This window comes from Anolis carolinensis, chromosome 2 (genome assembly GCF_035594765.1).
Source record: "Anolis carolinensis isolate JA03-04 chromosome 2, rAnoCar3.1.pri, whole genome shotgun sequence".
NCBI lineage: Eukaryota > Metazoa > Chordata > Lepidosauria > Squamata > Dactyloidae > Anolis > Anolis carolinensis.
This window is the reverse complement of record NC_085842.1, coordinates 28,432,630-28,720,987: the sequence shown is the minus strand read 5'-3', so window position 1 is coordinate 28,720,987 and position 288,358 is coordinate 28,432,630. Positions and strand designations below refer to the sequence as shown.

Genomic DNA, 288,358 nt, shown 5'->3' with positions numbered 1-288,358 from the left:
AAGGCGTTCTTCAGCTTTCGCAAGTGAGGATGGGCTTCCACGACTTCTCTGGTGACAATCTGCCTTTTGTTCCGGGGAATAGAGTTACACTCAATGAGGTCTGGTAACTCGAACAGTCTCTTCTGGTCACAAGAGGAGACAACAAAGCTATGCGACCCTGCAACTTCTTCTTCCCTACACAGGTGGACATGGTGTAGTCGACCGTCTGGGTTTTTATGTCAAACAGTTGGAAAAACTCTGGAGTCGCCAGGGAGGCGTCGCTTTGTGAATCCAAAGCCACGTAAAGTCTCTTTTTAAGCCAAGGTCTTCTGGCTGGATATACATCTGCTAGGCAGATGGGATGGCAGACTCTGAACTGGTGCACGTCAGAGCATAGTTCAGTACAGGCGACCGATGGAGCATCCTCCTGCATCCGTGACGCGGTCTGCATGTTGGTGGCTTCAGTAGATGACCCTTCTTTGGAAGACGTGTCCCCTTTGGCGCGGGAGACAGCGTCAGAGTTGTGCATCGCGGTGCAATGCTTAAGGCTGTTACACCTTGCGCATTTGACGTCCTCTTTGCAGTTGGATGCAAAGTGAGGAGTTGCTCCACAGCACCTAAAACATATGCCCAGCTTCTGTACAATCTGTTGTCTTTCTTTATAAGGCTTCTTGCCAAATTCCCGGCAGTTGGCCAAACTGTGAGGCTTTTGGTGAATGGGGCAGAGCACCTCCTTCACCTCTGACTTGGATTCGTTGGCCCTGTGCTGAGTTTCAACAGCCTTAACACTAACCGGTCTTTTGGCCTCTCTGGATGGTTTTTTCTCCACTTTAGGTGCCTTCTCTGGCTGGGTCCCTTGGTATAAGGTGGGGAGGCCCGTCTGCGGATCATTCCTTTCTCTGGCCGCCCTGGTGATGAACTGGACCAAATGAGAAAATGGAGGGTATGCCTGGGAGTGGGCCTCCTTGTAGTTGAAGACCTCCTGTCCCCAGCGTTCTTGCAAAGTGAAGGGCAGCTTGGTCAAGATCTGCCTCTGGGACAGGTGCTGATCGAGGCACTTCAAACCGGGCAGTTCTGGATTCTCCTTGGCCAACTCTAATTCCGTAAGGAGATCGCTGAGGTCCCACAAGAGTTTGAAGTCTTTGAGTTTCAAAGCTGGGAACCTTTGGAGCTTGTCCATAAGAGATGCTTCAATCTCTGTGCTGGCCCCATACCTCTGCTGCAACCTGGCCCAGGCCTTTTCCAGGGCTTTGTCGGGATCGGCTACGTGGGCTGCGTAGATCTTCTTAACTTGTGAGGATGAGGCTGGGCCCAACCATGCAGCCAGAAGAGTCAGTTCTTCCTCAGGCAATAACTTTAAGTCTCTGATTGCTCTCTGGAAGGTGGCCTTCCAGAGAAGAAATTCCTCAGGCTTGTCCGAAAACTTTTCGACACCCTTGTCCTTAAGATCTCTTCTGGGGCTTCTGATGATGGAGACAAGCTGGGACTCTGGCGTCGAAGGGAACAATTGAGGAGTTTGCTGTTGTGGAGTGGACTCCCACTGTGCACCTTGCGTCAACCTTTGGCCTCTTGGAGGGATGACATCGACCACTGACGAATCGGTGGCTCCCTGTGCAGCTGTCTGTAAGGGCCAACTAGCACTTGGCCTTGAGGCCCTGATTGACTGACCTAGGGATTTAGCAGGAGGCACAGGTAGCTCGGGCAAGGGTGAGCTCCCCGCTATGACGCTCTGCTCTGCAGGAAACTCAAAAGTGACTTTGGGGCCCTGCTCTGGGTAAGGAGAGAAGTCTTCCTGTTCCTCATCCGAAAACTGGCTGTTTAAGCTATTAAGATGCACAAGCACCTTGGAAGAAGGGTCCTGCTTCGGCAACTGACTTACATTTTCTTCTGTGAGTGGCTCAATTAGGGCCTTGGCCAAAGTCTCAGCCCTTACCTTTTTGGCAGTAGCATCCATCCTTATTCTAAGCATTTCTATTTCACCTTGCCTTTGGGCCTGTTCCATTTGCATTTCGCTTTGTCTACGGGCCTGTTCTATTTGCATTTCGCTTTGTCTACGGGCCTGTTCTATTTGCAGTCGTTGCTCTTCTTCTTTAAAGGGAAGGGTGAGATCAGCTGCCTTAGCATCAGCCTCCGCCCCCGCTACCTTGCTCTTTAGCTCTAGACGTGCAGCCTCCTTAATGTGCAAGGCAGCTAGGGAAGAGATGGCACTCCCAGCAGCAGAAGACTTGCTAGAGTGGCTATGTTTAATGATGCACACTCCCTTAGTTTAGATACCTGGCTAGAGCGGTTGGACTTAAGACTAAGTGCCACAGCAGGCAATTTTAAAAGATTGGTCTCATGGCTGCATAAGGAAGACTGATTTCCTTTTGGCTCAGACCTTAGATTAACAGATGGAGAACTAAATTCCAAGGCATCTAGAATTGCCCTCACCTTATTTTCTTTCTCATTAGTGTCAGCTAAGACACTCACTATTTCTAACTCTGAATCCTTGGCGTTAATGCGCTCGAGGACCTGGACTATCTTAGACACCAAACCCCTCCAAATACCGAAGGTCTCTTCAAGGTCTGTCTGTAATATGGATGGCACCCTTGTAATACCCAAGCTCTCAATTCTGTCCATTAATGTTACAATTCGCTCCCATGCCGAACCTAACCTCACATGGAGGAGCTCCTTTTCATCTATTAGATGGGCTAGCATCTTGGCTGAAGGGTGCTTTATCCTTTGGGGCCTTTCATTCCTACTTTCAGCCTCAGAAGGAGGTATACCATCTGCATCATCTTGAAATTGCATAGACATTATGTATTCTTAATAGCAAGTAAATTTACAACAAAGGCAAATGCAATATACCTGCAAGTAAATTTACAATAAAAGCAAATTCAATATATAATACAATTCACAGCACTTAACCATAGCAATATATATCACTAAGTAACTATACTTTACAAAGATTGTGACCTTTGGCGCCAAACTTTGGTAGGCAAGCTGCAAAATGCCAACTGACAGCAACTTGCCACTTGATACCTCCCTTGCCCGAGTGACGTAAACTGCCAAAATGGCGACTTCGCCAAATTTTCAAGCACCTTGTGCTCCGCGGCTCGAGGCCTGCCGCCGAAGGAGCACCGAGGCTGGCTTTGGAAAGGAGGAGAGAAGAGACGCCTCCTCCCCGCTGTGAAGGGAGGTCACCACCGCAGGACGATGAGACAGGTCACCACCGCAGGTCAATGAGGCAGGTCACCACCGCAGGATGATGAGACAGGTCACCGCCGCAGGTCAATGAGGCAGGTCACCACCGCAGGATGATGAGGCAAGTCACCACCGCCGGACCATGAGGCAGGTCACCACCGCCGGGCGACTGTCCCGGCCGAGATCCTATCCACTGTGAAGACTCAGCCAGAACTTTCTTTTGGAGTTGCCAGGCTTATCTGGGTCCCGGCCTGGTGCTTCTGGACTCACCACCTCTGTGTGAGCCCAAAGACTGCTGCTGGAGCTCCGCGGCTCGATACCTGCCACCGAAGGAGCTCGGGGTAGATTGCTGGGTTTTGCACAGCCGTGCAATTGCAGAAACAGCCGCAGCTGAAGAGCAGGATACTGCAGAGGCTGAAGGAATGGCAGCAAGCTTCACTGCAACAGACCAACAAAATCAAAGTCTCTATGGCCGTGCAGGCTAGCTCAAGCGGAAAACCGCTGATCGACCTCAAAACTGTGCCGTCCGCCAGACAATAAAAAAAAACTATAACGCTGAAACGTGCCGTCCTTTATCCGGGCGAACTGCAAATCCCTATAAGCTGTCCTAAAATATTGAACGACTGAGTCTGGAGAACTTCAAAAAAGGATGTTTATTCATACAAGGTTGTAAACCTGGCACAGATCTTAAAGTTGCAGAAAATGAAACAAATTTCCATAGGTTTTAGTTGCAGAATTATCCCTGGTTCCAGAAGGCAAAGGTGATTATAAAACCACTATACCCTAATCACGCTGTCTATATTAGAAGGAGAAACTCTTTCCTTCCCTATCTTTACAGCAAAGATTAGTTCTAGAAGCGATGGAATAACCCTGCTCCTCTAACTAGATTTCCTATTCCAGATCAGTATAATTCAATACTTATCTAATTTGGATAGGCTTAGATTGGCCTGGTTTTGAGGATGATTTGTCCCAGTTAGCCTTGCACAGCTCCAGCACGTTGGAAGACTATAGCCAGAATGAAACTCTAAAATGGAGACTAGACCCTGGTAAAAAGGGCGGTCCTAAGATGTTGTACTCTTTGACCAATCATTGCAAAGAAAACTGCAGCCAGCTCTTGCAGACTTCAAGCCACCTTTCCTGGGCTTTTGCAGCCAGAGGCTGAAACAAAATGCAAAGGAGGGAAAACAAACAAACGACCAATAAGTAAGGCAAACCATCGTCCTGGGGGACGGAACATGGCACTTGTTGACAACTTTCTGAACTGACCAAAGTTCATGTAGATTTTGCAGGTGCGGCTGGGCCTGAAATGGCAGGAAATGGCACCTGTGAAATTCAAGGCACCCAAGGATCGTATATAAAATGACTACAAGAGGTCAAAATGGCTTTGTCCTGTTAAATGCAAAAGCTCTCACACTACAGAAACTTAAGTCATGTGAACTGAATCCTAAATCCCCTTGATTTACTCGAGTTTAATGTTCCATTACATCTAATCCATACTTCAATTTTCAAAACCTTGAAACCAAAAAGTATTTGTTGGCAAATGTAATGTGCAGTGCCAAAAAGAGCACTCTTTATAATTTGGCCAAAAAGGTGCGCATTACAGTAGCTGCATGCTTATAATTCCTTCTTTAAAAACCAAAGTATTAGAACACCAAAGTTTTCAGCAACCGAAAAGAAAATCCTCGGGGTGCATCTATGATGCAGAATGAATCCACTTTAACTGCCTTAGTTCAATGCTATGGAGTTATGGGGCTATAATTTGGGATCATGGAAACTGCCAAAGAATGCTGATGCCTCACCAAACTGCAAATCCCAGGATGACATAGCATTGAGCCATGGCTATTACATTAGAGATGACATCTCTCATAATGGAGTTCCTGAAGCAGCTTCACCTTTGGCCTTGGCTCAGCACTAATTTTATCATATAGGGTCCTGATGTGGGGAGACCTCCCACTCACCACCCACCCAGAAGAAACCTTTCCTGTCTCCTTCTCCTCCCTCACCAGCAGATAGGCCTTCTTCTCCTTCTTCGCTGCAGTGTGCTGCTGGAGCCTCGCTTTTGAGGCTAGGTGTCGGGCTGTGGTGCCCCATCTACCTTCTGCTCAGGGCAGCAGAATTGGGGAAGCCCTAAGCAAGGAGGGAGCCGCAGACCGGGGAAGACCTTGGCAGGGCCTGTGAGGGCTGCTTAACCACATAGGGCTGCAGACGGCTTTCCTCCTCATTGCTCTCGGCAGGGATGTGGAGGCAGCAGCGGTGGCAGCGAGCTCCTGGCCCAGTCTGCCATCAGCGCACTGAGAGAGACCCCAGCAAAAGCAGAAAGTAGAGGCTCCGCGGAACACAGTTTGAGAACTGTTGCTTTCGAGGAAGGAAATGGCCAAGCCTCTTTGAAAAAATCTTGCCAAAAAACTCCATGACTTAGGTAACTTCTATACTACCATATAATCAGGATTATCAAAGCAAATAATCCACATCTGTTTTGAACAGGATTATATGAATATAGATGGCCATATAATCCAGTTCAAAGCAGATAATCTGGATTTTATATGGCAACGTAGAAGGGGCTTTAAGGGTACATAATAGCACATTTCTAGGACTACTTTAACACTGACCTTTAAAATCCAGATTATCTACTTTGAACTGAATTATATGGCAGTATAGATTCATATAATCCAGTTCAAAGCAGATAATGTGAATTATATGCTTCAATAATTGGAATTATATGGCAGTGTAGAAGAAGCCCTAGAGCTAATATGATGTAGTTATTTGAGTTTTGGATTCAAATACACAGCCAACTGGGTTAATTTGGGAAAGGACTCTCAGGGTCCTTCTACACAGTCATATAATACAATTTGAAGCTGGCTCACTTTATTTTAAAATAAAACACAAAAAATGCAAGCTATGATGGATGACAAGTTAAGACGGCTGACTAACCTAACAAGCAAGTGTTGGCAGGCAAGTATGTTGTTCATTGTCAGGATATCCAGCATGCATTGGCAAGAATATGTATATGTAATTTCTTGTTTCAATGCAATATTATAAATAGGCTGTCATCCCAAATCCTCAAATGGGAGAGTCGGAGTGTTTGGTTATTATTATTATTAATATTATTTTATTATGACACAGCAAACAAGATAGATATGCTGGATTTTGTATCACAAAATCACATGTCAAGGACAGAACGCCACCAGATAAAGTTCAACACAGTTTATTAAAGTTACAGAACTAAAAAGTGCCCGTATGAAACAAAGGACTAGGCAAACACTTGCCTTCAGTGTAAAAAATACACAAAAAAGACTCCGCTGATACTAAAAGCGGTACAAAAGATAAACCGGATTAAACAGGAGTTTAATCCGGGTTAAACAGAAAATGCTTACTTCAGCCTGGCAATAAAAACAAACAAAAGCTGATAAACAAAGATTCAAAGAAACATAAAAAGCTGGCAGCAGATTCCTCTCTGCTACTTTGAAAGCTGCAAATGAGTAACTAAGGTTGTTACTCCTCCGTGCAACAAACAGAATCTGGATCCAGGCGCTTCAATCAGGGTAGCAACGGTCAGCAGGGTCCCAGTCCGGTCCGAGGTCGAAAGCCAGGTACAGATGTCTTTGGTTCACCAATTCCACCGAAAGCCACAGAAGGGGTAGTCCGAGGTCGTAGTCAGTCAGTCAGTCCAACGTCAATCCAGAATAGGCAATTAATGTCCGTCAAGAAGACGACGGAGGTCCAAGCTAATAAGATTAAACACAGGTTGCACAACAAAAGCCCACACAGTTCCTCCCGCCGTCTATGCCCAGTGTCCTTGGTAACTTACGTATTCAGCAAACAAAACACACCCGTCTTCAGGAAATTCCCAACAAGAGCCCAAGCGTTCGTCCAGATTACCTTGCCCAACGCAATTAGCCCTGGATTCAAGACCCCATTTTATGCCAGTTTACAACTCCTCATCGCTATCAGCTGTTACCCTAATTCCAGGTGCCTCATCATCATCATCCTCATCAGAGCCAAAACATCTTTGACTACGCCCCACAGCATCCCCAGCTGTGGATCCCGTTCCATCCCTCCAACTCATCCACGGGTCCGATCCTGCAACCCGCCAGTCGCTTCCCATGCTATCATTACCAGGAACACCCAAATCCTCCCTCACACGAGTCCATTCCATGTCATCCTCCTCTAAGCTAACCACCTCTTCCTCCATTCCCTCGGTAAAACCCTCAAAGGAGTCTTCGTCAGTTGGTTCTGCAAATAAGTCCCGCAGCCGTTTCCTCTCTCGCTCCTCAAGAGAGTCTGACTCTCGAGGAGTCTTACGACCACGTCTCCCAGTATTGGAGCCATAAGGCTCAACCATAACATCACAAGTCGAACACTTCCCAAGTGTTTAGGACTGTGTGATGTATTTTCAGATAATGCGTGCAGATCCCAGTAGGGTGGCCTTTTGCAGTTGGCAGATCGTAATTTTGTCAATGTCTATTGTTTCCAAATGCCGGCTGAGATCTTTTGGCACGGCACCCAGTGTGCCCATCACCACCAGGACCACCTGCACTGGTTTCTGCCAGAGTCTTTGAAGTTCAGTCTTGAGGTCCTGATAGCGGCTGAGTTTTTCCTGTTGTTTTACGTCAATGCGACTGTCACCTGGGATGGCAACATCAATGATCCAAACCTTTTTCTTTTCCACAACTGTGATGTCTGGTGTGTTGTGTTCCAGAACTTTGTCAGTCTGGATTCGGAAGTCTCACAGTATCTTTGCGTGCTCATTTTCCAATACTTTTGCAGGTTTGTGATCCCAATTCTTTACTGCTGGGAGGTGGTACTTGAGGCTTATTATTATTATTATTATTATTATTATTATTATTATTATTATTATGTTTATTATTATTATGTTTATGTTTATTTATAGCCCACTTTTTGTCTCCACAAAAAAACCTCAAAGCAGCTTACATTAAAAGCATTTCACTACAGTTTAAAATCTACAAACATAAAAACAGAATTAAATATCAATGGTATTTTTAAAAATCACAGCACCCTCCTGACTTGATCTTAAAAACCTTCTTCTTTAAAAGTCTGCCTCAATAGAAAGGTTTTAGCCTGCCACTGGAAGGACAGCAGGAAGGGTTACAGAGTCGAAGGGCAGCCTCTGAAAAGGAAGGCCCTCTCTCTCATTCCTACCAAATGAGCTTGTGATTATCTTTTTTTTTTTTTTACAGAATACAGACAGGCACGCCCAGGTGCCTTTTTTTCAAAGGGAGTACAGGTTTTGATGACTTTTATCATAGTTGACAGTCCACATGCACAAGTTATGGGGAAACACATGGGATGGGCTGCAAGTTAATCATATGCAAGCAACCTTTATAAGAATTATTATAATCTTGCAAGACAGGGCCGCATGACTCTCTTTTACAAGAATTAATAAAAACTTGGAAGGCAGAGTTCCCAGCAAGTCAATGCATTTTTCTGCTTGTTTGTTAAAAGAAGGTAGATTTCCAGGCATTTGCACTGCTGAGTAATTACTTTTTTCTGAAAAGGGAATGGTAGGCCAAATAAGTACCTAAACAAAGCATTATCACACTAACACAGTAAGAATAGGCAAAAAATACTGTATATACTCGAATATAAGCCTAGTTTTTCAGCCCGTTTTTGGGGCTGAAAAATCCTTCCTTGGCTTATATTAGAGTCAAGCCAGCCAGTGGAGCCTGGAGGCGAGGCTCAGAAGCCGGCTGGTTTCGCCTCATGGAGTGGACCGGAGGAGGAGGACGAGGCTTTGATGCTGCCACTATTACTGCCGCCCCTTCTCCTCAGCTGGCTGGCCATGGAGGAAGAGGAAGGGGAGAATGAGCGGCTGTAGCACTGGAGTCCCCAGATGAGACTGGGGCCTCTGTATTCAGCCTCCAGACCAGTGAAGCGGCTGGCGAGCGCGCCCACCACTGCTGCTTCTGGCGAGACCACCTCTGGCCTCCATCTTCAGCTTTCAGGAAACTCTGGGAGTGGCGCAAAGCAGGCCAGGTGCTCCGTTGGGCCCCAGCTGGGCTCCGGAAGGAAGGAGTCATCATAAGGAAGGGGGCCAGAGGCAGCCGTGCTTGAAGCAGTGGCAGCAGGCACACTCACCAACTACTTAACTCAGCCGGAGGCTGAAGACAGAGGATGGAGGCGGCCTTGCCAAAAGCAAGGCCGAGTGAAGCAGTTGGAGAGTCCTCCTGCCGCCGTTTCTAGAAGGCCACCTCTAGCCTCCTCCCTTATGCTGCCTCCTTCTTTTCTGGGCCCAGCTGGGGCCCAACAGAGCATCTGGCCCATGCCTCGCCACTCTGCTCTCAGTGGGGGCTGCCTTGGGCCTCCTTCCTCAGACCTCCGTTCTTCAGCCTCCGGCCCCAGTGAAGTGGCTGGCAAGTACGCTGCCTTGGACCACCTTCCTTCAGCCCCCGGCCTCCTTCCTTACACTGCCTTGCTCCTAATAATAATAATAATAATAATAATAATAATAATAATAATAATAATAAACTGAACTGTTTGTTGGAAATGAAAGCTATGGACTTGTCAACATCAGGAGAGGAATTTTCCAGGGAGACTCATTGTCCCCTCTGCTTTTCATTATTGCCATGATCCCTCTGTCAACAATCTTACAAAAAACAAATCTTGGCTATCAAACATCTAAGAAATCTCACAAAATTTCGCATCTGATGTACATGGATGACCTGAAGCTGTATGGAAAAACGAAAACTGAAATCCAGTCTCTGACTAACACTGTCCGAATTTTTAGCACGGATATCAGCATGGAGTTTGGCTTGGACAAATGTTCGACAGTGGCATTGAAGAAGGGAAAAATCATTGAAAGTGAGGGCATAAATATGCCTAATGGCCAAACAATAAAGTGTCATCAGCCAGAGGCCTATAAATATCTGGACAACATCAAGCATGAACATGTGAAGACTGTGGTCAGTAAAGAATACACACAAAGGGTCAGAAAAATTCTCAAAAGCAAGCTCAATGGAGGCAACACCATCAAGGCCATAAACACCTGAGCCATACCTGTCATAAGATATACTGCTGGCATCATAAACTGGACACAGGTGGAACTGGACAATTTGGACAGAAAAACAAGAAAACTCATGACCATTCACCATTCACTGCACCCTCGCAGTGATGTTGACTGGCTATATCTGCCTAGAAGATCAGGTGGCAGAGGACTCTTACAAATCAAACAAGCAGTCAAAGAAGAACATGCCCTGTAAAGCAAAGTTGAAGAACCTGCTTTGATTGAAGTCAAAAATCAGAAACTCCTCAAAGCACAGCAGACAAAAAACCAGTACAAGAAAGCCACACTACAAACTAGAGCTGACAGCTGGCACAACAAAACATTGCATGGAAAGTTCCTTGACAAAATTGAAGGTAAAGCTGATAAGGAGAAGACCTGGCTGTGGCTCACAAATGGGACCCTGAAGAAGGAGACAGAAGGCCTGATCCTTGCAGCCCAGGAGCAAGCCATCAGAACAAATGCAATTAAGGCCAAGATCGAAAAATCAGCTGATGACCCAAAATGCAGACTGTTCAAGGAAGCTGACGAAACCATTGATCATATCCTCAGCTGCTGTAAGAAAATCACACAGAGAGACTACAAACAGAGGCACAACTATGTGGCCCAAATGATTCATTGGAACTTATGCCTCAAGTACCACCTCCCAGCAGCAAAGAACTGGTGGGATCACAAACCTGCAAAAGTAATGGAAAATGAGCACGCAAAGATACTGTGGGAATTCCGAATCCAGACTGACAAAGTTCTGGAACACAACACACCAGACATCACAGTTGTGGAAAAGAAAAAAGTTTGGATCATTGATGTTGCCATCCCAGGTGACAGTCGCATTGACGAAAAACAACAGGAAAAACTCAGCCGCTATCAGGACCTCAAGATTGAACTTCAAAGACTCTGGCAGAAACCAGTGCAGGTGGTCCCGGTGGTGATGGGTGCCAAAAGATCTCAGCCGGCATTTGGAAACAATAGACATTGACAAAATTACGATCTGCCAACTGCAAAAGGCCACCCTACTGGGATCTGCACGCATTATCTGAAAATACATCACACAGTCCTAGACACTTGGGAAGTGTTCGACTTGTGATTTTGTGATATGAAATCCAGCATATCTATCTTGTTTGCTGTGTCATAATAAAATAATAATAATTTTAAAATAATAGGTATAATAATGATAGAACCAGGGCAGTTAAAGGTATTTTGTCCAACTACATCCCTTCTTGGAGATGTACCTCTACAACAACAACAACAACAACAACAACAACAACAACAACAACAACATCATACAGCCTCTGTTTAAAAGCCTCCAAAAAGGAGCCTCCACCGCACTCTGGGCCAGAGAGTTCCACTGCCGAACAGCTCTCACAGGTTAGGAAGTTCTTCCTAATGTTCAGGTGGAATCTCGTTTCCTGTAGTTTGAAGCCATCCTAGTCTCCCAGGCAGCAGAAAACAATCTTGCTCCCGCCTCCTTATGACTTCTCACATAAGGGGCCGGGCTGTGGTGCAAGCTGTTGAGCAGCCTGCTGCAATAAATCACTCTGACCATGAGGTCATGAGTTAGAGGCCAGCCCGTGGCGGGGTGAGCACCCGTCAATTAAAAATAAAAAAATAGCCCCTGCTCATTGCTGACCTAGCAACCCAAAAGATAGTTGCATCTATCAAGTAGGAAATAAGGTACCACTTATAAAAGTGGGGAGGCAAGTTTAACTAATTTACGACTTGGAATGAGGTGCCGTCAGAGTGGGTGATGAAGCAGCTGTTCCCCCCTGTGGCCAGAATCGAACATCCCCTCAGGAGAAGTTTAAATTGCCTCTGCGTCTGTCTGTCTGTCTCTGTCTCTGTTTGATGTGTTTATGGGCATTGAATGTTTGCCCTATGTGTGTATAATGTGATCCGCCCTGAGTCCCCTTAGTGGTGAGAAGGGTGGAATATAAATACTGTAAATAAATAAATAAATAAATAAATAAATAAATAAATATACATGCCTATCATGTCTCCTCTCAGCCTTCTCTTCTGCAGGCTAAACATGCCCAGCTCTTTAAGCCACTTCTCATAGGGCTTGTTCTCCAGACCTTTGATCATTTTAGTCACCCTCCACTGGACACATTCCAGCTTGTCAACATCTCCCTTCAATTGCAGTGCCCAGAATTGGACACAGTGTGATTCCAGGTGTGGTCTGACCAAGGCAGAAAGGAGGGGTAGCATGACTTTCCTGGATCTTGACATTGGCTTTTTAAGCTGCCACATGACATTTTTGGCTCATGTTTAACTTGTCCACGAGGACACCATGATCCTTTTCACACGTACTGCTATCGAGCCAGGTATCCCCAGTCTGTATCTTTGCATTTCATTTTTTCTGCCTAAGTGGAGTATCTTGCATTTGTCTCTGTTGAAGTTCATTTTGTTAGTTTTGGCCGATCTCTCTAATCTGTTAAGATCATTCTGAATTCTGCTCCTGTCTTCTGGATTTATTAAAGAAACTTGCACTGGATCTCACTCAATGGGAAAATTATTGGCTAGTATCAAATCTCCCCTTCCTGGGTAAGGTTTTAGAGGTGGTAGCCTCGCAGATCTAAGGTTTCTTGGATGAAGCCGATTATCTAGAGCCATTTCAATCTGGTTTCAGGCCCTGCTTTTGAACCAAGATGGCATTGGTCACCGTGGTGTCTGATCTATGAAGAGAACTAGATAGGGGAGTGTGTCCCTATTAGTTCTCCTGGACCACCAGTGGCTTTCAATACCATCAACCATGGTATCTTTCTGGGCCATCTCACCAGGATGCAGCTTAGGGGCACTGTTCTGCAGTGGCTCCAGTCCTTCCTGGAGGGACAGACCCAGATGGTGGTGCTGGGGGCCTCCTGTTCAGCTCCCTGGCCGGTAGCCTCTGGAGTCCCTCAGGGTTCCATCAGTGTTCCTCTTTACTGTTTAACATTTACATGAAACCACTGGGAGAGATCATTCAGAGTTTTGGAGTTTGGTGTCAAATTTATGCCGATGACACCCAACTCTATTATTTCTTTCCACCAAAAGCCAGGGATGCCGCCCTGATCCTGAGTTGGTGCCTGTAATCAGTAATGGACTGGATGAGGGCCAACAAAATGAAATTAAATCTAGACAAGACAGAGGTATTCCTGGTCAGTTGGAAGGTGGACCAGGGTGCGAGATCACAGCCTGTGTTGGATGACACAGGTGCACAGTCTGGGCATGTTCCTGGACTCATAGCTGACACTTGAACCTCAGGGATCAGCGGTGGCCAAGAGTGCCTTCACACAATTGAAACTTGTGCGCAAATTGTGCCCATACCTTGAGACGTCAGATCTGGCCATAGTTGTCTATACTTTAGTCACTTTCCACTTGGATTACTGCAATGCTCTGTATGTAGGGTTGCCTTTGAAGATAGTTCAGAAGCTTCAACTGATCCAGAGATCTGCAGCCAGGTTACTAACTGGAGCGCTGTACGGGGAGCAGACAACTCTCATGTTATGACAGCTCCACCAGCTGTCAGTCTGCTTCCCGGCTATATACAAAGTGCTGGTCATTACCTATAAAGCCCTAAACTATTTAGGTCCAGACTATTTGACATCCCGCATTCCTGTTTATAAACCTGTTTGAAATCTGCGATCATTGGAGGAGGGGGGGTTGCTCTCAGTCGCACCCATCTCATGTGCAGCTGGTGGGGACAAGAGAGGGGCCTTCTCCGTAATTGCCCCTTCCCTCTGGAACTCTTTCCCAAAATAAATTAGAATAGCACCCACACTCCTCTCCTTCAAGAAGAGCTAAAAACTTACATCTGCTTGCTTACTTACAAAGAGAAGAATGATTAACTTCACTGACTTTTTAATGGATGAATCTGACAATGATTGTTTTATTGCAATTTATTAAAGAGCTATATTTTTACATCTTATACAGTTTTACCTGTCTGACTGTATGTTCCTTGATGCTTGACCCAATATTTTTGCCAATGTCTTCTATCTTGTTTTAATTATATGCAACCCCGGTGGTGCAGTGGATTAAACTGCTGAGCTGCTGAACTTGCTGACCGAAAGGTTGGCAGTTCGAATCCAGAGAGTGAAGTGAGCTCCTGCTATTAGCCCCAGCTTCTGCCAACATAGCAGTTCAAAAACACGCAAATGTGAGTAGATCAATTGGTACCGCTTCTGCGGGAAGGTGACGGTGCTCCATGCAGTCATGCTGGCCACAAGACCTAGGAGGTGTCTACATACAACACCGGCTCTTCGGCTTAGAAATAGAGATGAGCACCAACCCCGAGTCGGACACGACTGGACTTAATGTCAGGGGAAACCTTTACCTTTACTTATAAATGTATTAATGGTTTTTGATGGCATTTAATGTTTGCCAATTTTATGTTTTATGGTTGGAAGCCACCCTGAGCCCCTTCGGGGAGAGAGGATGTGTTAAAAATAAACTTTTATTGTTATTATTTTATCACCCATCACAGGCTTTAGGGCCTGTGTAGAAGGACCCTAACTGAGACCCAAGACCTCTATGGCTGAGCATTTTAAAGCCCCCCCCCCAACCAAACTAGTTTATCATACCCTGTTTCCCCTAAAATAAGACATCCCCAGAAAATAAGACCTAGTAGAGTTTTTGCTGAATTGCTAAATATAAGGCCTCCCCCGAAAGTAAGACCTAGCAAAGGTTTTGTTTGGAAGCATGCCCGCCGAGCAGAACACCAGAGCATGCAGAATCGGTAAATGTACGTACGATAGAGTGTTGTACATGGAAATATTGGTAGTAACAAGAAATTCTTGATAGGATTCACAGTTTGTCTGGTTATGCTGGTTTGTGATGACAACTACTGTACAGTATATAATAAATGTTCATTTTTTGTTCAATAATAAATGTGAATTCTTCTTCATGGAAAAATAAGACATCCCCTGAAAATAAGACCTAGTGCATCTTTGGGAGCAAAAATTAATATAAAACACTGTCTTATTTTCGGGGAAACACGGTAGCTGCCACTTTCTGTTTCCATTCCTAAAATAGCAATTCTGAGAAATCTGCTTTATTGACCCCGTACCAGGACATTAGAGCTGTGTAAATGTTTTAAAGATCACCTAAATGTACTCTGCAAATTTGCACTGAATTGCACTGTGTGTTTTATAGGAGGGACTTTTAAATATAATTCAGCCATGTCCTTGTAAGCCATCACACGAACACACACTGTACATCAACAAACTGTTGTATGCAATTCAATTGTGTACTAATTGTAAACCATCAAGATAAAGCAAGAGAAAGAGAGTTCAATCCAGGAACAGAATCCTTTAAAATTTTACAGTTTACATGTCTCTAGGACTGACTAGGGCTGGATATAGGCTGGCATATAAAACCCAGATTATCTGCTTTGAAAGGGGTTATGTGTATTGTATATATCTTGGCATTGTTGTGTGTAATTTTGTAAGATGTGGGACATGGAGGTGGGGTATAAATAAAGGTTTATTATTATTATATTTATTATACTAGCTGTGCCCGGCCACGCATTGCTGTGGCGAAGTATGGTGGTATGGGAAATAAAATATTGAGGAAATGGTGGTCGTTAAGGTAAAGGGTAAACGGTTTCCCCTGACATTAAGTCCAGTCGTGTCTGACTCTGGGGGTTGGTGCTCATCTCCATTTCTAAGCCGAAGAGCCAGCGTTGTCTGTAGACTCCTCCAAGGTCATGTGGGATGACTGCATGGAGCAGCGTTACCTTCCCGCCGGAGCAGTACCTATTGATGCACTCACATTTGCATGTTTTCGAACTTCTGGGTTGGCAGAAGCTGGGGCTAACAGTGAGGGCTCTCTCTGCTCCCCCAATTCAAACCTGCGGCCTTTCGGTCCAAAAGTTCAGCAGGTCAGCGCTTTAACACGCTGCGCCATCAAGGGATATTATTTCCTAAAGGTTCTGAATATACAATATTTCTGATTGGGTTTTTTTTTTTTGTCTTTTGTATGAATGCTGCAATTAGGGGAAATGATTAGAATGTAATGGCTTTGCAGCTTTAAAGCCTGGCTGTTTCCTCCGTGAGTGAATTTTTTGTTGGGAGGTGTTAACTGGCCCTGATTGTTTCCTGTCTGGAATTCCCTTGTTTTCAGAGTGGTGTTGTTTGTGATATTTTATGTGCTTCTACTGTCTGTGGCCCTGAGAAAACAAAGGATTTGCCAGACATTGATGATGGGAATACTTTGTTGGGAAGTGTTAGCTGACCCTGATTGTTTCCTGTGTGGAATTCCCCTGTTTTCAGAGTGTTGTTCTTTATTTGGTGTTATGATTTTAGAGATTGTATTGTTCTATTTTATTATACCACATTAATTTTTATATATTGTGATTTTAGTGTTTTTGAATACTTGGAGCCAGATTGTATTCATTTTCACGGTTGACCGCAACACAATAATAATAATAATAATAATAATAATAATAATAATAACAATAATAGTAATGATAGTAATAATAATGACTTTGGTAGTACACAGTGCTTCACTCCCTTCTCAGCTTCCTTTCTGGAAGAATCCTTTCTTGGGAGGTGTTAGCTGGCCCTGATTGTTTCCTTTGTGGAATTTCCAATTTCCCTGCTTTCAGACTGTTGGTCTTTATTTACTGTCCTGGTTTTAGAGATTATATTGTTCTGCATTTTTCTATCCCAGTAATTATTTCATATTAAAGTAGAATCTCATTTATCCAACATTCGCTTATACAATGTTCTGGATTATCCAACGCAGCCTGCCTTTTCATAATCAATGTTTTTGTAGTCAGTGTTTTAAATTCATTGTGATATTTTAGTGGTAAATGTGCAAATACAGTACAGTAGAGTCTCACTTATCCAACATAAACAGGCTGGCAGAATGTGGGATAAGCGAATATGTTGGATAATAAGGAGGCATTAAGGAAAAGCCTATTAAACATCAATTAGGTTATGATTTTACAAATAAAGCACCAAAACATCATGTTAGACAACAAATTTGGCAGAAAAAGTAGTTCTATATGCAGTAATGGTATGTAGTAATTACTGTATTTATGAATTTAGCACCAAAATATCACGAAATATTGAAAACATTGACTCCAAAAATGCATTGGATAATCCAGAATGTTGGATAAGCGAGTGTTGGATAAGTGAGACTCTACTGTAATTACTACATAGCATTACTGTGCATGGAACTACCTTTTCTGTCAAATTTGTTGTATAATATGATGTTTTGGTGCTTAATTTGTATAACGATTACCTAATTTGATGTTTAATCAGCTTTTCCTGAATCCCTTCTTATTATCCAACATATTCACTTATCCTGCCGGCCTGTTTATGTTGGATAAGAGAGACTCTACTGTATATTGATAATCTTATATTATCTGCTTAGAACTGGATTATATGAGGCCCCTTCTTCACAGCTGTATAAAATGCAAACTGAAGTGTATTATATGGTCGTGTGGAGTCAAGATAATCCATGCAAAGCAGATAATATAAAATTATAAATGGGTTATATAGCTGTGTGGAAGGGCCTTGAGTCTACACTGCCATATAATCCAGTGCAAATTAGATAATCTGTGGAAGAAGCCTAAGTAAGGCCTAAATCTGCCTGTCCCCTAACTGAACCCTGGCTGTCCCTTGGCTGAGTTGGTTGCTAGGAGACCAAGTGGGCAGAGATTAGCCCTCTAAACTGGCAGCAATTTGATAAAAACAATTATTGCTCTCCCTCTAATTAGGACTTTATTTTTCTATTCTTTTTGTTGTATCAACCTAGTGGCATGGATGATGGGTTGTGTTGTCAAATTTCGAGGTTGGGGGGCCTGTAGTTTTGTTGTTTTCTGGGTCGCCGTGATGCCATCACTCATTTATATATATAGATGGCAGTGTGGAGTCAGACCCCTTCTACACTACCATATAAAACCCAGAGTATCTGCTTAGAACTGGATTATATGGCAATGTGGACTCATATAATCTAGTTCAAAGCAGATAATGTGGATTATCCTATTACTTACTTGCTTACTTAGGCAATCCCTCGTAGCATGAGGATGATAGCCCTCCAAGTGTAGTGTCTTGGGGGTGCATCTGTAGGTGGCTGAAGAGATCTATTCTTGAGCTGCATGTTCTTCCACAGTGAGGACATCAGTTTCCAGACAGAAGGCAGTCCCGGTCAGGATTGGCTTGACACGCCTTCCTCTTGGCAGGTCTCTCCCTTAAGCCTTCCATTTGTGCCTCTTCGAATTCTGCAGCACTGCTCATCACAGCTGATCTCCAGTTAGACTCCTCAAGCGCCAGGGCTTCCAAGTTTTTGGTGTCTATGTTTTTAAGGTTGGCTTTAAGCACATCTTTAAATCTCTTTTCCTGTCCACCAATATTACATTTTCTATTCTTGAGTTGGGAGTATAATAACTGCTTTGGAAGACAGTGATTGGGCATTAGGACAACATGGCCAGTCCAGCGGAGTTGATGGTGCAAGAGCGTCACTTCAGTGCTGGTGGTCTTTGCTTCTTCCAGCATGCTGACATTTGTCTGCCTGCCTTCCCAAGAGATTTGCAGGATGTTTTGGACACAACGGTGATGGAATCCTTCCAGGAGTTGAGTGTGATGTCTGTAGACAGTCCATCTTTTGCAGGCGTATAGCAGGGTTAGGAGGACAATAGCTTTATAAATTTATTTATTTATTTACAACATTTCTACCCTTCGTTTCCCACCTGAGGGGACTCAATGCAAAATTGGGCAAAATTCAGTGCTCAAACCAAATTTTAATAAGATCAAACAGCACAATTAAATTAATTAAATACGAATAAAAACATTATACAAAGCTTAAAAACATATGCCGGTAAATATTTAAGTCCATTCATCCAGTTACCTCGCACATAAACCTTATTTTGGACAATGTCAAATCATAGTGATTATTCATTAAATGCTTGCGCACATAGCCACATCTTTAAGTTTTTCCTAAAGCCCAGAAGAGTCAGGGCCTGCCGAATGTTACTAGGGAGGGCATTCCACAGCCAAGGAGCCACCACTGAGAAGGCCCTGTCCCTCGTCCCCACCAGCCGTGCTTGCAAGGCAGGTGGGACCAAGAGCAGGGCCTCCCCAGATGCTCTCAGGGTTCTTGATGGCTCAGAGGAGGAGATCAGTTCAGACAGGTAAGTTGGACCAAAACCATTTAGGGCTTTATAGGTCAAAATCAGCACTTTGAATTGGGCTCGGTGGCATATTGGCAGCCCTTGGAGCTGTCATAGCAGAGGAGTAGTATGCTCCCTGTATGCCGCCCCAGTTATCAATCTGCCCGTTGTACTAACTGAAGCTTCCTGGCCGTCTTCAAAGGCAACCCCATGTAGAGTGCATTGCAGTAATCCAAATGGGATGTAACCAGAATATGGACTACCATGGCCAAGTCAGACTTCCCAAGGTATGGGCGCAGCTGGCACACAAGTATTAATTGTGCAAATGCTTCCCTGGCCACCGCCGAAACCTGGGGTTCCAGGCTCAGCAATCAATCCAGGAGAACACCAAAGCTGCGAACCTGTGTCTTCAGGGGGAGTGTGACCCCGTCCAACACAGGCTGTAACCCTATGCCCTGTTCGGACTTACAGCTGACCAGGAAGACTTCTTTCTTGTGTGGATTCAATTTCAATTTGTTCACCCCTCATCCTGTCTGACACAGTGGAGTGACAGAGCTGGACATCATCTGCATTCAGATGACACTGCACTCAGAAACTCTGGATGATCTCTCCCAGTGGCTTCATGTATATGTATATGAACAACATGGGAGACAGTACTGAACCCTGCAGGTTCCCACAAGACAATGGTTGTGGGGCCGAGCAGGTGTCCCCCAGTGACACCATCCAGGGACGACCTTCCAGGAAGGACCAGAGCGACTGCAGAACAGTACCTCCAAGCCCCATTCCTGCAAGGCATCTCAGAAGGATACCGTGGTCAACGGTATCGAAGGCTGCTGAGAGGTCCAGCAGAACCAGCAGGGTCACACTCCCCCTGTCCAGCTCATCTACTGTGCAGATCATCTACTAAGGCGGCCAAGGCTGTCTCAGTGCCAAGTCCCGGCCTAAAGCCAGACTGAGCCAGATCTAGATAATCATTGTCTACCAAGAATGCCTGAAGTTGTGTGGTCACCACACATTCCATGACCTTGCCCAAAAAGGGGAGATTGGAAATAGGCCGATAGTTGTCCAATTGAGTGGGGTCCAGTGATGGCTTCTTCAACAGCAGTTTGACCACAGCCAATTTAAGACTTGCTGGAAATTTGCCTTCCCGAAGGAAGGCATTCACCACCATCTTCACTCATTCCACCATACCCCTCTGGCTTCCTTCACCAGCCAGGATGAGCAGGGGTCTAGGATGCATGTGGTAGCCCTCACCTCTCCAAGCACCTTGTTCACATCCTCAGGCTGCACCAGCTGAAAAGAATCCATGACTGACCAACCAAGGGTGCATCTGAATTAATATACAGTAGAGTCTCACTTAAGGAGCCTCCGGTGGTGAAGTGTGTTAAAGCGCTGAGCTTGCAGACTGAGAGGTCCCAGGTTCAAACCCAGGGAGCAGAGTGAGCGCCCGCTGTTAGATCCAGCTTCTGCCAACCTAGCAGTTCGAAAACATGCCAATGTGAGTAGATCAATAGGTACCCCTCTGGCGGAAAGTTAACAGGGCTCCATGCAGTCATGCCAGCCACATGACCTTGGAGGTGTCTACGGACAGCGCCGGCTCTTCGGCTTAGAAATGGAGATGAGCACCACACCCCAGAGTCAGACATGACTGGACTTAACGTCAGGGGAAAACCTTTACCTTTACCTACCAAGTAAAATAGAACTAAAATATGCATGTTTGGACAATGTGAAAAAAATACACTTTAATCACTGCAGAGAAACGTGAAAAATATGTTTACATTAAGACAACTGCATTCATGTCTCAATCACTAACATTAGGCACAGTGCATATCCAAACAGCTATATACAAATTTACATGGAAGGAAAAATGCTTGCAACCCAATAACCAGGGGTGCATCTACATGCATTAATTCTACAGTGCAGATGTGCCCTAGAATGAACAAGATTACTATTTGTATCATGAAAAATAAAAACAAAATAAACTACTTTCCATGTCCTATCAAAGAATGCTGCAGTTCTTGATACTGGGGGGTGAATCTACACTGATCACTTATCCCAGGGCCAGAACAGAATGGTGAATGTGAATCAGGCCCTGCACAGTTTAGACCACCACCTCTAATGGCTGTCACTCCTAATCAACCCTGAACCAACCCTCACCTCCCCTTCTCCTTGTCACAGTGTAAACAGTTGTGAGGTGAAAAAAAAGTAAATTTAACAAGTTCACTTACTTTACTAGAGATTACAATGAATCTATGGCCCCATCTACACTAATGCCATTTCAAACTACATTATATGATCAGTGTAGACCAGACATGGGAAAGTGTGCCCATGCCTGATGTAGACTCATATAGCGCAGTTCAATATAGCAGTGTAGATGGGACCTTTGAAGTCTAGAGGAAATAAAGTTGTTCTAAACCTTCCTGAAAACTACACTTTAATTTCTTATAAGTAATACTTTTCATGATGAATAAGGAATATGTCATATTCACTGTTCACCCAAAAACCCACATACAAACACATGTAACACAATTTTGGGTTATAAATGTCATTTCATAATTGATTTTGTCATAAAAACATGCAAAAAGTTTATTAAACTGGAAAAACCTTGTTTTTGCGAGACATCCTGCAGCAGATTTTGCTATAGTTTTTCAATGAATATCTCATCGAGTCTCAACCAATTCAACATAATTTGTAGCAGCCACAAAAACAAAGTTTCTAAAGTATAACAACTAATTTCAAAGTAAATACCACTCTATTAAACAGAAAATAACACTTTCAAACCTGGACCAGCATTTTCTTTAAAATTTTGTTATGTAGTGTTATTATTTCTTCCTCCTTTTCAGAGAAACAGAAGGAAGTTGTGTCACCATGACTCTGCCTGTGCTTTTCTTGACCTTTGAGCACCCCTAATATGTTGCAAGCCTCCTTGCATCCCACCTAGGAAAGAAATATGGGATATAAATACATAGAAATTGACTTGATGCCAGATATTCATCAGATCACATCTGATCTTGAAAGATAAGCAAGGTCTACTCCGGTTAGTATTTAGATCAGAGACCACCAATGATTACCAAATGTTGTAAGCTAGAGGAAGGAACTAGCAAAAACACCACCGAGTATTCTTTGCCTAAGAAAGCCCTATAAAATTCATGAGGTTGCTTTAATCACAGGCAACTCCTGCCTGAGCTAGCTGAGGTGGTCTCAGGCCTGGCATTGGAGTCCCAACGGCTCATAGTGTGGGGGGACTATGTCCATGCTGAGACCAACCTTTCAGGTGCAGCTCAGGACTTCATGGCCTCCATGGCAACCATGGGGCTGTCCCAATTAGTAACAGGCCCTACACACAGTGCGGGGCACACACTGTCAGGGATGGGAGGAAGGTGGCGGTGTGGAGGAGCTCACCATCGCTCCGTTGCCATGGACCGACCATCACCTGATCAGGTTTAGACTTACTGCACCCCCTAACCTCTGCAGGGGTGGTGGACCTACTAAAATGGTCTGCCCCAGGAGACATATGGATCCAGAAGGATTCCTGATGGCTCTTGGGGAGTTTCTCGCCTCCTTGGCGGGTGATCCTGTTGATGCTCTGGTCTCTCTCTGGAATGGAGAGATGACTAGGGCAATAGACACGATTGCTCTGGAGCATCCCCTCTCGAGTAACCGAGCTAAACCAGCTCCTTGGTTCACTGAGGAGCTGGCAGCGATGGGGCAAAAAAAGAGGGAACTAGAGTGCGTGTGGCAATCAGAGTACAACGAGTCAGACCAAACACTACTATGTTCCTATCTCAGGACATAGAGAGCTTACCTTGCGGCCAACATTGCATCCGCAAAGAACCATCCAGCAGCGCTGTTTCAAGTTATCAGAGGGTTGTTAACTCCCACCACTCTAGGTGGGATCCCTGATAACTCAGCAGCCTGCTGTGAAGCATTTGCTTGGTTCTTTGTGAACAAAGTTGCTCTGATCCGCTCCAACTTTGATGCCATTATTAACGGCAGTCTCTGAGGATGTAACGAGAGCACCTGTTTGTCCAGTTTTTTTGGATTCATTTCAATTGGTTGAGCTTGAGGATGTGGACAAGATCCTTGGAGAGGCAAGACCAACCACATGCATCCTAGACCCCTGCCCATCCTGGCTGGTGAAAGAAGCCAGAAGGGGTTTGGCCAAGTGGGTGAAGGTGGTGGTGAATGCCTCCATCCAGGATGGAAAGTTTCTAGCGAGCCTAAAAATGGATGTAATCAAGCCGCTGTTGAAGAAGCCATCACTGGATCCCACTCAATTTGGTAACTTTCTGCCTATTTCCAATCTCTCCTATCTGGGCAAGGTCTTAGAACATGTGGTTGCCTTGCAGCTCCAGGGATTCTTAGTTGACACTGATTTTCTGGATCTGGCACAGTCTGGCTTTAGGCCGGTACATGGTACCGAGACAACCTTGGTTGCCTTAGTCGATAATCTTCACCAGGAGTTGGACAGGGGAAGTGTGTCCCTGCTAGTTCTGCTGGACCTCACAGTGGCCTTCGATACCATTGACCATGGTATCCTTCTGGGACACCTCGCGGGGATGGGCCTTGGAGGTACTGTCTTACAGTGGCTCCACTCACTCCTGGAGGGTCGGTCCCAGATGATGTCATTGAGGGAAGCCGCCCTGAGTCCCCTGTTGGGTGAGAAGGGCAGGATACAGATGCTGAAATAAATAAATAAATAAATAAAGTTAAAGGCACACAACATTTTAGAGATTAAACTGTGTTCCTCGCTGCAGGATGTTGTCCTCATCCCAGTCCAGTTTGATAGTTGTGACCTTTTTAAAACAGATGTGCCGTCAAGGAACTAGAAGTGTATATTTCACCTAGGTGTAGCATTCTTTCAGTCCAGTAGTCCAACATGTCATTAGTTTAAGATTCTCAGTGCCCTTCCATCTGTTAGAGATTTTGCTTATGCTTCTAAAATTTCCTTTATGTCCCCCTACATCCATAGTCTCTCCACAGTGGTTAAAAGTGCTCTAAGAAGGACTGCATATAGTAAACATTCAAGTTTGGGGCTCTTTGCATATTTATACTGAGATAGTATGGCCAAATTTGTTTATATATTTATTAACTTTGTTCATGGAACCCCTGGTGGTGCAGTGGGTAAACTGCTGAGCTACTGAACTTGTTGACCAAAAAGTCGATGGTTTGAATTCGGGGAGTAGGGTGAGCTCCCACTGTTAGCCCCAGCTTCTGCCAACCTAGCAGTTTGAAAACATGCAAATCTGAGTAGGTCAATTAGGTACCGCTCCAGTGGGAAGATAACGACACTCCATGTGGTCATGCTGGCCACATGACCTTGGAGATGTCTACAGATAATGCCAGCTTTTCGGCTTAGAAATGGAGATGAGAACCAACCTGTGGAGTCGACATGACTAGACTTAATGTCAGGAGAAAACCTTTACCTTTACCTAACTTTGTTCATACACCACCCTTCTCCCTGTGAGGACTCAAGGTGACTAACAATCCCACATTTTGGTCATAGTTTTAAAAAGGACAATACCAAAATTGCAAATCTTTCTGGTTATATGTTTTGGTGGACCGAACTGTGTGGGCCATATCACTTGCTCTATGCCAGCGGTTCTTGACCTCCTTTCTCAAAACTCTTGAAAGTTCTGAAAGACCATTAAAAGCATATATTGTTTGTGGCCTGGGCTTGGCCCCATGTAAGCCACCCCGAGTCCCTTCGGGGAGATGGGGTGGGGTATAAAAATAAAATTATTATTATTATTATTATTATTATTATTATTAAGGCAAGGCTCTGTCCTTTCTCAAAACTCTTGAAAGTTCTGAAAGACCATTAAAAGCATTCTCGTGATTTTCATTTCCATAGCACACAAAAAGCATCTCACCAATTATTCTGATGAATAGGATAGGCACATGGGTCAAGCTGTATGAGATCAAAAGTTCAGCTAGTCAAGAAGTTTGTTTCTAAAAGTGGATATTTTCAAACTGTGCATATTGAATCTATGCTTTGCCTACAGGTATATAATTTACCTGCAGGCTTATAATGCTGAGCCCTGATAAAATACCATACAATTAGATCAAGTAAGGTATGAAGAAGATCCTGTTCCGCATGTGCATTGATTACACAACAAGATTGAATTATTTCCCAAATACCTTGTTTCAAAGTCATTTTGTATCTTTTTTGGCCTTGCTGCCTGAAATATTGGAGTCTCACAAAAACAGGCAGGGAAAGGGATGTATGCCGAACCCATTAGAGCAGGCACGGGCAAACTTGGGCCCTCCAGGTGTGTTGGACTTCAACTCCCACAATTCCTAACAGTTGGTAAACTGGTTGGAATTTCTGGGAGTTGAAGTCCAAAACAACTGGAGGGCCCAAGTTTGCCCATGCCTGCATTAGAGATATATTATATATATTTTATTATATATATATTAGACATACACACACATACACATACACACACACACACACACACACAGTAGAATCTCACTTATCCAAACTTCACTTATCCAAGCTTCTGGATAATCCAAGCCATTTTTGTAGTCAATATTTTCAATATATCATGATATTTTGGTGCTAAATTCATAAATACAGTAATTACAACATAACATTACTACGTATTGAACTAATTTTTCTGTCAAATTTGTTGTATAACATGATGCTTTGGTGCTTAATTTGTAAAATTATAACCTAATTTGATGTTTAATAGGCTTTTCCTATGGATGAGGAGAAACAAGCTGAGGATCAATCCTGACAAGACAGAGGCCCTCCTGGTCAGTCGCTCGTCAGATCGGGGTATTGGGTGGCAACCTGTGCTGGACGGGGTTGCACTCCCCCTGAAATCACAGGTCCGCAGTTTGGGGGTCCTCCTGGATTCAGCGCTGACGCTTGAAGCGCAGGTGTCGGCGGTGGCCGGGAGGGCTTTTGCACAACTCAAACTTGTGTGCCAACTGCGACCATACCTCGTGAAGTCTGACTTGACCACGGTGGTGCATGCCTTAGTTACCTCTAGACTGGACTACTGTAATGCGCTCTACGTGGGGCTTCCCTTGAAGACGGCCCGGAAGTTACAGCTGGTCCAACGTTCGGCCGCCAGACTAATAACGGGGGCGAGTTACAGGGAGAGATCTACTCCCCTGTTTAAGGAGCTCCACTGGCTGCCGTTCATCTTCCGGTCCCAATTCAAGGTGCAGACCATCATTTATAAAGCCCTAAACGGTTTGGGACCCGCCTACCTTTGTGACCATATCTCCTACCATAAACCTACCCGACCTCTCCGATCATCAGGGGAGGCCCTCCTGTCGCCACTAACTATATCTCAGGCTCGCCTTGTAGGAACAAGTGAGAGGGCCTTTTCTGCGGTGGCCCCTCGCTTGTGGAACTCATTGCCCATTGAAATCAGGCAAGCCCCCACCCTTTTAGCCTTCAGGAAAGATTTAAAAACATGGCTCTTCCGGTGTGCTTTCGGAGAGTAAATGTTCTATGCTACACCCCCCCCCCCCCCCCGATATTTATCCTCTAGACTGGTTCACTATCTGATGTCCCGTCCCTCGAGGTTTTATTCTGATCCCTTTCTCACCCAGAGTTTTAATTTTTAATCTAGTTTTTAAATGTAGTATTCATGCGGCCCGCTCGTGTTATATTGCTGTTTTGATCTTATGTTGTACTGTGTGATGACTCATGGGCCATGTAGTCCCGTTCCTAACACTGTTGTGACAGATGAAGAGGAAAACTTCGGTTTCCCACCGTTTCAGCCAGAATTGGAGCTTTTTCAGCCAGAATTGGAGCCCTTGCACCTGCAGGAGACTTGCCTTCCAGAAGTCTGCCAAACAAGCCTTGAGCCGAAATCTCCCCCATTTTCTCGCCGCGATTATTATAAACAACAGAAAGGCGCTCAGGAGGCTTCTCGCAGGAGCGCTAGGATTGCTGCCAGGCATTCAGATGATTAAGCCTGCTTCCCATGGGAAACTTTAGGGAGTCATGCATCTGGACACAGAGAATGGCTTTCGGTTCTGGTTCCCCAGAGAATTGTTCTTTGGCGGGGAAACGAGACCCTATTTAGGTGTTTTGCCCACGTAGGAATCTTGCGGAGTCAATTCGTCAGCTTCGGGAGTAGGTTGTGTGTGGACTTCGCTACTCCCGCGTCCAAGCCCTTTGTTCCCGTTTCCAGCCTCGCCTTGCTTCCCAGGACCTTGTCTTGCTCCACGGACCTTGCCTTGCTTCCCGGACCTCGCCACGAATTTACCACGGATCCTGTTCTTGCTCCTCGTTTCTTGTTGCCTTGAAATAAGCCTAGTGTTCCAAGAATCAAGTTCTGCTTCCTAGCCTTGCTTAAGTTTCATGGACTAAAGGACCTTGTCATCTCCCCTCACTTTGCTTGGCAAAGTGAGTGTTTCGGTTACTGGATTACAACTTTGGACCTTAATATTTTATATTGGACATTGTTTCTTTGGACTAATTTTGACCTTTCCTGAAAGGTCTACTTCTGGACTATTTTCTACACTGGCTTTTATTAACTTTATATATTTCTACAATAAAGATATTAGATAGATTCTGGCCTCTGTGTTTGGTTATTGGTGCTCTGCAGCCTGGGTCCTGACATACTGTTTATTTTATGTAATGTATTATTTAATTGTATTATGTTATGGTTTATTGTATTGTCTTGGGCATGGTCCCATGTAAGCCGCCCCGAGTCCCCATTGGGGAGATGGTGGCGGGGTATAAATAAAGTTTTATTATTATTATTATTATTATTATTATTATTATTATTATTATTATTTCCTTAATCCCTCCTTATTATCCAAGATATTCGCTTATCCAAGCTTCTGCTGGCCCGTTTAGCTTGAATAAGTGAGATTCTACTGTATATATATGTGAGAGATGTGGGTAGTTGAATTTGTGGATATGGAAGGCAGATAGTATAAGTCTTGCAAGCGTCCATGAAGTGATGTAAAGATGTATCTCAGACCTATATGTTCTCCATCCTGGATGCAAACCCTTAATTTTTAATAGAACAAACCCAGGTACCCTGCTTAAGGAACTCCCAGTGGCATAATGTGTTAAACCCTTGTGCCGGCAGGACTGTTGTCCAACAGGTCAGAGCTTTGAATCCAGGGAGAGCAGGGTGAACTCCCTCTGTCAGCTCCAGCTCCATGCAGGGACATGAGAGAGCCTCCCACAAGGATGGTAAAACATCAAAACATCCGGGCATCCCCTGGGCAACGGCCAATTCTCTCACATCAGAAGTGACATGCAGTTTCTCAAGTTGCTCCTGACACGAAAAAAACGTAGCCTGCTTTCATCATCTTTTAGTATCTGTGAAATATTTCTTAGGAAACATAGAATCATAGAAGCTACTACACATGAAACATGCGTACCAGGCTTGCAAAACATTCACTTCTCATTTTTTTAAGATTGTATATGTTCAACCCCCTTGAGGTTTTGTTAACATTCTGCTATTAATTGTTTGAGTATAAAGATGGACCAAAATGGAAGCAGACAAGAACTTGATCCTGAGAGAAGCAAAAATGAAGCTGGCACACCTCAAGGTACTATTCTTCATGTTCTGCTCCTTGTGAGTTTAGATGGAGTGAGCTCAGGAACTCTTACTATGCATTAGCTTAGGGAGGAGAGCTTTTTATGGGTTTTTATGGGTTTGTGTGTGTGTGTGTGTCAGGAGCAACCGGAGTTGCTTCTAGAGTGAGAAAATTGGCCGTCTGCAAGGACGTTGCCCAGGGATGCCCGGATGTTTTGATGTTTTACCATCCTTGTGGGAGGCTTCTCATGTCCCTGCATGGAGCTGGAGCTGAGAGAGGGAGCTCATCCACGCTCTCCCCGGGTGGGATTCGAACCTGGCAGCTTTCAGGTCAACAACCCAACCCTCAAGTCATGAGGCTTTTATCCCCTAGGCCACCGGAGGCTCCTGTTTTATGCGGTCATTTTATAATAAAATAAAATAGAAAAAGTAAAATGACCCCGTAAAAAGTTTTATGGGGTCATTTTATTTTTTCTATTTTATTTTATTATACTTGTGAATGTTTTTTAAAATGTATATACACGTGTGGGAAAGTCCTGCCTCTTAATGGGGAGGGGATGGCCATACACTCACCTGTGCCAAAGTGCTCTTAGCGTGGGCAGGAATCCCCATTCCCCTCTCCAAAGCAATGCCCTGTCATTTCTGAGCACAATGGAGATAAAAGAAGCACCCAGGAATAGCAAGGAAGCTGTTTCTGCCATTTGGGGGCATTAAATGGGGTGCAAGGAAACACTGTCACCCACTTCCTAAGCCTCGGGAGTGTGGGATAGATCTGGGGATGTTGCCTGGGATCATGAATGATGATCCCAGGGGCAGTCCCCATACCCGCAAAGATCTGGACTTTTAAGAAAAATCCAGATCTTTGCAGGTATTTTTAACCCAAGTGTAAACCAAATTAAACGGCTTACCCCAGGTTGTCCCACATTGGCCAAGGGCATCATTTGGATGCATTTTCTGGTAATGTAGATGGGCCCTTGGACTACAGTTCTTCGTATTCTTCTCCATCAGCTATTCTGTTCTATCAGCTCAAGCTAATGGGAGAGGCAATTCAATAACATCTGTAGAACTACATTTTGCCCACTCCTGATATACAAAACAGAGTTTTTCCTCTCTGTTCCTACTTACAGGCTTATGATTAATCCTTAGTACATGCTTCAGTTACATCCTGTCTGGATTACTATAACACACTCTATGTGGAGCTGCCTTCAAAAAGTGTTCAGAAACTTCAGCTGCTCCAAAGAGCTGCAACCAGATTGCTCACTGGAGCTGACTTCAGGGAGCTGACAAATCTCCTGTTGCAACAGCTCCACTGGCTGCCAGTGCTGTTTATGACCTTTAAATCTCTATACAGCTCAGGTCCAGGCTATTTGGCTAATTGCATCTCCTTGTACCTGTCTGAGTCCTAAGATTTTCAGGAGAGGCTCTTTTCTCAGTCCCATGTCCATTGCAACCTCAGGCGGTAGGGACACAAGTGAGGGCCTTCTTGGTTTTGAGCAGTGGTTCTCAGTCAGATCTGGTAGGCATTTCCATTGTCCCCAGATGTTTTGGCCTTCAACTCCCAGAAATCCTAACAGCTGGCAAACTGGCTGGGATTTCTGGGAGTTGTAGGTCAAAACACCTGGGGACCCACAGGTTGAGAACCACTGGTTTTGAGCATTTTAGCTGTTTATTTTTAATACCATTAATATTTAATTCTATTTAAATGTTTGTATGTTTTTTGGATTTTAAATTGTATTGTATTTGTTTTACTATAAGCCACTTTGAGTTTCCGTTTGGAGAAAAAAGTGGGGTATAAATAAAAATATTAATTAAAAATGTAACTAGCAGTAAGCAGTGTTCAGCAACCACAATAGGACTTCATCTGTGACTATGCTACAGTTTGATATTCAGTCCCACCTGAATATCTATCATTTGCAAGAGCAAGAGTGTGACAAAATGCTTGGGACAGCCATGTCCAAAATCCAGTCTGGGGGTTAAATGTGACCCCTGTTCAAATTTCCACTGGCCCTCTCTCTCCAGGCCTCTCTCCCTCCCTCCCTTGCTTCTTTATTTCTTTCCTTCCTCTCTCACTTCCTTGACCTCCTCCCTCCCTCCCTCCCTCCCTCCCTCCCTCCTTCCTTCCTTCCTTCCTTCCTTCCTTCCTTCTTGGGGATCAGGGCCCCGGAAAAATTGATCTCCCCAGGAGGAGAGAAAGAGAGATGGTGGCTTCATGAGTCCTTTCGCCCTGATTACTCTAGTCAACAAATGTTTGGGAATGTTTTGTTTCCTCTACAATTTTGGGTGGACTAAATAGATTTTAACATGTTGAACACAACTATTTATTTATTTATTTACAGTATTTATATTCTGCTCTTCTCACCCCGAAGGGGACTCAGGGCAGATCACAGAACATACATATGTGGCAAACATTCAATGCTGTTTACACACTGACAGGACAGACAATTATACAGAGAAAGAGGTATACAGTATATGGCTTTCCCATCTTCGGCATCTTGGAGGCTTGTGCTCAGTTCCGGCCATGGGGGGCGGGGGTATCTGTCACTTCATCTCCCTACCAAAGAGCTTTGTTTGTGAACTTTCCTACTTGGTTGAATTGATGGCATTTTTCTGGCATTTCCTTATGGGTGCCTTAAAATACCTCCCTGCTTTTAAGCGGTAGCTATTTATCTACTCACATTTTGCTTTCAAACCTCTAGGTAGGCGGAAGCTGGGCTAAAGGTCAGGAGCTCACCCTGACATAGGCTTCGAACTATCAACCTTTTGGCTGACAAGGTTTACTGCAGCTGGTGGTTTAACCTGCTGTGCTAAAACCTGGCCCTACTATGTATTTGTTATGTCTGTATCATGTACAGTTTTTCCAGAAAAAGGCAATTTATTATTATTATTATTATTATTATTATTATTATTATTATTATTGATACCCCTTAACATTAAAACGTTAGCATGCAATTTAAAATATGCAAATATACAAACATTACAACAGAATTAAATATAAACAGTATTAAAAATTCAGTTAAAATCTATTAAAACATAATTAAAGTTAAAAACTACAGCATAAGCATAGCTGTATGTCTATAGCAGCATATGCTATGGCAGTAATGGCTTCTTTATTTATCGTGTCAGAAGTGACTGAGGGAACAGTTGTAATGTATTTGAAAAGACAGACAAAGTTTAAAGCTTGGCATTATACTAAATGTTCTATGACCAGTAGCTGGCCACTTGGAGTGCCTCTGGCATTGCTATAAGAGGGTCCTCCATTGTGCATGTGGCAGGGTTCAGACTGCATTGTAATAGATGGTCTGTGGTTTGCTCTTCTCCACACTAGCATGTCATGGACTCCACTTTGTAGCCCCATTTCTTTAGGTGGGCTCTGCATCTTATGGTGCCAAGTGCAGTCTGTTCAGTGCCTTCCAAGTCACCCAGTCTTCTGTGTGCCCACCCAGACACAGTAATGGTGTCATCAGGAAACAAAACTAAAAATGTTTTGCCACAGATTTTCATTTGTAATCACTTTCCAAGGCTTCCCAAATGAGTCCAACAATATTCACCGAAGATAGATGGATTCCACTTGCTATTTCTATTCTTTAAGGCTGTCCATACAACATGTTCTGCACTCTATAGAAGACCATCAAAGTGGCTATTCTTCATCACATCTTGGATTTGTGGGCCAATGAAAACACCTTCCAACAAAAAACCCCAAATTGTTCTTTGTACTATATATTGTATTGTTCTTTCATTTTAAAAAGAAATTGCACTACAAATAAGGCATATGCAGTATCCATATGAACGTGTTCATGGGTTTGTTTTTTTCCAAACTATAGTCTGGCCTCCCAAAAGGCTGAGGGACCATGAACTGGCTCTTGGACACCCCTGCCTTGGAGTATTGAGACCAGACACCCTTTCACACTGATAGCTATAGTGCTATGAGTGTGTTTTTCCTAATGTGGTTCCATCCTGCCATTTGTAACTTTTGGAGAGGTTTAGAATTTTCACTCAGTGAGTTCTACTGCTTCTCCAATTGTTAAAGCCCAGAGAATGAAGCCATGGCAGTTATATCATAGCACTGTGGTTGGTGTAGTGGGGCAAGTATCTTTCACTACTTGTGACAGCTTCTCTGGCAGAGAAAATGGATTGCAGGTTGAGCAACCCTTATTCAGAATTTCAGAATTCCAAAATTCAAAGTGCACCAAAAGTACTCCATGGAAAGCAATACGGAAAATTTTGAGATAGGGACACCTTTGTTTTCCTATGGTTCACTGCACACAATTTTTGTTTCACTTTGTATAAAATGACTTTCAGATTATGTGCATAAGATTATATAAAACAAAAATGAATTTCTTGCTTAAAACTGGGTCTCAGTTCCAAGACATTTCATTATACGCACACACACACATATATATATATGTCTGTGTATGTATAATAGATATTTTAAAAATCCAAAATACCCAAGTATCTTGGATAAGGAATCTGCAACAGTGGTTGTATTACTTCCCTTGACCCACAGAATCCACTATGATGGTGGGGATGCTTGAGGTATTTGTTTCAACATCTCTGTTTCTCCCGTTGTTATGAGCGCCTTTTCCAAAAAAAACTCCACAAAAAATGGTGTTAATACTGTGATCTTTTCTAGGAGACACTGGTCCAGTTTCGGCTGAGTTTTTAAAATTAATTTTCACAGCTCCTTTACTCTTCCTCTGGTGCAAAATCATCCTGGGACTTCTGCTGTTGGGAAGCATCGCTCTAAAAATGGCTGTGATTCTTCTCCTCTTCTCAGGTAAATTACTTATCCAGTTACAAATATGGGAATGTGGGAACCATTTCCCTTGCTCCATGTGAGTTCTAAAGTAGTATCAGACTTTTGACTTGTTATCCTTTTTGTTTTGAAGCTTCCCAGTGTAAAGACAAAAAGGCTGATCCTGTGTTGCTAGAGAAAATCCTTGATAAATCCTGTAGAGCTCCAGTATTTGGTAAGTGTTTGGTTTGATAAGTATGTGTGCTGTAACAACTTTTGCCACAATCCAGCTAAAATTCAGTGTTTTTAAAGTCCCAGCTATTTCAGTGAGAAAGATCAGCAGAGGCTTGAATCTCTCTCAGTGATTTTGTGTATATATACTTTCAAGTCACTCATTTACTTATGGCAATGGTTCCCAACCTGTGGGCTGCCACCCACTGGTGGGCCACGAGGCCTAAAATAAGGTCCGCAAAACATGCGGGGAAAGTCAGCTCTAGATGATTAAATATGGTTTTCTGTGGGCAAGCAGATGACGACTAGTGGATGGCATATGTTCTGTATCATAAACTAGAGCTAATGTGGTCTATTTAATCCCCAAATAACCAAACCAAATCTAAGGTTGACCAAAAATGGATTTGTAACCCTTTTGGTACTAATGTTGGAGAGTGGTCCCTGGTCAAAGTGGTCCCCGGTCAAAGAAAGGTTGGAAACTACTGACTTATGGCAACCCCAAGAATTTGTGAAAGATGTCTTAGGCAAGGATTATTTTGCAAATCCCTTCTTCTGAAATATAGGGTATTCACTGGTGATCTCCCATACAAGTACTACATAGAACTTGTTGGAGGTTGTAGATGTAAATAAATAGAAGCTTTACCAGTTTCTGAACCAAAATATGCCCTGCAGTGTAACAAAATGTCAATATCAATCACGTTTTATTGATTAGCCCATCGGCCGTATCAAAACATTTAACACATAGACATACATACAACATACAACCCGCGGTACAAAAGAAGCTAAAATAAACAAGCTGTTAACAAGATCCCATCCAAATCAAATATCTGCATCACCTTTACAGTTTACCCCAATTGCTTCCAAATATGCAGTTCTCAGCTGTGTTACTTTGAATAGGAAAAGGGCTGTTTTGTGTGTTATTTTAGGATTCTGGCCGGCCAACAAAAATGTTGTTTTAATATGTGGGTCCCAGTGTGTTTTGTGAACAGTATATGTGCAATATCCTCCACCTCGGATGTGCTACAAATACAAAATCGTTAGTTGTATGGAACTTGATTAAACCTTCCATATTTGACCATTGTATCCAGCTACTCAAATCGAGCTCTGGTAAATACCCTCCCTGAGGTGTTTAGGCATTTCTGTCTTCAAATATTGGGTTGTTTGGAAAGTATGTTTAAAGCGACTGAACCATTTCAATGAGCCCGCTTTATTGAGGGTAGCAATGTCTTTTTGGGCTTCTATATCCAGTACTTGTTGAGCAACTATTTTTGGGTCTAGTTCTTCTAAAAGATTTGTATACCAAATGGGAAATCCACAACTCTTAATGTATTTTGTCAGATGAACTAGCCAGGAGGTCTGATGTGGATTTTCTATCTGCTCTAACAGGCACAGTTTTGGTAGTCTATCATTTGCCATGGCAATCAGTTTTACCCAGTAGTTGTAGGCCCTGATTTTGGATAAGCCATCAACTGTATATACTCCCAGTTCTGCTCTTACTGCAGCAGCTATGGTCATTTTGTCCACTCCTAGAAAACTTCGCAGGTGCTGTGATTGTGATTGCTCTAATAATGGTACCTGGTTTAGACCCCAAACTACAGCTCCATATAAGAGCATGGGGGTAAACTTTGCATTATATACTTTAAGGAGTGGGTCTAAAGATCCTGGTTGGCTGTGATTTGTTAATTTAAGTAGTTGGTTTGCACATGCTCTTGCCCTGACTGAGCTCCTTTGATGATGTGATAGCCAAGAGCCGGTCTCAGAAAAAACGATTCCCAGGTACGTGAAGGTCCCAAATCGCACTTTCAGGAAGGTGTTTGTGTAAAGTGCTTTGATCAGTGCCAGCAGTCTAGGTTCCATATTGAGATCAGTTAATTTCTTCCATAACGTCTCTCTATTTACAGTATCAAATGCTGCACTGAGATCTATAAAGGCAGCATACAGTTGTTTCCATCTGCTGACATATTTTGCAATTGTATGATTTAAAACAAAGCAATTGTCAATGGTTGATCTACTCTGCCTGAAGCCAGCCTGTTCTTCAATGAGGATATGTTTTTCTTTTTCCCAGCACTCAGCCTTGCTTAGGAGATATCTGGCATATATCTTGGCCACAATATCAATTAGACTAATTGGCCTGTAGGAACCAGTGTCTATTTTGTTCCCTTTTTTTGTGCACGGGGACAACTATTGCCATCTTCCATCCAACTGGGATCTGGCAAATGTTATTTATGTGTGTAAATAAGCCTGCTATCAGAGGGGGCCACCAATCCAGATGTGTTTTAAATAGCTCAGCAGGTAAGTAATCTTCCCCTGGGGCTTTATTAGTCTTCAAGTTGTTTATGAAACATCTGATCTCATCTTCTGTTACTGGTGGCCAGAGGGGTAGAGCTTTTATTGATAAATCTTTACCTAGTGACTGTGTCTCTGTAGGTTCCGTAGGTTCTGTGCTGCCAAACAAGTGGGAGTAGTAATTTTCCCAGTTCTCTGTAGGGATAGGTATATCAAATGCAAATTTCCTTTCCTTTCAGGCTTGTATAGCAAGTAACAGTAACTTTACTTCAGTTCAAAAGATCAAACAGCGTATGTATGTGTGTGTGTGTGTGTGTGTGTGTGTGTGTGTGTGTGTGTATATATATATATATATATATATATATATATATATATATATATATCAGTCTCTCTGAAATCCTACAGAGAACAGAGAGAATAAACAGTTCTTTTAAACAGTCTTTAAATATGCCTCATTTGCCTCAGAAATAGTCAGGCTTCAGAGAGTTGGCAGCCATTTCCAGTCAGAGCTCTCTTCACTCTCTCAGGTGAAAGTGGCAGTTAAAACCGTTTCTGTCCGCAGCAAGTCAGAGACAGTAGCCAATCAGAATTCTGGCTCCTGGAACACTCAGCCGATCAGCTGCTGACACATCCCTTTCCAATCAACCCATTACATCATGGTGCCTTTTACAAATCCCCACAGAACTGACCATGCTTAACTTCCAAGGTCAGATGGGACATGAATCACATCTCCTTTGCACTGGACTATAGCCTTCTTTCTGTTGGAGGAAATATTTTAAATGCCTCCATTTGTGTATACTAGTCTTCTTACCAATATTTATTTCCAAATGTTTACTTCTGGAAGAAGTTGACCATAGACTCTTGCTGGAGGAGTCTACAAAGTTGTTCTCTTGAATTGTAAAAAAAAAAAAAGGTTTTCCCACTTTTGCAGGGGCCCTCTGTCCCTAACCCCAGGGAATGTGGAGGGATGCCTGCAATGTTTTTTAAGTTTTGTGGCAGCCAAAATGCATTTGCAAGACAAAAAAAAACTGGGTTCCACTTTTCAACTAATTTTGCTTTCTGGCAGATAAGTGAGGCTTCCTGTACCTGTCTGCAACTTCAATGCTAACAAATTCTTTTCCTTGTTATTCCACACCATTCTTCTTTTTTGTAGCTAATGTGAAGTTCGATCCAGATACTGCACATCATACAATTGCCATCTCTAAAGATTTAAAAAATATACCGTGGCAAAACTTGACATGGGCTGTGACAAACAACCCGAAAAGATTTGATTCCCACCCCTGTGTGTTGGGCCGAGAAGGATTCACCTCTGGAAGCCACTGGTGGGAGGTAGAAGTAGTCAAAGGCCACAACTGGGCACTGGGAGTTGCCAGAGAATCTGTGTCTCGGAAAGACAACAGTCTGTTTCGTGAAGGATTGTCCTATTGGACTATTGAACATTATTCTGCTACATGGAATGGCATAAACGTTCCTAATTATTCCTCGCATATGGTTCAAGACATCAAGAAAATAAGAGTCGTTTTGAACTATAGTGGTGGCCAGGTGTCATTCTTTAATGACAGTGGAGATCTGCTTTACAAATTACAAGCTGAGTTCCTAGGAGAGAAAGTCTACCCCTTCTTCTGTGCGGGGTCGAAAACTCAACTTATACTACTTCAATGTCCATCTGGAAAATAGTGTTATGTCCTGAACTTATCACCTTCACTCGGCTACTCCTGAGAATCTAGATCAGAGGTCCTCAAACTTTTTAAGCCGAGGGCCGGTCCACAATCCTTCAGACTGTTGAGGGGCCGGATTATCATTTGAAAAAAATGCAAACAAATTCCAATGCACACTGCATATGTCTTATTTGTAGTGCAAAAACAACAACAACAACAAGAACAATGAAAGAACAATACAATATTTAAAAATAAAAACAATTTTAACCAACATACATTTATCAGGATTTCAATGGGAAGTGTGGTCCTGCTTCTGGCCAATGAGATAGTCAAGTTAATTAGGGTTGTTGTTGTTGTGGTTGTGTGCCTTCAAGTCATTTCAGACTTTGGGTGAGCCTAAGTCTAAAATTTATTTATTATTTATTTACTGCATTTATTTACTACATTTGTATCACACCCTTCTCACCCCAAAGGGGACTCAGAGTGGCTTACAAATTATATGTACATACAATATATTATATTATTAGCATAGCACAATATTAGCATTATATATTACTATATTGAACTATACCACTATACTGTAATATTATTAGTAATATTATATGTAATATAGAATAGATAATTAATATTATTATATGGTATTATTATTAGTGTTATATTGTATTACATTATAATATTATCAATATTATATGTATATACAATATATTATATCATAAAACTGAGGGCGGGGGCCAGGTAAATGACCTCAGAGGGCCGCATCCGGCCCCCGGGCCTTAGTTTGGGGACCCCTGATCTAGATGAACATCTTTTAACAGAACTACTGCAAATCACATGAACAACCTGAGGAGCTTAAGAGCAATCACCAGCCAGCTGGCATCTTAAGAGTTATTGGAAGAGGCCCTGAAATGTGGAGAGGTAGAAATTTGAAACAGGAATTTTTGTGTCTGTGTGATAGAATATTTTTTTTAAAATGTGCATGAAATGATTTGTGTATATTGAACCACTGGAAAATAAACATGCCACTATCTCAGCCACAGACACGGACAATTTTGGAGTATTTCCAATTTCAGAATTCCAATAAAAGTTGCTCATCCTATATTAGAATCATTTAGAATGGAAGCAACCATAAGGATCCTTTAGTGGAGCCCACTGCCATATAGAAATATGCCACTAAAGCACTTCTGAAAGATGGCCATCCAACTCCTGTTCAAAGATATCCATAGAAGAAGTGTTCACTAGCATCCAAGTCAAACTGTTTGGTGAACTGTCTCAGGCTGGATCCACACTGTCATGTAATATTTATTTATTTATTTATTTACAGTATTTATATTCCGCCCTTCTCACCCCGAAGGGGACCCAGGGCGGATCACACTATAACACACATAGGGCAAACATTCAATGCCCATAAACACATCAAACAGAGACTGAGAGACACACGCAGAGGCAAGTTAACCTTCTTCTGAGGGGATGTTCGATTATGGCCACAGGGGGAGCAGCTGCTTCATCATCCACACTGACGGCACTTCCTCATTCCAGGTCGTAAATTAGTTAATCTTGCCTCCCCACTTTATAAGTGGTACCTTATCTCCTACTTGATAGATGCAACTATCTTTCGGGTTGCTAGGTCAGCAACGAGCAGGGGCTATTTTTTATTTTTAATTGACGGGTGCTCACCCCGCCACGGGCTGGCCTCGAACTCATGACCTCATGGTCAGAGTGATTTAAGGCAGCTGCTCAACAACTGCGCCACAGCCCGGCCCCAATACAGTTTGGAACAGTATTATATGATCATTGTAGACCAGACATGGGCAAACTTCAGCCCTCCGGGTGTTTTGGACTTCAACATCCACAATTCCTAACAGCCAGTAGGAGGGCTGACGTTTGCCCATGCCTAGTGTAAACCCACATAATGCTGTGTTTAACTGCACTGAACTGCATTGTATGGATCTACATTGACTTTATAATGCAGTGTCAAATTGCATTAAATAGTATAGTTCCAGCCTCAGATAGGCCCACTTTTAGTGCAAAAGTTTGACTAGATAGAAAGAGAGAAGGGGGCAGAGAAAATATGGCAGCACATTTAAAAGTGTTTTTAATATTCCAAGGTTGGAAAACTTTTATAGACTTTTTGCAGAAGAAAGAAAATGAGCTGATAACATTCGATTTTGACAATTATTAAAATTAGGTTAGCAGAAGAAGTATACAGAGCAGTTTCAAACTTTATACACACATTCAACACTCCCCATGGATTCTACATTCATGAGTGGAAAATATTCTTTTTAACCCAAACAAAAGAATATATTTTGCCATTTTATATGAGGGACACCATTTTACATCCTTGTAAAGACTGGGACTTGAGCATCCATGGATTTTGAGATCCATAGAGGTCTTAGAATCAAACCAAGGACCCATTACATTGCATATTGTATATATATAAAACTGCCAGAAAGAAGTTAGAAGTTGTTCTCTTTTGAAAAAATATTTTCCATATCTAAATCCGAGCTAAATTAGTAAAGTCCACAGCAGAGGCTAGAAATGGAAATGGAGATACTATAGTTTGGGATCATATAAATGAGACATTGTTATTGATATCATGTCACTGCTACTGTAATTTTAAAGAGCCAGCATATAAAATAAGTTTTAATGTTTGCATTGGAAAGTGCTCATTGTACTTTTAAGGTTGTATATTATTTGATATTATAGCCAGTGGCTGGTACAATAAACAGTTCACTCATTCCAGAGAATTTGAGAACAATTAATCCCTATTCATAAATCCCCAATCCCTAGGTTGCCAGATAGTACTATGTTCTCTGCAGCTTATTCATTTCCCCGGCCCTATCATATGCTGTTTTGCACTCTCAGGTCCCATGCCTGACCCTTTTATAGCTTGCTATTTATCACATTCATTTTGGCACCTTGTTTTTCACTGAACACAGTCTGATGGAGCCTCAATGCTGTTGTTTTCTCTTATGCTTAATTGTGTATACACGGCTTATTGTATTTATTTATGATGTCTTATTTTATTTTATTTTATTTTAGTGGTGGTTTTGTTTTAATGGATTGTTTGCTTTTATGTCTTTTGGACTTACTGTTCTATATGTAAGCCGCTCTGAATCCCTTCAGGGAGATGGTGGTGGGGTATAAAAATAAAGTAGTAGTAGTAGTAGTAGTAGTAGTAATTATTATTATTATTATTATTATTATTATTATTATTATTGTTGTTGTTGTCAGACATTCAATCCCCTTCATAAACACTATTTTCTTTGTCCAATGCAAAGTACAGGTTGTTTAAAAAAAATGGACCCAACTTGAAATCACTATATCTTTGCCATCACAAATCACCCATGAATGAAACTTTTACCACTTGAAAAAGTGGGGTATAGAGTTTCAAAGTACTGCATTAGATGCCTCTCCCTGCATACAAACAGATCCTAGACTCAGCCGTTCACAATATATTCTATATGACATTTCTCTCTGTGCCAACAATGCCCCAATATACAATTGATTCAAAATTATGGCCTCAATTTCAAAGCAGTATATTTTATAATGGCAACATGTTACAACTACACAACTCTGAAACATAAGGCCTAATTCTCCATTTGCAGAATTATTTTTTTTAGATTTATATCTGGCTCAAAATGGGCCCCAGTGTCTCAGCAGGTTAAACTGCTGAGCTGCTGAACTTGCTGACTGAAAGGTTGGCGGTTCAAATCTGGGGAGTGGAATGAGCTCCCGCTGTTAGCCCCGGCTTTGGCCAACCTAGCAGTTTGAAAACATGCACGTGTGAGTAGATCAATAGGTACCGCTCTGGCGGGAAAGTAACAGCACTCCATATAGTTATGCCAGCCACATGACCTTGGAGGCATCTACAGACAACACCAACTCTTCAGCTTAAAAACTGAGATGAGCACCAACCCCCAGAGTCGGACATGACTAGACAATGTCGGGAAAACCTTTACCTTTACTACAAAATGGCTAGTAAAAGAGTTGTTGTGTGTTTTCCAGGCTGTATGGCCATGTTCCAAAAGCATTCCCTCCTGACGTTTCACCCACATGTATGGCAGGCATCCTCAGAAGTTGTGAGGTATATGGTTGTGGTTAGTAAAATTTGATAACTTGATAACTCATTGTTTCAGGTTAGCCCTCTTCCATAATAAGTGGGGCCTTGAAACCACAAGTCTGCATGCTGAGGAGACACAAAATTCACAAGAAAACATTATGTCTTTGTTTTGGTGCTGTTCAACACAATGAAATTATACAACTATGAGCCAGTAGATGGCACTAGAGTTGACTCCAAACCTGGCTAACAGTTTATCCAAAATCTTTTGGTTTAGGACAGCTGTTATTTACAAAACAACTCTTACTTATCTGTCTTCATGATACCTCCAGAGGCTTCAAGGTCAAAGAAGTTTTTTTTACTCCTTCCACAGTCTGTTTCTCAACAATTCCTCTTGTATATCCTTACAACTTTCCTTCCATTGTTTCCTATTATTTCCAACCCAGTGTGCTCTTCCAGGCTCCACTCAGAATCCTCTGCTTGGGTGGTGCCCTCCTTAAGTGCAACTCTAATTAAACTCTTTGTAACTTCTTAGTAATTGTAATATGTTGTCATCATGAAATATACCACTTTGAAAAAAGAAGGGAAAGTATCCCTGATGTTGTAAACCAGTGGTTCTCACCTGTGAGTCCCCAGGTGTTTTGGCCTCCCAGAAATCCTAACAGCTGGTAAACTGGCTGGGATTTCTGGGAGTTGTAGGCCAAAACACCTGGGGACCCACAGGTGGAGAGCCACTGATTTACAACATCAGAGATACTTTTCCTTCTTTTTTTATCCAATGAAGGTTATATGTTTTTTGTGCCAGCAATGGCCCAATATACAGGATGATAGACCAATTTCAAAGAGGTATATTTCATGATGAAGAGCTTGTAGCAGATTTGAACCACAAGTGAGGTCAGACTACATTAATTCTACAGTATAAGTGCACCCTAAATATAGCCCCATCTACACAATGTCATTTCCAACCAATATTGAAGAAAGTTGTTTCTCTTGGAGCCAGTTTGCGGCCCAGATGGTGATTACACTAACCACAGAGCACTGATCCATTTTATCATAGGAATAGGAGAGGTTTTGGGGTGCATGTGTAGAGCAAGGTAGAATACAAGACCCCTGGATAAGTTGATACAGGTTTTCTGAGTCGATGCTTGTACAGTAGAGTCTCACTTATCCAATATAAACGGGCCGGCAGAATGTTGGATAAGCAAATATGTTGGATAATAAGGAGGGATTAAGGAAACGCCTATTAAACATCAAATTAGGTTATGATTTTACAAATTAAGCACCCAAACATGTTATACAACAAATTTGACAGAAAAAGTAGTTCAATATACAGTAATGCTATGTAGTAATTAGTGTACTTACAAATTAGCACCAAAATATCACGATGTATTGAAACCATTGACTACAAAAATGGCTTGGATTATCCAAAGGCTTGGATAAGCGAGGCTTGGATAAGTGAGACTCTACTGTAAATAATAATAATTTGATGTTTAATAGGCTTTTCCTTAATCCCTCCTTATCATCCAAGATATTCGCTTATCCAAGGTTCTGCCCGCCCGTTTAGCTTGGATAAGTGAGAGTCTACTGTAAATAATAATAATTTGATGTTTAATAGGCTTTTCCTTAATCTCTCATTATCCAAGATATTCGCTTATCCAGGGTTCTGCTGGCCCGTTTAGCTTGGATAAGTGAGACTCTACTGTAAATAATAATAATTTGATGTTTAATAGGCTTTTCCTTAATCCCTCCTTATCCAAGATATTCGCTTATCCAAGGTTCTGCCCTCCCGTTTAGCTTGGATAAGTGAGACTCTACTGTGTGAGTGTGTGTGAGAGTATGTGTGTATACACACACAAACACACACCTTCATGTTGCTTGATGACTTCTGGTGACTCCCAGGAATTTCCTAGAAATTTCATAGGCAAGGAATACTCAGGCCCCTTCTCCCGGCCTTTAGGAATTGTGGGAGTTGAACTCCAAAACGCCTGGAGGGTCGAAGTTTGCAAAGGCCTGCCCTGTGTTCACCTCTCTGCTTTTCCAAGCTGCTCCCTCCCCTTCCGGAGAGTTGGAAACAAAAGCGAAAGCAGCAGAGCCAATAGCAGCCTCGGCTGCATCACAAGGGGAGAAAGCAGGTGTGTGTAGACGCTCAGGCACCTCTCCGCCGCATCGCCATGGCCTCGAGCCTCGCGGAAGACCTGGTGTGCCCCATCTGCCTGGCCCTCTTCCAGGACCCGCACATGCTGAGCTGCGGGCACAACTTCTGCCTGGCCTGCCTCCAGGGCTGCCTGCCCGCGGGGGCCGAGGGCGCGCCCTGCCCGGAGTGCCGCCTGCCCTTCCAGCTGCGGGGCTTGGTGCGCAACCGCGCCTTGGCCAACGTGGCCAGGAAGGTCCGCCGCTTCGGGCCCGAGCAGGGAATGGGGGCTCTGCCGGGGGAGGGGGACTTCTGCGAGGAGCACGACGAGCCCCTCAAGCTCTTCTGCCTCCGGGACCGCCTCCCCATCTGCGTGATCTGCCGGGATATGCCCCGGCACCGGGGGCACCGCTTCCTGCCCACCAAGGACGCCGTGCAACACGCCCAGGTGAGACCCACCCCCAGGGGCGCATCCTCCAGAAGGAATGCCCTTCCGAACCACTTCAGCGTCATCATTGGGTTGTTGTATGTTTTCCGGGCTGTATGGCTATATTCCAGAAGTACTCTCTCCTGACGTTTCGGCAACATCTATGGCAGGCATCCTCAGGTTGTGAGGTATATACCTCACAACCTCTGAGGATGCCAGCCATAGATGTGGGTGAAACGTCAGGGGAGAATACTTCTGGAACACGGCCATACAGCCCGGAAAACATAAAACAACCCTGTGATCCCGGCCATGGAAGCCTTCGACAACATCATCATTGTTATTCCTTTATTTCGTCACTTTTGGACTTGTCCGTTATGCAATTTTTTTTTACACGAAATAAATAAATAAATCATTATTATACTAGCTTGGGTATCCAGGAGCCCGCGGTGGCGCAGCGGATTAAACCGCTGAGCTGCTGAACTTGCTGACTGAAAGCTTGGTGGTTCGAATCCGGGGAGCAGGGTGAGCGCCCACTGTTAGCCCCAGCTTCTGCCAGCCTAGCAGTTCGTAAACATGCAAATGTGAGTAGATCAATAGGATCCGGTGGGAAGGTAACGGCGCTCCATGCAGTCACGCCGGCCACATGACCTTGGAGGTGTCTCCGGACAACACCGGCTCTTCGGCTAGAAATGGAGATGAGCACCAACCCCCAGAGTCAGACAGGACTAGACTTAAGGTCAGGGGAAAACCTTTACCTATCTTGTGTACCTAGCGTTGCCCGGGTTATTTGAAAAAGTTTTTTTTAATTGTACAAAATGCATAACGTTGTGAATTAACTACAACTCACATCATGCCAGGTTAACCCCGAGAAACCCCATCAGTTTGCTTAACATAAAAGCATCAGTATGCTGATGCTTTTATGTTAAACTGCTTTGAATCGCCTTCAAGGGAAATAAGGTAAAAGGTAAAGGTTTCCCCTGATGTTACGTCCAGTCGTGTCTGACTCTGGGGGTTGGTGCTCATCTCCATTTCTAAGTTGAAGAGCCGGCGTTGTCTGTAGACACCTCCACGGTCATGTGGCCGGCATGACTGCATGGAGCGCCATTACCTTCCCGCCGGAGCAGTACCTTTTGATCTACTCACATTGGCATGTTTTCGAACTTCTTGGTAGGCAGAAGCTGGAGCTAACAATGGGCGCTCACTCAGCTCCCAGGATTTGAACCTGGGACCTTTCGGTCTGCAAGTTCAGCAGCTCGGTGTTTTAACACACTTCGCCACCAGGGCAGAGATAAAGCAGGGTATAAGTAAATATAGGAGCCCCTGGTGGCTGAGCTGCTGGCCCAAAAGTCAGCGGTTCAAATCTGGGATGCAGAGTGAGCTCCCGCTGTTAGCCCCAGCTTTTTTGCCAACCTAGAAATGGAGATTAGCACTAACCCCCAGAGTTGGATATGACTAGGCTTAATGTCAGGGAAAAACCTTTACCTTATCTAAAATAACATATAACTGTGGATTAAACCATTAAAACTGTAAAAACTTTGGACATAGACATAAACATAAAATATTTAGACATTGCACCAATCCCGAGGGTGTCATTTAACTACTTCATTTTGCAATCACACACTGAATGCTTGCTTGAGTGGCCAAGTTTTGAGTTATTTTCTAAATGCCAGGAGGGAGGAGGCTCATCTAATTTTGCAGGAGAGAGAGTTCCACAGCCGATGGGCCACCACCGAGGTGGCCCTGTCTCTTGTCCCCACCAATTGCGCCTGCAGGGGCGGTGGGACTGAGAGCAGGGCCTCCCCAACCAATCTTAGTTCTCTAAATGGCTCATAGAGGGAGATACATTCGAACAGGTAAGCTGGACCGAAACTGTTTAAAGTTTTATAGACCAAAGCCAACATTTTGAATTGTGCTCGGTAGCAAGACTGGCAGCCAGTGGAGCTAACACAACAAGGGGTTGTATGCTCCCTATACGCCGCTTCAGTAAGATTACTTAGACTCTAATTCTCAGAAGCCCTACCTTCCATGGGCTTTGATCCCCAATAATTTGTGTTCTTCTGTCAATAGAAACTTTAAAAAATACATCTATTGTACAGAATTCTAGGTCCTTTGTTCTAATATCCCCTGTTTTTTGGTGTTCTTCAGAAGAAGGAATCTTTCATGTTTGGGTTTCTGTGGTCCTCAGGGAATACTGAAGCCGTATCGGAAGCTACTGAAGAAGTATCTGGCGTCTATCACTACAGATGAATCTCTGCAGGAAAAAGAAATTACAACGCTAGAGGTAAAAGTAGTTTTGGTTGTTTGTTTTTGGGTTTTTGTTTTGTTTTGTTTTCTCCAGACTTTGAACTGGGTTATAGGGCAGTGTAGACTCAGATAACCCAGTTCAAAACAGATACTGTGAGATTTTCTGATTTGATATTCTGGGTTATATGGCTGTGTGGAATGGTCCCCAGGGAAGCCAGAAAGTCCTTCCAGTGGCAGGCTAACACCTTTTTATTCAGACAGTCTTTTAAAGATAAAGGTGTTTAAGATCAATTCAGGGAGTGCTGTAGTTTTCACTTTAAATGTGTTTTAATGGTTTCCAACTGGGATTTTTAAATACTAATTATATTTAATTCCTATTTTAATGTTCATATATTTGTATATTTCTTAAATGGTTGTGCTGATGCTTTTATGTTTTGGTTGCAAGATGGTTTGATTCAAAAGAAGAGCCCCAATTAATCAATTAATTAATCAGTTTACTAATTCTGCTCCCCACTCTTTCAGTGCTGCATGTAGGCTGCAAGATATCCCTCCTGGTGTATTTGATGCTTTTTTTAACTATCAATATTAAAAATTGAACATGGTTTTTTTTCTGGTTTCAGAGTTTAACTAAAGATATCTTGAAGGACATTTCAAAAGGTTTCAAAGTTCTTCACCAGACTTTGCACAAAAAAGAAAAACAGTTTAAGGGGCTTGTGCAGTGGCTGAAGAAGGAAAACCTGCAAGAAATGGAACTTGCCTTGACTTCCTTGAAAGAGGACAGGGCTTTGCAAGCTGAGACTCTTGCCAACATCAAAGCAGCATTAGTCACTACAGATCACATTGCCTTTCTTAAGGTAGGCAAAAGCATACAGAGATTCCCCACATTCACTGGGTTAGGAGCACAGAACCCATGTAAAAGTAGGAAAAATATAAATGCTATTTTCTTTAACCTGAGAGAATATATCTCTCAGAATATCTAGTTTCTCCAGTGCAACTCTGTGGTCAACATCTGCACTTTTTGACATCTGCAGGAAGGTCCCAGAAGTGAATCTTGCAAATCCAGAGAGCCACTGTGTATAAATGCCATTTATATATGCTTATTTTTCCTGCCCTTCATCTTAGTGATCAAGGTGATATAGATACCCTCATTTAATTATATCTTCTCAATAGTTTTCTGAGATAGAATCCAAAGTGATCAGAAATCATGCTATAATCACTGATCCACTTAACTTTCTCATACCAAATATTGAATATCTGAGTGTCGAATTGTAAGCAATAAAGCTCTATTATTGACCATTATGAGGTGCTGTAGTTTGCAATAGTTTGCGTTTTTTTCCAACTTATTTTGACATACTGAATGGATTTTCTTTTTAATAATAATACTCGCAAATAATAATAGAGATAATACATTTTTTGGAATTAGAAGTGAGAAGTATATATATATATATATGACTACATTTCAGTCTCTTTTTTTGTCTAGGATTTCAAGAACCTGATGGACAAGTGAGTTTTTAAAATGTATTTCTGTAATTTGTCATTGTATAAATGCCTCTTTTTAAACCCTTTCTCTTTCTTGAAGTCCTGTAATGCCTATTTTAGGTATCTCTGTGGCCAGGTTTGCTTTAGTCTGTGGCCCCCTGTATCTATTATTATTATTATTGATATAGGTGCAGTGTGTTAAAATGCTGAGCTGCTGAACTTACAGACTGAAAGGTCACAGGTTTGAATACGGGGAGCGGAGTGAGCACCCACTGTTAGCTCCAGCTTCTGCCAACCTAGCAGTTTGAAAAAATGCAAATGTGAGTAGATCAATAGGTACCGCTCCGGCAGGAAGGTAACGGCGCTCCATGCAGTCATGCCGGCCACATGACCTTGGAGGTGTTTATGGACAACGCCAGCTCTTTGGCTTAGAAATTGAGATGAGCACCAACCCCCAGAGTTGGACACGACTGGACTTAACGTCAGGGGAAACCTTTACCTTTTTTTAGGCAATCACTTGTGGCTTACTATATTTGTCTTCCAAGAGTAGGTTCATAAGTGACCGTGGAGACCTACTCTGGATCTGCATGGTCTGTCACAATAGGTTTCCATGGGGAGGCGGTCCCAGAAAAGAGTTTGCCTTCTGCTCGGCACATTCTTCTCTTCTGCCCTCTATTTGTGCCTCCACAGCACTGTTGGCAACAGCTGACCTTGAGTCAGAATGCTCAGTTCCCAATTCTCAGTGTTTCTCAGTTTTTCTGCCACATTTTTAAGGTTAACTTTAAGCCCCTCTTTAAATCTCCTTTCCCCCCAGTTTGAACTCGTTGGTTCATTTTGTAGAGAGCAGAAAGCACAATTGCTGCCTCAGTGGCAGTCGCCCCTATGAGGCAACCATTTCACTGTCCAGGCATTCAAAAGGTCCAGAAATGGTGACATGGTGGATAGAGTAGATGGAATCATCCCCTTTTTAGGTTCTTTCCTGGCTAGACTGGGCCTAGGCTGTGGCGCAGGCTGGTGAGCAGCCAGCTGCAGCCAGCTGCAACAAATCACTCTGACCAAGAGGTCATGAGTTCGAGGCCAGCTCGGAGCCTGCGTTTGTCTCTGTCTTTGTTCTATGTTAAGGCATTGAATGTTTGCCTTATATGTGTAATGTGATCCGCCCTGAGTCCCCTTCGGGGTGAGAAGGGTGGAATATAAATACTGTAAATAAATAAATAAATAATAGACTCTGTTTTGTTACCATCCTACTCAGAGAGTGACACCAGAGGCATTCGAGGTGGTCAGCTTCTGGTCAAACGAAATTGAGTATAATGCCAAGTTTTTAACTTTGTGGTTTTTCTATATATTGTATAGTTCGCTTATGACACGATAAATAAAAAAAACTCAGAGAGTAGGATGGTTTCTTTTTTAAATAAGAGTTACGACACAGTATTCAAATTGACTTATGGATAAATTGACTCAGACTTTCTGGGTTGAAATTTTGTCTCAGATTTCCAGGTATATACCTGATTATATAGGAGAATACATTGCCCTGTTTGCTCTTTTTAACTTGATTTGAATGTTACCGGTTCTCAGGAGTATTTTGCTTTAATTTCTGAGAACTATTGCTAACCAGTTAACTTTTTAAAAGTAATCCTCTCTATCTTTTCAGAGTTCAGAAATACGCTCTAGGGGGAAAAGATGAAGGTGAAAGCAGTAGCGATGAGGAGGCGGCATCCAACAAAAATAGGGAATACTCTGACCAAGAAGAGGCAAGAAATGATGAAGAGGAAGGGGATGATGATGAGTTGGAACGGGATGGTGATGAGTTGGGAGGGGATGGTGATGAAGAGTACAAAACGGAAGAGTCTGAGGATGAGAAAGAGGAACAAGAGGACGAGCGGAAAGTGATATTGGTGGATTCAGTCCTTGAGGAATTTATGGATAACTTGGACTTTAAGGCTTGGAAGAAAATGTTGTTGAAGCATATCAAGAGGGATGAAGAGGAAGCAGAAACAACAGATGAAAATTCAAGTGACGAGGAAGAAGAAAATGAAACTCACACAGCGTCATGTGAGGTCTCCAGCTGATGAGTTCCTTTACTATAATCACTCGGTTAAGGAATCTTAAGAAGAAGGAGATACTTGGAACAAAAGGAATTCTATCATTGCCACAGTGAACAATGAGCTTCAACTTGCTTTACAAAAAAACTCCACTTTGAAAGTAAAACAAGTGGTGCCATGTGGTTACTTATAGTAATGGCACTTCATTGGTTGCTTCCCCACATCCCATTATTCTTCTGCTAAGTCTTAAATTGTTTTTATTATTACTGCAGAGCTACATAACATTTATTGTTATTTGCAATAAGAACAGATGAAACTGGGATCTTTGATCTTTGCTGTGAACTGTCTTTGGTCTTTGCTTGCCATTTGCTGCTCTGTCTGGCACTGCCTAAAGATACTGAGTCATTCTGTGACATCCAAATGGAGCACTGTACAAGGTTTTGTTTCTTTGTTTTTTGCAGTGTGTGAGACTATCATTCCCAGAATCCCCTAGTGGTCATTTTGGCTGTGGGATTCTGGAACGTGTAGTAAAAGTTTTCCCCTGTCTTTACAAGTTTCAATAAGTAAATAAATAGTTACTTGTCTTATTGTGTGTAAGTCTTATTCATTATTAAAGTTTGTGTTTTTTCCAAGGTTGTGATCTCTTTACTGTTTGCCTGTACTTAAAGAATAGTTTGGATGTGTTCACAAAGGTGATCTCTTTCAACCCTTTTTGATTCAAATCCGGGGAGCAGGGTAAGTTTCTGCTGTTAGCTTCAGCTTCTGCCAACCTAGCAGTTTGGAAACATGCAAATGTGAGAAGATTAATAGGTACCGCTCCAACGGGAAGATAATGGCGCTCCATGCAGTCATGCCGGCCATATGACCTTGGAGGTGTCTATGGACAATGCTGGCTCTTCAGCTTATAAATGGAGATGAGCAGCAACCTCCACAGTTAGACACAACCAGACTTAATGTCAGGAGAAACCTTTACCTATGACCTCCTGCAGTGCTCTGTTTTTAATAATCTTGTACTATCCAAGAATTCTTCATAACAATTACTCGAAATCTTCTCCCCCCCCCCCCCCCAGTTTGAACCCTTTGGTTCATTTCAAATAGGTTTTAATATGTGTATTTTGTAGAAAGTTTTTAGATGATTGTGTGTGTTTTAATGACATCGTTACGTGCCTCGAGCCACAAGGAGGGGCAGGAAACAAATAAAATTGTTATTATTAATTATTATTATTATTTCACCAACATAGGAGCAGCAGAGTGAGTTTTCTCTGTTGTTTATATGGCAGCCCTTCTGATATTTTGAAGATATAAAAATAAATGTGTTATGTTAGTCCTCCCTTCTCCAAGGCCCTCATCAGCATTTTCAAGCCTACAGGACCCTAAAACAGCACAAATGTGAGTAGATAATAGTACAGAATTGCACTGAACAATTCAAATATAATGCTTTTTTGTTACCACTCTGAACAAATTCTTTAAAACAATGAAGATCCAGGCCCCTACAGTTTTCCTTCCCTAACAAATAGAACTCAAAAATTGAGATACGTGCTTTCAAGAGAAAGCTCACCAAAAAAAAGACCAGAATGTAGGTACTATGGTTTTTTGTTGCTTCTATTCAAATCTGCCCTTGCCAACAAGCAGTGATTTCTTAGCCAGCAACAAAGTGTAATTTGAGGTCCTAAAAGGTTATTGGTATAGTTATGTGGTTGTGGCAAAAAGAGGATGTGGACCCCAAACTCTGGGCTCTATTGAAGTTTTCCTGCAGCCCTCACATTTCTAGCATCACGGGCCCCATTTACACTGCCATATAATTTGGTTTCAGACTGCTTGACTGTATGTCTACACTGCCATATAATGCAATTCAAGGCAGTTAAACTTCATTCTGAAATTGCATTATATAGCAGTGTAGATGGGGCCACACAGAGAAAGGCATTGAAAACAGTTCACATCAAGAGCTTCTATATCTTCTGTGTTTGCACTTTCTTCGTAACCTTGCGTATCTATTCTCTTTGAATGTCCAAACTATTCCAAATATCCAGCTGAAGTTTTTAAAGTTATTGCAGTGCTAGAATCTGGGGGACTTGAAACTCCATTTAGAGAAGGCAAAAATAAAGCTTTGCCATTTGGAATTTTAATACAGTACTTTAAAGTTGATTGTATCTGTGGATGCAAGAATCCATTGATACTTCCAGCTGTACTCACAATAGTTTCTATTCGCTTTTTGCAGCGTTCTTGCACCAACCTTATTTAATATCTTCACGAACGATCAGCCACAACCACCACTCACAAAGAGCTTTATATATGCTGATGACCTTGGCCTTACAACACAAGCAAAAGATTTTGAAACAGTTGAAAAGCAACTCACCAATGCCTTGAAAGATCTCTCCAGCTACTACAAGGAGAACCACCTGAAGCCTAATCCTTCCAAGACACAAGTGTGTGCTTTCCACCTACGTAACCACGAAGCCAACAGGAAACTGAAAGTTACTTGGGAAGGCCAAGAGCTCGAACACTGTTTCCATCCTAAATATCTTGGTGTCACCTTAGACCGAACACTAACATATAGGAAACACTGCATGAACACCAAGCACAAAGTAGCTGCACGCTACTTCCTGCGGAAACTGACTGGCAGCGCATGGGGTGCAGACCCACAAGTAATAAGAACATCAGCCCTGGCCTTGTCTTTCTCAACTGCTGAGTATGCCTGTCCTGTTTGGCGCAAGTCTGCCCATGCAAAGCAGGTGGACATAGCACTGAATGAAACATGCAGAATCATCACAGGATGCCTTAAACCTACACCTGTTGATAAACTCTACAAGTTAGCTGGCATTGCCCCTCCTGACGTGCGACGGGAAGTTGCTGCTAACGGTGAGAGAAAAAAGGTCGAACATTGTGAAAGCCACCCACTGCATGGCTATCACCCTCCTCCCACCAGACTCAAATCAAGGAAGGGCTTCATGAGAACCACCACTCCTCTTGATGTTCCTCCAGCAGCAACAAGGGTGTCTCTCTGGGCCGCTAAACCTGGCAATTCTAACTGGATGGCCCCCCAAGAGGGTCTTCCTCCAGGGGCAAACCTTCCTCCAGGGACAACTTGGAAGTCCCTGAACAGACTCAGAAGTGGAGTGGGCAGATCAAAAGACAACTTGGCAAGGTGGCACTACCTGGAGGAATCCTCCACCTTGTGTGACTGTGGAGCTGAACAAACAACTCAGCATATGTATGCTTGCCCACAATGCCCTGCCTCATGTATGGAGGAGGAGTTGTTTAAAGTTACAGACAATGCGGTTGCTGTTGCCCGCTTTTGGTCCAAAACTATTTAGTTGCTCGTGATTTCTTTTTTTTTTCTTTTTTCTTTTTTCCCCATTATTTGAAATGTATTTGTTGTACAATGCTTTTGACACGAAATAAATAAATTCACTTTTTGCACATAAAGAGGGAGAATTCCTCATTTTATCCCTTTGTTCTACTTTTCTGTGTGTACCACCCCTGCAATTGGCTGCACTCTTTCAGATCTACTAAATGGAATAGATTATGGTGTGACTGATTGATGGAACTAGAAAAAATCATTTCCACAATGTGTTTTGCAGTGTTCCTCTTTGTTTACAGTTACAGAGTTGCTCAGATGTTAACACTTCCATCATGGCATATGCAAAATAATCGCTATCCCTGCTAGCCAGGACCACGGGCTTTGCTGGTTAAGGCATCCAGTATTTATAAGGAAGGGCCTTGCACATGCACTGTGCTTGGTATTGGAAAATCTTAATTGAGAAGAAGAGCTCTGCATGGCTCAGATCCTTTTCTTAAGATTGATATGCACAGCTCTTCTTCCCAATCAAGACTAGGAGGCATTTGTGGAAAAAAAGGGGGGGGGCTTGCTGTTACGTAGGTGAGATTAATGAGATGGGGAGGTTTGTGAGTTTGAAAGGATTTTTTAAGTATGTTTATTATATTTTAATCTGTTTGTTTACCTTAATCCACACTGTATATTTCATTGGCGTTTTTTGTAACTTTTGTAATGTGTTTTTTTTTAAACTATGACCTAAGTGTGGGATTGTTAGCCGCCTTGAGTCTCCATAGGAAGAAAGGTGAAGTAGAAATAAAGTAAAAACATCAGTCAATAAATAAAGTATTCTAACACCAAACACTGTTTGTGGTACAAAACAAAACAGAGCTCCTCCCATGAACAAAAGCATCTAAAAGAAGTGACCAGTGTGTACAGGGCTTCTGCACATGCCTCTGCTAACAGGACAAAAAATAAGTGTGATGAGGTACTGAGGGTTAATTTGATGGTATTGGAGGAGGTGAGGATTATACGGACCTACAGAAACTGTTGGGACTCCAAAGCCAATGACTTCCTATTAACTATGCTGGTGATAGTTGATAGGAGTTGTAGTCCAGTGACAACTAGAGGACCACACATTTCCACAATTTCAATTACAGCTTTGCAACCAAAGAGTAGTACAGTACAGTACATATCCACAGTTTCATTTATCCGCGTCCCCCCAAAAAAAGTCCTCTGTAGATATTTTCCAGGCCTTCCAGCACAACTATGGTATTCCCAGGCCAGAAGTCCTTCATTTCAATACATTTAACAGTTTGTAACCCGCCATGTAGAGAGGCGGCTAAGAAATAATTTTTATTATTATTCTATATTATCTGAGGCTTTGTGTATCCATGCCAACTCCAGGAACATATCCTCCATAGACATGGGGCTTTACTTCAAATGTGAATTGAGAAATAACTGCCTATCATTGAAATGATAATGTGATCAGAGATGCGCCAATTCTATCTAGCAAAAGAATTTTGTATTTGCTTGTATGTGTAAACAGCATTTCTTTCTTTCTCTTGTTTAATGTCACAAACCAAGACTTTTAAAATAAGGACAGTCTGGGGCAATACTGTATTAATTACAGTGGTGTCACGGTTCTGACATAATCTGATTTAAAAGAAATCAGTGAGTGAAAGATAAATGTCTATTCTAAAAACTCAGGGAGGGGAATTTATGTGAACTCATGAACCACAATGATTCACTCCTGCTTTGGCAGAGTGTAGCAAAACACGCATCAGCTGATCTGCATGTGATCTGTGACCTAACACAGATGGTGGCAGACCTCTTGCCTCAGCGATTTTGAAAAATGCTAATGTTATGAGGCAACTGAAAAAGAGTAGATGCTAGCCAAGAACTGAAACTTATCTCAGTTCTTTGCTTCAGTTCCTCATCTGTCTGTCTTGATGATCATATTTGTTTGGAAATTTTGTATGTACTTAAAAAGGAAAACTCTGTGTCAGCTTTTCAATTCTACAGTTATAATACAGTTTGAAAAAATACCCAAGATAGTATAAAACAGATGAGCAACTACAAAGGTACTCCAGTTCTGGGATCGTAGGTCACTTCATCGTCTTGGGGCAATCAATGTACATTTCTAGCTGCAAATTTCCCAATTTTGTGTGCTTAGCTCTGGGCAAGAATCATAGTTTCTCCCTCATGGTGTTTGTGGAATGCACACATATTGGTAATTCCCTGCACCTGTGCAGCATTCCCGGAATTTTACAACAGCTGTATAGAGTTTGGCTATAGGACCACCCACCTTCCCCTGAAAGTATATAGCCTCAGGTGGGGATATAGCCCCTATTCCTTTTTTTGCCGCTGTAGCAGCGTTGAGGAACTTCTCCTTTGTTCATGGACAGTTGAGTTTTGCTTTCTCTTATTTGATATGCTATAAGAATGGTATATACTAGCTGTATATATATATATATATACTAGCTGTACCTGGCCACGCGTTGCTATGGCTTATGGGAATGCTTTGTTGGCCAGGTAGAATAGTAGTGAATAGCCTTGCAGCCTCAAAAGCCTGAATCCTGGCTGTACCCTGGTGCCATTGTGGCCGAGGGGGTTGCTAGGAGATGAAGTGGGCGGAGTCTAAAGGGGGCAGGGCCTACCCTTCTGACCAGCAACCAGGGTTGAAAACGGCTCTTCCTCGTTCTCTAATTTGGACTTTATTTTCCAGGTTTTTTTGTTTGAAAGACATAGATTGGATGACTATGTCTTTTGGGGCCAAATTTGGTGTGATTTGGTTCAGTGGTTTTGTTGTTTACTCAGTCTTACAAACATTCATTACATTTATATATATATACTAGCTGTGCCCGGCCGCGCGTTGCTGTGGCGAAGTCTGGTGGTCTGGGAAAAAAAGTATTGAGGAATTAGTGGTAGTTAAGGTCAAGGGTAAAGGTTTTCCCCAGAGATTAAGTCCAGTCGTGTCTTACTCTGGAGGTTGGTGCTCATCTCCATTTCTAAGCCGAAGAGCCGGCGTTGTCCGTAGACTCCTCCAAGGTCATGTGGGATGACTACATGGAGCGGCGTTACCTTCCCGCCGGAGCAGTACCTATTGATGCACTCACATTTGCATGTTTTCGAACTTCTGGGTTGGCAGAAGCTGGGGCTAACAGTGGGGGCTCTCTCCGCTCCCCCAATTCAAACCTGTGGCCTTTCGGTCCAGAAGTTCAGCAGCTCAGCGCTTTAACACGCTACGCCATCAGGGGATATTATTTCCTAAAGGTTGTGAATATACAATATTTCTGATTGGTTTTTGTTTGTTTGTTGGAGGCAAGTATGAATGCTGCAATTAGGAAAAATGATTAGGATGTAATGGCCTTGCAGCTTTAAAGCCTGGCTGTTTCCTCCCTGAGTGAATTTTTTGTTGGGAGGTGTTAGCTGGCCCTGATTGTTTCCTGTCTGGAATTCCCTTGTTTTCAGAGTGGTGTTGTTTGCGATATTTTATGTGCTTCTACTGTCTGTGGCCCTGAGAAAACAGGATTTGCCAGACTTTGATGATGGGAATACTTTGTTGGGAGGTGTTAGCTGGCCCTGATTGTTTCCTGTGTAGAGTTCCCCTGTTTATTTACTGTCCTGGTTTTAGAGATTATATTGTTCTGCATTATTCTATCCCAGTAATTATTTCATATTAAAGAAGAATCTCACTTATCCAACATTCGCTTATACAATGTTCTGGATTATCCAACGCAGTCTGCCTTTTCATAATCAATGTTTTTGTAGTCAGTGTTTTAAATTCATTGTGATATTTTAGTGGTAAATTTGTAAATACAGTACAGTAGAGTCTCACTTATCCAACATAAACGGGCCGGCAGAACGTTGGATAAGCGAATATGTTGGATAATGAGGAATTAAGGATAACCCTATTAAACATCAAATTAAGTTATGATTTTACAAATTAAGCACCAAAACATCATGTTAGACAACAAATTTGTCAGAAAAAGTAGTTCAGTACACAGTAATGCTATATAGTAATTACTGTATTTATGAATTTAGCACCAAAATATCACGATATATTGAAAGCATTGACTACAAAAATGCGTTGGATAATCCAGAACGTTGGATAAGCGAGTGTTGGATAAGTGAGACTCTACTGTAAATACTACATAGCATTACTGCGCATGGAACTACTTTTTCTGTCAAATTTGTTGTATAATATGATGTTTTGGCACTTAATTTGTATAACGATTACCTAATTTGATGTTTAATTGGCTTTTCCTGAATCCCTTCTTATTATCCAACATATTCACTTATCCTGCCGGCCTGTTTACGTTGGATAAGTGAGACTCTACTGTATATTGATAATCTTAAATTATCTGCTTAGAACTGGATTATCTGAGGCCCCTTCTTCACAGCTGTATAAAATGCACACTGAAGTGGATTATATGGTAGTGTGGAGTCAAGATAATCCAGTGCAAAGCAGATAATATAAGATTATAAATGGGTTATATAGCTGTGTGGAAGGGCCTTGAGTCTACACTGCCATATAATCCAGTGCAAATTAGATAATCTGTGGAAGAAGCCTAAGTGAGGCCTAAATCTGCCTGTCCCCTAACTGAAAGCTGGCTGTCCCTTGGTTGCTAGGCAACCAAGTGGGCAGAGATTAGCCCTCTAAACTGGCAGCAATTGGATAAAAAAAATTATTGCTCTCCCTCTAATTAGGACTTTATTTTTCTTTTCTTTTTGTTGTATCAACCTTGAGGCGTGGATGATGGGTTGTGTTGTCAAATTTTGAGGTTGGGGGGCCTGTACTTTTGTTGTTTTGTGAATTGCCGTGATGCCATCACTCTTTTATATATATAGATTAGAAAAACAACAACTTAAATGTATATACTCTCGTGTAGGTTTTAGCGTGTGTATTGTGGTATGCTAGTATATAGAGTATTTTCTTTACAGTCCCAACCGGGTACTAACTTATTGTGAAACATATAAAGCAAAACACACATAAACCTCCAACTGAAAACAGTCCACAATTATGGTATATATACAATTATACAACCTTATTGAGTAACATATAAAGTAAAGCATACATCAAACTCAACGGAAAACAGTCCACAGCTGTTGTGTGTATGTAGAACAAAACTATGCAACAACAAGTAATCCCGGGTACACTGCCTCGTTTCGGGAAGTCCTTCTTCAGGTTGTTGTTATTTATGTAAGGTCTTAAATAGTCTTTTGATGTATGGTATTTTTCTTCTTACTGAGATTCTCAGAATCTTCTGCGGTATGTTGTGGATTTATTGCTGTCTCTTTAATCTTAATTACTTGCTTGGTCCTGCTTCAGTTCAAGGCTTTTCAATGTAGTCAATTTCTAAACATAAACATAGGTACATACTAATAGTAACTATGATGGTTATACCAAAATAGATATGTATAAACACCCCATATGTTTTCCAATTCTTAATCTAGTACATAAAAGAGTTTACAAAAATACAATTGACTTACACGTCGTTACTCTTGCAGGGCTCTGTGTTTTTTTCTCAAGTTGCAAGTGCCCTATGGCTTGCATGGTGAACTGAAATACTCAATTCACTAAAGATAACAGGTGAAATCAATCCTATCATTCAGTCCTTTGGGGAATACAGAGTTTAATTTAAAGGTCCAGAAAGACTCCCTTTGTAGAAGAAGTCTTTTATTGTCTCCAATGGGTTTTACCTTCTCTATCACAAAGAACTTAAAACTCTCATCAGAATGAGCTTTTTCTTGAAAATGTGTGTATAGAGTAGAGTCTGTGCATCCATTCCTGATTCTGGATTTGTGTTCTTGTATCCTTGTTCTCAATGCCCTAGAGGTCATCCCTACATATAACAATTTACATGGACATATAATCAAATATATGACATTTTCAGATGCACATGTAGTAAAGTGTCTTAATGTGATGTGAAGATGGAGTATGGGGTATATATCATCTTGAATTCTTAGGGATTGCTTACAACAGTTACAATGGCCACATGGATAATGTCCTTTTTTGTTTAGGCTTACTGTAGTAGTGGGAGTAATGAGATCTGCATGTACTAGAAAGTTTCTGAAATTTCTAGATCTTTTGTGGGCTACCATAGGTGGTTTTTCACAGCCGTGGATCTCGTGTATTAGATGCCAATGTCTATTGACGATATTCTTAATTTTGGATGATAGTGGTGTGAGTGTAAGTGGCCAGATGATACGATCCTTACTAGGCTTAGTTTGTTCTTGTAGTAGGACACTTCTATTGACCCTTTGAGCTCTTTTGACTGCTGAGTCTACAATTCTTTCAGGGTATCCCCTCATCTTCAGTGCCTGTTTGAAGGGGTCTATGATAGATTCGAAGTCTTCCTGTAGGCTGGTGTTGCGTTTTAATCTTAATAGTTGATTGTATGGTAAGTTAGATTTCAAAGAGTGATGGTGGAAACTGTTAAAGTGTAATAAGGAGTTTCTATCAGTAGGTTTGGTGTAGTTTTTGACGTAAAGTCTATTTGATTTCCTGAATACACACACATCTAAAAAATTGATCTTATTACGGTCACATGTATCTGTAAATTTAATGTGGTCATGTATGGTATTAATCCATGTTCTAAAATGTGATGCTGCAGTATCAGACCGGAAAATTGAGAAGATGTCATCAATGTATCGTCCATAATAGATCATGTTGGGGAGATCTAGATTGTATGTGCTGTTGTAAATGAATTTTGTCTCAAGGTAGGCAACAAATAGGTTGGCAATAGCAGGAGCCAGAGAACTCCCCATGGCAACTCCACATACTTGTAAATAAAATTGTGTACCAAATTTAAAATAATTGTTTTCTAGAACAATGTCTAATAGATCCATCAGAAAATGTGTTGGGGGTGACAATGATGCTCTAGTGTCCAATACATCCTTAATAACCTGCCTAGCTTCCTCTAAAGGAATGCTGGTATATAATGCTGTGATGTCTAAAGTCATGAGTATAGCACCTTCAGGTATATGGAGGGATTCCACTGTGTTGATGAAATGTCTTGTATCTTTAATATATGATTTGGTCTGGGTAACAAAAGGTTGTAAAAAATGATCTACGTATTTGGCTATGGGTTCTAGAATGGATCCTATTCCAGATACAATGGGTCTTCCAGGAGGAGGATGGATGCCCTTATGTATTTTGGGAAGCATGTAAAAGAGTGGTGTCCTGGGAAATTGTTTTATGAGAAATTCGTGGGTTTGTATGGAGATGTAGCCTAATGCCAGTCCTTCCGAGCATACTGTTCTGATTATAGATCTGATCTTGTCCACAGGATCTTTGTTCAATGTTCGATAAAAGTGTTCATTCGTGAGCTGCCTCTCAGCTTCTTTAATGTAATCTGTGGTGTTAAGTAGTACTATTGCACCTCCTTTATCGGCTGGTTTCCACGTGTATTCAGGCATATTAGCTAATCTCTTAATGATCTCTAATTCTGTGTTGGAAATGTTGTGATGAATTCTGTTTTTAGATTTAGAGAGAATGTCAATGTCCCTAGTAACTGCTTTCTCAAAAGCTTTAATCATAAAGTTATCAATGTTAGGGCAAAAATGACTCTTGACTCTAAAGGGGTTGTGAGGTTCGGTTTCTGTTTTATTTCCAAAAAACTGTTTTAGTCTGATGGTACGAAATAAATGAAATAGTTCAATTCTAGTTTTGAAATGATCAAATTTGGGAGTAGGGACAAAGCTTAGTCCCTTGTTAATGACAGCGGCCTCCTGTGGTGAGAGATTGACTACTAGGGACGTGTCTTTTTTCTGTAAGCCCTTTGAAAATGGGGTATTGGCTGTTGACTCCTAATCCTGCTGGATCTACGAGGCAGTGATGAGTCCGTAGATGTTTTGGAACTGTCTGATGATCTTGTAATCTCTTCTTCTGTGTTAAATGATAATTCTGTGGAGTCAGTCTCAAAGTTGACATTTCTCCTAGGGAATCGTGGTCTGTTGGTCCAGTTGTATACCCTGTTATTGTCATAATCCATTTTATCCCGGTTATATTTTTTGATATTGTATTCTCTGATTTGGGCTGAAAGTTCCTTACATCTGCGTTCTATCTCTGTCAGTTTGTTGGTTTCTTCAGGAATGGTCTTCAAGTTTTCCAATAGTGGATCAATTTTGCTTTTATGTTCTTCAATGAGAGAATTAGCTTTCTGTATAATGAGTACCATCAGATCTAGTGAACATTTATTCAGGATGGCATTCCATTGATTAACAAAGGTAGAGTCTTCTATAAACATTCCTGGTGGTTTGAAAATTCTAAGTCCCCTCGGGATCATTTTGTTTCTAATGTAGTCAGCCAATGTAGATGCATGTAAGTCCAGTTTGATGCATTTCTTTTTTAGTTTTTCAAGTTCAATTGAAAGATCTGGGGTCTGTGCAGACGTAGCCTGTATATTTAAATCCAACATGGATCTGTCCTTAATTAAGTTTCTCTTATTTGGCTCAGCTGAGCGGCATGGCCGCTCCTAGATTTAAAAAATGCTTAGAGTGTGGAGGGAATCTCCTGGACTCCGATGGACATGACAGATGTCTCCTCTGCCTTGGGGAGACACACTCAGTGAAGAGCAGCCTAGCCTGCCGGGCGTTTACACCCCAAGCCCTGTATGAGCGCACACTGTTCCCTGTAGAGCAGGAGAAGCAGCAGCTCCCTCCAGCCTCTCCTGCCGTCTCTCAACCTGCCCAGCTGCCTCTTACCTCTCCGCGGCCCTCCTCTTCCCTGCAGCGGGCACGTTCTCCCCGGGCCTCGGGGGAGGAACATGGGTACAAGAAGAAAAAGAAGCGCAGGGACGCCGAACCTTACACGTCATCCACCATGCAACCTGCACCGGAAAGAGGAGCATCCGGGTTCTCCCAGGCCCTGCCCACCATGGTGCAGATGCCACGCGAGATTGGATGGACCACACCAAGGACACCGGGCCAGCAGGCGGGTGCGGTGCTCCTCCCTGAAGTAAAGGCAGCCCCCCGCCGCGAGGGGCAAGCCACAGTGTCACGCCCCTTCGCAGGGCCGGAGCCCCAGGACCAGAAGCAGATGGCCACCACCGCAGGATCAATGGCGTGGAGTGAGCAACAGCTATCCCCCTTGCAGAAAGGCCTAGGTGCAGCCTTGCTGCCGCGTGTGTCGTCGCCATCGCTCTCCCTCTTCCACTCCAGGAGCCCATTCCAGGGCAACCTCCCGGGTTTCACCCCTCCCCCCGAGGCGTGGGAGTGGATCCAGCAGCCTTGTTACATGGCAAGGCGGGTCAGTGAGCCAAGGCTACCCGTACCGGGACGATTTAGTACACCGCTCACCAGGGGGCCAAGCCTACATGTTTGGGCCTGCCCTTGTACCAGAGCACCAGGATGCCCAGCCCCCAGTCCTCTCCCCGCAGGATCAGCCACAGTTCCTGAGGGCCCTTGGAGCTGAGGCCGATGTGGAGGCTCCGTGCCTGGACCTCGTGTCGTTGTCGGGCTTCCAAACCTCTCACTCATTAGAGGAGCATGACCAGGAGGCGCGAGTGGAACTGCCTATGCCCGCAGATGCTGCCCTGTTATCACGACTCACTAAGGCTCTCAAAGTCCCGGTGGCACCTCCACAGAAGCTGGTAGATGATTTCTTATTCCCCTCTGACCAGCAGCACTATAGGGCTTACATGGCCGCATACCAGGAATACCTCTGGAAGCGCATGGGCATGTATGTGGCTTCTCTCCCTCAGGAGCATCAGGCCTATATGTCAGCAGTGCACCAGGAAGCCCTTTTGCTATCTAGGGCGCAGAAGGACATGGCTAAACATACAGCGGACACTGCTGACCGTATGTTTGCTACCTCTACTGCCGTCCGCTGCCACGCCTGGTTGCGCGCATCAACCCTTTTGGAGGAGGGGAAAGCTCTGGCCGAAAACCTGCTCACACATGACATTGGCCTCTTCAATCCAGAGATGGATGATAAGTTAAAACATAAGCAAGAGGTCAGGCAGGCTGCCAACAAGTATGGCTACACCACCCAGAGGTACCTGGGCCGCAGCAGATGGGCACCCTTGAGTACCTATACCCGCAGGCCCTACAATGCAGGCACCAGACCTTTCCCGCAGGCGTCATCGTCTCAAGCACTTTGTCAGCCTCTGCCATCCCACCCTCGGCAGCAGGGTAGGGGCCGCTTTCAGCCCCAGTCTAGGCGGTGTGTTTAGCGCTGGCTGCTCGTCCACTTGGGCATCCACCCCATGCTTGGTGGTGGGTTCTCCTTTGCACAGTGGTGTATTTTCTTTTTCCTCTACTGATCTTGCTGTGCTAGAGGAGCGGCAGACCCTGCCAGGGGTGCATTTTCAGTTTGGCACATGCCTCCAGCAGTTTTTCTCGGCGTGGGCCACCATTACAATCAATAGATGGGTTTTGGATGTAGTCCAGAATAGCTACCGGATTGATTTCCAAATGCGGCCGAGTACAGGCCACGTCAGGGCCACCCAGCCATCTGCAGTTCTATGGCAAGAGGTGCGGACTTTGTTAGAGAAAGGGGCGGTTGTCCCCTTGCACCCCAGTTCTTTTTCTAGGGCATTTTTTCTAGATACTTTTTGACCTGGCAGAGGTCAGCACCCTTTTTTGGATCTCAGAGCCCTCAACACTCACATTTGGGCGCCTGCCTTTTGGATGGTCGCACTCTCGACCATTCTCCCTCTCCTTCCAGAGGGGGCATGGTTCGCAACCATTGACCTCTGCGATGCTTATTTTCATATTCCAAAAGCCCCAGAACATCATCTTTTTTGTCTTTTATGATTGGCCACTGCGCCTTTTGTTTCCGCTTCCTCCCCTTCGGGATCTCCACAGCTCCCCGGGTGTTCACAAAGGTGATGGCGGCGGTGGCGGCATACCTATGGACTCAGGTGGTCATGGTGTTTCTGTACATCGATGACTGGTTGTTAGTTGCAAGGTCCCGCCACCGCCTCCTACTCGACATCAATTTCACTCTCTCACTTCTCCAGAGCCTGGGCCTGGTTGTGAACCACACAAAGTCCAACCTGCAGCCGGCGCAGAGGACCAAATTCATCAGGGCGCTTTTGGGCTCACCCTCCTGCAGGGCGTACTTACTGGAGGAGCGCTTTGTGGCGTTTCGCGCATCACTATTGCGAGTGAGGCATCAGTCCTTGGTGCAGGCAGATCACATCCAGTTGGGCTACATGGCATTAGCAACAGCAGTCACTCCGCTGGCCCGCCTCCGGATGTGGCCCCTCCAGTCTTGGTGTCTCTAAAACTTCAGACCGTTGTGGGACGACGCGTCCACTCTGCTCAGCCCGCCGTCTCACGTTCGCCACTCCCTGCTTTGGTGGTTCTCCAGGGCAAACGCCTGCAGGGGCATGCTGTTCCGCAGTCGAGACCCCTCCCGTACTGTCATGACAGATGCCTCCCCCTTCGGGTGGGGAGCCCATACTGGACACCTCACTGTGCATGGCCAGTGGTCGCTGGCCGAGCGCAGGTGGCACGTTGTGATGACTCATGGGCCATGTAGTCCCGTTCCAAGTACTATTGTGGCAGATGAAGAGGAAAACTTGGGTTTCCCACCGTTTCTGCCAGATTTGGAGCCCTTGCACCTGCAAGATGTTTGGCCACAAGAAGACAGCCAAACAAGCCTTGAGCAGAAATCTCCCCCATTTTCTCGCCGGGTTTATTATAATCAAGATAGAAGCGCTCGAGAGGCGACTCGCCGGAGCACCAGGATAGCTGCCAGACAATTAGCTGATTAAGTCTGCTTCCCTTGGGAAACTTTAAGGAGTCATGCATCTGGACACAGTATAGGTTTCGTTTCTTGTTCCCCAGAGAAAGTGTTCCTTGGCGGGAAAACAAGATCCTATATAGGTGTTTGCCCGCAAAGGAATCCTTGCGGAGTCAGTTCGTCAGCTTCGGGAGTAGATTGTGTGTGGACTACGCTACTCCAGTTTCCAGGACCTTGCTCTCGTTCCAGCCCTGCCTTGTTCCCCGGACCTCGCCACGGATTTCGCCACGGACCCTGTTCTTGCTCCTCGCGTCTTGTTGCCTTGAATCAAGCCTTGTTTGCCAAGAATCTAGTTTGCTCTCCAGCCTTGCATCAAGCTCCATGGACTAAAGGACCTTGTCATTTCCCCTCACTTTGCTTGGCAAAGTGTGTGTTTCGGTTATTGGATTACAACTTTGGACTTTAATATCTCATATTGGACATTGTTTTCCTGGACTATATTTGACCTTTCCTGAAAGGTCTACTTCTGAACTATATTCTTCACTTGTTTTTATTAACTTTATATATTTCCTTAATAAAGATATTAGATAGATTCTGGTCTCTGCGCATGGTTATTGGTGTTCTGCAGCCTGGGTCTTGATACACGTCAACTTTCTGGAGCTCCTGGCCCTTTACAAAGCTCTGCCGGCCTTTCGGGACATGCTGTGGGGGCATGCGGTGCAAGTCTGCACAGACAATACCACAGTAGTGTGGTATGTAAACAAGCAGGGGGCACGAAGTCCCGCGCCCTGCTCGCCCTTACCATGACGATTTGGAATTTGTGCATGGAGAACACCATCCTTCTCATTGCAGTGCACGTGCCAGAGCACTCCAATACCTTAGCATTTTGATATGACACTTGGAAAGTCAAGGATCAGTTCATAGAGAGGAAAAAGTATCAATGCTGCCTTGAGACCAGTTGCCATTTCCTCGCCTAGACATACAAAAAGGCCAAAAGCAATTATTATTATTATTATTGTTGTTGTTGTTGTTGTTGTTGTTGTATGACACAGCAAACAAGATAGATGTGCTGGATTTCATATCACAAAATCACAAGTCGAACACTTCCCAAGTGTCTAGGACTGTGTGATGTATTTTCGGATACTAGGATCTGTGAGCATCATCCGAAAACACAATCATAAACGCTTGGGAATGTTCAACTTGTGATTCTGTGATATGAAATCCAGCATATATATCTCATTTGCTGTGTCATACTCTGTCCTTGTGGCAATAATAATAATAATAACTTTAGTCTTGCAACCCGCCACCATCTCCCAGAAGGGACACGGGGTGGCTTACGTGGGGACCAAACCCAGCATAAAACAAGGAATACAACGTAATATAATTAAAACATATAACAAATAAACAATATACAGTAATTAAAACAATTAAAAACCAAAAAATAAAAACATAACAAAATACATCAATCAACATCAAATCAGTTTGGGTATGTCCAAATACAAGAGGGAAGGCCAAGGTTTGTGCAAAGTGCAGAGCAATAGGGCCAAGGTTGGGAATAAAGAGCTGGAAAAACATTAAATTAGGTCTGGGCAGCTATGATCACAAGCTAAACTGTTATTCAAAGGCACGTTGGAACAGCCAAGTTTTTCAAGTCTTTATGGAAAGCTCGCACCAGTTCATAGAGAAAGATACAGTTACAAAGATAAACAGGACCTGAACCATTTAGGGCTTTATAGGTAATAACCTGTACTTTGAATTGGGACCGGAAACTTATTGGCAACCAGTGGAGAGGCGTCATACACTCCCTGTAACTAGCTCCTGTTAACAACCTGGCTCCTGACCTTGATGGCATGATGGAGATAGTATTGTAGAAACATCTATGTTTCTTTCATATTAGGGGTGCCAAACTCATGTTCATCAAGGGTCACATCAGCTTTATAGTTGCCTCCAAAGGGCTGTTTAATCCATAAACGGAGAATCCGCTGATATAGAAGGCCAATTATTTTTTTAATTGCACTCTTTATTTTTTAACCCAGTTTTGGCCCCCATATATTATTCATTTACAACTCCTATCATATTTGATTATCCGCCAAATGTGGACTGGAGATAATAGGAATTGCGACCCTTGTGGCTCGGAAGTTAGGGAAAAAGTCGAACATTTTAGAGCCAAGCATCCTATCCACAAGCCTTGTGTCTAAATTAAAACCCCAGTATTCTCCAGTGCTAAAAGGTTGCATGAAAAATGCAACAAATGTTTATGATTTGCAGAATTTGAAAGCAAAATTGCCTAATTAGCATAACCAGACTAGATGCTTGGATTTGAAGAAGTGAAATTTGGTGTGCCTAGATAAGCCGTCTAGACATCCTGTATTAGAAATCATATTACCCTAAATACCACGAGTTGAACAGTGAGAATGTACTACATCTTACATGTTGTGTTTGGGAGCTTTCCATCTTCTATTTTCCACTATGTAAACAGGACAGCAAACTATAAATCCCTTTTTATCTGATCCAATAGGACTTTTTTTCATATTGCTTTGTTTGTTGTTGGATGTCTTACAAATAAAACCAAACGTGTGTGTGGATGTCATTTTCCTTTTTCAGAACCACATGTTTGTGGGCACACTATCTCAACATACAACAACTAAGTTAACAGCTTTTTTACAACATTCAGGTCCTATCCTACTCCCTGCCATGCTCTCTTCAGGCAGGCTAGTGTTTCTGATAGAAACTAAGCTGAATCTTGAAAGAGTTACAGCACCAAAAACACTGTAGATGGTTTAAAGATGAGACATGCAAACAATCAGCAACAGAAGGCTCAAGACTCTGAAAGCCTGCAATCTCTGGGTGTCCGTAGCATTGAGCCATGGCAATTAATGTGGTGTCAAACGACATTAATTCTACAGTGTAGATGCATCCATTTGCACCCATTTATATACAATCATTCTTCCTCATCATTTTTAACCTTGCAATAATTCTGTATATTAGAATTGCATGAGAGATAAATAATACTGAAGAGATGCGGTGAGATGGGAGGTCACGCCATGTTAAGAATTCAACTAATGTTTCCTTGGTTTCAAGAGAGCTGTGGCCACAACACATCACGAATGCGAAACTGACCTTGTGACTCTGATGCCACAAACTCGTTCTGACTTTTCATTGGTTTCCTGTTGTTCGTGTAACGTGGTTTACAAAATAAGTAGGACTCACAACAACTACAAGTTATTTTTTAAAATGATAAGCAGAAAGCTAATTATGGAGTTATTATAAACCAAATCTCCTTCATTCCCATCTGATCACTTGGTTTATAATAACTTCATAATTACCTTTCTGCTTATCTTTTTTAAAAAATAACTTGTAGTTGTCATTACCCTTACTTATAAACCAAGTCTCCTTCATTCCCATCTGATCACGAAGGAGCCCCCGATGGTTCAGTGGGTTGAATCCTTATACCAGCAGGACTATAGACTTGAAGGTTGGGTTACTGACCTGAAGGTTGCTGTTTCGAATCCAACCCGGGGAGAGCATGGATGAGCTCCCTCTATCAGCTCCAGCTCCATGCGGGGACATGAAAGAAGTCTCCCACAAGGATGGTAAAAACATCAAAACATCCGGGCACCCCCTGGGTAATGTCTTTGCAGACGGCCAATTCTCTCACACCAGAAGTGACTTGCAGTTTCTCAAGTAGCTCCTGACATTAAAAAATCTGATCACTAGGATACTTTTCTTGTCAGTATGGCATTTTCTGGGAGGAAATGAAACCAAATATTGGAGAATTGATTTCCTGGCCCAATAACAAAGGGTTGTTTTTTTTTTGCAATGTTTATTTATCATTTATCTCTCAGGTTACCTTTACAAGTACAACTACAGGAAGTCCCCACGTTACAAACAAGTTAGGTTCTATAGGTTCTATAGGTTTATCATTAAGTGAGGAGAGGTACTTTTTAAAGTGTAACTGTACAATATATATATATATCTCCAGATAGATATAGATATAGATGATATAGATATAGATAAAACCTCAGCAGATTGAAAGCCAAAATCAAGGTCACAACAACATCTGTTATAGAACTCCAATATGCCGATGATAATGTTGTCTGTGCGCATTCAGAAGAAGACCTACAAGCCACTCTAAATATCTTTGCAGAAGCATACAAAAAGCTCGGCCTCTTACTGAACATCGAGAAAATCAAAGTACTCTTCCAGAAGACACCAGCCAATCCCTCTGCAAGGCCAGAAATACAGCTTAACGGTGTAACATTAGAAAATGTTGACCATTTATGCTACCATGGCAGCCACTCTCTACAAAAGTCAACATTGACACTGAAATACAACACTGTCTGAGCTCTGCAAGTGCAGCATTCTTCCGAATGAAGCAGAGAATGTTTGAGGATCGGGATATCCACAAGGACACCAAGGTGCTTGTTTATAAAGCTATTGTCCTCCCAACCCTGTTATATGTCTGTGAAACGTGGACGATCTACAGACTTCACACTCAACTCCTGGAACAATTCCACCAGCGTTGCCTCTGAAAAATCCTGCAAATCTCTTGAGAAGACAGGTGGACAACAAATGTCAGCGTGCTGGAAGAAGCAAAGAACACCAGCATTGAAGTGATGCTCCTTTGCCATCAACTCTGCTGGACTGGCCACGTTGTCTGAATGCCCAATCACCATCTCCCAAAGCAGTTACTCTACTCCCAACTCAACAATGCACAACAGAATGTTGGTGGATAGGAAAAGAGATTTAAAGAAGAGCTTAAGGCCAACCTTAAAAACTGTGGCATAGAGACTGAAAACTGGGAAGCCCTGGCCCTTGAGTGCTCCAATTCGAGGTCAGCTGTGACCAGTAGTGCAGTGAAATTTGAAGAGGCACAAATGGAGCGAGAAAAGGAGAAACATGCCAAGACAAAGACGCGTCAAGCCAATCCTGACCAGGACTGCCTTCCATCTGGAAACCAATGTCCTCACTGTGGAAGAACATGCAGGTCAAGAATAGGGCTCCACAGCCACCTCTTGGAGGACCATCATACTCAGATAACAAGGGATCGCCTAAGTATATATACATACATACATACATACATACATACAGTAAAGTCTCACTTATCCAACACTCGCTTATCCAACGTTCTGGATTATCCAACGCATTTTTGTAGTCAATGTTTTGAATATATCATGATATTTTGGTGCTAAATTCGTAAATACAGTAATTACTAGATAGCATTACTGCGTACTGAACTACTCTCTGTCAGATTTGTTGTATAATATGATGTTTTGGTGCTTAATTTGTAAAATCATAACCTAGTTTGATGTTTAATAGGCTTTTCCTTAATGCCTCCTTATTATCCAACATATTCGCTTATCCAACATTCTGCCGGCCCGTTTATGTTGGATAAGTGAGACTCTACTGTACATGCTTTGGATAGCATAGGGGAGAGATAACACCCCTGTGGTGTTTGTTTTTTTTGTCTGTGTCTCTGTTTAAAAGATTTGATCTCACTTCTTATCACTGTGATAATTGTATTTTGAAAAATTGTGGTGATAAAGCTTCAGTGGAGACATCTTTCCCCCATGATGATTCATTCAGGGGTGAATTTCCATTCCAGGGGATAGATTTCCCTCACTTCCTGTTGTCTCACCCCCGTTCTTAACTATGAGTCATTTGTAAGTTGTATGTTTGGAACTCAAAGACGGCCTGTATTGTGATGCAGATATGGACATTTTCTGTAGTCTGCAACATATCAAGAACGTTAGAAAAACCAGGGAGATCAGTGGTGGAGTATATGGGTGGAGGAATTAGGATTCCTCACATCTCTTCAAGGCAAACTTGTCAAAGCAACATCCAGACAGGTTCACCAAAACCAATAGAATATTATAGCCTAAATGTACATCCCATTTTTGGATCTTTTTTCTGCAGTCAGCTTCAAGGGAAGTTTACAAGGTACAGAGAAGCAGTTCAGGAATTGCAAGTGTTCCTCACAATTAATTTAGGCCATTTAAAATCCAACTTGAACAAGGGCACAGAACTTTACAATGAATGCCTTCAAGATACTGACACATTGATGGAAGAGTTTGAACTGTGGTGCAGAAAATGAAAAAAAGATTACACTTGTAGAAAAACTATCAAATGTGCTGGAAGCCTATCTTGTCTGTAATAAACAGTTTGTTCTATGTGAAAAAACTTCAGATTTCTGCAACATTGGCTATGTCAACAGCTACCAATGAAAGGCTGTTATCAACTCTTAAATATTTGAAAACATACATAAGAAGCAAAATGGGGCAAGAAAGACCGGGTGGACTTGCACTCTTGAGTATCCACCAAAGTTAATTGATGGATCCTGATTTCTGTCAAAGTGTATTGACACTGTTTTCAAGTGTTTCCAACAGGCATTCTTTTTTAGCTGCTAAATTACCAAATTAAGAGTCATTTTCAGGTTTTTAAAAAACTTGAAATTTTGTACCAAAAATAGAAATTTGATTCAATTAAGTCTATATAAAAATATAGAATGAGTTATAGAATTTAAATTATTTTGTGTTAATGACCTACTCTTCATGATTCGCTAAAAAAATTAAAATTGTTTCAACACCAACACCACCCCTTGAATTTTTTTCCTGGCTGTGGGCCAAGTCTTTAGCCTTCTCTGGCATAGAGGGCTGGTGCCTCACCAAACTACAGCTCCCAGGAATCCATAGCATGGAATGACAGCAGATAAAGTAGTGTTCAACTGCATTAATTCTACAGTACAGATGTACACAATGTCAACAAGCTGGCTACTAGGCGAGCAATTCGATTTCCCCGCTACTCGTTACTAATTCGTTACTTTTGTAACTTGTGAAGCAATATACGACCTTGATTGTCCACACGTCTGGATATCGCGGTTTCGAACCGCGACAGGCCCTTTTTCTTATGTCATCGTTTTTTTTCGTTGGGAAAAAAAGGTTTTGCAAATCACCCAAACTTGTTTAAGTGCACTGGGGCAACCTAGCATGTTGTTTCCACCTTGTGGCCAATCAGAGAGCATGTTTAACCCAGGGGAGGGGCTGGTAGTACATCCTGAATGAAAAGACCGTGCACGGGCTCCTCGTGGCTCATTTCGACTCGGGATCTGCAGAGAGAGGGTGGGTTGGGAGTGAGATTCCGTAGGCAGGCAAGATTGCTGCGTCACAGCTTCCTTGGCTGAGCTAGAGCTACATATCAGAAGACCGGGAGAAAGGGTTGGGTGGGTGAGGTGGGGTGGGGTGGGGTTGGAAACTGTTGGGTGTTTCTGATTTTTTTTTTCCAAAGGGCCTGTGGCCTTTTTTCCCCACAAGCTTGGCGTTTGCCATTTTCCCACCCGGCCTGCAATTTTTCTGCTGCGCCATTTTGCCTGTTGCGGGCGGGGTGGGCTTTCGTTTTGATTAGGATACTTTTCTTTTTTCAACGCTAGTAGCAAAGTCTTGCAAAAGGGTTTTGGGAAAAAAGGGAGCCTGATTTTGCTTCCTTTCCTTCTCAGCTGCTCAAGTAGGGCTTTTGGTCTGTGCCAGGGCCGCAGTGATTCAAAAGCAAAGTTTGGCAAAAGGGTTTCACATCCCATCGTCCTTTGTAGAACAACACCTGTTTTGGGAAAAAAGGGAGCCTGATTTTGCCTCCTTTCCTTCTCAGCTGCTCAAGTAGGGCTTTTGGTCTGTGCCAGGGCCGCAGTGATTCAAAAGCAAAGTTTGGCAAAAGGGTTTCACATCCCATCGTCCTTTGTAGAACAACACCTGTTTTGGGAAAAAAGGGAGCCTGATTTTGCTTCCTTTCCTTCTCAGCTGCTCAAGTAGGGCTTTTGGTCTGTGCCAGGGCCGCAGTGATTCAAAAGCAAAGTTTGGCAAAAGGGTTGCACATCCCATCGTCCTTTGTAGAACAACACCTGTTTTGGGAAAAAAGGGAGCCTGATTTTGCTTCCTTTCCTTCTCAGCTGCTCAAGTAGGGCTTTTGGTCTGTGCCTGGGGCCCCAGTGATTCAAAAGCAAAGTTTGGCAAAAGGGTTGCACATCCCATCGTCCTTTGTAGAACAACACCTGTTTTTGGAAAAAAAGGGAGCCTGATTTTGCTTCCTTTCCGTCTCAGCTGCTCAAGTAGGGCTTTTGGTCTGTGCCAGGGCCGCAGTGATTCAAAAGCAAAGTTTGGCAAAAGGGTTTCACATCCCATCGTCCTTTGTAGAACAACACCTGTTTTGGGAAAAAAGGGAGCCTGATTTTGCCTCCTTTCCTTCTCAGCTGCTCAAGTAGGGCTTTTGGTCTGTGCCAGGGCCGCAGTGATTCAAAAGCAAAGTTTGGCAAAAGGGTTGCACATCCCATCGTCCTTTGTAGAACAACACCTGTTTTGGGGGAAAAAGGAGCCTGATTTTGCTTCCTTTCCTTCTCAGCTGCTCAATAGGGCTTTTGGTCTGTGCCAGGGCCGCAGTGATTCAAAAGCAAAGTTTGGCAAAAGGGTTTCACATCCCATCGTCCTTTGTAGAACAACACCTGTTTTGGGAAAAAAGGGAGCCTGATTTTGCTTCCTTTCCTTCTCAGCTGCTCAAGTAGGGCTTTTGGTCTGTGCCAGGGCCGCAGTGATTCAAAAGCAAAGTTTGGCAAAAGGGTTTCACATCCCATCGTCCTTTGTAGAACAACACCTGTTTTGGGAAAAAAGGGAGCCTGATTTTGCTTCCTTTCCTTCTCAGCTGCTCAAGTAGGGCTTTTGGTCTGTGCCAGGGCCGCAGTGATTCAAAAGCAAAGTCTGGCAAAAGGGTTTCACATCCCATCGTCCTTTGTAGAACAACACCTGTTTTGGGAAAAAAAGGAGCCTGATTTTGCTTCCCCCTCTTTCTTTTCTTCTCAGTTGCTCAAGTAGGGCTTGCTTCAAATCTCTTTCTCCTATAATAACCCTATCAAGGTCTGGAAAATACAGGTATCCCCTTTTTAACGTATAACAATAAGAACATCTGTAATAGAAGGGTTTGCGGGAGTTAGACCCAGAACACATTGCCAATCAAGAAACAACACATCTTTCCCCCCAGTAACACAATACCTTCCTCCCTTCTGTTACCTGAAAACACTTCCGTTATCATGAAGCGTTCAGCTGAACGCGGATCTGGTGGAATAAGTCCTGCTAGTGGTCAAGCAACAGCCCGGACACTGTGGGGGGCCAAAAAAGTTAGGTTGGGTCCCATCCGTCTGGAACGCGGAACGATGGGAGTGGGTGGACTTGATGAAGAAGCTGGCTGTTCGACTGCTGAAAGTTCACAGCCCTCCACCCAGAGCCAGTTGTCATTGGAGCTGAGACAAGTGGACGATCAATGGAACATGCAGGTGTTGCCGTCCTGGAACTACAGGTGGTGGATAGTGAGGATCTTGATAACCCCACCCCTCCACCCGCTACTGACAGTGAGGAGGAGGTAGAGGAGGTAGTACCATCAAATCATAGACTTTCTCATGCTGCTGAAAGGGTGCCCACGACTCCTATCTCCCTGGGCGTCAGCACAGTGGCTGTGGGGAGGCCAAGGTCATATATTTGGGACCATTTCCATGTCCATACTCAGCGTGCCACTTTGGCAGTTTGTAGACACTGTGGAGCAAATATCAGCAGAGGCAGAGACCTGAGACATCTTGCGACCTCGGGGTTGAGCTCTCACATGAAGCGACACCATCCCTCGATATCGGTAGGAGGGGGAGCTGCAAGCCCTTGCAGTGGCAGCATTAGCACACAAAGTTCTCCTGGTGTAGATGGTGGAAGGCAGACACAGTCCACCTTGGAGGATTGGGGCATGCCTTTAGCCAGGAAGAGAACGGGGGAAACATTACCCACACCCCAGCAGATAACCCAAAGTGTGGGAGAGATGATGGCCCTTGATCACCATCCCTTCCGCCTGGTTGAACAAGAAGGCTTCATCCGCCTTATGAAACGCCTGTGCCCCCGCTACAAAATCCCCTCCCATCACACCTTTTCCAGAAAAGTTATTCCCGGATTGTACGAGGGCTGCAAGGAACGCATTATCCAGATGTTGCGGAGCGCCATGGGAGGACACATCCATTTTACCTCTGATATTTGGTCAAGCTTGGGAGGAGGTCATTCCTACCTCTTTCTCACGGCACATTGGTGGGAGAAGGAAGGCAGTATGGATACATCCCATCGTTGGGCACTCCTCGCGTTGGAGGTAGTTAATCGTGATCACAAGGCAGAGACCATCTGCAGCTATCTGGGAAACATGATGGGGGAGTGGATGCGGTGCAGGCCGGAAGAAATGAGGAGGGGCTTCATGGTGACTGACGCTGGTAAAAATATGATCAAAGCGGTTGAAAGTGCAGGGTTTTTGAATGTCACCTGCATGGCCCACTTGCTTCACAATACAGTCAAGGAAGGTTTAAAGAGCCCGGAAGAGCAGCCGGCCAGCACCGCAAACATCGCCCTGCTGATCGAGCGCTGTAGAAAGATCGCGGGCTACTTCCACAGGAGCATCAAGGCAGCCTGGCACCTGAGAGACAGGCAGAGCCTTGAAGGCCTCCCGCAGCACAAGCTGCTCCAGGACGTCTCTACCCGGTGGAATTCAACCTATAAGATGCTCGAACGCATGGTCGAGCAGCAGAAGGCGGTACACGGCATCTCCCTTACATTGGTTGCGCCTGTTAGCAAGCTTGTTCCAACTAAGCAAGAGTGGGACACCATCTCCCAGCTGGTAGACGTCCTAAAGCCATTCAAACATGCCACAGAGACCCTTTCGGAATCAAAAGCCCTTCTTAGCCAGGCAGTGCCCATGGTCTTGGGGCTAAGGAGGCACCTAGAAAGGCTTGGGGCCGGTCGAACACTGGACTCCCTGGCTGGTCCGCTGACACCGCCAGTCCAGGAGGTGGTGAGGAGGTTGTCCTTTGCTGTACGGAAACGCCTAGAGCCACTTCTTTCCAGCAAGGTGCATATGCTGGCGGCCTTGTGTGATCCACAGCTAAAGTACAACGTCTGCCCAAAAGACTTTACCGTATGGAAGGCCCAACTAGTTAACCTTGTGAGGGAGGTCTTTGCTGCCAGGGTGGGGGAAACGGGCACAGTGGCCCCTCTACCGGAAATGCCTGCCACCCCCAGCACTAGCACTAGTGGCGAGAGTGATAGTCCCGGGGAGCCGGCAGGGGGTTGCTGTAGGGTTACGGATCTCCAGCCGCGACCAGGAAACGCTTTCTTTGCAGAGACGGTGGCCATACTAGCCTGCTCGGAAGATTCCTCTTTGCTGGCTTCTGCTCAAAAGGTAGACTCGGCCAAATGCTCGGTCAACAGGTACTTTGAGGAGCCTCCTGAGATAATTTCTTGTGATCCATTGGCCTATTGGGCTTCACGTGATCACATGTGGCCGGATCTGTCGCACGTAGCCCGCCAGTTCCTCAGCTGTCCGCCCACCAGCGTGCAGAGCGAAAGGGTCTTCAGCCTAGCGGGAGATGTAGTCACGCCCCACCGCAGCTTGCTGGACCCTCAAACAGTTGAGAAACTGGTCTTCCTGAAGGCCAACCTTCCCGTGTTGAATTTCCCCAATTTGGATTTTGACACCGACGCCTCCTAGAACAACAGTTCTCCTCCTTTAAGCAGCTCTGCTTCTGATTAACTTTGGCTATTTCTGTTGGGGGGCGGGGGGGTTGCTCCTTTGGCCTATGTCCAACAACTCTCTCCTCTATCCTACCATGCTTTCCTTCCTCTCATCCCTTCCGTTCTCGTCTTTATCATCACACACCGTTGCCCACTTTCGTTTTTGGGTAAATCAGGCCGTTCCCTGAGGTTCCTATAGGTTTTGTCTCCTGTAATAATGATCCTGGATAGGTAGAAGGATATTCTGGGGGAACTTAGTCCATAAAAGCCAAGGTAGGAAATGCATCCGCTTTGGGTTCAGAACAGATTACATTCAAATCTCTACCCTTTTTTTGTCCAAAAATATTTCGGGAATGAGCCATGACTGTTAGGTCTTCTCCAGATCCTCGCAGTTCCTGTACAGAAAGAACATTGTTATAATTGATGTGGATCCTTCGGTAAGACATATTTGGTGAAGGAATATGGCAGAGTCTCACTTTACAGAGATAACGGTCCATCAGAACCTTTGTGGCTGTGTCTTGCCGCATTAAGTAGTACACCTCGGCCTTGGCCACCACTTCTCTAAATTTTTATCTTTCACTGTCCCATCGCCTTGAGCGGGTGTGGTCGACGCAGTGGCCGCGGGACGGCCGAATAATGGTCCCCGTGCCCTCTGGCCGCGCACGCGGACGGTGCCGTTTGCCCGTCAGGGCGTGTGCCTTTGCGGCTGCTATTGATGTGTGGGCGCAGGTTCCCTGGCTTCTGAAGTGTTTTTTGCTGGCTTGTTGGCCGGACGATAGAAGAGGGTGGAATCACCGCAGAAAGTGGGACACCTCGGCCTTGGCCACCATTTGTCAAAATTGTTGTCTAGTGTCCCATCACCTTGAAAGGCTGTGGTCGACGCTGTGGCCGCGGGACGGCCGCCTTATGGTCCCCTCGCCCTCTGGCCGCGCACGCGGACGGTGCCGTTTGACCATCAGGGCGTGTGCCTTTGCGGCTGCTATTGATGTGTGGGTGCAGGTTCTGTGGCGTGGGAACTGCTTTTTGCTGGTTTGTTGGTAGAACGATAGAAGAGGGTGGAATCACACCGCAGAAAGCGGGACACCTCGGCCTTGTCCACCACTTCTCTAAATTTTCTTCTTCCACTGTCCCATCGCCTTGAGAGGCCGTGGTCGACGCTGTGGCCGCGGGACGGCCGCCTTAGGGTCCCCTAGCCCTCTGGCCGCGCACGCGGACGGTGCCGTTTGCCCATCAGGGCGTGTGCCTTTGCGGCTGCTATTGATGTGTGGGCGCAGGTTCTGTGGCGTGGGAACTTCAGTTTGCTGGCTTGTTGGCAGGACGATAGAAGAGGGTGGAATCACACCGCAGAAAGTGGGACACCTCGGCCTTCGCCACTTCTCAAAATTGTCTTCTTTCACTGTCCCATCGCCTTGAGAGGCTGTGGTCGACAGTATGTGATGCTAATCTTCCGCAGACTCATAAGTAGAGAAACAAACCACTCAGAAACTCTGTATTGCTATTAAAAACAATGAGTTATGTCTTCATGGTTTCTTTTGTCTCAACATTTGTGCTATGTTTAAGTTCTTTGGTTTCATTTCTACTCCATTAAAGACAATATCTTTCATTATTTTACTTCCTCAACTTTACTGAAACTGTATACCAACAGAAGTCATTTCCCTCTTTCCAGCTCATCTGCTAGAGAACTTTAATAACACCAGACACACACAAGTCTTCCCTCTAGTTCAACTCCATAGAAACATGAACCTAACATCAGAGCCTTAAAACCTTCCTCTTCCAAAAAGCCTTCGAGGACTGTGTGGTGGATCATTGCCTATTGAAGAATTGGTTGCCAGGCCAAGAGTATTTCGCACTTTATTGATTTTTAACTGTCAAACTACCTCATCTCTGTGAAGTATTCAGCCCTCGGACCAGAGCCGTGTTTTTACACCACTGTTTTTAAGCAGGTAATGCTGTATGCTGACTGTGACAGCAGTTTTATTTTATGTGTTATTGATGCAACACTTTTATATATATATATATATATATATATATATATATATATATATATATATGGTTTTATTTCTGCCATTGCCCCATGGAAGCCGCTCAGAGTCCCTCCGGGAAGATGGGGCGGGGAATAAAAATAAAGATCTTACTGTTGTTAATTATTATTATAATCATTATTGATGTGATGGTGGCCACGACTACCCTGCGGACTGCCAGCTTGCTTGTGTCCATCCGGTAGGGGTGCGGCCAGGGCCGCTGACAGTTTGCTGTCAGGGAGTGTGCCTTTGTGGCATGGGTTGTGGGGTGTTGGCGTGGGGCCGGCCAACGGTGGCCGGCCCCCCTGGTCTGAGGGGCTTGGGCCCACATTTCAATAGCAGACGTGAAGAAAACACGCCCTTCCCCATGGGTTGTGGGGTGTTGGCGTGGGGCCGGCCAACGGTGGCTGGCCCCCCTGGTCAGAGGGGCTTGGGCCCACATTTCAATAGCAGACGTAAAGAAAACACGCCCTTCCCCATGGGTTGTGGGGTGTTGGCGTGGGGCCGGCCAACGGTGGCCGGCCCCCCTGGTCTGAGGGGCTTGGGCCCACATTTCAATAGCAGACGTGAAGAAAACACGCCCTTCCTCATGGGTTGTGGGGTGTTGGCGTGGGGCCGGCCAACGGTGGCTGGCCCCCCTAGTCAGAGGGGCTTGGGCCCACATTTCAATAGCAGACGTGAAGAAAACACACCCTTCCCCATGGGTTGTGGGGTGTTGGCGTGGGGCCGGCCAACGGTGGCCGGCCCCCCTGGTCTGAGGGGCTTGGGCCCACATTTCAATAGCAGACGTGAAGAAAACACGCCCTTCCCCTTGGGTGGTGGGGTGTTGGCGTGGGTAGAGGCTAAGGTCGCTAAAGCAGAAAACTTTGTGGGAGGGCCGGGCCGACCTCTCAGGGATGCATGCCGGCCAACTGTGGCCGGCTCAGGGTGGGGTCTTTGCTGCCTGTGGCTTTTTTCTTTCTTTTCTTTTTGCTGCCTTTCGGCCTACGTGGTCGAGTTTCCCACGATGCACCGCATCTCTCTTCTCTCGCGGCTGTCCTTCTGCACATTTTTGGGCAATTTTTCCCAGATCCTTCCTTTGGGGCGGGGTCCTCTGTTTTCTCTCTCTCTCTCTCTCTCTAGGGGATGCATGCCAGCCAACTGTGGCCAGCTCAGGGTGGGGTCTTTGCTGCCTGCGGCTTTTTTCTTTCTTTTCTTTTTGCTGCCTCTCGGCCTACGTGGTCGAGTTTCCCACGATGCACCGCATCTCTCTTCTCTCGCGGCTGTCCTTCTGCACATTTTTGGGCAATTTTTCCCAGATCCTTCCTTTGGGGCGGGGTCCTCTGTTTTCTCTCTCTCTCTCTCTCTCTAGGGGATGCATGCCAGCCAACTGTGGCCAGCTCAGGGTGGGGTCTTTGCTGCCTGCGGCTTTTTTCTTTCTTTTCTTTTTGCTGCCTCTCGGCCTACGTGGTCGAGTTTCCCACGATGCACCGCATCTCTCTTCTCTCGCGGCTGTCCTTCTGCACATTTTTGGGCAATTTTTCCCAGATCCTTCCTTTGGGGCGGGGTCCTCTGGTTTTTTTTCTCTCTCTCTCTAGGGGATGCATGCCGGCCAACTGTGGCCGGCGCAGGGTGGGGTCTTTGCTGCTGAGATAGACATTGGGGTTCGGATCCCCACGGGGATTTTTTCTTTCTGCTTTTTTCTCCATCTCCAGTGCTTTTAATGGATCCAAACCCGCATGTGTATCTCTGCAGCTAAGCCCCCGCCCTACTGCTTTAGGGAAAGGGTCAGGGATGTGGGATCCATGCCCCCATGTCTATTTCTGCAGTTTAAGCCCACGCCCTGCTGCTTTGGGGAAAGGGGCGGGGGTGGGAGCTGGCCCACGGTGGCCGGCTCCCCAGGGGAGTGGGATCCAAGCCCCCATTTTGCCATCAGGCGATAAATCAAACCAACGTCGCACAAATCTTACATTTCTTGGGAGGGGGAGGGGCTTGTCCACTGTGGTCAAACATTGGTTTGATTTATTGCCTGATGGCAAAATGGGGGCTTGGATCCCACTCCCCTGGGGAGCCGTCCACCGTGGCCCGTCTCCCACCCCTTCCCCTTTCCCCAAAGCAGCAGGGCGTGGGCTTAAACTGCGCAAATAGACATGGGGGCATGGATCCCACACCCCTGACCCTTTTCCCTAAAGCAGTAGGGCGGGGGCTCAGCTGCTGAGATAAACATGAGGGTTAGTATCCATTAAAAGCACTGGCAGGGGTAGTGGGAAAAATTGGAGCAAAAAGAAAGAAAAAATCAACGTTGTGATCCGAACCGCAATGTCCAAGATGGAGAAAAAAGAAGAAAGAAAAAATCCCCGTGGGGATCCGAACCCTAATGTCTATCTCAGCATCAAAGACCCCATCCTGCGCCGGCGACAGTTGGCCGGCATGCATCCCGTACAGAGAGAGAGAGAAAAAAAAACAGAGGACCCCGTCCCAAAGGAAGGATCTGTGCAAAATTGCCCAAAGGGGTGCGGAACGACAGCCGCGATAGAAGAGAGATGCGTCGCAACGTGGGAAACACGACCACGTAGGCCGACAGGCAGCAAAGACAAAAGAAAAGAAAAAGCCACAGGCGGCAAGGCCCACACCTTGAAATACTAGGCCGGCCACCGTTGGCCGGCACGCTTCCCAAAAAGGAAAAAAGAGTGGCCGCCCCAAAGGAGGCTTCTGTGCTAAATCGCAAAAAGGGGTAAAGAAAGACAGCCGCGAGAGAAGACATATGCGGCGCAACGTGGGAAACACGACCACGTAGGCCGACAGGCAGCAAAGACAAAAGAAAAGAAAAAGCCACAGGCGGCAAGGCCCATACCTTGAAATACTAGGCCGGCCACCGTTGGCCGGCACGCTTCCCAAAAAGGAAGAAAGAGTGGCCACCCCAAAGGAGGCTTCTGTGCTAAATCGCCCAAAGGGGTAAAGAACGACAGCCGAGAGAGAAGAGAGATGCGGCGCAACGTGGGAAACACGACCACGTAGGCCGACAGGCAGCAAAGACAAAAGAAAAGAAAAAGCCACAGGCAGCAAGGCCCACACCTTGAAATACTAGGCCGGCCACCGTTGGCCGGCACGCTTCCCAAAAAGGAAAAAAGAGTGGCCGCCCCAAAGGAGGCTTCTGTGCAAAATCGCAAAAAGGGGTAAAGAACGACAGCCGAGAGAGAAGAGAGATGCGGCGCAACGTGGGAAACACGACCACGTAGGCCGACAGGCAGCAAAGACAAAAGAAAAGAAAAAGCCACAGGCGGCAAGGCCCACACCTTGAAATACTAGGCCGGCCACCGTTGGCCGGCACGCTTCCCAAAAAGGAAGAAAGAGTGGCCGCCCCAAAGGAGGCTTCTGTGCAAAATCGCAAAAAGGAGTAAAGAACGACAGCCGAGAGAGAAGAGAGATGCGGCGCAACGTGGGAAACACGACCACGTAGGCCGACAGGCAGCAAAGACAAAAGAAAAGAAAAAGCCACAGGCGGCAAGGCCCACACCTTGAAATACTAGGCCGGCCACCGTTGGCCGGCACGCTTCCCAAAAAGGAAAAAAGAGTGGCTGCCCCAAAGGAGGCTTCTGTGCAAAATCGCAAAAAGGGGTAAAGAAAGACAGCCGCGAGAGAAGACAGATGCGGCGCAACGTGGGAAACACGACCACGTAGGCCGACAGGCAGCAAAGACAAAAGAAAAGAAAAAGCTACAGGCGGCAAGGCCCACACCTTGAAATACTAGGCCGGCCACCGTTGACCGGCACGCTTCCCAAAAAGGAAGAAAGAGTGGCCGCCCCAAAGGAGGCTTCTGTGCTAAATCGCCCAAGGGGGTAAAGAACAACAGCCGAGAGAGAAGAGGGATGCGGTGCAACGTGGGAAACATGACCACGTAGGCCGACAGGCAGCAAAGACAAAATAAAAGAAAGAAAAAGCCACAGCCGGCAAGGCACACACATTGAAATACTAGGCTGGCCACCGTTGGCCGGCGCACATCCCAGAGAAAGAGAGAGAAGAAAAAAACCAGGAAATGTGGGCCCAAGCCCCTCAGACCCGGGGGGCCGGCCACCGTTGGCCGGCCCCACGCCCACACCCCACAAGCCACGGGGAAGGGCATGTTTTCTTCCCGTCTGCTTTAGAAATGTGGGCCCAAGCCCCTCTGACCCGGGGGGCCGGCCACCGTTGGCTGGCCCCACGCCCACACCCCACAACCCACGGGGAAGGGCATGTTTACTTTCCGTCTGCTTTAGAAATGTGGGCGCAAGCCCCTCTGACCAGGGGGGCCGGCCACCGTTGGCCGGCCCCACGCCCACACCCCACAACCCACGGGGAAGGGCATGTTTTCTTTCCGTCTGCTTTAGAAATGTGGGCCCAAGCCCCTCTGACCCGGGGTGCCGGCCACCGTTGGCCGGCCCCACGCCCACACCCCACAAGCCACGGGGAAGGGCATGTTTTCTTTCCGTCTGCTTTAGAAATGTGGGCGCAAGCCCCTCTGACCAGGGGGGCCTGCCACCGTTGGCCGGCCCCACGCCCACACCCCACAACCCACGGGGAAGGGCATGTTTACTTTCCGTCTGCTTTAGAAATGTGGGCGCAAGCCCCTCTGACCCGGGGGGCCGGCCACCGTTGGCCGGCCCCACGCCCACACCCCACAACCCACGGGGAAGGGCATGTTTTCTTTCCGTCTGCTTTAGAAATGTGGGCTCAAGCCCCTCTGACCCGGGGTGCCGGCCACCGTTGGCCGGCCCCACGCCCACACCCCACAAGCCACGGGGAAGGGCATGTTTTCTTTCCGTCTGCTTTAGAAATGTGGGCCCAAGCCCCTCAGACACGGGGGGCCGGCCACCGTTGGCCGGCCCCACGCCCACACCCCACAACCCACGGGGAAGGGCATGTTTACTTTCCGTCTGCTATAGAAAAGTGGGCCCAAGCCCATCAGACCAGGGGTGCCGGCCACCATTGGCCGGCCCCACACACACACCAAAGAACCCACATGGGGAAGGGCCTGCTTTCGTTACGTATGCTTTTGAAATGTGGGCCCAATCCCCTTAGACCAGGGGGGCCAGCCACCGTTGGCGGGCCCCACGCCTACTCCCCACAACCCATGACACAAAGACACACTCCATGACAGCAAACCGTCTAGCCTCTGGAAAACAGTAGCCATTTATATAGTCAACAATTTCATTACATTGTGATATTTTGCAGCCAAATTCATAAATTAAGCAATAACAACATAACATTACTGCATATTGAACGACGTCTTCTGTCACATTGGTTGTATAACATGAATTTTTGTTGCTTTATTAGGAAATTCATAACCTCATATGATGTGTGTAATACGCTTCTCTTCTACCAGTCCAATCCAAGATATTTCCTTATTTAAGCTTAGGTAGATCCGTTCAGCTTTGATCAGTGAGACTCTTCTGTATTCAAGGAAATGTTGGGTCAATGATACATAAAATATAACTAAAGTCACAGTCAGCATACAGCATTAACAGCTTAAAAAACATTGGTGTAAAAACACGGCACGGGTCTGAGGGCTGAATAGAGAGGAGGTAGTTTGACAGTTAAAAAACAATGCAGTGCAAAATACTATTGGCCTGGCAAGCAATTCTAGGCAACGAACGACCACACAGACCTCTAAGGCTTTTTGGAAGAGGAAGGTTTTAAGGCTCTGATGTTGGGTTCATGTTTCCATGGAGTTGCACTTCAGGGAAGAATTGTGTGTATTTCTGGTGTTATTAAAGTTCTCCAGCAGATGAGTTGGATAGAGGGAAATGACGTCTGTTGGTATACTGTTAAAGTAAAGTTGAGGAAGTACAATTATGAAAGATATTGTGTGTAATGGAGTAGTAATGAATCCAAAGTAGAAACAAAGCACAAATGTTGATTCAAAAGGGAACATGAAGACATAAGTAATTGTTTCTAATAGCAAAACAGAGTTTCTGAGTGGATTGATTCTCTACTTATGAGTCTGCGGAAGATTATCATCACATACTGTCGACTACACCCACTCAAGGCAATGGTACAGTGAAAGAAGACAATTTTGAAAAGTGGTAAAGGCCACGGTGTCCCACTTTTTTAAGTGATTCCACCATCTTCTATCATTATACCCACAGGCGAGCAAAAATCAGTTTCCACGAGACGGAACCAGCGCCCACACCTCTAAAGCAGCCGCAAAGGCACACGCCCTGACGGGCAAACGCCACCGTCCGCGTGCGCGGCCAGAGGGCAAGAACAACCAAAGGCGGCCGTTCCGCAGCAACAGCGTCAATCGCAGCCTTTCATGGTGATGGGACACAAGGTTTACATTTGGAGAAATTTGGGCAAAATCGTCGGTGTCCCACTGTCTTTGATAATTCCACCCTCTGAGTTATACCAACAAGCCAGCAAGAAGCGGTTCGCACTCGACGTAACCTGCGCCCACTCCTCTAAAGCAGCCGCAAAGGCACACGCCCTGACGGGCAAACGCCACCGTCCGCGTAAGCGGGCAGAGGGCTAGGGGACCCAAAGGCGCCCGTCCCGCGGCCACTGCGTCGACCACACCCGCTCAAGCCGTTGGGACAGTGAAAGATGAAAATTTAGAGAAGTGCTTGCCAAAGTCGAGGTGTAGTATTAATCCCTGCGGCAAAACACATCCTCAAATGTTCAGATGGACAGATATCTCTGACAAGTGTGAGTCTGGCGTAATCCTTCACCTAAAATGATTATCCGAAGTATCCACAACAAATATAACAGTGCTCTTTCTGTACAGGAACTCCGAGGATCTGGAGAAGACCAAACAGTCCTGGCTCATGAGGGAAATAATTTTTGACCAACAAAAAAAAAAAGAGAGAATTGAATGAAATACGTACTGAACCCAAAGAGGAAGCATTTCCTACCTTGGCTTTTATGGAGTAATTTCCCTCAGAAAATCCTTCTACCTCTACAGCGTCAGTATTACAGGAGAGAAAAAGTTTTGTAACTTCAGACTACAGAGATGGGCCCAAAGTAACTTTATTAAGTTCAACAGGGACAACTGAAAGCTACTTCACTTAGGTATAAATAATGGAAATCCAAACTACTGTATTTTGGACGCCTAGCTTGACAGCAGTGTGTGAGAAAAACATCTGAGAGTCCTCCTGGACAACAAGATAACGATGAGCCTACTATGGGTTGCGGCAGATCAACTATCCAATGGGCTTTAGGCCTGAGTCAACAGGGGAATAGCGTCTAGATCCAAGGCAGTCATGCTCCCCCTCTACTCTGCCTTGGTCAGACCACACCTGGAATAATTGGTCACCGCAGATAAATGGAGATGCGGGCAAGCTTGAAAGTGTCAAGAGGAGTGCGACTAAAATGAATAAGGGTCTGGAGAACAAGCAGTATGAGGAGAGGCTTTAATAGCTGGCCATTTTTAGCATGCAGAAGAGAAGGCTGAGAGGAGACATGATAGCAATGTACAAATATGAGAGGGGAAATCATTGGGAGGAGGGAGCAAGCTTATTTTCTGCTGCCCTGAAGACAACGGGACGGAGCAGTGGCTTCAAAAATCAGGAATGGAGATTCCACCTGAACATCAGGAAGAACTTCCTCACTGTGATGGCTGTTCGGCAGTGGAACTGTCTCCCCCGGAGTGTGTTGGAGGCTCCTTCTTTTGTAGCTTTTAAGCATACGCTCGATGGCCATCTGTCGGGGATGCTTTGAATGAAACTTCCTGCGTCTTAGTTGTGGGAGATCTCGATGGCCCATGAGTTCTATTCCAACTCTACTTTTCTATGATTCCATGATTCAATGATTCGGGAAACGGCCCCTTGTGATTGATGAACCCAAAAACAACAGTGGGCAACGGTGAGTGATGATAAAGACGAGAAAGGAAGGGAAAAGAGATAGGAAAGCATTGTAGGTTAGAGGAGATAGTTGTTGGACAGAGTCCAAAGGGGCAACCCCACCCCTGGCCACCCACAAAATTTGCCAAAGTTACTCTGAAGCATAGTTGATTAAAGGAGAAATATCGCTCTATGAGCCGTCGGTGTCGAAATCCAATTCTGGGAAGTTCAACACGGGAAGGTTGGCCTTCAGGAAAACCAGTTTCTCAACTGTTTGCAGGTCCAGCAAGCTGCGGTGGGGCGTGACTACATCTCCCGCTAGGCTGAAGACCCTTTCGCTCTGCACGCTGGTGGGAGGACAGCTGAGGAACTGGCGGGCTACGTGTGACAGATCCGGCCACATGTGTTCGCGTGAAGCCCAATAGGCCAATGGATCACAAGATATTATCTCAGGAGGCTCCTCAAAGTACCTGTTGACCGAGCATTCGGCCGAGTCTACCTTTTGAGCAGAAGCCAGCAAAGAGGATTCTTCAGAGCAGGCAAGTATGGCCACCGTCTCTGCAAAAAAAAAACGTTTCCTGGTCGCTGCTGGAGATCCGTATCCCTACGGCAAAGCCCTACCGGCTCCCCGGGACTTTCAGTCTCGCCACTAGCGCTAGTACTGGGGGTGACAGGCATTTCCGGAAGAGGGGCCGCTGTGCCCGTTTCCTCCACCCTGGCAGCAAAGACCTCCCTCACAAGGTTAACTAGTTGGGCCTTCCACACGGTAAAATCTTTTGGGCAGACGTTGTACTTTAGCCGGGGATCACACAAGGCCGCCAGCATATGCACCTTGCTGGAAAGAAGTGGCTCAAGGCGTTTCCGTACAGCCAAGGACAACCTCCTCACCACCTCCTGGGCCGGCGGTGTCAGCGGTCCTGCCAGGGAGTCCAGTGTTCGACCGGCCCCAAGCCTTTCTAGGTGCCTCCTTAGCCTCAAGACCATGGGCACTGCCTGGCTAAGAAGGGCTTTTGATTCCGAAAGGGTCTCTGTGGCATGTTTGAATGGCTTTAGGACGTCTACCAGCTGGGAGATGGTGTCCCACTCTTGCTTAGTTGGAACAAGCTTGCTAACAGGCGCAACCAATGTAAGGGAGATGCCGTGTACCGCCTTCTGCTGCTCGACCATGCGTTCGAGCATCTTATAGGTTGAATTCCACCGGGTAGAGACGTCCTGGAGCAGCTTGTGCTGCGGGAGGCCTTCAAGGCTCTGCCTCTCTCTCAGGTGCCAGGCTGCCTTGATGCTCCTGTGGAAGTAGCCCGCGATCTTTCTACAGCGCTCGATCAGCAGGGCGATGTTTGCGTTGCTGGCTGGCTGCTCTTCCGGGCTCTTTAAACCTTCCTTGAGGTATTGTGAAGCAAGTGGGCCATGCAGGACACATTCTGAAACCCGGCACTTTCAACCGCTTTGATCATATTTTTACCAGCGTCAGTCACCATAAAGCCCCTCTTCATTTCTTCCGGCTTACACTGCATCCACTCCCCCATAATGTTTTCCAGATAGCTGCAGATGGTCTCTGCCTTGTGATCACGATCAACTACCTCCAACGCGAGGAGTGCCCAACGATGGGATGTATCCATACTGCCTTCCTTCTCCCACCAATGTGCCGTGTGAGAGAGGTAGGAATGGCCTCCTCCCAAGCTTGACCAAATGTCAGAGGTAAAATGGATGTGTCCTCCCATGGCGCTACGCAACATCTGGGTAATGCGTTCCTTACAGCCCTCATACAATCCGGGAATAACTTTTCTGGAAAAGGTGTGACGGGAGGGGATTTTGTATCGGGGGCACAGTCGTTTCATAAGGCGTACGAAGCCTTCTTGTTCAACCAGGCGGAAGGGATGGTGATCAAGGGCAATCATCTCTCCCACACTTTGGGTTATCTGCTGGGGTGTGAGTAATGTTTCCCCCGTTTTCTTTCTGGGTAATGGAATGGCCCAATCCTCCAAGGTGGACTGTGTCTGCCTTCCACCATCTTCACCAGGAGAACTTTGTGTGCTAATGCTGCCACTGGAAGGGCTTGCAGTTCCCCCTCCTACCGATATGGAGGGATGGTGTCGCTTCAAGTGAGAACTCAACCCCGAGGTCGCAAGATGTCTCAGGTCTCTGCCTCTGCTGATATTTGCCCCACAGTGCCTACAAACTGCCAAAGTGGCACACTGAGAGTGGACATGGAAATGGTCCCAAATATAAGACCTTGGCCTCCCCACAGTCACTGTGGCGACACCCACTGAGATAGGAGTCGTGGGCACCCTTTCGTCAGCTAGAGAAAGTTTTTGTTTGGATGATACAACCTCCTCTACCTCCTCCTCACTGTCAGTAGCGGGTGGAGGGGTGGGATTATCTATTTCCTCACTATCCACCACCTGTAGTTCCAGGACGGCTACACCTGTATGTTCCATTGATCGTCCTGTGGTCTCAGCTCCATAAGACAACTGGCTCGGTGTGGAGGGCTGTGAACTTTCTGCATGCGAGCAGCCGGCTTCTTCATCAAGTCCACCCACTCCGATACTTCGGCGTTCCAGACGGATGGGACCCACCCTAACTTTTTTGGCCCCCCACAGTGTCCTGGCTGTGGCTTTACCACTAGCAGGACTTGCTCCCCCAGACCCGCGTACAGCTGAACGCTTCATGATAACAGGAGTGTTTTCAGGAGACAGATGGGGGGATTGAAAGGTGTTGTGTAAGTGGTGGAAAATATTTCTTGTTTCTTGATTGGCAACGTGTTCTGTTTACTGTTTAGGGTATATTAACTGCCGCAAAACCGTCTATTTCTGTTTTAGTTATTTTTATTCTTTTACAAGGGGATACCTGTACTTTCCAGTTCTACAAAGGAGTATGGGAGGTGCAATCCTTTGGCCAAACTTGGCTTTTGATTCACAGAAAGCGACCCTGGCACGGACAAACTGTCCTGCTTCAGCAGGCAAGGGGCAAAAGTGGGTCCCCTGTTTCCCAAAATGGAGGTTTAGTTCTACAAAGGACAATGGGAGGTGCAATCCTTTGGCCAAACTTGGCTTTTGATTCACAGAAAGCGACCCTGGCACGGACAAACTGCCCTGCTTCAGCAGACAAGGGGCAAAAGTGGGTCCCCTGTTTCCCAAAATGGAGGTTTAGTTCTACAAAGTACAATGGGAGGTGCAATCCTTTGACCAAACTTGGCTTTTGATTCACAGAAAGCGACCCTGGCACGGACAAACTGCCCTGCTTCAGCAGGCAAGGGGCAAAAGTGGGTCCCTTGTTTCCCAAAATGGAGGTTTAGTTCTACAAAGGAGTATGGGAGGTGCAATCCTTTGGCCAAACTTGGCTTTTGATTCACAGAAAGCGACCCTGGCACGGACAAACTGCCCTGCTTCAGCAGGCAAGGGGCAAAAGTGGGTCCCCTGTTTCCCAAAAAGGAGGTTTAGTTCTACAAAGGACAATGGGAGGTGCAATCCTTTGGCCAAACTTGGCTTTTGATTCACAGAAAGCGACCCTGGCACGGACAAACTGCCCTGCTTCAGCAGGCAAGGGGCAAAAGTGGGTCCCCTGTTTCCCAAAATGGAGGTTTAGTTCTACAAAGGACAATGGGAGGTGCAATCCCTTGGCCAAACTTGGCTTTTGATTCACAGAAAGCGACCCTGGCACGGACAAACTGCCCTGCTTCAGCAGGCAAGGGGCAAAAGTGGGTCCCCTGTTTCCCAAAATGGAGGTTTAGTTCTACAAACGACAATGGGAGGTGCAATCCTTTGGCCAAACTTGGCTTTTGATTCACAGAAAGCGACCCTGGCACGGACAAACTGCCCTGCTTCAGCAGGCAAGGGGCAAAAGTGGGTCCCCTGTTTCCCAAAATGGAGGTTTAGTTCTACAAAGGAGTATGGGAGGTGCAATCCTTTGGCCAAACTTGGCTTTTGACTCAGAGAAAGCGACCCTGGCACGGACAAACAGCCCTGTTTGAGCAGGCAAAGGGCAAAAATGGGTCCCTTTTTTCCCAAAAAGGAGGTTTTGTTCTACAAAGGACAATGGGAGGTGCAATCCCTTGGCCAAACTTGGCTTTTGACTCACAGAAAGCGACCCTGGCACGGACAAACAGCCCTGTTTGAGCAGGCAAAGGGCAAAACTGGGTCCCTTGTTTCCCAAAAAGGAGGTTTAGTTCTACAAAGGAGTATGGGAGGTGCAATCCTTTGGCCAAAGTTGGCTTTTGACTCACAGAAAGCGACCCTGGCACGGACAAACAGCCCTGTTTGAGCAGGCAAAGGGCAAAACTGGTCCCTTTTTTCCCAAAAAGGAGGTTTAGTTCTACAAAGGACAATGGGAGGTGCAATCCTTTGGCCAAACTTGGCTTTTGATTCACAGAAAGCGTCCCTGGCACGGACAAACAGCCCTGGCAAAGGGCAAAACTGGGTCCCTTATTTCCCAAAAAGGAGGTTTAGTTCTACAAAGGACAATGGGAGGTGCAATCCTTTGGCCAAACTTGGCTGTTTATTCACAGAAAGCGTCCCTGGCACGGACAAACAGCCCTGCATGAGGCAAGGGCCAAATCGGCTCCCTTGTTTCCAAAAACCCTTTAGCGTTTAAAAGAAAGAAGAAAGCCCACCGCAACAGAAAAAATGGCGCAGCAGAAAAATTGCTGGCCGGGTGGGAAAATGGAAAACGCCAATCTCGGGAGGAAAAAAACACCCACAGGCCCTTCCCAAAAAATTAAAAAAGCAACAGCCAACAGTTTCCCTCCCAAACTCACCCACCCAACCTTTTCTCCAGGTCTTCTGTAGCCTTAGCCTAGCTCTAGCTCAGACACAGCCAAGGCTGTGACGCAGCAATCTTGCCTGCCTGCCTGCCTGTCCCCAGAATCTCCCTTCCACCCTCTCCAGGTTCCCGGTGCAAATGAGCCACGAGGCTCCCTGCTCGCTCTTTTCATTCAGGACGTCCTACCAGCCCCTCCCCCTGGTTAAACGTCCTCTCTGATTGGCCACAAGGTGCAAACAACACGCTAGGTTGCCCCAGTGCACTTAAACAAGTTTGGGTGATTTGCAAAAGCATTTTTTAAAAACGAAAAAAAACGACGACATAACGGAAAACGGCCAGTCGCGGTTCGAAACCGCGATATCCAGACGTGTGGACAACCAATGCCGTATATTGCTTCAAAACAAACGAAAATAACGAATTAATAACGGTTAACGGGGAAAACGAATTATTTGAGCAAGCCTAGTTGCTATTCTGCAAAAAAGGAAGGAACAGCTGTTGGGCTTTTCTCCTTTTTCTTGAAGTCATAGAAATTAAATATTATTTGAATTGTGCTTGGTAGCAGACTGGCAGCCAGTGGAACTGGCGCAACAGGTAAGTTGTGTGCTCCCTATATGCTGCTCCCATGATTAATTGAAGCTTCCAAACAGTCTTCAAAGGCAACCCCACTCAGAGCGTGTTCCAGTAATCTATACGGGATGTAACAAGAGTGTGGACCAACACAGCCAGAGTCAGGCTTCCCAAGGTACAGGCGCAACTGGTGCAAAAGTTTTAATTGTGTGAAAGCTCCCCTGGCCACTGCCGAAACCTGGGCTTACAGACTCAACGATGAGTCCAGGAGAACCCCCAAGCTGCGAACCTGCGCCTTCAGGGGGAGTGTGACCCCATCCAACACAGGCTGTAACCCTATACCCTGTTCGGCCTTGTGACTGACCAGGAAGACCTCTGTCTTGTCTGGATTCAGTTTCAATTTGTTTGTCCTCATCCAGTCCATTACAGCTGTCAGACATCAGTTCAGGATCTGAGTGGCTTCCAGCTTTCGGTGGAAATGAGTAATAGAGTTGGGTGTCATATGTGTACAGATGGCACCGAACTCCAAAACTCCAGATGATCTCTCCCAGTGGCTTCATGTAGATGTTAAACAACATAGGGGAAAGTACAGAACCCTGTGGGACCCAACAGGACAATGGCCATGCGATTGTGCAGGCATCCTCTAATGACACCACCTGGATCTGTTCCTCTAGGAAAGACTGGAGTCACTGTAAGACAGTGCCCCCAAGTCCCATCCCAGTGAGGCGACCCAGAAGGATACCTTGGTCAATGGTATCGAAGGCCACTGAGAGGTCCAGGAGAACCCACAGGGACACACTCCCCCTGTCTAGCTCTATGCATAGATCTGGGGTCCCCAAACTATGGTTCCCCAAAACCATTTATCCGCCCCTGCCTGTCCTGTGGGTTTGTCCCCACAACGGCGAGGTTTGTCCCTGGCGGCAGAGGATCCCTCCTCCTCCTTCGCCAAGGAAGGCATGTGCAGTGCGAAGGAAAAGGAGGGAAAGGCACATGCCTTTCCCGCTTACTCACTCGCCCTGCACACGCCTTTCCCACCTCCTCCCTTGCCCGGTGCTCGCCTTCCAATGCTTTGCTTGTGGTTTTTATTACGGAATTATAATTTTTAATAATTTATTTATTTAATAATTAATTATTAAGGGGTGCTTTGCTTGTGCTTTTGGTGCACAAAGGCAGAAGGGGGTTGGCCTAAATGGCACAAGGGGTCTCTTCCAACTCTTATTATTATTATTATTATTATTATTATTATTATTATTATTATTATTATTATTATTAACATTGAGGCTGGGTGGCCATCTGTCAGGGGTGCTTTGCTTGTGCTTTTGGTGCACAAAGGCAGAAGGGGGTTGGCCTAAATGGCACAAGGGGTCTCTTCCAACTCTCTTTATTATTATTATATTATTATTATTATTATTATTATTATTATTATTATTATTATTAACATTGAGGCTGGGTGGCCATCTGTCAGGGGTGCTTTGCTTGTGCTTTTGGTGCACAAAGGCAGAAGGGGGTTGGCCTAAATGGCCCAAGGGATCGCTTCCAACTCTATTATTATTATTATTATTATTATTATTATTATTATTATTATTATTGACACAAAGACATAGTGTGACACAGCAAACGAGATCTATATGCTGGATTTCATATCACAAAATCTCAAGTCTAATTGTTGTTGTTGTTGTTGCTCGGTGACCAACTATAGTCCAGCCCTCCAATGGTCTGAGGGACAGTGAACTGGCCTCCTGTTTAAAAAGTTTGAGGACCCCTGGCGTAGATCATCTACCAAGGCGACCAAAGCTGTTTCTGTCCCATTGTCGGGCATAAAACCAGACTAGACTGGTTCTAGATAATCAATTTCTTCCAGGAATCCTTGGAGTTGCGAGGCCACCACACACCCCAGGACCTTGCCCAAAAAAGGGGGGTTGGAGATTGGCTGGTTATTATTCATTTAGCAGGCTACTTTGCAAAAAGAAGTCCCAGCCACTGACCACATGTTGAGTAACAGTAATGAGTCACATTTCAAGATTCATGGCAAGTAACAGTCATCATTCCTTTCAAAAGGGAACTTCGGAAATTTTGCTTAGACCAGGGGTCCCCAAACTTTTTAAGCCGAGGGCCGGTCTACAATCCTTCAGACTGTTGAGGGGCCGGATTATCATTTGAAAAAAAAAAAAAACAAATTCCAATGCACACTGTACATGTCCTATTTGTAGTGCAAAAACAACAACAACAACAACAACAACGAAAGAACAATACAATATTTAAAAGTAAAAACAATTTTAACCAACATACATTTATCAGGATTTCACTGGGAAGTGTGCTTCTGCTTCTGGCCAATGAGATAGTCAAGTTAATTAGGGTTGTTGTTGTTGTTGTTGTTGTTGTGTACCTTCAAGTCATTTCAGACTTTGGGCAAGCCTAAGTCTAAAATGTATTTATTTATTATTTATTTATTTACTACATTTGTATCACACCCTTCTCACCCCAAAGGGGACTCAGAGTGGCTTACAAATTATATAACTTTTATAACTGTTTATTGATGTTATGTTTTTATTGATGCGACATTGTTTTATTGCCGATCTTGTTTTATTGTTTTATTGTTGTTATTGTATTGTTGTCGGGCATGGCCCATTGTAAGCCGCTCCGAGTCCCTCGGGGGAGATGGGCGGGATATAAAAATAAAGTTATTATTATTATTATTATTATTATTATTATTATTATTATTATTATATGTACATACAATATATTATATTATTAGCATAGCACAATATTAGCATTATATATCACTATATTGAACTATACTGTAATATTATTAGTAATATTATATGTAATATAGAATATATACTTAATATTATCATATGGTATTATTATTAGTGTTATATTGTATTACATAATTATAATATTATTATCAATATTATATGTGTATACAATATATTATATTATAAAACTGAGGGCGGGGGCCAGGTAAATGACCTCGGAGGGCCGCATCCGGCCCCCGGGCCTTAGTTTGGGGACCCCTGGCTTAGACCATGCAGATGTGGTCATCCAGATGGTGCTGGCCTGCAAATCTGTTATCTCTCAACATTGGCTATATTAGCTAGAGTTTATGGGAGTTGCAATGCAACAACACCTAGAGGGGCACATGATCGCCACCTTTGCAGTACATCTATATTTATCCATTTATGGAGTAGAGGAATCATTGATCCCATCCCATTAGGAAAAAAATTATCAAATTTAATCATTAGGTTGTATGTGTATGTGCCTTCAAGGTGCAGTAGACTTATGGTGACCCCAAAAATTTCATAGAGTTTTCTTGGTCAAGATGGTTTTGCCAGTTCCTTCCTCTAAAATATAGCCCACAGCACAATAGTTTTTGTGGGTCGTCTTCCATCAAATATTAACTAGAGCGTACACTGCTTGTCTTCAAAGGTCAGAGGAGTTCTGGTGCCTTAAGAATATTTAAGAATTTCAGATCATTGGGTTTGACAGTATTAAATCAAACCAGAAGGGCCAGAAGGGAATTTCTTCCTCACTTGTTTTACAAGAAATTTACTCCAATGGAGAGGACAGCAGGATGAGGAAACACTGTGAAAATGAAACTATTTTATTTTACTGTGAATGGTTGGTGTGGTTTCCTATGTCAATTCCCTTCCAAAAAAAACCCAATGTATTTCACCACCACAATGAGATTCTTCGCGTGTTGTCTGTTGAGTAATGCAGTCAGCATTTTTCCTATGACGTGTTCTGTTTCTGAGTCCATAATATGACAAAGCTCAGATCACTGACAGTTTGGGAGCTGGTTGGACTGTAGAAAGATCTCAGATCATTAGAAAACCTCTGTTAAAGAGACCAAGGAGAGCTGTGTCTAAACTTCAGAACAGGTGATGTGTAGAGCCTTGAGGAGGATTTGAGGAACATTCTTATGAACTGTTGCCTTAAAGGACTGAGAAATTGGATTTTTCCTGCAATGGCTCCCTTCTGGAGCAGGGGCCTGGATTAATGCATCTCTTTTCACAAGGATGACAACAAGCAGGTGAGTAAAATATTCTTTCACTAGATACTTACTTCTATTGATTCTGTTAGGCTGGATCTGCTCTGCCATATAATTCAGTTTCAGAATGCAGATTGATGGCTTTAAACTGGATTATATGAGTTGACACTGCCATATAATCCAGTTTAATGCAGTTAATCCATATTCAGAAACTGGATTATATGCTAGTGCAGAGAGGGTCCCAGAGAAGATTTTGAATACCCTGTTATGATATCCTCTAGGAAGGGTTCATCCTTCCCAGAGAGAAGAGACTAAAAGGTTTGGCTTTTCTTTCAGTGTTATCAGCTGAAAGTCATTTTTTTTCTCTTTCTAAAAATGTATTACACAGCCCAACCACCCAACCCCCCCCCCCCAAAAAAACTTGGTGTCTTGGTATCTCAAAAACTAGATCTGAAGGGTACCATTTCTATAATCAGCAGGTCAAATATACTGAGAAATGGGCCTAATGGTTGATGCACCAAATTATGTGGTGGCCAATTTTAGTATTTTTTAAACTTATCTGTTTAAAGTTAAGTTTTTAAACAGCAATTCCCATGCAGAACGTTTTATACTGTATCACTACATTTTGGATAGAGGATCTATCATACACCTTCATCCTCGAATCTCAATGAGATTCCCAATCTATGGGGCACAACCTTGGGGTGGGGCAGGATAGTCGCTCTAGGGCAAGAGACATCTGCTGTGAGTATAGCAAACGAGAAAAGGGGCAAGCTTCTGTGTATGTATGTCCACTGAGGATTGACTTGTCCTTGCAGTTTCCTAGGTAGTAGGATCAACCATAAACTTCAGTATAGGAGGTAAATAACCAAAAAGAGGACAAGAGTAGTAGATCATTTGGCACTTTGAAGACACTGCCAGTTAAGCTGGGAAGGATGGAAGAGCTTTCCCTTTTCCCTTTTCTATGGATAATATTTGGAAAGTTACTCTCCAAATGAGGATCAGGGTACCAATCCTATAGAAAACACACAAGCATTCTCTCCAATAGAGCCAAACCTTTGCCTCCTAGCTTTCTCTGATGGACCTAATTTATTTTGAATGCTGTCTTTCTGGGCCTACCACCAATAGAAACACAATTAGGAGTAGTGTTGTCGAAGGCTTTCATGGCCGGGATCACAGGATTGTTGTATGTCTTTCGGGCTGTGTGGCCATGTTCCAGAAGTATTCTCTCCTGATGTTTCGCCCACATCTATGGCAGGCATCCTCAGAGGCTGTGAGGCATGAATAAACTAGGCAAAGTAAGGAGAGAATACTTCTGGAACATGGCCACACAGCCCGAAAGACATACAACAACCCCAATTAGGAGTAGGTTTATACCTGTGGGGCTTCCCATGGAGGAAACTGGGCTCTTTGAGGTGGATGTAGTAGACTCACTATTTGCAGAAATCTCTCTGATAATATTGATAACTCTGAACCATCTGTAGCATGGCAGAAGGAAGAAGGGATTTTTTGAAATGCCCTACAGCTGCCTTTGCCTCAAGAGTCAAGCCAAGAGTTTTCTGGGTCTCTTTTGGACAATCCATTCTTGCATTCCCACCAGCATGGGCTTCCTGAAAACTATGCAGACAGAGTGTTCACTTGATGACCGTCACCCCAGCTTTCAAATTGATTTGAAAACGCAGCAGAAAGTTCCATAGATTACTCCCCAAAAGAACGGAGCGGGACCGCAACAGACTATTATTAAAAGACCTTTTTTCCTTCATTTTCCTCTTCCCTGAACTATGTAACAAATCCCCCCAATAAAAGTAGCATTTATTTTAACAGTAACCCTCTCTATCTGGTTATTTTGTATCTTTTCTCTGACTCCTTTCCTTTGCATGCAATCTCTCTCTCCCTCCCATCCCTTTAAACTCCGGTTGAGGTTTCCCTGCCATAGATTAACATGGCGGTCGATATAAATTGGCTCATATCTCTATCAAAATTACCCCTAGAACGCTCCTCTTTTAGTCCTAACCCTTTCTAAGGCTCCTGACTCGAAGACAACCAGCAGAACCAGAATCGGTCCAGTTTTCGGCAACTCAACAGCTGACTGTCAAACGGGACCGACAGCTCCTTTCAAGCCAAGCTGCTGCTTTATCCCGGGTTTTCCTCTCCCCGCGACTCGCGGAATGGCTTTCCCTAGCCCCTTTCTGTGAATTGGGGATGGGGGGATTGCTCTCTCGCGGGGGAGACATAGTTCTCCAAGGACCCTCACCCTCTACAGCTGCCAGGGGGTGACGGACGGGTGCACTCCACGTTTCATGCATACTTTTGTGATTTTATGAAGAAGAAGAACACTCTTCCCCAGACCTACCCTTGGACTTATGAAATCCTATACCTCCAAAGACTTACTAACCCATATGTGCCCCTTCCCCATGCCATCTCTATGAATTCCCTATGAACTCTTTCTCCTCATGTATTTGTGAATTTTCATATTCTATGTACTTGGACACACTCATGACTCGCTGTGTATGAATTTCAAATCGTTGGGCTAACTTCATGAATTGTGAAATCATGCTGCTTGAACCCCACTTCTATATTGGATTCCCCAGATGTTGTGAACTTCGTCCTTATCAAATGTTTTCTATTGCTTATTTCTATTGCTTATATCATTCATGATTCCCCTTTATGCAATGTCACCCACCTTTATGGATTCTCCTTTATCTCCTTTATCTACCTATCTGCCTATATGTATTTATACTCTTTGGGATCCCCGGAAAATATGTGTTTTTCCCAGCTGGGTTTATATTCCAACTTTATTTTTAATTTTCATTTTATCCCATATAATTGGCAGATCATGAAATCAAATGGGAAATATTATGACCCCAACCTGAACTCTAGCCCCATGACTCAGACCTCCCTTCCCAAAAACAAAAGGATAATCTGCCACAGTTTAATCCCATCTCATTCCGATCGCATGGACAATATAGGGCGAGTCACCAAACTCCTAAAGGTGACTCGCCCCCAAGGCAAACATTGTCACATCTCAGGCCAGGACGCCGCAGGAAGGCACCCTGTGGGGCCGTCAATGATGGCTCATCACCACCCATCACCACTTCCTGTCTGACACCCCAAAGACATATCTAAAATCTGCGAACGTGACAGGACCCCGGACATCCTTGATGGGTGTCATTAATTCCTTTAGAAATTGGCTGGGCCAGAATTAATCCGATGTTTCCTGTCCGGTCACCGCATTGTTTCTATAGCTCCCACCTCCTCCTCTCTGATTGGCCCGAGGGGGGACAAAAAACGGCTCCCCATTGGGCCAGCAAGGCAAGGCGGGAAACGAAAGCCCGCCTCGTTCAACCTCTCAGCCTATCCGCGATCAGATGGGCAGGGAAGCGGGGCGGGAAATTCAAAGGGCTGTCAGACCGAAACATTGTATAAATATGACTTTATTTGAAACATATGTTACGCTAGTAGATTGAATGATCGCTATTAGCGTCCTTTTCAGCTGAATTGCTCAATAAAAACTCCTTGGCGGATTTTCCTTCAACTTGGCGGACCTTCTTCATTTCAGGCTTCAGGTTGTATTGCGGCTTATATTCTTCTTTTGGCTTCGCCAAGGTCCGTTCCCTCAGGACCGGATCGGCTTCCTTCTAAAGGGGCCCGATCCCCCAAACGCGGTCGATAACATAATTTGGCTTTACCACGAAGGGACTCGCTTGGAAGTTCCAAAAATCAATTTTTTAGGCTAAAATTCCAAGCGGCGACCTTGGTCCAGATATTCTGGGACAGGTTGGGGAGAGAAACGGCTGCAAGGAGGGCCCTCCGACCAACAATTTGACCTCATTTCACATCCAAATTTCTCTGGCAGCCCCTTTCTCTCTCTAGATCTGATTCAGGGTACTGAACAAAGGAGCCAGATAGGAGGAAGCAGATTTTTAGCTCCTCGAAGGAAAGGCGCCAACGTGAAACAGGGGACGCCCTGTAAAAATAAAAGGGAACCGGCCCCGTTGTTGAGACCCAGGTGGGCGGAGCCTTGGAGGTATTGCACTTCGGATCAGGGCTCGGTAACAAATTCCTGGTGAAACGCGGGAACATCTGGCGCCCGGTGGTGTGTGAGAACAGTCTGGCTTGTAAGATTACAGGTTCTAGGATCGTGGGGTAGGGGAACGATTGTGTTCCCGGGGCACCTGCGGATTCTACGAACGCCAGCCATTCAGCCTTGGTGTAGGGAGAACTCTTGAAAGGACGAGTGCATCCCGCCGGTGGGTGAGTCGTTACTCCATTAACTGTCAGGTACTGGGCAGGGGCTGAGCCAAGGATGGGTGTTTGTTCAAGCACGTCTAGGGTGTCCCACCCCAGCAGACATCCCCAGGGATTCTCCATTGGGAAAGATCCTGGCCAATTGGGGTGGGCTTTGCATCGAAAAACATGGTGCAGGCCAGGTTGGACTAACTCAGAGCACATAAGTGGCCCCTTGGGGCCCTTGAAGGGGGAACAGCTTGCCCCCCCCCCCGTTTGAATCACCGAATTCGGAGTGTTGACCTAAAGGTGACTCACCATGGGGAGGGCAAGTGGTCCCAACTTGCTTATGCTGCGATGTTCATAGCCTCAAGCCAGAGGGAGAGTGGAAGGAGGGAGGGGGGGTCCAAGTCTTCCCATGCAGGGACGTGGGCTCCAAAACCTACCCTCAGAAGCTCCTCTCTAGACCTACTTCCCTTCCCGCCTCCACCAGAAGAGGAACTTCTGGAGACATTTGCTTACCCCCACCTTACCAAACCCGACCCCCATCCCTTGCCTCACCTCATCCCCCGTTTTCCCCCTTGTTCTGAGTCTTGCACCGACCCAGAACCCCCAAATCGACCCTTCAAGGGAACCTCTGCTTCCCGGGATCCCACTCTCCCAGACTCACTCTCCCAATTCCCTGCCATTTCCCCCCGTCTCCCTTCCGTTTCCCAGCCCTCTATTCTCTCTCAGCCCCATCTCCCCTCCGTTGCCCAACCTCCTATTCCCTCTCCACCCCTCCCCAACCGAATCCCTCTAAGCCTTTTTCCCTTCCACCCCAAGACTTCTTCCCCCTTGCAGCCCCCCTCCCTTAATCTCTCCCTCTCTTCCTCTCGCTTGTCCTTTTTGGCCAGAGGAACAGGGGGAAAGGAGGGGCCATGGGGGGGATGAGACCTCAGAGGAAGGAGGAATTGACTGTTCAGAGACCAAAGAACATGCATTGCCATCCTCTGTTTCATCTAAAGCCTGAATATTGGGTCAATAGTTCTCCAAGGAATTATTTTCCCCTCTCTCCCTCCTTTTCAAAGCAATCTGCTTCTGAATTTTTGAGTCACAGTTCAATCCCCTTTTTCCTTCTTCTTTTCTGTTTGCTTTCAAAACGTTACCCAAAATCTCTGGAAACTCCCCAAAGATCCCAGAGGAACATAAATTTTTAGACTGTGAATTTGCATTTTTGTTGGTTACAATTTGTAAGTGGGACCTTTGATCTGGCATTCTTTCCAAATCATCAGGTCACACCTTGAAATTTGCTCAAACTAAAGGATCCTGTGTCCTCAGAGACTCCTTTCCCTTTTTCTTTTTCTTCACCCAATCCCTTTGGGCAACCCTGCAAAACCCCTCCCCCTTTTTTGAATCTCCCTCTCAGCCCCCCCCCCTTCTCTCTGGGGGATATTGTGTATCTTTGGAAAACCTTCCATCTTCAGAGACTGGCTGAGTCCTGCCTGGAGCTTCCCTGTTCTCTGAGTAGTATTCTTTGTTTGATTGCCTTGACATTGGAGCTTTGTATGTCCTTTAAATGTGGGGAACCAAGTTTTGTTCCTTTTCCTCATGATTTTCTTCCTTGAGCTATCCTCTCTGTTTCTCTCTCTCTCCCTCTTGTTTGCTACCTCTTGAATGACTGTGTATACAATGGGTTAGGGGTTTTACTAACACTCTCTCAGTATAAAAGGGACCGTTGGGAACTGTAGAATGGGGATCCTGGCACCCCACATGAAAGGCACTCCACTCCGACCTGGACTACCAGGACCATCATCCGCTCCTGTGGCTATAAAGGGACTCTGAGAAACCCAGCTCAGATAAGGCGAGAGCAACCAGTGGGGTGCCATCACGGTGATGAGGCCCCCCACCCACAAGCTGGCTCCAACCCCTGGCAGGGGTCGTAAGGCTGACCCTGAGCAGAAGAACATCCGCCTTCTAATGCAGGGAGGAAAGGGCGCCCCCACGAGACCAGGAGAAGGCTGGCAGGTAAGGGCGACCCCCCTCACCTGAGAAGAGGCTAAAGGTGTGTCCCCATGGAGCCACGAACAGGACCCTCGCTGTTGGTCGCTGGGTCAGGCGCGAGTGGGGAGCCCAAACATGGCTGCGAGGGTGCCAGAGGAACCTTCAGTATTGAAAATGTCCCAGAAGGTATGAATGATTTATTTCCATTTTTTCCCTCCTTTATTCTTCCTTATAAAATTAACCCTCCACTCTTAGGGTCTTGGGGGAAGGGGAGTGGGGAGGGGACACGTGATCTCTTTTCTTTGCTGTCTTGAGGCATTCTCTATCCCTTGGACCTCCTCCCGGGTGGAGGTGCTGGACCTGGCTGTGGACACTAGGAGGCGCCTGGTGAAGATGGCATCACAACCTCCTCGAAGCCCTCCTGACCTCCTACACCGCTTGCAAGGTAGCTGGAATCCGTGCCTGGATCCATCACACCAGGCTCAAGAGCGCTCCTGAACCTGAGCCAGCCCCCACCAGCGGTGAGGAAGACAAAGATCTGTGGACAGCTGAGCTGGGAGACGACCTGAAGGTGTTGTTCCGGAAAACACCTCCTCAGGGACCGCCGCCCGCGAACTGTCCTGACCCACACCCTCCCGAGGCCCGGAGAAAGACCAAAAGCCAGAGACCAAAGCACAAGACCCTCTCCAAGGACCTCTCCAAATTCCATCCTTCTAGCACCACGGGAACACCCCCATTTGGACCTACAAACATTTGACAGCTCGCTTTGACAGCTGTCAAATCGGCCCTCACTTCAACCCCCGCTCGGAAAAACTAATTCCACCGGGAGCTGTCCGGCGTGCTGAATCAGGAGCCGTGAGTCCTAATTTCCCTTCTAGTTTTCTCTCTGCTCTCTCCCTGTCTTTCCCACTAGGAGCTGTCCCAGGTACTTAACCCTAGAAAATGCTAACCCTAGTTCTCATCTTTTCTCTGACTCTCCCTGCCAGTTCTAGCCCGGTGTTGTATGAATGGCTTTCTTCTAAAGTAAACTCCTGGCAACAGTTGGCCACAAAAGCCTTAAATGTCTCAGATTTTTGCCTATCCAGTGGAGCCTCAGCCACAGACCTGTTTTCCACCTGTTTAATTGGCATTCCAGAACCTCTGGAAATTTTTAGAAATTATACCATGTTCCAAGACATCCCAAAGGATATGTCATACAGAGATCTCTCTAACTGGGGAAGAGTCTCCATGGACAAGTTGCCTGGCATGGCTACCATCCGCCTTGCTCATGTTCCTCAGGCAGAAAATTGTTTTCAAATACCCACCTGCATCGGTGAGTGCCATCAGCTTCCCATTGACAACTCTCTAAATTGTACACATATAGAAAAACTGTCTCATTTGAATGCCCATTTGGTCCTGCCCCCAGGATGGTTTTTCCTGTGTGGACAGACAGCCTATGGTTATCTACCTGCCAATACCTCCATGGGGAATTGTGCATTGGGTAGGCTGTCTCTTTTTATGCCCTCCAAGAACGACTTAGAGTTGGCACACTCTTTGGGTCGGAAGGCAAGATCCATTCAGAACTTAGACCCGAATTGTGACCCCTCAGTAGTGCTAAAAGGTATCCCACAATTTGTGGCGGCTGCATTGTTCACTCCTGGAGTGGCCTCAGCCATGAATTATAGGGCCATAAAGCACCTGGCCTGCGCTCTGGTCAAAAACATCAATTATACCTCTCAAGCCTTGGCATCAGTGGCAAAGGAAATGCATGAGCTGCGGGAGGCTGTGTTAGATAACAGGGCAGCTATTGATTTCCTCCTATTGAAAAACCACTATGGCTGTGAGAGTGTAAGGCACATGTGCTGCTTTAATTTGACAGACCAGACTCCTATGATTCATAAATCCATCGAGGGTTTGAATGATTTGGCCTCAGGAATTAAGGAGACGACTGGATTCGACCTTATTGGCTCCCTTCTTTAGACTGGTTGAGGAAAGGTTTTCTCCTCTTTCTAGCTATAATCCTTTTCCTTCTAATAATAAGCTGTTGCTGGTCGCATTTGCCCGCTCTGTTCCAAATTTGTCGCAAAAAGAACCATTCGAACCCCTCTCAGCAGATGGCCATGCTGCCGCTAAGAGGTTATAATGCTTATGCGGTAGGGCAGGGGCGAAGTGGGCTCCTCCCATCTTCGCCCCGCCCTTACCGAGTGGGGAATATGATGACCGTCACCCCAGCTTTCAAATTGATTTGAAAACGCAGCAGAAAGTTCCATAGATTACTCCCCAAAAGAACGGAGCGGGACCGCAACAGACTATTATTAAAAGACCTTTTTTCCTTCATTTTCCTCTTCCCTGAACTATGTAACAAATCCCCCCAATAAAAGTAGCATTTATTTTAACAGTAACCCTCTCTATCTGGTTATTTTGTATCTTTTCTCTGACTCCTTTCCTTTGCATGCAATCTCTCTCTCCCTCCCGTCCCTTTAAACTCCGGTTGAGGTTTCCCTGCCATAGATTAACATGGCGGTCGATATAAATTGGCTCATATCTCTATCAAAATTACCCCTAGAACGCTCCTCTTTTAGTCCTAACCCTTTCTAAGGCTCCTGACTCGAAGACAACCAGCAGAACCAGAATCGGTCCAGTTTTCGGCAACTCAACAGCTGACTGTCAAACGGGACCGACAGCTCCTTTCAAGCCAAGCTGCTGCTTTATCCCGGGTTTTCCTCTCCCCGCGACTCGCGGAATGGCTTTCCCTAGCCCCTTTCTGTGAATTGGGGATGGGGGGATCGCTCTCTCGCGGGGGAGACATAGTTCTCCAAGGACCCTCACCCTCTACAGCTGCCAGGGGGTGACGGACGGGTGCACTCCACGTTTCATGCATACTTTTGTGATTTTATGAAGAAGAAGAACACTCTTCCCCAGACCTACCCTTGGACTTATGAAATCCTATACCTCCAAAGACTTACTAACCCATATGTGCCCCTTCCCCATGCCATCTCTATGAATTCCCTATGAACTCTTTCTCCTCATGTATTTGTGAATTTTCATATTCTATGTACTTGGACACACTCATGACTCGCTGTGTATGAATTTCAAATCGTTGGGCTAACTTCATGAATTGTGAAATCATGCTGCTTGAACCCCACTTCTATATTGGATTCCCCAGATGTTGTGAACTTCGTCCTTATCAAATGTTTTCTATTGCTTATTTCTATTGCTTATATCATTCATGATTCCCCTTTATGCAATGTCACCCACCTTTATGGATTCTCCTTTATCTCCTTTATCTACCTATCTGCCTATATGTATTTATACTCTTTGGGATCCCCGGAAAATATGTGTTTTTCCCAGCTGGGTTTATATTCCAACTTTATTTTTAATTTTCATTTTATCCCATATAATTGGCAGATCATGAAATCAAATGGGAAATATTATGACCCCAACCTGAACTCTAGCCCCATGACTCAGACCTCCCTTCCCAAAAACAAAAGGATAATCTGCCACAGTTTAATCCCATCTCATTCCGATCGCATGGACAATATAGGGCGAGTCACCAAACTCCTAAAGGTGACTCGCCCCCAAGGCAAACATTGTCACATCTCAGGCCAGGACGCCGCAGGAAGGCACCCTGTGGGGCCGTCAATGATGGCTCATCACCACCCATCACCACTTCCTGTCTGACACCCCAAAGACATATCTAAAATCTGCGAACGTGACAGGACCCCGGACATCCTTGATGGGTGTCATTAATTCCTTTAGAAATTGGCTGGGCCAGAATTAATCCGATGTTTCCTGTCCGGTCACCGCATTGTTTCTATAGCTCCCGCCTCCTCCTCTCTGATTGGCCCGAGGGGGGACAAAAAACGGCTCCCCATTGGGCCAGCAAGGCAAGGCGGGAAACGAAAGCCCGCCTCGTTCAACCTCTCAGCCTATCCGCGATCAGATGGGCAGGGAAGCGGGGCGGGAAATTCAAAGGGCTGTCAGACCGAAACATTGTATAAATATGACTTTATTTGAAACATATGTTACGCTAGTAGATTGAATGATCGCTATTAGCGTCCTTTTCAGCTGAATTGCTCAATAAAAACTCCTTGGCGGATTTTCCTTCAACTTGGCGGACCTTCTTCATTTCAGGCTTCAGGTTGTATTGCGGCTTATATTCTTCTTTTGGCTTCGCCAAGGTCCGTTCCCTCAGGACCGGATCGGCTTCCTTCTAAAGGGGCCCGATCCCCCAAACGCGGTCGATAACACACTCCAGATTGGGTTGTTGTGTGGGGGAGGAAGTGGATCAGCCAAAGCAATGCAAAAAATTCTTCCTGGTTGTCGTTCACAACATGGTCATCTCCATGCATTTCCCCATTATGCTTTACTCCACCCTCAGACATGACAAGTTTCTTCGTTAATGCTTTTCATACTCAGCGTCTTGTAGCGTTTTATCATTGGCACAGCTGGGCACATGACCTTCAGACAGCTTCTTGGATGGGGTGGAGCAATAAAGGGAGCCAATAACACAAGGTCAAAGGCATACACTAGTGCAAGAAAAGTAAGGTGGGGCAAGGGGAAGTGATGAGAGGAAGCGGATAGCGGAAAAAAATCAACGCTTCTTTTTTGGGAGCAAAGAGATGGACAACTCAAGGCAAACAATAAGTTATTTAAGCAAACGGTAAGTTATGATAATATACATAAATAAATTTTTATTCATATACTATGTTCAGTGGGATTGGGGGAGGACATCCACACATCCACATGTAGATAAAAGGGTCACAGAGGTAAAAAGTTTGTAGACCACTGCCTTTAGGTAAGTGGAACTATGAGTTTGATTGCCTCCTACCATGTCAGGGCTAATGTAACTTAGAATCCACCACATCTGGAAGGAACTGGCAAGTGGAAGAAAAGCTCATGTGTTCCTGTGGCTGTTTGGAAGAGATCAGTGGCTATTTCCTGTCATTCATTTCAATGCATTCCTAATGTCTCCACGTTGTTTCCAGGAGGGAGGTGCTTTCACTGAGAAAGCCATGCATGACATGATAAAATAAATGGTTCTTAAAAGTGGTGAACTTTGCCTCTGTGTTTCTCCAGCCCGCCTTCATCATCCCCATCCCACCCCTCATATTAGTCAGAGAGAGAATAAGGGGAGGAGGGAAGCTTGGGTTGTAAAAAGACTTTGTAAAAAAAAGGATTTCTTTGTCAGAGGCTTGATTAACTGAGATATGCCTGTATTTACAAGAATCTCCTTCATGCCTCAATTTTTCCAGGTTTTCTGAACGACTCAGCAGGAGAGCATGGCCAAGTTTTTTTTCTGTCTTCTGGCTAACTTTCAATCTGGCCTTGCTAAACGCTTGTGAATATGAACCTAAAAGTGAGTATGGAATTACATTTTCAGAAAATGAAATAAAATGGTCCAGAAGGAATAGGCAAGGTATACCATGCAGACATAGCTGGATTGCAATTCCCAGCATGATTGCCCATTTGTTCAGCTTCCTAACACTGTTGAAAATAGCAGTGCAGAAACCTTTAGGGGATCATACTTTGCTCTTGTCTGATGTACTCCAGTTCTGGATTACTACCAGATCCCTGCTCAGCACCTCCTTAAATTTTTATTTATTTATTTATTTATTTGCGACATTTCTACCCCGCCTTTCTAAACCCCAGATGGGACTCGAGGCGGCTTTACACACAGGCAACTATTTGATGCCTTAAAAACAATGTACAGTTAAAATGAACATTTAAAATAGAATCATAAAATACATTAAGACAATTGAAAACATTTAAAACAATACCTTCACAATAATTACATAATCCACAAGCATCATCCTGGCCGTTCCTATGGTCATTGCACATCATTCTATATCTATCTATTGTACAAGTTCCACAAAGGCTTGGTCACAAACCAAGTTTTTACTTTCTTAGGGAAAGGTCAGGAGGGAGGGGGCTGATTTAATATCCCTGGGGAAGAAATTCCACTGCCGAGAGGCCATCACTAAGAAGGCTCTGTCTCTCGTCCGCGCCAAACGCACCTACGAAGGAGGTGGGATTGAAATCAGGGCCTCCCCAGACGATCTTAAAATCTGAGATGGTTCATACAGAGAGATACGTTTGGACTGGTAAGATGGGCCAGAACCATTTGGGGCTTTATAGGCTAAAGCCAGCACCTTAAATTGTGATTGGTAGCAGACTGGCAACCAGTGAAGCTGACGTAACGGGGGTTGTATGCTCCCTGTACGCCGCTCCTGTGAGCAATCTGGCTGTTGTTGTTGTTGTTGTTGTTGTTGTTGTTATTCCAGTGTAAATCATGTATACCTTCTGTTCCAGCTATTCTCACCATTCTTGCCATTGATCATGAAGTCTGAGACTTCTGTGATGTGAAATCAAAGGCCCCTTCAGCACTGCCATATAATCCAGATTATCAAAGCAAATGACCCACATTATCTGATTTGAGTCTACATTGCCATATAATCCAATTCAAAGCAGATAATCTGGATTATATATGGCAGTGTAAAGGGGGCAAAAATCAGCGATTCCGTATCTCAGTTCTACTGTCAATTATCTAAGCATTTTTGCTTACCTGCTACACAACTGCCAGAAACTAACTCCTTTGTCTTTTCCATCTGTAGCAGATAGTGCATGCAGTCTGGACCAAAAGACTGTGCAAGAAGGGGGCAGTTTACATGTGTCCCTGAGCAACTTTGGAATGATTCATGATGTCTGTGTTTGGAATAGCACAATGTCAAAATGGGAGAGCACCTGCCATTTCTCTGATGATGGAACATGCAAGCATCTCATTTATAATCTCAACATGAATATCTCTGTGGAAAATAAAACTTTGGTCATGTCGAATATGAAGGTAGAAAACAGTGGCCTCTACAGGTTTCGGGACGAGTCTGGAAATTGCTTGGACAGAAATGTCTCCGTGTTGGGTAAATGTTTATAAGCTAGAAGGTGAAGTGATAGCTGTACTTATAGAACAGACTGGGGATCCCCTGGGCCCTCCTGATGTTGTCATGCTCCAGCTCAATATATCAAATGGCCAGGGGAGATGGTGACTGTAGTCCCCTCTGCATAAAGTTAGATATGAGATCCTCCAAGAGTGACAAACCACACATCCCACTGTTGTGCAGTTGCTGTTTAAGACGTTTAGCCTGGCTCCTCAGCAAAAAGCAAAATCTTATCAACAGCATTCCTACAATTAACATACTCTCTTGCCTCACAGCAAAAGTAGTATTAAAGTAGCACATGGCAAATAGCAACACCTCTGCCCCCAGCCTGTAATGCTGAATGCTACTGACTACCACTGTGTTATGCTACCCCTATGGTCTCATTTTTAGTCTGAAAGAGACCAGATGCAGCAAAACGGCTAGTAGCACTTTTGAGGGGATTTAGTTGAGCTCTAGTGGGGATAAACTGGCACCTAATTCTTGCCAAGGAATGTAGTGGGCCTGTAGTTTCTGTGGGGATTTGGTCCAGGACCCCCTCCCCCCCCCCCCAATAGATACCAACATCCATGGATGCTCAAGCCCCATTATAGACAGTAGTGTCACTTCTATAAAATGAAAAAAATCAAGGTTTATTTTTTGGATTCAAAAAAAATGCCATAAATGAATGAATCTGTGGATGTATTATCTATGGATATAAACACTTGACTGTGCCAAATACGCTGATAAAATTTACCTGCAGGCGTGTAATGCTAAATGCAAATACAATTCCATACAATCAGAGCCAACAAGAAGAAACCACTCCACATGTGCATTAAGTTCATGATGAAACTGAATTGCTTCCTCACACAAATAGTTTCAAAAACAAATTGTACCAATTCTTTTTTGTGTCAGGTGCGACTTGAGAAACTGCAAGTCGCTTCTGGTATGAGAGAATTGGCCGTGTGCAAAGACGTTGCCCAAGGGACGTCTGGATGTTTTACCACTTCTCTCATGTTCCTGCATGGGAAGCTGGAGCTGACAGATGGGAGCTCACACCACTCCCCGGATTTGAATCACTGACCTTTTGGTCAGCAGTCCTGCCAGCACAAAGGTTTAACCCATTGAGCCACTGGGAGCTCTGTATTGCTATGCTGCCAGAAACATAAGAGCCCCCAAAAAACAGACAGGGAGAAGGCTATATATATGAAACCCAGAGAGCAGAGTTTTCCAAACATTTAGTGACACACTTTTTAGATATGCATCATTTTGTGACACAGTTAATTCAGTTTTACTAGAGGTTAAACCAACCCCTTATAACCTTACAGACACATACATGAGTTGTAAAAATGAAATGTATGGAGACACAACATATCTCATAGCAATCTTTCATTTATATTTTGTAAAATATATGATTTGTTGCTTATTCCACATAGACTCAGAGGTTTCTCGTTGCATTTGAATGGTGCACCTACACACTGCAGCTGACACACGAAAGTGTCATGACACAGAGTTCAGCCATAGAGATTCTTGAAAACCCTTCATCTTAGCTCTGAGTTCCAAATGATGCTCACATGTCTATATCTCCATTGAACCAGGCTAAGTCTATGACCTCTTCCATCTTCCAGAGACCTAAAGTGGAGATATTCTTCTAGAGTTTACCTTGATTGGTTTGTGTTTTTTTCTCCTTTTTTCAGATTCCAAGTCAAGGAACAGTGGGAACCGCAATGTTTCCAGTTTGGGAGTGATTCACATTCTACTTCTGATTGAATCCATATATTTTGTGATGTGACTCTGCTGCATGTGAGGACAAAGACCTGCATGGATTCAGCTTCTGGGTTTTGTTTTGTTTTTCAGGAAGAAGCTCATTAACAAAGAGGAAAGGGAGAAATTGGATTTACTGTATATCCATGTATAAGTCTAAAAATTTTGGTCAAAAATTAATCCAAAAAACTGAGTTGGCTAATCCAGAGGCCAGTGTAAATACTGTGCCTTTACTCTTATCAGAAAAGGAACCATTTCCTTTTCCTAGTACATTGGCAAAATAAAAGAATATAGTCCACCTGTGACGACTCTAAGCTGCGAGAGCACTGGGAACCAGACACGGAGGCCAATAAACAATCTAATATCTTTATTAAGGAAATAAAAGAGTCAAACAAAAATAAGCAGAGTAAATAGTCCAGCAATAGTCCTTTTAGGAAAGGTCAAATATAGTCCAATAATATGTAGTTAGATGTCCAGTATTAGAGTTCAAAGTTTTAAATCCAATAACCGAAACACACTCAAACTTCTAGGTAGTTTGAGTGGGGAATAAAGCAAGGTCTTTCAGAGAGTTCCAGGTTCAAAGTCCGAGGCTAGGATAACAAGGCAAGGCAAAGTTAGTTGTGGTAGAACTGAATCGCTGTCCAGACTTGGCAGGGAGAAGAGATGCAATGCCCGGTCTACTCGAGAGTAGCGCGCCGCAGAAACTAGAGTCGATGTGATTTCCTCAACTGACACGTTGACACCGCAAAGGCCAGCCTGCGCACAGAACTTTTATGGGACTTCAAATCTCCCCTCAAACCAGGTGCCTGAACACTTTTTCCCAAGGGAAAGTGGACTGAAGACGACAACTTGCCAGATGCAAACCTCCCTGGAAACTCTCAAGGGAACTGGTTTAATTAGCGCTTGCTTTCTCCGCTAATCTAGCGCTTTTTCTCCTATTCTCCTTCTCCAAGCGGAATGTTTCCCAAAACAATTTCCTATCAAAAGGAGCGCTCTCCGGGGATCTAGGCTCTGATTCAAGGGCTTTTGTAATTAACTGTGGGCTAAAACTGTCAACAGGGGACAACTGGAAGGGAGCTGAATCTTGCTGAGTCGGCACAAACCCTATATCTTCTTCGGTCTGATCCATAATGGCTATGGGGTCATGACTCGAGGGTCTCTGAGACATCACACCACCCCAATTTTATAAATTGCGATTTATTGCATATTTTGCCTTGTATTCTTTTTGTTCTGTGTCTGTTCTTTTTTATATACAGACAATATTTTTGCAATAAAAAGGAAACCTGAAAGAATCAGGCCCATGACTACACTTTTGTTTAAAGACGTTTTACTCTGAATTTAAAGATCTAATTGTGAACTTTATCCTACCTGTCTAGCCTTCTTTTATATCACTCTGTCTCTCTCACACACTCTCGGTGTGTGTATATATATACACACACACACATTCATATATATACTGGTATATCTGTATATACTGTATATACTCAAGTATAAGCTGAGTTTTTCAGCCCTTTTGGGGGCTGAAAAAGCCCCCCCCCCCATGGCTTATACTCAACTGAGTGTCCTGGCTGGCTTATATTTGGGTCGGCTTATACTTGAGTATATAGGTAATCAGAGTTGGACAGTCTTATCTTATTAAAGTCTTATTATCTTAAATTACAGTTTTATGTAAATGTTCAAAAACACTTAGCCTACTGATGCCTCAATTAATGTAATTTTATTGATATCTATTTTTATTTTTGAAAGTTATCAGTAGCTGTTGCATATCCCACCTTTATCTTATACTTGAGTCAATAAGTTTTCCTAGGTTTTGGTGGTAAAATTAGGTGCCTCGGCTTGTATTCGGGTCGGCTTATACTCGAGTATATATGGTATTTGTGTGTATGTGCTTCTACAATTTCTATATCACTGATATTATACATTTTTTCTATTATAGTTTCTTAACAATTGACCCATCAAATAGCATCCATGTCTTAAATTTTAACACAAAAAATACAGAAGATAATCATATATTATTTATCTTACTTTTAGGATTGTTCTTGTGTATGTTTTTAGCTGGTAAAATGTGGTAGCTCCTGCTTGCTTGATTTTTTTCCCCATGAATAACTAAGCATCCATATGAAATTTTCTTTAGTTTCTACAGGCAAAAGATTTCAACAGTTATTTGTTTGTTCTAAATGCACAATTTCTCAGTGAAAAAAACCTAGGTAATCCCAATATTCTGACTAGGAACATTCAATGCTCTTCCCTTTCCCCTTTGCCCATCTGCTAGAGAACCATAGATTCTCCATCTCTGCTTTCTCAGTTTAAAACTGCAAGGCTGGTCAAAACATTCATACTGTTAATGCAAATAATTATTTGATTGCATAGTCAGTCCTTCATATTTGCTGGGGCCATGGCTGTAGGATCTCTGTGATTCCATTGTATTGAGCCATTGCAGTTAAAATGGTGTCAAACCACATTGATTTTTGAATGTAGATGCACCATTGTAATTTATAAGTATTCCAGTGTGACTCTATAGTCAACTTCCAGAGGAAGATGGGTACAGAATTGCACTGGATGGCTAGAGATTCCCAAACAAGTCCACAAATAACACTATGTCACATGATTTGTTCCTGGGTTATAAATGTCATTTCCTCATTGGTTCTATTATAAAAACATGGAAAGGGTTTATTAAACTGCAAAAACTTTCTTTTTGCAGGATACCCTGCAGTACATTTTGCTATAGTTTTTCAATGTTTTTCTCAGAGAGTCTGAACCAATTTAAAATAGTTTGCAGCAGCCACACAAAAAATATTTCTGGAGTATAACAACTACTTTTAAAGTAGGTACCACACAATTAAACAGGACGCTAACACATTCAAACCAAAAATAGAATATTTTTCAAATTTTGTTACATTTTGTAACAAATTTTGTTATAATCAAATCAACAAAACTCAAACCCAAAAAAATACAATTAATTGCACATTATAGCCTGTCTATGCCATCCTATTACATTACAGAATTCACAATCTCCTCCCTGCTCAATGTTTCACAGTGCAATGCTAGTCTTGTCAAAGCAGAATTTACCAGTGCTTCACCAAATAGACAGATGCCATTTTCGTACTGTAGTATGTACATCCAACTATCAATATATCAATCAGACGTCTTCAACCTAATCAACTCAGTGGTTAATACATCCTTGATTTTTTTTTTTTTGGTTGGAACTGGTGGGATACTGTACTATATTATACCTTACCATAGGCGGTCACTTGTGGCTGAGTGTGATTGCCTTCCATGAGTAGAGTCTTGGCAGTCGGTTCGTATATGACTGTAGAGACCTTTTCTGTGTCTTCATGGTCTTTCACGGTGAGGATATAGATCTCCAAGTGGAAGGTGGTCAAGACAAAGGATACTATACTATACTATACCATGGTGGTACAATGGGTTAAACCCTTGTGCCAGCTGGACTGCTGACCTGAAGGTTGAGTTGCTGGCCTGAAGGTTGCCAATTCAAATCTGCAAGATGGAGTGAGCTCCCATCTGTCAGCTCGAGCTTGCAGGGACATGAGAGAAGCCTCCCAGCAGATGGTAACACATCCGGGCTTGCAGTATGTTCTCAAGTCACATCTGACATGATAAACAAAATGACAAGTGTTGGGTTGACACATCTTCTACAGTTTGAAACATCTGGAGGGTACCAGGGTGGAAGAATTGATATAAGCATGTATTCAGACAAGTTGATAATACAATGTGGTCTATTTGAAAAACCAGGAAGATCAGTGGCCAATGATGCAATGGAATTCATCTGACCCTGGCATTTTCACAAACATGGAGGGATTGAGTGGCAAAGGAGGAAGGCTGCATTCCATTCCAGTTGGGGATGAGATTGTCTCTCTTCCATCTCTGACTGACATCTTTTTATTCATGCAATAAGTAAAAGAAATATTCTGCAAAGGAAGAAGAACACTCAGTTTACATAGATATTGGAGGGGCTGACCTATCAAACTGATCCTAGACCAGCAAAGATTAGAAAGCCCTGGCTCCATTTCCTCCCTTGTTGCTTTGCCTGTGTTAAAATAACATCTAGGATTATTTATTGCAGTTATTTATTTATATATTTGTTCACTCTATATTCCGCCTTTCTCTACCCTGAAGGGGAGCAACTCTAGGCAGCTTTACATATTGCAACTATTTGATGCCTTTAGACAACAGACAATTACATACATTTAAGTTAAAAATTAGTTTAAAAGCACATTAAAATATATAAACATTATAATCACTGTAAAAATCACACCATCCATAATCGTAATCCAGGGCAGTTCCAAGAATCATTGCACATATTTTGAAGTTATTATTTCACTGTTGTTAATCTCCAAAGGCTTGACCCCAGAGCCAGGTTTTCACTTTCCTTCTGAAGGCTAGAAGGGAGGGAGCTGATCTAATATCACTAGGGAGGGAGTTCCACAGCCGAGAGACCACCACTGAGAAGGCCCTGTCTCTCCTTCCCATAAACATTGCTGGCAATTTGAACCCCTGACATAAAATTGTAATTTAAGATGGAATTTGTCACTTGTATTAATTCATTTTTATTGCATTTGTGCTTCAATATAAATGTATTTACTTATCTTCCAACTATTGGCTGTTAAAGAGTGTACACATTTTTTGGGAACACCCTGTATATGATAACAAGGAAAAAGTCTTTAGGAGGAGCCATGTTATTCTGTTGCAGATAAAGCAACGGAGAGTCCAGTGACATCTTTAAGACTAATGAGCTTAACCTGCCTAATGAGCTTAACCTGCCATTCCATACTATGGAATATTTTGATTGGCACCTTAGGGAGGAAGAGAAATTCTTCACCTGAGAGCATTACCGCCTACAAGTCCCAGGAATTCAGGGGAGAAGAGACAAAGGCAATTAAAGTGGAATCAAAGTGCTGCAAATATATCATGTGAAGAAGCCCTGAAAGCCATCATCTGTACAATTTGGATGCAATTATAAGAACAACATCAACAAAAACAAGAGCAGAATCCTGCTGCACCAGACCAAAGGCCTACCTGCTCTAGAATTGTGATCCAATGACTCTCATTGGAAGTCCCTCAAGCAAGAGTTAGATTCAATGGGGCCCTTTCAATTCATCTGCAGCGGATACATAATGCCCTTGGTTCTGGAGACACTATATCTCCAAAAGACTAATAGTTGTTGAGCATTCAATCTGGACTTAGGTTATCTAATCCTCTCTCAAAGCTGTTCTAATTAGTGAAAAACTTGTAGGTCTAAAATGAGATTATTGACATACACCAACATTTTCCCCACATTCACACACAGTGTTCAATATCAAAATCCAGATGTCCAGGTGTTATCTTTCTCTCCTCCCTGAGGCCTCTCTCTGGCCTCGAACTGTCATGGAGGAAGCATGGTGGTTTTTCATAACATCAGAATGCCATCATGACATGATCGATTAATGTGCCTTTGAATGATGTTATGTATTTTTAACTGATGTGATGTGTGTTGCATTTTAAATGTTGTTATTCCCTGCCTTCCTCTGTTAGTGGTGAGAAATCAATACATCATTGTCACCAACATCATTATTTAAAGGTGGAACTCCCAAATGGCGTAGTGGACTAAGTGACTTGAAGGTTGGGTTGCTGACCAGGTTCGAATCCCACCCAGGGAGAGTGCAGATGAGCTCCCTCTATCAGCTCCAGCTCCATGCGGGGACATGACAGAAGCCTCCCACAAGGATGGAAAAACATCAAAAACATCCGGGCGTCCCCTGGGCAACGTCCTTGCAGACGGCCAATTCTCTCACTCCAGAAGCGACTCAAGTTGCTCCTGACACGAAAAAAAAAATATTTAAAGGTGAATTATCATGCTGCAAAAAGAAAGGTAAAGGGCTTAAGAAGCTGTGCATTGCTCCAGGACCATATTTTGCCTATTTTAGTTTTATGTTGTTTTAATACTGCCAACCATATGTGAAACAGTATCCTCCTTCTTTTAAGTGTACAGCATGTAAATGTTGCCCTAAAAGTCCCCACTGTGGAGGAAAAGGGAAGTGCAAAACAATATGTCTTAGGAAGAAAAAAAGAAAGGGATAATTCACGCACCTCGACTATTATCACTCCAAGGAGGAGAAGGATCAGACCAGCTAAACTTAGTTGGATGATGTTTGGCACCGTATGGTCTCTGATATTTGCTGCCTTCACTGATGAGACAGAGACTTCCACATCCGCTGCAGAGAAGAGATGGGTGTCTGCATCACCACCATTATCATTTTCTTCTTCCTGTTCCTCTCCTGCTGAAGGCCGGGCAGAATCATCAACACCATTTACTTTATTAATGCACTAGGCATTTGTAGATCCCCCAATGTGGCCTGATAGTCAACTTCTGGAGGATCATTGAATTACACTGGAAGACCAACAAATGCATAGAAATCTCTTAATTCATCCACTGCAATTCTAAGGTCAACTTCCAATGGGCCATAGAGTCATGCTGGAGGATCTAGAGATTCGTAAAAAGGTAAACATTTTCCCCTAACATTACGTCTAGCAGTGTCCGACTCTGGGGGTTGGTGCTCATCTCAATTTCTAAGCCAAAGAGCTGGTGTTGTTCATAGACAACTTCAAGGTCATTTGACTGGCATGACTGTATGGAGTGCTGTTACTTTTCCAGTACTTATTGATCTATTCACATTTGCATGTTTTCGAACTGCTAAGTTGGCAGAAGCTGGGGCTAACAGCGGAAGCTCACTCTGCTCCCCAGATTTGAACTGCTGACCTTTTGGCCAGCAGCTCAGCGGTTTAATCCACCAAGAGATTTGCACACAGAAAATATTAATCAAATCTGCAAATAATCAAATCCACAAAGGTTAAACCCAAAAAGGGCCTGGGGTAGGATGGGCTTTTTCAAGGAGCTCCATAGAGAGAACTTAAGGTAAAGGTTTTCCCCTGATGTTAAGTCCAGTCATGTCTGACTCTGGGGGTTGGTGCTCATCTCCATTTCTAAGCCGAAGAGCCGGCGTTGTCCGTAGACATCTCCAAGGAACTTACTTGAGACAAATGTCAGCAATGGAGTCCTGGTGCAACTTTCAGTCTGATTGCTTGAAGTGCTATCTTCTGCTGGGAAGAAGGAAGAAAGTGAAGAGAGAAATGATATTGCCAGGGGGAAACTGTGCTCCTCAAGGTTTGGGGGTAGGAGCTTCAACTCACATGATAAATAGATAGAGAGGTAGAGAGAGAGAGAGATAGACAGACTGATCTAAAAGTAAATCAAAGTCAAAGCAACACCAAGTGAACTAGGGCCATGCAGTAGAGAATAATATCCTACATGTCTTGGTAACATCCTGGTTGGACTACTGTAATGTGCTCTACATGGGGCTGCCTTTGAAAAGAGCTCAGAAACTTCATTTGGTCCAAAGAGCAGCAGCCAGGTTACTACCCTGTTTCCCCGAAAATAAGACAGTGTCTTATATTAATTTTTGCTCCCAAAGATGTGCTAGGTCTTATTTTCAGGGGATGTCTTATTTTTTCATGAAGAAGAATTCACATTTATTGTTGAACAAAAAAAAATTAACATCACAAGCCAACATAACCAGACAAACTGTGAATCCTATCAAGAATGTCTTGTTACTGCTACTATTTCTATTAAAATCACATAAAGAGCAATTAGAGTGCATCAATAATATAAACATAATAAGATAAACAGATTAAGAAAAATAACTACAGTTCATGAGGTATCATATCAAGACATATATTGCACTCTACTCCTGTCAAGGACAGAACGCCACAAGATTCAAAGTAAGAGAGTTTATTAGATTACAGAACTCAAAAAATGCCCGTAAAACACAAGGGCCAGGCAGTATTTGCCTTTAGGAGCAAAAAGGGACAAAAGTAAATGTTCAAAAGATAAACCGGATTAAACCGGAGTTTAATCCGGGTAAAAACAAACTGCTTGCTTCAGCCTGGGTATAAACAAAACGAAAGCCAAGGAACAAAAGATACAAAGAATGCAACTAATTGGCAGCAGATTCCTCTCTGCTGCCAACACTGTGCTTAGAGTAACTTGCGTCGCTCCCACACACACACAGCAGACAGGATTTCCAACACGAGCAGATCAACCAAGGATTGTAGCAGTAGAGTAGACCAGTTCCGTTCCGTAGATCAAAGCCAGAAGCAGACGTTTGTAGTTTTTCCAAGTCCAAGAAGGGGGGAAGACAAGCCGTGGTCAGTTCAGTCCGAGTTTTCAAAGCAGGAGATGGCGTCCGTCAAGAAGACGACGGAAGGTCAAGCTAATAAGAGTAAGCACAGGTTTGCACAAACAAATGCCCACACAATTCCTCCCGCCGTCTGACCCTGAATTCCAAAACCACTTACGTCTCAGCACAGGAAAACACACCAGTCTTCAGGAAAGCGTCCCACACACACAGATCCCAAGCGTTTGTCCAGATTACCTTGCCCAACGCAATTTGCAATTGCTCCCAAGCCCCATTTTATGCCAGTTACAAATCCTCATCACTGTCAGCTGTCCTCCTTAACCCGGGCGTTTCCTCATCACTTTCCTCGTCAGAGCTGGAACACCTCTGACTACGCCCAACAGCATCTCCAGCTGTGGATCCCGTCCCATCCCTCCAGCTAAGCCATGGGTCTAATCCTGAAGGTCCCCATTCATCTTCTGTCCCATCATGGCCAGTGGCACCCAATTCCTCCCTTACCCGAGTCCAATCCATCTCATCCTCCTCTGAGCTAACCAGCCCCTCCTCCATTCTCTCCGTAAACCCCTCGAAAGACTCTTCGTCAGATGGTGCTGCAAATATGTCTCGCAGTCTTTTTCTCTCTCGCTCCTCGAGAGTATCTGACTCTCGAGGAGTCTTACGCCCACGTCTGTCAGTAACAGAGCCATGAGGCTCAATCATAACACTATCCCCTCTCACAAAGGCCTCCTCCCCCGATGGCGGAGAAGTGGCAGTGATACCCTCCGCTATAGCACCACGACGACTAGAGGTATCAAGTTTCAACAGCGAACGATGAAAGACTGGATGGACCTTTAAACTAGACGGCAAACGCAAACGAAACGCAACGGAAGAAATCTTTTTAACGATAGGAAAGGGACCCAAATACCGAGGCGCAAACTTTCCCCCAGCCTGTTTAATATGTTTGGAAGATAACCACACCAAATCCCCTTCTTCCAACTCCTCCCCTGCCTGCCTGTGGCGGTCAGCCTGAGTCTTCTGCGTTGCCTTAGCTTCCAACAGTAAGCGACGGGCAACATCATGCAATGCAGCCATTTCCGTAGAGCAGTACACAGGGTCCGAAGAGACCACATTGGTCGACGGCGCCACACCTCCCCGTGGGTGAAAACCATAAGTTAGCTCAAATGGCGTATGCTGACTAGACGTGTGCACCGCATTGTTGTAAGCAAATTCCGCCACCGGTAACCACTTCACCCAAGCCATGGGTTGATCTAAACAAAAACAACGCAAATACTGCTCTAAGAGCCCATTAACCCGTTCCGACTGTCCATCCGTTTGCGGATGAAAGGCTGAAGAAACGTTTAACTTAGTCCCCAAGCACTCATGGAAGTGTTTCCAAAAGCGTGACACAAATTGCGGAGCCCTATCTGAAATAATCACCTCGGGTGCTCCGTGCAAACGATAGATGTGCTTAGTAAATAGTAAGGCCAACGTAGGGGCCGCCGGAATGGTTGAACAAGGAATAAAATGAGCCAGTTTGCTAAATAAATCCACCACCACCCAAATACAAGTATAACCCCCAGACTTAGGCAAATCTGAAATAAAATCCATGGAAATGATTTGCCATGGCCTCTCCGGAACAGGTAGAGACGACAACAACCCTCTAGGGCGCCCAACAGGCGTCTTACTCTGCTGGCAAACGGCGCAGCTGTCACAAAAGCGCAGAATGTCTTGCCGCATCTTTGGCCACCAGTAGCTCCTGGTGATAAGCTGTACGGTCTTGAACCTGCCAAAGTGCCCAGCCATGGGTTCGTCATGGTGGGCTCTAATCACCGCCAACCTGAGGGCCCCCACTGGTACGTAAACCTGCCCCCTGCGTACCAATACTCCGTCTTGATCTTGTAGATGCGGCAGTATGGTACGGTTACCTGCTGAGAGCAACATCAGTTGCTCCTGAGTCCACACATCATCCCTTTGAGCCTCAAGGATCTGGTCATGTAACCCAAGCTCATTATCTACAACACACAGAGAGGCAGTAGGCAAGATGGTCTGACATACAACCTGCTCATTGGTCTTAAACTCCGGCTTGCGGGATAAAGCATCGGCCCGCAAGTTTGCCTTCCCCTCCACGAACTGCACCTTGAAGTTAAACCTGGAGAAAAACAAAGCCCATCGGATTTGACGCTGGTTTAACTTCTTTGCTGTTTGCAAGTGCTCTAAGTTCTTGTGATCAGATCTGACCACGATCTGGTGCCGTGCCCCTTCAAGCCAGTGCCGCCACACCTCAAACGCCACCTTAATCGCCAACAACTCCTTCTCCCATATGGTATAGTTCTGCTCGAAGGGTGTTAGTTGCCGCGAGTAAAATCCACAGGGACGCAAGGTCCCTGAGGAATCCTTCTGAGACAATACAGCCCCCAACGCGTAGCTAGAAGCGTCCGCTTCTACCACGAACGGTTTGTCAACATCAGGATGGGTTAGTATGTTGTCCGATTGAAAACTAGACTTAAGTTGTAGAAACGCCTCGTGAGCTTCCCGCCCCCACACAAATGGCTGTTTCTTGCGCAGAAGCTGCGTCAAAGGTACCGTGAGCTTTGCAAAATTCGGAATAAACTCCCGGTAGTAATTAGCGAAACCTAAGAACCTTTGTACATCCTTCTTAGTCTTCAGCTCCTGCCATGAGTTGACGGCGTCAACCTTATGTGGGTCCATTTTAAGTTCCCTACCTGACACTACATGACCTAGGAACTCCACTTCAGGCACATGAAAGACGCACTTGGAAGCCTTGGCGAAAAGCCCATTAGCCCGCAGTCGGTGCAGAACCTGCTTGACATGTTGACGATGTTCTTTCTCGTCCTTAGAAAAAATCAAGATATCATCCAAATAAATCACTAAAAATTGGTCAATTAGGTCCCTGAACACATCGTTCATGAACCTCTGGAAGACCGCAGGAGCATTACAAAGCCCAAAAGGCATGACTCGGAACTCGTGGCATCCGAAACACGTGTTAAATGCCGTCTTCCATTCATCCCCTTCCCGTATACGGATTAAGTTATAGGCCCCCCGTAGGTCAAGCTTGGTAAAGACCTTAGCCCCTTGCACCCTTGATAACAGTTCCGAGATTAAAGGGAGCGGGTACCTATCCCGAATGGTGTATTTGTTTAGGATCCGATAGTCGCAGACCAGCCTAAGTTCCCCAGTCTTTTTGGCTACAAAGAATACTGGTGCCGCAGTTGGAGAACTAGATGGGCGAATAAACCCCTTGGCTAAATTTTCATCTAGGAACTCCCGCAAAGCTTGCCTTTCCGGTACAGTCAAGGCATACAGCCTCCCTGCTGGCAATTTCGCACCTTCTGCCAACTTGATGGCGCAATCATATGGCCTGTGCGGTGGTAATTTGTCCGCTTCTCTTTTACAAAATACATCAGAGAACTCCCCATACTCAGCAGGCACTCCCTCCATATCAGAATGAGTAACATTTAGAGTGCAACAATCCTGCCTCTTTAAGATCACTTTACGTGTCGCCCAATCTACTTGTGGGTTTACTACAGCTAGCCAATCCATCCCCAGGATCACATCATATCTAGGCAAGCTCGTAATATCCCACACAAACGTTCCCGTTACTCCCTGCACCTCCCACATTACTGCTGAGGTTTCATGGTTAACCACCCCAGTCTCCAGCAGTCTCCCATCTGCTCCTTCCACCCACACGTCGCATGCCTTGCGCACTCTAGGAATGCCATGCTTCTTAGCAAACTCAATATCTACATAAGAGACCGTAGCCCCTGAGTCCAGCAGTGCCAAAGTAGAAACAAGTTCCCTTCCCCCAACAGATAATGTAATGGGTACGAAAACATGCTTCCTCCCCTCAGTTGACTGCTTGAGGAGCCCTAGTGCGTTGGACTCACGTCGCACTAGGGCTGGCCTTTTCCCGAAAGCTGGGAAGGTTTCACATTACAATCTTTGGCAAAATGCCCAGCATTCCCACAGTACAAACACAAGCCCAGCTGCCTCCTACGGCTCTTTTCCTCTGTAGACAGCTTTTTAAAAACCCCAAGCTCCATAGGCTCTTCCCCCATCACCACAGGTGCCCTGGTTACATGCTTGGGTGGCGCACACATTGCTTTTGAGTGTTTACGAGCCTCGAACCTTGCGTCTAAACGCAGCACCTTAGCCACTAAGGCGTCCCAACTTTCAGCCGGCTCCAAGCGTGCTAATTCATCCTGGAGCATATCACTTAACCCGGCAGTAAATAAAAGCATGAATGCATTTTCCCCCCAATCCAGCTGGTGGCGATACAGGTTAAACTTATTTAAGTAATCCAAAACAGTCCCCTTTCCCTGTTTCAACCGATACAGAGCCCACCCAGCGTTCTCCGTGCGGAGAGGATCCCCAAAAGTATCAGTTAACAACTTTTTGAAATTATTCAAATTGTCTTTGACTGGGTCATTTCCCAAAATTAAATTAGTGGCCCATTGTCCTGCGGGACCGGTCAACAAACTCAAAATAAAGGCCACCTTGCTAGTGTCTGTAGGAAAAGCATGAGCACTGAGCTGAGAAAAATAAAGCTCCACTTGTGCCAAAAAGGTTGGCAACTTGCACCTGGTTCCGTCAAAGCGTTCAGGAGTCAAAACATGTCCTTTCACAGCATGAGCTGTTTGGCTAACGGTAAAAGCCGTTTGCAATTGGTCAAATCTGGCCCTTAACTCATCCATCGTCTTCCTGACGGGTTTATTGCTGCAATAAACTTTTTATGGGCGTTGGGCAATCTGTCAAGGACAGAACGCCACAAGATTCAAAGTAACAGAGTTTATTAGATTACAGAACTCAAAAAATGCCCGTAAAACACAAGGGCCAGGCAGTATTTGCCTTTAGGAGCAAAAAGGGACAAAAGTAAATGTTCAAAAGATAAACCGGATTAAACCGGAGTTTAATCCGGGTAAAAACAAACTGCTTGCTTCAGCCTGGGTATAAACAAAACGAAAGCCAAGGAACAAAAGATACAAAGAATGCAACTAATTGGCAGCAGATTCCTCTCTGCTGCCAACACTGTGCTTAGAGTAACTTGCGTCGCTCCCACACACACACAGCAGACAGGATTTCCAACACGAGCAGATCAGCCAAGGATTGTAGCAGTAGAGTAGACCAGTTCCGTTCCGTAGATCAAAGCCAGAAGCAGACGTTTGTAGTTTTTCCAAGTCCAAGAAGGGGGGAAGACAAGCCGTGGTCAGTTCAGTCCGAGTTTTCAAAGCAGGAGATGGCGTCCGTCAAGAAGACGACGGAAGGTCAAGCTAATAAGAGTAAGCACAGGTTTGCACAAACAAATGCCCACACAATTCCTCCCGCCGTCTGACCCTGAATTCCAAAACCACTTACGTCTCAGCACAGGAAAACACACCAGTCTTCAGGAAAGCGTCCCACACACACAGATCCCAAGCGTTTGTCCAGATTACCTTGCCCAACGCAATTTGCAATTGCTCCCAAGCCCCATTTTATGCCAGTTACAAATCCTCATCACTGTCAGCTGTCCTCCTTAACCCGGGCGTTTCCTCATCACTTTCCTCGTCAGAGCTGGAACACCTCTGACTACGCCCAACAGCATCTCCAGCTGTGGATCCCGTCCCATCCCTCCAGCTAAGCCATGGGTCTAATCCTGAAGGTCCCCATTCATCTTCTGTCCCATCATGGCCAGTGGCACCCAATTCCTCCCTTACCCGAGTCCAATCCATCTCATCCTCCTCTGAGCTAACCAGCCCCTCCTCCATTCTCTCCGTAAACCCCTCGAAAGACTCTTCGTCAGATGGTGCTGCAAATATGTCTCGCAGTCTTTTTCTCTCTCGCTCCTCGAGAGTATCTGACTCTCGAGGAGTCTTACGCCCACGTCTGTCAGTAACAGAGCCATGAGGCTCAATCATAACAACTCCGGTCCATAACATGATATTCCTGTCATTCCTGATTAATTTTCAAGATTAGAATACCCTTCCATAAAAGAGGGAAAAGGCAGCTCAGATTGTGATGTGCATTACAAGTGACAGGTGATCTTCCAGTGTACAAAAATATTGATGTACTTGCCAAATTTCAGAACCAGAAAATGTGATTCACATGAAGAAAAATGTAATTAATTGTTTTATTTTAGAAGAGGGATCTGTAACTGCCAGAGATCCAAGGAATGGATATCCCCATACTGGATCTTAGAAGCTTACATTCCCTTCCCATGTCATCTGTCTTTATCCCCAAAATGTTTTTTTACTCAAAGGGCTCCTTGTGGCATCTAAGTGGAGTGAAGAACAATTTCAGGGTTTTTGTTAGTTTAGTTTTAAAGCCAAGAGCATCTGGGATCTGCACTGACAGCCTCAAAGGCCCAGTTGGATGGAACAGAAAGAGGATGGAGGGCCACAGGAAACAGCTTGTGGGATTTGCACATTGCCCATCTCACACATACACTTAGCATTCAGGTGGATGGTCAGAGCACTCTTTTAAGGTCAATGGAAAGTGGGTTTTGCACTACAAGTCCCATCAGGCCTTAGCTATGGAATGGTGGGAGTTGCAGGCCAGCAATGTCTACAGCAGAATGCATGCAAAGAATGGCTTCCTCTGGGTCAAGGTGAGCTACATATGGAGCGAATGCTTTTTCTTTCTTCCTAAAGCCATGACGCCTCCTTCCTCATTTGTCTCCCTTCCAAAAAGTAGAAATACAGTAGAGTCTCACTTATCCAACATAAATGGGCTGGCAGAATGTTGGATAAGTGAATATGTTGGATAATAAGGAGGGATTAAGGAAAAGCCTATTAAACATCAAATTAGGTTATGATTTTACAAATTAAGCACCAAAACATCATGTTATACAATGAATTTGACAGAAAAAGTAGTTCAATATGGAGTAATGCTATGTAGTAATTACTGTATTTATGAATTTAGCCCTAAAATATCATGATGTATTGAAAACATTGACTACAAAAATGCGTTGGATAATCCAGAATGTTGGATAAGCGAGTGTTGGATAAGTGAGACTCTACTGTAATAATAATAGACCTTTCTTGAAAAATGTACCTGGTTCTCATACACTATCTGGCACACACCCAGCGAGGAAGAAGGTAGGAAAGATAGCCACGTGGAAAGTGAGGAAGCTGGAAAGTGAGAAGGCAGGAAGAGTGCGTGCCTCTCCCTTCTTCCATAGCGGCAGCTGCAGAAGGGAAAGGGAAAGGCAGGAGAAAAGGATCTCCTTCGCACAGCTCTTCTATCGCTTTTTCTTTCCTCTTCTTCAGCAAATGCCGACCAAAGGGGGAAGGGACAAGAGCAAGCAGCCCCTTCTCCTTTCCATTCACACAGAACCGGCCAGGAAGGCTAAGGAGAAGCTGCTTCTCTCGCTTTTTCTTTCCCCCTCTTCAGCGAGTGCTGTCCAAAGGGGGAAGGGACAAGAACAAGCAGCCCCTTCTCCTTTGCATTCACACAGCACCGGCCAGGAAGGCTAAGGAGAAGCTTTTTCTCCCACCTTTTCCTTCCCCCTCTTCAGCAAGTGCCGACCAAAGGGGGAAGCGACGGAAGGGAGAGGGGAAAGCGTGAGCAGCACTTTCTTATTTGCACAGCACCAGCTGAGGAAGGAGAAGGGAGCCGCGGCAGCGGCACCAGCGGCTCCCTCCTAGGTCTTACTTTCGGGGGAGGTCTTATATTCGGCAAGTCTCCCAAACCTGTACTAGGTCTTATTTTATGGGGATGTCTTATTTTCGGGGAAACACGGTAGGCATGTCCGATCGATGAAAAAAAGTTTCAATTCTCGTTTCTAAAGTAGGGGGCACTGGCGCTTCGAGATAGAAAGTATTTCCGATTTTTTCACCCAAAAATTTCGGATATTTCCGAAAATTTGTAATGATTCTAAGTGTTTCTAAAATGGCAGATGCGCATGCGCAATTGCTACACACCGGCATTTTATGGCAATCTTCCATGTGGACACAGGGGACATTAGCCCCCACCTTTGCGTCTATCGTGGAAGCTTCTGATTGGCCGGAGAGCGGCAGCCATGTTAGGCTGCGCTAAGCTCCCATTCAAGGTAGGTTGCAGAAACAATTTTTTTAAAAAAATATTTTTTAAAATATATATTTTTTAAAAAATTGGGGGGAGGGGGAAATTAACGAAACATTAAGAGACAATTAGAGAATGGGCCAACAATGGTTCGAATTACATTGCTGGTTGTGTTGTGAGACAATGTCTCGGAATGCGTATCAAAAAGTGAGAACAATCCGAAATAATTCCGATATACGATTCAAAACGATTTTTTGGACATGTCTACAGGTTACTAACTGGGGCTGGCTACAGAGAACGGACAACTCCTCTGTTGCAACAGCTCCACTGGCTGCCAACACATTTCTGGGCACGATTCAAAGTGCTGCTTCTGACCTATAAAGCCCTATATGGTTTAGTTCCAAGTTAATTGAAGGACCCTATCTCTCTCTACGAATCTGTTAGAAATCTACAATTATCTGGGGAGGACCTGTTCTCTGTCCCACCACCTGCTCAAGAGTGTTTGGAGGGAACAATGGAGGAAACTTTTTCCGTGGCTCCTCCCAGACTATGGAGCTCCCTCTCAAGAGAGACCAGGACGGCCCCATCTCTGCTGGCCTTTTGCAGGCAGGTCAAGACCTTTCTGTTCCAACAGGCATTTTGGGGAAGGATGAGGGGCACACTGCTGGGGATGTTTGGGGATTATGCTCTTTAAATGTAACTTCAAATGTATTTATTTTATTTTGACTGTATTTTAACTTTATCTCCATGACACAAACATTTACTTATATACTTGAGTAGAAGCCAACCCAAATATAAGCCAAGCCTCCTAATTTTACCACAAAAAACTGGGAAAATGTATTGACTTGAGTATAAGACAAAGGTGGAAAATGCAGCAGCTACTGGTAAATTTCAAAAAATAAAAATAAAAATAGATACTAATAAAATTACATTAATTGAGGCATCAGTAGGTTAAAATTTTTTGAATATTTTATTTACATAAGACTAATTTAAGATAAAACTGTCCCACTCTGATTACTGTATATACTCGAGTATAAGCCAACCCGAATATTAGCCGACCTGAATATAAGCCAGCTGGGACCCTCACTGAAGTATAAGCTGAGGAGGGCTCTTCCAGGCCTTAAATAGAGCTGAAAAACTTGGCTTATACTCAAGTATATATGGCAATTGTTTTTTAAATTTCTGTATTTGCCTTGTTTTAAATTTTTATTGGTGTCATGTTATTGTTAGCTACCTTGAGCCCCTCTGGGAAGAAAGGCAAGATATAGATAAAGTTAATAATAATAATAATAATCATCATCATCATCATCATCAACATCATCAACATCATCATCATTATGCCTTCTCAGTATTATATTAGCACTTTATTGACTATGTTAGCTGTGAAACTACCTCTCCCCGACTCTGAAATATTCTGCACTTTGGCCCAGATCCGTGTATTCATCTCCTGTTTTTTAACATTTTATTTTGTATGTTGACCTTTTATGACTGTTTTATTGATGCTGATGTTTTATTGTTGAGTAATTTGTTTCATTGTCTTGCTATTGTTATTATATGGTTGTGTTTGGGCATGGCCCCATGTAAGCCACCCCGAGTCCCTTTGGGGAGATGGGGCGGGGTATAAGAATAAAGTTATTATAAAGTTATTATTATTAATCATCATCATCATCATCACCATCCTATCAAACTTTCTCACCATTGGTCACTATTAGGTTGATGTTGGCCGATAACTTCACACCCAAAGCCAGAAGCATGATGGAATAAATCCCAGAATCCTCAGCTCTTACATCCTGGATCATCAGTGAAACATTATCTGAAGACACTTCTGCTCGATGTTTGTATCCCTCTGTCTTTTCAATTCTGATCTTACAGGAGTCCCTCCAATGCTGGTTTGTCCCATTTGCCTTGCAGTTATCAGCCTTGAGCATCAGCACCAACTTGGAGCCAGTGACAAAATACCATCGTATCTGGAAATAATGTGGCAGTGAAGTTGGACGACTCAGTAAGGCAGAGAGCCAGGCTGTACTTCTGGCTGGGATGGAAACTGAGGATTTGGGCACAGTCAATATGAAGGCTGCAGTGGGACCTACGTGAAAAGACAATAACACTTAGTAGGAAGAAAGCAATAGGAAAAGAGGAAAACCACACTCCAGATAGATCGATTCAACCAAGGAAGCCATGGCCCTGAGCCTGCAAGACATGAGGTGAAGACAGGGGGATTTGGAGGTCTCCCATTCATAGAATTTCCACAGATTAAATTCATCTTGAAGGCAATGAAACAACAAAACATAGCATGTGTTATTTCATACAAATATTCTACTGCTTGTTGTTGCAATCTACCTTTGAGGAGTCTTCATATTGTAAAGCAATGAAGGGCCTTGACACTTCACCATTCCATGATTCCATTTTTACTGCCTAGGAAACATCCTAAGGAATTTGGGATTCATAGTTTTAAACTGCAAATCCCATTATTTCACAGGATGGGACCAGATAATTGTGAGTCGTGAAAGGGTTTCAAAGAACTGGTAGTGTCCTTCTGTTGTACTAAAGCTACAGAGAGCTCTGTAACACTATCACATCAACATATTAGACAATGACAATATCAGTTCACATAAAATCAGCACATTACAAAATAAAACTGATCCCAATTAAAATCAATAAAATGTATTATTAATTGGCAGTAAAATGAGTAGTACAACATCCCAGCCACAGCCCAAATTCGACCATTAAAGTACCAGTGTCAAAATAGTATTTTTGGCCCTTAGATTAGCAGGTGTTTTAATAAATTCCAAAGGCCTGCCTGAAGAGCCATGTTTTCAGCTCCTTGCAAAAACATTGTAATGTGGGAGCAAGTCCAATATCCCTGGGGAGGCGTTCCAAAGCCGGGGGGCCACCACTGAGAAGTATCTGTAAGCAGACAACCCTTATAGTTTTATAGAATAATAAATATACAGGCCAGGAGAACCTGCAAAATAAGCACAACAGCCAGTTTGAGAGGTAGCGCTATAGCCTTGTTCTTCCCTAAACAACTCCGTGGAAGCAAAATCTCACAGAGGAAGTATCTCCAAGAAATAAGTGACTTAGGAGCTCAACAGACACAAGTCCTCTCCTGTTTCCACACACCTCTAAGGCCCCTTCTACACTGCCATAAAAATCCAGATTATCTGCTTTGAACTGATTTGTATTGCAGTGTAGACTGATATAATCTAGTTCAAAGCAGATAATGTGAATTATATTTCAAGCCCTTCATATGACATAAAACTACTTCCAGTTGTTATCCAATGTCTTCTGTAGAAGTGTAGAGAAACGGGGTGGGGGGAGAAGACAGGGAGAAAGCATCATCAGGATCTGATCCCAGATCATCTGCTTATCCCAGGACTCATCTACACACCCATATAACTCAGAACATCAAGGCAGAAAATCCCACAATATCTGCTTTGAATTGGGTTATCTGAGTCCACACAGTGGTATATTCCAGTTCAAAGGAGATAATGTGAGATTTTATTCAGCTGTGTGGAAGGGGCCCTGGATTATCCGGCAGTGGAGACTCATATAATTCAATTTAAATCAGACAATCTGGGAACAGATCCTGGATATAGGGTAGTGTAGAAGGAGCCTGAGCTCCAGATGCAGGTGGAAACAGGAGAAAGAGGGGGGAAACATGGGATGGAGATTCCTCTGGTCGTTTGGGTTCAGTGACATAGAGCAATAGGTGGGCAGTCTGCTAATGCTCCTTCAGACAGTGTAGTTCCCATTGAAAGTAGTGTTTAAAAAGAGTTCCTTAACTGTGCTTTAGTAGAAGGGTCTTGGGAGCAAATGACCCTATGGAAAGTGGTGCCATAAGAAAGGTAGTTCAACTCTGCTTCAATGGAAATGTATTGAGTGGAAATCACAGAATCATAAAGTTGGAAGAGACCTCATGGGCCATCCAGTCCAACCCCCTGCCAAGAAGCATGAAATCGCATTCAAAGCACCCCCAACAAGTGACCCTCAAAAGGGATGCCTGTTTTCAAAAGTGTGCTGATATCTTTGAAATGGGAAGAGATATTGCCTGCAGGTGTGATGGGAATGAAGCAGATGATTGAGTTAGAAGCCAGAGGAGGTGATCCCATGTGATGGGGGTGAGTAAATTATTTGTCTTTTAAAAAGTGGAAATGTCACACAAAGAAGGCTATTTCCCCCGTTTCCCCCAGCTCCGCCTGATGAAGTCCTAACACAAGTGTTATTCAAATAGTGACATAACCTATTGTTGCTGTTATGTGCCTCGAAATAGACTCTGACTTATGACTCTGACCCTACCAAAAGGTTTTCCTGGCAAGTGGCAACATTTATTCAGGGGACATTTTCAATTGCCTTCCTCTGAGGGTCCTTCCACACAGCCATATAACCCAGAATATCAAGGCAGAAAATCCCACAATCTCTGCTTTGAACTGGGTTACCTGAGTCCACACTGCCATATTTTCCAGTTCAAAGCAGATAATGCGGGATTTTATTCAGCTGTGTGGAAGGGGCCAGAGGCTTAACGTATGAGTTGCCAAAACCCTGATCTCCAAAGTCTTAGGCCCCATCTATAATGCCATGTAAACCAGTTTCTGATCCCAGATTACTTGCTCTGAACTGGATTATATAGCAGAGTAGACTCATATAATCCAGTTCAAAACTGACAATCTGGGATCATGGATTATGACCACATCAACAATGCCACATAAAATCCAGATGATCTGCTTTGAACTTGATTATATGGCATTGTAGACTCAGGCTGGATCTACAGTGTCCTATATCCTATGATCGGAACCCAGATTATCTGATTTGAACTGGATCATATGAGTCTGCACTGCCAGATAATTTGGAATAAAAACATAATCTGGCATCAGATCCTGAGATTTAGGGCAGTGTAGATCCAGCCTCTCATAATCCAGTTCAAAGCAGATAATGTGGATTATCTGATTTGATAATCTGAATTATATAACATTTGTCCTACACTCAAACTACCATACACAACTGATTCTCATAATGCTGATATGATACAAGTTAACTATCCCTTATCAAGAATCCCAAAATTTGGTTTCTGATGATTCTGTGTGCATTGACTTTTTTTCTGCATAAATTATTAAAATATTGTATATAAAATTACTTTTATGTTATGTGTATAAGGCATATCTGAAACATACATGCATTTCATATTTAAATTTCAGTCTTATCTCCAAGATATCACTTTATTTATGTGCAAGTATCCAAAATACAAAATGCTTCTGGTCCCAAACCTTTTGGACAGGGGTGGTTCAAACTGCACAATCTAATAAAAACATGTTATGTTTTAAAACATTTCTTCACATTTTTCCCGTTTCACATCCATTTTAGCCAAAACACATGTAATCTGATTGTTTTTATAGACATGCAAACACTTATTTTTTTTAAAAAAAAATAGGTGTTTATTCTGATTTTGTGTTGTCAAAGGCAACATTCACACTTGCCTCAAGCAGACAAGAGTTCTTTCTCCCACCCTGGACATTCCACAGATATATAAACTTGCCCAGGTTTCAGCAAACCTCACAGCTTCTGAGAATGCCTGCCATAGATGTGGGTGAAACATCAGGAAATAATGCTTCTGGAACATGGCCATACAGCCCAGAAAACTCACAGCAACCTATTCTGATTTTGTTTGCAACACCAGTGGAAGAATTAAACAACTCCTCTCTGCAGTTGCCTCAATCTATCATATTTCCTGAATGTGCAAAGAAAGAGAACAAATATAAATGTAATCCCTTGATTTCTCCTCCACTTACTCCACCAAGGCTAAGAGCTTCAGAAAAAAAATGGTTTCGATCAAAAACAAAGCGCAATAAGAATCTATCTTAATGTATGAAACACCTCTGCCCCCAACCAAGACTGCTATAATTAATCTTTGTGCCTATTCTAATATTTGGGCCCCGATTCAACTACAGTAGAGTCTCACTTATCCAACGTTCTGGATTATCCAAGCCATTTTTGTAGTCAATGTTTTCAATATATCGTGATATTTTGGTGCTAAATTCGTAAATACAGTAATTACTACATAGAATTATTGCATATTGAACTACTTTTCCTGTCAAATTTGTTGTATAACATGATGTTTTGGTGCTTAATTTGTAAAATCATAACCTAATTTGATGTTTAATAGGCTTTTCCTTAATCCCTCCCTATTATGCAACATATTCACTTATCCAACGTTCTGCCGGCCCGTTTATGTTGGATAAGTGAGACTCTACTGTACATGAAATGGACAGTATAGATGGGGAGTTTGGGGATGTCCATGTTAAATTGTGGTATTTAAGAAAGCGCACCAATTGTACATCTAGAACGGTAAACCACAACATATCAATTGTTTGGTCTCTTTTCTTTCTGTTGTGATATATTTGTAGAAGCAAAGCTGCCTGGTCTGGCTATTCCATTTCAAAAGGAAATTATAGGGGATGCACAGTGGAGTACTACCCAGCTTATTCAATCTCTTTATAATCGACCTTACTTCTTTCAAACCCAAACTGTATGAAGTTTAATTTTTTTTACTGCCATGGCTCAACACTATAAAATCCTTGGAGTTATAGTTTTGTGAGCACCAACATTATTTTGGCAGAGAATGCTAAAGACTTTGTCAAACTACAGCTCCCGTGATTCCATAGCATTGTGCCATGGCTGCTAAAGGGGCGTCAAACTGCACTAATTTTACAGTGTAGTTTAGATGCATCCGAAACTAGATTGCATGACTCTCCTCCTCCACTATTTACATTGAGCTGAATAGTTCCAAAGCAACTCAATAGTTTTAAAGCTTAGTGGAAACTTTACTTGAATGTCCCAAGTCTCAGCTGGACACTCTGATCACTGCAGAATAACTACTGTCCTTTACCTGCCATCTTATGTTTGGTGTCACCTGCAAATTAAATGGTACCATCCAGAGAAACCCCAGCAGCATCTCATGTCAGATTCATAACCCTTTAAAAAGTCTAGAGAAGTATTTTGGCTTTACTCACCTAACAGCATCAGAGAGAACCACAGCTTTGCCATTATGATGACCATTCTCCACGGCTTCTGCAGGAGACTGTGTTTTGCTGTGCTGCTATCTCAACGATCTTCCTTTTGACACTCATGTGCTCCCTCCAAGGGAAGTTCGATGGAGCCAGGACTTCTGGCTGGGTCACTCTTGGTTCTGCTTTAAATGGTAAACAAGGTTGAAAAGAGAAGCATTTTTTTGGTAAGACAAATGGAAGCTTAAGGAGAACCTATTGAAAGATTTTCTTGGCAAGATGTCTTCACATAACACATGGATAAATTGCCATGGACCTCTTGACCAATAAAATGTATTTTAAGTTTTAATCCTGTTTTTATTGCTATTGTATAATGTGTTTTATTGCTCTCTATGTGATTTGTTTATATGTTTGAATGTTTTATTTATCAATATTGTTGAATTTGTTGTTGTATTTTTGTGGCATTGAATGTTTGCTTTTTTATGTTGTGAGTTGCCCTGAGTCCCCATGAGGAGATGGGGCGGGATATAAATAAGTTTTACTTACTTACTATTTCCCTCTATGAGAAAAAACAAAACAAAAAAGTAATGGGGAAGATAACATATTGGATAAACTTTACTCCACTTTATGTGAAAAAATAAAAATACGATAATAATAGAAGAAAGGATTTCTTTCCCCACTGATGGGGTCAAATATTGACAAAGGCATTTTCTCCCTTTTCAGCAGTCATGCACCTCTCTTTTTTCCTCATTTTGGTTTCACATGCTTTTAGAAGACAAGCTAGAAATATGTGTTAATGAATAGAGTGTAAGACAAAATGACAGACCTTGCCTGTATCCACACTGCAGAATTATAGCAGTTTGATACCATGTTAACCGCCATTGCTCAATGCTTAGGAATCCTGGTGTTTGTAGTTTTGTAAAACAGTTATCCTTCTGAGGGCTATGGTGCTACAACAAACAAGTCCTAGGGTTCCATAAGCTGGAGCTATAGCAGTTAAAGTGATGTTAAACAGCAATAATTCTGTAGTGTGAGTGGTCTACACCACTTTCACTGATATGGCTCAATACTATGGAATCCTGGAAGTTGTTGTTTTACAAGGTCTTTAACACTCTCTGGTACTAGTGTCTCAACAAACTACAGCTCCCAGGATTCCATTACATTGAGCCATGAGTTAAAGCAGTATCAATTGCATTAATTCTATAGTGTAGATACACTGCTTGTGAGAGAGTAAGCAGGAAAGAGTTTGTGAAGCAGGTGCAAAATATAACCAGAATGAGATTTGGAAAAGGGCTCTGGGGGCCCTTCTACACAGCCCTATATCCCAGAATATGTGGGCAGAAAATCCCACATTATCTGAGTGTGGACTCAGATAACCCAGTTCAAAGCAGATACTTTGGGGTTTTCTGCCTTGATCTTCTGAGATATAGGGCTATGTAGAAGGGCTCCCAGAGTCTTTTCCCAATCTCATTCTGGTTATAATTTGCACCTGCTTCATAATCTCTTTGCCTGCCAAATAAACTCACTGTAACATTGGATAAACTCTATGTTCTCATCTTTAGACGAAAGCAATGGCAAAGCCGCTCTGAACAATAAGCCTCATCTCTCTATGGCTGGATCTACACTGTAATATAACCCAGTTTCAGGATGCAGCGTAACTACATTGGACTGGATTATATCAGGACCCAGCTACACTGTCATATAGCCCAGTTTCTGAATCCAGATTATCTGATTTCAATTGGATTATATGGCAGTGTAGACTAGACTCATATAATCCAGTTCCAAACAGATAATCTTGATTCAGAACCGAATTGTATGGCAGTGCAGATCCAGCCTGAATCTACACTCAATTTTTCATCTGCATTCTGAAATTGGATCCTATAACTACCCTAGATTTCCCCTTGAGGCTGCATCTACATTGTCAATATCATGCAATTTCACACCACTTTAACAGCCATGGCTCCATGCTATGGAATTTTGGGAGTTGTAGTTTGGTGAGGCATCAGCACTCTTTAAGAGAAGGCAGAAGACTGTGTAAAACTACAGCTCCCATGAGTCTATAGTATAGAGGCACGGCAGTTAAAGTGGTGTCAAACTGCACTAGTTCCACAGTGCAGATGCACCCTGTCTAAAACCAGCTCTGACTCTTATCTAGTCCAAAACCATGTTCTCCTGGATCACGATCCCCAAGTGACACATATTCAAGGGGAAACGTCAGTGGTATGATGTTATGAAAAACATCACACACACACATATTAAGTGTCTCTTGTTGACAGTTACTCCAGCCTCCATCTCTTCTGGGCTTCTATTATGACATCAGTCCAGGAGCCTCAGGTTCACATCTTTGGCCAACTGCCACATGGAGATCGCTGAGATGTGGGCCTGCACATCACCACTGAAAGCGGGAAATAGATTATATGGGGACATCCCCACCTTGATCCTAATTTCATGGGTTTTTTTAGGGCTCTGGATCACTGAGGTCAAAGCTGGACCCATTGGTGGAGGGGCAGAAGGTAAGAAAGCAACCTTTTTGCCCTAGAGATGGGTCTGTCAGTGTCAAGCTCTTCTTAATTATTTATAGTGCTTAAGGTTGCCACGAAGGACTAACTATTTATGGCACTTAGGGGCTGCCATAAAGGACACCAGATCCTGCCTGATCTTGGAAGCCAAGCAAGACCAGATCTGGTTAGTACATGGATGGGAGACCACGCAAAATACCAGGTACTGGAGGCTATATTTCAGGGGAAGAAATTGGCAAAGCTACTACTGAATATTCTTACAAAATCTATGGGGTTGCCATAAATCAATTGCTGACTTAACGGTACATACACACAAAAAGGTCCGATCTTGGAAGCTAAGCTGGGTCAGATCAAGTGAGTATTTGGATGGGAGACCACCAACGAAAACCAAGCGCTGTAGGCTATATTTCAGCAAAATCACTTCTGAAATGCCTAAGAAAACTCTATGAAACTAATTTATTTTATCCTACACACATTTGTACACATTATTAAAATGTGTTTTCAATAAAGGTAAAATAAAAAATAAGTAAATAAGGGACTTGAAGGCACACGCATTTATGGTTGCCAGGTCACAGTGACAAGGGGAAGTGCCTCCGGTCAAAGGCACAGCAAACAAAAATATGTGTGTTTATATCTTCCTCATTTGTTGGGACTTTTTATTATGTGAATGTCACACTCTGTCCAACTGTAATTGATGCTTATGTGATGTTGTATATCTATCTCTTATGTTTCAATCTGTTGTTTCCCACCTCAATCCATACAGTGAAATGGAAAACAAAGAACAACAACACCTTGTTGGTCCCACTTTGGGAGAAATCACCATATCACCATCATCATCATCACTGTTGGGTTGTTGTGTGTTTTCCGGCTGTATGCCCATGTTCCAGAAGTATTCTCTCCTAACGTTTCACCCACATCTATGGCAGGCATCCTCGGACAACAATCCTGTGATTCCTGCCATGAAAGCCTTCAACAACACATTGTCACTACATGCTCAGGGACTTGTCCATTAGGTTGAGGTTCTGGTTCCTATAGAGCAGTGGTTCTCAACCTGTGGGTCCCCAGGTGTTTTGGCCTACAACTCCCAGAAATCCCAGCCAGTTTACCAGCTGTTAAGATTTCTGGGAGTTTAAGATCAAAACATCTGGGGACTCACAGGTTGAGAACCACTGCTATTGAGTCTCTAGGTTCTCCACCATCAGGAGTTGACCACAGAATTGCATTGAAGGACATAGAAATTTGGAAAAAGCTGTTCTCTCTAGCAATATCTAGGTTTTCCAGCATAGCTTTATAGTTATCTTTTGAAAGAAATTGATCATTGAGTTATACTTGAAGACCCAGAGTTTCCTGGAGCAAACATTAAAATCAAATCCATAAATAAATCCTCAAAACTCAAATCTGCAAATGTGGAGGGTCCATCTCAATCACCATAATGTTTTCCATGCTGTAGTCCAACAGCTGTCCTCCCACAATAGATATTCAAAGATATATTGCTTCCAGATGTGGAGATTTGATTTAGCTATCATCATTAGGAAATGTTGGCAAACTATCCTTCATGACAAAGTCCCAATTTGGTCTTTTTTAAAAGTTAAGTATTCATAGCTATGACTGTTAAAACTACAGATTTGGATTCAGATTTGTAATGAGGAAAAGGGACATAGCCATAATGAAAGCAGATGTATGTAATCTACACATTCAATTGTCATCACGGGCTTTAAAAACAGGTAGGTTTTTTAATGGACTAAAGGTGCTGTTTTAACAGCTTTTTATTTTGTTAATTGCAATGTTATCCTTTAAATGTAGGTTTGAGTCAGTATAATACAGTGACAAGTTTAACTGCATTGTGATATTCTATTTTTGTAGGCCTTTAGGTGTGTTGTTCTTTTTAAAATGTAAGCCACCTTCAGTCCCTAGTTTGGAAGAAAGTTGGGATACAAATATAGCAATAATACATTAGACTCTCAGTTAACTGGAACTCAAGCAACCAGAACTCTCAAGCAAGTGGCAAAAATGGAAGTAATTTCACTGCAGTCACAAAGCTGTTTTGATAATACAGTGGAATTATGTTACATTAAGTTTGTCTTCGTTTGTTTTCAGTTACAATACAATTTTCCCTCACTTTATTGTGGGGATTACGTTCCAGGACAACCCGCAATAAGTGAAAATCTGCGAAGTAGGGACACTATATATTTATACATTATTTTAAGTCTTTATCAACCAATCATGTGTTGATAAATCGCCTCCTTCTCCTCCCTTTGCCACTTTTCTCTTTCTTTGGCTTCTCCTTCCTCCCTTCCTTATGCTGTAAATTGTAATTTTTTATGATTTATAATACTCTTTTAAAGTTTATTGAAAAACCGTGAAACAGCAAATCTGCAAAAAACGAACCACGAAATAGTGAGGGAACACTGTATTTCAATATTAATGTCAAGTCAATACAGAGTTTATGATATGGTATAGTATGGAGTATAGTACTAGTTCAGCTTATTTTTAATAGCAACTCTCAAGCATTCACAAATTAAATTTATCTAGCATCGCCCAATCCCCATGGGTCCCAGTTAACTGAGCATCTGCTGTGAAAAACTGCAAAGCCTTCAAAGCATCAGTGTGATTCTGTTTTAATTGCATGTGTCACTAGTAACTCCGATTCTGCTCAGTTAAAAGAGAATTTTGACACTTTGGAATAGGCAAAGAATATCAGTTGATAACAGTCACCCATTCAATTTCTTTTCCCCAGTGCCTGACATGTGCCCTATTATCTACCGCCATATCCCCCGCGACTCCAGAGACCTCATCCCTGTACCCCGTTCAGAGGGTTTCTCCATCCTGTGCAGAGTGAATACCTCTACATCCCTCTGTGAATGGATCCTGATCGCCACCAGAGATCGCTCCTACTATTTCAATAGGGACATGAAAAACCACATTGTCTTGCACCCCCTGGGCCTCATCGTCACTCACATGAACAAGGAGCTGGAAGGGGAGTACCAGATCCTCTCGGGCCTCAACAGGACCTGTATGGGCCGGGTCTTGATGACAGCTGTGGGTGAGTTTCTCGGGAAATCATATGGTTGTCAGAAACCATCCAGTCCAACTCCATTCTGCCATGTCGAACACACAGTGAAAGCACTCCCGACAGATGGCCATCCAGCCTCTGCTTTGAAACCTCGGGAGAACAAGACTCCACCACCCTCTGAGGCAATTGTGGTCAGAAATTTCTTCCTAATGTTTAAGTGGAATCTCTTGGACAACCAGTTAAACATGAGCCTACAGTGTGATGTGGCAGCTAAAAAAGCCAATGGGAGTTTGTCCTGCATAAATAGGAGTATAGTGTCTAGATCCAGGGAAGTCATGCTGCCTTGGTCAGACCACATCTGGAATCACACTGTGTTCAATTCTGGGCACCGCAATTGAAGGGAGATGTTGACAAGCTGGAAAGTGTCCAGAAGAGGGCAACTCAAAGGATCAAGGGTCTGGAGAACATGCCCTATGAGGAGTGGTTTAAAGAGCTGGGCATGTTTAGCCTGCAAAGAGAAGGCTGAGTGGAGACATGATGAGGGCCATGTATAAATATGTGAGGGGAAGTCATAGGGAGGAGGGAGCAAGCTTGTTTTCTGCTGCCCTGGAGACTAGGACGTGGAACAATGGCTTCAAACTACAGGAAAGGAGATTCCACCTGAACATCAGGAAGAACTTCCTCACTGTGAGAGCAGTTCAGCACTGGAACTCTCTGCCCCAGGGTGTGGTGGAGGCTCCTTCTTTGGAGGCTTTTAAGCAGAGGCTGGATGGCCATTTGTCAGGGGACCTTTGAATGGGACTTTCCTGCTTCTTGGCAGGGGGTTGGACTGGATAGCCTGTGAGGTCTCTTCCAACTCTATGATTCTATTATTCTTTTCCTGTAGTTCATATCCAATTCTTTGTGTCCTTTATTTATGTGTCCACAAGGGGACTCAAAGTAGATCACAGCATATAAAGCAGACTTATATACTCACATTTGCATGTTTTCGAACTGCTAGGTTGGCAGGAGCTAGGGCTAACATCGGGAGCTCACCCTGCCCCGCAGATTTGAACATCTAACCTTCAGGTCAGCAGTTCAGCAGCACAAGGATTTAACACATTGCACCACCGTGACCCTGTATAATACAGACAGGACAATTGTGAGAACGCTACAAAGGAAACAATCTAGGTTGAGTATTTCTTGTCCAAAATGCTTAGGACCAGAAGGATTTTTGAAACTGTATTTTCATATTTAGATGGGGCCCACATCAAAACATTAAATTCATTTTTGTTTCACAGAAACCTTATAACTTGAAGGTCATTTTGTACACAATATTTCTAATCATTTTGGGCATGGCACAAAATAAGTGTGCCGTGAACCATCAGAAAGCCAAGGTATCACTATTTCAGCCAACCCTGTGGACAGATTTTCAGATCTCAGATAAGGGATGCTCGGCATGTATATCTTCAGTTGCTTTTCTGAGGTAGGGTGGAATAGTAGGATATAAAAGGGAAAATCACCACAATAAATAAATAAAGATCTTGAACATGTTCACTAAAATAAGTTCAATGGGACTTTTTCCCACTGAGCGAGACAACAAAATGACAATGAGCCTCATTCAGAGCAATGTGGTGGCTTTTGATGTCTCATTGTATTCACATCCAACTGGTTTATGACATTGAGAGACTGAATTTTTACATCTTTCCTCATGCCTTTTTTCAATGCCAGGTCCATTATTTATTTATCGGATCTTCCTCCTAATCCCGGGCATCATGTTCTTGTGTGGGATGGGTCTGCTGTGGGACTGCCTGATAAAAGCACGCAATCAGCTTGCTGTCTCTGAAGAAGAACAAACCACCAGCGACAGGATTCAGCATGTCATCTCTCCGTCGGATCTGAGTAGCAGCCTGTAATGGAAGTCCAGTCATTCTGATCATTCATTACGGAAACAATTCATATGTGACCCTTGTTTGAGCTGTACGAATGGCTTGTAAATACCTCTCATTTTTGCAAATGTCTTGCTTGAATCCTGATTTTGTTTTATTTGCTTCTTCTGTCTCTCATGGGTGTGTTGAATAAAGATTTACAAATTGAACAGGTCTTTCATTTTTGTTGGGCAATGGACAAATAGCAATTAGGTGCTTTTCATGCCTTTAGTAGGGAATGGGTCAAACTTTTCATGATGATTGGCTACTGTCCTGCTGCTACTTGGACTCCCTTGCAGTTTATTTATTTATTTACAGTACAGTAGAGTCTCACTTATCCAACGTTCTGGATTATCCAACACATTTTTGTAGTCAATATTTTCAATATATCGTGATATTTTGATGCTAAATTCATAAATACAGTAATTACTACATAGCATTACTGCATATTGAACTACTTTTTCTGCCAAATTTGTTGTCTAACATGATGTTTTGGTGCTTCATTTGTAAAATCATAACCTAATTTGATGTTTAATAGGCTTTTCCTTAATGCCTCCTTATTATCCAACATATTCGCTTATCCAACATTCTGCCGGCCTGTTTATGTTGGATAAGTGAGACTCTACTGTATTTATATTCCGCCCTTCTAACCCTGAAGGGGACTCAGGGTGGATCACAGAACATACATGTGCAGCAAGCATTCAATGCCATTTATACACTGACAAGACAGATAATTGTACATAGATAGAGGTATATATAGGCTTTTCCCATCTTCAGCATCTTGGAGGCTTGTGCTTGGTTCTGGCTGCCCGGGGGGGGGGGGGGGGGGAGGAAGGTGCTGTCGCTCCATCTCCCTGCCGAAAAGCTTTGTTTGTAAACTTCCTCCTTGATCGAATCATTGACATTTTTTCTGACATTTCCTTAAAGTAAAGGGTAAAGGTTTTCCCCTGATGTTAAGTCCAGTTGTTACCGACTCTGGGGTTGGTGCTCATCTCTATTTCTAAGTCGAAGAGCCGGCATTGTTCATAGACACCTCCAAGGTCATGCAGCATGACTGCATGAAGCGCCGTTACCTCCCCGCCGGAGCGGTACCTATTGATCTACTCACATTTGCATGTTTTTGAACTGCTAGGTTGGCAGGAGCTGGAGCTAACAGCAGGCGCTCATTCCACTCCTGGGATTTCCATATGGATGCCTTAAAATACCTCCCTACTTTTAAGCAGTACCTATTTATCCACTGACATTTTGCTTTTGAACCACTAGGTAGGCAGAAGCTGGCAAAGGCCAAGAGCTCACCCTGACTTGGACTTCGAATTGTCAACCTTTTGAGTGACGAGATTTACTGTAGCTGGTGGTTTAACCTGCTGTGCTAAAGCCTGGCCCAGTTACATTTTTAAAAATCTGCATTGATATTTTCATGTGTAGCTACTAACAAAGACCAAATTTCTCTTTTAGAGAAAAATGAAGTGTATAAATAAATGTCTGATCAAGACCAAACTTGACACATTGAGTCCCCATGACCTACTTTACATCCTGGCAGTGTTTGGAGGGGGATGGACCATGGACAATGAAACTTGCATATGGGAGTTGCAGCTCACCCACACCCACTGAATCCAGCTGACACTGGATCTAGACTACACTTGGAACACAGGCAAACAATGCCTTTCTCAAATGACCCAGGCACCGCCGGGTCCCCAAGCTAGTCAATAATAATAATAGCACACATTCAGTTTTATAATTAAATCTATGCATTAATTCTGAAAATTGGCATCAAGGCTTTATGGATATAGGATTTAGAATTACTATGAGGTTAATTGAGAAGGTTATTAAAAAACATGAGCATATATGATGAAATGTGCCAGAAAAATGTAAATATATATAAAAAAAAAACCAAACACCATGGGTGGTAATTTCTTCAAGCACCTAACGTTTATTGCCACCGAGAGAGTTCATTTGAATATTACAGTCAAGTGAAATAATAGATCAATTAGGAACACATGTTTAGAAGGGATTCAATGTGTATACACTTAGGGAAGGAAAAACACACAGCCTTACTTGTCGCAAATAGTTGACTTAATTCACATTTTGGCACATTTGGGGGAAGGAAGTCTCGTAGGCATACAGTTCTACTAATAAATGCATTCATTCATACAAATTCAGAGTACACAATATCCAGAGTACACAAGGGAATCAGATGTGAAAATTTCAGGCAAGTGGAACAGCTAGCAAGGAGCAATGAATTGAAAAGTAGTTATTGGTTGGTGTTTATGTGTGTTTGTGTATATCTTTCTGTGTGTGTTATTACTGGGAAGAATTATGTGCAACCACTAGTATTCTATAATAATAAAACTATAGTAGTCAGCCCTCCACATTTGTGGATTTGACTTTTGCTGATTTGTTTTGTCTGGAAATCACTAGGTCTTCCAGGTTAATTCTATGGTTAGCTTCCAATAGAGTCATGTTAGGGGGCCTAAATATTCCTATAGTGTTCTTGAATTCTAATTGATTGTAAGATGGACTACCACCAAAAAGAGTTTTATTTATACATATGAGAAAGCACCCACAATTCTAAAAAGTATCCTGTTTTTAGAGATGTATATATTGGGGGGATGGGTTGCGTCATGTTATTATTAGCTACCTTGAGTCACTATTGAGAGAATGGTAGGATATAAATGATGATGATCATCATCATCATCGTCATCATCATCATCATCATCATAGCAGTGAATGGTCTGGCACTTGGCTACCCTTAAATGCCTTGGAATTGAAGAAATGCAGTAGCATCTCCACCAGTTTAAATTTGTGCTTGTGACGTTGCTTTTAAAGACGAAAGAATAGCCATTCAGTCAAAATTTAGCAAATCGGGTCAGAAAACTCCTTATAATTACAGATAATTGTGTAGTAGTGGGTGGGGAGAGATAAACTGACAACAATGATTTTATGTAGGTGGATGCAAATCAGGAAAAAATGTCAGAAGTGCTTAAAATAACTTTAATTTGGGCATTATTTCAGAATATATTATCCCTACAATGAAGATTGTTTCCTATCCTCAACTAATATTTTCTCTTTCAAACCCTACCATCTGAAACTAGGGCTCAGAGCTCCAGGTCCCAAACCGAGAGGGGATGGTTCCCTTGGGTGCTGAGAAAGGGAAGTAGCTCCTCATGGAATGATTCTTGGAAGGTGTAGAGATGGTTCATGCTGCTGCTGTTGTAGAAAGAGAGTTGCCCCCCTTCACAATCCAAGTAGACCCCAACCTTATCCATCCTCCCGCAGACTGAGAGAGGAGTGCGGGGCTCACTCAAGGCTTGGTACTGTCCCGCCCTCAGCTCAATAGCCCACACACCTTCCTTGGGCTGGAAATTCAGGCGCCTCTTGCGTTTCACAGACTTCTTAGCCGCCCCCACCACCCACCCCGTGCTGTCCCCGACCCGTATCTCCCAATAGAAGCGCCCCGAAGTGAAGCCCTTCCGACCCACCACACAAGGGCTGGCGGTGAAGCGTTCTGGTTTTCGCCGCCAGAAACGTCTGCCTGGGCTGAACTTGACCCCAGTTGCTTCCTCCACAAGGACCAGGCTGGGATGAGCAGAGTTGCAGTCCAAGGTGATGCAGGCTGGGACTGATGGGGTGGAAGAGGATAGAGAGAGAAAATCACAATGAAAGATGCCATGTGCCACATACATACAGTAGACCAGGGTATTATGTGAAGGATCCTTTCAGGACACATCATATAATACAATTTCCATGTATAATCTGGAACCTTATAATCTGAACAATGGCTTAGGCTTCTGACCCAAGCATACCATAGAATCGTACAAGAGGACTAGAGATATCATAGGATCACAGAATCCTTGAATTGGAAGAGAACACATGAGCCATCCAGTTCAACCCCTTGCCATGCAGGAAAAGCACAATCCAAGCACCCCTGAAAGGTAGCCATCCAGCCTCTTTTTTAAAGCCTCCAAAGAAGGAGCTTCCATCACACTCTGTGGCAGTGAGTTCCACTCCTGAACAGCTCTTGCAGTCAGGAGGTTCTTCCTAATGTTCAGATGGAATCTCCTTTCCTGTAATTTGAACCCATTGCTCTGAGTCCTGGACGTTCCAGGACCACCCACAAAAAGTGAAAATCCACAAAGTAGGGATGTTATATTTGTGTTATTTGTGTTGTCCTCTCCTAGCCTTTCAAGCACGCGCATGCGCACTCCCACTGCTGCCGCTGCCTTGTGAGGCGAAAACAAAGCTACTTCAGCCTCCTTTTCTCTCCCTTTTTTGAGCTTCTCCTTTGGAAGGAAGTAGAAAGAGGGATTTATAATATTATTTTATGATTTATACTATTATTTTAGTGTTTATTAAAAACCCGTGAAACAGCAAGGGCACAAAAAGCAAACTGCGAAGTAGTGAGGGAACACTGTATAGCGCAAATACATGATTGCCTAGGCATCACTAGGTCCTCCTACATGATTCTATAATATTCAAAGCTCTTTCAAAACTATGTTCAACAAGCTTGCAGGTTAAGTAGGTTGGTATGAAAGTCAATAGAGCTCCATGAAGAATAAAATAAAAAGGGACTTAATCAAAAATACATACACAGTAGATCAGATTCATTTATGTTTAGCAGCACAATATGATCCCCATAGTCATAGACCGGTACCGATGGTTTCGTCTACCCCCATCCAACAAAATTATGTCCTCTCTAGAAATTTTCTTGGTCTTCCAGTTCTATGTTATGCTTCTGCTGGATATTACCATAGAGTCACCCTGGAGGACTAAGCCTCCCTGTGTAATTATATAATAATTTCTGGTGGAAGTTGTTCACTTCAATAGGATTCACTACTATCCTGTTTCTATAGTAAAGTTGTGAACATATATCCCATGGATACAGAGATCACACTATATTACAGTGCCATAATGGTAGTGGTCTAGCAATGAGACTTCATAGTCCCACACCTCTAAAATCATTTGATGGGAAATCCGCCCCACGTTAACTGTTTTTCACATTGTCTATCTCCTTTTTAAAAAATAGTGTGATATTTTATTGTAAAAGTTCCACAGATGTGGCTATCCCGCAAAAGTTTACCATCCTTGACTTGAAAATACAGAGAGAACTCTTTTATGGCTGTTTTCAAAATTCATTCATCTATCTATAACTGATAATCACACAAGGAAAACCCAAAGACCTAGTTTCAGTTTGGACCAAGACTGAAGTGGGGGTATATTTACTAGTGAACAGTCATTCAAAAAGAATAGTGTCTGCAATGACATTTTCCCAAACTTCTTTCTCTCAGTTAGGGCACCATTTATACCTTGTGGGTATGTTGCATTTGCATGGTTCCTGGCCCCCATATTGGAACTACTCCCATGGCCAACAGAATGCAAGAAGGCCAAGGAAGGACCTACCAACCATCTATGTGTGATGACTGTATCCTGAGGCCTATGTGACTAATTAAAATATTGAGGTGAAGAAAAAGACAACCATAAATCTCCCTATTTGGGGATTTTGCCATCATTGGTACATTTGGTTTGTAAGCCTCTCTCCCATTAGGCACCTCACCTGGATGCACTGCACCCAAGAGCTCTTTCCAGGCAAAGAACTGCAGAGGACCTTTGAACTCGCCCAGGTTCAAATCTACAGGCACCACTCCATCTTCCTCTTCCTCTTTTTCTGCTGTTCTCTCTTGCTCCTCCACCTCTTCATCCTCTTCCTCCTCCTCTTCTTCTTCCTCCTCCTCTTCCTCCTCATCAACGTCTTCATCAACTCTCAGCCCACCTTCCTCTGCCTCATTCTCACACTCATCTGTATCTTCACTGCTGGCCCCCAAACCTTCTTCCATCATCTCTGCCTCTATTTCCTCTTCTTCTTCACCTTGGGATCGTTGTTCCTTACGGACCCTGTAAGGGGAAAATATCTGAGAGTCAGCCAGTTTAGTAGTATTTGTTCTTATTGACAGAGTGATTCATTACACTATTCACACTATCCACCCAAACCTGAATCGTATTTATTGGAGGGATTCAATTTTCAGTATAATGCCAAGAACAGGACACACTTACTTTCAAGTGGCACTAGTATTGACTATTTGAGAGCTAAGAAGGAGATTGTCATTCAAAACCTTCAAAGACCAAGGATCACAAAATACAGTCAACCCCCATTTCCACATATTTGTATCCATGAATTCAACCATCAATGGCTTAAAAAATAAATCCCAAAACTAAACTTTGATTTTGCCACTGTCTATAATGATGCAGGTTCCTGGAACTCAATCCCAGCAGATAACCTGGGTCAACTGTATATATTGCTTGGTCATGCCTCCCCAAATTAGTGGTGCCAACTTGGTTTCCTGTGTTGACACGATGTTAGGATGGAATGTTTATATCCATGCTGGGAAAAACATCTTCCCCTAATCTCTGCATACTGATCTGTTTTTTTAAAAGGGACAAGAGCAAGTCAATGTGGTTCACCTCTACCACACCAAAGGTCAGCCTTAACAACATCCACAATGAGGAGACATATGTGTGAACCAAAGACCCATAGCTCAGGGGCAGAGCACAGGCTTTATTTGCAAAGATCTCAGATTCAGCTAAGGCATTTCTAGGCACAACTGGAAGAAATCCCTGCCTGTAACTTTCACAAGCTATTTCCATTCAAGTAAGACCAGCCTTTCATGCCTGATATCCTCCATATATAATAAGGACAATCCCCATGTCTACACAGGCCTAATTAAATGTACTCTGCAAGTCCACACAATGTACAGTTGGTTCCACGGGTGAAGTGCTGCTTCCAGATATTAATCTGTCACAAGGAGAACTGCAAACTATTTCTGAACTTTCAGGAAACTGTGGAATGACCCTCAGTGTTTTGATGTGTGAAAGGCTGGATCCAGGGTGATTCAGTATCCACACATCAAAACGTTCTGCTGCTCTTTTGCTGACCTGAAGTAGCTCCTTGGCAGAACCTTGCTAGCAACATTTGCTTCTGGCAATCTCATGCCTGAAGGTATCAAAAATGATGTCAATAGCAAGGCTCTTCCATAGAGTTTCTTGACGCTTTTTCTGAGTGGTGAAACAGCAATGGTGCTCCCCAAAGAGACAAGGCACTATCAATGTGCTATCAGTCCAGCCATCCATGTGGACTAAAAAAGGGTTTCCAGGCAGTTCCATGTTGTTAGGTGGGGACTCCTCATACTGTATGAATGGGAGCTCCAAGACAGACTACTCAGGAGTATTTTGGCATATATAAACACAGCCTATGAAAAATATAATCCATTCATGGCCACCATGTTAGCTTGGCTGATGGATGTAGTCTCAACTATATACTGGCTACTGGGATGAGGAAGGCTAGTGTACATAATACTGAACTAGATAAAACAATGGTCTAATTCAGTATAATACAGTTTCTTATGACCCTACATGGATGATTCAGAAAACAAAAATAATCTTCTGATCATTCAACTTGTTGTGGCAGTCCAATAATGCTTTACTTTCCCTTTACAAGGGAAAGGAGACACTACTCACCTCTCCAGCAAGTCCTTTGCTTCCTGGAGAGAAAGGAATAGAAAAGGGCAAAAGGATTAAATAACTAAAAATTGCTCTTCCCTATAATAGCCACCATTTTTCTCAGCAGAGGCAGCTCAATAGTTTTCAATGGCTGCATGTCATAAAAAAACAGCCATCTGAACAACAGAAATGGTGAGAAAAGTTTCATTTGTTTGGTGAAGAATAGCTGATTGTTTCTAGAAATATAAATCCAGCATTTACTTGGATACGTTTGAAACAAACTACAAGGAACTTGCTAGGAAGAGAAGAGGGTGTTAGTTCAAAAAGGGAAGTAAAAAACAAATTGGATCAATTACACTAGTGGCTACAGTGATCTTAAATTTCAGCAAAGTTACAAATTCACTTTCTTACTAAGTGAACTATAGCTTCTGTTTTAGGAAGCAGAAAATCATCATCCTAGGACGGCTAATGACTCTTAACAAAGGATGCCCCTCAGGCAAGAGACAAACCTTTCCAATGCTAATTAGGGTAATTAACTGAAACATTAACGCTGGCTCCCAACTAACAAAGGACTCTTGTCACACCCTGGACTCTCCACAGATATATATTTGCCCAGTTTATCCATGCCTCACAACCTCTGAGGATGCCTTTGTCTACAAAACTGGCTTGGATAATCCAGAACATTGGATAAGCGAGGCTTGAATAACTGAGACTCTACTGTATCATCTAGTGACGACACTTGATATTTCTGACCTCCTTCCTAAACAGAAGGTCATTCTCACCTTAAGGAAACTGATGTGGTCCTTGCATTGAAGTCCTGCCCGCACTTGATAGAGGGTTTCTGACCAAGAAGCCACTTTCTCATTCAGTTCCTTCAATTTGGTTTCCATTTGGGTCAGATTCTTCTCTCGCTGGTTCTCCAGGGCCTCCTTTAAACCCAACTCTCTGTCATTTAGCAGCTGGTGCATCTTCACAAATTCTCCAGACACATGGTCAGACAAAGATTCAGAGCAGGTCTACAAGAATAGATAATGCCAAAATGTTCTGGTCTGTTAAAACATGAACATTGAGTGGTCAAACATCTGGCATGCAAAGGAGTTATTAGAGGGGTGATGTCCAAGTCTCGAAAAACCCGTGTTGGAGTTATTTGGAAGTTGTGCAGGAAAATTCTCATAGTAGGACTGCCCTATCTGAAGGATCAGCTTTACGTATCTGTGACCCAAATCTGCCCTACTGGCCAAAATCCTTACTTGCCATTGCATCTGCCTTGGCTGCACCTGGTTGGCCACCACCTCCTCCACTTCCTCTAGTTCATATTGGCAGTGAGAGGGTGTGATCACTAAATATGAGGTCTGGTCCTAAGGTCACTAAGTGGTCGATCACAAAGATTTATTTTAGCTGTAGCAAAAATGTGTCAGTGTTATGGGATCCTGGGAAACATAGTTACAAGGGTCTTAAGCCTTCTGTACTAAAGAGAGCTAGTGCCTCACCAAACATACCCTGAGCAAGACAAAGGACTAATTATTTATACATGGAAATTATGAAGTATACCTTAATGACTCATACTATATTACTAATTAGTACATTTCTTGATACATATGTACTTGGTAGGCCATGTAGTCACATTCCATATGCATTTATTTAATCATCTCTACTTCTTACTGTAGAGCCTGAATCAGGGAGGACACCATCCTGGTTGTGCAGATCCATGCATCTCTCTTGGCTGAGCAAGGGGTTTTTGCAGCAAAAAGAGGCACAGTGACTCCACACAACCAAGATGGGAGGGTGTCCCCTTTGCCACCACTACCTGCTTTGCACAACAGCTGGCAACAGCATCTGTTTCTGGTGCATCCAGCTCTCCTCCTCCAGTTAGTTCTGTTTTCCTCCTCGAATGGCAGGGTCCAAGGTGGTGGAGAAGAATGAACTGGAAATGGAGGAGGAGCTGAGCCAAGCATAGTTGAGGCAGATGACACTAGCTAGCCAACAGTTGTGCAAAGGGTCAAGGAGTCTTACTGGGTTCCCTATTGACTGCAATCTCTGTTATCCATTATAAGTTCCCGAACACATCTCTGGGTCTTGACTAAAATGCCATGAAAGTAATAGGTTTCTCTTGTGCCATCAACAGCACAATTATCTATGGTTGTGCAGGGCTGGAGTTTATTTTTGATGTCATGGATTATTGATTATCACTGGGTTTATAACAGTGTGTAATACTTTGCTATCACCTCACCACCACCCGGTGTAGCACTAGCTGCCAGAGGGATCTGTTTGAGAGCAAAGAGTTTGAGCACCTCAGTGCATTTAAAAATGTCAAGCAGAAATGGAATAATTCACCATATCTATGGATTCTTCATAGAAGAAGAAAACGTGGGCTGGGCTTTAGCATAGCTGGCTAATCACCAGCAGCAATAGATCTCTACCGACCAAAAGGTTGGCAGTTTGAAGCCTGGGTCGGAGTGAGCACCCGACCTTCAGCTCAGCTAACTGTCCACTTAAGTAGTTCGAAAACAGCTTTGAGCTGTGAGTAGAGAAATTAGACACCACTTAAGCAGGGCGGTATTTTACGGTACCATAAAAGGAAATATCAGAAATGCCAGCGATCAAAGAACAAGGAAAATTTGGGATCAAGGGCTCATCGTCATAGTGGATGGAGCAACAGCACCCTTGTGTGGCCAGAAACAAGCACAACCTCCAGGACACTGAAGTTGGAAAAGTGCAGACAAATACCTCTTTCTGTTGTCTGTCCTGTATGTCTAGGGGCATTGAATGTTTGCCATGTTTTGTGATCTGCCTTGAGTCCCCTTTAGGGTGAGAAGGGTAGAATATAAATGCTGTGAATAATAAAAATAATAAAATAGCAAGATACTAACAGAAAAATCCTGGATTGGAAACATGTTGGTATAATATAAACATATAATCCTGGCTTATGCCCTAATATACTTTATTTTGGACAGGATACAGAGTGCTATTCTGTACCCCCTTCCACCTTATCCAAAACCTCCTTCATCCCAGACAAGTGGAAGCCTGTTGATGCTGTTTACCAAACTAAGGGGAGAGAGGGAGGAGGGAGAGAAGGAGGAAGAAAAGCTGGTATTGGCAATGAAAATATTAAAACAAAGGTGATCTCTCAGATTATGCATGCTCTCATTTTCTGGATTGCTTCCTCTGATTTGGATCGCAAAATCACATATATTTCATATAGATCTTTATGTAAGCAGAACAGCATCGCGCACACACAAGAGACATATCAGCAGGACCCCAATAATTACAGAAGAAACATTCATTGTGGGGGGGGGGGGAGGGCTTTAAAGTGGTTTGAGTAGAATGGAATGAGAGAAGTAGCATTATGAAAAGCAAGATTGTAGGAGGACACAGGAACCAAAAACAGGGAGATATGGGAACAAAATGGAGCAACTCAAAATGGGAATGACAAACTCTGAACAGAAGGACTCCACGCTGCAGCATGTTCTTAGAAGTCACATTTGAAAAATGCAGACAACAAATACCTCAGGCTGACATCCTCCTTCTGATCAGAATGACAAGTGCTGAATGTCAAATATCAGGTATAACACAGACCCGGAAAATTACCTACAGTTGTCTATTTTGCAGTGACAAGGAAACGGGGAAGATCAGGTTCAACAGTCAACACCAATTGAAATGTTTCAAGCACACCTTTAATTCTATAATGTTCTCTTGCTGGCGACACTGGCTCATTTTCAGACGCCTGAGACCTTCCTCCAAGGGCTCTAGAGATGCCTTTAGTTGGTCCTAGAAGGTAAAGAACAGAGAATATCCAACATCACTTACTAGGGAAGTTCGATCTGCATTATATGACAGTGTAGATGAGACCCCAGTTAGAGATCTCTGGGAAGGAGCTTTGTAAAGTGCACTTGAATGAACAAAAGTGTTTCAGGGGTTGGATAGGAAATTAAAGCTGTGTCATTGTGGCTATGAAAGAGCTCAGCCTTTGTTTATTTAGTTGGATTTATAATTCACGTATTCCTCAAAACTGAAATTCAGAGAGGCTCACAAAATATTTAAAAAAATAAAAAACAGGAACACTTATAAAATAAGATTAAAATACATTTAAGCACATTATAATCTTATGTCACAGCTGGACTAAAAATAATTTTATATGAACATAAATTTAAAAGACAAGTATCATCTTGTTAAAATCTCATCTTGAATCACCAGATATCAATTTGAATGAAAAAGTAGGAGTCTGCTGACAAAAAGGGATGGAGCCAGTTATAGGGCTGGTCAGATTTGGAAGGGAGTTTTACAACCCAAAAGCTGCAATTGAGAAGTCTTATCTTCACATCCACACTGCAGAATTATAGCAGTTAAATACCACTTCATCTTATGGAATTCTGGGTCTTGTACTTTGTTGTGACAGCAGAGTTCTCTGATACAGAAAGGTAAAGTCTCAAAAAACAGCAGTGTTGTTATTGTGATGTGTGCTGGGGACAACCTTTAATTTCATCATACAATGTACAATGAAAAAGAAATTATTCTATTCTATTCCACAGCATTGAGCTTTGGCAATGTGCTATCAGACTGCTAGACTTCTAGAGTGTGGATGCAGTCCATGTCTCCCTTCACACTGCAGGCCACATAGGGTGTATCTACCTCTGCCCAAGAATGCTGATGCCTCACCAAACCACAGCTCGCAGTATTCCATAGCATTGAGGTTGAGGCCCACTGCTCTGCACAGTGGGCTGCATAGTTATCTCAGAAGAGAAGCTCCCAGACGCTTCTGATTTAAACAACTATGCTCCATATCAGTACTTCCTAAATTTTGCTCCTCCAGATGTTTTGGATTTCAGCTCCTAGAATCTCTGGAACTTTTAGGAGTCCAAAACAACTGGAAGACCAGAGTTTAGGAGTTGCTGCTCCATATCTTTTGCACTGACACCAGAGTGTGCCAATCTCTCACCTGATAAGCCTGAACTGCATTTTTGATGGGCAGGAAGTCATGTCCACGGTGTTGAGGCAAGTCCCGACAGATGACACAAACAGGCCCTTCATCTTGGCTGCAGAAGAGTTTGAGGGGCTCCTCATGTTCCTCACAGAAATACCAGCCTCCAGTGGCACCCAGTTGGGGCCCTTCATCCAGTTTGAGAAGCCGTGCTTTCTCTGCTAGGCTGCACAGGGCTCGGTTGATGGCCATATGGCGCAAGGCAAATGGGCGCCGACATTCGGGGCAAAGCCCACGCCTCTGGCCCTTGGGGATGCAGGGCTCCAAGCAGGAAGCACAGAAGCTGTGGCCACACTCCAGCATGTGAGGGTCCCGAAAGATGGAGAGGCAGATGGGGCAGAGCAGGTCCTCTGTGAAGCTGGAGACCTCTCGCACAGAGGCCATCTTGAGCTGTCAAGAGAAATGCTCACTCTCTTCCCCAGATATAGAGTGATCTTCACCAACTGGATTGGTATGTTTCCTCAAATACGTTTCTCCTAGATGACCACAAATTTGGTTTTTTTGCAGACTGGGATCCCCAAATGCATCTCAAGTGGTATCCTTTCTTTAGTTGATGAAAACCCTCAATGGCCCATGAATTAGGATGCCCTGTTTTAAAGAAGAATATCAGAAGAAATAATCAAATAGACCCATCAATAATATTTTAACAAAAATATGAACAATTGAATTGCATAGTTCAGTTTTTCTCTACACTATCTGCATACCTTCCAACTTTCTTGATTTGGCAGAGACAGTCTTAATTAATCTATTTTTCTGCTCACTACCTTCCAACAATCCCTGTCTAATCATTTGTTCTTTTCAGCTGCTTTGAAAATATCTTGGTTTTTCTCTATTCTTCCCACTCTCCCTACTTGCTCTCAGCTTACTTCAACTGCTGCAATTTTAGTTCAGAGTATAAACTTGTCATACTCCAGAGCAGGAGCACCTCTGACTATAAACACCACACCAACTTGGTAAAATCAGCAAGCAGTTTATTGTAGAATATATGGAGGCAAAGCAATAAAAAATAGTAAAGCAGTATAAGTCCAAAATCCAAGATAATCCATAAACTTTAGAAGAAAACCAGGTCCATTAGTACAGGGAAATCCATGAAGCAAGGCACATGAAAACAAGAAACCAAAACAGCAGGAACTCTCAAGCAAAAAACTTAAAACTTGGCAACAGCCTTGATACATGGAACATAGAGCACTTGAAAACGAAACCAGCATGAAGTAAAGACATTGACTCAACTGAGACACTAGTCTCCCATGAATTATTATAAACTCTTTCCAAAGGCCAAAACCGACAGGAAAGAATTATTTCTCACTTTTCCATTAGATAATGGGTTGCTATCTTTCCTTTGCTTTAACCAAACAGAACGCCTGAGATTCTAAAGGTTCTGCCTTTGTTTACTAAAACTTTGCTTTCTGTCCAAGGTTTCACTATCCTCTCCCTCTGCATCTGGCAAAGTAATCTCAGCATCATTTTCAGACTGTTGCTCTGAGAAAAGCGGTGGAAGGTCTTTCCCAGAAATATGACCTTGCTCAGGCCTCTCTCCTGAGCTTAATTCCAGCCCGAGCCCATCATCAGGAACATCATCCCCATTCTCATTATGCATATCAACATGAACATCATTCCCATCATGAGCATCAGACACAATCACAGGCTGGACAGGCTGACATACAACTAAACTTAGCTTGCATGCTACTACCTCAGCAGGGAGGGTAAGAAGAATTCTGCCCTTCCCAGAAATCTCAGAAAAAAGCACCAGATGTGGTCTTTGAAGCTGAAACATTTGGCAATTCTTGTTGCAGTCAACACATTTAGAAGGAATCCAGCTGGCATCAGCTGCCGATCCATTTTGTGTAGAGATGGGAACCATCTATCCTTCCAGAAGTTGTTGGACTGCATGCTCCAATTGCCCTAACCAGCATAGCCAAAAAAAACCAGCAACGTGGGCACAGGGACAATCTAATAACAACTGGACTGCCACATGATTGCCATTGAATGAGATCTGAGTCAGCTGTCTGAACTTCTATGGTGCACCAGAGCACAGTTGCCTGAGATAACACAGGAGGTGCATTACATTGTAGAATGGAAGTTTGACACCACTTCAATTGTCATAGCTCAATGCTATGGAATCCTGGGAGTTTAGCCTTCTCTGCCAAATGCTTGCTAGTCCTTCACCAAACTGCAAATCCCATGGCCCTCTAACATTGAGCCATGGCAGTTAAAGTGGTGACAAACTGCAGTCATTCTACAATGTAGATGCACCAGAAGTCATCTACTACTAACACTGATTTTCAAGTTTTAAAAAAATCAATAGAAAATATCACAAAACAGTCAATTCCCCCAGACAGGAAGCAGCCAGGCTTTGAAGCTACCAGGCTATTCAATGCTAATCAAGCTGGCCAATTGAAACATTCACACTTGCATCAAACAGATAAGAGTTCCTTCTCCCATCCTGGACATTCCACAGATATATAAACCCTATTTGCCTAGTTTCCAAAAGACCTCACAAACTTTGAAGATGCCTGCCATAGTTGTGGGTGAAATGTTAGGAGAGAATGCTTCTGGAACATGGCCATACAGCCCAGAAAACTCACAGCAACCCAGTCAATTGACTATTAAGAAATCACAACCCTTGCTCATTCAAAGAACCCCATCATGTATATACATTTAATATGAATATTAAAATGTATGGTAATTTTATTTTTCCAAATTTAGCTATATGTCCCCTAAAAAATTAACAACTAGTAACTTTAAAATGATCTCTTACTCTTTCCGTTTCTTTCTGGGTTTCATTTCATTTGGTGCTGAGTTTGCATTTATGTCACTAGATTCTAACAAATTATGTGAAGAATAGCTCTGCTCAAAAGCCAGCCCAACTGATTCAATAGGGTTTACTTGCCTCTATGCTTCATTTAGAGCTACATCCGCATCTTCTCATGGAAGTTCAAGCCATTTTTTATTTACAAGACTGAAATGATGAGATAATATTACATCCCAAACGAAGAGAGTCAAAGACACTTTCTTACCCTTGTAGCTACTCCAGAAGCTTACTCCAGAAGCAACTCCGGTTGCTCCTGACACAAAAAAACAAACAAAAAAAACCCTTGTAGCTGAAATACTTTTCCTCCTCTTGAACTTCTCTATCCCAATCTTTTCCAGTTTGAAAGTCAGTTTCAGGTCTTTTTCTCCTAAACTAAGTACCACCTTCTCCTGTATTGGGATACACTTCACCTCTCAGCGTCTCTTTCCCTTCCCATTTTCCCTTAAGCTTTGCATTTGAACGTAAATGTAAATGCGGTAAGCAAGGACTTTGGTACCAGCAAACTGCAGCAGGGCTCACATCCATATGTCCTGATGATGCGGCATCTCTTTCATCTGCAAACTGCCAGCATCCTTGCACATCTGACTCAGCACTTTTCTTGCCAGTTAACACTGTAACCTCCAAAATAGACCAGAAGAGGTAAAGCAGGTTAAAAAATCATGCAGCCGTCATTCCACATTTCAAACATAAAGCTGGGAGACATATGATCACGCAATCTCAGCCAAAGTAGAAAAAGTTATTAATGAGAAAGAAAACACTAGCTAAGGGGGAATGCAGCAGTTTGCAGCCCCACTATCTCAATGCCATTACCATCCAAACTGGGCATCACGTTCTAAAGAGGGGAAGGATGATATATGCATATAGGCTCCATTCATGATTTAGAACCCTTTTCTATCAGGATTTCACATTGCACAAAGATTTTCTGTGCTTAAATGATCAAAGCTTGCAATGACACCCACAGGATACTCGGAGAATATAAGGAAGTTATGTAATAGGTCCATTTTCTATAAATGGAAATAGGTCCATGCAATAATACAAAGACCAAAGCCAAACATCCTCACATTTTGTCAGGTATACTAAGGATGGATTGCTACCTAGGATCAGCCACAATTATTGATAAACTCACAATAAGGGTGCATCTGCACTGTGGAAGCAATGCGGTTTGATGCCACTTTAACTGCCATGTCTCAATGCTATGGAATCACAAGTTATAGTTCCACAAGGTCTTTAGTCTTCTCTGCCAAGGAATGCTGGCTTTTCACCAAACTGCAGCTCCCATGATTCCATAGCATTGAGCCATGGCAGTTAAAGTGGTGTCAAACTGCATTAATTCTACAGTGTAGATGCACTCTAACACTTATTACAGGCTGTTGTATCCCAGCCTACACCTGACCTGTCAGATGAATCTGGGTTGGGGCCTAGGATTCCTATGCAGCCAGAGATAAATGATTCCATACAGCCAGAGTTAGATGAGGCTGCTGTTCCTGAGGATTCTGGGAGCAGGCATACAATGGTTTCAAGCAGGCAGCTTGAACCACATTCCCTGGGAGAGTTGAGGTCGAGTTATCCCTTGGCAGATTGGCATTCCAATTGCGATAAGAGTAATGAGTTTGACAGAAAGAAAGCAATATGTCAACAAAGACAAGAAAGGGAGGTTTTGGAAAGGAGCAGAAGATTGCTAATGAGAAAGGGTTTTGAGCAAACTTCCCACGGAAAGAGGCCTTGATTTCAGTTTTAAGAGGAACCCCTTCTGAGAGAGATTTTTCAGAGGTGGTAACTTTGCTCATCAAGAGTGTTCTTCCTGTTTTAGGGACTCTTGTTTCCTGCCTGTTTCATGGACTCTTGTTCCATGCTTTATGGAATCTTGTTTCATGTTCCTGTAGTCTTTTATACCAAGTTCCTGTAGCCTCGTATCTTGAGTTTTGTTCCAGTGCTTGTTCCTGTTCTTGGGGACTTTTGGATTATGCAGTCATTGTTCCTGAATTTTTTGCTGTTTGGATCCCTTGTTCCGGTTAAAGAATCCTGTTCTTTGTTCCAGTTTTGATCCTGTTCCTTGGACTAGTTTTGATACTTCGTTGAAGTTTATTCTTGTGTTTGATTTTCATGGACCCTTGCTTCAAGATCCTCAAGTATCTTGTACCTGATGGACTAAAACCTTGCTTCATTGACTTTGGACTTTGAATTGCTATTGCTTACATATATTCTTCAATAAGCAACTTGCTTTGCTTATAGTCTGGTGCTCCAGTGTGGTTTTGAGGTGTCTTTGCAGTCTAGGGGGTGCAACACAGGCCAGGCTTATGTTGGTTGCCTACTTTGAATCCAGGGAACAAATATACAGAGCAGAATACATAGAAGGAGGAGGAGGAGGAGGAGGGGGGGAGGAGGAGGAGGAGAATGAGAAGAAATGCAGAAAGCCAGTTGTTTCGGGTGTATGGGTGAGTGTTACTGGGGGGAAAGTAACAAGCTAATGTCAGACAGAATGCCTACTCAATTGTGAAGAAAGGACACTATTTACATTTTGATCACCATTGAGCAGATTTGACCACTAATAACCCTCCTACCAGGTGCAATGGCTCATATAAACTGATAGAAGGCAGCCAAAAGCCTAAATCCAACTCTACATAGTTTGTTTAAATTATCTCCCAAAGGATCCCAAGTGGCATCAAGTGGATCACATAAAAATCGCAATCTCATGAGCTAACCTCCTGCCAATACGCAGGAAAATCACATTCAAAGCACTCCCAACAGATGGCCATTCAGCCTCTGCTTAAAAGCCTCCAAAGAAGGAGCACCCTTGTTTTGATAGGACAGTTGATAACTGATCAGAAAATAGAGAAAAAATGGAAAGAAGCAAAGAAAAGGTTTAAATCAGACAGTTTTGGCAGTCTGCAATGAAGTTTAGAAAAAATAAAAGCTCTCATGCAAAAGGAAGGCAGAGAGTGGACAAGTGCAGATTCCTGCTATAGAGGTTTCTAGATATAACAATGCTCAAGGGAGCTTGTTTAGAGATATGTTGTGCCTGAACAGATGACATTGTATTCCTTGATAGATATGTGGTTATCATGGTTTGAGCACCGGACAACTCTGGAGAATAATTCCCCACTCAGTCGTAGAATTCAACTGGATGACCTTAGGCAAGTCCCAGTATCTCAGCCTCAGAGAAAGAGAAAGAGAAATCTTCTGAACAAATCTTACCAAGAAAACCCCAAGAAAGGTTGAAATCAGCAAGGGAATGGTGTAGCTTTCCAAGCGCTCTGGGGCTGCAATACCCAGCAGCCCTAGCCTGCTTAGGTGAGGTGAGGAATGTTGAGAATTGCAGTCTAGCAACATCTGGAAGGCTATATCATTCCCATTCCTATCTGAAATGTTTAACTAAAATAATGAATCCTTTGAATTTGGCACTCTTTCCTTTTCTCCCATAATTCATAATAAACCATTCTCTGCCTGCCAGCATGACTCAAGTGTTTTATGTGAATCATGTGTTGTTTTGAAATTTCTTCCAGCAGGACATCAGATGGGAAAAAGAGAAATAACTTTTCCATTTCCGCATTTCACATCTACAACTAATATGTTGTAGACTGAATTAAGGCTCTGGAGACCAGGGTTCAAATCCCTGCTCATTCGCAAAACCCACTGGGGTTTTGTGTGTGTGTGTGTCTGTGTGTGTGTCAGGAGTGACTTGAGAAACTGCAAGTCATTTCTGGTGTGAGAGAATTGGACGTCTGCAAGGATATTGCCCAGGGAACGCCCAGATGTTTGATTTTTTATCATCCTGTGGGAGGCTTCTCTCATGACCCTGCATGGGGAGCTATAGCTCACAGATGGAAGCTCACCCCACTCCCCGGATTTGAACCACTGACCTTTCCATCAGCAGTCCTGCCAGCCCAAGGGTTTAACCCATTGTGCTACCAGGTGACTTTCGGGAAGCCATACATTCCTGGCTTCAGAGCAAGGCAATGGCAAGCTTATTCTGAATAAATCTTTTCAAGAAAATGGTGTGACAGGTTTTCCTTAATTTGAAACAATTGGAAGGCACACAATAACCATATTGTTACAATATGCTGAGGCACAACTAGAGGGCACTAAACCCTGAACGTTTTTAGCAGTGGTGGTATTATTTAATAGTGAGATGGGATTTGTCTTTCATAATCTTGCTTCCTCCAGGGAAAACGAAACCTAGAAGAGGGTGGGGTGTTGCAATCTCTTGCAGGCTCTTGTGACTGTGTAGACATTCTGTGTGTGCAATTTTATTGGCTTCCTGTACATGAATATGGTCCAGACATAGCTTATGACTCAGATTCACTGAAGAACTGGAATCGAAAGAGTGAGAGGAAAAAAGGGAGGGAAGGAAGGAGGTTTAGTTGTTGTATGTTTTTCGGGAAGTCTCTAGAGCTGTCCACCAAATAGGTGTGATACTGCCATTAATGTTGGCTGACCTTTGCTCAATCTTCTGTCAGTTTCTGTGATGAAATGCACCATCGTGACAACCTCTGCCAGCTTTTCCTGGGATCTTCAGAAATTTTCTGTTCTTCAATAGCCAACTCTATGGAAACAGTTCAGGCTGTCAAGGTACTGAAACAGTTGCAATTCTGGGGTCCTGTTTCTGCTTTCTCTTTCAAATATATATGCTCCCCTATCTTTTTTCTTCAACTTTCTGGCAATGTTTGCACATTGCCCTTCCCAAAGCAAAACCAGTTTCTACCCTTCCCTGTCCGAATTTTATCTGCATGACTGTTATTCTTCCTCTTTCAAGAAGGATAATATTTGCCTCAGTCCTTTAGTTCCTGGCATTCCTCGTCCCTCAACTGGCACCAAGAACGGTGTCTATTCACAAATAAATCCACAATCACTTTATTCACATAACTCCAAATAATTATGCATAGGATTGATCGTTGCAAGGGGGGGGGGAGAAGAAGTGGGTAAACCCATTTTAGGCTTCACTCTAGGATCAGCCCTGACATATAGATAATTGTCGCTGCTAATTGTCATCAAGTCATTTCTAATTTACAGCAATCCTAAGACCAATCTATCAAGGAGTTTTCTGGACAAGATTTACTCAGAAGGGTTTTACTTTTGCCTTCCTCTGAGGCTGAGGGAGTGTGACTTGCTTATTGTTATGTGCTATTGGGGGCTCATCTATGCCAGGCAGTTTAAAATTTTAAATGTTACGGACTCACTCTTTGTTGTACCATTGCGTCATGTCACACATATCTACAACATTCACTCCTGTTAAAATAATCAACAGCTCCTCCTCTATGTATTACAATTATCCATTTTGCCTAGGAGGAACAGGCAAACATAAACAGGTATCACATGTGTCTCCCGAACAGTGCCCCCCCATCATTCATCACTTGAGCATGGAGCTGCTGTGTGAATGTTTACATAAGAACCTCATCTTTGGGAGCCGGGTCTAGAGCAAGTAGTAATTATCACTGTTGTGTTGTCGAAGGCTTTCATGGCCAGGATCACAGGGTTGTTGTATGTCTTTCGGGCTGTGTGGCCATGTTCCAGAAGTATGGGCGAAACATCAGGAGAGAATACTTCTGGAACATGGCCACACAGCCTGAAAGACATACAACAACCCCAATTATCACTGTTCTTTTTGCTCAAAAAATAAATAAACTGCTCCCAATCCTTCAAAAAATCTTCAATTTGTTTGTCTTTTAAGATCCATATTGACTTGGCAATTTGTGTGAGTCATATGTTCTTGTTTGGTATTATAGAAACAGACTGAGGAGTTGCCAGCTAAAATTTGCCCAGCCCTTGTCTTGTGGTGACCTTATCATAGAGTTTTACTTTACTTTACTCAGAGGAGGATTGCCATTGTTTTAGAATAAAGAGGAGTGTGACTTGCTCAGCTGGGATTTGCAGTCTGGTCTTCGGGGATCTTGTCCAAACCACAGATCATTACTGTTATGTTAGCTCTCTGTCTGCTGTTGCTGGGGCTGACAATTTGATTTAGACTAGTAATGGCAGACTGACTCCACACAGCAAACATTATTGCACGTCCCCTTTATTTGTGTTCTATATGCAACTGTAATACTGTGATTCATCCGTTCTAAGAGCCCCACCTCCCAATATAAATATCTCAAAAATTGGATTCATGTTAGAATCTCAGATGTGTTCTTTTGCTGGTGGCAATCCTGAAATCAGTGTGCATCTTAGAATCAATGGTATCTTATGAAATACGGTATTTGATTCATCAGCTATCTTTGTTGGTTTCCATCTTAGGAACAGATACAACTCTAGATCAGCTGAAATGGCTTCCGTCCGAGAAGTGTCTGGGATTACTGAAGACCTACTCTGCCCAATCTGCCTCTCCATCTTCCAAGACCCTCGGATGCTGTTTTGTGGCCACAATTTCTGCCTTTCTTGCTTGGAGAGCTGTGTCATTGCCAAGGGGCAGCATCAGGGAACGTGCCCTGAGTGCCGAGATCCCTTCAACCTCCAAGATGCCGTTCACAACCGCGTCTTGGCCAACTTGTCTGAGAAAGCACGGCTCCTCAAGTTGGAGGCAGGGTGCCAGTCTGGTGTGACTGGGAGCTGGCATATTTGTGAAGAACATGAGGAGCCCCTCAAACTCTTCTGCAGCCAGGATGAGGGCCCAGTCTGTGTGATCTGCCGGGATCTACCTCAGCATCAAGGGCACAACTTTTTGCCTATCAAGAATGCTGTGAACAGTTATCGGGTAAGAGTCCCTGAGCACTTGCAGTGCTTCCTCTAAATTTGTAATGTCTTATAATCCAAATTAGATTATCAAGAGTTCAACTACTGCAGTTATTCCAGATCTGTCAACTAAGGGCCACGGAGCCCCCGATGGTGTAGTGGACTAAAGCCTCGTGACTTGAAGGTTGGGTTGCTGACCTGAAAGCTGCCAGGTTCGAATCCCACCCGGGGAGAGTGCGGATGAGCTCCCTCTATCAGCTCCAGCTCTATGCGGGGACATGAAAGAAGCCTCCCACAAGGATGGTAAAAACATCAAAACATCCAGGCGTCCCCTGGGCAACGTCCTTGCAGACGGCCAATTCTCTCACTCCAGAAGCGACTCAAGTTGCTCCTGACACGAAAAAAAAAAAAAAAACGAAGGGCCCATTCCTGATGCAAAAATATGTAGGTTGTTCCCTCAGCTTTTCCAATTATTTCCTGACTGTTGCCTAACTGGCTTAAAGTAAATTCACCACTAGCAAGTCTTCATGATGCTCGTCAACTTCTGGTAAGTTGCTGTGAGTTTTTTGGGGGGCTGTATGGCCATGTTTCAGTAGCCATACAGCCCGAAAAACTCACAGCAACACAGCAATTCCAGCCATGAGACCCATCGACAACTTCTGGTGAGTTTTTGTCCTAGCAAGTCTATTCCTCAATCAGACTGCCTGGAACTTCTGGAACGATGACAAGAAATGCCCATGAACTTCATTGTGTACCATGTAAAGGTGAGCATTCCTCGCCACCATTCCAGGAGTTCCCAAAAGTCCAATTGAGGAATAAACTCGCTATGTTGATATTTCTTTCTGATGCTTTCGGGGACTCAAGTGAGCTAACAATAAATATAAAACAATGTGCTGAAGTTGCAGGGTATTGTGGGTTCATGCATGAAGATTGTTTTCCTACTTCCTATTGTATTTCACAATTTGTTCATTATGTATTCATTCATGTACTTAATTTCTATGCCATTATTTGGAGAACAACTCACAAATGCTCTCACACAGAGAAGGGAGAGCTATTTTTAGAGTTGCTGCAGGGCCATAACTACTGTACTATTACTATTACACAGGGTTCTTAACTGGTAAAGTGTGGATCCCATAGGAAATCAATTGATGGGTTTCAATGAACTAGATGCAAAAGCAGGAAAAAATTCCATTTCTTTCTTCTTTCTTTGCAAATTGCTTTTTGTGATCAGTATTCTACATCAGATAGTTAGTTAAATATACTTTTATTTGAAGCTCCTGGCTTGATCTGTCCCCACAAACCTGACAGAAATGCCATTTATCTATACATCATCCAATGCCGAATAAAGTAAGTTGGGGAAGGTTCAATTATGGCAATAGTATCAGGGTGACATAGGATACTATTGCACATGAGCAACTAATGTGCAGCCATTGTCATTGTGTTATGATGGGGGTGTCTATAGAAGTCATCAGATTCTCAGAAAAGTCTGTAACTTCCAAAGGTTATTGTTAACAGGGGAAATTCAGTTAAAATTCAACAGTAACTCAATCATCATGTGTACAAGGAAAGAGTGCCATCTTGTAGTTAACCTCAAGCAGCAACATGGCTTGTGGCGGTGACAAGCATCCATCCATTCTCTACTTTTGTGCTCTTCTAATTATTTTATCCCTCTGCAGATGTTTATTTATGCATGTGTTTGCCATGCAGGAGAAACTGAAGGCATCTCTGGGGCCTCTGAAGGATAGGGTGAAGTGGGCCACAAATCATCAGTCCTATCAACAGGAGACAATGGAAGAACTCGAGGTAAATTTAAGAGAAAAGACAAGAGAGCTATGATGGGACTTGTGGAAGCCTGAGACAACTTTAGCTGGGATCATGGAAGATGTTCTGACACAACACAAGAATCCAAAGAACATGAAATGTGTTGTTGTTTTTCTCAGACTCTGACTGGCTCAGCCCTCCAATTAGGAAGATGCACTGTTAAGACAACTTGGGTCAGGACTCCCAGTCTTAAGAACATAAAGAGAGTCATGTTAGATCAGACTGAAGAAAGACCATGAGTACAGTTATATCCCTTGTACTGCATGCTCCCTAGCAATTGATATGCAGAGCCATACTAGTGATGATACAGAGACAACTCAACCACTAGCCACTGATGGTTCTAGCCTTTATTAATTTATTGAATCCCCTTATTAACCCCATCTGAGTTTATATGCATCATTTCCTCTTGTGGCAGTGAATCCCTCAATTTAACTATGTGCTATGTGAAGAAGTAATGTATATACTCATGTATAAATCTGGAAATATAGTTTTAAAAAATCAAGCCCCAAAATGATTTACAGGTCAATGCAAGTACTGTACCATGTTGTTATTTATTCATTCAGTTGCTTCCAACTCCTTGTGACCTCATGGACCAGCCCACGCCAGAGCTCCCTGTCAGCCGTGGCCACCCCCAGCTCCTTCAAGACAGTCACTCCAAGGATACCGTTCATCCATCTTGCCCTTGGTCGGCTCCTCTTCCTTTTGCCTTCCATTTTCCCCAGCATCATTCTCTTCTCCAAGCTTTCCTGTCTTCTCATTATGTGGCCAAAGTACTTCATCTTTGCCTCTAATATCCTTCCCTCCAGTGAGCAGTCGGGCATTATTTCCTGGATGGATCTTCTTGCGATCCAAGGCACTCTCAGGATTTTCCTCCAGCACCAGAGTTCAAAAGAGTCTATCTTCTTTCGCTCAGCCTTCCTTTTGGTCCAGCTTTCACATCCATAGGTTACTACAGGGAATACCATTGCTTTAACTATGCGGACCTTCGTTGCCAGTGTGATGTCTCTGCTCTTCACTATTTTATTATGATTGGTAATTGCTCTCTTCCCAAGAAGTAAACATCTTCTGATTTCTTGGCTGCAGTCTGCATCTGCAGTAATCTTTGTGCTTAGAAATACAAAGTCTGTCACTGCCTCCATGTTTTCTCCCTCTATTTGCCAGTAACCATTCCCTTCCCTGATAGGCAAACCCAGGAGAACCTCAAAGTCCATCCCAGGAAAATCTAAAAGAAGCACTGATGGCCTCTACTCTCTCTGCCATGGTGCTGCTTCTGGCCTTTTTGAATGTCTGGGTGGGAAAGTAACAGTGATCATTCTTTGACGCAATCCCTCAAAGGAGCACTGAGAGAGTAGATGAGGCCAACGTTTCTTGGAGGTCCTCCAGAACAGAATAAGCTCTTGCTTTTCACTGTTCTACGCAGAGAGTTAATTCTGTAACACCGGTGGAGCCCCCAGTGGTGCAGCGGGATAAACCACTGAGCTGCTGAACATGCTAACCAAAAAGTTGGCAGTTCGAATCCGGGGAGCGGAGTGAGCTCCCACTATTAGCTCCAGCTTCTGCCTACCTAGCAGTTTGAAAACATGCAAGTTTGCATATATCAATATACCTTCTGTAGGAAGGTAACGGTGCTCCATGCAATCATGCTTGCCACATAACCTTGGAGGTATCTATGGACAGCACCGGCTCTTCAGCTTAGAAATGGAGATGAGCACCAACCCCCAGAGTCAGACACGACTAGACTTGATGTCAGGGGAAAACCATTACCTTTATCTTAACTTTAATTTTTTTAAATGAAATATTTCCTTCACTACGTAGAGTGGAGAAGGGCTTTTTTGAATGCCTGGGTGGGGAAATGGTGGTGTTGGTGTTCAGGACAGCTCTTCCCTTGAGGCAGCACTGGTGCTTTCCCCTCTCCTCAGAATGTCCTCAACATATCCACAGGTCATATCAACATCTATAATTTTGGTCTCAAAACCTGCTTGGAACTTATACATGACCCAAAACCTCCTTTCAATTTACACATACAGTCAAATTATTCAAGAGTATATATGGTACTTTTAAACTAGATCTCTTACCATACAGCTTCTGGATTCTAGTTATTTTGAGAGAGAGAAAAGTTACTGCCAATCCACACCTTTGTCTCACCTTGCTTTCCCTTTCTTCTAAGCTAATCACCCCTGTAAATGTGGCCATTTTCCCTGCCAGGGAAATTGCTCCAGCTCGTTGAGCATCCTGGCTTCGATTTTCTGAACCTTGGACATGTTGTTGCTATCTTCTCATCAGTGCACATTCACCTGGCTCTGTTTGTTGAATAAACAGTCACTGCCACACGGTATTTCTGATATGCTGAATACAATTAGCTAATGTTTAATAGCTTCATCCCAAAAAGTAATCATACTGATTGTGTCGACTCAGCTTCAAGACTTCGACCCACACACGAATGCAGTCAGGCATTTCAGCTGTACCTTCCCAGCTTCTCTGCCTCATCATATGTAATAAAAACTAATTAATTAATCAATTCGTTTTATCCCACCTAATGTGTTCAGAGTGGCATATGCTTTCTGCCCTCACAAGAGTCCTGTGAGGCTGAGAGATAGGAACTAGACAAAGAGTGATTTTCATTAGTTTTGAGAGTCAGTAGTTACCATTTTTTTGCATGCCATTGCTGTCACTTACAGGCTTACTAGTTCAGAATGTAGAAACTTTATTTCAGATAACAGAATTGCTAGCTATTCCACAGACACTGTCAGATCTGACGAATAGTAACTGCATAAAACATTTAAAGGTAACACAATTCAAATAATAGATGGTTTTTCCTCCATTTGTCAGGATGTGTGAGCTTCTCCTCCATTGGCCAATAAATCATAATATCTCCTTAGTCCACTCTTCTCTCTGTTCTCTCATGAGAATGACCTCGGAACTGTACTGGCAATACACTAAATGTTCACAGCTGCATAATAAACCTGCCAGGTAGATTTATTGGCAGAATTGACAGAGATACATAGATGATACGACTCAATTAAATGTGGCATAACTTTAAGTTCTGAACAATAGCCTGGATCAGGTTATGTAGCCAGCAAGTTACCAGTTTGTGATAACTGATTTAAACAATCATGTGTAAGAATACGTTGTCTAACTGCCATGTCCTACTCCATGTCACTGTTTTCCTAAAAGTTCTCCACTGGCAGTCCTTTGTTTGTTTGATTGATTATTGATTTACTGAACCAGGTTCAGGTTTAACCCGCAATGATTTGTGACCAGCAGACCCAAGGAGAATAATTGTCCATCCCTTGTCCATCCTGCCTGATCACTGAAGCTTTCTGAACAGGACTGTCATGAGCAAGTTCATATGGTCCTGGTGAAAAAAAGGAGACCCTCCAATGGCTCAACAGAAGACTGGCTAAAAATTCTTACGCAGGACTTCAACTTTGCTAAAACCAGAGGGAGGTTGAATTAGATATAATATGGCCCCAGTATCCATGTGGAATATGTTTCAAGTCACGCACACGTGCACATGTGGATATCTGATGCTAGATAATAGCAAACCCTATATTTTGACTATACTTTGGCAGGAAGCCTACCATAGGGCCCTTCCACAGAACCATATAATCCAGAATATTAAGGCAGATAATCTACAGTATCTGCTTTGTACTGGTTTATCTGAATCCTAACTGCCATATAAACCAGTTCAATGTGGATTTTATACAGCTGTGTGAAAGGTGCCATCAAATTGCACTTGAGGGCCATTAACATTTCCAGGAAGGGACATTTTTGGAGTGTGGGTGAGTGTGGCTGTAAGTCACTTGGAGCACTCTGGTGGAGAGCGACTAATTAAGAAATAAAGTGAAGTGACGTGAAGTGAAGTGAAATCCATGGGTAAGGGGGTTGTCCTGTGCATGGCTTGTTTTTTTGTTTTGTTTTTGTTCTAATCTCTTGCACACTACTGTCCAATTTTTGATATGAAGTAATTCATAAATTATAAGAACAAATAAACACTACTATAATGAGCACTTTTTATCAACTCCACATGATTTGTCTGCCCCAATTACAGGATCTAACTCAAAATCTGTATGGCTTGATCTTCATTGCATTTGAAGAACTACGTGAAATCCTGAATGAGAGAGAGCAAGACATGATGGAAACTGTGAAACAGATGAAGGAGGACAACCTAGCAGCAATGGAAAGGAATGTGGAGTATTTGAAGGAACATGAGTCGTCCCACGAAGAGTCAGTTTCCAGCATCCAAGCTGCATTGGAGGAACCCAATGAATTTGCTTTCCTGAAGGTGAGTCTCAGTTCTTTTGCTATGTACCCCCGTGTTTACTATTACAATTAATATAAGGCAAATTCACAAACCGATAATAATTCAAGGCAGCATAGGGAAAGTTTCTATCTTCACACATATCAGCACAGTTTCATAGATGTCCAAATATCCATGCATTTTGACCTCCAATGCAGGGTAAAACCAGTTGTCCTGGTTTTATGCTGCATTAGCGGAAGTCGGAGAATGCTTTATTTATTTACATTTATTTACAGTATTTATATTCTTCTCTACTCATCCCGAAGGGGACTCAGGGCGGATCACAGAACACATATACGGCAAACATTCAGTACTGGTGATTATAACAATGACTAGACAGACAATATATAAAGGTATAGGCTTTCCCATTTTTGGCATCTTTGGATGCTGTGCTCGGTTCCGTCCACTGGATAAAAAGATTAAGAAAGGCTGGTTTAAGGTAATAGGAACATTGCTTGGGTATTTATAACAAACAAGCAACTGAAAAGCTACAGTAGCAAATGCTACACTTGGTGACAGCTCCTCCTGGCATGCACATTCACCTTGATTTTTCTTCCATTTGGATGGAAAAGAGACTGAACTCCGACATGTTTTGAAAGGCGTCTTTGATGGTTTAAAAAAACTGAACTATGGCTGGCACTTCCAGAAATAAACTACATCTATTTCTTTCCCCTCACCTCCAACAGGAAACAAAGGAACTGATGGCAAGGTGAGTATCTTGAGTTAAGCTCTGTACTGTATGTAAGGAATTTGGAGACCAGTTTATCAAGCACCACTTCAAGGATTGAGGAACACTATGCCTTGTTTTAAGTGAAAGTCACCATTCTTGGAAGCTTGTAGGAGTGGCAAATCTTTCATGGGGTCTGCATTGGAGCCACACACACAGACACACCAACCACAAAAGCCCTGATCTGATATAATAATAATAATAATAATAATAATAATAATAATAATAATAATAATAGCAACAATTTATGTATATTCCACCCTATCTCTCCAAGGGGACTCAGGGCCGATCACAGTACACATACACAGCAAACATTCAATGCCATTTGGACAGACAAGGCAGGACAGAACAGACAGAAAGGAGGTATGTTGTTGAAGTTCAGCTTCAGTGCCTTGAAGGTTGTGCTTGGATTCAGCCACAGGGGGTGCTGTTGCTCCATTCTCTATGACAATGAGCCATCAGGACTTCCTCCTTCCGTTTGGTCACCTTTTGGCATTTTGTGGTGTCTTAAAATACCTCCCCTGCTAAATTAGCGGTACCTAATTTCTCTACTTACAGCTCTAGCTGCTTTCAAAATGCTTAGGTAAACAGTGAGCAGGGCTTGACAGTTGGGTGCTCACCCCAACTGGGATTTGAAATGGCCACCTTTAGGTTCCTAAAGGCTTCAATTTGTTTTACTCTACTGTTTCTTGGGGGGGGGGGGGAATTGAAATGTCTGCTTTGTGCCCTGAACTGGGACTGGGGTAGAATCTGAGGTAGTTATTTGGAGGGCAAGGGAGACTGGATTTTTATGTAGGTATCCACATCTGGCAAGAATGGTGCTGCCAATTGTTTTTTACATTTAGTGTTTGTACACAGATATCAATATGTTCATATATTTGAAGACAGCAGATTGTACCTTCACAAACCAGCATTTACGTCCACATTGCAGTTTCACTTCATAGAAAAGCAGATGCCCCTTTGAGCCAATAAAAAAGGAGAGGTGTCTCATGGAGCAGGATAGGTGCAAAGATGAATAAGGCAATTACGTTCACCATTACATGGGATGGGAGAGACATGTCTGAAGGATAGGATAACTGCCCAGGTGTGGGCCTAGTAAGCTCTGAGGTCTATGTGCTATCCAATGGAAATGCAGGTGGGTGGTGAAAATGACAGGAAAGCCAAAAAAGGCTATTGGTTTATTTGGATATGCAGATATATTTATATTCATATGCATGCAGAGGGTGTAGGGAGAGAGTGCAGTATTATGACCATGTGACGTAAAATAGTTCAAAGCAGTGAATATGAAAATATGCTAGAAATGCCCGTTCATACCAACTGACTCCAGGGTCAAGGAACTGTGTCACTTTCAAGTCCAGTTTGAGTTCAAATTAAAACAAGTGAGCATGATGTTAACAGGGTCTTAATACTACAGAGTAGAAATATAATATTTGGGTAACTCTCCCAAACAAATATTGCACGATAGCTTATAATGTTTCACCTATTTCCCCAAAACCTATAAGATAGCAAAGCGAAATCTTGGACAAATCTCCCATGAGCTGCACCCAGTATAGCTATTGATAAGGGAGTGAGACAATTGTTATCCAAAATATCTGGAATCCAGAAGTTCTTAATCTCTGTCTCAAACTCAGTCAGTCCATCACAGTCACTGGGGTTAAGAATGCAGTGTCCTGGCAAAAGTGAAAAAATTTCCATAAAATTACACTTGAGGACCTAGAGGTTCCTCGAGAAGTGTTCTCTCTGAGAATTTCTAGGTCTTCCAGTGTGACTCTTCCATCAGAAGTTGATCACATTGTCACGCTGGAGATCCTAGAGATTCCTAAAAATATCCCTGAAAGATCAAACCCACAAAAGTGGAGGGACTACTGTATATGATGTGCTTTCTGGCACATCTAATCAGACTCATCGTCATCCTGAGAAAGAAAACCAGAGGCTGTTTCCAACAGAGCTTATACAATTTATTGTTATGACTACACTCAGTTGTCCCCATTTGTTGTGGTAGGGACATAGGACCACTATGAAAGTAAAAAATCTGTGAATAAATAAACGGCTATTTTTTCCTGAGAGAACACCTCTCTAGAGATTATTCTATTTTCAACTTCAGTTGGACACTGGACATAGAATCACTTGGAGAACCTAGAAATGTCTACATTCTCCAACATGACTAGAAGTTTGGCCATAGAGTCACACTCAAAGTCTTAGAAATTCCAAGAGATAACATTTCAAATCAACTCCACAAATAATCTAATTTGCAAATGTCAAAACTGCAAGTGTGAAGGGATAACTGTGCAACTTCCAGAATTCCTCAGCCAAAATGACCAATGGCTTTGCTAGCTGGCTATTTCCAGACCCTCTACAATGCCCTTTTATAGCTTGAAGACTCAGTGAAATTGAACCTGGAACTTTTATCACGCAGAACATTTTAAAAGAACAGTTTCTTCCCTTCCCTGCAGAATCTCAGATCACCTTAGAGAAAAGAATGAAGAAAGAGGAAGCAAAGCAGCTGAAGAAGGCCAGATGTTCATTGAGGGTGAAGAGAGTGAAGATGAACATCGAGACCTGAGTGAAAATAAGGCTGAAGAAAACAAGGAGTACAAAGCCATAGATGACAAGGCGGAAGCTTATGGAGAAGCTCAAGATGTTATGGAAGATAAAGATGCAGCGATTGTAGATGTAGATCCAGCCCTCAAAGAATTAGAAAAATTACTTGACTTTGAGAACTTGAAGGACATGTTGAAAAGCATCAGCATTGAGGAGATGTTTGTCCCAGGCTCCCCTTACTGTTCCCCACCCTTAGAGGAAGATGTTCTCACTTCTGAATATAGCAACATAATTGAGGAAGGTGAGGAAAAAGAGACAACAGTGGCTGAGGAACCAGATAATACCGCAGAAGTCATGACTGCAGCTCCAGGAATGAGCTCCCTTGCTGAACAGACACCCCTGCCAAGAAGTGTCTCCAGTGCAGCTCCAAACGTGGGAGGAGCCCTTAATAGGCCACTCTTTCACTCACCCATTTTCCCAATGCCTCCCTTCCAATCATTGCCTCCCTATGGTAATAATCCCATGCGAGGATGGGGGAATGTACGTTGCTGGAGACCTCTTCCCATGTGGTCTTGTGGCATCGTTCCACACGGCAGAGGAACCTCACAGAGGCAGCCATTTTACTCTAGCTTTGCACAAGGCAGAGGAAATAGTCCAAACAGACGAGGATCCCAACCTAGCGTAGGCTTGTTCCCAACCTATTCACAACAGAGTAGCTGGAAATATCAAAGGAGAGAGCCAAACCAACCTGGAGGAGATCAAGGTGGGAGGCAAGGACAGAGTGGTTTCAATAAACAGAGGCCCCAACCCAGTGGTGGGAGCCAAAGTGGAGTGGGGTCCATAAAGAATGAGACACACAAACCCAAGCAGGTTCATGTCTCAAGGAAAGGAGAAGATCAGAAGAGTCCCCAGTTCAGTGTGGGTACTAGCTCAGGTCAAAGCAGAGAGCCATCCAAGCCCAAAGGTGGTCCCCCGCCTGGACAAGGAGGTTCAGGACAAGGACGAAAGTCTGGGAAGAAAAGGGGTGGAGCATCCTCAGGAAGCCAGGCATCTCACCCTGGAGGCCGTGGGGGCAGTCATGGCTCTAGTTCAGCAAAGCGTCCTTAGAACAAATTGCCATTTCTTACCCATTTCCCTTAGAAGTGGCTCACCAGAATGCAGAGAGAAGGGACTTTCCTAAGAAACAGGGGCTCCTTCCACACAGACAAATAAAATCCCACATTATCTGCTTTGAGCTGGAATATATGGCCGTGTAGACTCAGATAACCCAGTTCAAAGCAGATATTCTGGGATTTTCTGCCTTGATATTCTGGGATATGGGGCTATGTTGAAGGGCCCTGGGTGGTGTCGCAAAAGAATGGCCTTCAGTGATTAGTTTTTCAAAGAAAAGTAGAACTGGAAATATTTTAGTGCTCATAATACAGTAGAGTCTCACGTATCCAAGGTAAACAGGCCAGCAGAAGCTTGGATAAGCGAATATCTTGGATAATGAGGGATTAAGGAAAAGCCTATTAAACATCAAATTAAGTTATGATTTTACAAATTAAGCACCAAAACATCATGTTATACAAAAAAAATTGACAGAAAAGGTAGTTCAATACGCAGTAATGTTATGTTGTAATTACTGTATTTACGAATTTAGCACCAAAATATCACGATATATTGAAAACTATTGGCTATTATGGATAATGATTTAGAAAGTAAATATGGATGATTTCTCTGATCTATAACAACAGCAGCTAAAATTCACCATTGTTTGCTCAAAACCTGGAAACTGATCAAAGTGAAAACAATGGGAAATGGATTGTTAATGTTGCGGAGTTAGCCTAAATGGCCCAAATAATTACTAAAGGATAAGCCAATTGAAGACTTTTTGAAATATTGTTTTAATACTAGAAAGCAACATATATGGAGAAATTTAAAACTACATATAAAGAAGACTGAAAATTATTTATGAATTTTTGATATTTGAAAGCTGATGAAGTGGTTAGTTACTAGTACCACATTTACTCAAGTCTAATGTGCACCTTTTTGGCTAAATTATTTTTCCAAAATTAAGGTGAGCATTAGATTTGAGTGTCTTAGAATCGCACACGTAAACCACTTGAGGGGGGCCCATTGGATATAACCGTGAGAGGCTGACGAGTTCATCAACTTCAGTCGGTTCCCAACTGGCCCCTCAACTGGCTTACATGCACAATTTGGAACATCATGTTTGCCAAAAAAAATTTTTGTTTGTTTGTTTCAGTTTTTGAAAAATGAGATTTTCCTGCTTCTTGCAGGGAGTTGGACTGGATGGCCCGTGAGGTCTCTTCCAACTCCACGATTCTATGATTCTATGCACGCTAAATTCGACAGTGCATTAGATTCAAATAAATACAGTAGTTTTGGATCCAAAATGATAAAATAATATATTTCTTCTTTTCAGTTATACTTTTCTAGTTTGGTCTGTAGGGTCAGAGCCCCATGGTGTGTTAGTTCTCAGAATTTAGTATTTAATGTCTTAGCGCAGCTAATATTAGGGTAGTTTTAATTGTAGTTTTATGTATTCTCTTTTTCTTTCACTTTTCTTTTCCATGTTCCCTGTTTCAGCTGCTCTGTTTATTTTTGATGTACTGTACTCTGATGTATTCTGTGTTTTACATTTAATAAAAAGGTTACACAAAAATGGACGAAAGATCTCTTGATTTGCCAACATTCCCCTATGAATTAAGCAATAGGTTTTTTTTAAAGAAACTACATCACATGTATGTATGTGTGTCATGTATGTGTGTCTTTAAGTTGCCTGCTGGCTTATAGAGATCCCATGAATTTAATAAGCAAGGAATGTTCAGAAGTGGTTTTGCCAGTTCATTCCTTTGAATATAGCCTAAAGCACCTATTTTATTTATTTATTTACAGTATTTACATTCTGCCCTTCTCACCTCGAAGGGGACTCAGGGCGGATCACAGAACAGATATACGGCAAGCATTCAATGCCATTATACAAAGACAGAACAGACACAATATAGATAGAGGTATATATAGGCATTTCCCATCTTCGGCATCATGGAGGTTGTGCTCGATGCTGGCCATGAGGGGGTGCTGTCATTCTTTCCTCCATGTTGAAAAGACTTTCTTTTTTTACCGCCGGCATTTTTTTGGTATTGCTTTATGATTTGAGTGATTTTACCTACTTGCAGAAGGAGGACAAATTATTTTTCTTGTTGATTATCACCGAAACATTCTGAGATAGGTAGGTAGAAAGACTATTATAAGAACAAGATTATTAGAATTGCCCTTCAGGTGTTCAGTGTGGCTTACACCCAAGTAAGTGTACACAGAACAGATGGTAGGTAGCACAATATTATTCCTGTAGATAAACAATGACAATTGCTGCCTTAATGCTTGATCATGTTGGGTGCTTCTGACTGGAAATACCTGAGGAGGCTCACCTAGGCATCTTAGCAATCCAATCACAAGGGGGTTTGACTGTTCTCAGCCTAGTGTTTGGAAGGACTCCAGGCCCTCTGTTCACACCTTTTCCATGAACAAGCCTACTCATCTTCTCCCAGGTCTACCTTTGTTGATTGTTACATACCACTTTCCTCTCTCCAAGTTTTTTTCTTACCTTTCTAACCTAAGTTGAAAGAGGGAGGGATGAAGTAAACTTGGTTGCGGGACCAACTTTTTGGCTAGCAAATTAGTGTAATATGAGTATATGGAATTGTGAAATGATTAATGAAACGCCTTGGGTTTGAACCTGGCTAACATGATGTTAATAATTGTTTTTAATATTGCTGATTTTTGGTTTTAATGTATATGTTTATTTTTACTGTATGTATGCATGTTCATGGCATCAAATTACTGCCTTTTTGTATGGCCGCTCTGAGCCCCCCTCTTGGGGTGGATAAATGTATCCAAGAAACACAGATATCTATATCAAATACCAAATAGTGAAAAAAAGTTGTCAACTGTTATACACAATTGTGTTGTATGGTACTTAAAAATATGAGTCAATTTAATCTGAAAAGAAATGGTTGAACAATGATACAAAAGGTACAATACCCAATTTCTAGAGAGAGTGAAATAATGTCCATTAAATACAAGTCCCATTGATAATCTGTTTCCTCCCTGTGGAGGTTGCTCATACAGTCAGAGTTTTATCTTCAGTCTTCTGTATAGTCTTATAAATAATTGGTAAACAAAGATTTTAAAAAAATTCAAAGTCTCTGCAGCAATAAGTAAAACACTTAAGGTATCCTTGGGAAAGTAGAATAACATCAACAAGGATCCCCGGGTTGTAATTCTTTGTTTCTGGAAACCTCCCTTCTTCTGGATTCTCTGGTATCTTCACATAAGTGTTCTAGACTCAATGAATTCATTTTATATTATAGGCAACTCTTGATGAAAGTTTGAAAGTGACAGCAATTACAAGACAAATCTGCAACAACTCCATCCCTTTCAGGGCTCCTTTTTGCCCAGCTTTAGCATAATGCTTGCTGAGGCATCTTGTTCACTTCCAAAAAGATATAAATGTAGTCAATTACTTAATTCATTAATTAGAATACTGCTCTGAATAAGCAGTACCTATTTATCTACTCACAGCTGTCTTCAATCTCCTAGGTTGGCAGTGAACTGGGCTGAAGGTCAGGCACTCACTCTCAACCCGGGCTTCAAACTGCCAATCTTTCAAATTGGCAAGATTTATTACAGCTGGTGGTTAACCGGCTGTGCTGAAGCCTGGCTGCAAAGGGGCTGCCCCTGGTTAGCTCTTCGTTTCCCTTTTTTCCCAAATTCAAAGAACAACTCAAGACCAAAGTACTGTACAAAATGCAAAGCGCTTTATTTCACCACATAAATGGAAAGGACTAAAAAACCCCAAACATCTATATATTAGTGTAAAAAAATCTGTCTATCTTTTTTCTGCTCTTCAAATATATACACATCCTGGTGCACAATACAAACAAACAGCTACAAGTAGCCCCAGAGAAACACACACACAAAAGAAGGTACCCAACAGGGTCACCGTAGGGGAGAAAACAGTCACTGAAATGGAGAGGCGACATTGGGCATTGTTTGCCACGGAAACATCTTCAAATAGAAATATACATCTCGTTATGAGTATTTTCACACAGTTCAAAACATTCAAAACAGTAGATTTTCTTAATTAAGCCAAAGTTTGTCATGATTGTAACTGCAACCCTATGTAAGCTCTCTCATGGGACCCAAGTAAATATGCTTCAAATAAGAATAATGGTGAGATGTTCATAGCAATACATTATGCTATGTTTCCTTTCCACTGCTGGAAAACTTACATTCAAAGCTGCAAAAAGCTGGCCTGTAGTTTGCACATGGTTTCAAGACACATTTGCTAGCAAAGGGATGATTAAAGGTCTCTTCCATAAAGCCACACACCAACTGCGCAAACTAAAAGTTATTTTTGGATTTTACTTGTATGTAAAACATATGGAATCTGGATCAGGCAATTCCCGCATAACTGAATTTCTAAAAAAAATTAAATTCACCTTCCTCCCCAAGACTTGAAAATAATAATTCAGTGGGTCCCAACATGCCAGCTTTCAAATCAAACAGTGTGTTCACTATATGCTTTTTTTTTTAAAATCTGCAGATAATTTAAATCATGTCTTCCAAGAGTCCTTGAATGTCCATGAATCAGTGCCAGAATATCTCTTTCCTGTTAATATCAAGATTCACTCTATTGCAAAAACAATGGAAGAGGATTAAAGCTATTGTTTGGGCACAAAGCTCAGATAGGATTGGACATGACAAAACTTTTCATAAAATGGCGCACAACATATGCAGAATTGCCATTCATGCTCTCTTTTTAGTATTTTCAAATTGGATGTACCTGCCAAAAGCTAAAATACAAAGCATAGCTAGCTCTAATTATTTGGAACATTTTGAGCACAGAATTTGAGAACCAACCACCTAAATTGCTGCCTACAACTATCAGATTTAAACAAAATTTACATTTTGATAGATGGCTGAAGACACAGACTGCTTTCAACCAAACTGCACCTTTCCTCCCTTTGTTTTGTTTCATTTGTGAAACCAAACTATTAAGAGGTGCGGGGTGGAAAATATATTTTCTGGTTCTTCCCACAAAACAGAGGAACTTACATTACGAAAGGTTATTGCATTCATAATCTGATAGAAGCATAGGTCATTGCAGAGCTTTTGTATGTATATGCACAGATCTCACTACTGTGAGCACAATGCCGATGCTGATTTTGAAGACCCTTCTCTGGGACACAATGAAACAGTAGGCAAGCAAAACACAAAACTTAGATCAATTTCCCCAACTCCCACTATTTGATTTGGAAAAGTGCCTCCCTTCCCTGACACTTTGTACAGTACAATATCTACAATCAGGTTGGGAGCGGAGCCGCAGCCAGAGAAATAGAAGGAGCAGCCACAGCAGAAGGAGGAGGAGGAGGATGAGGAGAAGCCAAACATTGTGGGTTTATGGGTGTGGTTTAGCCTGACAGGATGCCATTGTGACATTGGTGGGTCAACTGGCCTGTGTGTCAAGAGCAGATGGGGATGGTGGTCCTGCAACTGCAGACTGAAAAGGCCCCAGACACATTCATCCTCCACCTGAGCTATCGGGCTGCTCTGTGGGGCCAGGCCTTGCCGCCTCATAGAACCAACACACAGACCCACCACCACCACGGCTGGGGTTTCACCGGTGTGTGTTCATTTGAGACATCCAATAAACTGGATTTGTATCATAAACTGTAAATAATACCCTTGAAGCACAAATAACAACAGAGGGACAAGGAGCTTTCAAGCCAAAAATCGCTATGTCAAAGTGTGACCATCTCCAGGCAGGGCAGACCTTGGCACATTAGGAAGCCAGACTAGAAAATTGGCCCCTTGGAATATCCAATGTTAAATTTCATTCTTAAGATAAGGTGTGACCATTTCCAGCCTAAAGTCTATTCTATGCCATGTCAGTTTTCACCAGCCAGGATCGGTGCCTCTTCAACAAATCAAAGTGGGTAAGATCAAGAGGTGCCTCCTTGTCTCTCAAGAGCAGCAAGTACAGGTTCTCCCAGCCCACAATGGGCTTGTGAAGTACCTTTGAAACTATGTCTTCCAGCCTCTCCAAGCATCCAGTGCTCAGTGAATCCCAGTGTTTATGAACCCAAGGGTCCTATTTTATTTAGCCAGTGTTAGTCCAGTTGTAAGTGAAGTCTAAAGGAAGATAAGCAGTCCCCAATATGGAGATGTTCAAAGGCTCTATGAATCTTTCCACTGCCATCGGTTTTAGTACCAGTTTCTCAGGTAGAAAGAGCATTAAGAGAGGACCTTTTATTGGGGAAATAGTAGAGGTAGAAGAAGGAGAAAAATACATTGTTCTGAAAAGCTAAAACTTGTGAGAAAAAAAGGATAATGTGATCCAGGCCTAAGTCACTGGGATATGAAAAGTAATTCAGCTGATGGCCATTGCTCATTCCAACTACAACTAACTCTCAGTAGATCAGAACTGCAGCCTTAATGTTGCAGATCGAAATGCTTCCAGGTTTGTCCTATTTTCAAGTCTTGTAGCCTACCACTGTATGAAAACGTCTCTGCATTAGAACATTAATCCAACCCCCCGAATTCTAATCCTATACGTATTCTCCTGTGAATAAATATACTCAGATCAGTAAAGGTGGTTTACACAAGATTGCCCTGGTGGTAATCAGGGAAATGGAAAGAAATGGGCAAAGAAATCATTAAAACAAAAAAGCAATACTTTAGAAGTTGTGGTTAGACAGAGACAGGGCAAGTAAGGGATCAATTCGGTGGGATCTTCTTGGTGGGAATTCAAGTCATTCATGGTTTAGAAGTTGAGGAAGGCTAAACTTTCCTCAGTTTCCCTTCTTTCTCATAACTCTGGATCTCTCCCTCTCATCCATGTGTTTCATGCCCTACTGAATAAAGGGACTGTCTCATAGTAGTGCAGCCCCCAGTTCTGGAGTGCTAAAGGAAGTATCACAGGGCTTACAACAATAACAGAAGAAAATAACTCCATTCAAAACCAGGACATTGCACCATTTGCCTTGACAAAATGAAAGCACAAAGCCTGCAAAACTACTCATTATTTTAAACTATTGAGACTGTTCAAAGTGCTTTAGATCTCTCTCTTTCTCAGTAATCCTTATAACAGCCCTGTGAAGTAGATAAATTGCTAAGGAAAAACTGAGGATCTGAACTGAAGTCTTTCAGGTTCAAAGACTTAGCCATTGTGTTGTATCAGTCACGAATATATATCCAATAGGCTTGTGATGAATTAATCAAAAAGAAGTTATTGGCTGGACATTCAGCTTTCCAAACCAATATCGCCAACCACCTCCCTTTCCCTCAACTCATCCTTTGGGAAACCAATGAGAAGAGATGGATTGAAATATGGGATGTGTTGCATAATGAGAATACAGAGAATAGTGTGAGCATTAATGAACTGAGTGTTGAACACAATGTTTCACCAAGATTGGACAGAACTAGTTCAGACGAAGACACACAATAAAAAATAAGTATGTATGCTGGTGGAGATGCAAACTGGAAAACAGAGGAAGAGCAACGTGTTGGATAGGACCAAGAGATGGAAGGAGTTGAACAGGCCAAAGAAAGTCTAATAAATGAAAAATGGAGTGAGTAAAAATTGGGGATAGTTGGTGTGAGGACATCAGCCGAGCTGAGGATACGGTGATGTTCCCGTCAGAACTGCAGCAGAATAAGTTCCAGAGCACTACACCCGCCACCCGACCACATGCTGCTCCCAGCAGTCTCTGTGACATTGTCCAGCTCCTTAAGGTAGCCGCTGCTGTCCACTGCAATGCTGGTTCACACCATATTGAGGGCATCCTCAGCCAAGAAACGGTGCAAATATTGGAAAGGCAGGCGGTCCTTGGATTCTCGGGTCCAACATCTCAGCATCACCTCGTAGACAGCCAAGGGGCAGGCAGGAGGACGGGAGAGATAGACCTAGAGATGGAAGGAAAGGCACACAAGGTAAGGGGGAGAACTGATAGACTTTTAAACTCCTGAGGCAATCAACTTGTTATAAAATAATGTTTGAGGGATTTAGACTAGCTCTTGGGAGGCCAGAACTCTAATTTCCCAACCATGCACACTGAAAGGTAACAGGAACTTGTCTTGCTAACCTGCTAATTATTTGATTTTAAAAGTTTGCTGTGAGGGGGGGTCTTTAGAGAAAAAGATTTCTTTTTTCTTTCTTTTTTTGTGAAATCCAGTGTGGTGTAATGGTTTGAATGTTGGGCTATGACTCTAGAAACCAGAGTTCAAATACTTGCTGCATCACTGAAACCCACTGGGTGACCCTGGATCAGTCAAACTCTTTCAGCTTCAGAGGAAGGCCGTGGCAAACTCCTTTTGAACAAATCCTTCTGAACAACCTAGATGCAGCATATTATTTGAGAACACAGAAATGCTGGACCACCCTAACAACCACCATGTCAGACTACATATAGAAGCCATTGAAATCCACAAGCATGTGGACAATTTCAACAGAAAAGAGGTAACCATGAAAATGAACAAAATCTGACTACCAGTATTAAAAAAATCAGGGCAGTAAATAAAGAACAACACTCTGAAAACTGGGGAATTCCAGAAGGAAACAATCAGGGTCAGCGAACACCTCACAACAAAGGATTCCCCCAGGCAGGAAACAGTCAAGCTTTGAAGCTTTAAGGCTATTCAATGCTAATCAAGGTGATCAATTGCAAAATTTACACTTGCCTCCAACAGACAAGAGTTCTTTCTCCCACCCTGGACATTCCACAGATATACAGGGTTTTTGAAAAAGAACTCCCTAGTTTTAATGTAATTTACATTAAAACTAGGGAGTTCCTGTTCAAACAACCTGTAGAAACCACACTTGTTTAGTTTCCAACAAACCTCACAACCTCTGAGGTTGCCTGCCATAGATGTGGGTGAAACATCAGGAGAGAATACTTCTGGAACATGGCCATACAGCCCAGAAAACATACAACAACCCTGTGATCCCGGCCATGAAAGCCTTTGACAACTTAGGAGATAATGTTTCTAGAGCATGGCCATTCAGCCCGGAAAACCCACAGAAACCCAACCCTTGGCAGGTTTGTCTTAGGATCACCACATATCAGCAATGACTTGAGGGCACACAACAACAACAATAGCAACACAGGGTTGTTGTATGTCTTTCGGGCTGTGTGGCCATGTTCCAGAAGTATTCTCTCCTGATGTTTCACCCACATCTATGGCAGGCATCCTCAGAGGTTGTGAGGTATGGATAAACTAAGTAAGGAAAGGAAAGAATATATATCTGTGTAGAGTCCAGGGTGTGGCAAGAGTCCTTTGTCACTGGGAAGCCAGGATTAATGTTTCAGTTAATCACCCTAATTAGCATTGGAAAGGCTTGTCTCTTGTCTGGGGGCATCCTTTGTTCAGTCATTAGCTGTCCTCTGCCCTCAGAGTGTTGGTTCCCATCTACTGTTTTGATTTTAGAGTTTTTTTAATACTGGTAGCCAGATTTTGTTCATTTTCATGGTTTCTTCCTTTCTGTTGAAGTTGTCCACATGCTTGTGGATTTCAATGGCTTCTCTGTGTAGTCTGACATGATAGTTGTTGGAATGGTCCAGCAACACACTTTGTGCGGGGAAGGGGGCAGGGTTCCTTTTGCTATTAAATTTCAGGAAGTTGCTTGTATTGTTGACAGAGACCATGTAAGTCTTCAATCCCTTTGTTCTCTTAGCAGAATTCCTAAAATCAAGTCAACACAAGGTGCAAACCACAAACCCAATGCAGCCCCAAAGTCACGGTTTCATGACCTTTCAAGGGCCTGAACCACTTCTGTTCACACTTTTTCTGTGGCCATCTCAAGCAAGCAGGCAGGAAGATGAGGTCATCCAACAACCCCCAGTAAACTACTTTCTAAATGAGAAGGTCACAAGTTCTGAAAAGTTAACCCTAGTATTTTCTATTTCTCCATATATGAATGGATAGCAAAAGGTCTTGCATACCATCACAACCTCAGAAGCACACAAGGCCTTAAATATTGGGGGGGGGGGGGTTGGGGCTGGCTTCCCCATAGTTACCTGCTTGCCCTGATGCCGGAAGAATTCGCCTGCGTTCTCAATGACGGCTTCGTCCGTCAGCTGGCTGTACGGCTGTTCTTGGCACAACATTAGCACCTCCCAGAGCGTGACTCCAAAGGCCCAGACGTCGCTGGCAGTAGTGAACTTACCCTGGGGAGAAATGGAAAAGGGGGTGAAAATAAAATGGAGAGAAAAAAAAACCTGCAGAATATTTCATTCCTGCATGAAATGATGAAACAGTTGAGTATTGTGATTTCTAATCAATGAGATTGGAAAAATGGAAGCTAGAAAATCCCCCAATTTTTCACCTATCTTTTTAGGGGCAGAATGGGTTAAACCCTTATGCTGGCTGAACTGCTGACCTGAAGGTTGGTAGTTCGAATCCACGGGATGGTGTTAGCTCCCATCGGTCAGACCTAGTTTCACATGTGGGGACATGAGAGAAGCCTCTCAGCAGGATGGTAACACATCCGGGCATCCCCTGGGCAATGTCCTAGCAGATGGCCAATTCTCTCACACCAGAAGCAACTTGCAGTATGTTTGCTTCTGACACTATTAAAAAACCTATCTTTTCTGCTGAGTACCAGCAAGATCACTGCGGCTCTGGAATCCACCCATAAAGTGGCCACCCCTGCTCTGACACAATATTTGCATCTCCATTCTCTCACCATGAGAATACATTCCCAGGCCATCCAGCGTATAGGAAGCACGGCCCGGCCTTGGATACGATAATAGTCCCCGGCATAGAGATTCCGGCTCATGCCAAAGTCAGCAATCTTGATAGTGAATCCTTCGCCGACCAGGCAGTTTCGTGTAGCCAGGTCCCGGTGCACAAAGTTGAGGGAGGCAAGGAAAGCCATTCCTGAGGCTATCTGGGCTCCCACATGGATCAAAGTTGGATAGCTGAGCAATAAGCAGAGAGAAAGAGAATGAGACATGTTAAGAACAATCTCTAAAGACACTGTGACCAAAGAAAGGTACAGAATATTCTCATGAGACATGGGGCAAGCAATGAACAGTGCTTGGTTTTAGCATACTAATCAAACACATCTATTCGGTCAATGACCAGGATCAAAAGCTGAGAATCTTTTAAACCTGTGATAACATTCTGCACTGACAAGCTATTGCTACAGCACAAAAACAAGCAACTTAGGCTAGAATTTCAGGAGACTTGTCAGAAAAAATCCAATCAATATAAATCAATTGTGTGCTTAGACTTGGGTCCCATTTCCAAAATATCCAAGATATCTCATTAGGCAAACAGGGGTTTTCCAAAATCCCCCACCCCACCCGCTCAAAAAAAAACCCCAACCCAGAAATTCTTGTTTAAAATTGTACTTCATTTTAAATATTGTATTGTTCTTTCATGAATTTTTGTTTTACAAATAGGGCATGTGCATTATACATAGGAATTGTTTCATTTTTTTCAAACTATAGTCCTGCCCACAACAGTCTGAGGGACCATGAACCAGCCCTCTGCTTAAAAAGTTTGCAGACCCCTGCTCTAAATTCTTCAGCACAAGGTCTAAAGCACTGCTGCTTAAACTGTGGGTCCCAGCCCCTCTCTTGGCTCAATGTTGAAATCCAGAAAGAATGAGACCAGTAAACATATTCTGAGTGTTACCCGGTGGTTATTTAAGATATTTACACAAATCTATTGTGCAGTATTTGGACTCTGCAGAAGATGCTTCAGTTGTACTCCATTAAAAAGGAAAATCAGCCTGTCTATCAATGTTATTTTATTCATGCAGTTTGCAGTTTGCAGAGGTCTTGTGCTCCTAACTACTGTGAAAGTAGAAGGCCTTCTGTATTTCATGCCTAAAGGTCTCATGAGGTATCACCAAATTAAGACATATTGAAATGTATTCCAACTGTAATTACGAATATAGATGCTTTGCTTATTTGTATTTGGGACTGGTACCTAATGGTTGGTTTCCCACTGGGGCTGCCTCCCAGCTTGTCTTCCAGCTCATGTCCACTGAGGAACTGGTTGAGGTCGCCATTCTCCATGTACTCCGTGATCATACACAGTGGATCATCCCGGACACACACGCCTAGCAGCCGCACAATGTTAAGGTCCTTGAGGCGTGACATGATCTTCACCTCTTTCAGGAAGTCATTCCTTTGTGGGCAGGAAGGAGAGGACACAGTGAGACGAGGAGTGGAAATCAGTGAACTCTGCACATTTGCACATTCACAGAAAGAAGATATGCAGCTATAAAGATTAAAACACGTACCAACCCTCAAACATGAAACAGGAACTACCGTCATCCCTGAACATCTGATTAAAAATGTTGCCTAAGAATCTCTCCCTTTTCTAATATGACTTTATAGCAGGCATGAAGAGCAGTATAAGGTAAAAGGTAAAGGTTTTCCCTGACGTTAAGTCCAGTCATGTCTGACTCTGGGGGTTGGTGCTCATCTCCATTTCTAAGCCGAAGAGCCGGCATTGTCCGTAGACACCTCCAAGGTCATGTGGCCGGCATAACTGCATGGAGCGCTGTTACCTTCCCGCTGGAGCGGTACCTATTGATCTACTCACATTGGCATGTTTTCAAACTGCTAGGTTGGCAGAAGCTGGAGCTAACAGCAGGCGCTCACTCCGCTCCTGGGATTTGAACCCGGGACCTTTCGGTCTGGTGGTTCAGCAGCTCAGCGCTTTAACAAACTTCACCACCGGGCCTCCTAAGGTAAAGGTAAAGGTTTCCCCTGACGTTACGTCCAGTCATGAAGAGCGGTATATAAATTAAATAAATAAATAAATAAATATAAATAACTTGGGCCCTCCAGGTGTTTTGGACTTCAACTCCCACAATTGCTAACAGCCTTGGGCCTCTTCCTTTACCCCCTCAGCCGCTTAAGGCATGGGTAAAATATCAAGAGAGAACGCTTCTGAAACATGACCATACATCCCGGAAAACTCACAGCAACCTGGTGATTCCAGCCATGGAAGCATTTGACAACAAAAAGAGGATTGCTCTCTGAAATGTCACATCACACCTCTTTATCTAGGCCAGTGGTTCTCAACCTGTGCGTCCCCAGATGTTTTGACGTATAACTCCCAGAAATCCCAGCCAGTTTACCAGCTGTTAAGATTTCCGGGATTGAAGGCCAAAACATCTGAAGACCCACAGGTTGAAAACCACTGCTCTAGGTAGGGCCAGTGGTCAAAACTCACCTTGCATTTTTAGTGGCATCAGAGCGCAGAATCTTCACAGCCACGAGGAGAGGGCGCCCTTTGCGCACATTGAAGGGGAACTCCAAGCTCGGTAGGTCTTGAGGGTTCTCCACTTCACACAAATGGACCTTACAAGAAATAAACCCGGGAAATTTCAGGAAACAGCAAGGAAAGGTAACCAATTGCAGCTGTGAAAGAGCCGAGCTCCTTCTCCCGGTCCGACATCTCTGGGACCCTTCTACCACAGACAAGTGCCTTATCCAACTTGGCATCCACCAGATGTGTTAGACAACATCTTCGTGCTGTTTGGGAATGTTAGGATTTAGGGTGGGGACAATCTGAGACATTTTCACATGTAGAGGGGGAAATAAGTTGTTAAAGGGTCATATATTTTAGAGGGAATATGGTCAGATTTTAGTCCCAGGTTTTGTAAGTGTTTTCTTCTCTCCTAACAGCTTCCAGAGATTTTCCCAGCTTCAGTTCCTCTGCTCCTCCAGTTAAAAATGACACTAAGTAAAGCTTTGAAGATGCAGTTTACAACTAATGGAATTGTAATATGTTACACAAAACCTGTTCCTGGTTTGAAAATGTCATTCCTGTTTAATTGTGCAGTGCTTACTTAGAAAATAGTTGTTGTACTCCAGAAACTTCATTTTTGTGGCTGCCACAAAATATCTTGAATTGGTTGAGACTCAATGAGATACTCATTGAAAAACTATAGCAAAATGTGCTGCAAGATATCCTACAAAAACAAAGTTTTTGCAGTTTAATAAACTTTTTTCCAAGTTTTATGACAGAACCAATTAGAAAATAACATTTATAACCCAGGAACAAAAATAGTGTAACATAGTGTAATACTCATCCATCCTCTCTTTTCAAATGTAACATACAATAATAATAACAAAATAATATTTGCAAGAAGTAACAATTGTAATAAGAGTGTTTTATGTAGGAGTAGCAACTTTTGTATTAACAGGAAAAACTTATTTTTTTAAAGTAACTTTCCAAACTCTGCCTTTGAGCACATTGTATCAACCACTGTGTTCTATTACCATCTACTGTTCAAAGGCAGAGCTGCATTACATTGCAAAGGGATCTTGGAACACTGAGACAGAATGCTGGTATCATAAACTTTCACAGACTCTATTACTTTATATGCAAACTATCTTATACTATGAAAAGTGATTGCAGGGAATCTTTTTAAGGTGTATATCTCTATGTACTGTATTTTTATCTTTATTATTGTATTTGCAAAATATTACAACTTTTAAAATGAATGGAATTTCAGCAAGAAACATTGTTTAACCGTGTTTTAACTTTTCTATTACCAGATTTTTAGCTTAATCTTGTTTTAGCCTTGCTGTATGCCACCTTGGCTCGCATGTCAAGAGAAAGATGAGATACAATAATTAAGTATGTGTTAAATAAGTAAGTGCACTGAATTTCAAAAAGGGAATTAAAAATAGTGGCATTCTGGGAGGGCATTATTATTATTATTATTATTATTATTATTATTATTATTATTATTATTATTATTATGTTTATATCCCATTTTTCTCTCCATAACGAAACTCAAAGTGGCTAACATTACAGAATTACAATACGATTTGAAATATATCAATATTAAAACAGCATTAAACATCATCAGTATTAAAAACAATTCAGATGAAATCCACAGGTAAAGATTTCCCCTTGACATTAAGTTTTGTCAAGTCTGACTCAGGGGAGTGGTGCTCATCTCAATTTCTAATCCAAAGAGCCAGCGTTGTCCATAGAATCTCCAAGGTCATGTGGCCAGTATGACTGCATGGAGCGCCGTTACCTTCCCACCTGATCAGTACCTCTTGATCTACTCACATTTGCATGTTTTCTAACTTTTAGGCTGGCAGAAACTGGAGCTAACGACGGGAGCTCACTCTGCTCCACAGATTTGAACTGTCAAATGTTCAGTTAGCAAGTTCTGCAGCTCAGTGGTTTAACCCACTGCACGACTGCGGCCACATTAAATCCATAAAAACATATAAAACCACAGTAGTTCTCCCATTGTTTTTACTAAACTGCATAGACCTTCATCCCCTCCCCAACTCTGATTTGGAAAAACAAAGGTTTCATCTTCATTGTAGAATTAATGTTGGTTGACACTACTTTAACTACCATTACTCAATTCTATGGAATCCGTGGAGGAGGAGTTTGTGAAGCACGAGCAATCTTGGGCAGAGAAGGCTAAAGACACAATATAATTACAACTCCCATGATTCCATAGCATTGAGCCATGGCAGTAAAAGTGGGGTCAAACTCCATTAATTCTACAGTGTAGATGTACCCAAGGATGGGCCTTAACAAATCTTTATAAATCTTCGACTGCTGCTGCCTGGCACTACTCACCTCTCCAAACTGCCCTTCTCCTAGTTTCTCCTTGAAGATGAGTCTCTCCCTGGGGAACTCGCCCAGCGCCATATCTTTCCCCGTAAGGGCATCTACTGCCACTGCTGGTACGGCATATGTGTTTCCACCGGTCACCCCTTGCAGGTTGATGATGTCAGCTTCGGCATAATGTGGCACATTGTTCTGGAAGCCCGGCTGGCAATTAGCTGTTTCTGGTTCCATGTAATCTGCTCCACATGCTGTAGCTGGAAAGAGGGAAACCAGAGTTGAGTTCATGTTGGTATATGTATGGATGTTGTGCCTTCAAGTCACCTATAGATTTTTGTAGTGACCCCATGAATCTCATAGGGTTTTCTTAGGCAAGGAATACTCAAACAGTTTTGCTAGTTCCTTCTTCTGATATGTAGTCTAGAGCATATAGTACTTGTTGGCAGTCTCTTATCTAACTACAGGCTGAGCATCCCTTATCCAAAATTCCAAAATTTGAAATATTCCAAAAGTTGTTCATGTGGGTGGCTATGATAGAGACATCTTGGCTTTCTGGTAGTTCAATGTACACAACTTTGTTCCATGTGCAAGATTATTTAAATTATTGTTTAAGTTTACCTTCCGGTATAAAGTGTATATGAGCCATACTGTATTTCTTTGATTCTAAGACACACTTTCCCCCCATATAAACATCTCAAAAACCAGAATGCATCCTAGAATCACAGGATTGATTGATCAATCTGATCTGTCTATGTTTGTGTGTGCATATATATCTTCTTTTCTGTTGGTACAGAAGTTTGTGTGTACTTACAATCAATGGCACCTTAGAATTGTGAAGACATATCGTGAAGACATATCGTGAAGGAACTTCATGTTTAAACTTGGGTTCCATCTCCAAGATATCTCATTATGCATGTCTACTAAAATGCTGGTATTCCAGAATCCAAAACACTTCTGAACTCTAGGATTTTGGATAAGAGGTACTCAACCTGTATTAACCAGGTATATGCTCCACCCCAACTGTGGCTACTTTTATAGCTCTAGGCTGGCTGCATTTTGGCTTAGGACCAACAAAATGCTATATTCTCGGCCCTGCCCCAGCCATCCCATCTGCCCTGGAAGTTGCCGCATCGCAGAACCTGCAAAGCTAAAGAGTTAAGCAAGAGAGGTTAGCCATGCACAGCAAAGACAAGAGGGAATTGAACTGGGGCACAGATGTGATGGAGGAAGAGCAATGGAGACAAACAGCACCCTTGGAGGGAGGGAGGGAAAGAAACGGCAGAAGGCAAAAGGCTCCGATTAGCGTGGACTATGGGTCACCCAGGTCCCCAGCTGCACCACACGGAAGCTTGGCGCCCTCCTTACCATTGGTGTTGATGGGCTTAACCCGGCTGGGTGGCGGGAAAGCAGGCCTTCCCATGGGCTGGGCATAAGTGGCCAGGAAGAGATGATAAGCCGGGTTGCTGAGCAGCAGAGCTGTCGGGAGAATGGGGAGGGTGGGAGGAGAAGACAAACGGACGGATGAGGAACAGACGGGTGGACGGACAGAGAGACGCACACGCAGGGGAAGGCATGACACAGAGAAGAGGCAGCGCTTTAGGGATTCCTGCCCCCTGTTAGGCCTCTTGTCCCAAACAGAGCAGCCAAAGACACAGACACCACATGACACACAGTATAAAATGATGGACACACCCCATCATTAGCACCTCAGACAGAAGGAAGGCACTCTTGAGTCTCGGTTATTAAAGATCACCTGCCCCGACTCACTAAGCCCTCTCTTTATGAAGGGATCCTCAGGAATTTCATCTTCATTGTCTCATTCCTCCTTCCAGGGTGCATCTATACTAAAGAAGTAATGCAGTTTGACACCACTTTAAGTGCCATGGCCCGGTGCCATAGATCATGGAAATGTAGTTTGGTGAGACACCAGTACTCTTTGGCAAAGAAGGCTAAAGGCCTTGTAAAACAACAGCTTCTATTATTCCACTCAGCCATGGTAGCTAAAGCAGTGTCAAACAGCATTAATTCTACAGTGTACATGCAACTCCAGTTTCCAAACCAGACACAACACATTAAGAAGGACATTGACGGACTATAACACATATAGAAAAGTGACCAGAATGAGGAGTGATCTGGAAACCAAGTCCTATGTTCAGAAAAGTGTAAGGGCTCATTGAAAGTGCCAGTTATATGTACCATGGATTTAAAAATTTAGGAGAGATCAGGGATGGCTAAAGAGCTCACAGGTTCAATCCTTGGAATGACTTGTTTTGTCCCATAGTGACCCTGTCAAACTGTAGGCACAGTATGAGAAATAATTTTCTGGGTGGTATCATTTTGAGAACAAGAAGCAACAGACTTCTATATGTATGTCATGGGAATGTTATTGCATTAGCACTCTGAAAGGTGTTGCAGTTAGGCTGGCTATTGAAGGGATGGTTCCCAAAAAGGCATGTATTTCTCTGCATCCATTGTTCATGATCTCATACTACCAAAGTATTCCATGTTTGCAAAACATTATGAGGACATCTATAGAATGAATGCAGTTTGACACCACTGCCATAGCTAAATGCTATGGAATACTAAGACTTTTAATTTGCTGAGGTACCAAAACTATTTGACAGAGAAAGCTTGGAAAACCACAGCTCCCATGATTTCATAGCATTGAGTCAAGTGGAGTCAAACTGCATGAATTCTACAGTGTAGATACATCCCCAATCATCTGTGAAAGATCTCACTTGTTCTAGCCCCTTAGATTAGAATTTCCATGGACAGAGTTGTTGTTGTTGTTGTTATTGTTGTTGTTGTGTGCCTTCATACTGTTTCCAATTTATGGCAACCCTAATGGCAAACCTATCACATGGGGCAGAGAGTATATGACTCACCCAAGGTCACCCAGTAAGTTTCCACAGCCAAATGGGGAATCAAACTTTGGTCTCCAGAATCACAATCCAACATTCAAATCACTACTATACTACGCTGGCTCTTGTTTACTACTGTTGTTTGTTTCCAACCCACTCTGATTCTATTCACTTTCTGACTTTTTGACAGTTTCACTTTCCGTCCCTCGTTCCTTCATTTGAGCTCGTTCCTTCACCACTGGCATCCTCACCAGAGTTCTCAGTGCTGTGTGGCAAGTCTGGCAGTTTCATGCGTGCCCTGTTGGGCTCCTGGTATTCGGTGTCTCCCGAGTGGATGCGCTCATAGCGGTTGGAGTGTCTGTGGGAACCCATTGTGTTGTTGATGACAATGGTGTCGCTCGGCGCAGAGAGGTGAACGGTAAGATCATCATCAGAGATTCGGCGTTGAGCCTACAAAGGAGAGTCAATGACAAGAGAGACAGTGACAAACAAGTTCCAAGATCATGTTTCAAAATCAAGGCCTATGGGGCAAATCCAGCCTGACATGCCATTTTATGCCACTTTCCAGATTCTGGACTACAACTGCTGTCTTCCCCAATATTAGGCATCGCAACTAGAGCTGATGGAAGTTGTGATACAGTAACATCTGGATGGCTGGAGTTTCTTCTATTTAGTCAGAGTACTAGGATTTGAATTTAGATACAAAGCTTGTGGATAGGATATCCAACTATAAAATGTCCTTTAACCTATCTACAACCTCAGAGCCACAAGTGTTGTGGGGTGCAATTACATATAGCCGATAATCCAAAGACTTGTCATTCAGTAACATCTGGGGAATCAAACTAAACTAAAAAACTAAAGACATGGTACTGAATATCGTTAAACAATATATTATGTACAATAAATGAATGTAAATTCCAGATAAGCAGTTAGAAATCACAATCAAACTGTTGTATTGACAGTATGATACATAGTAGTTGTATTCACAAGGTAGTAAATTTCCTTGTTTATTTCCTTAATTCTTCCTGAAGGATTACCTGAAACTATAGATACAACTGAACCATTCCCTTCTCTGAGTTGAGTGGTGAAAGATAAGAGTGTAGTTCTTCCTGGGACAACCTAAAAGAAGTACAGTATTGTACTTTTATTTTTATCAAGAAATGAATCCTCCCCTTCTTTGAACAGAATAATGAGAGGCGTTCCTGAATGCCTGACAGGAAAATGGCAACTTGTAGCCAAGAGCTCTTGGTTCCCTGAGACACTTTCGTCTTTAACGAAATGACCTTCACTTTATTCATAGATTATATCAAAATCCATCATTTGAGGCTCCAAACCTGCCCTCGGCTTATACATGATTATATATGGTAATAATTGAAGAAGAAAGATGTTTCCCTACCAACAGACATGTGGCTAAGAAACACAGTTTTCATCATAGGGAACTGGCTATGAATGTCTAAGTTGCCCACAGTCAAATAGCATTGCAGCATTTTTGCTCTAGCCCAGCCTCACTTACCTTCCCCAGAATCTTTTGCCAGTATTGTCGCCAAAGGATGAGAAATATCACAACCAGCAGAAGTAGGATGATGGCTACCAGGCACCCAATCAGGATGGCGGTATTGCTGTTGTCGTCCTTTGCAATGGGTTGGCCTGATTTTGGTCCCTCTTGGCCCTCGAGGTCTTAAGAGGGGAAGAAATAATAGAAAAATAAAGTCCTAATTAAGCTTTTGGAAAAAGATTGTACTCTGAAGTATTGAGTGAGACCCCATTTACACTGCAGTTCAATGCAGTTAAACTGTATTATGAAACTGTTATTATATGGAAGTGTAGATGGGGCCTGAGATTCGGGGCTTATACAAACTTTGCGGGATACACACCTTGGATTGTAAGATTTGGGGTGATGCCAGCTTTCTCATTCAATGCCGATCCTAGGGCTGGGGAGAGTGGAGTGCCATGGCCTGATGCCCGAGGTTGAGCCACTACTGGGGGACGGGGACTCGATGCTGAGAGAGTGGGATCATTCACAATGTCTGGAAGGTGAGACAACAAAAAAAGATGAAGGAGAAAGCAACAGGAAAATCATGTGGAAAGCATGTTAGGAAAGCAGCAAGCAAAGCAAGCATGGATTTGCAAGGGTGGTTGCTCTATTAGTGCAGAAATAAATCAACTCCAGTTGCCCATTCACACAACAGGATTACTGTATAGTCAACCCTCCACATTTGCAGGTTTGGCTTTTGAGAATCTGATTATTCATAGGCTTGATCAACATGTTCTCTCTAAGAATCTCTAGGTCCTCAAGAGCAGTGGTTCCCAACATTTTTAGCCATGTTCCACGTAAGAATCTCAAAAATCCTAATGTCCCCACCTCCCCCCCCCCCCCCCCGCAACTGTGACATATAATTCTTACTGTTTAAAAAGTGAACTGTTCAGGTGAAGTATGTCTAAAAGGCCATTAACTTGGAAGCTGGCTATAGAACCATGCTGGAGAACCTAGAGAGGTGTAATTCAAATTCATGGTTTTTCCCTTTTGTGGGAGCCCCATCCACATAACTCTGTTAATTGTGGAGGATTGTAATGCATTCTCTATGGCAGTGGTTCCCAACCTTTTTTTGACCAGGGACTACTTTGACCAGGGAACACTCTCCAACATTAGTACCAAAAGGGTTGCGAATCAGCTTTTGGTCAACTTTAGATTTGGTTTGGTTATCTGGGGTGCTGATTCAGAAAACTGCATTGGATAGACCACATCAGCTCTAGTTTCTCATACAGAACATATGCCATCCAGTAGTCGCTATCTGCTCACCCACAGAAAACCATATTTAATCATCTAGAGCTCATGTGGTCTATCCAATGAAATATTCTGAATCGGCACCCCAAATAACTCCAAGAACAGGCTCTGGTGCCAATTTTTCCCAAATGTCTCATAGACCTTATTTTACTTCTGGCCCACAGATTAAGAACCACTGCTCTATAGGGATGGAAACTGTTTAGAAACTACAGCAAATCCAAATGCTGCAGCCAGATTACTGACCGGGGCAGGAATAATAAAACCCTCTTGCAAAACAGCTCCACTAGTTGTGGGACTCTGTGAAATATAATCTGGTGATGCACTGGAGCTCTTTAGTTGACAATTCTAAATGCTCTTCCAAAAACTAACAATCCCAGGATTGTACAAGGCAGAATTATAATAGTTAAAGTGGAATGATAGTGGGTTGCTGTGAGTTTTCCAGGCTGTATGGCCATGTTCCAGAAGCATTCTCTCTGGAACATGGCCATACAGCCCGGAAAACTCACAGCAACACAGTGATTCAGACCATAAAAGCCTTTGACAACACATGGAATGATAGTGGTATAATTCTGTTGTGTGCTTGGCCTCAAGTTTTTGTCCAACTTTTGAAGAAGCTATTCAAGATGCTAAATATAACTGAATTTAATCTGAAGACCACTTCTTTAAAGTTTGGATTAAAACCCAGAAGCCTCTTTAGGAGACTGCCAACTGTTATCATGGCTGTGGAGAAAGAGAATATCAAAATGAAGGAACACTGGCTCACCTGAGAGGAAGGCTATTTCACTGAAGAGCATCCACTCGCCAGCGAAATGAAAATGGCACTGGACAAACAGTCCCAGGCGTCCTTCCAGGGGCACCGTGAGGATGCGAGCGCTGGGGTTCCTGACATCCACTGCAAGCTGTTGTGAGACAGGGACAGGTTCCCAGGCTGTGGCCAGGCTGCGCTTAAAGAGGCAGTCCACCTTCCGGAAGATGCTCACCCCGTGCGTATGCATGTTGTTGCAGTGAACCTGGAGAGGACACAATGGCACAGGAAGCATGAATAGGGGAGAGTAGCATACAGGAGACACACGAGAGCTCCTTTCTCTACAATTCTGATCTAGTTGAAAAAAACATTCAAAAGAAGAACAGAGGCACTAGATAAAGAGCAGAGCTGGGATACTGTGAATTTGTTGGCTATATGGCCATGTTCTAACAGCATTCCCTCCTGACGTTTCCCCTACATCTGTGGCTGGCATCTCCAGAGGTTTTGTTGACAATGAAGCAAGTGGAGTGTACATATATCTGTGGAATGTCCAGGGTGGGAAAGAACTCTTGTATGTTTAAAGAAAGTGTGAATGTTTCAATTAGCAAGCTTGAATTAGCATTTAAGTAACCATTAAGCTGCAAAGTCAATCAGTGAGGGTATCTGCATAGAGGGAGCCTGGCCTTTGTTGACTGGAAACATCCTGTTTGGGTGGCGTTAACTGGCCCTTGATTGTTAACTGTCTGGAGTTCTCCTGTTTCTGAGTGGTGTTCCTTATTTACTGTCTTGATTCTGGTGTTCAGAACTCTTTAAGCAAGTGAGGGACTTCCTTAAAGCCATTCAATGGTGTATGTCCAAAAATGAAGAATATCTATCTACAATCAGCCCTCCACGTTGACTGGGGTCATGGAAGTACAATCCTTGCAAAAGTGAAAAATCCTCAAATAAAACCAAACACTTACTTCTAACCTGACAGAACACCTCTCTAAGAATCTCTAGGTTGTCTAGCATGACTCTATGGTCTGCCAAAACTGATCATAGAATTGCACTGGAGGACAAAGGAGTTTCTAGAGATATATTGTCTCTAAAATATCCTGAAACATTAAGCAGAAGTTGACCAGAGTGTCACACTGGAAGGCCTGGAAAGACCTAAAAATTCCTAAATCGAAACATTTTCATCAAATCCACAAATAATGGAATTCATAAAAGTGGAAAGTTAACTGTGTCTGTCTATCTGTCTGTACATCTATCTATCTATCTTATCTAGCTATTTTCACATGGATGTTATTGTTTGTTTGTTTGTTTGTGTGATGACTCATGGGCCTTGTAGTCCTGCTCATGACATTGTGATGCCTGATGAAGAAGAAAACTTGGGTTTTTTACCTTCCCAGTCAGAACTGGAATCTTCTCAGCAAGATCTTTCCCAGGCAGATCTGGGAACCTTGCACCTGCAAGAAAGTTGTGCCCCAGAAGTATGTCAAACAAACCCTGAGCCTACATCTCCTGTGTTCTCTCGCCATGAATTTTGTAAACAACAGAGAGGTTTGGAAGCAGCCTCGCGCAGGAGTGCTAGAATAACAGCTAAGAATTTAGCCAATTAAGCCTGCTTTTCGTGAGAATCTTTAAGGAGTCAAACATCTGGCCTCAGAGTTTAGCTTTCGTTTCTGGTTCCCAGAGAACTGCTTCGGCGGGAAAGTTAGACTCTATATAGGTGTTTTACCCGCGAAGTAACTTTGCGGAGTCAATTCGTCAGCCTCCGGAGCGAGTTGTGTCTGGACAGCGCGCTCCGTTTCAAGCCTCGTTCCTGCTCAAGCCTTGTCCTTGTTTCCAGCCTTCGCTCCTGTTTCCCAGCCTTTGTTTACCTACGGATCTTGCCTTGTTTCCCAGGACTAAACCTTGCCTTGTTTCACGGATTTTACCAAGTTATTCCACGGACCTTGTTCTTGTTCCTTGCTACCTTGTTCCACGATTCAAGCCTTGTTTCAAGTATCAAGTTATTTCCTAGCCTTGTTCAAGTTCATGGACTAAAGGACCTTGCCATCTCCCCTCACTTTGCCTGGCAAAGTGAGTGTTTCGGTTATTGGATTACAACTTTGGACCTTAATATTTCATATTGGACATTGCTTTTTTGAACTAATTTTGACCTTTCCTGAAAGGTCTAATTCTGGACTATTTTCTACACTTGTTTTTATTAACTTTATATATTCCTTCAATAAAGATATTAGATAGATTCTGGCCTCTGTGTATGGTTATTGGTGCCTTGCAGCCTGGGTCCTGACAGTTTGACTCCGCCACCCTAAGCACCAATTAACCTCGGCCAGTATGTCTACCGGAGCCGGACCTGGACCGGGCGGCCAGCCGATTACCTACACCATCGACAAGGATGAGGTGGACCGAATCCGTGATAAGCTCAATGCACAGGATGGGGAAATAAAGGGTTTGAAGGAACGCGGAATCCGTCTTCCGGCCATGGCGTTGCCAACCAAGTTTACTGGAGAAGCTTCTAAGGTTCATGTTTTCCGTCGCCAATGTCAAGCTTATCTAGAGGCCCGTGCTGCCGAGTTTCCCCAAGAAGACATCAAAGTGGCGTGGGTCTACAGTCTTCTAGACGGGCCAGCGGCCAACTGGGCGACGGCACTGTTCGACCAAGCCTCTCCACACCTAAGATCAGCGCAACGCTTCTTGGACCACCTTAAGGAGACTTGGGGAATCGAGGACAATTTGGAGGCAGCCGGTCACAAACTCCGCCGCCTTTTCCAAGGAGACAGACCCATGTCTCAGTACATAGCCGAGTTCCGAGTGCTGGCCCACAACACCGTCTGGAATGATGTAGCCCTTAGAGGACAATTCCGGGAGGGTCTCAACATCGAAATGCTGGAGGAAATCTCCAAGGTGGATCCTCCCCAGACCCTCGAAGCACTCATTGATCAATGTTTACGGGCTGAAGTCATGATTGCCAACAGGAAACAGTGGGTTCGAGGCCAGAGCGGTAGAGCTGGGGCAAAACCCCCCGCTCCCGCCAGCGTTCAGCCACGTCCAGTGTGGAGACCCCCACCACCAACCCCATACCCCAGAGGAAGCGAGGAGGTACCGATGCAGTTGGGCAACGTGCGTCCCAGACTAGATGCCGCCGAGAAGGCCCGTCGTCAACGCTTAAACCTCTGTTGGTACTGCGGGAACGGGGGCCACTTCGCCAGGGAGTGCCCAGCCAAAGGGAAGCCCGCCGCCCGTCTTGCGGCGGCGTCCTCCACGGAGACGAAGGCGTCTGAGGCGGCTGGCACACAGCCGGCGGGGGAAGCCAACGACCGGGCGTAGAGAGGCTCGCCAACCCGGTCAAAAAACCCATTCAAGAGCCGCCAACCGGGGTCCTGTTCCTTCTAGTGGTCACCTTATGGTCAGCAAAAAAGGGACCCGTCATGATCCACGCCATGATAGACTCCGGAGCCACCAACAATTTCATTGATAGAGAGTATGCCGACTCTCTGGGATTACAATATCATGACTTCAAGAATGCCCGTGTGGTGCAAGCCATAGACGGCCGCCCCCTCAAGACGGGCCCCGTAAGCCAGTGGTCGGAACCCACCAGGATGTGGATAAGAGAACATATGGAAGAGATTTCCTTCTTTGTTACTGAGGTTCCCCATTTCCCTGTGATTTTGGGGATTCCATGGCTGACACTTCACGACCCAAGCATCTCCTGGTCCAACAGGGAGCTGCAGTTCGCTTCAAAGTACTGCCAAAACCATTGCCTCGTAGCCAAGGTCTGCCATACCACAGACACCGAGCCCATTATCACCTTGCCAAAGAAGTACTCCGAGTATTGGGATGTATTCAATGAAAAAGAAGCCGAGAGACTACCCCCACATAGACCTTATGACTGTGCCATTGACTTGGTGGAGAGGGCCCCGATCCCGCGAGGGCATCTCTACTCCCTGACTGAACCGGAGCAAGAAGCTCTCAGGGAGTTCATAGAGACAAACCTTCGCAAGGGATTCATCAGACCCTCTCAATCCCCAGCCGCCTCCCCGGTGATGTTTGTGAAAAAGAAGTCAGGAGACTTACGCTTGGTGGTGGACTATAGAGCATTGAACAATATCACAAAGCGAAACAGCTATCCCCTGCCTTTAATCTCGGACCTTCTAGACCGACTTCGAGGAGCCAAGGTCTACACCAAGCTGGATCTTCGGGGGGCTTATAATCTAGTTCGCATCAGAGAAGGGGACGAGTGGAAGACCGCCTTCCAGACTAAATTCGGATTATTTGAGTCCCGAGTTATGAATTATGGATTATGCGGAGCTCCCGCAACGTTCCAGCATTTTGTCAATGACATCTTTCAGGATTATCTAGATCGGTTCTTGATAATCTACCTCGACGATTTTTTGGTGTTTTCTAGATCACAATCAGAGCATGAGAACCACGTCAAAATGGTGTTACAACGATTGCGGGATCATGGGCTCTATGCCAAGCTGGAAAAATGCGCTTTTGATCTACAAGAGGTAGATTTCCTGGGGTACCGCATCTCGCCTCTAGGGCTCTCCATGGACCCGGCAAAGGTTTCAGCAGTATTGGAATGGCGGGCGCCAACCAACAAGAAAGAGGTGCAGCGTTTCTTGGGGTTCGCGAACTATTACCGCAAGTTCATTCCAGATTTTGCCCGCTGGTCTGACCCAATCATCAGCTGCATCCGTGGGAAACAGCCCTTCCGCTGGACAGATCAAGCAGAGAAAGGGTTCCAGCAACTAAAGAAATTATTCACGTCCCAGCCAATTCTTCAGCACCCAGATCCTGAAACCCTTTTTGTTGTGCAAGCAGACGCCTCTGATGTGGCAATTGGGGCTGTACTCCTACAACCGGTGGGAGATCACCTTCATCCTTGTGCCTTTTATTCCCGTCAACTAACAGCACCAGAGAGAAATTACACCATCTGGGAAAAGGAACTATTGGCCATAAAGGCAGCCTTTGAAACTTGGAGACATTGGCTAGAAGGGGCCAAATTTCCCATTGAAGTCCATACTGATCATCGGAATCTAGAGCATCTAAGAACCGCCCGCAAACTAAATCAGAGGCAACAACGTTGGGCTTTATTCTTTGAACGTTTTAACTTCCAGATTCATTATGTAACCCCAGCTCAAACCAAGCAAGCAGACGCCCTGTCACGTAAACCGGAATACGCTGCAGGACGCAAGGAGACCTTTGAATCCCAACTATTACAACCCGAGAACTTTCCCACGCTCACAGTGGGGAACACCAAATCCACTCTCATTGATTCAACTTCTCCTACTCTTGGACCCCTCTGTGCTCAAGAAATCAGGGCTAGTCAGCAAGCAGATGCCTGGGCGCAAGACCAACTCCGTCAAGGATTGCAATTTCCCTTCTCACTTAAGGATGGACTGCTTTGCTATAGAAATCATGTTTATATCCCACCAGGGCAGGGCAGGGAAAAAGCACTTCGTCTGTGTCATGACTGCAAGCCAGCAGGGCATTTCGGACTATTTAAAACCATGCATTTGATCCTAAGAGATTTCTGGTGGCCCAAGATCCGCAAGGATGTGGAAAAATATGTCAACACCTGCCCAGTATGCCAGCGCTCCAAGACAAGACGGGAGAAGCCCTCAGGGCTTCTGCATCCCCTTCCTACTCCATCTCGCCCATGGGAAATAATCTCTGCGGATTTTATCACTGACCTACCACCTTCCTGTGGATTCACCACGATCCTAGTGGTGGTGGACCTTTTCACCAAGTTAGCCCATTTCATTCCCTGTGAAGGCCTTCCCACGGCCAAAGAGACGGCAGATCTATTCCTCCAACATGTTTTCAGATTACATGGATTGCCCAAGAGTCTGGTCACAGACCGTGGATCTCAATTCACCTCTCGTTTCTGGAAGGCACTACAAAAACTATTGGGCATAGACTCTCGTTTATCTTCAGCTCATCATCCTCAAACAGATGGGCAAACGGAGCGCACCAATGCCACTTTGGAACAGTACCTTCGCTGTTATGTAAACTACCAACAGGATAATTGGGCTTCCCTGTTACCACTGTCGGAGTTTGCCTACAACAATGGAGTTCAAGCTTCTACAAAAGAAACGCCGTTCTTTGCAAACTACGGCTTCCATCCACGTTTCTTTCCCCCTGTCATTGAAACTTCAGAAGTCCCCGCAGCAGAGGATTGGCTGCAGGAACTCACAGCGGTGCAACAACTTTTGCTCCAACAACTAGACCAAGCCAAGGAGGACTATAAACGTCACGCGGACAAACATCGCCAACCGGGCCCCGAAATCAAGGTAGGAGATCGGGTTTTTCTGTCCACTCGCTTTTTGCCCTCCCATCGCCCTTGCCGGAAGTTAGATGCCCGTTTCATTGGCCCCTATCCTGTGGTGGCGCAATTAAACCCCGTGACTTTCAAACTCCAACTTCCGCGTTCAATGCGCATTCACCCAGTGTTTCACCGCTCCCTGCTCCTTCCGGCGGATGGTGTGCGTCCTGATACAGACCAACCGGCCCCCCCTCCTGTTTTGATGAATGGGGAGGAGGAGTTCGAGGTTGAGGACATTTTGGATTCTCGCTTTCACCGCCGCCGCCTGCAATATCTCATTGACTGGGTGGGTTTTGGCCCTGAGGAACGCTCTTGGGAAGACGCCTCCACAGTCCATGCTCCTGATCTGACCCGTCGCTTTCATCAGACCTATCCCGCCAAGCCACGACCTCGCGCCTTGGGGAGAGTGTCCCAGTTTGGGAGGGGGCTTGAGGAGGGGGATAGTGTGATGACTCATGGGCCTTGTAGTCCTGCTCATGACATTGTGATGCCTGATGAAGAAGAAAACTTGGGTTTTTTACCTTCCCAGTCAGAACTGGAATCTTCTCAGCAAGATCTTTCCCAGGCAGATCTGGGAACCTTGCACCTGCAAGAAAGTTGTGCCCCAGAAGTATGTCAAACAAACCCTGAGCCTACATCTCCTGTGTTCTCTCGCCATGAATTTTGTAAACAACAGAGAGGTTTGGAAGCAGCCTCGCGCAGGAGTGCTAGAATAACAGCTAAGAATTTAGCCAATTAAGCCTGCTTTTCGTGAGAATCTTTAAGGAGTCAAACATCTGGCCTCAGAGTTTAGCTTTCGTTTCTGGTTCCCAGAGAACTGCTTCGGCGGGAAAGTTAGACTCTATATAGGTGTTTTACCCGCGAAGTAACTTTGCGGAGTCAATTCGTCAGCCTCCGGAGCGAGTTGTGTCTGGACAGCGCGCTCCGTTTCAAGCCTCGTTCCTGCTCAAGCCTTGTCCTTGTTTCCAGCCTTCGCTCCTGTTTCCCAGCCTTTGTTTACCTACGGATCTTGCCTTGTTTCCCAGGACTAAACCTTGCCTTGTTTCACGGATTTTACCAAGTTATTCCACGGACCTTGTTCTTGTTCCTTGCTACCTTGTTCCACGATTCAAGCCTTGTTTCAAGTATCAAGTTATTTCCTAGCCTTGTTCAAGTTCATGGACTAAAGGACCTTGCCATCTCCCCTCACTTTGCCTGGCAAAGTGAGTGTTTCGGTTATTGGATTACAACTTTGGACCTTAATATTTCATATTGGACATTGCTTTTTTGAACTAATTTTGACCTTTCCTGAAAGGTCTAATTCTGGACTATTTTCTACACTTGTTTTTATTAACTTTATATATTCCTTCAATAAAGATATTAGATAGATTCTGGCCTCTGTGTATGGTTATTGGTGCCTTGCAGCCTGGGTCCTGACAGTTTGTTTGTTTACAGCATTTATATTTCATCCTTTTCACCCCGAAGGGGACTCAGGATGGATCACAGAACACATATACAGCAAACATTCAATGCCATTATACACAGATAGGACAGATAACAGATAGAGGTATATAGATATTTCCCATCTTCGGCATCCTAGTGGTTGTGCTGGATTCCGGCCGCTGGGGGGGGGCGTGGTGTCACTCCATCCTCCATGTTGAAAAGCCCTGTTCATAGACTTTCTCCTTTTTTTGATTGCCGGCATTTTTCTGGTATTTCCTTTATGATGCAATTAAAATATCTCCCCTCTTCAGCCATACCTATTTATCTACTCACAGCTGTTTTCAAACTGCTATGTGGGCAATGAGCTGGTCTGAAGGTTGGGCACTCACCCCAACCCGGGCTTCAAACTGCCAATCTTTCGATTGGTAAAATATATTGCAGCTGGTGGTTAACCTGCTGTGCTAAAGCCCGGCCCATCTGAATGCTCAAATGTTTGGAAATTGCTCTTCTCACAGTCCTAGAAATACAGTCATCCCCCACATTTGCTGTAGTCAGGGGCACAGGGCCCCTGTGAAAGTGAAAATATATAAATAAAAATCTGCTAATTTTTTTTTTGTCTAAGAGGATCACCTTTTTAGGAATCTTTAGGTTTGGTCAACTTTTGGACATCTGACAAAAGTTGAACCAAGAGCTGCACTGAAGGACCTAAAGATTCCCAAGAAGAACATCTTAATAAATTAATACTAGTCATTGACTGAAATAAAATATTAATTTATTAATTCATTCATCTTACTAAATTCCATGAATTTAGTAAGATGAATTTCCAAAAGTCACACCTGCAGATTCAAAGGGTTATCTGCAACCTTCTTTATAAGCTGAACCTATTGATTCATTTCCTTCTCCCAACATCGACTTCATTTGACTTCAGCTTCTTGTGACAGGGCTGGTTCTTCATTTCTGCCATCCCATTTATGTCCAAACAAATCTGTCAAAAAAAGTTCAACTCTGTGCTGTATTACCTTCATGTAAGTAAAGGCTCTGAGTTGATCGAACTCAAACTCCATCTCGATGAAGCCACCAGGGAAAGAGCTGTTCCTCCAGCCCACGTAGTCGTATCCTGGCCAAACACGTAGCTCCTTGGTTTGGGTGAAATCGTCCAGGCCTACCACCCCATCGGTCAACTGGCCAAGACCCCCAAAATGCAACCTGTGTTTGGAATAAAGGCTTAGTTAACAAGCAGATCAGCAAGGAAGAAGGATGGATCTCATTAGCCTTTCACTGGTGAATCAAGAAGGCATGTCCTGCAGATGTTATCCCAACTCATTCCAGACAAAGGGGACGTTTCTATGGACGGATCCCATGAAGCTAAAGTAGTTTGAAAAAGGTGACATTTCTACTGTTAGGGAAGTCAGCCACATTATTGCTACTGCTGTCAAAGTTATGTTGCCACTGAAAGCCAGTGGTTTCAGTGGCTTTGTATCAGGTACAGGCAAACTTTGGCCCTCCAGGTGTTTTGGACCTCAACTCCCAAAACACTTGGAGGGCCAAAGTTTGCCCATACCTGCTTTATATGTAATTGATGGTAATATGTTAAAACCCCTGTGCTCCTCTGAATTATAAAAATCTACTGGTGGAATAAAGCATCTCATTCCTTTTCAAGAGAGAGGAAAAAGGAAAAGGAACCTGTCTCATTGTTTCTATCAGTCAGATAGATACAAAAACAGCTCTTTGCAATCCACAGGCCACATGTTAGCTAGCCTTGGTTTCCAGGCCTGGAACTGTATGAGAAGGTCTGATTGGGTGGGCAGGGTGGAGGTGATAATCCAGAGAAAAGATAAATGCAAACAGAAATTGTTATACATTTTACTCCTCCAATGGTGAATACAGAGGGTGCTGGGTAATTGAAGTTTGTTACTTCAATTTTGGAGAGTTCACTGAGCCTGAAATAGTGTCTTGTCTGAGATGATATGTTGGGGTTCAGCAGCAAGATGCTGGGGATTCCTTGCAGGATGAGGGGGATGATGGGTTTCCCATGGATGAGTCTGTGTGTGAGCAGGGTGATTTGCACGGCTCAGATCAGAGCGAAAGAGAAGTGCTGGTAAGTGCATAGGAGTGAGAGGATGTTTGGGATTTCAATGTCAGAAAAAAAGTCTGTTTCTCTTGGGAATCGGCCTTCAAGGCCTCCTGCAGGTGCAGATGAGGAGTTTGGGGAGTTTACCCATGATATCAGATTAGGCCTCTGCATGGAGGGAGTCAAGGATAGATTAATTAGGTGCCCGGGCTTAAATTAAGTGATGTTTACTGAGTGTTGTCTCCAGAGCAGACGTTGCCATAGACTCACGTTCATGTTCCAGCTCTCCTGATCATGCTTTAAGTCTCTTGTGTTTGCCTTGTTCCTGAATGAGTTTTAGCCTTGGAAAATTCCTGTTTTTATGCCTATGGATTTATGTCTATGTTCTTGACTTCCTGGATTTTCATGGATTATTGATCTTTTGTATCTATGGACTACTGCCATTGCATAGCACATTTTCTGCTGCCTTTTGGGAAATGTCCTTTTCCCCCTTTTGTACAGGCTATGTAAATAAACTGCTATAGTTAGTAACTACTGGACTCTGTGTGGTGCTGGGGGGAAAGGTGTTCTAAACATAGAGTGCAACATGATACCTCTTAAACTTTGCAACTATTCATTTCCCATATGAGACTGAGGAGATAAAGATATGTAATCTTTTGTGGCAACAGACAACAAGATGTCCATTTACTAGGCTACAATGTGATCGTTGAGTCAATATGCAGCTACTACCAAGAGGTATTCAAGTGGAATACTCTGCCTCACATTATGTGAAGTCTCCTTCTTTGGAGGTTTTTACATAGACACCGAATGGCCATTTATTGGGAGTGCTCTGTTTGTGCATTTCTGCATGGCAGAAAAGGTTTGAAATGGATAGCCCTTGTGCTCTCTTCCAACTCTATAATTCTACGAACTACTATCATCATCTAAACTTGTTCAATGAAGCTAAAGATTCCAGTACAAATATTCATGTTCAGAGACAGAATGCAACAACAGGTCCACTCACTCACTTGTGGACGCTGTGCCCGTCATAGGTGGAGTCATTCAGGTAGACGGGTTCAGGGACAAGAGGCATGACTTGGCCTAGTGGAGCGGTGTATGACTGAAGGCCGTCTGTGAGTGAAGATGAAGAGACACATAACACAATTAACAGAAAAGCTTCACCTGGGAAACTGCAATAGATAAAATCCTTAAGTATGGCAAAGGTATTTTGGTATATGGAGATAAAAACACAAAAGTTATCCAGGTCAAACATTAGCCAATAAAACTGGAACTTCAAAACTGCCTTGTGCTGAGTCAAAATCACTGGGTCCTTAAGCCTAGCTTCATCCCAACCGTGGTTCTTCAGGATCTTGGGACAAAGTGCTTTCCCACCATATATAAACTGATCTTTTTGAACTGCAGAAACCAGGGATTGAACTGGGCAACTTTTGCTTGTAAAGTGTTGCTCTGACACTGAGCTATAACCTCACATCCAATGCAGATATGGAGCAGGCATAATGCAATTCTCGGTGTAAACTGGGAACAACTTTATTCAGTAACTATACCAACAAACTCAATACTTTAAAGACTAAGAAAATAAGGACAGAAAACCGCTGGCTCAGTATAAATCTTATGCTGAATTATGCATTCCTGCATAGCAGAAAAGGCCTGGAGTGAATGGTCTTTGTGGTCTTGCCCAGCTTAATGATTTCATGCTGGTTAAGAAAGTTCAACCATGATTTGGTGTGACATATGAACTGGCCAAATGCAGTTTGCAGCTGGCTGGACTACAGAAACCTTTGGAAAATACCCACCAGGCCAAATCAAGCTCACCCAGTTCCCCACATATCACACCAAAAATAACAATTTCTCATTTCACAAGAGCCTTTTAGGCTTCCCAAGATGTCCCAGATCAGCATATCATTTCTGTTTGCTCTGACACACTTCAAAAAGTAGAGCACGAAAGCCAGCCACTGTTTTTCTTTTACGCAAATTTCCCTGAGGATGGATGCAGGCACTTGCGGCATTAATGGAAATAAGGATAGTCCAGGAGCATTTTATTTTGTTTTGAGATATACCAGCCTTCCAGTTTTTACATTTCAGTTTTAAAAGGATTAGAACTCCACTCTAATAATCTCACCATATTGTTTCTACATGTGTCCATAAGAGAGAGCAGCTCACAGAGGAATCAGGAAGAACTGGTCCTGTCTATCATGCCATCATCCACCCATAGTTTAAACCAGTGGTTCTCAACTTGGGGTCCCCAGATGTTTTTGGCTTTCAACTTCCAGAAATCCTAACAGCTGGTAAACTGGCCGGGATTTCTGGGAGTTGTAGGCCAAAAACATCTGGGGACCCCAAGTTGAGAACCACTGGTTTAAATTAAGAGTCCCCAAACTAAGGCCCACAGGTCAGATACAGCCCTCCAAAACCATTTACTCAGTCTCCATCCTAAACTTTAGCCTTAGGGTCATCCCAAGTTTGAAACAACTTAAATGCACACAAAAACAAAAATCCTAATTACTTTGACTAGAATCAGCCAAAAGCAGGCTCACACTTCCCACTAAAATACTGGTAAGTTAATGTTAGTTAAAATTGTTATTCATTTTAAATATTTTATTTACTTCATGTCTTTTTGCAGTACAAACATGGTATGTGCAGTGCACATAGGAATTTGTTCATGTTTTGTTTTTCAAACTGTAGTCTGGCCCACAACAGTCTGAGGGATCGTGAATCGGCCCTCGGCTTAAAATGTTTCAGGACCCCTGGTTTAAACAAACAGTTAAATGTCACCATATTTCTAGGCAAAGATACAAAAGTTGATTGGCTCACCTTTCCAAACACAACCATAGAGCTCCACACGGAGGCAGACACTCATGACGCGGTCTGCACGCGGGAAGAAGCGGACGTATCGGGCAATGACTGGTGGTCCCAGATCCTTCAATACCACGTCCTTTGTGTTTTCGTTACCCGAAATCACCTAAGGGACAGATAATAGCCATGAAGGAGCATAATTTTTCTATCACTTCTTAAGAATCCGTTAAAAACAACTCTAATTTGGGACAAAGGTTTAAACAGGGTGGAGCTCTTTAAAAATTACAGTTTTGTCAGAACACCTGAAAAGTCATCACAGTTTGGAAAACATACATTTTGGGCAATAGCTTCTATAATCCACAGTCAACATGGCCGCTGGCAGATGGATTTTGGAAATGGTATCTAACCTAGTAGCTTAGCCTGGCATGCCAGGAGAACTCTTTTATCTATAAGACACACTGCGTCAGTCCAGACAGAGAGGTAAGCCTATCTTTGGACCAACTTTAAATAGTTGTAGCTAGTTATTTGCAAGCTCTAATTGGAATGATAGTTAATTGTGGAACTAGTTAATTGTGAAAGGAACTTTCCAAGCCCTACTTCAGAAGGCTTGGGAAAGAACCAACAAGGAACAGCCCTAACAGAAGCCCAAAAACCTATCACAGAGTTTTCTTGCCAAGACTGTTTTTGTCATTGCCTTCCACTAAGGCTGAGAATGTTTGGTTTTCTCAAGATTACTGGATCACTGACGTTAGTGACTAAAACACTAGGACCATCAAAGACTGTTGACACTCCTTGTTCCACACCCATTCAGCATATATTGATTCCTCTCAACCATTGGTAGCTATGTCTCTTGGAATGGTTGTTTAGACTTATAAACTATCGTATATACTCGAGTATAAGCCGCCCCGAATATAAGCCGAGGCACCTAATTTTACCACAAAAAAACTGCGAAAACATTGACTCCAGTATAAGCCGAGGGTGGTAAATTTCAGAAATAAAAATAGATACCAATAAAATTACATTAATTGAGGCATCAGTAGGTTAAATGTTTTTGAATTATTTACAATAAAGCTCAAATTTAAGATAAGACTGTCCAACTTTGATCAAATCAGTATTCCCATCTTCTTCAAGGGAGAGCAAGGAGGGAGAGCAAGCCAGTGCAATTAACTGCAATGAATCACTCTGACCAGGAGGTCATGAGTTCGAGCCCCACTCGGAGCCTATGTTTGTTTGTCTTTGTTCTATGTTAAAAGGCATTGAATGTTTGCCTATATGTGTAATGTGATCTGCCCTGAGTCCCCTTCGGGGTGAGAAGGGCGGAATATAAATGCTGTAAATAAATAAATAAATGCAATAATAATAATAATAATAATAATAATAATAATAATAAGATCAGAGTGAAATAATAAATTTATTATTAATAATAATACAAATAGAGTAAAATAAATGTAATACAGTAGAGTCTCACTAATCCAAGCTAAACGGGCCGGCAGAAGCTTGGATAAGCGAATATCTTGGATTATAAGGACTGATCAAGGAAAAGCCTATTAAACATCAAATTAGGTTATGATTTTACAAATTAAGCACCAAAACTTCATGTTATACAACAAATTTGACAGAAAAAGTAGTTTAATACGCAGTAATGTCATGTTGTAATTACTGTATTTATGAATTTAGCACCAAAATATCACAATATATTGGAAACATTGACTACAAAAATGGCTTGGATTATCCAGAGGCTTGGATAAGCGAGGCTTGGATTAGTGAGACTCTACTGTAGTAGCAACAATAATAGAGAAAAATAAGGTATGTAATAATACCAATAATAATAGAGAAAAATAATAAATGTACCATATATTCTTGAGTATGAGCTGACCCAAATATAAGCCAACCTGGATCCTCACCCGAGTATAAGCTGAGGGGGGCTTTTTCAGTCTTAAAAAGAGGGCTGAAAAACTAGGCTTATACTCGAGTATATGCAGTATGTCTCTAATACTCATATATCAATGAAAGAAAAGCCGCCTTTGCTGAATCAGTTCAGTCCTTTGCTTACCTCATTGCCCCACCGGTCCCGCCAAGGCATCCAGCGGTGTCCATCGCGACTGTAGTGGAGCCGGTAAGCGCGGGCAAACTCTTTGCCGTGGCCATTGGCATGGCGCCCCTGGGTCCCCACCAAGGTCAAGAAGTGCAGCCGACGCAAATCGATCTCCAAATACTCAGCATCATTGGGGTAGACAGGTCCTGCAGGGCACCAGGCTCCATCTCCCTCATTCAGTGCTAACCTGGATGGCAAGGAGAGAACGAAAGCTGATAATCACTAACTTTACATAAATAACATGTGCCTGGCCTTTAAACATAACACTTTGATTGTGTGTTCCCAAACAGCAGAAGGTTGGACTCGATGGCTCATGTGGTCTCTTTCAATTATATGATTCTATTTTTTTTCCATGTCAGAAGTGACTTGAGAAACTTACGTTATTCTGGTGTGAGAGACGTTGCCCAGGGACGCCCAGATGTTTGATGTTTTACCATCATGTGGGAGACTTCTCTCATGTCCCCACATGGGGAGTTAGAGCTGACAGACGGGAGCTCACCCCACTCCTCAGATTCAAACCTCTGAGCTTTCAGTCAGCTGTTCAGCTGGCACAAGGCACCCATTGCACAAATGGGGCTATATGATTCTATGATAATGTTTAAATCCCCTTTGCATCACACACAACACATGACCCTTCACATTTGTGGGTTTAACTTTTGTGTATTTGTTTACTTGTGCATTTGGTTAATATGTCCTTTCTAGAATTTATAACTCATCCAGCACAACTCTATAAACAATGTCTTCCAAAAGCTGACCACTGAATTGTGCTAGATAACAAAGAGATTCCTAGACAGATGCACTCTTAGGTAAAATAACAGAGGTTTTTTTATTCACACTTTTCCCACTTTTGCAGGAGTCCTGTGCCCCCTAACACCACACGAAAATGGAAGGCCTTCCCAAAGTAACTTTCCTAGGCTCTGACAGAAAGAATAAAAAAGTTGGACTGAAGTCTCACTCTTTGATAATAGAAAATTACTCCAAATATAGACATTTTTGCCTATATGTACACAGACATATACTGCCCCTTCTTCTGAGACAGCTTGCTATAGAGATTCTAAGTGTGGTTTAAAGAACTGGAAACTTGTTGTGATTTGAATTTTTGAAAATAAACACTGCTTTTTAGGATACAGTTACTGGGATTAGGGGTACAAGAGTCCTGCAAAAGTGGATAAACTAATTATAAACACACAACACTACACTGATCTGTGAAAACACCTCTCTAGGAATCTCTAGGGCCTCCAGTATAACTATATGATCAACATTAGCAGAAATTGGTCATAGTGTTGCACTGGGGAGCTACAGATTCCTGGGGAGAACATATTAATCAAATCCATGGATTATCAAATCCTAAAAAGTCACATCTGCAAATGTGGAGGGCCAACTATACAACTCCCAGAATCTCAGATTATTTGCTCAGTTTTATTAAAATTTGAGAAAGTTACTTTTTTGGACTACAACTGTCAGGATCTCAAGGTGTACAGCCTACAACTGAAGTACTATAGGAACTATAGTACAAAAGGATAGCTTTCCTAAGTACTAATCTCCACAACTAAAAGAAATTTTTCAAAGTATGTAAAAATGTTAGAATTTCTCAAAACTGTATACATGAACTAAATTCAACTTTCACTTGTACATCTTTTTTTTAAAGGTAACTTTCCAAGCATGTCTTCAGAAAGCACAGAAAAGAGCCCAGCAATAAGGAATTATGTTGTTAGGTGCCTTCATGGGTATATCTATAATGCAGAATTAATGCACAATAAAGGTCATGGCTCAATTCTATCGAATCAAAGAAGTTGTAGCTTTACAAATTCTTTAGGCTTCTCTGCCAAAGTGTGCTGGTGCCTCACCAAACTACAAACATCAGGATTCCATAGCATTGAGCCATGGCAGTTAAGGTGGTGCCAAACTGCCTTAATTTTACAATGCAGATGCACCCCATGTCTGGTCTGACTTGCACTAAAATATTTTTAGAAGATTTTTAAAATAAAATGCTGAATCCAGATGTGGATGCTCAATAAAATAATAGGCTGATGGTTCAAATGCCTTCCCTATCCTCATCACCTGCTGTGTTTGGCTGCCGTTGAGTCGGACCATGAGCTGGAGGCAGAGAGGGCTTCATCGGGGATGGCACGATCTTGCATGCCCAGCGCATAGCGGCACTTAGCTGTAAGGGGGAAGAAAAGGAACACAGTGAAAGCTATTAATATTTCATTCATATAAATCTCTCATCTGTCTTCCAATAATGCACCAAGTGATATTCCTACTCTGCTCTTTATACTCATCTAACTATAACAGTGGTTAGAAACTAACCATTATAATGCTGAAAAAGTGAGGCTATTCTTCATTAAATTAGAATTATAACCTTAATGTAACATAGTTTGTTTCTGGGGTGGGAATTAACTACCAGCTACTAGTTCATAGAAATTGCCCATAAGAACATTCTGAAACATGGCCATATAGCCCGGAAAACATACAACAACCCTGTGATCCCGGCCATGAAAGCCTTCGACAACACAAGCCAGTAAGAAGTTTTTAACAATTACTAACAACTAGTTGCTAGCAATTGGCAAGCATCTAGATATCAGTCACCAATTAGTAGCAGTTAAGTGTTGGGAAAAATGTGGAGGGGGAATTAAAATCCTATTATACCTTTGCAATATCAAAAAACAAACATACTTTTAGAAAAGTAGTTCTCTCGCCAAACAAAAGCAAAACATTTAATACTGGATTGCCAATGTCTGCCACTAGATGGCACTCTACCCTCACACCAAAGAAAAAGTTGTGCTACTATGGAATATTGGTGTTCAAAGGTATTTTGTAGCACCTTTGAGTTTCTAAGAGAATGAAGGTAATAGCACAAAAAAATGTAGATTTATGTCTACTTCATCAGTTGCAAGCATGGAAGGTCACTGAAATCACAAGGGTGTACTTTGCTGGATTCAACCTAGGAATTAAAGCATGTTACGTGTGTTCAATTCAATGGTCTTTTGACTGTAACATTGGATAGTATCTAGAACAGTGCATTTCAAGATATCGGATGTAGGCAAATAGTTACTTTTTCCCTGTGCAATCAGGATCCAGTTCCATATTTTTATCCACAGAATGCAAGTGATTCTTTCTTTTCTAGGGTGCATTTACGCGGGAATTAATGCAATTTTACACCACTTTAACTGCCAGGGCTCAATGCTATGGAATTCATGGAGTTGTAGTTTGGAGAGGCACTAGCTCCCTTTGGCAAAGAAGACTAAAGACCTTGTAAAAGCCCAACTCCCGGTGAATTTGGAATACTGCCTACTCTGTTTCAAGAAACAGATATCACAAAGTTGGTATGTTGAAGAAAAGGAGATTTAAAAAGATCTTATTGAAAGCCTTTGCTGATTCCAACTTGGAAAAAAAATCTCTTTTTTCATGTCAGGAGCAACTTGAGAAACTGCAAGTCGCTCCTGATGTGAGAGAACATGCCATCTGCAAGGATGTTTCCCAAAGGAAACCGCCGACCTGTCATTCAGCAGTCCTGCTGGTGCAAGGATTTAACCCACTGTGCCACTGTAGGCTGTTGAAATCATGAAAGGGTGTGAATGATGATGTTTTCCAAATGTTCTTGGAGTCCAGCATTCCCCACCATTGGCTAATGCTCACTAGAACTCATTGAAACTTCTCTATAATATCTCGAGATTTCCCTCACCCAATACCAATGTTTATAAAATTATGTAAGATACAAAGAAAGACAGAAGAGGTGTCATCTAACTGCTGAATTAATTGCATTTTGTCACCACTGCCATGGTGCAATTCTAGGGAATCCAGGGAGCTGTAGTTTTACAAGATAATTGACATGATCCGCCAAGGGTGGGGCTGCCTCACCCTTGATTGCATTGTTCCCTTTATAAGTTATTTTTTAAAGTACCTAGAAACCATTTGTGATTGCACCAGTAAAACAATAACACTCATACTTGGAAATATTGCTTTGCTACATCATTTCTCCTTAAGTAACTAGTTACAAGTTATTCAGTTCCTTGATTGTTGTTTCTATATTCTCAAAATTCAATGTTGCTGTTTGTGTGCCTTCAAGTTGTTTCCGACTGGCAACTGTCACCCAGAGGACCTTTTCATCAGCTGCCCCAAGACTGTGGAATGACCCGCCGGAAGAGATTCGACAGCTAAACCAGCTGTCAAAATTTAAGACACAACTGAAGAACCATCTCTTCCGGCAGGCCTATCCAGTCAATTTTAAGTTGTTAATTTTAATCTGCATTTTATCAGTAGATTTTAACTTATATTTTAACTTTGTGTATCTTGTTGTATGTCTTTCAATAATGTTTTATCTCTTGTTTTAATGATGTTGTATTCTGCCTCGAGCCACAGGGAGGGGTGGGTAATAAATTCATCATCATCATCATCATCATCATCATCATCATCATCATCATCATCATCACTATTTTACCCTAACATAGTTTTCTGGTTCTAAGAGTGCATGAGTCACTCAAAGTCACCCAATGGCTTTTCACAACCAAGTGAGGAATCCAACCATAGTCTTCAAAATCATAGTCCAGTGCTGACACCAGTAAAACATGCTGACTCCATATTAAGAAGCAACAGACCTTAACCCTAGGAGTGCAATATGATAGTCTGCTTTGATATCCTCTGTGATGTATGAACCTGAATGAAATACAATGGTGGGCCCCTGCAATGAAAACCCTCGCTTATAGGAACACCTTCTCTCCAAGGCTTTCCTCACTTGAATCCAACTCAACAAGAGATTTAAGTAAGTTGAAATCTCTTCACTTTTTACTCATCAATTTCTGCATATAATTCAGTTGGTTATGATCTATATGGCTCAAGCCCAGGTTGCCTGAAAGATCAGATCTTTTTAACATTTTCAGAGGTGTCTTTTCTTTTAGTCCCACCACCATCACAATCACATCTGGTGAGGACATGAGGAAAGGCCTTCTCTGTGGCTGCTCCAAGGCTGTGGAGCAAAGGCCAAAGGGAAGTTCTACATGGACACTGTATTCCAGGGCCAATCCGGAGTGTCCAAATCCAGACTGGCCCTGTGTGGTTCTTACCATCAGTTCCCAGCCTCCTGCAGAAGGTGGGAAGGGGTTCTGACCATTCAGAAGTGCCAAACTCCATTCAGCAACACTGAATGGTCACCCTGTCCATCCCACTCCTGTTCTTGTTGTAGTGGCAACCACTGGGTGCAAAATGGTTGGTCGCCATGTTTAAACATTTGAAAGGGTGTCCTTAAGCAGAGGGAGCAGGTTTGTGGTCTGCTGCACAGGAAACTAGGACTCAATGGAGCAATGGGTTCAAATTACACTTAAGGAAATTCCAGAGGATCCATGGAAAGAACTTCCTGACCATACGACTTGTTCAGCAGTGAAACTCTCTGCCTTGGAGTGTAGTGGAAGCTCCTTCTTTGGAAGCTTTTAAACAGAGGCTGGTTGGGCATCTGTCAGGCGTGCTTCGATTGTGTTTTTCCTGCATGGCAGAGGGTTGGACTAGAGGGCCCATGTGGTCTCTTCCAATTCTATTATTCTATGATACTATGGTGGCCATTTCTTGACATTGACTAGGGTGCCAAAGTGACATGGGAGAGGACGGGGAGAAAGGAGAGATTGCTTCTTCCTTCCCCCCTTCATTAAACACCCTTTTGCCATGGCTGACATTACTCCAGGTGACAAGGCATTTCACACCTGCTGGCTGCCACTACGATGACAACAGGAGGAGGACAGTAAGTGCCATCCCATGTCCCTGGATCACACAAACCTGGGGAATACAGGATAGCCATGTAAACAGTCGTGAGTGCTTCCAGCTCAAAACAGCCTAACTATGGACTCCATGTCTAGGTTTGCTCCAGATTCTTATGGAATCTCCAGAACAATTCACAGCTTTGGTTAACTTGATTCAGGGCCATAATAATTGGGTTTTGCCTACGTGACCCAAATCAGCTCCATGATTTGCCCGCTTTTGAAATACAGTGTAGATGTGCCACCACATGGTCTTTTGCCTGGTGTCTTTCCACTGGCAGGTAAAGACCTTCATATTTAGGCAGGACTTTTTTTAATTGCATAGTACTGATAACGGTGTGCTGTGTCTTCATCCTTGTATGTGTTTCATTGTTTTAAAAATATATTATAAATTAGCTTTTTAAACAAAGATGTGATTTAATTTAAAAACAAAACAAAAATATCTGCAACATAATGTTTTTAGCCAACTTCTACAGGTTGAGTAGCTTTTACTGAAATGCTTGGGAACAGAAGTGTTTTGGATTTCGGATTCTTTTGAATTTGAAAATATAGTACTTGATAGAAATGAGATCCAAATCGAAACACAGAATTCATTTATGTGCCAAATACAGAACTTACGTACAAAGCCTGAATCCCATTTCATGCAACATGTTGACCAATTTTATGTACAATGACCCATTAGAAGGCAAAAGTGCCACTATCTCAGTCACCCATGTGACTAATACTTCAGAGTATCTCAGATTTCAGAATTCAGATAAGGGATGTTCAACATATACGTTAACTGCAACAGTCACTTGAATTGGAGCACAGAACCCCCACAAATGTAGAAAAATACCAATTAAAAATGTTGCATTTTTTTCCTTGAGATGTTTTACACCAGATGTTGACCACAAAATAACCTAGAGGACCTAGAGATTACTAGAGGTGTTTTCTCTTCAGGAAACAACTAAAGACTTGGATGTTTCGGTTGGCCTTTGGTGAGACAAGCATTAGATAGCTAACCCCATATGGTATTATCTGGTATTTATTAGGTCCCTATTTTATTATCTATGCATTTTATCTTATTGTATTCTTGCATAGATGTTTCAGTTCCTCCACCTATGTATATGACAGAATTGTATTTGATGGTTGACTGATATTATCAACTATTATAATACCTTTGTTTTATATCATATTTTGTTTTTATCTTGTTATATTGTGAATTGTTTGTATGTTGTTTTTATCTGATTATGCTGTCCGGGCTCTGCCCCATGTAAGCCACCCCGAGTCCACTTGGGGAGATGGTGGCAGGGTATAAATAAAGTAGTAGTAGTAGTAGTAGTAGTAGTAGTAGTAGTAGTAGTTGTTGTTGTTGTTGTTGTTATCCAGCATGACTCTGTGTTCAATCACTGGCAAAGGCTGAACAGAGAATGACACTGGATGATCTAAAGATTCCCAGAGAAAACCTGTGAATAATCAAGTCCATCAGAGTCAAATTCACAAATGTGAAGGGCTAACAGAACTTTCAAATCCTGGAAACCACCTTGGTGGGAGAGAGGCAGAGTATACTTTGAATAAACTATGGGCAAACACACTTACCTGGGTCAAAGTGTTCTTCCAGTTCAGCTGAAGAAAGGGAAGCCAAGAGCAGCAAGCAAAGCATCATGGGTCCGATCATCCTTGCTGGGCTTACTGGCTACACCGACCGTAGAACCGTCATACCTCTGGAAAGGGCAGAAAACAGCCATTAGCCACAAGTGGGTCTCTGTAAGCCACCTCCTTGACAGAGCCATTGTTAAGTGACTCAACATGAGCGGGCATCCGTGCTCCTTCCCTTTCCCGATTCAGACCCTTTTTCCCTTTGCAACTGAATAGCACACATTCCACAGATAAGAGTCACAAGCATCCTGGTATTGTCTTCACTTTCCTATCTGGACCAGAAAGGGACCGGGGTTGACACACTCTGACAGCAAGCAGTGTGACACATCGTTGTCTTCATCACTCATCCAACAGGGACACAAGCCAAAGATGTGGTCTGGGCATACGCTGGGCATGTGGGAGATCCCAAGACCGAACAAGAGAGCCAGTCATTTGATCAGTCAAAACAAACAGCTCGGTTCAATCAGGTCAAATATTGGTGAAACATGCTCAGAGAGGTCAAACAATGGAGTGATTTATTAGAAATGAAACAGAGATCCTCGTGCTCATGACAGAGCACAGATAGCTACATGCCATGCCACTGTGAACCCAGCGGTTTGGCTGCTCAACTCCCACTGGGTTCACAAAAGAACATAACAGCCCATGCTGGATCAAACAAAGCATCTCTCTCTGTCTCATCCAGCACATTGCTTCCAGTGGAGGCTAACCAGACACTCCAAAGAGAACCACTCTTGTCAAGTGGGGATTTGGTTGGTTTGTTCTTTCACAGATTGTCCTGGAATGGCACTTGCCAGGCCAAACACAGAAACAGATACAACATGCAGTTGGGCATCCTTGCATCCCCGATACTTTCTATGAAAAAAAGCCATCCTATGATATGAACATATTTGGGAAAATGAACATAAAATATTCTACTTGTTCTAAAACCTGCAAAATGTGATTGAGTCCAGAGCTGGAAATTGTGTGGATGCTACTGCAAGTCCCAGCAACTACTGGCATCCCTGTTTCTAGCGACTCTAGGATTGTCATAGAATCATAGAGTTGGAAGAGACCTCACGGGCTATCCAGTCCAACCCCCTGCCAAGAAGCAGGAAAATCACACTCAAACCACCCCTTTGTCATGGTGTTTGCCTCTCATTGGTTTCCAGTGAATGGTGACCCTAAGGCAAACCTATCACAGGGTTCTCCTGGTAAGCTTTGTTCCAAGGAGCTTTCCCTTTCCCTTCATCTGAGGCTGAGAGTGTGTGACTTGCCCAGATCACTCAACGGTATTCAAACCCTGGTCTCCGAAGTCATGGCCAATGTTCAGGCTGCTACACCACACTGATGTTAGGCAAATATAAAGGACTATGAGACACTTATATTTCATTGTTCTTTTTGTTGCTTTAAGTGTGGAATTTTAGGTATGACCCAAATGTATACATATCAGTAAGCAAAGTCTCAACTGGATGTGGAAGATGATAATTTCCAACCATGGAGGTAAGAGACAAGGGAACACATAGTCCTGTTTTTCTTCCTACTGTGGCAGGGAGGGGCAGAATAAATGGCCTAAATATCCTAAAAGGCACCAGACCTTATCTGATCGTGGAAGCTAAGCAAGATCAGCTCTGGTCTGTACTTAGATGAGAAACTGCCAATGAATACCAAGTCCTAAAGGATATATTTCAGAGGAAGGAAATGACAATCCATCTTTGATTATTCCTTACCCAAGAAAACCCTACGAAAGCTGTGAGGTCAGCATAAGTCAACAAATGACTTGAAGATAAATACACATAAATAAGTATATGGAACCCAGTTGGGAAGAATTTGGTTTGCTTACCAAAATGGGAATATATTTCTTCTTCTCTTCCTTTCTCAAATATAAAAATGATCTTTATTCTGCTTTAGACCATTGGGTTCTACATAATTAGTACATAATGGAAGACACAAGTTGTATAGGGTTGCTATGAGTTTTTCAGGCTGTATGGCCATGTTCCAGAAGCATTCTCTCCTGATGTTTCCTTGAAATCCACAAGCATGTGGACAATTTCAACAGAACGGAGGAAGCTATGAAAATGAACAATATCTGGCTACAAGTATTAAAAAAAACTCTAAAATCAGGACAGTAAATAAAGAACAACACTCAGAAAACGGGAATTCCAAACAGGAAACAATCAGGGCCAGCTGACAGCTTCCAACAAAGGATTCCCCAGGCAGGAAGCAGTCAGGCTTTGAAGATGCAAGGCTATTCAATGCTAATCAAGATTGCCAGTTGCAACATTCGGGCTTGCCTCCAACAGACAAGAGTTCTTTCTCCCACCCTGGACATTCCACAGATATATAAACCCCACTTGCATCATTTCCAGCAGATCTCACAACCTCTGAGGATGCCTGCCACAGATGTGGGAGAAACATCAGGAAAGAATGCTTCTGGAACATGGCCATACAGCCCGGAAAACTCACAGCAACCCAGTGATTCCGCCCATGAAAGCCTTTGACAACACCAGTTGTATTTATTTGAGATGCGTTGAATTCCAATTTGAAAGAAAGGCAGGATACAAATAAAATAAATTCCATGGAATTATCACCTGGGGCAATGAGCAGACCTAAACACCTTCAACAATTTGGGCTTATAAACCTGAGCTGGAAAATTCAGAATGCAACTGATGTTATTGGATTTCAACTCCCAGTATCCTTCATCATAGGTCATCCAGGTTAGCGTCAAACAACATTTGGAAGGTTAATGTCGCCTACCTCTGCTATATCCTTTGTGTTTCCAATGCTGACATAGGAGGAATGAGATGTGTTTAGAATAGATTAAATTACCTCTACTCTAGTTCTGCCCTCATCTCCTTTTCCTATACAAAACTATCTTCGGGGTTTAAAAATACACATCTAGTTTGGCCATGGTCTTTATATGCAGTTAAGATAATCATCCAGTGCAAGAAGAATTTGAAAATATTGAGAGCAAAGAAACCTGCCTTTGGCATTATGAAAAGGCACAATTAACCATATGATCTAAAAGGTACAAGGAGTATTTAATTTATTCATTTATCATGCCAGAAGTAAATTGAGAATATAGTTATAATGTATAGAAAAACCACAAACAAAGTTAAAAACTTGGCATTATACTAGATTTGCTTTGACCAGAAGCTGGCCACTTGGAGTGCCTCTGGTGTCGCTGTGAGAAGGTCTTCCATTGTGCATGTGGCAGGGCTCTGGCTGCATTGTAGTAAGAGGTCTGTGGTTTGCTTTTGTCCACACTTGCATGTCATGGGCTCCACTTTGTAGCCTCAGATTAATAACCGGAGCGGTATACAGGGAGCGTACTACTCCTCTGTTACGCCAGCTCCACTGGCTGCCGATTGCTACCGAGCACAATTCAAGTTGCTGGCTTTAGTCTGTAAAGCTCTAAACGGTTCCGGCCCAGCTTACCTGTCCAAACTTGTCTCCCGCTATGACCCACCTCAAAATTTAAGATCTTCAGGCGAGGCCCTGCTCGCGGTCCCACCAGCCTCACAGGTGCAGCTGGCAGGGACGAGAGACAGGGCCTTTTCAGTAATGGCTCCCCGCCTATGGAACACCCTCCCAAATGATGTCAGGCAGGCTCCCTCCCTCCTATCTTTCCGCAGAAAAGTTAAGACCTGGTTGTGGGACCAGGCCTTCGATCAGTAACAGCAGCATCAATTACTATCACATCCTTTAGAACTCAATGACAGACCCAGTTTTCAGACTCAAAATGCACCAATTGTATATTTATATGTATATTTTTATGGATGTTTAATGTATTTAATTTTAATTGATTGAATGATTTGTATTATTTTTATATGTGTGTTTTATTGTAAGCCGCCCTGAGTCCTCTATTGGGTGAGAAGGGCAGGATACAAGTACTGTAATAAATAAATAAATAAATTTCTTAAAGTTAGTCTTTCATCTGATGGTGCCAGAGGAGTCTGTTCAGCGCCTTCTAAGTCGCTCAGTCTTCTGTGTGCACAGGAGGGAGTTTCTCATCTGGTATCAGCCACTGATTGAGGTTCCGGGTTTTAACCTGCCACTTTTGGACTCTCGCTTGCTGAGGGGTTACTGCGAGTATCTCTATAGGATGCTATTTCTTGATTTATGCTGGCTGATATTCAAACAGAGGATGGGCCGGAGATGTCAATGCCTTGATCCTTTCATTACTGGCTGCTACTTCCCAATGGATGTCGGGTGGTCCAATACCAACGAAACAGTATAATTTCTCCAGCAATGTTGGACGTACACATCCTTTGATAATGCGGCATGTCTCATTAAGAGCCACATTCATTGTTTTAACGTGTTGAAATGTATTCCATGTTGGGCATGCATATTCAGCAGCAGAGTGGCAAAGCACAAGGGCAGATGTCTTCACTGTGTCTGGTTGTGATTCCAAAGTTGTGCCAGTCAGGTGTCTAGCACCTACTTTTTGCTTGATATTCAAGCAGTCTTTCTTATAAGTCAGACGGTCCAGAGTAACTCCCAGGTGCTGCAATGCTCCAGTGGATTCTTTCCCAGGTAAAGGAATCGCATTGCAAGGAAAAGAAAGATAATCTCAGATTATTTGATCACAATACTTGCTCATGGTCAGTAACGAGTCAGTCAACTGACAGGATTTGAGGAGACAATTGGTAGACAGCCAAACCCTATTGATTTACATCAGAGGTTCCCAACCCATGTAATGTTGAACATTCTCATCCTAAGGGGGGGAAACTCATTATAGGTTCATCTCAGGGTTGCTATAAGTCAAAAACAACTTGAAGGCATGCAACCTCAATAATAAATTATTTAATATTTATTTAAATAACATTAAATTAACATTAAATTTGAAAAAGAGTCGGAAAAGCTCCCAGTTACTGACTTGGGGTTCATCTATGACAATCATGGACAAACTTTGGCTCTCCAGGTGTTTTGGACTTTAACTCTCACAATTCCTAACAATTGTGGAAACTGAAGTCCAAAACACCCGGAGGGCTGAAGTTTTCCCATGCTTGATCTATACTATAGAATTAATTCAGTTTGACTTCACTTTAACTGCCACAGATCAATGTTATGGAATGATGGGTGCTATAGTGCCATGAGATCTTTAACGACATCTGCCACAGATTGTGAGTGCCTCACCAAATCCCAGCATTCATACCAATTCAACCGGTGTCAAACTGCATTAATTCTACAGGAGTGGTTCCCAACCTTTGGGTTTCCAAGTGTTTTGGACTTCAGCTCCCACAGTTCCTAACAGTTTGTAAGCTGGCTGGGATTTCTGGGAGTTGAAGTCCAAAACACCTGGAGGCCCAAAGGTTGGGAAACACTGCTCTACAGCATGGATGTAATCTCATAGCGCCAATTACTGGGAGCAAACAAAATGCTGCCCATTTCAAAGGCAGTTCCCTCTTGATAGATCCACGTGCTATGCTCCAACGTTCTCTGGCTGCAAGGAGAGGATAAATGTCACAAGTAAGTAACCACTCCACGGCTCTGCAGAGTGTCCCTAAGCAGTTGGAGCAAGAATCTCAAATTCTTGTTTCCTGGGAACCCAGCCCTCCTTTTTCTCCTCCTCTGTTTCAAACCAGCGACTTGGGGAGAAAGCGTGTGGGTGTGCAAGGGCCCTGGGCCAGCTGCTCCCATAATCCGTCACTGGAATGTCCCTCCCAACAGCTGCCCCATCTAAGGCCAGTAAACAGCAGCTGACAAGCCATAGTAGGGGGTGCCAATGCGAAAGAGGAAGGGGATGAATCACGGCATTGATCAGGCACCCCCTTTGTACCCAGAGACTGCCCTGCGTGACGCAGACGCAAACTCCAGCTGAGATAACTACGTATTTCTTCAGTTCTAAGATGTTAATTGTAAGATGCACACTGATTTCAGTACCACCAACAGAAGAAGAAAAAGCTTTACTGATATATAAGAAAAGCACCTGTGATTGTAAGGTGCACCCAGTTCTAAGTTGAAGAAAGCCGATTTAAATAATATTAGGCAAGGAGGGCCAGTCATCTGATATATGTGGGTATTGCTTAGAGATATAGGTAAGGAGGTTATAGGAAATTGTGGGGCAGGATCTATAAGGAGAGTACGGATGCATCTACACTATAGAATTAATGCAATACTCCACTTAAATTGGGCCCAAAACAGGGATGGAAATGAACCCAGCCAATGGTTAAAAAGTAAGGGTAAAGGTTTTCCCCTGACACTAAGTCTAGTTGTGTCCATCTCTGGGGGTTGGTGCTCATCTCCATTTCTAAGCCAAGAAGCCAGCCTTGTCCATAGACACCTCCAAGGTCATATGGCCGGAGTGGTACCTATTAATCTACTCACATTTGCATGTTTTCGAACTGTTAGGTTGGCAGAAGCTGGGCTAACAGTGGGTGCTCACTCCATTCCCCAGATTCAAACCTGTGACCTTTCAGCCCACAAGTTCAGCAGCTCAGTGCTTTAAACACGCTGCACCATTGGTCAATGGTTATAGTCAATGGTTACTTGGGATAAATCTGCACTGTAGAATTAATGGAGTTCATCACTACTTTTTTTCATGTTAGGAGCAGCCGGAGTTGCTTCTGGAGTGAGAGAATTGGCCATCTGCAAGGACGTTGCCCAGGGGACGCCTGGATGTTTTTGATGTTTTTACCATCCTTGTGGGAGGCTTCTCTCAGGTCCCCGCATGGAGATGGAGCTGATAAAGGGAGCTCATCCGCGCTCTCCCCAGATGGGATTCGAACCTGGCAGCCTTCAGGTCAGCAACCCAACCTTCAAGTCACAAGGCTTTTATCCCCTAGGCCACCAGAGGCCATGTTATGGAGTCATGGGAGTTGTGGTTTTACAAGGTCATTAGCTTTATCTGTCAGAGTGCTGGTGCCTCACCAAACTATGGCTGGATCTACACTGCCTTATATCCCAGGATCTGATCTGATAAACTGATAATCTGGGATCAGATCCTGGGATATAGGGCAGTGTGGAAGGAGCCTATAGCTCCTAAAATTCCATAGAATTGAGTAATGGCAGTTAAAGTAGTCTTAAACTGCATTAATTCTACAGCGTAGATTCACCCTAAGATAGCCTGTTAGGAAGTCGCATTTGGATACTCCCAATCCTTATTTCAATCTTTGAATTACATAGCAGAGAGAGAGAGAGAAACACACTCTTTGAAGGCTCTCGTTTGTTCAGACAAAACTGTGCTTTACAGGTTCACTGTACGTTTTTTTTTTTTTTTTTTTTTAAAGGCAAAACACTCCCCACTCTTGTGCTGATCTTGGTGATTATTTCTCTTGAACATCTATATTGCCGATGATTGCACAGATAGGATTCATTTCCTGCTGTGACTCAAGGCCCCTCAGAGTAACCTTTAATGAAAATTTCAATTAAGCTTCAAAACAAGATCAGCTCTTCCAACAGATAAATAACCATGGTGGATGTATTTACAATAATTAAAGTGCTTGGGTAGGCATCTTGTAAGCCTGGAATAATCTACCTCAACTCAAAAGGTCATGCAAGCATATCTCCATTAACAAAGTTGATGACAAAGATGCTCCTTTTTGCAAAGTCTTTTTTAAATCTGCCCAGCCCTCTTTCTCTTGCTACTGCTAGCTTTGAGAGGATGGTGAAAGAAGGCTGGAAAATGAGACTTGCAGCATCAGTTTGCAGCAGAATATCCAGTAATCAAAGCTTGAGAGAAATATTCCAAATGAGTAAACAAAAACATACATTTCAAATTATTACATTATATGATTATAGCAACAAAATTTCTTCATGTGGAAAAATGGCAAAAACGAAGTACTCGGTTGCTGTGAATTTTCCAGGCTGTATGGCCATCCATGTTCTAGAAGCATTCTCTCCTGACATTTCGCCCACATCTATGGCAGGCATTCTCAGAGGTTGAGAGGTCTGTTGGAAAGTGAGGTTTATATATCTGTATATCTGTATATAAACCTCACTAGCCTAGTTTCCAACAGACCTCATAACCTCTGAGGGTGCCTGCCATACATGTGGGAAAAATGTCAGGAGAGAATGCTTCTGGAACATGGCCATACAGCCTGAAAGACACACAGTAACTCAATGATTCCGGCCATGAAAGCCTTTGACCATACAAACAAAGTACTACCCTCAAATTAAACTTAGGCGAGTTATCTTGCCTGACAAAAGAGAAGTTAACTGGTAATTTCCCAAAAAAAAAATTGGGAACAATTATTTTGGAAAACAGAAAACGTAAAAATGCGTGATGGTTTTGAAGATTAAGTAAAATTTTGAAACATAGAATAAAGAAGTTGTTTAAGAGAAGAAGTTTATATAGAAAACAAAGAGAAACGGGGAAAGTAGCTAGACCTGGCCCACCAGATTCCAGCCAGCAACTTTTAAAAGCCTAGATTTTGCCACCAAAATGGAAATCCATACAAAACATACAGACCAGTGAAAGAAAAAGTCCTCCTTGGATGAATTTTGGAAGAACCCTTCAAGTGGTCCATAGAAGGTTGTAATGTTTTTATTTATTATTGCAAGATTTGTCTGGATGTTTGATTTCAGGTGCATACTCCTTTAGTTGTGAATGTTTGCTGAAGCATGTTGAACTGTTCTTGATTTTTGTGATATACAAACCTATCCCTATTTCTCCCATGTTGTTTCTGTCTTTAGTACCTGATTAAACACCTAACACCCAAGAACCACCTTCTCGGGTAAGTGAAATATGCCTGTAAAAGTGGAGACAAGAAAAGTGGGCTAAGCTTAGCACAGAGGGCTAAACCGATGTGCTGCAGAAAATTGAAAGGTTGGCAGTTCAAGCCCAGGTCGTGGTTGTGAGCATCTGCCATCAGCCCCAGCTCACCTGCCCACCTAGCAGATAGAAAGCAGAAATATGAGTAGATAAATAGGTACCGTTTTTAGTGGGGAGGTAATAAAAGGCGTTCTAAGGACAACAAAAACTCCTCGACTCCTCGAAAGATGGAGCGACAGCACCCCCACAGTCGGAATATGATGTGAAATGCATTTACCTCTGTTTGTGTATCATCTGTCCATGTTAAATGTGTAGAATCATAGAATCATAGAATAGTAGAGTTGGAAGAGACCTCATGGGCCATCTAGTCCAACCCCCCGCTAAGAAGCAGGAAATCGCATTCAAAGCACCCCCAACAGATGGCCATCCAGCCTCTGCTTAAAAGCTTCCAAAGAAGGAGCCTCCACCACAGTCCGGGGGAGAGAGTTCCACTTCCGAACAGCCCTCACAGTGAGGAAGTTCTTCCTGATGTTCAGGTGGAATCTCCTTTCCTGTAGTTTGAAGCCATGGTTCCGCGTCCTAGTCTGCAGGGCAGCAGAAAACAAGCTATTCCCTCATCCAAAACCTGACACTAAAATCCACTTGAATCTGCAATGGTGTCCCTGGGCTGAGCTCTTAACTTAAAGAATACCGCTTGAGAGTACCTCAAAAGTCCATCTTATATTTAACCTGGCTAGGATTAATAGGGTATTGATGAAGCACTGGTACTTAACAATTTGGCATCTAACCAATTGGCTGTTCCTTTTGCCCCTTTCTCCTGTGACCTGGCTTCCCTGCCGCTGAGAAGAGTGTCCTCAATTTGCCCAGCTGGTTTTTAACCCCCTGCAAACCAGGGATCTCTGGACGGGAAGGAGGGAAGGCAAAATGCAGGAAAGGGGCAAAGAAGGCAAGGAATCCCAGCTATGCGGTGGGAATGCGTGGCAGCTGGGTTCCCAGTGCCAGCCCAGCTTAACTGGCCTGCTGTGGAGAGCTGCAAAGCCATTGGATGCCCCACGGTCCTGACTGGCTGCCAGCAATAAATTAACCATTAGATTAAATAGACTATAAGCTAGGACCCACTTGAAGAGATGGATTTGGGGCCCAAGCCTTTCAGCGATACTGTTAAAAGAGTTTTTCCATGAGCAGGCAATACTTTAAATACTCTAAAACATTGCTGCTTCTGATGGAGAGAATTGGTATATTTTCCCCATAATATGCCATGGGCTGGTACCACATTTATACCCATTGACCAGAAGTACATTTACACTACATACTTATTGCAGTTTGACACCACTTCAACTGTAATGTCTCAATGCTATAGAATCACAGAAGCTGTAGTTTTACAACGTTTTTAGTCTTCTAAACAAATTACAAATCCCAAGATTCCATAACATTAAGCTATGGGGTTGAAGTGTTATGAAACTACATTAACTCTTTCTTTCTTCCTTTCTTTCTTTCTTTCTTTCTTTCTTTCTTTCTTTCTTTTTTTCTTTCTTTCAAACTTGCTATATAGACTGACAGCCAAAATCTCACAGAATGGCACTAGTCCAGAAACCAACTTTTTGAACAAAACAAAGTGAAAAACTGAAGTTAGTCCTCCAACCTTCTTTAGAAATCAAACTTTTAGATCAGTGGTTCCCAACCTTTGGGCCTCAGGTGTTTTGGACTTCAACTCCCAGAAATCCCAGCCAGTTTACCAACTGTTAGAAACTGTAGGAACCGAAGTCCCAAACACCTGGAGGCCCAAAGGTTGAGAACCACTGTTTTAGACTCACAGTGATATCGAGCCTACACAACTCTCACCATCAATTTCCATTGCCCTGCTGGATAAAGCTGCAAGAAACTGCAGGCTGAATCATTTGCCAAAAGTCCCTCATCAACAGCATGGTGAGCACTGGATAATGGATGCATCTACACTTTAGAATTAGTGCAGTTTGATACCCCTTGGTCCTCCATGGTTCAATGCTACAGAATCCTGAGATCTGTGATTTGGTGAGGCACCAGCAGTATTGGACAAAGAAGGCAAAAGACATTGCAAAACTACAACTCCCAGGATTTCCATAGAATTCAGCCATGGCAGCAATAAATCTACTGTATGGATGCACCCTATGCCTCTGGAAATTAGGGTTCAAATCCTCACTTGGCCAAGGAAACCCACTGGGAAAATCACACTCAGCAGAAAAACAAAACAAATAGAAAACTCTCCCCCATTAACTTTCACCTGATTTTTAAACAGTACACATGTTGAAGCAGATACACATGACAGTGGTTAAAGGAGAACAGATCTGATTTTGGCCCAACTGTATGAGGATTTAACAGCTTGTTCTCACTTCTGTCTCACACTTTTTCCACTTTCTCTGTGTCCCTCCAGAATGGCGCCTTTCCAACTCTCCTTATGCTCATTCCAGCCAGGAGTGGGCAACAAAACCAGCTCCAGACTTTGTTCTGCCAAGGAGGCGTGACTTGCATGTCAAGATAAATTTTAGATACAGAAGATCCAAACCACTCATTAAGCAAATGCTTATTGTTCTCCATTTGCAACCAGGCGATCAAAAGGGGGAGCATGCTTTGACTTCGCCCAATATAGTCAACTGTATCTGCATCCACCCAACCAGTACTACAACTTTCCCTATCTCTTTTCCAGTCTGAACAGCTTCTTGTCTTGTCCAGAAACTGCTGATCCAAGAAAAAATGTCTCATAAATTGCCTAACCCTTTGCATTCGCTCAAATACTCTGCCAGCTTCTCAGACAGGCTGAATTTGTCTCCTCCGCTCCACAGGCAAAAAAAAAAAAATCCCCACTTAACATAACTTACTACTCCCTCTATATTCTTTAAATATTTCTGCCCTCTGTCAGCAGTCTGCAGCCTTCCTCCTAAGAGTAGTCAGAGGCAGTCCAGGATTTAACACCAAAGGCAGTTCAGTAAACAAAAGCAAGCAAGCCAATTCTGTTGCTGGGAGGAAACCCTCCTCCTCACCATCCTCAACTGGCCCCATGGTCCTGACACCCTCCAGCATGCACAGCTAGAGATAAGCTGGTCTCAAGCAATATGTTTTAGCTACATAAGCACAGAACATTCCTCACCAGGGAGAGCCAAAGATATGGATGTGCAAGGCTATAATTTTCAAACACATAAAACCTATACCCAAAGGCAAAAAATATTTTCCAGCTATAAAGGAGATGGGTAAGCACATGCAAATTGACCAAGGTAACATGATGAACTTTGTAAGTTCACAACAACTGGGAAGAAAGCTCATGTTTTTGTTGTTAACTGCTTTCAAGTGAACTTTGGCTTATGGTGAACCTATGAGTGAGAGAACTTCAAGTCACCCTCTTATCAGCAGCTCATGCAAATTCAGGGTTATGGCTTCCTTGGTTGAGTCTATGCAAGTATAAAGTTTGTTGTTGTTGTTAACTGTAGTCAAGTCAACCTTGCCCCTGTGAGTGAGCGATCTCTGAGCCACCCTGCCATCAATAGCTCTGCTCGGGTCTTGCAAATTCAGCTCTATGTCTTCCTTGATTGAGCTGAATAAACTCAATACAGTAGAGAGTCTCACTTATCCAAGCCTCGCTTATCCAAGCGTCTGGATTATCCAAGCCATTTTTGTAGTTAATGTTTTCAATATATCGTGATATTTTGGTGCTAAATTCGTAAATACAGTAATTACAACATAACATTACTGTGTATTGAACTGTTTTTTCTGTCAAATTTGTTGTATAACATGATGTTTTGGTGCTTAATTTGTAAAATCATAACCTATTTTGATGTTTAATAGGCTTTTCCTTAATCCCTCCTTATTATCCAAGATATTCGCTTATCCAAGCTTCTGCCGACCCGTTTAGCTTGGATAAGTGAGACTCTACTGTACTTAGATAAAGCTTTGTAGTAACAGTAAACTGCTATCAATGGATACTCCACTTGCAGAAGAACTGCAAGATCAAAACAAGCTATGAGAGTAAAGACAAAGATCTACCCAAAGGAAAAGTGTTCTTGGCATACATCACGGGAACCATTGACCGCATAGGGAAGCTGATGAAGAAACACAACCTACAAACGATCTACAGGCCCACTAAGAAAATCCAACAAATGCTATGGTCAGCGAAGGACAAGAGGGATTCTCTCACCTCTGCAGGAGTCTACCGGATACCATGCAGCTGTGGACAAGTCCACATAGGGACCACCAAACCCAGCATTGCCCAGACACGAGTTAAAGAAAATGAAAGGTACTGCAGACTAATTCAACCAGAGAAGTCAGCCATAGCAGAGCACTTGATGAACCAACCTGGATACAGCGTATTACTTGAGAACATAGACATGCTGGACTACTCTAACCACCACCTTGTCAGACTACACGGAGAAGCCATTGAAAGCCACAAGCATGTGGACAACTTCAACAGAAAGAAGGAAACAATGAAAATTAACTAACTGAAACATTTCGTTAACAAGCAAGGATCAAATATCATGTTTTCACAAATGCTCGTTTGACATGCTCAAAGAATGCTAAAACTTAGTGACACACATTTAGATGTCTATTTAGTAACACTTGTTCTGAGTACTAGAATATTTCATATTTAATCATGCTTTTCCCATGTCCTTTCTTTTTTCTTTCACACTAATATTACTCCTGCCACTTTCGTTCTTCTTAATGTTATTTTAAAAATTATTTTAAGCACCAAGGATAAAGTTGGCATCTTTGCCATTAACAGAGCGGTTATTTTAAAAAGGAAAAATGCTTTTTTCTTTGCTTTTTCCTCTTTCTGTGCCACGCGTCACAAGATCAGCCCTGATTGTACCAACAGGTTCTTTTCTAAAATGATCCGGAAACTCTGAAATTATGACATAATCTCTCGTGATCTGGCCGCATAAACCAACAGCCAATTGGAACATCAATGCCCATATATATCATCCACTTAATTGGATCAGCCTTTCATCTTTCTCTTTCATCTTGTCTTAATTTGCTTGGAAGAGTTTGTCCCGTGACACAGACTATAAAACTTGGAAAAGAGGAAAACAACACTTTTTTCCCATCTATATTTGATGAGCAAGATTTCTGTGTGTATAAATACCTTCCAAGTTCTCTGTCAAATTGTGGCTACCCCATAGGTTTTGCAGGGTTTTCTTAGGCAAGGAAAACTCAGGGGTGGTTTTGCCAGTTCCTTCCTCCAAATAAACTCCAGAGAAATAAAGCTTGTTTGTTGTTTCCTAATTTATAACATGAGTAAAAGATGAAATGGGAAGTAAATTAAATGAAGTGCCAATTAGAATGAGGGTGATTTGGTCTAAGTAATGCCTGCTCCTTTTAGCACTCGGGAAAAGTTTGTTGAGACAGAGTTTGGCATTGTAGCTCCCACAATCGGTTGGCATGGTTTACGCCTGAGTCTCGTGGAATTGTAGTCCAAAAACATAATGGCATACCCTCCATCATTGTAAAAGCAGGTCATATGTAGCCAAGCAACATCAGAGTGTAGCTGAGATGGCAAGTATTATTCATGAGGAAGAGCACAGAAATGAGGAGGCGTTGCTGCAGTTTCCTTTTGCCTGAGCCTACTGGGAAGTGCAAAATACTTTCCCCCAGCTAAGTTAATAGAGTCCAAACTACTTTTGCACTTTGAACTCGATTTGCTTTATTGATAGTAATTGCAATCGCAAGGCGTATTGGAAGTTGAAGTTGTGTGAACTCGAACGCCATGTCGGTCAGAATGAATAGTATTCCCAGGGCAATCACGCCCAACTCCTGCGTGTATGTAGAGTTGGCCATGTTGGGTCTGTGTGCCAGGTTTGGTCCAGATTCGTTGTCGGCTGGGTTTAGTGCACTCTGGCTAAGAGTGAACTACAATTCCCGTAATCATTGTCAATGCCCACAAACTGCAGCAGTATGTTCAGTTGGTCATGGGGATTCTCTGTGCCAAGTTTGGTCCCAGTTCATTGTCAGTGGGGGTCATAGTTTATCTGGATGCAGGTGAACTATAATTCCCATCATTCAAGGGCAATATCCCCCAAACCTCTCCAGTATTTTCTGTTGGTCATGAGGAGTTTGTGTGCCAAGTATTGTCCAGGTCTGTCATTTGTGTGGGTCTCAGTAGTCTGTTGAAGTTGGAGCTGAATCAGGTGAAGGTACTGTAAATCCCATCATTCGTGGTACATCCTCCTCCTATCGGCACCAAGAAGTAAAGTGGGTAATGGGGTGTCTGTGTGCCAAATATGGTTCAGGTTCGTCATTCGTGGGGGTTGCAGTAGCCTGATTTGGGTGAAGGTACTGCAAATCCCATCATTCATGGTTTGTCCACCCCTAACCGCACCAGGACGTAAAGTGGGGCATGGAGGTCTGTGTGCCAGGTTTCGTCCTGATCTATCATTGGTGCAAGTTGTAGTGGTCTGTGGGAGGTGAAGTGATTGAAAGTACTGCATATCCCATCATTCATGGTTCTCTCTCCCCCAAAATCATTATTAAAACAATTGCGCATTGGTATACCATGTTGTGTCAAAATTTCAAGTTGATCGGCCATCTACTTTTCGAGTTCTGCATGCACAAACATACGCAGGCTGTATTTTTATATATAAAGAATATGGTGACTTTATCAAAGGGTTTTCCTATCAAAACTTGTTCCTTTGCCTTCCCCTGAGACTGAGAGAGTGTAGTTTGTCCAAGATCACCCAGTGCATTTCCACAGACTTGTCAACTAAGCAGGGGAGAATCTTCTTTTCCCTGAATGGTGGTGGAAGATGACCCCTGCTATTCAGCATTATTATGGGTCATTCATGCAGAAATTTACGCAAAAATTGTTTCTTGGAGACACAGAGGCTGACAATTGCCTCTAGGTTATGATCTGCATGTCAGACATGCTGAAACAGGACTGCATGCTGTGAGACCCATCAAGCAAATCCAACCCACAGAAACAATAACAATCAGTGATGCTACCTATAAATAAATATAATTTATTGGCAATGTAAAACCTGAACAGATTATTTTAGTGTTAACTGCTTTGAGTTTCCTTTGTGAGAGAAGAGGGATATAAATACTAATGATGATGATGATGATGATGATGATGATGATGACGACGACGATGATGATAACATAACACACCAGACATCATAGTTGTGGAAAAGAAAAAGGTTTGGATCATTGATGTTGCCATCCCAGGTGACAGTTGCATTGACGAAAAACAACAGGAAAACTCAGCCGCTATCAGAACCTCGAGATTGAACTTCAAAGACTCTGGCAGAAACCAGTGCAGTTGGTCCCGGTGGTGATTGGCACATTGGGTGCTGTGCCAAAAGATCTCAGCCGGCATTTGGAAACAATAGACATTGATAAAATTACGATCTGCCAACTGCAAAAGGCCACCCTACTGGGATCTGCGCGCATCATCTGAAAATACATCACACAGTCCTAGACACTTGGGAAGTGTTCGACTTGTGATTTTGTGAAAAGAAATCCAGCATATCTATCTCATTTGCTGTGTCATACAATATTAGTAATAGTAAGAGTAATTAGAAGGGCAATACTGGCAAATAATTTCCCTCTTTGCTAACTTCTTGGTAAATCATCGGTCAATCATCAGCACTGGCATGCTTCATCTTGCACTGACATGGCTTCTTCTTCAACTATTTAAAATATCTAATAAAGGTTTGCTGTGAGTTTTCCGGGCTATATTCCAGAAGCATTCTATCCTGACGTTTTGCCCACATCTATGGCAGGCATCCTCACAACCTCTGAGGATGCCTGTCGTAGATGTGGGTGAAACATCAGGAGAGAATGCTTCTGGAACATGGCCATACAACCCAGAAAACTCGCAGCAATCCAGTGATTCCAGCCATGAAAGCCTTCAACAACATATCGAATAAGGAATTGGGAATCAGAAATCGCTTTTAAACGTGCTGTGGGTATAGTGTAAATACAAAGTTGATGTTTTGTTTGCTTGTTTATGTTTTAAAATTTTAAATGTGTAATAATTTAAGTTTTATTTTATATAGATGTTTTGGGGCATCGAATTGTGCCATGTGTAAGCTGCCTTGAGTCCCCTTCGGGGTGAGAAAGGCGGCGTATAAATAGGGTAAATAAATAAATAATAAATAATATATTTTGTATTTCTGATTTGATTCATTGATTGACACTTGTAACCAGTGTTACTGAGAAGGCATGAGGAAGGCATGAGGAAGGGGAAGCGGAAGGGAATGGATGGATGGATGGATGGATGGATGGATGGATGGATGGATGGAAGGAAGGAAAATTCTGCTATTATTTGTTTCCATAGAATCCAAAAATGTGATCTATTGCTATTATATGCAGGAACTCTAAAATTCTCACCCTGGACATTCCACAGATATATATACTCCACATGCTTTACAACCATCAGATCCTCTGAAGATGCCAGCCACAGATGCAGGCAAAACATTAGGAGAAAATGCTTCTAGAACACAGCCATACAGCCCTGAACCCACCCAACACCCCAGTGATTTCTACCATGGATGCATTCCACAATATATCCCACATGGAGACTTTCTAAAGAACCTGAGGAATATATATTCTTGTTCAAACAAACTTTTAGGATCTACAGGCCCCAGAATCCCCCTTCAATTTCTGCGATGGAAGCTATAAGGAGCCGCAATACAAAAACAAATCTTCAACATCCACTGTATATGAACATGGCTTTCTGGTGCTACATAGACAAAAATATTTTTCAGTCTAAACTTCACATTTGAATCTGAACCATTTCATCATTTCTATCGTATTTGACATTTCCATCTTATTAAACTGTCACCTTTTTGTTTGCCTGGCTGGAAAATCAATTTTGAGAAAGGAAAAGCCATTGAGAAGGGTGATCCGCACAGGATTACGTGACTTCTATAAAAATTCCTCCCCGTGCTGTCACTGCCAAGCAATGCTTTCTCTAATTATAGGATTGCCTTTGCAGTCCCATGGCAAAGGTACTCTTCGCATTCGGTTTGGAAACTCCATTTCTGGACCGGCCAGAAATTCACACCACGGCGCTGTCTAACTTCAGACAGGGAAAGGATAGTCTCTGCGGCTCTGTTTAAAAAACAGGAAAAGAAAGGAAAAGCATTTCCAGAGGAAACAATACCCTGAAAGTATGTTTCCCACTCCATTTCCTTGAGGGTTGAAATGTCATTCATTCCACACCCGCCTCTCTGTTGCATCTCTAGCACAGCAGCTAGAAGTTTGGATTTGAACTGAGAGCACAGGATTCAGTAAGGGTTAACGATTAACTAGCATTTACAAAGTGTTTCAGATTGTTCAAAGTACTTTACATATCTCAGAGCCAGCCTAGACATAAAGGCGGCTACCATGTTTGTTTGTTCACATGTCTGCCCTTATTAGCACACAAGATAAGTGAGTGAATCTAACTTTAGGATCAAAAAGGACATGCGAACAGAAAGGGAAGTCAGTGCTCCGTTCCCACCCTTGCTTCACTTACCCAAGAAACTTTTTAATCTTTTTTTCCCCTTTGCCTGTCTGATATTGGAAACACACTAAGCCTGGGGCATTAAAGCACAAGGACGGAGCTAAAGGAAGTTAAAATTAGACCCTATGCAAGAGCAAACACTAATACTGATATGAAAGCAAGCAACTGGATGGTACTATCAAATGGTGGTCCTCGTTAGATTATTTATTTATTTATTTATTTATTTGCAGCATTTATATTTCGGCCTTCTCACCCCGAAGGGGACTCAGGGCGGATCACATTACACACATAGGCAAACATTCAATGCCTTTTAACATAGAACAAAGACAGACAAACATAGGCTCTGAGCGGGCCTCGAACTCATGACCTCCTGGTCAGAGTGATTCATTGCAGTGATTCATTGCAGCTGCTCTCCAGCCTGCGCCACAGCCCGAGATATCCCAAGCAGCAGGCATCACAATATCCCAGTGCAGAGTTGGGCTGTGTGTGTGTGTGTCAGGAGTAACTTGAGAAACTGCAAGTCACTTCTGGTATGAGAGAATTGGCCGTCTGCAAGGACGTTACCCAGCGGACGGACGGATGTTTTTGATGTTTTTACCAACCTTGTGGGAGGCTTCTCTCATGTCCCCACATGGAGCTGGAGCTGATAGAGGAAGCTCATCCGCACTCTCCCCAGGTTGGATTTGATCAGGCAACCTTCAGGTCAGCAACCCAACCTTCAAGTCATCAGTCCTGCCAGCACAAGGGTTTAACTCACTATGCCACCAGGGGCTCCTGTTGGGCTGAGACACAGGTTACATCGATACTGTAGAATCGATGCAGTTTGACACCACTTTAATTTCCATGGTTCAGTACCAATGCTTCTTGGCAGGGAGTTGGACTTGATATCCCACAAGGCCACTTCCAACTTATGATTCTATGAATTGTGGGAGTTGTAGTTTTACGAGGTCTTTAGTCTTCTCCGCCAAAAAGTGCTAATGCATCACAAAACTGCAATTCCCAGGATTCTATAGCATTGGGCCATGGTAGTTCAAGTGGTGCCAAACTGCATTATATCTGCAGTGTACATCCACCCATAGCTGATCACTTAAGTCCTCCTATGACTGAAGTTATTCATTGATTTTATATCCTTTCTTTCTCCTGGGACAAGATGCAAAGAAACATGTTACTTGGCACACAAATAGAGCAGAAAACAGGCCAGCAAATGAATCCCAGATATGAGCATTTTTCTAGTGGGCAAAGCAGCATGTGTCTGTGCATGTGGAGATGACACGGAAGTAGAGAGTTGGGGTAGTGCCAATGTTCAGCCCTCTGCTTTTGCTCTGCTGCCATATGTTTTTTTCCCCAGTCTTGGTGTTAAAGGCAGGTAGAAAAGCAACTTAACTGGAGAAGTAACTATGGAAAACGAAAGGCAGGAAAAGAGTTAAGACAGACACATAAACCACTTTTATTTTGCCTCTCTCTTTTGCACCCAGGTAACCAATATAGGTGACCCTCCACATGTGTGACCTGAGTTTTGCAGATTTGATTAAAATGTTCTTTCCGAGGAGCTCTAGGTCCTCCACGCAACTCAACCATCATCTTACTATGGACACTGACCATAGCTTTATGAAGAACCTAAAGATTCTTAGATAGGTGTTTGCTTAGATAAAATAAAATGCAAGGTTCTTCCATTTTTGTGGGGGTCCTGTGTCCCTAACCCCAATGAATGTACCTTGACTATACCTTATTTCAGGCATGGGCAAACTTCAGCCCTCCAGGTGTTTTGGTCTCTAACTCCCACAATTCCTAACAGCCGGTAGGCTGTTAGGAATTGTGAAAGTTGGAGTCCAAAACACCTGGCGGGCCGAAGTCTGCTCATGCCTGCCTTTATTTCCTCATCAGAGAATATTTTGAAATAACAGGTTTAGGTGCGTCATGAACCCTCGATATTATAAACACTCGGAAAGAAAAGTATTGTTGACTTCCAAAAATATATTTATGTTGTTGCCAGATACTGGCTATATTCCAGCATTCAGTTAAATATAGTTTGATCATTAGACATACAAGCTGCAGCAAGTTTGTATATATACTCCCCTTAACCATTTTCTTTATGCAAATGGAAGAGATTAGACACTTAATATCAACCATTGGCAAGTCAGAATTTGCTATTATGGCAAAACGTAAGAAACTATGGTTTCCCATAGTTGCTTCTTTGCCCCCTGGTATGCACAAGGTAAGTGACTGTTAGTTTAACTTATATCTCAGAATACATGTGTGTATGACTTCAAAACACCTTACTTCATGTTTAAATAGTTGAAAATATATCATATTGAGGAGGGAGCTAGATTGTTTTCTGCTGCTCCAGAGATTAGGATGCGGAGCGATGGATTAAAACTATAGGAAAAGAAATTCCACCTAAATATCAGGAAGAGATTCCTGACAATAAAAGTGGAATAAGCTGTGTTGAAGTCTCCTTCTTTGAAGGCTTTTAAACAGTGTTTTGATTGTGTGTTCCTGCCTGGTAGAGGGTTGGATTAGATGGCACTTGTGGTCTCCTCCAACTATATAATTCTATGTTATCTTATGGTGACCCAATGAAAGTAAAATGTGTGTAAAACCCATTTTCACTGAGGACCACATCAACTTTATGATTGCCTTCAACAGCCCTTTGAATCCAGGAACTGAGAATCCATGGATAGCGAGTCAACTATATATTTTTTTACACAGTGGTTGGTGCTTTTTAGTTTTTACCCTGTTTGAATCCCCAGATGTTACTGAACATCAATTCCCATCCTTTTTATTATTCTCCATGTGGACTGGGGATAATGGGAACTGCAACCCAGCAGCATCAGTGGCTCTGAGTGTGGCGAAAGGTCAAAGGACTTTTTAAAGGTGGCACAGCAGGTTAAACTGCTGAACTTGCTGATCGAAATATCAGTGGTTTGCATCCAGGGAGTGGGGTGAGCTCCCGCTGTTAGCCCCGGTTTCTGCCAGCCTAGCAATTCGAAAACATGAAAATGTGAGATCAATAGGTACCGTTCCAGCAGGAAGGTAACGGCGCTCCATGCAGTCATGCCGGCCATATGACCTTGGAGGCATCTACGGACAACGCCGGCTCTTCAGCTTAGAAATGGAGATGAGCACCAACCCCCAGTGTCAGACATGACTAGATTTAATGTCAGGAGAAAACCTTTACCTTTACCTTATCATATCCACAAGCCTTGTATCTTGCCCATTCAAACTCCATCCTCCTGATTAACTACAAAAAACTGCAGCCTTCCCGATGTTACTATATCTCAACTCCCATCAGCTCTAGTCATGATCTTTAATGAAGAGTTGTAGACCAGCATCTGGAGAGCCACATAAAATGACATCGCTGGCCAGATTCGGCCCACAGGTCTCATGTTTGACACATGTGGCATAAGGAATAACCAGGTATTACTACGTTAACAACATACATCATGCTTACTCACGGTTATATTTAGAGCACTGTCAGTTATATCGCCATTTCTTTATTTAGAGTTTTGGTACACACCTATCTGGGCAACCACCAGTCTCTTTGCTTTGACACATGGCCCTTGTGCCAAGAACACAAAGCCAAGCTCAAATCTCCTCCCATTGTGCATAACTCCAGCCAAGGTATTTGTATGATTCACACATAGGGAAAGAAGTCTGAGGAATTATCTACTCACCAACCTCCACAAACAGAAGTATTACTTAAATTTATGCTGTAAGTATGCAAGCTTCTTATCTACTCTTTCTAACAGTTTCTAGTATTTTATTGTTAAACATTCAGGCATTGATGGTGGTTATTATGATATAGGTTGCAAGAGTGTAGCCAGTAGAAATGCTGGATTTCAAGCATATCATAGTACCATAGCAGACAGGGGACCACAACACAAAAACCACTGATAGCAAAAAAGTATCTATATACACATGTAGTTAATTTGTTTAAGCTCGAGTATCCCTACCCTGAAATGCTTGGGACCAAGTGTTTTGGATTTTGGAATACCTGTATTTGCGTATATATATATATATATATATATATATATATATATATATACACACAACATGAGTGGCGCAATAGGTTAAACCCTGGTGGCCTGAAGGTTGGGTTGCGGGTTCAAATCTGCGAGATAGGGTGAGCTCCCATCTGTCAGCTCTAGCTTGGGGGGACATGAGAGAAGCCTCCCACCAGGATGGTAACACATTCAGGCATCCCCTGAACAACGTCTCTGTAGACAGCCAATTCTCTCATACCAAGAGTGACTTGCAGTATATTCTCAAGTTGCTTCTGACACGATTAAAAAATCATGAGTGCTTGGAGATGTGATCTAAGTATAAACATGATCACAGAATCATCGAGTTGGAAGAGATGACATGAGCCAACCAGTCCAATCCCATTCTGCCATTCAGGAAAAGCACAATCAAAATACCCCTGACAGATGGCCATCCAGTCTCTGTCAAAAAGCCTCCAAAGAAAGAGCTTCTTTGCACAAAGCCTGAAAATCATTTTTAATAATTGCACATGAACATTTGTGTACATTGAACCATTAGAAAAGAAATATATCACTATCTCAGTGACCCATATGGACAATTGTGGAATATTTTGGAGTTCTGTATAATTCTGGGATGCTCAACTTGTCCATTTCGCCTTTTTAACACAGTTTTTTGAGGGCTGCTGTTACTACCATTTTCTAGAAGGGAACCCCAATGACTAGTTCCAAGATATTTCTTGTCAGGTTCCTCAACTGGCAGAATCAGTAGGGCTGCCTTTGAAGACAGCTCGGAAACTGCAATTAGTACAAAGGTCGGCAGCCAGATTACTAACTGGGGCTGCTTATAGCAGTGGTTCTCAACCTGTGGGTTACCAGATGTTTTGGCCTTCAACTTCCAGAAATCCTAACAGCTGGTAAACTGGGTGGGATTTCTAGGACCACAGGTTGAAATCCTGGGTTCCTAATTATGTCAAAATTTAATGTTATGAGTGTATGAGTCTGAAACATACTGGGAACAATGCTGGCAAAGTGAGAACTAAAGAAATGGGTTCTGTGTAACATCAAAATAAAAGTGCAAGACTCAAATTCTGTCAATGCTGTTGTCTGGGAGAAAGTCACAAGACTTCCTGGGGCTCCTTAACAAAGAGTTAAGCATCCTTTTCTGCAAGGGATTATCATGGAAATTCAGCTGCCAATCACCAGCCCCCAAGTCAACAGGCTCAAGAGTCTGCATATTGTCCATCCATGGGAGAGCTAGGATGATAGCACAATGAAGGCAGTGTGGAGGAGAAAGGACCCTCCAAACAGATTTTTTAAAAATCAAAGAATGTGGCAGCTTTCCATACTTTCTGCCATTTATACTTTTAGGGGAGTATACTATCTCTCAGAAATACATCTGTGTTGAAAGATTGGCTGTAATAAACCTTCTTGGCACGCTGCTCGCAGCAATAATCTTAATGCAGAGGAGGAAATATATTGTAGCGTGCAAAGAGACCGCAATGAATGGTTTCAAAGGGGCAAAAGGGAGGTGAGGCATGGTAGGTAATCTTTTAAAAAGAAAGAAGTGGAAGATCTCATGCTTCCAAAATTGCACAAGTGTACATGTTTAGTTTGGATGTTAATCCCACAAGGTATTTACTGAAATTCCAGGTATACAAGCAAAGCTGTAAGAATTTATTTATTTATTTTTATTTATCACATCAGAAGGGAACTGAGGATTTAGTTATAATGTATTTGAAAACACAAATAAAATTAAAAGCTTGGCATTACACCAAATTTCCTTTGACTAGAAGCTGACCACTTGGAAGTGCCTCTGATGTCAGAGAAAGTCCTCCGTTGTGCATGTGGCAGGGCTCAGGTTGCATTGTAATATGTGGTCTGTGGTTTGCTCTTTTCCACACTCACATGTCATGAGCTCCACTTTGTAGCCCCATTTCCTAAGATTAGCTCCACATCTCAGCAAGCCAGAAAGCAGTCTGTTCAGTGCCTTCCAAGTCGCCCAGTCTTCTGTGTGCCAGGGCGAAATTTCTCATCTGGTATCAGCCAATGATTGAGGTTCTGGGTTTTAACCTGCCACTTTTGGACTCTGGCTCACTGAGGTGTGTCTGTGAGTATCTCTGTAGATCTTAGGAAGCTATTTCTTGATTTAAGGTATTAGCGTGCTGGCTGATATCCGAACAGACGATGGGCCAGAGCTGTCAATGCCTTGGTCCTTCATTACAGGCTGCTACTTCCCAACAGATGTCAGGTGGTGCAATACCGGTGAAACAGTATAATTTCTCAAGTGGTGTAGGGCATAGACATCCTGTGATAATGTGGCATGCCTTATTAAGGGTCACATCCACTGTTTTAATGTGGTGAGATATATTCCACACTGGGCATGCATATTGAGCAGCAGTGGCAAAGCACCAGGGCAGATGTCTTCACTGTGTCTGGTTGTGATCTCCAGGCAGTGCCATCCAGCTTTCATATGATATTATTTCTAGCAACCACTTTTGTTTGATAGTCAAGCCGTGCTTCTTGTAAGTCAGAGGACGGTCCAGGGTAACTCCCAAGTATTTTGCCGTACTGCAGTGCTCCAGTGGGATTCCTTCCCAGGTAATCCTCAGAGTTCGGGATGCTTGTCTGTTCTTAAGATGAAAAACATATGTCTGTATTTTAGCTGGTTTTCCCTGTAATAGGCAGTAAGACCACCCAAAGCTTCAGAGAGCTTCTATTCAACCATTCCAAAGCTCCCTGCCTGAGTGGTGATGGCACAATCATCAGCATAGATGAAACTCTCTGATTCTTCTGGCAGTGGCTGGTCATTTGTGTAAATGTTGAACACTGATGGAGAGAGCATGCTCCCGTGAGGTAGGCCGTTCTTCTGTTTTTGCCATCTGCTTCTCTAGAATTTAACCAAAAAGCTCCTGTTTAGTAGCAGATTTTCTATGAAGCAGGTGAGGTGGTAGCCCTTTGTGATATTATAAAGTTTTCTCAGGAGAAGGCGATGATTTACAGTATCATATGCTGCTGACAGGTCTATGAAGACAGCCCCAGAATGATAAAAATCTTGCTCCTTCAGGTCATCCTGACTGAGAATGCTAGAAAATGTGGTTCAAAAAGTAACTGTTTGAAGCTCTGGTCCTACTCACTAGGATACAGGCTTTCAGATGTTAGCTTATAACGCCCAGTATATGCCATTTCTAGAAGAATTCACAATATTCTTCATCTAGATTAAGTGAAGAATATTGGGAATTGCAGTCCAATATCATATAGAGGGCTGTTCTTTGCTTTGATGATGGTGGTGGTGAGTATGTTTATTTATACCCTGCTTTTTCTCTCCATGAAAAATGTAATGCTTTAACATTATATAAGGAAGCAGAATAAGTTGATAAGTTGATAAGCTCCAGATGATGTTGGGCCACACCTCATATCAGTCCTAGTCAGGATGCCTAAGAAAGACGGAACATGGAAACTACTGTCTAACATAGGCATGGGCAAACTACGGCCCTCCAGGTGTTTTGCACTTCAACTCTCACAATTCCTAACAGCCAGTAGGCTGTATATATTTTTAAATTCCCAACATCAAGCCTTGACTTTGCCATTTTATATAAAAGATACAATTTTACGGTATATAATGGGATCTGAGCAGCAATGAATTTTGGTATCTATAGGGTTCCTAGAAGCAAATCCCAATGCATACTAAAGGTGCACCGTACACATTTATGGTCAGTATGCTGACCTCAGGCTAAATCCTTCCAGATCATACTCAGCCCCAAGTTTCCTGCAGAGGACAACAACAATTTCAATATCAGCTCATCTCTAGAATTCATTTATCTTAGAATTTTATCTAATGACAGCATCAAGCCAGAGCGGAAGGTCACAGGCAGAGAGCCATGAAAATATCTTTCTTATTCCTCCGCCATTTTGTTGTTGTTTTACATAAAAAAGAACATCTGGTGGCCAGAGATAGTCAATTTTTGAACACGAACGTTGCTATTTTGCAATTTTTCATGAACAGAAGCATAGAATCATGGAAGAGACCACAAAAGACATCCAGTCCATCCCCATTCTGCCATGCAGGAAAAGCACCATCAAAGCAACCCCAACAGATAGCCATCCAGTCATTACTTTAAAACCTCCAGAGAAGGAGTCTACACCGCACTCTCAGGCAGCATGTTTCACTATTAAAGAGCTCTTGCTGTAAGAAAGTTCTTCCTAATGTTTAGATGGGATCGTTTTTCCTGCAATTTGAATCTACTGCTCTGTGTCTTAGTCTTCAGAGCAGCAGAAAACAAGTTATCCTCCTCAATGTGACATCCTTTCAAATATTGAAACATGGCTATCATGTCCCCTCTCAGCCTTCTCCTCTCCAAGCTAAACGTACCCAGCACTTTAAGCCGCTCCCCATAGGGACCATTTTAGTTGTCCTTCACGTATTGACACGTTCCAGCTTGTCAATACCCTTCTTGAATTGTGCTGCCCAGAACTGGACACAGTATTTCAGATGAGGTCTAACCAAAGCAGAATAGGATAGGACTATGACTTCCCTTGATCAAGACCAATTGTTCCCAACCTGTGGGCTCCCAGGTATTTTGGACTACAACTTCCAGAAATCCCAGCCAGTTCACTAAGGTAAAGGTAAAGGTTTCCCCTGACGTTAAGTCCAGTCGTGTTAGACTCTGGGGGTTGGTGCTCATCTCCATTTCTAAGCTGAAGAGCCAGCATTGTCCATAGACACCTCCAAGGTCATGTGGCTTGCATGACTGCATGGAGTGCCGTTACCTTCCCGCCGGGGCGGTACCTATTGATCTACTCACTTTTGCATGTTTTCAAACTGCTAGGTTGGCAGGAGCTGGGGCTAACAGTGGGCGCTCATTCCGCTCCCGGGATTTGAACCTAGGACCTTTTGGCCCGCAAGTTCAGCAGCTCAGCGCTTTAACACACTGTGCCATCAGGGTACCCACAAGTTGAGAAACACTGGTCTAGAAACTATACAGTACACCTGTTGATGCAGCCTAGCATCACACTAGCTTTTTTAACTGCTGCATCAGACATTGTCAGGTTGCTTCTTTATCTTGCTTTCCTTGCTCTTTAAGAACTATGAAACCTATTCAACACACTGCTCTTGGTTCTTCTTTTCAAGCTTGTCTTCATCACAAGCAGGGTTAGTATTTTTCTTTTTCAAAACAATCAAATCTGTGGGTACATTTACACTGTAGAATTAATGCAGCCTGACACCACTTTAATCACCATGACTCAATGTTACAGAATCATAAGAGTTGTCCTCTTACAACTCTGTAGCCTTCTTTGCTCAAACACTGTTAATTCCATTTTTGTCTTAAGCATACCCACTTTCCTGACCAAATTCCCTTCAGGTTTTAATTTCAAAGACTGCTTGCTGACTCAGCTACACATTCCACGAGGAGCGATTATTTGTAAGGAAACCTACCAAGGTTTCCTTACTTGATCAATAATACACTATCTTTATTAATAGAGAAACTAAACTCAGTTAATTATTCTGCTGTAGAGTTATATAGTGACAGGACGAGTTATACCACCTTGACTAGAACATCTCATCCTTTTGTTCTCTATCTTCCTCCATCAACTTCCTTCCACTTTCCTTACTCTATTGCTTCTCCAATAAACTCAATTTGGAACACACACCTTTTCCCCAATTTATCCTTTTGTTTCTGTGTGCCTTGAAGTCATTTCTAAATTACACCAACCCTATCATGCGGCTTATTGGAGATGAGGGTGGCTGTCTTGTGAAAAGAATTTTTTAGTACAGGTTAGTGTCCCTTTTCTGGAAATCTGAAATGCTTCAAAATCCAAAAAGGTTCATAAGAATGGCTCGGATAGGGTGCATCTACATGGTCAAATGGAGCCAACTGGCCAGAACTATAACTGGCATGGCTCGGTGCTGTTGAATCATGGGGAGTTGTAGTTGTATAAGGTCTTCAGACATCTCTGCTAAAGAATGCAGGTGGCTCACAAAACTACCACTCCCATATTTCCATAGCATACAGCAATGGCAGTTAAAATGTGGTCAAACTGCATTTATTTGATAGTATAGATCAGCCATGTGAAAACGTTGGCCCTCCAGGTGTTTTGGAATTGTGGGAGTTGAACTCCAAAACACCTGGAGGGCCGAAAATTGCCCATGGCTGGTATAGATGCACTCATAATGACACCTGTGCTTTTGGATAGCTCAATGCACACACATTTTGTTTCAGAACATAATTATTAAAACGATTGTGCCTAAAACTACCCTGAGGAGGCCCCGATGGCGCAGCAGGCTAAACTGCTGAGCTTGCTGACCAAAAGGTCAGTGGTTTGAATCTGGGGAGCAGGATGAGCTCTCACTGTTAGCCCCAGCTTCTGTCAACCATGCAAATACAAGTAGATCAATAGGTACCACTTTGGCGGGAGGGTAACAGCTCTCCAGGAAGTCATACCAGCCACATGACTTTGGAGGTGTCTATGGATAAAGTTGGCTCTGCAGCAAAAATGGAGATGAGTACCAACCCCCAGAGTTGGACACGACTAGACTTAATGTCAGGATAAAACCTTTTACCGTTACCTAAAACTATCCTTGTGCTATGTGTACATGGTGAATATGAAAATATATGTGAATTTTATATTTAGACATGGCTCCCATCATTAAGATAACTCTAAGTATTTGCAAATACACTACACACACACACAATCCCAAAGCCAAAACACATAGGGTCCCGGGCATTTTGAATAAGGAAAATTCAACCTATATTAAGAAGTAGTTCATATCTTCCTTTTCTGTCAGTTCCCTCTCTCGTGCCAGGACTTCTAAACTGCTTTCCTGCACACAACATTTATCCTTGATGAGAAATAATGCTTCTAGGAACTTTAAACCAAAATGAAAAATATTTGGACTGGGGCAGGAATTATGAGGCATTCTAGATATTAGCCGGCAACTTTCCTTCTCTTATCATTTCCTCTGCAGGCTTGGATTTATGGGAAACACTGTCCATAAACATCTACAGGGAGGCACGATTTCTCCAATTTCATAGGACTGCCCTAAGCAAGGAATGCTCAGAGATGCTTTTGCCAGCTCCTTCCTCTGAAATATAGCCTACAGCACCCAGTATCTGCTGGCAATCTCCCATCCAAGTACCAAACAAAGTTGACCTTGCTTAGCGTCCAAGATCAGATGGGATCTGGTGCCTTTAGAGTACTGAGGAGTTTCTAAAAACATTTATACTCCCAGCTTTATCTACAAATCTCAAAGTGACAACTTAAAACAATTACAGAACCCTTATTAAATATTTTGAAACGATTCAACAGGTTGTCTAAGAGCACTGTTGATTTCATTTTGCTTTCCATGTCTACACATGAAGGGTTCAGCCTCTGACAAATCACAGTATCGGTTCCTTTATCTGGAAAATCTTGCTATACAAAAAAACAGGTCTCAGGGTTGCATTGTACATAGCAGATGAAGTGAAGGAAACCAGGACCACCATCCGCTCTGCAAAGAAGCCAGATCCTCCCTGGGCTCCATCCTTCATCAGCTGCCATCTAGTAATTGCTATTCCATCAAGTTCCAACGATCAAGAGAAATAAAGCAGAGCAGAGGCATTGACTTAGCTCATTATTTCACTGAACTATCCTATATACCAGTACTCATGCACATAGTCAAAAATCAACCCAAAAGACTGGGTCAATTGATCAATGACCTATCCATGAGGTCAACTAGTACATGAATATGTATGGTACTTCATTTCTAACAAGCTCCCATGAGCCTTCAAGTCGAGTCTGAATTAAGGCAACCTTATCGCAGGACTATTGTTGACATTTGTTTTGCAAGATTGGTTTGAAGGGGGCTTACCATTGCCTTCCTCTGAAGCAAAGGGAGTGTGATTTGCTCTAACATGCATGATATATTTTGTGCTTTTGCCTAGGTAAGGTAAGGTTTTCCCCTGATATTAAATCTAGTCATGTCTGACTCCGGGGGTTGGTGCTCATTTCCATTTCTAAGCCAAAGAACCGCCATTGTCCATGTGGCCAGCATGACTGCATGGAACACTGTTACCTTCCCGCCGGAGCAGTGCCTATTGATCTACTCACATTTACATGTTTTTGAACTGCTAGGTTGGCAGTTGGGGCTAACAGCAGGAGCTCACCCCACTCCCCACATTTGAACTGCCAACCTTTTGGTCTGCAAGTTCAACAGCTCAGCAGTTTAATCTACTGCACCACCAGAGGCACCCACTTTTTGGCTAGCATCCCTAAAAGGCTATCACTGTTTTATGGATTTTGTTGCATTTAGCCAACACTACTACCTTGTAAAATGTTCACCCAGTGGGTTTCCATGGATAGGCAGGAAACTGAACTCTACTCTTCCAAATTCCCAATCCAGCCCACAAACCACTACACTCCACTAGTACCCTAGCTGGTCATTATAATAGCAATAATCTAAGAAGCAATCCTTCCTTTCCCTCCTCCATCCAAATCCCTTTTTCTTTTGTTATGCCACTGAGATTAATTGCATAGACTGTCTTATTTTTGGATGCAGTTTTCAGAGACTTTGTTTGGCAAAGTGACAGTAAAAAGTCTTCAGATACACAAATAGATAGATGCACATTCATTTTCCAGTGCATGGGCCAAGTGGCACCATCAGTGTATAAGACAGAAACAGGTTTGGGAGGAAATGGATGTGATTATTTATTTATTTATTTATTTATTTACAGCATTTATATTCCACCCTTCTCACCCCAAAGGGGACTCAGGGCGGATCACATTACACATATAGGCAAACATTCAATGCCTTTTAACATAGAACAAAGACAAGACAAACACAGGCTCCGAGCGGGCCTCGAACTCATGACCTCCTGGTCAGAGTGATTCATTGCAGCTGGTTGCAGCTGGTTTGCTCTCCAGTTTTTTTATTAAAAATTTCTCTCCAGGAATCTCTAGATCCTCCAGTATGATTCTATTGTCAATTTCTTGTGGTCATGCTGGAAGACGTAGAGATTTCGAGAGAGAAACAGCTCTCTAGGAATCTCTAGATCAAGCATGGACAAACTTTGGCCCTCCAGGTGTTTTGGACTTCAACTCCCACAATTCCTGGCCTCAGGCCCTTTCCTTTTCCCCCTCAGCCGCTTAAGCTGAACGTTGTTGGTTGTTTCTTCCTTAAACTACTTCTTTTCTAGCTGATCACATGTTTCTCTTATGTGTTTTCTAAGGGACTCCAACTTAAGCTGATCTTATCACAGGATTTTCTTGACAATATTGACTCAGAAGGCGTCTGCTATTGCCTTACTTTAAAGTCAAGGTAACATGATTTGCTCAAGGTCATCCAATGCCTTTCTTTAGCAGAGCAGGAATTCCTATTCTGATCTTCCCAAAATCTAGTCCAACACTCAAATTATCCAACATGTTGGTTCTACCTCAGTATGCTTATTAGACACAAAATGCTATACATCCACTAGAGCAGTGGTTCTCAACCTGTAGGTACCCAGGTGTTTTGGCCTACAACTCCCAGATATCCCAGCCAGTTTACCAGCAGTTAGGATTTCTGGGAGTTGAAGGCCAAAACATCTGGGGACCCACAGGTTGAGAACACTGCACTAGAAAGAGAGAGGAAAAGAGAACTGAATTAATTTGGAAGATGATATGGTGAACTGAAATACTGAACCATAATAGTCTACACAAAAAGTTTTCAATCTTTCATGTTGCAGTCATTTGGGACTTCAACTCTCATAATTCCTGACCATGTCCAGGGGCTTCTGAGTGGCAAAGTCCAAAATATCTGCAGGACCAAAGACTGAGAATCACTGATGTGTAATATAACACTTATTTTCAAGGCCCACTTATTTATTTTATTATTACAATGGGTTTTTGGTATCCACTGGGGTTTGGTTCCAGGACCCCCAGTAGATACCAAAAACTCATAGATGCTCAAGTCCCATTATATAAATTGGAATAGTAACATGGGACCCCTTATATAACGTGGAAAAATGAAGATTTGAATGTTGGGGGATATTTGTATACATTATCTATCTCTATATATTTGTATACATATATCTATATCTGGAAGTGAAATTCACTCCAGAAACAGTTATCATGTGGAAAAGGTGTGTCAACTGAGGCTCTATCACCAATCTTTGTTTCCACAACAAGCCATTTTTTTTTTCAAAACCCAATTATCACAGAGAGAGAAAGTGTGGTTAAATCTTCTGAACAGGGGCACAGACAACAAAACAAATGCCACAGGGGTGTTAACCCTTCCCTATAATATCCAAGGCTATATATATTTTGTGGACTACCTGTATAGATATAAAGATTATGTATACATATGAATATATCGCTACATATAGATATGAATATCTTCAAGTCATGAATGGTGAATCCATGGATACAGAATTTGTGGATAGGAAAGAACAATTGAATTAATTATATTATCGTCATTTATGTGTCATTAGAAGTTATATACTATGTTTCTGAAAAACAAACTGTGATGAACTCCTATGTTCTGAAAAATCAAAACAGGACTCTCTGGGGTGTCTCCAAGTTTGCACCCTTGCTGTGGCCACAAGCACTCTCTCATTCCTTGTTACAATAGACCAACTGGTTGAAACTGACTGATAGCACAAGTCCCAAAATATCGAAGGAACTAACCCCTAAAGCATGTTAGACTAAATCACTGGCCTATTCGCATCAGAAACTGAACTTTTCTCACAATCAGAGCAAGGAACAATCTGTCTCCACCCGAACTGGGCAAAGAACACAGTTCTGCAAATTTCATGTTGGCTCCAGTATGTTATATAGAAGGGAACAAAATCCATACAGTAAGTCCTGCTGCTGTGTTTCATTGGGTTTAATCCCTCCCATATAAGTAAACCAAGGGTTGCAATCTAGGGTAATTGGGGGCATAATCTTAAGAACACTTTCAGTAAACCCCATTGTACTCAGCTTCTCAAATAAACATGCTCAAGATTGTGGACCAAACTTACTTTTCTCCAATATGGTAGTCATTGACTTATACGGGAGATAAACACATATTCATGGGTAACTATTGGGAAAACTATTACGCTCAGACAAATTATTGTACTGGTTCGGAGCTTCTATCTCCAACACTGAGTGGTCTGACATCATGAGAAGTACAATGTGCCTCTGAAAATAGAGATATCATTCTGCACACTTCGGCACAACATCAAGCCAATGGAGAACAATTTTTATCAATTTCAGATGGCCACTGTGTGCCTTCATGCTGTTTCTGGCAAATGGGGGCTCTAAAACATCATGGGATTTTCTGAAGCTAAGAGTATGCAACTTGTCCAATGTGGGCTTTCATGACCAAGCAGGGATTTGAATCCAGAGTTGTAGTCCAAACTACTGCACCATGCTGGATACCTTTATTTTGATTTTATTTTAGTAGTTACATTTATCAGTATATTTCACCATCACTCTTTCTAATGAACTCAAAGTGGTATTCTGTGGTTCTGATCTTCTCTCTTCTATCCAGTATACAATAACCCTGTGAAGCCAGTCAGACTACAAGACTGTGACTGCTAGTGGTCCTATATTATGGCTCAACGCACTGAACTGGATTATATGAGTCTACACTGACCATTTAGTGCAGTATAATGCATCTACACTGCATCATAATGGCAGTGTAGATGAGGCCTCAGGCTACTCAGCCAAAATATTCTAGTAATTTCCCAAACACCATTTCCTGAGATTACATAGCACACACCTCTTATAGTTAAAGTGGAATCCAAAAACTATATTTATGCGAAGGTGGAATAAGACTATAACCACTGCATTAGGCTCACTCTCTCAGATGATTGATGAAAAGTAAAAGGGGAATAGGCAAATTCCTGAAAGATAGGTTTATCAATAGGTATTAGTAATAGAAACTTTTGCTAGAAAAATCTAGCAAAATGTGATCCAACTCAATATGTGGGCTTCCAAGGGTGCATCTACACAGTAGAATTAATATGGTTTGACACTACTTAACTGCCATGACTCAACATTATGGAATTATAGAACTTGCAATTTTATAAGGTCTTCTCTATCCAAAGAGTGCCCGTGCCTCTCTAAACTACAAATCTCATGATTCCATATTCAAAAGCCATGGAGGTCAAAGTGGTTTCAAACTGTATTAATTCAACCGTGTGGATTCACTCTGGTGTTCCCAAAATATTCCAGCCAATATGCATGCCATTAGCTATTTTAGCTAAGGGGGATTCTGGAAGCTGCAAGTCCAAAACAAAACTTTTTCCAGTTTTACTGCTCTTGAAGCTGACTCATTAGATGACAAGGTGGTTGAAAAACATCAAGCGATGCCAAATCTACCGGATGATCTCATGCATTCACTCATTACATATGATAAATACTCAGACACAAATCCAGCGCTAAAACCTAGCTACGGTCAACCCTTCACATTGGTGGTTACAAATTTTGCAAATTTGATTAAATATGATATGTTCTCTCCAGCAATTTCTGGGTCCCCACTATGACTTTTTTGTCAATTTCCTTTTGTCACCTCTCTAGAAATCTCTAGGTTCTCCAATGTGATTCTATGTTGGACTTCCAGTGAAATTATAGAAATTCCTAGAGAGGTATTTGTTCCAGGGAAAATATACCCATTCGTTTATTCACATTTTTCAACTTTCTCAGGGGTCCTATGTCCCTAACCCAGTAAATATGAAAAACAGACTATATAACAGACAGAGTCACATGGGATTTATCTAAGTGTCAGTTCAGCAATTGATTAAGAGTGTACATACACATGCTTGTAGAATCAATGCAGTTTGACACCAGTTTAACTGCAATGGCTCAATGCTATGCAATTTTGGAGAGTTGTAGTTTAACAAGGTCTTCTCTGTCAAATATAGCTAATGCCTCATCAAACTACAACTCCCATTATTCCATAGCTTTGTACCATGGCAGTTCCAGTTATGTCAAACTGAATTAATTCTTCAGTGTAGATGCACCCTATGTCTGCTTTAGTGTGTTTTCTCATCATTAAAGCCAATGTTGGAATTGCCTATGCCATACTACTTCCATCTTGTATGTTTGGACAGAGGGAAATCCAGGAAGCCACAGTTCTGAGTTCGCAAGACCTGAGTATGTGTTGTCGAAAGCGTTCATGGTCAAAATCACTGGGTTGCTGTGAGATTTCCAGGCTGTATGGCCATGTTCCAGAAGCATTATCTCCTGATGTTTCATCCACATCTATGGCAGGCATCCTCAGAGGTTGTGATGCATATTGAAAACTAAGCAAGGGAAGTTTATATATCTGCGGAAGGTCCAGAATGGGAGCCTTGAAGATGCAAGGCTTTTCAATGCTAATCAAGGTGATGAATTGCAACATTCACACTTACCTCCAACTGACAAGAGTTCTTTCTCCCACCCTGGACCTTCCACAGAAATATAAACCTCACTTGCCTAGTTTCCAACAGACCTCACAAACTCTGAGGATGCCTGTCAAAATGTGGGTGAAACATCAGAAGAGAATGCTTCTGGAAAATGGCCATACCGCCTGAAAAACTCAAAGCAACCACTGAGTAGTTATTGTTGATGACACTATGTAACCCAATTTTTATTCCTGGGTTATAAATGTCATTTCCTGGGTTATAAATGTAATTGATTATATAATAAAAGCATAGAAAAGGTTTATTAAACTGAAAAAACTTCCTTTTTGCAGGGCACCCTGTAGCACATTTTGCTATAGATTTTCAATGAATATCTGACAGTCTCAACCAATTCAACAAAGTCTGTGGCAGCTACAAAAGCAAATTTTTTTAGAGTATAACAACTACATTCAAAGTAAGTACCGCACAACTAAACAAGAAATAACACTTTCTAACCAGGAACCGAATTCTTTTCAAAATTTGTTACATAGTGTAACCAGGGTTTCCATTATCAGGACTGGCATAAATCAAAGCAGATCTGACGTCAAACAACAGGTAATTGAAGTGAGGTCTAATGGTACTACTAGCAATAACAATCATGCACAATTGTATACTATGTACTTCCTAAGTGTTCCAAGTGCTTCCGCTATATTGTCTCTCTCATAAATCTTACAACAACTCCGTCCAGCCTTGTTCTCCCTACCCTTTCTATTCCAAATATTAATTTTTTAAATTTAAGTGCGTGGTTGCCGTCTACAAAGAAACTATGCCGAGGGATGGTTGGCTGCCGTCTTTGTTAAGTCAGCATTTGCTGGACTACTCAAAGGCACTTGTTCAGCAGAGCCACTCCGCATTCCCGGCACACGTGCAGGAAGCACAGACGCTTGCAGCCCACCTGCCTCTCCGAACAGCTGGCGTCATCCCTGAAAAATGGGAAGCCAAAGGCAATTTTGCTCATGCTGGGGGTCTCCAACTTGTTCTGCTGAGGGATACCTCTCACATTCAAAAGGAAATCCATATTAAATTATTCAGTGGGTGGAAGCTTGAGTCCTCACAGAGTGGGGAAACCTTGGGTGCATCTACACTATTCAATTAATGCAGATTGATACCACTTGAACTGCCATGGCTCAATGCTATAGAATCATGGAGTTGTAGCTTGGTGGGGCTCCAGCGCTCTTTGGCAGGGAAAGCAAAAGACATCGTAAAATTACACACAATTTCATAGTATTGAACCTAGTGGTATCAAACTGCATTCAGTCTTTAATGTAGATGCACCCCATGATCAGAATCTATCCTCTGTGCCAAAGTGAATAATGTTTCCCCGAATTGCAGACCCAACAATGCTTCAGATGTGACCAAAACCCTGCAAGGAAAGGATTTCATGAGCATATTAGTATGCAACCGTTGTCTGGCATATGTCTCCATATCAATATGCATTGGCTGTATCTCCTGGCAGCAAACTCAAAGCCCCTTTTTTCCTTCCAAAGAGGAAATCCATCTAGTTAAGAGAAGGAAGGAATGAACCGAAAACAGCACCAAACGCATAGAGAAATCATTTCGCCTCAAAGCTCAAATACGATGAGGGGACACACTGACCCCCAAGTCTTTTAATATATGTGTTTTAATGGTCTTATGTTTTTATTGGTGTATTTTTACAATGTTGTCTTGAGGAGAAATGGATAACAAATAAAAATTTATCATTGTTATTATTAAGCCAATTTCCACTCAAAAGTGCTGGTTGGTCACTGGCAGAGAAAGGCACTCTGCCCATGGTCAGAGGTGGGTAACAAATACAAAAGTGGGTTGCTGTGAGTTTTTTGGGCTGTATGGCTATGTTCCAGAAGCATGACCTCCTGATGTTTCGCCCACATCTATGGCAGGCATCCTCAGAGGTTGTGAGGTCTGTTGAAAACTAGGCAAGTGAGGTTTATATATCTGTGGAATATCCCCCAGGCAGGAAGCAGCCAGGCTTTGAAGCTGCAAAGCCGTTCAGTGCTAATCAAGGTGGCCAATTGCAACATTCACACTTGCCTCTTACTCTCATCCTGGACATTCCACAGATACATACCTCACTTGCCCAGTTTCCAACAGGCCACCTCTGGGGATGCCTGCCGTAAATGTCGGCGAAACATCAGGAGAGAATGCTTCTGGAACATGGCCATACAGCCCAAAAAACTCACAGCAACCCAGTGATTCTGGCCATGAAAGCCTTTGACAACACATTAAATACAAAAGTATCACTATTATTATTACTAGTATGCCAACTTCTGCAGAAACAAAAGGATGGGCCTAAACAAAAGCATGTGGACAATTTCAACAGAAAGGAGGAAACCATGAAAATGAACAAAATCTGGCTACCAGTATTTAAAGAACGCTAAAACAGTGGTACTCAACCTGGGGTCTCCAGATGTTTTTGGCCTACAACTCCCAGAAATCCTAACAGATGGTAAACTGGCTGGGATTTCTGGGAGTTGTAGCCCAAAAACATCTGGGGACCCCAGGCTGAGGACCACTGGTCTATAATCAGGAGAGTAAATAAAGAACAACACTCAGAAAACAGAGGAAGTCCTGACATGAAACAATCAGGGCCAGCCAACACCTCTCAACAATGGATTTCCCTGGGCAGGAAGCATCCAGGCTTTGAAGCTGAAAGGCCATTCAATGCTAATCAAGGTGGCCAATTGTAGCATTCACACTTGCTTCCAACAGACAAGAGTTCTTTCTCCCACCCTGGGCCTTCCACAGATATATAAGCCCCACTTGCCTTTTTTCCAACAGACTTCACAACCTCTGAGGGTGCCATTGATGTGGGCGAAACGTCAGGAGTAAATGCCTCTGGAACATGGCCGGAAAACTCACAGCAACCGAGTGATTCCGGCCATGAAAGCCTTCGACAACATATCATGATTATGGTGCAATGGATTGTCCACATAAAAGTGCTGGCAAACATTCATAATGTCATACCTTGGTGGAGAAAGACTCTGCCCATGGTCAGAAGTTGTTGTTGTTATTTTATTATTATTTTATTATGACACAGCAAACAAGATAGACATGCTGGATTTCATATCACAAAATCACAAGTCGAACACTTCCCAAGTGTCTAGGACTGTGTGATGTATTATTATTATTATTATTATTATTATTATTATTATTATTATTATTATTATTATGCCAATGTGCAGCCAAAAGCCCTTTGAAGACTTCCTGATGCTTACTATCGAGAGAAAAAGACGCTCTGCTCGTGCTCAGAGGCATTCTTGCTTTAATAGCTAAACGTTGGCGAGCTTGAACTCCAAGTGGAGAAGTCCTGCTTCCCCTTTTCCCTTTTGAGTGGATTTCCACCGGAGTCCAGAATCCACTTCTGCCCAGGAGCAGGTGACTCTGGCTCCAAGCCGAAGCGAGACCAGAAACTGGGCAGCTCTGTTTGGGGTTTGTTTAATACCCTTATTTCCCTTTGGATATGTGTCCTGCCCTCCCCCCCCCCCCCCCGCCCGTCCCCCGAATATAACCAAATAGGTGAACCAAATTAGGCATGTGATTATTTATTACCTTTCCTGGCTCCCAGCTGAAGCCGCGTTTTGGAGAGAGAGAGGGAGAGAAAGAGAACAAATCCACTCCGATTCAACTCCCGACAGGACTCTCAGGCGGTGCGGCTGACTCTTTTTGTAATCCAGTCGGAGAAGGGAAAGAAAGGAGAGGGAGAGGAAGCTGTGCGGCGGGGGAAGGGGTCCCAAGAGAAGCTCCTCTTCGCTTCGGGTCTTTTTGCCAGGGCCAGCCAGCCCTCCTCCTCCTCCTCCTGCTGCGAAGTTGCTCGGCCAGTTGCTCCGGACTGAGCTCATCCAGCCCTTGCCTCTTCCCTCCCCAATACCGAGCTCACTCACAGGCGCTTTGGGGCGGAGATTCCGACTCCGACAGGCTGGGCTCTGGGTGGGTTTGGCAGGCCTAGGGATGCCCCTCCCCACTCTCCTCCTTTCTCTCTCTCTCTCTCTCCCTTGTTCTTTCTCTCTTTCTTTCTTCTCCAGCTAGCTCACAGCCCCCTTCCCTCCCTTTCAGCCTGGCTTGGCTTTCCCCACCGGCCCCTCTCTGAAAGGAACTCACGCCTTTTCGCTCAGCTGTTGGCAAAGGGCTGCTTCACCACTACCTCACCACAAGCTACTTCTAGTGGGACATTTATTTATTTATTTACAGTATTTATATTCCACCCTTCTCACCCCGAAGGGGACTCAGGGCGGATCACATTATACACACATAGGGCAAACATTCAATGCCCATAAACACATCAAACAGAGACCGAGACAGACAGACGCAGAGGCAATTTAACCTTCTCCTGAGGGGATGTTCGATTCTGGCCACAGGGGGGAGCAGCTGCTTCATCATCCACTCTGAGGGCACTTCCTCATTCCAGGTCGTAAATTAGTTAAACTTGCCTCCCCACTTTTTTTATAAGTGGTACCTTATTTCCTACTTGATAGATGCAACTATCTTTCGGGTTGCTAGGTCAGCAACAAGCAGGGACTATTTTTTATTTTTAATTGATGGGTGCTCACTCCGCCACGGGCTGGCCTCGAACTCATGACCTCATGGTCAGAGTAATTTATTGCAGCTGCTCAACAGCCTGCGCCACAGCTCGGCCCCAATGAATTGTATGATCAGAAAGATGGAGTAGCCATGGGGAGCCCGCTCAGCCCCGTCATAGCTAATTTCTGGAACACTTTGAGAAACAAGCCCTGGAAACAGCAACAAAAAAGCCCACAATATGGTTCAGCCTTTGGAACCATGGAGAAGAAGAACTCAGCAAGTTCCTGGATCACTTCAACAGCATCCACCCAAACATCCAGTTCACCATGGAAAAAAGGAAATTAAGGAAAACTGCCATTTCTAGATGTCCTGGTCACCCACAAACCCAATCAACAATTGGGACTCACAATGTAATACAGTAGAGTCTCGCTTATCCAACATAAACGGGCCGGCAGAACGTTGGATAAGCAAATATGTTGGATAATAAGGAGAGATTAAGGAAAAACCTATTAAACATTAAATTAGATTATGATTTTGCAAATTAAGCACCAAAACATCATGTTATAAAACAAATTTGACAGAAAAAGTAGTTCAATACACAGTAATGCTAAGTAGTAATTACAGTATTTACGGATTTAGCACCAAAATATCATGATGCATTGAAAACATTGACTACAAAAATGTGTTGGATAATCCAGAACGTTGGATAAGTGAGTGTTGGATAAGTGAGACTCTACTGTAATAATAATAATAATAATAACTTTATTCTTATACCCCGCCCCATCTCCCCGAAGGGACTCGGGGCGGCTTACATGGGGCCAAGCCCGGAACAGCAATATAACAGCAAACACAAACAATAAAACAGATCAATCAGCAATAAAACATCAAACAAAGATAAAAACAATCATAAAAAGTCACATACAAGATAAAATCTAATATACAGAAAACCTACACACAAGGATAAATAGGTTAAAGGTAAAAGTTTTCCCCTGACATTAAGTCGAGAGTGACCGACTCTGGGGAGTTGGTGCTCTCATCTCCATTTCTAAGCCGAAGAGCCGGCGTTGTCCGTAGACACCTCCAAGGTCATGTGGCCGGCATGGAGCGCCGTTACCGTCCCACCGGAGCGGTACCTATTGATCTACTCACATTTGCATGTTTTCGAACTGTTGGTTGGCAGGAGCTGGGGCTAACAGCGGATGCTCATTCTGTTCCCGGGATTTGAACCTGGCACCTTTTGGTCCGCAAGTTCAGCAGCTCAGCGCTTTAACACACTGTGCCACCAGGGGCCAGGGGATAAATACCTACATCCAAACAACAACCATCAGTACTATCCCCCCATGTTGTTTAACATATACATGAAGCCACTGGGAGAGATCATCAGGAGTTTCAGAGCAAAAAAGATCTTGGAGTCCTTTTGGACAACAAGTTAAACATGACCCAACAATGTGATGCAGCGGCAAAAAAATAAATTTAAAAAATGGGATTTTGGCCTGCATAAATAGGAGTCTAATACCTAGACCCAGGAAGGGCATACTCCCCTCTATTCTGCCTTGATCAGACCACACCTGTGTCCAATTCTAGGCACTGCAATTGAAGGGAGATGTTGACAAGTTGGAATGCATCCAGAGGAAGGTGACTAAAATGATCAAGAGTCTGGAGAACAAGCCCTCTGAGGAGCGGCTTAAAGAGCTGGGCATGTTTAGTCTGCAGAAGAGAAGGCTGAGAAGAGACATGATGAGGGCCATGTATCAAGATGTGAGGGGAAGTCATAGGGAGGAGGGAGCAAGCTTGTTTTCTGCTGCCCTGGAGACTAGGACGCGGAACAATGGCTTCAAAACTACAGGAAAGGAGATTCCACCTGAACATTAGGAAGAACTTCCTCACTGTAAGAGCTGTTCAGCAGTGGAACTCTCTGTCCTGGAGTGTGGTTGAAGCTCCTCATTTGGAGGCTTTTAATCAGAGGCTGGATGACCATCTGTCGAGGGTGCTTTGAATGAGATTTTCCTGCTTCTGGGCAGGGGGTTGGACTGGATGACCCACAAGGTCTATTCCAACTCTATGATTCTATATAAAGCATGTGCTTCTGCAGAACACCAGCAAACATTCCTTACACTGTTAATCATTGTTCATGTGTGAATACAACAAAAATGTGATCTCACGCTGACCTTACTGCTGAACAAGAAGTTTATAAAGTACTGAAAAATCAAAATTAGTGAAGTGTGAAAAACACTATGCAAGCACCTTGAAAAACACCAGTTTCTTTTCATTTTCAGGGAATGAAAAGTTTCTGCTTACTTGTCATTGGCCTTTGAATCTGATGGGCAGAAACTATTGAGGTTCGACACTAAAGTATTACAAAGTGTACACATGCCTTCAAGTCACATGTTGATGCATTTTATCCAGTTTTCTTAGGCAAGGAATACTCAGGGATGCTTTTTGCCAGCAGCTTCCTCTGAAATATAATCTATAGCACCTGTATTTATTGGTTATCTCCCACCCAAGTTCTTACCAAGATTGGCCCTGCTTAGCTTCCATGATAAAATGGGATCTGATGCCCTTAGGGTAAGGTAGCATTTTAGTAGTCTGAAGCTGGTCGGTTATGTGAATGTTTGGGCTACAACTTGGGAAAGTTCCTTTTGGGGCTATTCCAAATAGCAAATTTTCCCAGAATAGTGTACCCTTGGTATCTGCTGGAGTTTGGCTCCAGGACCCACTGTGGAACAAACCTATGGATGATCAGATCCCATTAGATAAGATTCAGGCAAGATCAGGTGCTTTTAGTAGTGCAGAAAAATGGCAAAATTAGTTTCCACGGTTTTCTTTTTTTATTTGGAATATTTTCAAGCCATGGATGCCTTAACTGTGGATGGAGAACCTGTGGATCCAGATAGTCGACTACTGATTTGGGCTAAAAAATGTTGGAGTGAGCTGTGAAGAAATAACTGTAACACTAAAAGAGCGAGGAAGGATTTTAAGCTTTCTCTGATTCAGCCCAAAATACTGTGACATTTCCTTGGGAATAAAAATGGAGAAAGGAAACCATCAGAATGGATTTTATCCTGAGAGAGAAGGAACCAACGTCAGAGTTCATCAACCAACTTTTGTACCATTTTACATTTTTTGGCACAAAGTGACCATAGGGGTTGAATCATACCGTTATCAAACTCAGGATTTCCTGGCTTCAGGCATGACTTAGATCCTGCCTCTGTCCTGAAATAGGATTTCCACAGTACCTCTCCAGACTGGAAATTACAGAATTAATAAAAGTGAAAGCTAAGCTGGCAGAAAATCAGCCCGTCACAAATGTGAAAGCATTTCCCAAGGTCAAAAGGCCTCCTTTTGATTATGGATGAACCTGAGAGTTCTGTTCGTACATATGGATGTTGAATATTTTATACTTCTTTAAGGGCTGGGGAAAACACATTTTGCAAAACATGGGGATCAGCCAGTTCTTCTCCTTGGAGCCAGTTTGGATGGAGAAAAGATATCAATGTGCCAGAGTGAAGGAGGATCTGGTTGTAATTGGTGGATTTGGTTCGCCTCCCTTCCCACCTCTCTCGCTTTATGTTCACAGCTAAACTTATTATGACAAGAAGGTCTTTGTGTTCTTCTCTTATATCAAGAACAGGAAGAAAGAATGTGTTCTGTAACATCTTAAAGATTAACAGATTTATTGTGACATAAATTGTCACAATATCCCCAATGGAGTGTGTTCTGGTCTGCAAAAAATGTGCCATAATTACTCTGCTAGTCTTTTAAGGTGCCACTGAACTCTCTTTTGGTCTCAGCCTCACCCACTTTCTGGTCCACACAGAGTGCATCTCCACTACTGAATTAATGCAGCTTGAAACCACTTCAATTGACATGGTTCACTGCTATGCAATCCTGGGATTTGTAGTTTGGTGAGGCACTAGCATTCGTTGCCAGATCTGATAAAACTCCAGATTCCAGGATTCCACTGCATTAAGCCATAGTACGTAGTTAAAGTGGTTGAATGCTGCAATAATTCTATATATAGATCAGGCATGTGCAAATTTCAGCCCTCCAGGTGTTTTGGACTTCAACTCCCACAATTCCTAACAGCATACCAGCTGTTAGGAATTGTGGTAGTTGAAGTCCAAAATACCTGGAGGACCTAAATTTACCCAGATGCACCCTCACTTTAGAATGAGCTTAGTTAAGGTAAAGGTTTTCCCCTGACATTAAATCTAGTTGTGCCCAACTCTGTGGGTTGATGTTCAAGCTGAAGAGCTGACATTGTCTGTAGACACCTCCAAGGTCATGTGGCCGGCATGACTACATGGAGTGCCGTTACCAGAGCAGTACCTATTAATCTACCCACATTTGCATGTTTTCGAACTGCTAGGTCAGCAGATGCTGAGGCTAACAGCAGAAGCTCCCCCGCTCTGAACCGCTGACCTTTTGGTCAGCAGGTTCAGCAACTCAACGGTTTAGTCCACTGTGCCACCAGGGGCTTCCAGTGCTTTGTTATCCTTTTCTAAACTGAAACCTAGTATCGGAGCAGGAAATCGTGAGAAAAAAAAACTTAGGAAGAAAATGATTGGTGTACAGTTGGATGTTTGCACAGGAGAGAGTTAATGGTGTTTACCTATCAAGTGTACCAAATGCCTTTATTACCAGAAGAAGAATTGGATGATTGTTCTCAAAAGCTGCCCTTGACAACGGATGACATCAATGAGAAAGACATCTCAGGTATCGCTGCCTCCCCGCCTACAGGCTTGTAATCTAGGCGCCAGTGAAGGAAACAAAAATGTCAGACTGTGATTTGTAATAATACTGCATGGTGGAGGAAGATGTATTGCTGCTGAATGTCTTCACATGGTTTTTTGGCTTATGGTAACCCTAGTGCACACTTAGCCAAAGGTTTTCTTGATGTGTACAACATCAAAATCTTTTTATTCAGGCAGGCTTTTAAAAAAGAAAGTTTTTAAAACCAAGTCAGAGGGCATTGTGTGGTGGTTTATATATTTTAAACTATTTTAATTGAGTTAATTATTCATTTTTATATCTAGTTCTATTTTCGGAGGCCTCCAGTGGCTCAGTGTGTTAAAGCGCTGAGCTGCTGAACTTGCAGACCAAATGGTCGCAGGTTCGAATCCAGGGAGCGGAATGAGCGCCCACTGTTAGCCCCAACTTCTGCCAATCTAGCAGTTCGAAAACATGCAAATGTGAGTAGATCAATAGGTACTGCTCCAGCAGAAAGTTAACGGTGCTCCATGCAGTCATGCTGGCCACATGACCTTGGAGGTGTCTACAGACAACACCGGCTCTTTGGCTTAGAAATTGAGATGTGCACCAACCCCCAGAGTCGGACACTACTGGACTTAACGTCAGGGGAAATCTTTACCTTTACCTTTACCTTAATTCTATTTTAATGTTTACAGTCCTTGTGTTTATAATTGTATGGTATTGTTTTAGCCACGATTCAAATTCACCACTTTGAGTCTCTAGTAGTAGTCGTAGTAGCAGTAGTAACTCACACAGCCAAGTATAGTCTTTGATGAAGTTGCCATTTGTTGCATGCCTTCAAGTTGTTTTTGATTTATGGCAGCCCAAAGGCATGCTTGTCTTGGTGTTTTCACTCTTTGTATTCTTATGTATTAATAAGAACACAAAGTGGCCAAGTCTGACCCTGGGAAGTCAGACTTGGCCACGGTGGTCCACATTCTCATCACATTTCGAATAGACTACTGCAATGTGCTCAGTTGTGGAGCTCCTTCGCAAGATCAGATTGGCCCCCTCCATCCTGGCATTTAGAAAACAAGTTAAAAGTTGGGTATTCAGAGCGTGACATAAATGCAATCTAATATCCTGTTATGACACGGTCAGAAATGATGCAGCTGAACTATAACTAGGATTGGTGTAATGTGGCATTGGTGTATTGGATTTATCATGCTTAATACGTTGCTGGTTTTAAATTATCTTATGTTTACTGTTTTAATGATTTTATGTTATGTTTTAAGGGTTTGTATAATCGAGACACTGAATGTTAGCCTAAATATATGATGTGCGCCACTCTGAGTCCTCTGTGGTGTGAGAAGAGTGGGATATAAATGAAGTAAATAAATAAATGAAATCACAGTACAACATTCAAACCATTACACTATGCTGGGAGATATATACATCTAAGACAGAGTCTAGATACCATATAGCAGGCATGGGCAAACTTGGGCCCTCCAGGTGTTTTGGACTTCAACTCCCACAATTCCTAACAGCCGGTAGGCTGTTAGGAATTGTGAGAGATGAAGTCCAAAACACCTGGAGGGCCCAAGTTTGCCCATGCCTGCCCTATAGGGACCAAACCCATCCAATCTTCAAGCTAAGCAGGGACTGCCTAGGTTTAGCACTTGTATGGGAAACAGTCAACAAAAACCAGATGCTGTAAGAAAAAGAACTGACAAAACTACCTCTGAGTATTTTTTGTCTAGGAAAACACTATGAAATTTAAGAGGTTGCCATAAGTTATAGGCAACTTGAAGGCATATGGATAAACACACATCCAGTATTTGTGCTTTTGAGGCTCTGTGGGCATTGAGATGTTAGCTATCTCCTTAGAGATCTCTTGCGGGAACAGTGGAATTTGGCTGTCTGTCAGTGTCTTTAAGCTGTCTGCCTCCACCTATGCTCCGCCGGTGTCTTTGTAAACAAGGAAAATATTACAAAATGCCAAGGAGCCTCCAGCAACTGCCTTCCAACGGAAATCAAACTTCAGTAAGCACCGTAACCCTGAAAATTCTCGCAGTTGGCAGAAGTGAGGCAGATGAGACTCTATTATCTTGTACTGATGCTTTATATGTGTAAATGTACCTTCAAGTTGCATGTCAACTTATGGCAGCCCCATCAATTTCATAGGGTCTGGCAAGTGTTGCTTTTGCACATCCCTTCCTCTGAAATATAATCTGCAGCACTGGGTATCCGTTGGTTGTCTCCCATCCAGGTATAAATCAAAGTTTATGTCACCCCAAATCAGCCATCTCATTATAACTAATGATAGAGTTAGCCATCAAGATTTGGATAGAATGAAGGCAGCATTTAGCATTTTAGACAAGTCCATTCAGTTCTAATTTTATTTATTTTTTTGCCCCTAGCAACCTAGAATCTGTGTAGCTCAGCTGTTTGCAAATTATATAGCACACACTGAGAGGCATGGGCAAGAATCTGTGTTTATGTCTAATTTAGCTCATTGTACGCTGGAAATGAGTCAAAGGAGACCAGCATAGATGATTGCTAGTGAGGAATGCATTATTAACAGAAGAAGGAAATGCTGAAGGGACTGGGCAGGTGTAAAGAAGATTAATGGGAACATGGGCAACATTTTTCCAAGAATCACATAAACTGCTGTAAACACAATTACAGACACACCAAGCGAAGGAAAACCACTGGTTGTGCTTGCTGGGAGTTTCTGGGAACCTCCATCTGAAAAAAGTAAAAAAGGTAAAGATTTCCCCTGACGTTAGGTCTTGTCTTGTCTGACTCTGGGGGTTGGTGCTCATCTCCATTTGTAAGCTGAAGAGCCAGCGTTGTCTGTAGACACCTCCAAGGTCATGTGGCCGGCATGACTGCATGGAGTGCCATTACCTTCCCGCCGGAGTGGTACCTATTGATCTACTCACATTTGCATGTTTTTAAACTGCTAGGTTGGCAGAAGCTGGGGCTAACAGCGGGCGCTCATACCATTCCCTGGATTCGAACCTGTGACCTTTTGGTCTGCAAGTTCAGCAGCTCAGCGCTTTAACACTCTTCACCACCAGAGAAAAGTAACATTTCTAATTTTATGTTGTGGAGGGATGGTTGCAGCATGCCATCCCAGCAAATTCCAGTTACTACCTCACCTCTCACCTGTGGTACAGAAGCTCTCTGAAGCTTTAGGTGCTCTTACTGTCTATTACAGAGAAAACCAGCTGGTTCCTAATCCATCTAAAACACAGACGTATGCTTTTCACCTTAAGAACAGACAAGCATCTTGAGCTCTGAGGATCACCTGAGAAGGAATCCCATTGGAGCATTGCAGCACACCCAAATACTTGGGAGTTACCATGGACCGTCCTCTGACCTATAAGAAGCACTTCCTGACTATCAAGCAAAAAGTGGGTGCTAGAAATCATATCATATGAAAGCTGACTGGCACAACCTGGGATCACAACCAGACACAGTGAAGACATCTGCCTTTGCGCTTTGTATTCTGCTGCTGAATACACATGCCTAGTGTGGAACACATCTCACCACATTAAAACAGTGGATATGGCTCATAATGAGACATGCCACATTATCACAGGATGTCTACGCCCCACACCACTGGAGAAATTATACTGCTTAGCTAGTATTGCACCATCTGACATCCTCTGGGAAATAGTAGCCAACAATGCCAGGACCAAGGTAGTAATACCTCCAGCCCATCCCCTGTTCGAATATCAGCCAGCACGCCAACACCTTAAATAAAGAAATAATTTTCCAAGATCTAGAGAGACACTCACAGGAACAAATCAGCAAGCAAGAATCCAAAAGTAGCAGGCTAAAACCCAGAACCTCAAGGCATGGCTGACACCAAATGAGAGACTCCCTCCTGGGCACACAGAAGACTGGGCGACTTGGAAGGTACTGAACAGACTGTGCTCTGGCACCGCAAGATGCAGAGCCAATCTTAAGAAATGGGGCCACAAATGGGAGTCCACGACATGTGAGTGTGGAGAAGAGCAAACCACAGGCCACCTCTTATAATGCAGTCTGAGCCCTGCCACGGGCACAATGGAGGACTTTCTTATAGCAACACCAGAGGCACTCCAAATGGCCAGCTGCTGATCAAAGGACATTTAGTATAATGCCAAGTTTTTAACCTTGTTTGTGTTTCAAAATACATTACCACTGTACCCTTGGTCTGTTTCTGACATGATAAATAAATAAAATACCTCTGGTACCCCATATCAATGTGCTGGGTTACACTTCTCACCATCCACATCCAATACCAACTAATATCCATGGTCCCTGTCTAATGATGAGTTCTGTGTCCATCCAATGCATCTGTCCCATGGCTGGGGAAGGAGGGTTCAATAATGTATACACATTTGGAATAATGTGCATTGTTCCAATTGCCCAAAAAAGATGGTTGTATTGATACTTCAAAATTATAGCCGTTTGGACCCTCATTAATTGTTATGGCTCCATAATATGAAATTCTGGATGTTGTAGTTTTGGGAGCTGTTTCTCTTTCCATAGAATGCAGCTACGGCAATTAAAGTGGTGTCAAGCTGCTAATACTCTGCAGTATGGCTGGTCTTGATATTGGAGAAAATATAATACAGAGGCTTCTGAAACAAATATAGGAAACCTAAAGTGCTTAGCCTTTTAAAAAAAATGAGCGGGGAAGGGGAGATGCTGAAGAGTAATGCTGTTTATTATACTATAAAGGATGATGCTGAGAGGGAAAAAGACAGTATTCTCTCTCTTTATTACCAACACAGAAGGAAATACTTCTTCATATAAAGTATAATTAGCTTACAGAATTTATCATCACCAGATGCAGCAACGTGACCAGAGTACCAATGTTTTAAAGAAAGGATTACAGCAAACAAAGAGATCTATCAGCAGCTTTTTAACTTGACCGCTAAAACTAGAGCGTTCAGAGGCAATGTGTGTCTCTAGGTGACAGATGCTGGCGACAAAGAGGCTGAGATGGATGTCTGCCTTCTGCAGGCTTTCCAATAATATCTGGCTGGAGAAAGAAAACTGGCCAGATTCTACAAGGCCATTCTTCTGTTTCTATCTAAGGAAGCATTTTCTTATTTTTAGTAGGTTGGCATTAAAAGAAGCTGGAGTTGTGGATATTCCTTCCTATACATTTTAAAGGGAAACACTAAATACCCCAAAAGGCAGCAGATCTCAACTGATCTTGGACGCTAAGCAGAGTCAGCTCTGTTTAGTAATTGGAGACTGCCAATGAATACCAGGTGCTGTAGGCTATATTTTAGGGAAGTAACTGGCAGCATCCTATCTGGATGAGGGCGAACAAATTGAAGTTGAATCCAGACAAAACGGAGGTCTCTTGGTCAGTCGTAAGGCCGAACAGGGTATAGGGTTACAGCCTGTGCTGGATGGGGTCACACTCCCCTTGAAGGCATAGGTTTGCAGCTTGGGAGTCCTCCTGGACTCATCGCTGAGCCTGGGACCTCAGGTTTCGGTGGTGACTAGGGGCAATTTCACACAATTAAAATTTGTGCACCAGTTGCGCCCATACCTTGGGAAGTCAGACTTGGCCACGGTGGTCCACACACTCATTACATCTAGGATAGACTACCGCAACATGCTCTACAAGGGTTGCTTTTAAAGACTGTTTGGAAGCTTCCAATAGTCCAATGAGCGGCAGTCAGGTTAATAATTGGGGCGGCATACAGGGAGCACACAACTCCCATGTTGTGTCAGCTCCATTGACTGCCAGTTAGCTACCAAGCACAATTCAAAGTGCTGGCTTTGGCCTATAAAGCCCTAATTGGCCCCAGCTCAGTTTACCTGTCCGAACGCATCTCCCTCTATGAACCAACACGGAGATTAAGATCTTGTGGGAAAGCCCTGCTCTCGGTCCCACCACCGTCACAGTTGCGATTGGCGGGGACGGGAGACAGGGCCTTCTCAGTGATTGCCCCCCAGCTATGGAACTCCCTCCCTAGGGAGATTACATCAGCCCCTCCCCCCTTCCTGTCCTTCAGAAAGAGGGTAAAGACCTGACTGTGGGACCAAGCCTTTGGGGCAATGCAATGAAGCAATGACAGGAAACCTACTCCGCTAACCGGAGTCAGTTGAATTCGTTTCTCCATGCCTCACAACCTCTGAGGATGCCTGCCATAAATGTGGGTGAAACGTCAGGAGAGAATACTTCTAGAACATGGCCATACAGCCCGAAATGCGTACAACAACTCTGAATTTGTCACAGTTTGTTTTTCAGGAATGTAGTATATAACTATGAATTAAACAATAATGGTGACCGGAGCCAGTATGGTGTCCTGAGTTGGTTTAAACAGCTGATTTTAAAGTAGATATAAGTGATTTTAATGTGTAATGTTTTAATTTTTAATATTTTTAATGTTTTAATGTTTGTGTATATTTACATTTATTTTATGCCCGGCATGGAATGCTTGCCATATATATATTGTGCTCCGCCCTGAGTCCCCTTTGGGGTGAGAAGGGCGAAATATAAATGTTTTAAATAAATAAATAACATCTGAGTATTCCTTGAATACAAAAACCCTATAAAATTCATGGGGTCACCATGTGGACTTGAAGGGCTATAGTTTTCTCTACCAAGATGTGAGTTTGAATGGTTCTACTCCAGCAACAGTGTGAAAGGCAATGTGGTATATTGTAATTGTCCTCCAATTGTTTTGGCTTTCCGTTCCTGGCAATCAGCTAAACTGGCTGAGGCTTCTGGGAATTGAAATCCCAAACATTTGGAGGACTGAAGGTTGGGAAACACTGGTATAATGGGTTGCTGTGAGTTTTCCGAGCTGTATGGCCATGTTCCAGAAGCATTCTCTCCTTAGGATGCTTCTGGAACATGGCCATACAACCCATAAAGCTCACAGCAACCCAGTTATTCCAGCCATAAAAGCCTTCAACAACATACTGGTGTAATGGTTTCAGTTTTGGATTGGGATTCCAGCAGATCAGAATTCAAATCCCAGTTTAGTCAAAGAAATCCACTGAATGCAATTGGGCAAATCATGCTTTCTCAGTCCCACAGGAAAGTGATGACAAACCTTCTGAGCAACTCTTGCCCAGAAAACTCCATCATAGGTTTGCCATAAGTCAGAAGAGACTTAAAGGCATGCAACAATGATGCTAGCAGATGATGGGAGAATTTGAGAGTCCTAGGGTGCATCTAAAATGCAGAATTAATATATGTTGATGGCATTTTGACTGCTAAGTCTCAGTGTTCTGGAATCACAAGAGCTGAAATTTTACATAGTCTTTAGCCTTCTCTGCCAAACAGTGCTCATAGCTCACCAAATTACAAATCCCTAGATTCCATAGTATTGAACCATGGCAAGTAAAGTGGTGTCAAGCTGCATTAATTCCACAATGTAGATGTACCCAAAGTCACTCCTTCTAGGCTTGGCCCTCCAAGTATTTGGGGCTCCAAAAAGCCCTAGCCAGCTATTTTAATAGCCAGAAATTCTGGGAGCTGAAGTCCAAAAGACCTGGAGGGCTGCAGGTTATGCAGACCTGTTCTAGACAAATGCTACCAAGAAAGCCTATGACAGGTTTGTCATAAGTCAGAAACAAATTGAAGGCATGCAACAACTCCAGCAGAGGACACACTAGTTGGGGGAATTTGGTTGTTGTAGTCCAGAACACCCCTTACATTTGCAAAGTCTGGTTTTTATGGGCATGGCATTATCTCGTTCAGTCATTTTCGACTCTTCGTGCCTTCATGGACCAGTCCACGCCAGAGCTCCCTGTCAGCCGTCACCGCCCCCAGTTCCTTCAAGGTCGAGCCAGTCACTTCAAGGATACCGTCCGTCCATCTCGCCCTTGGTCATCCTCTCTTCCTTTTTCCTTCCATTTCGCCCAGCATCATGATCTTCTCCAAGCTTTCATGTCTTGTCATGATGTGGCCAAAATACTTCATCTTTGCCTCTAATATCCTTCCCTCCAGTGAGCAGCCGGGCATTATTTCCTGGAGGATGGACTGGTTGGACCTTCTTGTGGTCCAAGGCACTCTCAGAATTTTCCTCCAGCACCAAAGTTCAAAAGTGTCTATCTTCCTTCGCTCAGCCTTCCTTATGGTCCAGCTCTTGCATCCATAGGTTACTATGGGGAATACCATTGCTTTGACTATGCGGACCTTCGTTGCCAGTGTGATGTCTCTGCTTTTCAGTATTTTATCAAGGTTGGCCATTGCTCTTCTCCCAAGAAGTAAACATCTTCTGATTTCCTGGCTGCAGTCTGCATCTGCAGTGATCTTTGCACCTAGAAATATAAAGTCTGTCACTGCCTCCACGTTTTCTCCCTCTATTTGCCAGTTGTCAATCGGTCTGGTTGCCATGATTTTGGTTTTCTTGACGTTTAACTGCAACTCAGCTTTTGCACTTCCTTCTTTCACTTTGGTGATAAGGCTCCTCAGCTCTTCCTCACTTTCAGCCATCAGAGTGGTATCATCTGCATACCTAAGGTTGTTTATGGAGGATCCAGAAATTGTTGTCTGTGGTAACCTTCCCATGTTCCCCTACTGCTCTTTCCATGTTGATTTTTGGATACTAACAAAGAAAATGTGTTTAACACAGGAGGATTATCAGCATGGTGTTTTTCCACTGGTAAGCCAAAGAGCTGCCCTTCCTAAAGCACTCCTGGTTTGATCCTGAGATAACCGGTTCTGTCTCCAAAACAAGTGGTCTGAAGGACACTGTGCTTCGGAGCTTGCAATTCTCCCTTTCCCCCCTATTTCCTGCCACCCAAGCACTTGCTGCAGGCCTCAGCAGGTAAAACATCAACCCTCAACAACTCGTTTAATTGCACCAACGATTTCAACAGGGCAGGTCTAGACGTCTCCTCCTGGATTAACTGAAAATGACTCAGTGAGCAGCTGGGAGGGGAGACAGGGAAGCTGGAATTTCAAGTGAGTTACGCAGCAGGGGGGAGAAGCAGGGAGACCGGGTTCCCAAGAGGAAGAAGAATTCATCCCACAGGATGAGGAGAAGCCTGCCTGAATAATCACAGTAGGAGTAAAGGTATTAAAACACATGCATCAAAAGAATTTTTCATTCTGCTCTGCAACCCATCAAGACTTTCCAAATATGGCAACTTATAAACAAATCAGCAATTAGCTAGTGCCTCCTCTGAGACTTAACAGTACAGGGATTGGAAGGAGATAGAAAAAAGCAGGATGGTTAGGTTATGATTGACTCCGGGTGCATCTACACCAGTGGTTCCCAACCCTTGGTCCTCCAGGTGTTTTGAACTTCAGCACCCACAATGTCTAACAGCTGGTAAAATGTCTCATTTCTGGGATTTTAAGTCCAAAACACCTGGAAGACCAAAGGTTGGGAAGCACTGATCTACATTGTAGAATTAATCCAATTTGATGCCACTTTAACTGTTATGGGGCAATGCTATAGGATCATGGGAGTTGCAATTTTGCGAGGTCTTTAGCCTCCTCTGCCAAGTAGTGCTAGTGCCTCACCAAACTACACTCCCATGCTTCAATAGCATTGAGCGATGGTAGTTTAATAGGTAATTCTTATATGTGGAAAATGAGAAGAGATATGTTCTAGCCCAAATGGATGACAGGCATCCTTGAACTCAGTGAAAAAAGTAATTCCTTGTGTATAAACATGGAATCTTGGAAATAAAGCTATTTCTCCGAGAGAGAGCAATGAAAGAAACATGCTGGCTCTGTCAGCGGACAAAGTGAGGAGACAGCCTCAAGCCACAGACTATGGATGCCATCAAGGATGTCCGATAGCTAGCTCTGACACACAAAGCATGTGGCAATTTTCTTGCACAATGTACAGGAACTACATGAGAAAGTACAGTTTTCCACAGGCCAGACACAGGTCATTCTATTCCTTGAGGCAAAGCACAAATCATTAGAGTTTGAGAGCATCTCCAGATGAAGAAGTTTGAGAACATAAGAGTCCTGCTGAACTACTCCCAAGGCCTATCTACACTGTAGAATTGGTATAGTTTGAAACCACTTTAACTGCCAGGGCTCAGTTTTATGGAATTATGTGTGTTGTAGTTTTATGATGTCTTTAGCCTTCTCCGCCAAAGGCTGCTGGTGCCTTAGCAGAATATAGATACCAGGATTCCATAGTTTTGAGCCATGGCAGTTAAAGTGATGTTAAACCTCATTAATTCTGCAGTGTAGATGCATCCCTGAGTAGGCTGACACTCTCTTTCTGATGGCTATTGGGATGCCCACAAACAACACACTAATCTGATACCTAAAACACACAAGGAAGTTTTGCTTCAGGTGCTACCAAAGCTGGCATCTAATCATGACATGTTAAATTACCAACAATGCCAGATCACATGCCAGTTTCAGGTGTTGATTTTGTAGCATTGAATGTGATGGGCAACCATTAAGAGTCCCATAAAAAAACATTGTTGGTGTGGAAACTCAATTGGCTCAAAGATGGTTGACTCATAGCGTTATAATCACATGGGGAAAACGGCTCCTTGGTATCTGCCAGGGTTTGAATATGAGACCCTCCTCTGGATACCATAATCCATGGATGTCCACACCCCACTGTATATAATGCCATAGAAAAACAGCATCCCTTATATGAAATGGCAGAATCACAATTTGCCTTTTGGATTTAAAAACATATTTTCAAAATGTGGATGGTTGGATCTGTGGATGCAGACACTATAGATATGGAGAGCAGAATATAGTTCGATGTGTTGTCCAAGGCTTTCACACCCAAGGACTGCAATGGTTTAAACTCTTGTACTGACAGATCAGCAGTTTGAATCCGGGGAGAGCGGGCAAGCTCCCTCTGTCAGCTCCAGCTTCCCATGCGGGGACATGAGAGAAGCCTCCCACAAGGATGGTAAAAACATCAAACATCTGGGCGTCCCCTGAGCAACGTCCTTGGAGACGGCCAATTCTCTTACACCTGAAGCAACTCACAGTTTCTCAAGTTGCTCCTGATACACACACACACAAAAACCAGCAATCCAGAATATACTCTTTTTCAAGAAAAATGGTTAGCTGATTCAGTGTGACATTGAAACCACTAATTATTTCAAAGTGAGAAGGCACTGAGTCTGAAGACAACACACCAAAACACTGACAAAGAAGAAAAACAAGTAACAAAGAAGAAGGGAAAGTGAGATTGAGAAGCAATTGTCTCAACCTGCCTTACTCAAATCTCTGGAAAAGGCAGGTTGATACATTTCCTTCCCTGGTTTTGAGTTGGTTTGTATTTCCTTTGTTTGTCCTGGGATGAACTGGAAGGATTACTTTGGAATAAGGAGTAATACCTAGGGATTTTCACACCTACTTGTAATTCAGAATGCGGTCATTTGCCTGGGCCTGTGTCCCTTTTCCAGCATTCTGTACCATTACTACCAATTCTGTTGAATTTGATAGTGCCAAAACAAAACAATCCCAGAGACATACTTTTTTGCTATCCTTTTAAAATAAGGCTGGGGAAATTTGCAGCTTTGTGGCTGTGAGCTAGAGCTGCCGAAGTTAAAATTGGACAGGGTCTGATCTTTTTTAATGGTGGAGATTCAGCAGGTATAGCTGGTTAAAAGCAACACCAGCCGGGGACTCCTTCTCTAACACAACTATTAAAGGTACAGGGACCTTCTCCAGTTTTGAATATCACAATTCCAAATTCCTTCCATGCATCCAGTGCATGAGCTTCCAGAGTCTTCTGAATAAAAGAGTTTTAATGACCCAACTGTGTTTTGCATCCCTTTATTAGAGGGTTTTTAACCAAGATTGAATAGTGCTCTAGCTGTGGATTCTATGCTTCAGCATAGGGTACAATGAGATGACCCTCTGGGGTCTTCCAACTACAATTTTACTATTCTTCAACTGTAGCTCAAAGCCGGTGAAGTGCACTGAGTTAGATCATGGGTGAACTTACACTGTAGAATAAAGGCAGTCTGACAACACTTTAATTGCCATGGCTCACTATATAATCCTGAGAGTAGTCGTTAGGGAGGCAGAGAAGGCTAAAGACCTTGTAAAACTACGACTCCTGTGATTCCATAGCAATGAGACATGCAAGTGGTGTCAAACCACTAATTATACAAACTGCACCATCGGACTTGAAGACAAAAATTTGAATAAGGAAAACACAAACTACAGGAAAGGAGATTCCACTTGAACATCAGGAAGAACTTCCTCACTGTGAGAGCTGTTCGACAGTGGAACTCTCTCCCCGGGGCCGTGGTGGAGGCTCCTTCCTTGGAGGCTTTTAAGCAGAGGCTGGATGGCCATCTGTCGGGGGTGCTTTGAATGCGATTTCCTGCTTCTTAGCAGGGGGTTGGACTAGATGGCCCATGTGGTCTCTTCCAACTCTACTATTCTATGATTCTATGATTCTATGATTCAATGCAGGCAGTTTCCAAGTTACAAACAAGACAGCGTGATTTTAATTGACTGGTAGGTTTTAATGTTATTGTTTAACTTTAATTTTGTAAAATTTTAATATGTTGGATATATGTTGTATATATACTGGACAAGTGCCTGTGTAAGGCGCCTTGCGTCCCCTTTTGAGGTGGGGAAAGGCGGGCTACAAATGTGATAAATAAATAAGATAGATTCTGTAGGTTTGTTCTTAAGCTGAATTTTTATGTAAATCAGAACAGATACATTTTTAAGTGTAACTCCAGCCCTATACAGGGATGCCATAGGGAAGAGTTAACACTCCTGTGGTGTTGTGTTGTTGTCTGTGCCCCTGTTCAGAATATTTCACCTCACTTTCTATCCCTGTGATAACTACATTCTGAAACATTTGGGTTGTTGTGCAAAAAAGGATTGGTGATAAAGCTTCAGTTGAGACACCTTTTTCCCATGATAACTCTTTCAGGAGTGACTTTCCTGAATTTCCTAAAGATAGATTAGAACCCTCGGTGGCGCAGTGGAATGAACCGCTGAGCTGCTGAACTTGCTGACCAAAATGTCAGTGGTTTGAATCTGGAGAGTGGGGTGAGCTCCCACTGTTAGCTCCAGCTTCTGCCAACCTAGCAGTTCGAAAACATGCAAATGTGAGTAGATAAAAAGGAACTGCTCCAGCGGGAATGGCACTCTATGCAGTCATGCTGGCCACATGACCTTGGAGGTGTCTATGGACAATGCCGACTCTTCAGCTTAGAAATGGAGATGAGCACTAACTCCCAGAGTCAGATACGACTAGACTTTATGTCAGGGGAAAACTTTTACCTTTACCTAGAGATAGTTCAGGAAAAAGGTAGGAAGCATGTTTTTTAAAATATATTGCTGAACTACAACTCCAGTCAGGTGCAACTCTCAGAGTCAATGACAAGGCACTACTGAATTTGTAGTCCATCATGCCACACATTCCCCATTCTTGAATCTAGGGTGTAATTTGTGGTACAGAATATGAAAGATTACCTGGAAAAATCCAGGAGAGATGCTGCCCAACAAAGACAGAAATACTGAATTGAAAGGACAAATAATCTGGTTTAGTATAATAAACCTGCCTTCCCGTCTTCTGTTATGCACTGGCAGGGGGTCAGACTAGATGACCCTTGGGATCTCTTCCAACCCTTTGATTCTGTTAAACCAAATTATTTCTCTGGAGCAGATCTGCCTCAGTGAATCCCGTGACCTCTACCCTTCTTGCTTGTCAAGCTCCGTCTTCCTCCACAAATTAATGCCTCTCCTCCTACCAAGACTCCAGAGGCAGTGGAGTGGAGAGGTTTGATTGAACTCATTGAATTCTCAGCACAAAAAAGGGCAAAAAAAAGCCTCACAAGCTGTTTTCCCCACATTCCCTCCCCCTGCTCCATGGTGACCCCAGCTTTTCATAGTGTTCTTGCAGGCAGACTAATCCCAGTAGACAGCTTCCTGTATCACCTGATTATTCTACTGCAAAGTCCAGGAAAACCTATTGATTCACACTGTCCCAGCTGCACACACACACACACACACTTTCTCTCTCTGGGCAAGGCAAAATCTCGCCTTTTATTTAGACCATGCAGGAGGAAATGAGCAGGTTCAGACCTGGAGGCATTTGAAATGGAAAACTGCTGGAGAGGTCATGACCTTTAATTTCTGTGGATTTCGTGCAACCATTTTGCCTCTGTTCTGGTTAAAACCCATTGCTTTTTGTCACCAGGAATAACACAGACTAAGCAAAAACAATTCTTTGTGTCTTGGTTTTTAGGCCTGTTCCTGGGGTTATTTGGTACACTGACTCAGAAAATTGCATTGGATAGACCACACCACTAGTTTCATGATATGGTTATCATGGTTTTCTATGGGTGAGCAGATTTTTGTGTGTGTGTCAGGAGCAACTTGAGAAACTGCAAGTTGCTTCTGGTGTGAGAGAATTGGCTGTCTGCAAGGATGTTGCCCAGGGGATGCCTAGATGTTTGATGTTTTACCATCCTTGTTGGAGGCTTCTCTTATGTCCCCGTAAGGGGAGCTGGAGCTGACAGAGGGAGCTCACCCACTCTCCCCAGACTTAAATGGCCAACCTGTCAGTCAGCAGTCCTGCTAGCACAAGGGTTTAACCCATTGCGCCACTGGGGGCTCTGGTGAGTAGAGTATTCTGGTAGATTATGGCATATGTTCTGTATCTCAAACCTGGAACTGACTGGGGAAAACAGGTGCCATTTTTGGTATCAACAGGTCAAATACACCCAGAAACAGGGCTAACATTTGAGGCAACAAAATGTTAGCCCTAATTTTCTCAACTGATATTCAAGAAAAGACACAGGAGATATTGAAAATTAAATTCAGATTAGAACCAGAGATGTACTTACTGGGATTCACAAACTCTAAATTAAACAAAAATCAAGATGTTCTTCCACATAAGCACGGCGGCCAGACTCATACTGGCAAGAGTATGGAAAAGAAAAAAAATCCCAACCATAGAAGAATGGATACTTCAAGTATTAGATATAATACAAATGGACAACTTAACACAAAAAAAATAAGAGATGGAAAAAACAAAATGGACTGGACAAACTTTATAGAATTTATGAGAAAAAAAGGAATGGACAGATCTAAATATAAAGATAGTCTCAAAGAAAGAGAGCTGGAAAAACAAGAAATGATAGAAGAATGAAAGACAAAATCCTAAAATGTAGATGGGAAGTCAATCAATCTATCTATCTATCTATCTATATTCTTTTTTTGTTTTTTTCTCTTTTTTGATTTTTTATTGTTTTTTTTCTTCCGATCTCCTATATTTTCTTTGTTTTTCACACTATGACACTTTCAATCTTCTTTCTATATCTTTAGATGTTCTCCCACTTTCATTGTACTTATAATCTACAAAATAAATAAAAATTATATTTAAAAAGTGTGTTGGTCAGTGTAATTTATCAATCGGTCTTGCTTCCACAACAGTTCTAGAATCATAGGAGTTTATCAAACAAAGCCACTATTCCAAGGCAGTCACACTATCATTTATAGGTTATGCATAATGGACTAAGCACCTTCGATATCATGCCTCTCTTCATGCGATTACAGGATGCATCAATAGGAGCATAGTGTCAAGATTAAGGAAAATCATAATCTCATCCTACTCTGCTTTGGTCAGACCTCACCTGGAATAACACTGTGTCGAATTCTGGAAATTACAATTCACAAAGGATATTGACAAAATGGAATGTGTCCAGAGGATGATGACCAAAATCATCAAAGGTTTGGAAGCCAAGACCTATGAGAGAGCTGGATATGTTTAGCCTGGATAAAAGAAGGTTGAGAAAGGGCATTGTAGCTATGTTTGAATTCTTGAAAGGAGTTCACATTGAGGAGGGAGCAAGATTGTTTTATGCTGCACCAGGGATTAAGACTCAGAGCAATGGATTCGAATTGGTGGAGGAAAGAGATTTCATCTAAACTTTACGAAGAATTTCCTGAAAACCTGGATGTTTCAACGTGCCATTGATTAATCGGTTCATCTATTGATTAGGTCCCCCTAGCCCTTCTCATGTTCCAGGCTTATAGCATTTTATTATCCGTCCCACCCTTACAGCTGTATTGCACTTGCCCTTACCCCGTCCTCCTATATCTGAACACGCCCACTGTTCTCAGCTACTGGTTGATGGTTATTGTTGTACTTATGTTTTTATGATGTCTGTTGTTGGTTATATTGTTTTAATTATTGATACGTAATGTTTTAATTTGCACTATATTTGATTTCTATTTCTGTTGTGTTTGGTTCCCATGTAAGCCACCCCGAGTCCCTTTGGGGAGATGGTGGTGGAATATAAGAATAAAGTTGTTGTTGTTGTTGTTGTCTTGTTTGTAACTTGGAAACTGCCTGCATTGAATCATAGAATCATAGAATCATAGAATAGTAGAGTTGGAAGAGACCTCATGGGCCATCTAGTCCAACCCCCCGCTAAGAAGCAGGAAATCGCATTCAAAGCACCCCCGACAGATGACCATCCAGCCTCTGCTTAAAAGCCTCCAAAGAAGGAGCCTCCACCACAGTCCGGGGGAGAGAGTTCCACTGCCGAACAGCCCTCACAGTGAGGAAGTTCTTCCTGATGTTCAGGTGGAATCTCCTTTCCTGTAGTTTGAAGCCATTGTTCCGTGTCCTAGTCTGCAGGGCAGCAGAAAACAAGCTTGCTCCCTCCTCACTATGACTTCCCCTCACGTATTTGTACATGGCTATCATGTCTCCTCTCAGCCTTCTCTTCTGCAGGCTAAACATGCCCAGCTCTTTAAGCCGCTCCTCATAGGGCTTGTTCTCCAGACCTTTGATCATTTTAGTCGCCCTCCTCTGGACGCTTTCCAGCTTGTCAACATCTCCCTTCAACTGCGGTGCCCAAAATTGGACACAGTATTCCAGGTGTGGTCTGACCAAGGCAGAATAGAGGGGGAGCAGGACTTCCCTGGATTTAGACGCTATTCCTCTATTGATGCAGGCCAGAATCCCATTGGCTTTTTTAGCAGCCGCATCACATTGCTGGCTCATGTTTAACTTGTTGTCCACGAGGACTCCAAGGTCTTTTTCGCACACACTGCTGTCAAGCCAGGCGTCCCCCATTCTGTATCTTTGATTTCCATTTTTTCTGCCGAAGTGAAGTATCTTGCATTTGTCCCTGTTGAACTTCATTTTGTTAGTTTCGGCCCATCTCTCTAGTCTGTCAAGATCGTTTTGAATTCTGCTCCTGTCTTCTGGAGTGTTAGCTATCCCTCCCAGTTTGGTGTCGTCTGCAAACTTGATGATCGTGCCTTCTAACCCTTCGTCTAAGTCGTTAATAAAGATGTTGAACAGAACCGGGCCCAGGACGGAGCCCTGCGGCACTCCACTTGTCACTTCTTTCCATGATGAAGACGACGCATTGGTGAGCACCCTTTGGGTTTGTTCGCTTAGCCAATTACAGATCCACCTAACCGTAGTTTTGTCTAGCCCACATTTTACTAGTTTGTTTGCCAGAAGGTCGTGGGGGACTTTGTCGAAGGCCTTACTGAAATCCAGGTAGGCTACATCCACGGCATTCCCTGTATCGACCCAACTCGTAACTCTATCGAAAAAAGAGATCAGATTAGTCTGGCATGACTTGTTTTTGTTGTTGTTGTTGTTGTTATAGTAAACTGCCTCAAAGTGTGTTGGAGTCTCTTTTTCTGGAGGTTTTTAAGCAGAGGCTGGATGGCCATCTGTTGGGAGTGCTTTGATTGTATTCCTGCATGACAGAACAAGATTGGACTGAATGGTTCTTGGAGTTCCATGATTGTACTTCCACAGACCCTTGTATTTATTTTATTATTTATTTAAAGCATTTATATTCTGCCCTTGTCATCCCGAAGGGCGGAGCACAACATATATACGGCAAACATTCAATGACGGAACATAAAATAAACCATAAATATACATAAACACTAAAATCAGTTATCTTCACATTAAAACCATTATTTAAGATGATCACAAGTCAGCCGTAACGTATCCAGTCATCAGGGTGAAATTTCCATTTGCTGCCATTATTGCACTGCCCCTAAGGCTTGGTCCCACCATCTTTACCATCTTTCTGAAGGATAGGAGGGAAGGGGCTGATCTAATCTCTGATCTAACCTCATCTTCCTGCAGATTTTCCAAGGCAATCTTTCCTAGAGAGAACTTTTAATCAGACCTGTGAATAATCAATTCACAAATGTCAAATCTGCAGATGCGGGGCAGGGAGGTGACTATATTAACTCAAAAGTTAATACATATTTAAGTCACAGTCCTGTCTTAAAAAACACAAGAATGGTTATTTTAAAAACACATAGGAACACAACATTCTCATGAAAAACTAAAAGTCAGTCAGTCCAATATACTGGAGATGATGAGAGTTAGTTGTAATCAGGGAAATTTGAATGTGATGATGCCTATTATTAGAGACGTGACCTTTGTAATGTAAAAGAGTGTCCATCTTGTTTCTCTGTGTGGTTATTTGCTGTCCAAAAATCTCAACATCAAGGATATCACCTACTTCCTAGTCTTTGAATATGAAAGATCCAAGGACAGTGGCTGTAATGGGATGGCAGATCTTTTCCAGGTTTTAGGCCAAGCTTTAAAAAAGCTCTGCAAGTGAATGAAACCCATCCTTTAAGATAGGTTCAGCACCTTGGATAGCTCCTTCAAAGTCTGGCATAAAACCTGGAGTAGTTTGGAATTCCCACTGACTGTGGATGGTTGGTTGATAAATAGCTCAGCATATATTATCTTGTGTATGCTCTTAAAGACCTTATAATACAGTAGAGTCTCACTTATCCAACACTCGCTTATCCAACATTCTGGATTATCCAACGCATTTTTGTAGTCAATGTTTTCAATACATCGTGATATTTTGGTGCTAAATTCGTAAATACAGTAATTACAACATAACATTACTGCATATTGAAGTACTTTTTCTGTCAAATTTGTTGTCTAACATGATGTTTTGGTGCTTAATTTGTAAAATCATAACCTAATTTGATATTTAATCGGCTTTTTCTTAATCCCTCCTTATTATCCAACATATTCGCTTATCCAACATTCTGCCGGCCCGTTTATGTTGGATAAGTGAGACTCTACTGTACTTACATACATAATAAAATAAATGATATTTTATGAAACCATTATTATATCTATACACAAAAGTGCCATGGAAGAGGTTTGATATTGCCTCAGAAGAAAACCTTGCCTTATGATCGCCATATGTTGGAAATGACTTCAAGGTATACACAACAACAAACACTGCTATGACCAATATAGTGGCTGCTTTGTATCTACTGGGGTTTCTTTACAGGAACCCCATGGATACCAAATTCATGGATGACTAAGCTCCTTATATACAATGGCATAGAAAAATAGTGTCTCTTTTAACCAAATTGCAAAACCAAGGTTTGCTTTTTTGGATTTTTATTTATTCTGCAGATACAGAAACTGTGGATACAGAGAGCCGACTGTACATGCATATTAGAAAATTAACTTTGGAAATTGATGGGGCTAAAGTTCTTGCATTACTTACTATACAATAAGAAGAAACAGATAAATGAAAGTCAAGATGTTTGTTGTTGTTGAGGACCATTAGATATGACTCAGGCCTTTTTTCATGGATTTTATTGGGCACCGTTCCCATTTTTTATTCCCTTTGATGTTGTGCCACCAGTCACCACTGAAGCCTAGGACCTTTTGCATGAAAAGTAGATGTTCTTCCAAATTGCTAGATGCCTTCCCTCTCATTGGAGTGCATGCCCAGGTTCAGTGGCAAAGTTCCCCAGTAAGCAGAGAGTTAACATGTATGGCAAATATCCATATTTGCCTTTGGCCCGGTGCAGCCACTCCCTTGTGAGAGCTCTTTTTGCCAGCTGAAAAGCCAAAGAACAGAGGGCAGAATGCCAATTGTCTGTGCCTGGCACATCCTTTCCTATCTCCCCCAAAGTTTGACATGTGGAGAATTTATGGCAAATTGGGGGTGGGGGGGGACTATACAGAAGGCACTGCCAAGAGACGGCTTGGTTAGATGCCTGAAGCGGAGGAGGAGATGGGATACAATGAAGAGATTGTTGGGGCTGCTTTGGCTTGGGAGTGCAGGACTAATTCAAGATTTGGGAAGCAACAGAAAGAGAGAACAAGGCAGCTAGCATAAGATGGGCGTCTAATTGGAGACCATGCCAACCCATGACATTTTGTTGCCTGAGGCAAGGGAGAAGATGACTTTTCACCCTCCCTTCTCAAACTGCAAGTAGAAATTGATAGAATTGGCAGTTATAATATGGCAGTAGTCTCTACAATTCTTGAGACATCAAGAAAGAGGTCAGGGTAGCCCTTGTACAATTCTGCCCTTCAAGAGAAGGAAATGGCTGGGTATCATGGGTAATTTCATTGATTTTACTGTGTTGTATGGTTTCTGGGCTGTATGGCTATGTTCTAGCAGCATTTCTCCTGTTGTTTCACCTGCATCTGTGGCTGGCATCTTCCAAGGAAAGTCTTCGACAATACATTGGCTGATATTGTTTGGTTTGTACAATAAAAAGGTTTTATGGCTCAAAAGCAAAGAAAACGATTTACATCTGGATTAGGTAAAGGTAAAGGTTTTCCCCTGACGATAAGTCCAGTCATGACCGACTCTGGGGGTTGGTGCTCATCTCCATTTCTAAGCCGAAGAGCCGGTGTTGTCCGTAGACACCTCCAAGGTCATGTGGCTCGCATGACTGCATGGAGCGCCGTTACCTTCCCACTGGAGCGGTATCTATTGATCTACACACATTTGCATGTTTTCGAACTGCTAGGTTGGCAGGAGCTGGGGCTAACAGCAGGCGCTCATTCCGCTCACGGGATTTGAACCTGGGACCTTTTGGTCCGCAAGTTCAGCAGCTCAGTGCTTTAATGCACTGGATTGGAAGGATTATATTTGAATTTACAAGAGCCATCATGATAGACAAAAACTCTGGAAGACCAGGGTTGGAATCCTGCTCAGCTGTAGAAACCCATTGAATGACCTTGGGCAAGACACACACTCTCCGCCTTAAAGGAAAGCAACAGCAAACCCTCTGAGAAAAAAAATATTGCCAGGGAAACCCTAGGGCAGGGCAATCATAAGTCCAAAACAACTTGAAGGCATATAACAATACTTTTTTTTTAGAACTGGCATGGTATAGTGATTTGATTTCCAAATTAGAACTTTAGGAAACCAGGGTTTGAAGGTCTTCTCACCCATGAAAAACAAATTGGGTGCCTTTAGGGAAGTCACATTCTCAAGCTGAGCAGAGTGCAGCAGCAAATCTCCTCTGAGTAAATCTCGCCAAGGAAACCCTAGGATAGGAGACGCATAATAACTCAACAAATATGGATATACAAAACGGACCTAATCTGGGTGGCATTTACTTCCTTAAACTACTTTCCAGGTTACCACACTGGAACTTTCCACAACTTCATTGCTTAAGCTTCTTTTAAGCGAGTTTTTTTGGACATCTGGGTGTTTTGGATTTAGTTTCTAGAAGCCTCAGCCAAACATGAAGACAGATGCAGTCCAAAACATCTAGAAGCTGGTGTCTGAGATGCACTTATGTTCTAAATTAATTGTCTTAGGCCCCACAGGTTTGGAAATAGAGCACTGAATGAAGCTTGCATGTCTAAATTTTCTGTCATCCCTTGAGGTTGAGGGGATGTGCTGAGCATCGCAGATGGTATCTGTTTGACACTGAATGTTGGATCCAGATATACTCTTGTCCATTTCAAGCTGGGAGATTTAGGGCAGGCAAAAGGAAGTGCAAAATGGGGAGATAATCACAGTCTTAGGTGGCTTATTCAAAGTTTTCAACTGGATTAGATGGATTAGTGAAGGATAAGGATAGTGGTCTGGCCAGTGTGGTTATATGTACCCTTTTGATTTCTTGATTGCAGTCTCCATTCCAATGGATGAATTACCCAAGGTATAAAAAATCTTTTTTTTTACACAAATTTTTATTTTTCAAAACACAAAAAATACATACCATAGACATACAAAACATTTACAATTCCCACCACCAACAGGAGGATTGTTTTCTTTTTACATATTCGTTTCTTTGTAAGACAATCTGTATATCTTTATCATTATCCATTTTCATCCTACCTATATATATAAAAGGGTAATGAAATTTCAGCCTAGGACAAAACAACAAAACTACACATCCCAGAAACACTAAACTTGGCAGCACAACCCCTCATCCATGCCTCTAAGTTCATACAACAAAAAGAAAAGAAAAATAAAGTCCTAATTAGAGGCTGAAGGAATAATTGTTTTATCCAATTGCTGCCAGTTAGAAGACTAAGCTCCGCCCACTTGGTCTCCTAGCAACCCACTCAGCCCAGGGGACAGGCAGAGTTAGGCCTCACTTAGGCCTCTTCCACACTGCCTATAAAATACAGATTATCAGATTTTAACTGGATTATATGGCAGTGTAGACTCAAGGCCCTTCCAGACAGCTATATAACCCATTTATAATGGACTGAATGTCAGGGGAAAACCTTTACCCTTTACCTTAACTACCACCAATTCCTCAAGACTTTATTTCTCATACCACCATACTTCGCCACAGCAACGTGTGGCTGGGCACAGCTAGTATACTATATAGCATTCGTATCTTATTTCTTATGGCTTGATCTCCAGATTGATTCAAGGTATAAAAAATCTTGAACAGTTGCAGTCCCTTCATCGTCTACTTTAACATTAAGTAATTCATCTATGGTTGTTGTGTGTTTTCCAGGCTGTCATCTATGGTTTTCCGGGCTTTCACCTATGGTTATTTGTTGTTGCTACAGTAGAGTTTCACTTATCCAACATAAACAGGGCAGCAGAACGTTGGATTAGCGAAAAGGTTGGATAATAAGGAGGGATTAAGGAAAAGCCTATTCAATGTCCAATTACCTTATGATTTTACAAATTAAGCACCAAAACATCATGTTTTACAACAAATTGACAGAAAAAGCAGTTTAATACATGGTAACGTTATGTAGTAATTGCTGTATTTACGAATTTAGCACCAAAACATTGCAATGTTTTGAAAACACTGACTACAAAAACATTGACTACTAAAAGGCAGACTGTGTTGGATAATCCAGAACATTGGATAAGTGAATGTTGGATAAGTGAGACTCTACTGTATTTGATTTCTTAATGCTTGACTGTAAATCTGCCTTTGCACTTTCTGTATTGACTTTCTGTAGTGAACACTCTACATCTTTGCTGGTTTTTTGCCAATAATATGGTGTGATATGTATTACTCGACTATCTGTTCCTTCCTCCACTTTTCACACCTCCATGCTCCGTGTCTAATCCTACTTTACATTCAACATACAAATAAAACCCATAAGGTGATAAAATCAGCCTTGGCTGCCCTTGCCAATTGGAAACCATTCAATTTCTCTACATTTTGTCTAACAGTTACCTCTTTTCCTGAATATATCAGGACAATCAAAGGTTTGTGGCACATACATTTCTTTAAAAGCAATCCATAGTTTTTTATGATCTATACTATCAAAGGCTTTGCTGTAATCTATCAATCTATTCTACTGCACAAAGGCAATACGCAACACAGTTGGCAGGGTTTCCTCTCCAGAAAATGGATATCGGATCTGACTTTTGTAGAGCACATGAAACAGCCAGAGGGGTCTTGGAAAAGGAGGCCACAGCAAGACCCACACCTCCGAGCGGCACTAACAGCCGTGCCTCTGAGCCCATTAGTTTTCTGCTGGCGTCTCTGCCCGTCTCTCTAAGTGCATAAATGTGACAACACATGACCCGAGCCCTCCCAAACCGTCTGGGCTGCGGGTTGCCAATGAGAGAGGTTTTCTGGTGGGAGAAGGGGACTATGATTTCTCAGGGAGATTATCTCCGGAGGCTCTGAAGGGTACGAGGAGGGGGGCGCTGCCTGTCACCATCCTCCAGAGTTTTGCTGAAAACTCACAGCTCACGCCTCCTTAAAGCCAGCCCACAACCTGCTTTGTTCTTGTCCTAGGCTTTTGAGAAGCCAGTAACTAAAGCTCCCAAGCAAAGTTTGGCTGGGATCAAGGCCTAGGCGCCTCTGAAAGAAGTGCAGGATTTATCTGCTGTGATTCCAGGAGGTTTCATGTGTGGTTAAATATAGCGGCAGAGAGAGAAAGGGAAAGCGGGAGAGCAGGCAAATAGACACAGAGAAACACAAGAGAGAGAGAGAGAGAGAGAGAGAGAGAGAGAGAGAGAGAGAGAGGGAAGGACAAATAGGAGAGGACAATTATCTGAGAAGGTGCATGGATGCTGCTATTTATCTCTCACCCATTCATTAAAAGATGTATCTTAACATTTATTTCTCGTTGTGTTTTTTCATAGCCTTTCTGACCTATTGTGGTTCTAAGATGAGTCTATTATTTTGAATGCCAAACAGCCTACCGTGTTTCCCTGAAAATAAGACAGTGTCTTATATTAATTTTCACTCCCAAAGATGCTCTAGGTCTTATTTTCAGGGGATGTCTTATTTTTCCATGAAGAAGAATTCACATTTATTGTTGAACAAAAAAATGAACATTTATTATATACTGTACAGTAGTTGTCATCACAAACCAGCATAACCAGACAAATTGTGGATCCTATCAAGAATGTCTTGTTACTACCATTATTTCTATGTACAACACTCTATGGTACGTACATTTACCGATCCTGCATGCTCTGGTATTCTGTTCGGTGGGCATGCTTCCAAACAAAACCTTTGCTAGGTCTTACTTTTGGGGAAGGCCTTATATTTAGCAATTTAGCAAAACGTCTACTAGGTCTTATTTTTTCAGATGTCTTATTTTAGGGGAAACAGGGTAGGTTCAGTTTTTTCCATTTTCCACTAGAAAAGCTGTATTACTGGAGGGGCCCCCAATGGCGCAGTGTGTTAAAGCGCTGAGCTGCTGAACTTGCAGACCAAAAGGTCAAAGGTTTGAATCTGGGGAGCAGAGTGAGCACCTGCTGTTAGCCCCAGCTTCTGCCAACCTAGCAGCTCAAAAACATGCAAATGTGAGTAGATCAATAGGTACCGCTCCGGTGGGAAGGTAACGGTGCTCCATGCAGTCGTGTCGGCCACATGACCTTGGAGGTGTCTACGGACAACACCAGCTCTTCATCTTAGAAATGGAGATGAGCACCAACCCCCAGAGTCAGACACAACTGGACTTAATGTCAGGGGAAAACCTTTTACCTTTACCTTTACCTTACAGTGGGGCTAGGGGGCAAAGGCATTTTAATCCTGGGAGAGATGGTACTACCAAGAACATATAACTAGTTTACCAGGTTAAATTGTTATGTTTCTGCAAGTAATTTCTGACCTATGGTGACCATATCTTTTGGATTTTCTTAGCAAGATTTGTTGTGGGTGATTGCATAGCCTTCCTCTGAGCTGAAAGAGTGTGATTTTCTCAAGGCCACAACAGCGGGTATCCCTGTCTAATACAGGGGGACCAGATGATTCCTAATCCATCTAAAACATAGACATGTATTTTTCATCTTAAGAACAGACAAGCATCTCGAGCTCTGAGCATTAACTGGGAAGGAATCCCACTGGAGCATTGCACAGCCAAATACCTAGGAGTTACCCTGGACCATGCTCTGACTTATAAGAAGACTGCTTGAATATCAAGAAAAAAGTTGATGTTAGAAATAATATCATACGAATGCTGAGTGGCACAACCTGGGGATCACAACCAGATACAGTGAAGATATCTGCCCTTGCACTTTGCTACTATGCTGCTAAATATGCATGCCCAGTGTGAAACACATCTCACCACGTTAAAACAGTGGATGTGGCCCTTAATAAAACATGCGACATTATCACTGGATGTTTATGCCCTATATCGCTGTAGAAATTATACTGATTAGCCGGCATTGCACCACCTGGTATCCATCGGGAAGTAGCAGCCTGTAATGAAAAGACCAAAGCAGTGACATCTCTTATTCATCCTCTGTTTGGATATCAGCCAGCACGCCAATGCCTTAAATCAAGAAACAG

General features: G+C 43.1%; 6 protein-coding genes and 1 long non-coding RNA gene across 18 annotated transcripts; 3 read left to right on the top strand and 4 right to left on the bottom strand.

Annotated features, from left to right (window-relative positions):
- Window positions 1–43,827: 43,827 nt before the first annotated feature.
- On the top strand, window positions 43,828–50,708 carry LOC103281624 (nuclear factor 7, brain). Its single transcript, XM_008123564.3, has 5 exons — window positions 43,828–44,332; window positions 46,497–46,592; window positions 47,176–47,409; window positions 48,036–48,058; window positions 49,686–50,708. The coding sequence occupies exons 1-5, from the start codon at window positions 43,925–43,927 to the stop codon at window positions 50,101–50,103; spliced, it is 1,179 nt and encodes a 392-aa protein (XP_008121771.2). The 5' UTR covers window positions 43,828–43,924; the 3' UTR covers window positions 50,104–50,708.
- Window positions 50,709–58,242: 7,534 nt separating this feature from the next.
- Window positions 58,243–60,021, bottom strand: LOC134295952 (uncharacterized). The gene is made up of 2 exons (XR_010002472.1): window positions 58,847–60,021; window positions 58,243–58,712 (listed from the first exon to the last, which is right to left on the bottom strand). It is a non-coding gene; the product is annotated as an uncharacterized LOC134295952 (long non-coding RNA).
- Window positions 60,022–114,325: 54,304 nt separating this feature from the next.
- Window positions 114,326–136,105, bottom strand: LOC100563243 (uncharacterized). 9 transcript variants are annotated; one of them, XM_062973696.1, is made up of 6 exons: window positions 136,045–136,105; window positions 133,801–133,979; window positions 128,490–128,879; window positions 117,636–117,701; window positions 116,694–116,881; window positions 114,326–114,535 (listed from the first exon to the last, which is right to left on the bottom strand). In XM_062973696.1, the coding sequence occupies exons 2-6, from the start codon at window positions 133,844–133,846 to the stop codon at window positions 114,365–114,367; spliced, it is 861 nt and encodes a 286-aa protein (XP_062829766.1). In that variant the 5' UTR covers window positions 133,847–133,979; window positions 136,045–136,105; the 3' UTR covers window positions 114,326–114,364. The 9 variants fall into 9 exon arrangements, with proteins under 9 accessions (XP_062829766.1, XP_062829762.1, XP_062829760.1 ...); XM_062973692.1 differs by having other exon boundaries at window positions 116,694–116,884; window positions 117,636–117,704; window positions 136,045–136,095; XM_062973690.1 differs by having other exon boundaries at window positions 116,694–116,884; window positions 117,636–117,704; window positions 133,801–133,976; window positions 135,940–136,076.
- A 26-nt stretch (window positions 136,106–136,131) lies between these two features.
- On the top strand, window positions 136,132–141,403 carry LOC134297077 (uncharacterized). Of its 2 annotated transcripts, XM_062973702.1 has the most exons (4): window positions 136,132–136,307; window positions 136,419–136,515; window positions 139,051–139,356; window positions 141,037–141,403. In XM_062973702.1, the coding sequence occupies exons 2-4, from the start codon at window positions 136,488–136,490 to the stop codon at window positions 141,219–141,221; spliced, it is 519 nt and encodes a 172-aa protein (XP_062829772.1). In that variant the 5' UTR covers window positions 136,132–136,307; window positions 136,419–136,487; the 3' UTR covers window positions 141,222–141,403. The 2 variants fall into 2 exon arrangements, with proteins under 2 accessions (XP_062829772.1, XP_062829771.1); XM_062973701.1 differs by lacking the exon at window positions 136,419–136,515 and having other exon boundaries at window positions 136,133–136,307.
- A 2,004-nt stretch (window positions 141,404–143,407) lies between these two features.
- On the bottom strand, window positions 143,408–157,328 carry LOC103280589 (nuclear factor 7, ovary). Of its 2 annotated transcripts, none has more exons than XM_016997184.2 (7): window positions 156,720–157,328; window positions 153,661–154,290; window positions 152,397–152,492; window positions 149,507–149,740; window positions 148,743–148,765; window positions 146,785–147,122; window positions 143,408–144,852 (listed from the first exon to the last, which is right to left on the bottom strand). In XM_016997184.2, the coding sequence occupies exons 2-7, from the start codon at window positions 154,084–154,086 to the stop codon at window positions 144,329–144,331; spliced, it is 1,641 nt and encodes a 546-aa protein (XP_016852673.1). In that variant the 5' UTR covers window positions 154,087–154,290; window positions 156,720–157,328; the 3' UTR covers window positions 143,408–144,328. The 2 variants fall into 2 exon arrangements, with proteins under 2 accessions (XP_016852673.1, XP_062829757.1); XM_062973687.1 differs by having other exon boundaries at window positions 157,011–157,328.
- A 3,339-nt stretch (window positions 157,329–160,667) lies between these two features.
- LOC103280588 (tripartite motif-containing protein 55) lies at window positions 160,668–174,236 on the top strand. Its single transcript, XM_008120106.3, has 6 exons — window positions 160,668–161,083; window positions 162,746–163,202; window positions 164,888–164,983; window positions 169,053–169,286; window positions 169,988–170,010; window positions 172,482–174,236. Exons 2-6 carry the CDS (start codon window positions 162,774–162,776, stop codon window positions 173,674–173,676), a joined length of 1,977 nt encoding a protein of 658 aa, XP_008118313.1. The 5' UTR covers window positions 160,668–161,083; window positions 162,746–162,773; the 3' UTR covers window positions 173,677–174,236.
- Window positions 174,237–177,370: 3,134 nt separating this feature from the next.
- On the bottom strand, window positions 177,371–257,146 carry ddr1 (discoidin domain receptor tyrosine kinase 1). 2 transcript variants are annotated; one of them, XM_062973682.1, is made up of 18 exons: window positions 256,744–257,146; window positions 217,618–217,740; window positions 212,354–212,456; window positions 210,251–210,479; window positions 208,216–208,363; window positions 206,412–206,514; window positions 204,353–204,539; window positions 195,614–195,860; window positions 193,940–194,092; window positions 193,579–193,742; window positions 192,317–192,515; window positions 190,570–190,680; window positions 189,217–189,461; window positions 186,832–186,959; window positions 185,575–185,775; window positions 184,322–184,556; window positions 183,654–183,803; window positions 177,371–181,542 (listed from the first exon to the last, which is right to left on the bottom strand). In XM_062973682.1, exons 2-18 carry the CDS (start codon window positions 217,694–217,696, stop codon window positions 181,402–181,404), a joined length of 2,823 nt encoding a protein of 940 aa, XP_062829752.1. In that variant the 5' UTR covers window positions 217,697–217,740; window positions 256,744–257,146; the 3' UTR covers window positions 177,371–181,401. The 2 variants fall into 2 exon arrangements, with proteins under 2 accessions (XP_062829752.1, XP_062829753.1); XM_062973683.1 differs by lacking the exon at window positions 190,570–190,680 and having other exon boundaries at window positions 256,744–257,118.
- Between the last annotated feature and the right edge of the window lie 31,212 nt (window positions 257,147–288,358).

Coding starts and splice junctions, on each gene's coding strand:
- LOC103281624 (XM_008123564.3), top strand. CDS start 43,925: ATGGCCTCGAGCCTCGCGGAAGACCTGGTGTGCCCCATCTGCCTGGCC. Junction 46,593..47,175: donor AAGAAATTACAACGCTAGAG/GTAAAAGTAGTT, acceptor TTCTGGTTTCAG/AGTTTAACTAAAGATATCTT. Junction 47,410..48,035: donor ATCACATTGCCTTTCTTAAG/GTAGGCAAAAGC, acceptor TTTTTTGTCTAG/GATTTCAAGAACCTGATGGA.
- LOC100563243 (XM_062973692.1), bottom strand. CDS start 133,846: ATGGTCATCATAATGGCAAAGCTGTGGTTCTCTCTGATGCTGTTAG. Junction 117,705..128,489: donor CAACCTAATAGTGACCAATG/GTGAGAAAGTTT, acceptor CCTTCTTCCCAG/CAGAAGATAGCACTTCAAGC. Junction 116,885..117,635: donor ATTGCTGACATTTGTCTCAA/GTAAGTTCCTTG, acceptor CCCGGCCTTCAG/CAGGAGAGGAACAGGAAGAA.
- LOC134297077 (XM_062973701.1), top strand. CDS start 136,154: ATGGAGATCGCTGAGATGTGGGCCTGCACATCACCACTGAAAGCGGGA. Junction 136,308..139,050: donor CATTGGTGGAGGGGCAGAAG/GTAAGAAAGCAA, acceptor TCTTTTCCCCAG/TGCCTGACATGTGCCCTATT. Junction 139,357..141,036: donor GGTCTTGATGACAGCTGTGG/GTGAGTTTCTCG, acceptor TTTCAATGCCAG/GTCCATTATTTATTTATCGG.
- LOC103280589 (XM_016997184.2), bottom strand. CDS start 154,086: ATGGCCTCTGTGCGAGAGGTCTCCAGCTTCACAGAGGACCTGCTCTGC. Junction 152,493..153,660: donor ATGCAGTTCAGGCTTATCAG/GTGAGAGATTGG, acceptor TTTACCTTCTAG/GACCAACTAAAGGCATCTCT. Junction 148,766..149,506: donor ACCACATCAGTTTCCTTAAG/GTGAGAATGACC, acceptor CTTTCTCTCCAG/GAAGCAAAGGACTTGCTGGA.
- LOC103280588 (XM_008120106.3), top strand. CDS start 162,774: ATGGCTTCCGTCCGAGAAGTGTCTGGGATTACTGAAGACCTACTCTGC. Junction 163,203..164,887: donor ATGCTGTGAACAGTTATCGG/GTAAGAGTCCCT, acceptor TTTGCCATGCAG/GAGAAACTGAAGGCATCTCT. Junction 164,984..169,052: donor AGACAATGGAAGAACTCGAG/GTAAATTTAAGA, acceptor CCCCAATTACAG/GATCTAACTCAAAATCTGTA.
- ddr1 (XM_062973682.1), bottom strand. CDS start 217,696: ATGATCGGACCCATGATGCTTTGCTTGCTGCTCTTGGCTTCCCTTTCT. Junction 206,515..208,215: donor CTATGGTTGTGTTTGGAAAG/GTGAGCCAATCA, acceptor CTTCACTCACAG/ACGGCCTTCAGTCATACACC. Junction 190,681..192,316: donor ACACAGCACTGAGAACTCTG/GTGAGGATGCCA, acceptor TTCTCCCGACAG/CTCTGCTGCTCAGCAACCCG.